This window comes from Neofelis nebulosa, chromosome 18 (assembly GCF_028018385.1).
Source record: "Neofelis nebulosa isolate mNeoNeb1 chromosome 18, mNeoNeb1.pri, whole genome shotgun sequence".
In the NCBI taxonomy this organism is placed as follows: Eukaryota; Metazoa; Chordata; class Mammalia; order Carnivora; family Felidae; genus Neofelis; species Neofelis nebulosa.
In genome coordinates this window covers 37,375,510-37,663,867 of record NC_080799.1, presented here as the reverse complement: position 1 = coordinate 37,663,867, position 288,358 = coordinate 37,375,510, and the positions used below count along the sequence as shown (strand labels likewise).

At 48.2% G+C, this 288,358-nt stretch overlaps 1 long non-coding RNA gene across 1 annotated transcript; it reads left to right on the top strand.

Annotated features, from left to right (window-relative positions):
• Window positions 1-87,763: 87,763 nt before the first annotated feature.
• LOC131500779 (uncharacterized) lies at window positions 87,764-275,229 on the top strand. The gene is made up of 4 exons (XR_009256455.1): window positions 87,764-87,853; window positions 108,393-108,494; window positions 271,611-271,691; window positions 274,034-275,229. It is a non-coding gene; the product is annotated as an uncharacterized LOC131500779 (long non-coding RNA).
• Window positions 275,230-288,358: the final 13,129 nt, after the last annotated feature.

Sequence of the window (288,358 nt, the reverse complement as noted above, 5' to 3'; positions counted from 1 at the left end):
CATTTCTGCTCTTTCCCTCTTATCTCTGTTCCGGGTCACTGGGCTCCCTCTCAACTCAGCAGCCTGATTGTGGGATCATTCGATCATGGAAATTCCCACCCCGCTCCCTGGCTTGAAACAGTTCAATGGACTCCCTTTTCTCTTGGGATAAAGACAAAATGTCTTCAAAGGACTTCATGGCCCTTTGTGATCTGGCCCCTGCCTACCTCTCAGCCTCAGGCTATGCCCAGCTTCCACTTTGCTCCCTCAACTCCAACTGTACTGGCCTTTTTCCAAATTCTTGCCCTCGCCAATACACACATCCTGCCTCAGGACCTTTGCACGTGTGTCTCCCTTTGTGCCAAATGCTCTCTGGCCCAGTTAACTCCACTGTACCCTAGAGGTCTCAGTTCAAGCGTCATTTCCTCAAGGAAACCCCAAACGGGGTCTGTTTGCCTTGGTACCTGCTCTGATGGTTCCCGTACTTCTCCGTTCTGAGCCTGGTAATGGTTGGTATTTTACATTCATTCGTGTCCTCCTTTGATTAACTGGTGTCGCCCACTGAGCCATGAGCTCCACAAAGGCAGGGAGGGTGTTTATTTCTGCTTATTCCTGTCTCTCCAGTGCATGTCCTGTGCCTGGCATACAGTAAGCAGTCAATATCTGTTGATATATGCACTGTGCTTATTATTCCTCCAGCTTTTGGATCTTGCCTGTTTGCCTGCAGGGCTCAGATTTGGCTGTGCTGGTCTTCCTTAGAAGCAGCCTTTTTTTTTTTTAATTAAATGTTTTTTTTATGGAGAGAGCATGTGTGTGCATGGTGGGTGGGGAGGGGCACAGGTTGGGGAGAGAGAGAATCCCAAGCAGGCTCCATGCTCTGTGCAGAGCCTGATGTAGGGCTCGATCCCAGAACCCTGGGATCAAGAGTCAGACACTCAAGTGACTGAGCCACCCAGGCGCCCCGACAACATGTGCTATTCTTTTTTTTTATTTTTTATTTTTTATTTTTTTTATTTTATTATTTAAAAAAAAATTTTTTTTTCAACGTTTTTAATTTATTTTTGGGACAGAGAGAGACAGAGCATGAACGGGGGAGGGGCAGAGAGAGAGGGAGACACAGAATCGGAAACAGGCTCCAGCCTCCGAGCCATCAGCCCAGAGCCTGACGCGGGGCTCGAACTCACGGACCGCGAGATCGTGACCTGGCTGAAGTCGGACGCTTAACCGACTGCGCCACCCAGGCGCCCCATATTCTTAAGCTCTCCTAAGAGTCTGCGTGCTGGGGCTTGCCATCACTCGGTGGCTGTGTGACATTGGGCAGGGGACCAGCCCCTTCCCACGTGGGTTCCCTCATCTGTAAGACAGGTGGGACTCCACTCTAAGGCTGTTTATATTGGAGCAGCTGGAACATCGTCTGCACCGCCTCTCTGCTGCCACACTTCCTGCCCCTTGCTTCATCTGGTTCCGAGGACCTCACCCGGAGAGAGGAGCGCAGGGGGCTGGGAGAGCTGGGGGAGCATGCTGGAGGATCTCGGGGGGCTGCCTTTTCACCCCCTCTCCTTGGCTACCGATTGCTGTAACAGCTGCACTTTTGGCTTCTTAAAAAAATAAAAGTCAGTACTCCATGAGGTAATACCTTTCATAGGCTGCCTGACACAGGCCACAGGGGATGGGGGTGGGGGGCGGATCCCTGGGGCTGCAGGACCAGGACCTAGCCCCCCGCTCCTTCAGCAGCAGCCGTCTCTGGGGCATGAGTTGCTGATGGCTGCCTGGGACACCTCATTCCAGCTGCCCTCGGCCAGGAACTCTTGCCAGGAATAAAGTAGCTGTGGAATGAACACTTGGAAGGAATTCATCCATTCAACAAACAGTGATTGAGTTCCTGCTCTGAAGGGAGCGGATTGGGTGTGAGACAGGTGCAGGGTTGGCTCCCGGATCGTCTCTGCTGTCCTGAGCGCCTGTGGTGCTCCTGGTGTGTGCCTGGCATACATCCGGCACCCGATGAGTGGGTGTTGAATGATAGACTGCGTTTGGCTTTGATCGGTGAAGCCTGTTACTTCTCTGAACCTCAGTCCTTCATCTCTGAAATGGGCATAGGAATAGCCTGTCCCCAGGACTATTGTGCAGAGCTGGGACCCCACGGGTCCTCTACAGGTGGTGGCTTTGACCGTAATGCAGATTTGAAATCCCTAGCAGAAAAGTACTTTTGTCTGGAATCGCACTATACCTTCACCTCCTCACTTCTGTGGCCAGGAATCCAAATGGTTTCTTCTCTTCCCTAACTAAATCTATTTGCTGTTCTCTTTCTTTTGTTATGTAATCTGAGATATTAGACTCTGGCTGTGACGGTTGAATTCTCTTCCAGTTATAAAAAAAGGGCTCGCTCTTTTTTCCATTAGCTCTGATGGAAATTAGCTGCCTACCTCTCCTAGCTCCGGGGGTAAAGCCTAGGCATTTAGTGCCAATGCTGAATACAGGCATTGGAAGGGAGTGGGCAAATGTCCCTCAGCTGGTGGAGACCAAGAATTGGGTCGTCCTGAGACTGAATCTGGTAATGAGCTGTGTGATCCGGAGCAGGCCACCTCACCATTCTGGTGTCAGTGTCCTCATCTGTAAAATGGGCCTCAGGATCCCCACTATGTGGCGTTAGGGTGTGGTTCTGGGCTGTGCTAAGATTATGGACGTTGAGGATGGATGCTGTCGATAGGACACCTTCTTCCCTCCTGCCTGTCACCGGCTGCGTCCCGTAATGTCACACACCTGGGGGAAACACGGCCCCCTCTCTGGGCCTTTCCGATGTGCCCCATGGGGTCTGCGGTCAGAATTACCAGAAGACCAAAGGAGCACATGACACTGTTTTCCTAGATTCCCTTCCCCTATGATGTTTGGAGGGATAGATCTGGGTGGTGGTTTCTGGATCTGACTTAGACCCGCAGACTTTATTCCTTTCCCTTTGCCCCAGTGTCTCCCCAGCGGGATGGGAGTGATGGTCCAGCCTTAGTGATGGTCCCAGAAGAGGAGCCAGACACATCTGGCTTCAAGGGCACATCTGAGAGATGGCTACACAACAGGGCTCCCAACAGGGCAGAAGGGAGACAGGGTGTGGCTGTGAAGCTGAGTGGTAGGAGAGAGAGATCTGACAATCCCGCCCCCCACATGTTAACTGCGAGGCCACAGGGATGTGGTTCACTTTCTCCCCTCATCACGTCTTCATCCACACTGCTATGGGGGATTCCCTGGCCCCACGCTCCAGATCTTGAAAGAGAGGCAGGGCCGGAAGGGGATCTCAAGAGACACCAGGTGGAGCCCAGGGGAGTTTTGATGTCTTAGCTCCGCGGCCCTTCACCTCCAACGCCATGTCCTGTGGTCTGTGCAGAAGGAAGCTGATGGCTGCCTGTCGTGAGATCCCTGCATGGCCTCCTGAGTGAGTGCAGCCTACAAGTCTCCTCTGTCGGCCCAGTCCCCAGAGTAGCCGGAGGGCAGAGGTGGGCAGGAATGGGCAGTGGGGACTGGGCAGAGGAGGAAACCGATCTTTCCAAAGTCTTTCCTTTGCCACTTGACAGGGTTGCGCGTTGGGGAGAGGCCGATGTCTTTAGAGAGGCTGTTGGTAGCCTCCCCTGGGCTCGAGCCCAAAGGAGCCTGCTTGCTCGAGGTCTCTGCTCTCTCTGTGGCTTACCTGGTGGGGGCTGGTGCCTTCTTTCGGGTGCAGAAGATGGGGTATGCCCTTGTGCATGCATGTGAGTGTGCACCCATGTGTGAGTGTGCATGTGTGTGTGTGTGTGTGTGTGCACATGTAAAGGAGGGAGAGAATGGTCCACAGAGAGGGAGTACACAGCATTAAGAGGGAAGGAAAGGAGGAGGAGAAAGACAGCAGAGAAGGGAGTTGAAGGAAAGGGAGAGCGCAAACGGAGAAAGAACATCCCTTTCTTGGCTCCGTTCTTCCCCTGCATCTTGCAGGGGGAGGGGGTCCGCACAGCGGGGTGGGGGCGGCTGGCTCTGGACCGTCCGTGGGCCACACGTCTGCTCTTTCACCTTCTAGTGGAGGGGGTGCTGATGGGGGACCTGGTCACTGCTATTCTGTTCAGGAAGCAGGACGCTGCTGGCTCACATGGAAAGAATCTTCCAGCCCCCTGGGCCCAAAGCGCCCGGCCGGGCAGCCCACCAGCCCTGGTGATGACGCTGGCCAAGGAAGGGGAGCAGCCTCCTGCGTTGGTTCTCAGGGTGCAGAGCCAGGGGGACGGGAGGCAGGGCTGAGTGGTAGGTTCGATTCTCATTAGCTGCTCTGTCCCTGCCCAGCCATCCTTTCCTGCGTCCACTCGGGAGAGGAAATGAGAACTAATGATGTCGGAGTCTTGGTGGGGGAGGTGAACTTCCCGCAGGCTGTGCGCGGGCTTGCAGGAGGCAGGCTTGGCCGTTAACCAGCCTGGCAGCACCCAGGCCAGCTGCCGCAGAAGTAATGCAGCTACATTTGTTTCTAGCAGGGGTCGAGGGGCAGGAGGCAGCCGGGGGCTGCGGGAAGAGCTGCGGTCAGGCCGAGCTGGAGTCGCATCCCAGCCGTACCGCTTTGCAGCTTTGCACGCCCCACGACTGCCCTGAGTCCCGGCTGCCTCATTTGTAACGTGGAGCTGATCATACTCAAAGTGCATTTGCTGACGTTTATGGGATAGTTACTATTTCAGATGTGTTAGGGCATTAATTCCAATTTATCTTCCTAACAAGACTGTCTGGGTTGCTATTTCTGCAGAGCTTAGGGCAGGATCATTGTCTCTCCCACTTCTGGGGGCCGGCTGGGCTCAGCTGGGCGCTTCTGCCCTGGGGTCTGCCATGCAGGTGTGGGTCAGGTGCAGCTGCCGGAATCAGTTCTGTCCCCTGTGGGGTGGGCTCAGCTGGGCTGGATGTCCCCAGTGGTTCTTCATACACAGGCACCCTAGTGCTCCTGGTCTCTCTCTACATGGGCTCCCAGCCTCCAGGACCTTTCCCTGTGACCCTGTCACAGCTCGGGAATGTGTAGTTGCTCCTATGACAAATTACCACGCATTTGGCAGCTTGGATAAGACCCATTTATAAGGCTGCAGGGGTGCCTGAGTGGCTCAGTCAGTTAGGTGTCCGACTTTGGTTCAAGTTGGAGCCCTGCATGGGGCTCTGTGCTGACAGTTCAGAGCCTGGAGCCTGCTTTGGATTCTGTCTCCCTCTCTTTCTCTCTGCCCTTCCCCGGCTCATGCTCTGTCTCTCTCTCTCTCCTTAAAAATAAATAGACATTAAAAAAAAATCATAAGGGGGCAGCTTTGGAGGCCAGCAGTCCAGATAAGGGTGGCTGCATGGGTCCTTTTGTTTGGAGTCTCACAAGGCCAAAATCAAGGTGTAGACGGGTCGTTCCTTTTAGAGCCTTTGAGAGTGAATCCACTTTAAGCGCATTCAGGTTTTTGGCTGAGTTCAGTAATGTGTCGTTGTAGGATGGGGTCCTCGTTTCCGGCCGGGGGCTGGTCTTGGCTCCCATAGGCTGCCCGTGTTCCTCTCCATGCGGTCCCTCCAGCAATGGCGGGCCAAGTGCCTTATGAGCTCCAAATCTCCCTGACTTCTGTGTGTCTCTGCTTCTAGCCAGAGGAAGTTTCCTGCTTTCAGGGCTCATGCGATAGACTGGGCCAGCCCGGATGATCAGGACAGTCTCCTGAACTTGAGGTCCATAACCTTAACATACCTGTGTTCACAGGTTCTGGGGATTCTTCTCTGGACAACTTTGGGGACCGTTCTGTCCCCCAGAAAGAGGGGGATAGGCGTGTGACCCAAAGCGAGGTGGATATAGCTGTTCCTTCAGAGAGGGACAGTCTGAGGGATAAGACAGCCCACTGAGGGGCACCTGGGTGGCTTGGTCGGTTGAGCGTCCGACTTTGTCTCAAGTCATGATCTCACGGTTTATGGGTTTGAGCCCTGCGTCGGGCTGTGTGCTGACAGCTCAGAGCTGTCTGGACTGTAAGCTTTTCTGGACTGTAAGCTTTTCTGGACTGTAAGCTTCAGGAGCCTGGCCTGTGTCCTCTTTGGTCCCCTCTGTATCCTCAGGATTTGCTGAGCCTGGATCCAGAGCCGTCTCCCTCCTCTGGCCCTTGTGAGCCCCCTTCAGGGAAGCAGTCTCCCCAAGACTGAGGGGGTGCCCACAGTACTGGCATTGCTTTGGGTTCAAGTCCACCATCTGGGCGTTCACGGCAGCCCCACTGGAGGAGGCATCCTGATTGGGTCCAAGCTGGTGACCTGTCCCTCCCTCTAGTCCTGGGAGACTGGCATAGTTGTTGGAGGCTCAGGAGATTCCTTGATGCTCCTGAGACTGACGTACCAGGGACTGTGTCTGCTTAGTGACTGACCACAATGACTCCAGCTGGAACCAAATGCATATTACCCCATTGGTAGATTGCATTTGCAAGATCCGCTTCTCCTGCGGTCTGTTTGGTAGCGTGGCACTTCGGGGACTTAAGGTACTGTTAGCTAAGTTTTGCAGACTGGCCTTGGCCAAATCACAACAAAACAGAGTTACTTTGGAAGTGGAGAATCGGGTTCAAATGTTGGCTCTTTCATTTCCCAGCTGTGTGGCCTTGGACGGATGACTTCACATCTCTGAGCCTCACCTTGCTAATCTGTAAAATGGGACCAATAACAGGAGGAGGAACGGGGAGTGGGGTCAAGATATTTATTCTCTGTGTTTCCCCCTTGCAGGGTCAATCGGGGTCCATCGCATCTCGGCACTGAGGGTCACAGCCCCCGTCCAGACAGCCCTCTGCTTTCTTCTCTTTCCCTATCCCTCTCTCTAGATTCTGGTAAAGGCTTCCTCCTCCTTGCCCCAGGATTATCTTCCAACAGACCAATTTCATCTTTCTCATCTTTCTCATCCTTGTGCCCTCCGTGCTGCTTAAGCTCCGGTTCCCTCCTACGTCCCTGACCCTCCTGGGGCTTCTCAGCATCTTTCTCTGCAGGGCCTGCGTTCTTGCCACTATGAGATAACTCTTCTTCTCAACCTACTTACTGAGGAATCAACTGATAACAGATTCAAGCAGGGGTTCTCTCTCTGGGGTCCAAGCATCATGTAGGATTTGCATCTGTCCACATTTTTCTAAGAAGAGGGTCCCTAGCCTCCTCTGCCTCACCCCCCCCATCCTCAAATCATAAAAAGGTGAGGAAGCACTGGATATTAGGTATCTGTCACTTCTCCCAGGATCCTTTGATTGTACAGATGGCTTTTGAATGGCCAAAAGAATGAATCTCTAATGGTGGAATTATGCATTCTTTAGTGGTTGGGAGCACACAGATAGCAAGGCGTGGGGCGGCCAGTAGCCTCCTCAGGTGGTCCTACCCAGACCAGGCTTGCCCGACAGTCGCACTAATGCAGTTTAATGTACAGCTGCCAACTTTATTGTCCCAAAGTGGGAAAGCAAAGTCTGAGAGATTCCTGTGGGATTCTAAAGAGACCAGGTTTGCTGTTCTCTAAAACTTTTCCAGGGGCGCCTGGGTGACTCAGTTGGTTAGGTGTCCAACTTTGGTTCAAGTTGGAGCCCTGCATGGCGCTCTGTGCTGACAGCTCAGAGCCTGGAGCCTGCTTTGGATTCCGTCTCTCCCTCGCTCTCTGCCCCTCCCCTGCTCATGCTCTGTCTCTCTCTTTCTTAAAAATAAATAAACATTAAAAAAAATTTTTGTAATAAAAAAATAAAAAAACTTTAAAAATAAAACTTCTCCGGAGCGAAGGAGAGAAACAATACTCATAAAAACCAACACGCTAAATAAATTAAATGGACCAGACAACAGAGAACAAAATAAATCTTGCAACCAGGGAGTTTGGCTGGCTGATATGAGCTGGTGAATATTTAAGTGGGGGAGAAAGGGAGAGAAGAAAGGAAAAGGGAAGTTGCTCCCTCTTTTGCTGGGGCGATTGGATGGCTATCCTTAAGGATTGGGAAGCAGAGCTCACACGCCCTGGTTTCTTAGCGACATCAGGCAGCATCAGGTGGTCTGGAATGAGTAAGAGGGTAGGTCTTTTGGGAATGGAATCCTTTCTTCTTTTCCTTTCTTCCCCCCCCCCCCCCCCGCGCCTTTTTTTTGTTCCCCTTCTCCCGCACTCTCTGCCTGTTTCTGTTTTTGTCTGTGGCAGCAAGCCCTGACAAAATGCTAGGTGTGGAAGGAGGCAGTTTTACCAACATTGTCTCAGATTTGCACCTTGCCAGCTACCCGACCTTGGGCAGGTGACATAACCTCCTTGAGATTTAGTTTCTTTTGTTGGTGGAGGGGCTGTGGGGCTTGCATAAAATGATACATCTTTTTAAAAAAAAAATTTTTTTTAACATTTATTATTGAGAGACAGAGAGAGACAGACCATTAGCAGGGGAGGGGCAGAGAAAGAGGGAGACACAGAATCTGAGGCAGGCTCCAGGCTCCCGACACAGGGCTCGAACCCACAAACCGAGAGATCATGACCTGAGCCAAAGTCAGATGGACTTGGCTTAATAGACTGAGCCACCCAGGCGCCCCATAAAATGATACATCTAAAGCCATGAGATACTGTCTTGTCACCACAGCCCATTAATAAATGTTAGCTCTCCTCCTTTCTCCTCCTAACAAAATTAGCCAGCCCCTAATGCATCTAATTAATAAATGTGCATTTGAAAGATAGTGACACAATGAGCAATGAACTGTATGTGTCTCTTGTTAAAAGGAGGGTACCTGGACACAAAGGGGTTGAAGTTGCCTGGTTATAAACGTTGTGGGGGGGCAGTTTTTGAAATGCAAATGCGCCTTGTGTTGCCATGACAAAGATGCTGGGAGGAAACAGAAAATCACAGAACTCCAGAGGCAGAACAGGTTTTCAAACAAAATACCTCTATTTTCTCAGCCCAGATTGGGACAGAGGTTCAGAAGGGTGCAGGCGTTCTCATGGGGACAGCAGGACAGAACCATATTGTCTAGAGTTTGAGATGCTTTCCTCTAAGCCTTTTAAGAGGTCTGAACCCAAAATGCCTTTTTTGTGTCTTTAATGTTGATTTTAAGTCCAGAAAAGCTGTTATATACCTACCGTGCATCTTACAGGCAATGGTATCTTAAAAATCAAGCAAATATGAGTTTGAAATCAAAGCTGCCTGAATCAAAGATTGGTGCAGAGTTCTCTTTTATGCTAGAAAGAGGTAGACCAGCTGCCTGCTAAGAGTCCTCCTGGCACTGGATGGCCGCTTTTGTGCTAGAAAGAGGTAGACCAGTTGCCCGCTAAGAGTCCTCCTGGCACTGGATGGCCGCTTTTGTGCTAGAAAGAGGTAGACCAGTTGCCCGCTAAGAGTCCTCCTGGCACTGGATGGCCGCTTTTGTGCTAGAAAGAGGTAGACCAGTTGCCCGCTAAGAGTCCTCCTGGCACTGGATGGCCGCTTTTGTGCTAGAAAGAGGTAGACCAGTTGCCCGCTAAGAGTCCTCCTGGCACTGGATGGCCGCTTTTGTGCTAGAAAGAGGTAGACCAGTTGCCCGCTAAGAGTCCTCCTGGCACTGGATGGCCGCTTTTGTGCTAGAAAGAGGTAGACCAGTTGCCCGCTAAGAGTCCTCCTGGCACTGGATGGCCGCTTTTGTGCTAGAAAGAGGTAGACCAGTTGCCCGCTAAGAGTCCTCCTGGCACTGGATGGCCGAAGGTGTTGGCACTCTCCTAGCCCTTAGCATCTATTTCTACCTGCTCCCCTCTTCCTGCGTTGGTATCCTGAGGGCCCTCTGGGCTAACAGCATGATCTGCCTGTGCATGGGGAAGGCTGCCAGTGTTCACACTCCTGGCTGCTTCCTTCCGCCCATGAGGGCTGGGGGGAGGGGGAGAAATACTGCAGGTGCCTTGCCCTTTTGATGGGAAACTGAGGTATGTTCTGCACTCTCTTGCTAGGGTTGCCCAGTGGTACTGAGCTCTATTTTGCATACAGGGCATCTTTCTGGGTAATGCGTGCTCAGTTGTCTGCCTCTCTTTCCCTGTCTCGCGTTCCTGTGGATGCGCCTGCAATCCCTCCCAAAGAAACTGCTTTCACTAGTGTGAGAAATAAGGCCACCGACCCAATCAAAGGAGGGACGCGGAGACTCAGAGCGCAGTGAAGTGAGGCTTTAATCAAGTTCTTGCAAGAGCAGGTGTCTGGTGGACGCTCACACTTGGGGCAGTTACAGCAGACAATTTATCTCCTAGCATTCAGGTCCCTCCCCTGGTTCCTCATTGGCTGAGCACTACAGAAGTCACAGCCTTACCCAGAAGTCTCCTGTGCCCATGTAAGGCAAAACGTAGTCTGATTGGCATAAATGTGCATTCCTTGAAGTGATAGAGACTACAGTTCTTTGCCTCATGCTCATTGCAAAGCCTGTGAAAATAAGCTCTCGACAAGGAAAGGGGAAGAACCAGGAAGTGGAGTGTCTAAGGGTTTGGGATTCCATTTTGGGGATGGAGAGGTTTGTACATTTTCCAATAGGTTGTAAATCTATTGTTAACTAGGCAGCACAGCTTGTATTTGATATTTCTGAAAATGAATCATCTCCCTTCTCACAACTAGATCACGTATTAGTCAGTTGGTTAGTTGTATGTGAAAGGACCTTGTACATTGAAGAAGTGCCTGTAGCATGAGTCTCGTAATTGAGAGGCACCGTGACTTGGGGGAAGGACATAGACTTTAGGGTCAAACACAGCTTTATTCTGTCTCTCATTGGCTGTATCTCATCTGCATTCACTTGGTCAAGTAACTTAACCACTTTGAGATCCATTTCCTCATCTGCTGCATAGACATGCTCATCAGGGTACTAAGGATGTATTAGTTAGCATACGAAGCTGTAACAAAGAAGCCCCCAAATGCAGCAATTTTAAGTAGATAGAAGTCTGTTTTTTCTCTCACACAAGGGTCAAGGTGCATGCTTCAAGGTTGACATCTCCATGAAGTCTTTCAGGGATCCAGGTTTCTTTTACTTTATTGTTCTGCTAATAGAGGCATGGCCAAGTGGAAGGGGGACTAGTAACTCCTTTTAAGGAGGTGACGTGGAAACTCATCACCTCTGTTTATCTCCCACTGGCGAGAGTTAGTCACATGGTCTCACCCAGTTGCCAGGGAGGTTGGGAGATCTCATTTCTATCTGAGCTCCAAAGCTATGTGTCTTGCCAAAATTTGAAGAAGGAGGGATCACAGGAAGCAGGTAGCAGTTTCTGCAGTAGGGGTGATTTCTACCTCATTGGGTTGTTGTGAGCTTCAGCGAGATCTTGTCTCCAAGAGCTGTCACGTGATAGAGCCTTAATGATTTAGTTATTATTTATCTTTATTGTTACGGTGGCAGACAGGAGGTTCTGGATCCTGAGGATGAGCCGAGAAGGGGGCATCTGTGCTAAAGCTGGGATCCTTTCAGGGACCCCTTGGTGAAGCCAGATGTTTTCACTTCCCTGTGCTGCTCCTGTGAGTTCTGTGAGCATCCCAGCCCTGGTCCCCGGGAGCCCACCTTCGTGAGTGAATCTATCCACGATTGGGCAGGGTGGTGGAGTAGGCTGGCGGAATTCAGCATTGGCTGGGATGACCATGCCAAAGACATTAAATCCTGGCTCACCTGTCTAGCCCACCACGTCAGTGAGATCCCACCCCACGAGGGGTGTTCGTCCATGGGCTGGCTAAGTGAGGGAGAGAGGATGGGGATATGGTGAATAAACAAGGAGCCCGGGTATGAACTCTGACTCCTACTGTCTTTGATTTGAACCTGCTGGGTGACGTTAAGCAAAACTTTGTGTCTCTCTCACCCTCATTTTCCATGTCTGACTCTGATCTTTAGGAGTCTAAGGCAGACCAACCATTGAGTGGTTATTCACTTCCCCTGGCCTGGCTTTCTCCAGGTTTATTTGGGAGGAAAAAATTCATATTTGGGGTCGGTTTAGCTTGGGACTTAGGAACGAGGTCTGCGTAGTCATTCATTCTAGTGGTGTTCATTGAGCACCTACTGTGTACCAGACTGTGCCCTTGGAGGCTCACAGTTCGAGGGATGTGGAGAAACAGGCAGGCTTCCCATAGAGGCCCACTGATGTGGTTTTGGGGTGATGGGGCCCGGAGCGAGGGCCAAGAGATGTCTTTGGTGCCAAAAGGTGATTTTATTAAAGCACGGGGATCCCCGGGCAGAAGAGCTTCCATATCCTATGGAGTTGGGGGAGGTAAAGGCAAATGAGAGGCCTTCAGAAGGACTTGGTTTTGCTAAAGAGAACTCCTAAGACACCCGAGGCCTTGCTGTTGTCAAGCTTAGGTTGTTTTCCCTCTAGTAAGGCCTGAACATGGGACGGTAGGGGTTTCTGGAGAAATGTTATACTCTGTATTTGCCTCAAGTATTTGTCAATGGGCTGCAGGTTATAAAGAAATTTAATTTTACCTGCCATTTCCTTCTTGCCTTTGTTCCCCACATCACTATGGAGGGGAACGTGATATTGGGGGCTCCAGGAAACTGAGTCTATAGGTTTCTGGAGATTAGGCTATTAATAAGATTGCTTTTGTCTTGTAATTTACTAAGACATTTGTAAACTGATGGTGACTCCTGTCCTGTATGGCTGTGATTGTTATCAGTTACCTGTTTGTTTTCTTATCTTTCCTTTGTTCCTGGGCAGCCTGGAGTGCCTGAAGAATGTCACACAGATCCCACCTAGTCCGGAGAGAGGGAGGGGTGGGTGTTGCCTTCAGCTCCCTTATCACCCTGAGTGTGGGAGGGTGGACTGCGGGTGTTAGGGCTGACCATGCCCAAAGACTTCAGGAGAAGCAGCAGTGGTTTGCATTAGTGGCAGGAGTGGCTGATGTTTGCTGAGCCTTTACCAGGTGCGGGGCTCTGTGTGTAGGGAATTATAGGCAGTATCTCACAGGTCTTTCTGTGAGCCCTGAGAGGAAGGTTGTATTATTCACACCAGTGTATAGACGAGAAGGCCACGGATCAGAGAAGTTAAGTAACTTGCATCAAATCACACAGCTAGTAAGAGGCACAATTGTAGGCAGCAGGGTGGCACCTGGGTGACAGTTCAGAGCCTGGAGCCTGTTTCGGGTTCTGTGTCCCCCTCTCTCTCTGCCGCTCCCTGCTTGTACTCTCTCACTCTCAAAAATAAACATTAAAAAGAAATTTTAATAATAAGAAAAGGAGTCACAAATTGGGATTTGAAGCCAGGCCTCTTGTCAGCAAACTGCAGTCCCATCAGGCAAATCCTGGCCCATGGTTTGTTTTTGTAAATAAAGTTTTATTGAAACATAAATCTACATTCATTCATTTACATATTTTCACTTGTTCATTTACATGTTTTACATTCATTTACATATTTTCTGTGGCAGAGTTGGTCCTGCACATAGAGGTTTGCTGAGCCCTGCTTTGTTACATTGTCATTGAATTTCTGGTTATTCAGAAACAGTCTGGTTATTGCCCCTTCTCTTATTTAAAAAAAAAAAAAATTTTAATGTTTATTTATTTTTGAGACAGAGAGAGACAGAGCATGAATGGGGGAGGGTCAGAGAGAGAGAGGGAGACACAGAATCTGAAACAGGCTCCAGGCTCTGAGCTGTCAGCACAGAGCCCGATACGGGGCTCGAACCCACGGACCGCGAGATCATGACCTGAGCCAAAGTCGGCCGCTTAACCGACTGAGCCACCCAGGCGCCCCATGGTTATTGCCCCTTCTTACACCAGGTAGGGAAACCAAGGCACAGAGAGGCAACATTGCTTATCCACGGTCACACAGCAGAGCTCTGGCCACAGTCTGGTCTGGAAGTTTTGCTGTAACAGTCCTGCCAGCAAGGGCTGCTCCTTCTGTTTAATTTTCACGTTTCACATAGCATGGGGAAGAGAAAAGGTACTTGTTACATCTGGCTATGAGCAGATGTCAAAATATTTTCGGTAGCACCAGAAATGTGCATCGGGAAGGAAAACCTCAAGGACCGGAACTTTCAATATTTTTCCTTGTGGTGGCCACATATCGGGAGCTTTGGCAGCCTGCCCAAAGTGGTTTGTCCGCGGGAGGCTGTGGGGACGGGCTGGAAAAAGCTGGGAATGATAGCACCGGGCTCATGGGTGGCTGTAAGGGTTAACCAAGGAGATACATGCAAAGGGCCCAGACTGTGTCTGACAGCTAGTGGGGGTCCTCAAGGAATATTCTTAGTTCACAGCAGTATCCGATTCCTGTGGGCTGCTCTCCCTGGCTGAGCTCTGTCACCTGCAAGCTGGCTGTCCCTGCTTGTGTAGCCTCAGATCAGTAGTTGGGGTCTTCACCAGGTAAGGCTGCAGGTGGCCCCCTCTGTCACAGCTCGAGGTCCCCATTCATTATAATTGTTCCTCAACTTGCCTGCCTTGTGCCCTCAGGGCTGTAAGCTGCCCACCCCCCCCTCAACCAGTGCTCAGGCTGTGAGTCACTTAGCCCCAGGCAGCACAAGGTGATGTTAAGAGCCATTCAGAGCCTGAAGAAGATATGGGATGGAGGGGCCCACATGCCTTTCTTGTTGCTGTTAGTATTTTGTTACAATTACTTCTTTTTTTTTAAATTAATTTCATTTTATTTTATTTTTTTATTTATTTATTTATTTTTTAACATTTATTTATTTTTGAGACAGAGAGAGACAGAGCATGAACGGGGGAGGGGCAAAGAGAGAGGGAGACACAGAATCGGAAACAGGCTCCAGGCTCTGAGCTGTCAGCCCAGAGCCTGACGCGGGGCTCGAACTCACGGACCGCGAGATTGTGACCTGAGCTGAAGTCGGCCGCTTAACCGACTGAGCCACCCAGGCGCCCCCATTTTATTTTTATTAAAATTTTTTTTCAAGTTTATTTATTTATTTTGAGAGAGAGAAAGAGAGGAAGCAGGGGAGGGGCAGAGAGAATCCCAAACAGGCTCCGCATTGTCAGCGCAGAGGCTCGAATCTACGTGAGACCGTGACCTGAGCCGAAGTCAAGAGTTGGACGCTTAATCAGCTGAGCTACCCAGGAGCCCTTACTGTTACTTGTACTTGCTGCAAAGTGTGGTTGAAAATGCGGCAAGCTTGGGAAAGATTTTTTTACGCCCCGCACCCCCCCCCCCCAAGGTCAAGCACCCCACCTGACATCATTATAGGAACTTTAAAGAAACAAACCGAGGTTCAATTCTGAAACTGGGTCCCCGGCAGAATGAAAGCCTTAGAGGAGATAAAAGGGTCGGCTCTTTTGAAGCAGGGTTATTGCCTTACATCCTTGAAAGCGATCAAATTGTGGATCCTCACAGGAGAACGGGTGGTGGGGGAGGGAGGGCGCTCACTCCCAGCCCCTTCCAGATGGTGCCACTTATCAATTCACGTATCTTTGTTCTGCAGGCACTGAGGACCCCCAGGGGGATGGTGGTCACACTTTCAAGTGCTGAGGGGGAGCAAATTGTGAAAGCCCTATAACTGAGCTAGTGAGTGGACATCACTTCACACAATGCCTGGCACGCGGCAAACCCTTCTGGACCGTTCCCCGTTATCCTTCCCGTGGAATGAAAGCAGTTCCTGCCTGGGGTAAGTGCGTTAGGGGTCTGCAGTGCATTGAACATCAGCCCTCCCCCTCCCCCTGCCCCCCCCCCCCAAAAAAAAAAGGTTTGTCCACCCAGAACAAGTGAATGTGACCTTATTTGGAGAAAGGATCTTTGCGGGTGTAATGAAACCAAGATTTTGAGGTGAGATCACTCTGGATTACCCAGTTGTCCCCAAATCCAACGACCAGTGGATTTGAGAGGGGAGAAGATCCAGATGGAGGGGAAGGGATACCGAAGAGAACACCATGCAGTGATGGGCAGAGATTGGAGTGGAGACATCTACTCTCAGGCCAAGGCAGGTCAAAGACCGTGGCCGCCACCAGGCGCTAAGAGAGGAACATGAGTCAGGTTCTCCCTCCTAGCCTCAGAAGGAACCAGTCCTGGCCACGCCTAGATTCAGACATGTCGCCTCCAGAACCATGAGACGATAAATTGCTGTTGTTCACAGCTCCCTGTTACCTGTAACTTGTCGCAGCAGCCGCAGGAAGCCAATATGGTACCCGACTTGGACGGTGCACTTTTCTTTTCAAATCAACCTGCTTCACAGTGTCACTCATGATCACACAGGGGGTCACTTTATAAAAAAACAAAAACAAAACAACCAAGAACCATGCCCATTAATTACCCTGCCTTTATGGATGAGGCGCCTGAAGCACAGAGAGTTTGAGTAAGATGTTTGAGGTTACACAGCAGGCAAGGGGCAGAGCCAGGTTTTAACCCAGTCGTCTGGCTTCAACTTCAGGCTGTTAACCACTTGAGACTGCTACCTCTCACCCCTTGGAGCTCTCAGCAGGTGGGAGGGTTCACAAGGACATCTTGAATTCCTCCTTGCTCATGCTTTTCTTTTTCTTTTTTTTTTTTAATATGAAATTTATCGTCAAATTGGTTTCCATACAACACCCAGTGCTCATCCCAACAGGTGCCTTCCTCAATACCCATCACCCACCCTCCCCTCCCTCCCACCCCCCATCAATCCTCAGTTTGTTCTCAGTTTTTAAGAGTCTCTTAGGCTTTGGCTCTCTCCCTCTCTAACCCCCCCCCCCCTTTTTTTCTCTTCCCCTCCCCTATAGACTTTTGTTAAGTTTCTCAGGATCCACATAAGAGTGAAAACATATCTGTCTTTCTCTGTATGGCTTATTTCACTTAACATAACACTCTCCAGTTCCATCCACGTTGCTACAAAAGGCCAGATTTCATTCTTTCTCATTGCCACATAGTATTCCATTGTGTATATAAACCACAATTTCTTTATCCATGCGTCAGTTGATGGACATTTAGGCTTTTCCCACAATTTGGCTATTGTTGAGAGTGCTGCTATAAACATTGGGGTACAAGTGCCCCTATGCATCAGTACTACTGTATCCCTTGGGTAAATTCCTAGCAGTGTTACTGCTGGGTCATAGGGTAGGTCTATTTTTAATTTTCTGAGGAACCTCCACACTGCTTTCCAGAGTGGCTGCACCAATTTGCATTGCCACCAACAGTGCAAGAGGGTTCCGGTTTCTCCACATCCTCTCCAGCATCTATAGTCTCCTGATTTGTTCATTTTAGCCACTCTGGTGTGAGGTGATATCTCAGTGTGGTTTTGATTTGTATTTCCCTGATGAGGAGCAACATTGAACATCTTTTCATGTGCCTGTTGGCCATGTGGATGTCTTCTTTAGAGAAGTGTCTATTCATGTTTTCTGCCCATTTCTTCACTGGATTACTTGTTTTTCGGGTGTGGAGTTTGGTGAGCTCTTTATAGATTTTGGATACTAGCCCTTTTGTCCGATATGTCATTTGCAAATATCTTTTCCCATTCCGTTGGTTGCCTTTTAGTTTTGTTGATTGTTTCCTTTGCGGTGCAGAAGCTTTTTATCTTCATGAGGTCCCAATAGTTCATTTTTGCTTTTAATTCCCTTGCCCTTGGAGATGTGTCAAGTAAGAAATTGCTGTGGCTGAGGTCAGAGAGGTTTTTTCCTGCTTTCTCCTCTAGGGTTTTGATGGTTTCCTGTCTCACATTCAGGTTCTTTATCCATTTTGAGTTTATTTTTGTGAATGGTGTGAGAAAGTGGTCTAGTTTCAACCTTCTGCATGTTGCTGTCCAGTTCTCCCAGCACCATTTGTTAAAGAGACTGTCTTTTTTCCATTGGATATTCTTTCCTGCTTTGTCAAAGATGAGTTGGCCATACTTTTGTGGGTCCAATTCTGGAAGCTCTATTGTATTCCATTGGTCTATGTGTCTGTTTTTGTGCCAATACCATGCTGTCTTGATGATTACAGCTTTGTAGTAGAGGGTAAAGTCTGGGATTGTGATGCCTCCCGCTTTGGTCTTCTTCTTCAAAATTACTTTGGCTATTCGGGGCCTTTTGTGGTTCCATATGAATTTTAGGATTGCTTGTTCTAGCTTCGAGAAGAATGCTGGTGCAGTTTTGATTGGGATTGCATCGAATGTGTAGATAGCTTTCTTGTGGAGGATCAAGGGCTCCACCCAAGCCCAGCTCTCTTTGCTCACTCCCACCCCTCCCTGGTCTCTGTCCCATTTTCTGATGCTCTCCTTCCCTGGGTGGGGGCGTTTGTCTCACACAGGAAGGTGGAGAGAAGCCTGATCACACCTCACATGTAAACCACTTCATCAGCACCTTGACCTTCACTTGCTACACCCTCTCCTCTCTTTCTCCAAATGTAGAGAAAGATTGTAGTGCATGAACTTGGGTGCTGGCCATTGGGGTGGAGGGCAAGGGCTGAGGGCAGGGCAAATCTAGGATGTGCAAGGCAGACCCTGGTTCGACTGGATTGGAACATCAAGAATGACTTCTCAATGCTCGGTGTGGGTGACAGGGAAGATGATGGGAGAATCTCTTAGTCTGTGGGAGCTGTCGTAACAAAATACCACAGACTGGGGCAGGGGTGGTGGATGCTCAAACAACAGACATTTATCTCTCTCAGTTCTGGAGGCTGGGAGTCCAAGATCAAGGGGCAGGCAGACCTGGGGTCCGGTGAGAGTCTTTTCCTATAGCTTGCAGATGGCCACCCTATTGCCATGTGTTCGTATGACTTTTCCTCTGCCCCTGTTCGACTGTCCCCAAACGGGGACATGAGTCCCATCGTGAGGGCACACCCTCATGACTCAGTCCAACTCTGAGCGTCTCCCACATACCTCACCTCTGAATACCAAATACCATTGTGGTGGTTAGGGCTTTAACACAGGAGCTCTGGGGACAGGGTTGGGGGTATGCAGACATTCAGTCTGTAATAGACAGGAACACAGTTTGGGAAGGGAAAGGTGGGTGGGATGTAGATTCAGTTCCTTCAGCTAAAAATAGGTGTTCGGGGGTTGGATGAACTAGACCCGAGGTTGGCAAACTTTTTCTGTAAATAGATAGTAAGTTTTTCAGGCTTTGTGGCCCATGTGGTCTCTGGAACAGCCACTCAATCAGCTGCTGTGTGCGGGGGTGGGGGGACGATCCGTCCACAAATAGATGAGGCTGTGTTCTTTTTCTTTTTTAATTTTTAAATTTTTAAATCTTTAGTTTTGAGAGTCAGAGCACAAGTTGGGGAGGGGCAGAGAGAGAGGGAGACACAGAATCCGAAGCAGGCTCCGGGCTCTGAGCTGTCAGCACAGAGCCTGACATGGGACTTGAACTCACGAGTGGTGAGATCATGACCCGAGCTAAAGTCAGACGCTTAACCTACTGAGCCACCCAGGGGCCCCTGCTGTGCTCTGTTTTTTTTTTTTTTTTTTTTCAACGTTTTTTATTTATTTTTGGGACAGAGAGAGACAGAGCATGAACGGGGGAGGGGCAGAGAGAGAGGGAGACACAGAATCGGAAACAGGCTCCAGGCTCCGAGCCATCAGCCCAGAGCCTGACGCGGGGCTTGAACTCACGGACCGCGAGATCGTGACCTGGCTGAAGTCGGACGCTTAACCGACTGCGCCACCCAGGCGCCTGCTGTGCTCTGTTTTAATGCCATTTACAAAAACAGGCAGCAGGGAAAACATCTCAAATGTCCAGCAGACAGACAGACACACAGATGAACAAAATGTGGTTTACCCACATGATGGGACAGTATTGAGCCATGAAAAAGAATAGGGTCCTGATGCCCACTCTGATGTGGATGGACCCTGCGGTCTTCGTGCTAAGGGGAAACAGCCAGACGCAAATGGGCACACAGTACAGGGTTTCATATCAGTGGAACAGGCAATTCCATAGATAAGAAAGCAGGTCACTGGTTGCCATGGGTGGGAAGGCAGAGTGGGGAGTGATAGCTTCACGGGCACACGTCTCCTTTTGGGCTGATGAAGTTGTTTTGTAACTAGATAGAGGTGGCTGCACAAGCCACATGGGCATGTGGGGCGCCTGGGTGGCTCAGTTGCTTGAGTGTCCGACTTTGGCTCAGGTCACAATCTCACGGTTCGTGGGTTTGAGCCCCGCGTTGGGCTCTGTGCTGACAGCTTTGGATTCTGTGTCTCCCTCTCACTCTGCCCCTTCCCTGGCTTATCCTCTGTCTCTCTCTCTCTGAAAAATAAACATTAAAAAATTATTTAAAAAAAAAGAAAAGATGAACACTACTAAATTGTAACTGTACGATGAGTAACTTTGTATTATATGAACATCACCTCAATAAACAAAACCAAAAACAACACACAGGCAGTGGATTGGCTGGGGCTCTGGGCTGCAGTCTGCTGGCTCCTAAACTAGGTTAATCTTTAAAGCGTCCTGCTGCTCATCTAAGATTCTTTTTTTTATACAATTTTTTAAATGTTTCTTTCTTTATTATTTAAAAAAAATTTTTTTTTGAGAGAGACAGAGACAGCATGAGTGGGGGAGGGGCAGAGAGAGAGAGAGAGAGAGAGAGAGAGAGAGAGAGAGAATCCCAAGCAGGCTCCATGCTGTCAGTGCAGAGCCTGATGTAGACTTGAACTCATGAAATTGTGAGATCATGATCTAAGCTGAAACAGAGAGTCAGACACTCAACTGACTAAGCCACCCAGGTGCTCCTGAGGTTCTTTGATTGAAGGATGGAGTGGGGACCAGGAAGGGGACATTTGAAGGCATCTCCTCATTCTTTCCTCCTTTTTCCATCCCTGTGGACTCCACCTTGGGGACTGTGCTACCACGAGATTACAACACCAACCACAGACCCAACTGGCAATTTAAAATATTCTAGTGGCTACATTAAAAAGGTAAAAAAAAAAAAAACCCGGGTGAGATCAATTTTTTTCTGTTACCGGTATTTATTCATTTTGTTTTTTTAGCCCCCAAGTAAGGCATATGAACATATTTTGTTAACTTTACATTTTTTATTCCAGCCAAAATCTGATGGCCTTGATTTTTCTTTTCTTTAAGAAAAATTTTTTTTAATGTGTATTTGTTTTTGAGAGAGACAGAGACAGATTGTGAGCAGGGGAGGGGCCAAGAGAGACAGAGACACAGAATCCGAGGCAGGCTCCAGGCTCTGAGCTGTCAGCACAGAGCCCGATGTGTGGGTCAAACCCATGAACCACGAGATCATAACCTGAGCCAAAGTCGTACACTCAACCGACTGAGCCACCCGGATGCCCCTCTTTTTTTCCAATTATTATTTATTATTTGATTTTTATTTAATTTATTTTTTAAATTTACATCCAAGTTAGTTAGAATATAGTGCAACAATGATTTCAGGAGTAGATTCCTTAATGCCCCTTACCCATCTAGCCCATCCCCCCCACAACCCCTCCAGTAACCCTCTGTTTCTCCTCCATATTTAAGAGTCTCTTCTGTTTTGTCCCCCTCCCTGTTTTTATATTATTTTTGCTTCGCTTCTCTTGTGTTCATCTGTTTCGTATCTTAAAGTCCTCATATGAGTGAAGTCTTATGATATTTGTCTTTCTCTGACAAATTTCACTTAGCATAATACCCTCTAGTTCCAGCCACGTTGTTGCGAATGGCAAAATTTCAATCTTTTTGATTGCCGAGTAATACTCCATTGTATATATATACCACATCTTCTTTATCCATTCATCCATCAGTGGACATTCGGGCTCTTCCCATATTTTGGGTATTGTTGAAAGTGCTGCTATAAACATTGGGGTGCATGTGCCCCTTCGAAACAGCACACCTGTATCCCTTGAATAAATGCCTAGTAGTGCCATTGCTGGGTTGTAGGGTAGTTCCATTTTTAATTTTTTTAGGAACCTCCATACTGTTTTCCAGAGTGGCTACACCAGTTTGCATCTCACCAGCAGTGCGAAAGAGAGCCTCTTTCTCTGCATCCTTGCCAACAACTGTTGTGGCCTGAGTTGTTAATGTGAGCCATTCTGACAGGTGTAAGGTGATCTCATTGTGGTTTTTGATTTGTATTTCCCTGATTATGAGTGACATTGAGCATTTTTTCATGGGTTGGCTGGCCATCTGGATGTCTTCTTTGGAGAAGTGTCTATTCATGTCTTTTGCCCGTTTCTTCACTGGATTATTTGTTTTTTGGGTGTTGGATTTGAGAAGTTCTTTATAGATTTTGGATGCTAACCCTTTATGTGATATGTCATTTGCAAATATCTTCTCCCATTCCATTCGTTGCCTTTTAGTTTTCAGGCGCCCCTCTTTTTATTTGAATAACTCCCCAAAATTTTCACTGAGGTCGTCCTTATATAGAAAATAAAACACATAGAAAAACAAAAATTGGGGAGTGTGTCAGTGTTTCAGTACTTTGAGTACATTGTTTGTAACCCCACGCTCACTCTTACCTTGAGGAAACAGTTAAATCTTACTCTTCTTTGTATACGTGAGGCTTTGCTAAGGCGAGATAAATTAAAAAAATTTTTTTTAATGTTTTATTTATTTTTGAGACAGAGAGAGACAGAGCATAAGCAGGGGAGGGGCAGAGAGAGAGCGAGACACAGAATCCAAAGCAGGCTCCAGCCTCCGAGCTGTCAGCACAGAGCCCGACATGGGGCTCGAGCTCACAAACCGCGAGATCCTGACCTGAGCCGAAGTCGGACACTTAATCGACTGAGCCACCCAGGCTCCCCGGTGAGATAAATTTTTAAATATATTTTGCTTAATACAGTATATGAAAATTGTCGTTTTTTACAGGAAACCAGTGTAAAAGTTATTAATTTTGCATCCTTTTTGGGTATGAAATCTTTGATGTCTGTTGCATATTTTGCCTCTACAATTCAAACAAGCCCCGTTTCAATTGCGTGAAAGCCTCACGGGGCTTGGGGCTACCGTAATGGACCACAGACAGGCTTAATGTTCTAGAGCCTTCTCTAATCTGATCACTCATCCAGATCACACCCACTGCATGATCGGGGAGTCTTTGCTTGAATGTATCCAGTGACACTTTCTGCCATAAAAGGCAGTGGACCCGATGGTTGGAAAAAGTTGATGAAGGACATGCTCCCTTATGTAGAGTGGACCTTGTTTCTCTCTGTGGTCCTCGTCCTATCTCCCGGGCTGAACAAGCGTGCATCGTTTTCTTCTTGGAAGTCTCTCGGGCGCTTCAGTGTGGGGATTTGCAGTCATTCCTCCCTGCCAGCATCAGTGACTCAGCTCAGCAAACATTTATGCAGCTCCTGCCGTGTTGGGCTCACTGCCTGGAAGGTTACAACAGACAGAGATGTGCGGCGGCAACTTTCTCCTCTAAGACCCCAAGGAGCATCCCTGTGTCTTAAGAGTTTCGGAGAATCATCATGCAGAGCTGAGCCCGTGACACGCCTGAGGAGGTGGCCTCTCGGCAGTTCCAGGGGATCGTCTTCGTGGCTCTTGTTGGTTTCCTCCTCCTTGGGAGACAAATCTGGGGTCAAAGCTCCCTTGAATTGGGCAGATTGCTCAGAGGATAAAGATACTGATGTAACTAGTTTCAGGGACAAAAAGGAGGTAGGTCTTTTCAACTATGACCACACTAACGTCAGTGACAACAAGACGTTCATCATGCTCTCATGTTCTCTTCAGAGTCTCCCACGTCCTTTGGGATAGGTGTTCGTTTCTACTTTGTAAGGACCACAGAATTGCAGCTGAGAGAGGGGAGGTGGCTTGCCCAAGGTCACACCTGCACAGGGCGGGGGCTGAGAGCTGAATACTCACCTGTCTGAATCCTAAACCCATATTTGCCTCCCATAGGTCTCCAAGTCACCCACAATAGAGATTAAATTCTGCATTTCTGCCTGGCCTGGGGCCCCCCCGCCACCTCCTACCACTGAGGAATTTTATCATCTGTAAAAGGGACGTGAAAAGAAAGGAAGGAAGAAAGAAAGAGACTTGCATGGAAGTTCACTTCCGGGACAAAGCGAGGTGGTGGTGTGAAGGATGCTGGGTAAGCAGCGAACCCCACTGGGGATGATGTGCGTGTCACTGATGATTGTTGCTGGGCTACGTTCCATGAGACCACTAACGTTAGATCATATGCCATCTCCAAACATGGTAATTTTGATATGCTTCAGCCTTAGTTCTTGCTGAGGTTTTTCCCAGCTCGCCATCCATCTGGCACAATATGTTAATCAAGTTTTCCAAACAGACGCTAGAATACGTTGTCGAACGTAAGGATTGATCTTTGCGTAGTGTGTTAAGAAAAACAAAACAAAAGAAACCACCCCAAACAGGAAGACTGGTGTTTGTCAAAGTGTAGAGTGTGTGGGCACACATTCTGTGGGCGCCAAAGATCATTCCAGGGGCTCATCGGACCCGACGTTAAATAACTGCACATCTTGTGGTGGAAAACTAATCTGTCTCCAGTTCTCTCCCATTCCCCTGCGGGCTCCCAGGCGAGAGTCTCAGCGTGGTGTCCTCGGTCTTTAACTCTTGCCGATCTCCCGTTTAAACCAGAAGGAGCAGGCCTCAGGCTTATCTCATTTTTATGGCTGATTATGGAAAGTCATGCCAGCTTTCTGTTAGTGGGGATAGAAGATCTTATTGGAAAAGTTACTTATTTCATAAGCAAAGCAGTGTGGTTTAAATGAAAGTGTTAAGTCAGTAATTATAGATATCGCCCCGAATGGTGAGGGTGATATGAACCTTGTGATGTTGGGAGACACGGTCCCAACTGAAGGTGTGCGTGTGAGTTGTGTGTTGGAATCACGCAGCCCGTAAGTTTGCTTTTCTAACCATAGAGGGAGTCCCTGTGATGCAGCTGTTTATGAACCAAGGTAAATCATTTTGAACAGCAAACAGCAGTGCAAAATTAAAATCCCTCAGCAATTAAAGGGCAACTCTGTCACCTGTTATGAAACACCCACAGGAATTAATAAAGCAGCAAGGAGGTTATTTTAGAAAGGCGTCAAAACTATACCAACAGCCCCAAACCTAAGCGAATTTTCTCTCCTCTTTGGGGAGGCAGTGGCCAGCCAGATGACCTTCACTCGATTTTATCAAGTTTTGTTTATTTTTGAGAGAGAGAGCGTGAGTTGGGGAGAGGCAGAGAGAGAGGGAGACACAGAATCCGAAGCAGGCTCTAGGCTCTGAGCTGTCAGCACAGAGCCCGATGTGGGGCTCAAACTCACTTGCTGTGAGATCATGACCTGAGCAGAAGTTGTACACTTCACCGACTGAGCCTCCCAGACGCCCCAACCTTCACTTGATTTTATACTAAGCTAGTGAGGCCAGCCTTGTCTTTGGCAGCCACATCTAATGAAGACAGTGTGCAGAGAAGAGATAGGTGTCTCGAATCCATTCTTAACTGGAGAATCGGAATTAAATTGGCTGTGCATAGGATGCTTGCTGAAATCTCATAATTGCAGGCAGAAGGGTGGGAAAGGCACTGAGAAATCGATACCATAAAGCCTTCTTCAAGAGCTGTGCCCCTTTCAAAAAGAGGGGGTCCTTCCATAAGGCACAAGGCAGCTAGCCTAGACTTTGACGTAGCACCGATGAATGGAGGTGAAGACAAGGCAGCCTGATCGTTCTTGGGTGCAGAGACTAATAAGACATGACAACTAAGTAAAGTATTTGAGCCTTGCTTGGATTCTGGGTTAGTTAAGTAATTAATAGAGAAGAACATTACTGGGTGTATTGGGGAGATTTTCATATGGGCTGCATCTCAGGTACTAATATCGTATGACTTAAATCTCACGGGCGTGCCAACGATGTTACCGCACGGTGGTTGCATTGGAGAATGTATCTGTTCAAATGTCACGATGCCACCAATTATTTTCAAATAGTTCAGCCAAAAAAAAAAAAAAAAGATAAGCAATGTGGCAAAGTGTTAATGACTGGTAAATCTAGGTGAATCTATGTGTTTATGAGCCTCTTATTAAAACTTTTCTGTAGGATGGCAGGTTAAAGAGGTGGGGAAGGTTTTCTGACCGCACTAATGGGCTGTGGGGAGATGGGGTCAGACGCGTCACTCCGTGGTTTTCCTCGCCTCTGTGGGAATGAGAATTTGGCAGGTTAAGTGTATCAGTGGAACTCCTTAAAGGTTCTGGTTGCAGTGAATGGTTTCTGGTTAGCACACCTTCTGTGTGAAAAAGGCTCATAGCAAAAGAGATTCTCTTCTGGGCTTCAGAGGCATTAAGAGAGCACGGAAGCTCCCTTGGCGTCGGGATTTTCTTCTCTAGAAAGAAGATCATCTTGACCTTCTGGAACAAGATGATTCTGCTCTCCCTGCCTCAGGTGTCTCAGGCTTATGGCATCTTCTTCTTGTACAAGGGCAGTGATTCTGAGTGTGTAAGCAGGGCTGGTGAATAAACAGCACACCTTGCTTTTGTTCCTACTCCTGAATCCATGCAAGACATCACTAGTCAATTTCAACACAGTGCTCCAGCCAGTCCCTACTAATCAATCATGGAGAACAAGTCCCTTGACATTCTGGACAATTTTGTTCCCCCTGAAAGTTTTCAAAGCAAAGTAAGTATAAATTCAAGTTGCTCTAAACCTGTTACCAATGGTGTCCTGGTCCTTGTGGCCACTCACCCCTCTTCACAGCCTTCTCTTGCCAACATAATAAAACAGGACATTATCTTGCCTAAAATCACGTTTTAACATTTTGTGGGATGCCAAGAAGCCGGCTTCCACGCCTGGGGACTCCACTGAGCTAATGCGTGACTCTTTTTCCGACACTGGAACTTCTCCTGGTTGATCCACTGGGACCCTTGGTGCCAACACTTAAAAAAAAAAGTTCATTGAAGCATATTTTACATATTGTATAATTCGTGCATTTCAAGGGTATAATTCAGTGATTTTTTAAAAAAAATTTTTAACGTTTATTCATCTTTGAGAGACAGAGAGAGACAGAGCGTGAGCGGGGAAGGGGCAGAGAGAGGGAGACACAGAATCGGAAGCAGGCTCCAGGCTCTGAGCTGTCAGCACAGAGCCTGATGTGGGGCTCGAACCCATGAACTGCAAGATCATGACCTGAGCCGAAGTTGGACGCTCAACTGACTGAGCCACCCAGGCGCCCCTATAATTCAGTGATTTTTTAAAGTGAATTTACCAAGTTGTGGAGCGATTATGCCCATCAACCGAGGTCTTCAGACTCAGACCAGGACTCACATCATTGGCTCCTCTGGTTCGCGGTCTTTGGGTTTGGCCTGGAACCATACCACTGGCTTTCTGGGCCTCCAGCTGGCAGGTGGCAGATCCTGGGACCTGTGGGCTCCAAAATCCCTCATAATAAACATCTCTCTCTATGTACATATATCCATTGGTTCTGTTCCTCGGGGCACCCTAATACAGAGGTCACACGGGGGGACTAGTCATTTCCCTTCCATCCCGGTGGGTGCACAGATGTGCTCTGGGGCTCCTTTGTGACCATCACATGGCTGGAGTCTGCAGAAGGGCCTGGGGCTGGCCTGTGCGGCTGCTGGTGTCCGTAAAAGGCTTCTTTTGGCTTGTTTTTCTGTGGCTAATCCTGGCTGCAGAATGTGCTGGAGACGCCCCAGCAGATGGAGCGGAAGGAGATGGCACTGGAGACAAATACCTGGAGAAATGCTCCGTGGGAGGGAATTGGGGTCCTTTTATCCACAGCACACACCACGGAATTACAGTATCTTGGAGCTGGAGGAAATGAGGGGTACACGGGGGAAGTTCCACAGATCCATCTGGAATGTTCATTCAGCCCCTCTTGTTTGCTGCGCCATATTGTTTTCTTGCTCTGGAGAGCGGTAACTCCTAGGGCCCAATTTTGATATCCGAGGCTGAATCACCCCTATAGCATCCCTGAAGGATGACCTTCCTTCCTTAACTTGATCACCTCCAAGGACAGGGTGCTCACTGCCTCACGTGGGTCAGGGGAGCCGAGACAAATGTGCTCCTCTGTAACTATCGCCACATGTGGAGATGATGCCTGCATTTTGATAGAACCACGAGGAAAAAAGTATGTGTCTTTTTTGCTCGCCTTTTCTAAATGCCAGGTTCCTGTTACAGGTGAGCATACAGATGGCGGGATTTGGATCTATTTCCTCTGGCTGTGTTATTTTTTATTTCATTGGTAGTTTCCGGAAGAATTTTTTAATTTTGCTGCTGGTCTTGATAGTTTTCACTCCCCTCCTTCCTAGAACACTTTCTTCTCTTGGCTTCGGTGTCCATTCTCTCTCTTGGTTTTCTTCCTGGTCACTGACAGCTAATCTATAATTTCCTTTTCTTCCTCTCCTCTGCCCCAGATGTGGAATCAGACATTTCTCCACCGATCCCTGGTTTCTCCTGGTGGGGAGCAGTCCTCAGAGTCCACAGCTAGGACGCTGGGTTTTTTTCTTAAATTTTTAAAAATTATTTATTTTTGATAAATAATAATAAATTTTAATAATTTATTTTTGAGAGAGAAAGACAGAACATGAGCAGGGAAGGGGCAGAGAAAGAGGGAGTCACAGAATCTGAAGCAGGCTCCAGGCTGTGAGCTGTCAGCACAGAGCCCTACGCGAGGCTCGAACTCAAAAACCATGAGATCATAACCTTAGGTGAAATCAGTCACTTACCTGACCCAGCCACCCAGGCGCTGCTAGGGGGCTGTTTTTGAAGATAAAATACATTTTGAGATTATATGGAAACTTTGAATGTCATTTTGGGACTAGCGGGTTTTCACTTAACCCCTGCAATCGTACATCAGTGCCTTATTTCTTTCATACCCAAATTCCTGATTCCTGAGGAAACCAGCTTAATACTCATTCGCTTTATATTATCACACACACGGAATGGTCTCAGGAAAACAATAACAACACTACCGTGGATGATGTGATGCATGCAAACAGAATTTTCTCTCTCTCTCTTTTTTTTTTTTTTTGTCCTTCAGGTATATCTTACTAGGGATGTTTGAAAATCACTATGCTTTAAAGTCACTCGAGGGGCGCCTGGGTGGCTCTGTTGGTTGAACATCCAGCTCCCGATTTCGGGTCACGTCATATTCCCAGGGTTGTGGGATATGGAGCCCCACTTCACGTTCTACACTGAGTGCTGAGTGTGGAGTCTGCTTAAGATTCTCTCTCTCTCTCTGTCTCTCTCTGCCCCTCTCCCCTGCTCACGCTCTCTCTCTCAAATAAAATAGCAATGAAAAAATAGAGTCATTCGAATAGCTTTTTTCCCATGTGGCTACATCGCCAAGTCGACACATGGTTCGGCCCCTTTGTTTCCTTTGCCTTTTTATTTTGAGGAATTAAAACAATTAATTGTAACATTGAAATTAATTCTCTGCATTTAAAAATGTGTTATTTAAAATAGTACAGTATTTGAAAGTCAAATTGAATCGATTTGTTCAGCGAAATCTAGTTTCTGTCTCTTCTCTCTTCAACTCTTTCCTCCCCCCTTGGTAGGTAGAGTCAATCTTGCTTTTGTTTTATCTTCCCATTAAAAAACATGTGTTCACTTTCCAGCTCTTTCTTAGGTAAATGGCAGCGTAATAGATGCATTTTTCTCCACCTTGCTTTTTCCTTTAATGACACATCATGGCAATCAGTCCGTAGCGGAATATTGAGACTCTCCGCCTTGCTTTTCTTTTTTTTTTTTTATAAAGTTTATTTATTTTGAGAGAGAGAGGGAATCCCAATCAGGATCTACACTGTCAGCGCAGAGCCCGATGTGGGGCTCGAACTCACAAACCGTGAGATCATGACCTGAGCTGAAATCAAGAGTCGGACACTTAACCAACAAGCCACCCAGGCGCCTCTCTCTGCCTTGCTTTGACGGCCATGTAGTGGATGGGGTTGGGTGAATGTGCAATATTAATGTAACCAGGCTCCTTCTGATGCCCCCAAATAGGTGATTCCCAGTCTTGTGCTCTCATCAGTGATGCTGCAGTGAACAGCCTTGGGCACATTTCTTTTTGTCTTTCTACCAGTGTAATTTTGGGGGTAGATTTTTAGGAGTGGGATTTTGAGTCAACGGATAAATGCATATGGACTTCTGCTAGATATCGCCAAATTCCCCTCCACAGGAGATGTGTCCTTTTGCACGTAACACCCGAGAGGGCTGTTCCCCCACAACCTACAACAGTGGATTGTAAAACTTTGGGGATGTCCGCCAGCTGGTTAGGAGCCGAACCCCTGAGCTGGTCTTTGCTCCCACCCGACAATATGCTCTGTCTGCGGCAGCCAGGGAGCTCTCTTTGACAAAACATTTTTTTAACGTTTATTTATTTTGAGAGACAGAGACAGAGCATGCACGGGGGAGGGGGAGGGGCAGAGAGAGAGGGAGACACAGAATCCGAAGGAGGCTCCAGGCTCTGAGCTGTGGGGCTTGAACCCAAGAACTGTGAGATCATGACCTGAGCCGAAGTCGGACACTTAACTGACTGAGTCACCCAGGTGCCCCCAGGGAGCTCTCTTTATAAGGTTCATGATACCATGTTACTCCCTTGCCTTGACCCCCGATGGCTTCCAGTTTCAGTATCCTGTCCTCTCATCCAGGCAGTAGAGTCCTACGTGGTCTAGTGTCTTTCTCCTCCTCTGACCTCGTCTTGTTACCCTCTCCCACTGGCACGCTTCCTCCTGGCCATACTGGCCTTCTCTCTCTTCCAGTGAGCACCAAGGTCATTCCTTTCTTAGCGCCTTGGCATGCAGTTTGCTCCCCTTGGGGACGACCTCCCGCTTTTACACACTGTAGCTGCTCCCTGTTCATATACAAGTTCCCATCCTCAAAGAAGCCTTGCCTGACCCACTGTCCTAGGTATCCGTGCAGTCATTCTAAACCACCTCGTCCTGTTTTTCTGTTTTGTTTTGTTTTTGTATCGATCGGTTGACTGATTGACTGATTATAAGCTCCTTGAGAGAAGACTCCCACCCTGACTTTTCATCTCGGGATCCCTGGTGCTTCGCACGTAGTAGGTGTTCTATACACGTTAGCTCGATGGATGAATGAATGAGGAGCAAGTTACCTTTGCCTGGGAAATGATCCTCATGCATATTCCCAATGTCCCCCAGTAGAGGGCGCTGCTTGAAGTCAGGCGGACCCGTTCTGCATCTCCGCTGCGTAGTACCTCATGGCCTGGGCAAATCCAGGTTTTGTGCAGCCTCAGGCTTCTGCGGTCCAAGGGACGATGTCTTTGAGTGAAAGGACAGAATCCCAAATATCAAATTAGGTAGAAGGCTTTGGAAGAGACCCATCTGACAGCCCCTGAAGCCTAAGTCTGGTAACTTCCCGGGAAACCCGTCGGCAGGGCTCATTAAATGTCTGTTGAGTGAGTAAATGAGTTGAGGGTAGATTTTCAATGCCTGATTTTTGCCAGTTTCATTTTTCAGCGGGTAGACGTGCAGAGAGAGCCGTAGCAGGAGGACAGGGTGGCCTGCTTTACTTGATTCTTGCACATAATTAGGATATTTTTTATCTTTCCAATTTAAGGCTGCTTCAGCCTCAGGTTTGTACCCAACGGGGAAGGAAATAATCAGGTATTGTGGCCTTTCGCTGAGGCCACCGTGTGAGGCAGCTGTTATTTCGGCCTTTCTGCTTGCCGTTCTCCTCTCTTTTGTTAACGGTACCTCCATATCCTTTTGGAGAACCTTCCTCGGCCTCTTCAGCAGTGTGGTGTAGGTGGAGAAGAGCCAGGTTCCAGATAAGGGGATGCACTCCAGGCATGTCAAGGTAGCGTATTTCAACCCGTAGCTCCAGGATCTTAATTAACACTCACTTCCGTATCCTGTGGGCTGTGTATGTGGCACTACTCTAAGCATTTTATAAATGCACGGCATCTCATTACTTGTTAATCACTACAAGCCTTTGAGGGAAGTACAGTTATTACCCCGATTTTACAGATGGAAAAATAGAGGCACAGAGGGGCTAAGGCTGTTGTCCAGGGTACCCAAGCAGGTCAGGGATGGAGCCAGGATTTGAATGTAGGCAGTTTGGCTCTTGACCACTATGCGGCCTACATGTCGGTTCGTTTAGGCAAGAGGGAAGAGGGCCGAGCCAGTCCCAAGAGTCTCAATGCCAAACCTTCAAAGTATACAGGAGGATTTCTCTTTCCATGGGAGCTTCTGGTTTCATGTGCAAGCTGGAAGCTTCTGGGGCCATCATGTAGAGCCTGAGAAAGCTGTGTCACCCAGAGGAGGGACAGGCACCCTCTGGCGGAGACCCTGATGCTGCCACAGGTGCCCGTTCTCCGTGCGCGTGAAGCTCTACCACTGGGCCTCCCACGCACTTGGACCAAGACGCTCTCTTTACTGCTGAAGAGACTTTGAGATGGGTTTTCCATCTTGTGCCACTTAAAAAAAGTGCATCTTAGTTTCTGACCTCAACGACGTCCCATAGAAGGACTTAGGAGGCTTTCCCCTTGGGATTCTGGAAAGGAATGATGTCCCCCGACTTTCAGGTACCGTCTTCCTGTAGGCAGTGTGGTATTTGGAGAGTAGGGATGGTCGCGGCAGATGGCACAGGGTTGGATTCCCAGCTGTGCAACCCTGGGCAAGTCACTTAAGCTCTCTGAATCCCGGAACAATGGCGCAGTCTGCCTCTATGGGTGGCCGGTGAGGCTTTCCCAAGATAACAGTGCAAGAGCTCGGGGAACAGGATGGGGCTCCATTCCTGGGAGTCCTCTTGTCCTCTCCAGCCTCTTGGGCTCTGTCTGTCCTTACCTGCTCCGTTGATCTTCCAGAGAAACAGAACCAGTGTATTTGACATCATTTTCTTTTTTTTAATTTTAAGGAATTGGCTCACACAATGGTGGAGGTTGACAAATCCCAAATCGGAAGGGCAGGCCAGCAGGCTGGAGTCTCAGGTGGAGTTTCTATGTTGCAGGCTCGAGGCAGAATTTCTTCTCTAGGATATCTCAGCTTTGGCTCTGAGGGCCTTCAACTGATTACATGAGGCCCACCAATACCATGGAGGGTAATCTTTACCTAACATCAACGTTAATCACACCTACACCGTATCTTCACAGCGGCACCTAGACTAGTGTTTGACCAAAACATCCAGGCACCGGAGTGCCTGGGTGGCTCTGGCACTTAAGTGTGTGACTTGATTTTGGCCCAGGTCGTGATCCCAGGGTCATGGGATCGAGCCCCGAGTCGGGCTCTGTGCAGATGGTGCGGAGCCTGCTTGGGATTCTCTCTCCTCTCTCTCTGCCCCTCCCCTGCTCAGGGCTGCTCATGTGCACGCTCTCTCCCTGTTTATCTCTCTCTCAAAGTAAATAAATAGACATTAAAAAAACATCCAGGTACCATAACTTAGTCAAGCTGATGCACAAAATTAACCATCATATTTGCTAGTACAGTTTCCACGGACCTCAGTTTCCCCATGTGTTAACTGGAGAACAGACCCTCCTTGATCTTCATGCTTGTCCTCTGTAAAATGGGAATAATGGACCAGGGGAGCCCTGAGGGGTGGGTGAGGGAGAGAGCCCAGGAGCAGGATGAACATGATTTCTGGACAGTGTCCTCGATGCTATGGGATGGGAGATCCTGAAAGTTGAAGGCTTTTGTTCCCTGAATTCCTGAGTTATTTCAGGGGAGCACGTAACATCAGAGCGTGAAGGTGGCTGTTGGCATGTACCAGAGCTATTTATATGACTTTCCAAATCTTCTACGAAGACAGTTTCAGCTCCAGAAGGTAGAAGCCCCGCCCTCCCGTATAGCAGCAGCTCTGAGCGCATAGACATGCATAGTTGATCTGTCATAATCCTATGGAGAGACCTCCTTCCTTGCTTGGATGCCCACGCTGGAGGGAGAGGGGAGGGAGCAGAGCAAGAGGAGGAGGAGGAGGAGGAGGAGGAGGAGGAGGAGGAGGAGGAGGAGGAAGAGGAGGAGGAGGAGGAGGAGGAGGAGGAGGAAGAGGAGGAGGAGGAGGAGGAGGAAGAGGAGGGTAACAGATGATAACCTCTTTTGTGGGAAAGGACACACACACACACACACACACACACACACAGTCACATCCATTTGTGAAATGGAGAACAGGGTTTCCATCCTGGTTCTGACATCGCCTCGCGGTTCATGCTTGGGCAGGCAAGTCAAGGGGAGCTCCCTGACCCTCAGTCTCTTTATCTGTGAATGGGGAGTCATGGTGAAAAATATCTAGCTTGCAGAGATGTGGTGAGGATGACTCCAGATAAAACATCTGCGGGGCTGTCTCATTTCCCGCTGCCTCTACATGGCCTGGTGGATAATCAACAGATTGGCCTCCAGCTGGATTTGGTCATGTCTACCCTACTGTTGGCTCCCAGGTCCCACCCAGTGCTGCTGCTGGTCAAGTTCAGCTCTCAGCCACCCGGGCTCCTGGTGTTTGTGTTTATTTTTAGCAGGGAATGTTATGGTGAAGGAGGGGAAGAGCTATTAATGAACATATTATTCAATAATAGGAGATAATAAGTAGGTACCCTAATTGTATTATGAACCTGTCACTTGAAGTTCGTACCATGATTCAAGCTCAATGTCTGAAGTATTTTTAAGTGGGAGACCAGGTTTTCAAGTACAGGAAAAAAAAAAAAAAAAGAACAATTACCTAAGATTAGAGTCCCTTCATTCCTGGCCTTCGGAGGAGCTTTCTGATTATATACCTTCATGGTTCATCCGGGCCATCGAGGCCAGGGGAATGAGAGTTTGGTAATGGCCTGGTGATGGGAAGCTTCCACAGGATAATTCTTGATGCCTGGAAAAGGCCAGGTGGTGAGCACGAAGGTGTATTTACCTGTATCCCATCCGGTCCTTTCAGGGTCACCCAAACCCTGAGAGGCAGGTGTTCTTGTGCCCACTTTTCCGAGCGTGTTCACTGAGGCTCGGAGAGGTGACGTGACTTCTCTGAGGGGCGAGGGCCTGTGCAGGGAGTGGTCCCAAGCATACCTCCAGCCTGCCTGCGGGAGGACCAAATTAGGTGAGAACAGAGGCATCTGATCTACCTGTTGGGTGAAGGGCCACGCCGTGGAAACTTACTGCCTCCTGCTGGTTCTACCTTAATGGCCCGAGGGCACGGCGTGATGTGTTTGTATCTGGGCTGGAGTCCAGTCGCACATCAGTTCCGAGCCCCGATTCTACCTCATCTTGTCCTTCCTGGTCTCCCAGCCTGTTTCCACTGGTCCGGAATGACTGGATTTCCAAAGGGTGTCAGCATCGCCGAAGTCGGGCCTCAGCCTTGGTTCGTAGCTATGCATTCGTGCTTACAGTTACCTGCTATTTATGGCTGAAAGTCTGGCTCTCCAGTTAGGGTAGCGATGTACAATTTCATTTTACAGTAAATGCATTTAAACCTTTTAAGAGTGTGTAGATATAAGAGATATTTAAATAGATAGCAGACCTGGCGGCAGATACGCTAACAGCAATATGCAAAGGTTTATCGAGTGCTTACCGTGGGCCAGGCGTGATTCTAGGTGCTATGTATTAGCTCACTTAATCCTCAGGACCTTTGAGCTTGGTTTTATAATTAGCTGTACTCGCAGTTGAGTGTCGGGTGGCCCCAAGACTTCACTCTGTTGTCAAGGCTGTGTGATGAGTATGTGGTGGAGGCAGGATTTGCACCCGGAGCCCGACTCCAGAGAGTCCATGCTCCTAAGTGGTTATGCGTGTGGGGTATGACTGAGCGATGTTTGGGGCACACTGACGGGGGTTGTGCCTGGGGTGGCCGACTTGACCGGTGTGCCTGAGACTTCCTCCGTTTTAAACCCGAAGGTCTCTGTGTCTCTCTCATCCGTTTCACTTACGCCTTTAAGTCTGCTCCAGACTCTTCCGGGATTGCATCACGGGATCCGCCGGTGCTGTGAGCCAAGCATATGTAACCAACCCAAACATGCCAGGTCTGTATGGATGGCGAGGAGTAAACATGCATATCTCCGAACCACATACATAACATCCAGAAACCCTTGCCTAAAAATAACAGAGTAAAGCGCCTGATTGCTGTGTATGTTACCAACAGTGACACTTGCCTTATTGGTATAAATAACAGAGTGAAAACATCCTATATCTCTATCTATAGCAGAGTAAAAAGTGCCATATCTGGATCTACAGAAATACTAAACCCTGGCACCCTGGCATATATCATGCAGAATAAATAGACCTCACTGGCACTTGGGAAACGACAGCGATGTTAATAATTATAATTCTAGTGATAGCTGTCCAGTTATCAGCATCCACTCTGTTCAGCAAAGAGCTCAGAGTTTTGTGTGCATTATTATTTCTTTTAATGTTTATTTAATTTTGAGAGAGAGAGAGAGCAAGAGAGAGGGCAGGGGAGGGACAGAGAGAGGGAGACAGAGGATCCGAAGCAGGCTCTGTGCTGACACCAGAGAGCCCGATGTGGGACTCGAACCCGCGAACTGTGAGATCATGACCTGACCTCAAGTCAGACGCTTAACTGACTGAACCACCCAGGCACCCCTCTTAAAAAAAATTTTTTTTAAGGTTTATTTATTTATTTTGAAAGCGAGAGACAGCATGAGCAGGGGAGGGGCAGAGACAGGGGGAGAGAGAGAAAGAGAGATTGAGCATCCCAAGCAGGCTCCACGCCATCAGCGCGGAGCCCGATTCGGGGCTGGAACCCATAACTGTGAGATCATGACCTGAGCTGAAACCACGAGACGGACACTTACCCGACTGAGCCACCCAGGCGCCCCTGTGTGCATTATCTTAATTAACCCACATAATTATTGTTATTATTATTACCTCCCTTGTACAGATGAGGAAACAGAGGCACGGAAAGGTTTTGAAAATCTCCACGCTGCCACAGGTAGGAAGCAATGAAGCAGACTCACTCAGGCAGCCTTTCTCCAGGGCTGGTGCTCAAACCTCGGGAGAAGACATGGCCCACTGTGTAGACTCTGCAGGTGAAAATGTGCTCCGTGGCCCTGCCTCCTTCTGTTTCACGACTGTGGAATGTACCCGAGTGTGGCTATGCTGTCGCTCATACGTCTAGTCTCCCACCGACGGACCCGCGGGTTGTTCCCATGTTTTCCTGTTACAAACAGTCCCGCAGGGTGCACACACGTCCCTGTGCCCATTGCACACCGAGTGTTTGTCTAGGATGGTGTGGCCGACGGAATCAAAAGATGCTCCCAGATTCCTGCCGTCTTGGCTCTTTGGACACGCATCCAGGTGTTGCTGGGAAGGGGCAGCACAGATATCATTTGAGTCCCAAGTCAGTTAGGTTCAGACACGAAGATTATGCGGGTGCCTAACCTGATCGCATGCGCCCTTTAAAAGCAGCGCGTGTTCCCCAGTGGGGAGCAAAAGAGGAAGCCAGCAAATGGGAAGGAAGGGTCCGCCGTGCTGGTATGAAGATGTAGGGTCTACGTGGGGAGGAAAATGAGGCTTCTAGAAGCTGAGAGGCCCCACAGAGGACGGCCAGCGAGGATTTGGGGACCTCATTCTGCCAATACCAGGAGTAGGTATAGAAGAGGACACTGAGTTCGGGAGGAGAACGCAGTGGTGGGCAGTTGCCTTGACTTCAGTCTGAGCGGGGACTCCAGCCGCAGCAGGCTGGAGTTCTCACCTGTGTAAGCACGAGCTGACACCTGGGTGTCGTCTTAAGTTGGTAATCTGTTAGGCAGCGATGGAAAATGAGTACAGGTCGTTTCTTAAAAGCGAAGTCAAAGGTTGCCTCCATCTGAACTCTTGACTCCTGGGACACCTGGGTGGCTCACTCAGTTTAGCCTCTGACTCTGGTTTCGGCTCACAAACTGAAGGTTTGTGAGTTCAGGCCTCACGTCGGGCTCTGTGTGGACGGTGCAGAGCCTGCTTAGGATTCTCTCTCTCCTCTCTCTGCCTCTCCCTCTCGCGAAAACAAATAAATAAGCTTAAAAAAAATCATCCTGATTCTTTCAACAAATACGTATTGCCCATTTGGGGTGGGCCCCCTGCAGGCTTTGGGGACACAGCAGGGAACAGGTAAGTCAGGAAGTCCCTGCCTTCTTGGTGCTGACATTCTGTGCAGGTGTGTGTTGGGGGAAGCAGACAAAAACAAAGGAATACATAAAACACATGTATATCTGGTGATCTGTGGATGCTGTGGAAAAAGGAGCAGGGAGGAGGGACTGGGTGGGGGGAGTGTGTGTATAAGTGTGTGGGAATTGAAATATGGCTCAGGATATGTGTGACCTGTGACTAAAGACTTAAAGGACATGAGCCATGTAGGAAACTGGGAAAGACCATTCTAGGCAGAGGCAATAGCAAGTGCAAAGGCCCTGAGGCAGGGGCATTCCCGGTGATGTTGAGGAGATTTTAGGGCAGAGTGGGAGAGCAGTCGGAATTGAGGTCAGGAAGGTAATGACATCCAGATCTGCCCTGTTCCCCAAGTGGCCGTATCAGTCACACTCCCCTCTGCCACGTTTGAGGGAACTTCACTTTCCACCCTTCCACTCTTGCCAGTTCCTGGTAAGATCAAATGCAACATGTTTTATCAACTGGATGGATAATAATGGTGCCTCCTCCTCCTACGTTGCATCTGTGGGTCTGTAGTGAGGTTGGGAATCTTTCCTGACCTCTATTAGTCATGTGAACCCTTTTTCCTCCATGGGGTCTACCCCCAGTATGTGCATCTGTGCCTGTTACAAAGAAGGAAGCATGTTGTTTCTGTGCGTATCTCATCGGGCATGGGGCACAGAGAGGCTGTCCCCGGGCTGTCCAGTCCAGCACTTGTGGACCGCCCCCCTCCCGGCATCCATGCTCTGGCTGTAAATTCCCTTCTTCCGTCTCGCACTGAGGAAACGTGATCAGAATGCAGTGAGTGAGGCTGACGTTTCACAGGAATAACCTTGAATCTCTGCTTGCACATATATTTGCAAGATTCGGCGCTTTATTATTAGCAACAGATTACTTGGTAATACACCTCCCGGCTGGTTGCAGCATACCATCCGTTGGTTGAAAATTGCTGGCAGAGCATGGGCAGTGTGTGTGTGTGGTGTGTGTGTGTGTATGTATGTGTGTGTGCGCGTGTGAATGAGTTAGAGCAGACTGGCATTGACTTCTCCCCCAGAGCCACGAGGTCACTCTTCCAATTTCCAGCTATTTCCTCCTGCCTCATTAGCCTGTATCAGGACGCTGGGTGGTGTTGGAAGTCAAGTCTCTAAGAAGCTAGTGTAGGTGTCCTCGGGGCCTTCCCTTCGCAATCAGCGGGGACCCTTCCCGGGAAGTCTTCCCCGAGAACTCTCCAAGAAGACCTTTGCCGGCTGCTGAGTACCTTGGGACCCCGGTTGTGGCCATGTGAAGACAGAGACAGAGGTCAGGGTTAACTCCTTACAAGCCAAGGGGCTCCAGGATGGCCAGCACGACACCGGGAGCTGGGAGAGAAGCCTGGAACAGATTCCTCCTCCCAGCCCTCAGAAGGACCAGACCCTGCCAATGCCTCGGTCTTAGACTTCTGGACTCCAGATTGTGAGACAATACATTTCTGCTGTTCAAATCATCCAGCTGGTGGTGCTCTGTTACGATGGCCCCAGGAGACTGATACACAGAGGAATGCAAGTAGTTTGGAAGGGTGAAGTGCAGAGTTTGGGAGGGGGCATCTCATGGACGTAAAGAAAGAGGCAAGGGTCCTGCATGAGATTTAAAACATCAACTACGGATCACAGGAAGGGGAATTACGGAGTCAGGGCAAGTTGCAGTAGAAAGTCAAAGGCTTTAGGGTCAAACTTCCATTCAAATCCCGATTCTCCTGTGTGATCTTAGGCTGGTTACTTAACTTCTCTGAGCCTCTGAGCACCCATATTTCCTAAAAGCACTATGCAATAAATCGGTAATTTATTCCCAAGGCCCATTTTATAACATAAAATGCTATAACTGATTGGGAACATAAAATACAGTGGAACTCCATTATATGTTTTTAGAGATGTTTGTTGAGAATGTAAAGAAAGGCACTTGCTATAAAGCTACAAGGTGATTGTTTCCTTTGGGGCATCTTTTCTTCCCCGGCCAGGACTGCCTGAGGCATTAAAAACAGGAATCTGAAGCCAAATGGACTGACAACAGTGCCTTCTTTTCCTGGTGACTCACCCTGCAGGCCAGCAAAGTCCTTCTGCGTTCTGTCTACCTTGTCCTTGGAACCACGCTCAAAGTTAGGGTCACCTATGTGGAACGGATCAATGTCATTTTGACATATGTGGATGTTTTTGAACGCCAGAAAAGTTTTTGAATGGTGAGTGCCGGGTGGCACGGTTTCCATGGTGATGTGAGAAGCCCATGCCAGTGCTGCAGGTGCTGGGAGGCGGGTTTTAAATACGCTGTTTGGCCTTTTCTTTTCTTTTCTTTTCTTTTTTCTCTTTTCTCTCCTCTCCTCTCCTCTCCTCTCCTCTCCTCTCCTCTCCTCTCCTCTCCTCTCCTCTCCTCTCCTCTCCTCTTCGTTTCCCCTTTCTTTTCTCTTTTTAACTCAGGAGACTTCTTTGTAGGGAGAATGGTCCCCAAAGTGTCATCATTCCAAGTGATGTGAGTTGAGAGTTCTCTTGTCCTCAGCAGCTTACGTAGAGAGCCCTATATGTGTGCCTCTGGGTCCCCTGTGTACACATATTATAAATGCAAGAGAGTGTATGTGTGTCCATGGGCCTCTGAGTATATGGGGTTGTGTGTTTGCACAGGTGTGCCCAGATGCCTGTCTCTGTGCAGGTGTTTATGTGTGTATGTGTCTGTGTGTGCAGAGGTCTATGTGGGTCTGTATGCATGGGTTTATTGCACGCAGTTATCTGTATGCATGTATTTGTGTGTGCATGTGTGTGTCAGGTATGTGTCTCTGTGTGTATGTATATGTGTATGTGTATATACGTGTTTGTATGTGTCTCTGTGTGTCTGTGTGTGTGCACCTGTGTGCACACTGTTATTCCTCACTCCCACACCCAAGGCGGACGTCCCTGGTCAATTTTATCCAGCCCCATGCCCCACGCTTTCTCCCGACGTTAGCATGAATCCGGGTCGACCACGAGAGGAAGCCGATGTGCCTTTGCAGGTCTCTAGTGACAAGATCAAGCTGCTCAGACTGACATCTCATCCTCTCAGAGCCCATCTCTTCATTTCCTGCGAGAAAACTTTCTGTCTCAGGCAGTTCCCTGAGCTCTAAAAATGCTCATTCCTCGCTGGGCTTTTGAAGTTTTCTTCTCCGCTGACAGGGGAGTTGTTTAGCATGTGGTTTCTGCAATCAGCCTCTATGGGTTTAATTCCTGCTCTGCTACCTCTGAGTTGGGCAGCTCTGAGTAAATCGTTCAGCTCGGGACCTGCACCTTCCTTATCTCCAATTTGCAGATGCTTATAATGACATCTGCTTCACAGGGGGTGATATGAGGGCAAAACGGGACCAGCCGAGTCAGGTCCCCAGCACAGATTAAGCCCTACGTGGGGGGTGTGTGCTAAAGTGGCACTGACCCTTTGCTGTGTGCTGGCATTTCACAGGGCTGCCGTGTGGTCATTCCCCGGGGGAGGTCACCTTCACCTGTGTTCTGGAGCTATGTTATAGGGGGCTCAGGGTGGGAGGGGGCTCAGGGTGGGAGGGGGCTCCCCCTGGAGTTGTGCCCCTGGTAAGTCTGTTTGCACGGACCTCCAGCCACGTGAGAGGACCAAACCTTGCCTTATCCGGGAGACTGCGTGCTCCTGAGGGCAGGGGTTGGACCCGAGTCACCACTGTTTGCCCGGCCCCTGGCCCAGCGCCTAGGACACACTCCGGGTGCTCAGCCACTGTGCGCAGAATGGACGGGGAGCAGGGAAGGGCTGAGACACCCCCGATCTTTCTCTTGCAGGGATGGGGCCCGCCTTGAGGGTCAGTGACCAGGTAAAAAATTAAAGGTCAGGGGCGCCTGGGTGGCTCGGTTGGTCAGGCGTCCGACTTCGGCTCAGGTCACGATCTCGCGGTCCGTGAGTTCGAGCCCCGCGTCAGGCTCTGTGCTGACAGCTCGGAGCCTGGAGCCTGTTTCGGATTCTGTGTCTCCCTCTCTCTGACCTTCCCCCGTTCATGCTCTGTCTCTCTCTCAAAAATGAATAAACGTTAAAAAAAAAAAAAAAATTAAAGGTCATATGCAAGACTGATGTGCTAAAGTGGAAATAAAAGCCGAGCAGGGGGTGCCCGTTCGGTTGGTTGATTTCGGCTCAGGTCATGATCTTGCAGTTGGTGCGATCGAGCCCCACGTCGGGCTCTGTGCTGACAGCATGGAGCCTGCTTGGGATTCTCTGTCTCTCACTGTCTCTCTGCCCCTCCCCCTCCTCTCAAAAATAAATAAACATAAAAAAAGTTGAACAGAAAACTTCCCTGCCCCCTCTGTCTGTCCAGGGGGGCTCTGAACAGCCAAGCCCCTGACCAGGGGCCTCCTCCAGTGCCGGCCGTGGCCAGCCACACGAAGGCAGCTTCAGCACCGCTGCTGTTTTGGGCTGAATGGTTCTCTGCTGCGGGGCTCAGCAGCACCCCGGTCTCTGCCCACCGGATGCCCGGAGCACCCCCCACGCCAGCTGTGAATGACCAGAAAAGGTCTCCAGACATTTCAGATTTTCCCTGGAAGACGGTATGACCCCAGTTAAGAACCACTGGGTCACAACTCCAGTGATGAGCTGTGTTCACGGGTCCCTCTGGGCCATAGCCACCTGTCAATAAGCCTGCCATTCTGCCTACCTACTAAACCACTGTAGGATTTTTGAGGCTTGGCATGGGGGTTGCAGAGGTTCCTCTAATGCCCTGTCCAGAATCTTAGGCACGAACTTGGACCTTTGAGGACAAGGACAAAGGCTATGAGCTGTCGGCTAATGTAACGTGCCCTCTGTGTTATCAGGTGAATAGAGACTGGGTTGCATAGGGAAGGGGAGGGGGGGGGCCGGGAAGTCTCTGGGATTTGGGAGACTGGAATCTGGTGAAGCCTCCCTCTTTTGGGGGTTAGGCTGACACTCAGGGCATTGGCTTGTCGTATGGACAACAACCTGTGTCTTCCCTTCTCCCCTCCCTTACCTGATTAATTCGGCTCTGTGGGCCCGCCTCGGATCAGATGCTCCCAAAGGCTTCTCAAGCTGGGCTAGGGTCCGTCGGTGGGTTCCCCCCCTTCCCCCGCCCCCATGCTTACTCCGTCACAGCCCTTTAACGCAGCACATTCTACTTGGCAACGTGGCACAGCCTCTGATGTCTTGTCTGCTTTTGTACCCCCAGGGTCTAGCAAGAGGCCCTGACACAGAGGTGGCCATCTCTTCACTCCCTGTGGTTTGCTCATCGCCTTCCAGGGGCTAAGTCCCCAGCCAGACACAATGACGATCAGACAGGACTGTATCTACCTGGGGAGGCAGACGCACAGTTATATCACGCCCGGCCATGGAAAGGGCCACACAGGGTGTCAGTGTGTGACAGGATGGGGACGTCTAGTCCGGTGGCCAGGGTTCGGCTGTGTGGCCTGTAGGGTGACCAATCATGTCGGTTCACCCAGAACTGAGGGATTTCTTGGGACACACAGCATCAAGGTTAAAACGGGCAAAGTCCTGGGCAAATTGGGATGATGGTGACTCTAGTGCTGGCCCCTGCCTGGGAGGTTTACCGTCTCGTATGCAGTTTAATCCTTGGAGGAAACCTCCAGGTCAGTACCAGAATCAAATCCCATTTGACAGGTGAGAACCAGGCCACAAAGGTGAGTAAGGGGCAGGGCTGGGATCGGAACCCCAGAAACTAGGGGCTGGACTGACTTGCTGTATGGATTCCTGGGAAGTAAACAGAGACAATGCCCATTGTAGGGGCTCCTTCTCATGCTGAGTTTATTTCCATCTGTCTCCTGGAATCCGTAGAAGAACCTGAGGGTCTGGGTGGCCCCCAGGTCAGGGAATGGAACCACTGGCTCAAAGGATGTCAGGTTTTATTTTTGGATGCTCACTCAGCCTTCAGAAGCACGAATATCATGCCTGTTTTACCATAGAGGAAACTGAGACCCAGAGAGGTTAATTGACTTGCTCAGGTTCACACAATGACTTGGCAGCCAAGTGTGGATAAATTCAGGACTTTCAGCTCTTTGATCCATTGTTTTGTTTGGGTTCTGGGTTAACACAGAGACTCTGGAATTCAAATCATGGTTCTGCTAGTTACCTGCTCTATGACCCTGGCTAAGCCGTTGCACTTTTCCAAGCCTTGATCTTTCCAGCTATAAAATGGGTGCAGTTCTCTGCTTCCTCTTAGGGTCTGAGATGCTCCATGTAAAGAAAGCTCTTGATAGCACATGGCAAAGCTCCCAGGACGCAGTAGCTGCTGCCTCGAAAACCCCCAAATACATTTTCCTTTGTAGGGCCGGGTGCAGAGGCTGGAACCCAAGGGATCCATAATCTCACACCCTCATGGGCCAGGACCACCCTCCAGGTTCTAGGTTCCCAGAAGCTGCCCAACTTCCTGGGAACCACGCATCCCTCCTCCCTCCCGGGAGCCCAAATTCCAAGACATGCAGCTAAAATTGGCCCTCGAACAGCTTTTGCAGAGCACGTCGCAGCTTTTTTTGGGTCTAGAGAGCCGGTTTCCATGATGAAAGTGGCACAGAAGGAGAGACCCAGCTAAAAACAGCCTCCGCCCAGACTGGTGTTCGCAGGATGCTGCCTCCCCTGCCGCTCCGGGGTTTGGACGCTTCGCTTCCGCAGCAGCCGCCCCCCGCCGCCACTAGGTGGCAGCATCGCCGCGCGCGGCGGGGTCCGCGCTTCGGGGTCGCTGTTGCCGAGAGCCGCTTCTGAAGATGATGCCCATAAAATCCGCAGCGGTCACAAAATTCCCCACTAAGTTATTCCCCTTTTATTTGGGGGGACATTTATGAGCATTGCAGGAGCGCTACGCAGGTGTCTCTTCTCAGGGCTGTCGTGATGCCACTGAGCACCGTTCGAGATGTGCGTGAGCGCCCCGGTGTCCCTGCGGCCCACTCCGGCTCGGCAGGTTCGTTTCATGCCTTGGGTCCAACGTCACGCAGAAGTTTGGAATTTTCCAGGAGAGGTGGCCTAGTCTGGGGCGGGCTGGGCTCCTGCTATAGGGGGTCAGTTGCTTCCCTCTGTGGGCGGGGAGGGAGTTTTGGCTCAGGAGCCGGCCTGCCTTGTTCTTGGGTAACCAAATCGTGTGGGGAGTGGGGCACTTGTGGGACCCACCTCCTGGGCCACAGCGAGGAGTAAACGAGTCACCAGGTGGACAGAACAGTGCCTGTCACATCTCAGGGGACTCCAATGTGAGCTACTTTTCAGATTCGCTCAGTGTCCCCAGGCTCTGGTATAGTGCTCCCCCCACCCCCAAATAGTAACCCAATAGGCCTCACTGCCCGTTTGGGAGACAAGAGCGGGAGGTGGGGTTCTCCAAGGCCTCGCTTCTCAAAGCCTCGGCCTGGACCAGCGGCAGGCGCCCCGGGTGCGCCTGTTGGAATCGCAGGGGCTTGGCCCCCCGTTCGCCCCACCAAGCCAGTCTCTTCCTTAGCAGCATCGCCAGGGGTCCACGGGCACTCAAGTTGGAGGAGCGCTGCTCTGGGGCTCCTTCCGCCCCCAGTCCTGGGTCAGTTCTGTCTCCCAGATTCGCATCCTTCAGAACAGCAACCCTAGGGCTAACCCTGCACGTGAGCCTTTTCTCCTGCTTTTCCAGACCGTCTTCTCCAGGTGCCCCGGGCACTCAGGTACGACAGGGGTTCCAGCTGTGACGTGCACTCTTCCCTGAGCTCCCAGACCCGGCTCCCCACCCGCCCGCAGGTGCCGCTGGCTTCCCTGCACCTGGCCTGGCCATGGCATCCATCACTCCAGTGACCCTGGGTCCAGGAACGGACTTTGTCTGTGAGTCCCCCCCCCCCCACCCCCCCACCTCGGGGCCCCATGGATCCCACAGCCAGAGAGTCTCCCAGGAAGCAGGCCTCCTGTGCAACCTCTTACTCTGTCGTCCAGCTCTCTCGGGAACCACCCCCACATCCACCTGGCCCCTGCCCGGCTCCCGATGTCCCCAGACGAGCTCCTGCCACGTCAGTCTCCCCAGGCTGACCTCTGAGCCTTCCGCTGCGCTGGCCATGCCTGGCACCAGCTTGCCACTCCTGTTTCAAGGTCTGCTCCCCTGTGCTCGGGGGGGAAGGCCTCCTATGGCCTGCGAATGATGACCTCTGATTCGCCCTTGTGCCTCCTCCTGGCTCCGGGTCAGGGGCCGTGTGCCACGGCCACACACAGCCCACAGCCTGTTTGTTTACGGATCGTCGGTGGAGGCCTCCACATTACGGGGGGCAGAGCGAGAGACCACAGGGTCCCCCAAAGCCTAAACTATTTACTGTCTGGCCCTTTCGTGCTCCAGCCTTTGATACCCCCGGAGCCCTTGCCCATTTTTGCCCGCAGTGACACTGTCCACCTCGGAAGGTCCGGCCCCAAAGCCACTGCACTTGGCACTCCTCAGCATTTATGGAGAGCCTACCGTGTGCCTGGCGTGTCATGTGCTGGACGGTGTCCTCGCCCTGTGGAAGCTCTCGGGACACCGAGCCAGGAAACAGCTCAAAGCCTCTTGTTTTATTATCGTGTTTTTTTTTTTTTTTAATTTTTTTTTTCAACGTTTTTTATTTATTTTTGGGACAGAGAGAGACAGAGCATGAACGGGGGAGGGGCAGAGAGAGAGGGAGACACAGAATCGGAAACAGGCTCCAGGCTCCGAGCCATCAGCCCAGAGCCTGACGCGGGGCTCGAACTCACGGACCGCGAGATTGTGACCTGGCTGAAGTCGGACGCTTAACCGACTGCGCCACCCAGGCGCCCCTTATTATCGTGTTTTGATGGCCTGAGGCCGGGTGCCTGCCTGATACTGTAGCACTTGACCCAGTGAGGACCACACAGTGAGGGTCACTCAGGGTCACAGAGGTGGGGCCACACAGTGAGGGTCACACAGGGCTGGGCACACACTCTGGGTCCTTGTAGTCCATCTGAATAAACAAACGCATCTCTCTACTCCCCTGGGTCTGTTCCTGTGTCGTCACCCTGGGGTCTGGACTCCCATCTCCCCCATGATTCCAGCTGCTTCTGGAATCCTCTTTCAGGCCAGGTACTACTTGTCAGTATGTCTCAAACTCTGACGCATAGCACAATCACCCAGGGATCCTGTCGGAATGTGGACGCGGATCGCTGGGGCTGGGATGCGCCCCGTGCCTCTGCATTGCCAGCGTGCTCCCTGCTGGTGCTCCTCCGACCGCCCATGCCTTGAGCAGCAAGGATTTCACCCTGGAATCGCTTGGGGGCTCATGTCCAGGCCCTAGCCCAGGCCAGCTGAATCATGCAGGGGGGTGGGGTGGTGAGGCGGCTGCAGCGTCTTGGGCTACTTCAGGGTGTAGCCACCGCTGAGAACCGTGAAGCTGCTTTGCAATCTCCTCCCCTCAGCAGCTGTCCTCAGTGTTCTCAGAGTAGCTGCATCGGCACCACCTGGGAACACGTGGAAATTCAGGGGCTTGTTTTCTACTCCAGAGCTCCCGAATCAGACACGCTGGGAGCTGGGCACTTTCCGGCACAGAACCACCAGGGTCCCGGAAATGCCTGACCTTGGCTCCACGCATCAGTTGCCAACTGCTCTTCCTGCTTCTGGCCACGCCCATCGAACTCATTCTTTATTCCCCAGGGACAGTATGGTTGCAGAAATGTCAGTTTGTCTAGATGACTCCTCTGCTTAAAACATTCCAAGACTTTGGGGCGTCTGGGGGCTCAGTTGGTTAAGCGTCTGACTCTTGGTTTCAGCTCATGTCACAATCTCAGGGTTTCAGGAGTTCGAGCCCCACATTGGACTCTTTGCTGACGATGCAGAGCCTGCTTGGGATTCTCTCTCCCTCTCTTTCTGCCCTTCCCTTGCTTGTACTCTCTCTCTCTCTCTCTCTCTCAAAATAAATAAGTAAACATTAAAAAAAACCACACAAACACCAAACATTCCAAGGCTCCCCGTTGCCCTCAAGCCTGCCACAGAACTTAAAGGCTCTTTGAGGTCTGAACTTTCCCGGCCCCCCTCCCACAACATTCTGTGCCCCCTGCCTCTAGCCCAGGAACGTGGAACCACAGGTGGTCCCCAAAGTCAGAATGCTTTTTCTCTCTCACATCTGGCTGTTAAATGTGCCTGATCTCAAAGGATAAAAGAAAAAAGGGAGTCCTTATTGCACAGGTGTTCTGTTCTGCTGACCAAGGCAGAGACTGATCCGAAAAGTTTTCTGAACTGCCCTGCGTTCACTAGAAAGTCCACTTCTGGAGAGCTTCCTATGACGTTGTTACTGGAAAGTGTTTTTGGGGAAAAACTCTGGCTCACATGGCCCTTCAAGCTGTTAGCAGATGTTGTGAGAGAACGTGTGTAGGGAAAAGCCATCCACACAATTTTATACCCTCTACCACCCATTAACTTCAGATGTTTGAAACCCTGTCTGTTCACTGGAATCACCCCAGAGCTTAGGAAGATGCCGACATCTGAGTCCTGTGCCCAAAGATTCTGTTTTGGTTGGTTTTGATGGAAAGCCTGGGCACTGTTTTTTTTTCAAAAATTTTTTTAATTTAAGAGAGAGAGAGAAAGAGCAAGCAGGAGGGGGGCGGAGAGAGAGAGAGAGAGAGAGAGAGAGAGAGAGAGAGAACCTTAAGCACACTCCACACTCAGTGCAGAGCCCGAAATGGGGCTCAATCCACAACCCTGGGATCATGCCCTGAGCCTAAATCAAGAGTTGGATGCTCAATTGACTGAGCCACCCAGGCATCCATGGCATTGGGGTTTTTATTTTATTTTATTTTAATTTTATTTTTTAATTTACATCCAAGTTAGTTAGCATATAGCGCAACAATGATTTCAGGGGTAGATTCCTTAATGCCCTTACCTATTTAGCCCATCCCTCTGCCACAACCCCTTCAGTAACCCTCTGTTTGTTCTCCATATTTAAGAGTCTCTTCTCTTTTGTCCCCCTCCCTGTTTTTATATTATTTTTGCTTCCTTCCCTTGTGTTCATCTGTTCTGTGTCTTAAAGTCTTCATATGAGTGAAGTCATATATTTGTCTTTCTCTGACTAATTTCGCTTAGCATAATACCCTCTGGTTCCATCCACGTAGTGGCAAATGGCAAGATTTTGTTCTTTTTGATTGCCAAGTAATACTCCATTGTATAGATATACCACATCTTCTTTATCCATTCATCCATCGATGGACATTTGGGCTCTTCCATACTTTGGCTATTGTTGATAGTGCTGCTGTAAACATTGGGGTGCATGTGTCCCTCTGAAACAGCACACCTGTATCCCATGGATAAATGCCTAGTAGTGCCATTGCTGGGTCATAGGGTAGTTCTATTTTTAGCATTTTGAGGAACCTCCATACTGTTTTCCAGAGTGACTACACCAGTTTGCATTCCCACCAGCAGTGCAAAAGACATCCTCTGTCTCTGCATCCTTGCCAACATCTGTTGTGGCCTGAGTTGTTAATGTGAGCCATTCTGACAGGTGTGAGGTGGTATCTCATTGTGGTTTTGATTTGCATTTCCCAGATGATGAGTGAAGTTGAGCATTTTTTCATGTGTCGGTTGGCCATGTGGATGTCTAATTTGGAGAAATGTCTATTCATGTCTTTTGCCCATTTCTTCACTGGATTATTTGTTTTTTGGGTGTTGAGTTTGATAAATTCTTTGTATATTTTGGATACTAACCCTTTATCTGATATGTCGTTTGCAAATATCTTCTCCCATTCTGTTGGTTGACTTTTAGTTTTGCTGATTGTTTCCTTTGCTGTGCAGAACTTTTTATTTTGATGAGGTTCATTTTTGCTTTTGTTTCCCTTGCCTCTGGAGACGTGTTGAGTAAGAAGTTGCTGCGGCCAAGGTCAAAGAGGTTTTTGCCTGCTTCTCCTCAAGGATTTTGATGGCTTCCTGTCTTACATTTAGGCCTTTCATCCATTTTGAGTTTATTTTTGTGTAAATCTCACTTGGTCATGGTGGATAATTTTTCTAATGTATTGTTGGATCTGGTTGGCTAATATCTTGTTGAGGATTTTTGTGTCCATGTTCATCAGGGAAATTGGTCTCTAGTTCTCCTTTTTAGTGGGATCTTTGTCTGGTTTTGGAATCAAGGTAATGCTTGCTTCATAGAAAGAGTCTTTCTATTTTTTTGGAACAGCTTCAAGAAAATAGGTGTTAACTCTTCCGTAAATGTTTAGTAGAATTCCCCTGGAAAGCCATCTGGCCCCGGACTCTTGTTTTTTGGGAGATTTGTGATTACTAATTTGATTTCTTTACTGGTTATGGATCTGTTCAAATTTTCTATTTCTTCCTGTTTCAGTTTTGGTAGTGTATATGTTTCTAAGAATTTGTCCATTTCTTCCAGATTGCCCATTTTATTGGCATATAGTGGCTCATAATATTCTCTTATTATCATTTTTATTTTTTCTTTGTTGGTTGTGATCTCTCCTCCTTTCTTGATTTTATTCATTTGGGTTATTTCCTTTTTCTTTTTGGTCAAACTGGCTAGTGGTTTGTCCATTTTGTTAATTCTTTCAAAGAACCAACTTCTGGTTTCATTGATCTATTCTACTGATTTTTTGGTTTTGATGGCATTAATTTATGCTCTATTCTTTATTATTTCCTGTCTTCTGTTGGTTTGGGGTTTTATTTGCTGTTCTTTATCCAGCTCTTTAAGGTGTAAGGTTAGGTTGTGTATCTGAGTCCTTTCTTCCTTTTTTAGGAAGGCCTGGATTGCTATATAGTTTCCTCTTATGACCGCCTTTGCTGTGTCCCAGAGGTTTCGGACTGTGGTGTTACCATTTTCATTGGCTTCCATGTACTTTTTAATTTCCTCTTTAACTTCTTGGTTAGCCCATTCATTCTTTGGTAATATGTTCTTTAGTCTCCAAGTATTTGTTACCTTTCCAAATTTTTTCTTGTGGTTGATTTTGTGTTTCTAGTGTTGTGGTCTGAAAATATGCCCGGTATGATCTTGATCTTTTTGTACTTGTTGAGGGATGATTTGTGTCCGAATATGTGATCTATTCTGGAGAATGTTCCATGTGCACTGGAGAACAATGTATATTCTGCTGCTTTAGGATGAAATATTCTGAATATATCTGTTAAGTCCATCTGGTCCAGTGTGTCATTCAAAGCCATTGTTTCCTTGTTGATTTTCTGATTAGATGATCTTTCCATTGCTGTAAGTGGGGTGTTGGAAGTCCCCTACTGTTATGGTATTATTATCAATGAATTTCTTTATATTTGTGATTAATTGATTTATATATTTGGGTGCTCTCACATTTGGAGCATAAATGTTTACAATTGTTAGGTCTTCTTAGTGGGTAGACCCCTTAATTATGATATAATGCCCTTCTTCATCTCTTGTTACAGTCTTTAAAGTTTAGATTGCCTATATAAGTATGGATAGTCTGACTTTCTTTTGTTGACCACTAGCACGATAGATGGTTCTCCGTCCCCTTACTTTCTTTTAAAAAAATTTTTTTTAAATCTTTATTTATTTTTTTGAGACAGAGAGAGACAGAGCATGAACGGGGGACGGTCAAAGAGAGAGGGAGACGCAGAATCCAAAACAGGCTCCAGGCTCTGAGCTGTCGGCACAGAGCCTGACGCAGGGCTTGAACTCACAGACTGTGAGATCATGACCTGAACCAAAGTCAGATGCTCAACCAACTGAGCCACCCAGGTGCCCCTACATCTCCTTACTTTCAATCTGAAAGTCTTTAGGTCTAAAGTGCGTCTGTTGTAAACAGCATATAGATGGGTCTTTTCTTGTCCATTCTGTTACCCTATGTCTTTTGATTGGAGCATTTAGTCCATTGATGTTTAGAGTGAGTACTGAAAGACGTGAATTTATTGCCATTATGTTGCTTGTAGAGTTGGAGTTTCTGGTGGTGTTCTCTTGTTCTTGCTAGTCTTTGTTGCTTTTGGTATTTATATATTTATTTATTTATGTATTTATTTATTTAATCTTTTGTCCCCTCTCAGAGAGTCCCTCTTAAATTTTCTTGCAGGGCTGGTTTAGTGGTCACGAACTCCTTTAATTTTTGTTTGTCTGGGAAACTTTTAATCTCTCCTTCTATTTTGAATGATAGCCTTGCTGGATAAAGAATTCTTGGCTGCATATTTTTCCAATTCAGCACATTGAATATATCTTGCCACTCCTTTCTGGCCTGCCAAGTTTCTGTGGATAGGTCTGTTGCAAACCTGATCTGTCTTCCCTTGTAGGTTTGGGACTTTTTTTCCCCTTTCTGCTTTCATGATTCTCTCCTTGCCTGAGTATTTTGTGAATTTGACTATGATATGCCTTGTTGATGGTTGGCTTTTGTTGAATCTAATAGGTGTCCTCTGTGCTTCCTGGATTTTGAGGTCTGTGTCTTTCGCCAGGTTAGAAAAGTTTTCTGCTATGATTTGCTCACATAACCCTTCTACCCCTATTTCTCTCTCTTCCTCTTCTGGGACCCCTATGATTCTGATGTTGTTCCTTTTTACTGAGTCACAGATTTCCCTAATTCTTAAATTGTGCTCTTTTGCCTTAGTCTCCCTCTTTTTTTCTGCTTCAATATTCTCCATAATTTTGTTCTCTATATTGCTGTTCTACCTCATCCATCCTTGCCACCGTGGCATCTATTTGAGATTGCATCTCAGTTATAGCATTTTTTATTTCATTCTGACTAGCTTGTACTTCTTTTATCTCCACAAAAAGGGATTCTACTCTATTTTCAACTCCAGCTAGTATTCTTATTATTGTGACTCTAAATTCTGGTTCAGACATCTTGCTTGTATCTGTGTTAGTTAATTCCCCGGCTGTCGTTTCTTCCTGCTGTTTCTTTTGGTGTGAATTCTTTCATTTCATCATTTTGAAGGGAGAAAAGAAATTAATGAGGTAAAAAAAATTGAAATTAAAAAAATTAAAAAATTAAAATTAAAAAATTAAAAACAACACACACACACACACACACACACACACACAAATCAAATAAATGATGGTAGATCCTAGGGGTGTTTTGGTCTGGGTGTTGAAAGGGGCCTGATAGATTAGAGAAAAAAGGGGAAATAAAAAAACAAAGGAACTTGTTTGAAAATTTGAAAAATGAATACGGTGAAATAGAATAAAATGAAACGATGGAAGTAAGATAGAATTTGAAAAAATTACACAAAAGTAAAAAAATTTAGAAAAAAATTAAAAATATTTTTAATAAAAATTGAAAATAAAAATTTTTTTCTGTATTGAAGAAAAAGAAAAGAAACGAAAAAGAGGAAAAAAAGAAAATTAAATAGCTGGACCAGCAAACAGACTGAAATATGGTTGAAATTACATCATTTCCCCCTAGAAGTCAAACTAGGAAGCGCTTTACAGTCTGTAAACTAGGCAGGCGGAGAGACTTGTGTTCCTGAAGAGCGGGGTTGGCCCAGTTAGGCGGGGTTTAGTGTAATGGCTCCGTTCTCCACTAGATGGCGCTGCTTAGCTTACGGGGGTGGATTGTTGTGGTGCTTGTAGGTGTGTATGCGCATGCGCGGCAGTGGTGACCATGGCGTCACCCAGGTACTCGGTGTTGAGTGTCGGGGCTCTGTGCTCACCCTGACTAGCAGTCGAGCACTGGTCCTTTGTCTCCGGCTTCCTCTGCTCCCGCTTTTACGCTGAATGTTACCAAGCCTGCAGGTTGTCAGGCGGCACCTCCCTCCTGAGTTTTATCTCCGTCGCGGCTGTGCTTCCCGACCCCTCATGGAGGGACCGCAGCTGGGACCGCTCAGATCCTCTGCAGGAGGGTCTCCCCGAGCAATGGCCGGTGCCGGCCTCACCTGGGAACATTCGTGGGACTCTGCTGCTGCCGTCGCCAGAGACTGCGGCTGGGCGCCAGCCCTCCCCAGAGAAGGTTCACGCGATCGTGTAGCAGCAGAGTTTCAGGGATTGTGGAAAATCACAGCATGCATCTGGCCCCAGGCTTCACCTTTAACGACCTTGTTCCAGCGCCAGCGAATGTGGTTGTTCTCTGGGGTCTGCTGGGACCGGGCAGCCACACAGCCTCGACCAGATGTCCTCCCAGCAGGGAAACCACCTCTCCCCATGTGGCCCAAGGATAACCGGCCTTCACTCTGCTCCTGGGGATCCGACCTTCCCACCAGAGCCCCACTAGGTAACGAGCTGCAGAGTTTCAGGCTCTACGATCCCCATTTATAGAGTCTTAATGGAATTTAAACCCTCTCCTTTCTCCCTTTTTGGTTCAGTCCCTGCAGCTGTTTCCACTTTTCCACTTTCTTTCCAGCTGTTTTTTTTGGGGGGGGGTGTGCTTTTCCCGTATCTGCCCCCCCCATCTCCATCCTCTAGCTGGCAAAAACAGCTCCCTACCGTCCGCGGCTTCTCTCTCCCCCAGTTCACCTCTCTGTGCAGTGTACCTGCTGAGTTCTGTGGTTCAGGTTGTGCAGACTGTTGTGTGAATCCTCAGATCAGTGTTCTAGGTGTGCCGGATGGTTTAGTGTTGATCTGGCTATTTCATGGACGCCAGATGCAAAAAAAAATTCCATGCTGTTCCTCCATCTTGACTCCTCTGGCGCTGGGGTTTTTCAAAGAACCCTACCCCCACTCTGGATGATCCCAGGGAACAGCTGAGGTTGAGAACTTCTCAACTTGTCCAGAGACCTGTTCTTTGAGTCCAGAAAGCCTCTTTAATAAAAGATGGAAGAATTGTTTCCTGTACCAAGAACTGGGTGTCTGGGTCCAGCTGAGCCCCAGTCCAAATGCCAATCCCACACAAGGTTGTGGTTCCAGATCTTGGAGGCGTTCACTCAAGCCCACCCATAGGGGCTGGTGGTTGGATCCAGCAGGACCTGCATTCCACACACATTCATTCTTGGTCTTTAAGGACCCTCGCCAGGTAGATATTATCTTGATATCTCAGACTAGTGAACCAGCGTTTGGAGAGCATTCTCTTTATTTATTTTTTAAATGTTTTTTTTATTTTGAGAGAGAGAGAGAGAGAGCGAGCTTGCACATGAGCAGGGGAGGGGCAGAGAGAGAGGGAGACAGCGAATCCCAAGCAGTCTCTGTGCTGTCAGCACAGAGCCTGATGTGGGGTTTGAACTCACGAACTATGAGATCATGTATGACCTGAGCCGAAATCAAGAGCTGGATGCTTAACTGACTGAGCCACCCAGGTGCCCCTGGAGAGCCTTTTATTTGTTTATTTATTTATTAATATTTTTTAATGTTTATTTATTTTTGAGAGAGAGAGTGCGAGGTGGGGAGGAGCAGAGAGAGAGAGAGAGACAGAATCCAAAGCAGGCTCCAGGCTCCGAGCTGTCGGCACAGAGCCCGATGCGGGGCTTGAACCCATGAGCCGTGAGATCATGACCTGAGCTGCAGTCGGACGCTCAACTGACTGAGCCACCCAGGCGCCCCTGGAGAGCCTTTTAAAAGCTACCTTTCATCAAGAACTTTAACTTGTGCTAAGTACTTTACATTCAATTCTTTATTAAATTATCACAAGATAGAAATATTCTCATGGATGAAGAAATAGAGGCTCAGAGAAGTAAAGTTACATGACTAAGGTCACACAGCTCTTAGAGACAAATGAACCTGGATTTGAGATCCCTTTTAAAAATAACCCCAAACTCTCCTTTGCCAGACCTCTCTAACCTTCATCTCCAAAGCCAAGGAAACATAAAAAAAAACCCCAACCCTTGTTAAGTTGGATGCAAGGGATCTGTACCGTAGCATTGCGTTATCTGTATGCAAATTTCCCCTAACCAGTTTCAGCTATCGGGAGAGATACTAATCCTCATTTGAGCGTGCTCAAGTTGTGCGGGTAAAAATTACTTTATGTAATGAACTCTTAGATCAATTCTTATTGAAATGAGCTGGAATTAGATTTTTGCTGTTCCCTTATGCAATGCCTTCAATTTGGTGATGAATTACCGGAGTCAGCAGCTCTGTGACATTTCAATGCCGTGCACGGCGTGTTACAGCTTTCTTGTTTGCTGGCCCTTTGCGGAGCCAAGGCAGACCTATGGAAGTGCATTTTTTTAATTTAGTGGGGCTGTTCGATAGAGGTTTTTCTTTCTTTTTTTTTTCTTTATTCAGGGGAAATGTGCCATTTTAACGTTTCGATTCATTTGTTTTCAAAATCTCTCTTGGGTCACTGTGTGAATATTAATGATTATTTGCACACAGATACATTATGTGTGTGACTTAGGGCAAGCTCCTCCCCTCCCCAGGCTTCCTGTTCCTCCCTCTCTGAGACGGAAGGATTACATCAGGTCGCTGTTTGCCAGAATTCTCTTCCTCTTAAGGTGCTAAGAAAAAAAAATTGGAGAAATGTCTGGTGTGGCAAGGTCAGGACCTCTGCCTTCAGAATGTGAACTTGCTCCTTTATTTTTTTCTGTGTTCCTGCCCCAGCCCGCAGAGTAAGAACTCCTCCTAACACGCCTGGCCCTCTCACGAGGTGTGGGGAGCAGCTCTGACCCCAGGTCCTTCGGGTTAATGTGCCTGGAGAGCTGAGCAGGGCTCGCCAGGCTGTGGATCGTTTTCACGGGCTGTGGACCCTGCAGCCAAAGGCTGACTGGGCCGCCTGAAGGCGTGTCCCTCTGTGCGGAAGGTGGACAAACGCCTGTGGTTCGTCCTGCAGAGTTATGATTAGGTGCCTGTTCTCTCGAACTTGCATCTTCCCGGTAAAGTGAAGGGTTATCATTCTGTGCTGACCCTCTCTATCCTGAATCACTTCTTTTATGACTTAGAGACCATTTTGTCTGGTACTAATGTGGCTGCTGTACCTTTATTTGCTAGTATTTGCCTGATGCATTTTTCTCCATCCCTTCACCGTTCATCTTTCTGTGTGTGCGTGTGTGTGTGTGTGTGTGTGTTTTGTAAAAAGCATATAGCTGGATTTTCCCACACTCCAGTCTGATAATCTCTTTAATTGGGATGGTTATTCTGTTTACGTTTGTTGTAAACATTTTAATATGTTTGAGCTAGTTTCTCTCATGTTAACTTTTTTGAATTTCATTTGTCTTGTTCTATTTATCATCTATCCATCTATCCATCCATCTTCCCTCCCTCCTTCCCTCCCTCTTTCTCTTCCTTCCTTCCTTCCTTCCTTCCATCTATCCATCCTGTTTGTTTCTTTCTTTCTTTCTTTCTTTCTTTCTTTCTTTCTTTCTTTCTTTCTTTCTTTCTTTCTTTCTTTCTTTCTTTCTTTCTTTCTTTCTTTCTTTCTTTCTTTCTTTCTTTCTTTCTTCCTATCGATCTATAAATCGATTTATCTATCTATCTGTGAGTCTATATATAATTTTTTCTTTTCTGGTTGGTAAAAATGAAAAAGTTTTTTCTTACTAACTTTTCTGTCTCTCCTGGGAATGAAAATTATAGCCTGTGTGTTTACTCTTTAAATGATGATTTTTGAAATTTTACTCTGCACCTGAAACTTGATAATCTTGGCTGAGTATCTTGGCCGTCACCACCTCCCTGCCCTGCCTGAACATGTGAACACCATGGACGATTTTAACCCGAATCCCCTTCCCGCTAATCTACATGCCTGTGTTGCCAAGATTTTAGTTCTCTCTTCAGTAAGCCTGCTTATTAGGCAGGAATTTTTACTTTATGTACACAATGTCCATCTGCATTCACCTGCACTCGTCTTTCTGCCCCACCTCGCATTCCTTCTTGTATCTCAGACCTCTCTGTGTGAGGTCATTTTCATTCCTTTAGAAGGTCTTCCCTTTGGGCGACTGGTAGTTAAAGCTTTCAGCTTTCGTTGTTCTAAAAATGCCCTCATTTGACTTTTATTCTTGAGACATAGTTTTGTTAAATTTATGCTCCCACAGGCGGAATGTTTGTGTCCCTTGAAAAGTTCTTACTCTGAAACCTAGTCGCTAATGCCCTGGTGTTAGGAGGTGGGCCCTTGGGAGGCGGTTAGGGTGTGAGGGTGGAGCCGCCAGAAATGGGATTAGTGCCCCTATAAATGGGGCCCCTTCCCTTTCTGCCACGTGGGGACGCAGGGGGAAGGTGGCCATCTGGGAACAAAGAAGCTGTATTTGTATTTCTGGGGTATTCTTCTGTTTCCACTGGAGATTAGCTGAAGAATTCCCTGCTAGTTCTTGTGAGACAGTCCTTGAGAATTACATACTGACTATACCAAGGTGCAGGGGCGGGGTGGGAAGATGCGCTCTCGCTGAGGCTCTGGGCGACCCCACAGCTGGACCCGTGGAAGAGGGGGAGGCCGTGGGGCCAGGAGCACCCTCTGCTCCTTTCATGGGACATTCACGAGTGTGTTGTGCTGAAATGGCTTGGGGAATCCTGTTTCCAGGAGGCCTCAGCACTTCATAAGGAGTCTGGATATACAGAGAGAGGGTTGTATTTTTTCCGAGCTCACCGTGCGCCTGGCACTGTTCTAGGTGCCGTGGGGAGGAAGGATGAACAGAGTCCCCTCCCTCCTGGAGCTGACGTCCTGGCGGAGGAGACAGACACTCTCAAGGAGGTACGTGAGTAACGGGATAATTTTAGATGGTTGTGGGCTCCACGAAGCTGAGGGAGGCATAGGGAGTGATGAAGGCAGTTATGTGGGGCAGGAGAGAAGGGCATCTCTGGTGGGGCTTGAGTTGGAGCCCGAAGTGGGGGGGCATCGCTCTGTGGGAAGCGGATGAAGTGCTCCCGGAAGACAGCGGTGAAGCAGGAGAAGGGGATACAAGCGGAGGCCCTGAGGTGGTCCCCTCTTATCCGAGATTTCTCCCTCTGTGATTTCCGCTGCCTGCAGTCAACCTTGGTCTGGAAGCAGATGGTCCTTGTCCTAACCATCGGCAGAAGGTCAGTGGTCACCTAACGCTATGTCAGAGTGCCTACGTCACCCGCTCTACCCCACCGCATCTCCTCATGGAAGCATTGTGTCCTCTCACATCGTCACAAGAAGCAGGGCGAGTACGGGACGATCAGATGCTTAAAAACTTTTTTTTAATGTTTATTTTTGAGAGAGAGACAGAGCATGAGCAGGGGGAGGGGCAGAGAGAGAGGGAGACACAGAATCTGAAGCAGGCTCCAGGCTCTGAGCTGTCAGCACAGAGCCCAGTGAGGGGCTGGAACCCACAAACCATGAGATCATGACCTGAGCTGAAGTCGGTCGCTCAACCGACTGAGACCCCCAGGTGCCCCTGGGACAATCAGATGTTTTGAAAGAGAGAGAGAGCACGTTCACATAACTTTTATTACGTTATAGAGTTACAGTCATCTCACTTTATTATTAGTTGTTGTTAATCTCTTACTGTGCCTGTTTACAAATTAAACTTTATTGTGGGAATGTATGTATAGGAAAAAAACATAATATGTACAGGGTTTGGTGCTATGTGTGGCTTCAGGCATCCGCGGGGAGTACCTCCTTGCTGATGAGGGGGGACCACTGTGCTTACAACCAAGCGACAGAAAGACCTACATGTTTGGCACTCTGTTCTTTATCTGCTGCTTCCTAACACATGACCACAATCTTGGCAGCTCAAAACCACAGGCACTTGGTATCTCGCTGAGGGCCAGCGGGTCAGAAATTTGATCAGGGCTCAGCTGGGTCCGCTGCTCAGGGTCGCACAAGGCTGCCGTTGGGGTGTCGGGCAGATGGCATTTTCATCTCAAGGCTCAACTGGGGAAGGCTCCTCTTCCAACCTCATTTAGGTTGTTGGCAGAATCTATTTCCTTATGGACGCACGACCTAGGGCCCTGGTCTTCTGCTGGCTGGTGGCTGGACACAGCTCTCAGGTTTTGGAGTCGGAAGTACCCAGATCCCCCTGCAGCCGTTCGCCACATGGGCTTCCTCAGCACGACCGTCCACCTCATCCAGCCAACCAGGAGGGTCTCTGCTCATGGAGGCCCCAGTCCTTTTTGAGGGCTTTCACCTCATTAAGTCAGGCCCACCCAGGATGATCTAGCTTTTGAGGAGCTCACATTCAACTGGTTTGGGACCTTAGTTACACCTGCAAAGTCTCTTTACTGTTGCCATGTTCTATTGGCCAAGGCAAGTCCTTCCCATCCTCAAAGAGAGGAGACCGTACAGGATGTGAGCCTCAGGGTGCAGAGGTCATGGGGCCTGTCTTCAACTTCTGCCGACCACCGGCACACTGAGTGGGAATGGCAGCCGTATGGCAGATGCTGCTGGTCCCCTGCCCAATATCTAACTCCCCTTTCTTCCTTATCAACAAAACCTGGCTTTGTTCTAGAAGCAAAGTGCCCATCTTCCCGGGCTCCCTCGAAGCTGCTCCTGGTGATGTGATAGGGCTCTGGCCAATGACTTGTAGCAAACTAAGGAAAAGTTATGTTTCCTGATAACAAGGGACAGACCCAACTGGCACGCGCCTTTTCTCCTTTGCTTCTTTCCTTTCTTCCTGCCTGGAACTTAGACACAAAGCCTAGAAGTGGGGCAGCCGTCTTGTGACCATGAGGCTTCTTATTTAAAAAAAAATGTAATGTTTAACTTTTGAGAGAGAGTGAGTGAGCAAGTGAGCATGAGTGGGGGAGGGGCAGAGACAGCAGGAGACACAGGATCTGAAGCAGGTTCCAGGCTCTGAGCTGTCAGCACAGAGCCCGACACAGGGCTCAAACCCTGTCACTGTGAGATCATGACCTGAGCCCAAGTTGGATGCTTAACCAACTGAACAACCCAGGTGCCCTGAGGCTTCTTATTTTCTGAGGCTGGCAGAGTAGGAGGATAGAAGGAGCCTGGGCCTCCAAGGGCATTTTGGAACTTCTCTGGACCACTCTTGAACTTCTTGATGTGTGAGAAAAGTCTCTCCCCATTTGGTAATGCAAATGTACCTAAGTTTTTGTTACATGGACCCAAATACAATCCTAGCGTGCTGCCATTATCAGGCAAAAGTCAGATCATAGAGGTCCTTGTTGGACACATCATGGCGTGTGGGTTTTATTCTAAGTTAAATGGCAAGATGTTGAATCAGACAGGTGCCTGGATTTTGATTCATATTTTCGAAGACTCTTCTGGCTACTTAGCAAAGAATGAATCTTGGGATGGGGCACATGTACAAGATTGGAAGTGGAGGCTTGGGGAGGGTGAGTAAGTGGCCCAAGGTAACACAGCTGGAGAGGGACACGGATGCGAACCAGACCGCATGTTTGTTTGACTTGACAACATCGGCTTTGGCTGTTGTCTTGGAGTTTGATCAAGGTCTCTTGTCTGCCTGCTGTTGCTGGAGGAGCCCCAAAGCTACCACTTTGCTTATCTCTGGAGTTTCATTCTCTGAAAAACCTCATGATTTTCAGTCTTAAAAGGGAAATTCATTCTGGGCCTGGAAATTTTTCCAGATCAATCTGGGTCAACCTAATTACAGCTAATAAAAGAAAGATGTGTGTGTGTGTGTGTGTGTGTGTGTGTGTGTGTGTGTGTGTATGTGCGCGCGTGTGTGGGAGAGAGAGCTTTCCATTATGATTTGCTTACAGTTCCTTTTAAGTCCCTGTTGACTGATACTGATACCACCTGAAACTATTAGAGCTTGGAAATAAAAATAGTTTTGCCTTAGAATCAGAACTCCTATCAGCTCCAACTGATGCTAAATGTTAAAGGAGCTTGCAGTGGGACACATTCCTTGGACATGATGCTGAATTTCATCCAGGGGGCTCCAAGGGAATCGTGCAGGACTTGACATGGTAAGGTGGCGTAGTGGCCACGTATGTTGGACTTCAGCCCCTAGTCCCCACCGATTTATGGGGTGACCCTGGTAAGTCACTTCCCCTCTTGGGTCCTCAGTCTTCCCATCCTCTAAGTGGTGCTCTCAAGCCAGAGAGGAGGTTCCCAGTCCATGTTGCCCAGAGTCCAGGGGTTTTAGGGGTTGCTCCTGAGAAAAGGGTTGCTCCTCTTTGGATCAGCTGAGTCTGGAGCTGAAGGTCATTAGAGGACAAGGAAGAAGCTTCAGAAGTAGACACCTGCAGCCTTGTCCCCGAGAGAGAGCTCACTTTGGCTCCAGTGTTTTGCTCCAGGGGAAGAGGTGGGAAAGGAGAACAAAGCTCTGTAAGTCACAGAAAAAAGCATCTGCCCTAATTAGACCCATCATGGGTGAGCAGGTGGCCTCCCTCCAGTCCTCCTGGGGGGCTGGAAGCTAGCCATCTGCTTGCTTCCCGGGAGCAAAGTCTCCTTTGCTCTCTTGAATCCATGGGCAAAGCTGACTTGGCGAGTCAGGAGGAGCTGGGGCAGCCCCAAGAGAAGAGGAACGAGGAAATGATGGAGAGATTCAGTAAGAGGGCTAGGAAGAAATGCTCTAGAGCTTGGAAACATTAAACCTGGAGGAGAGAAGCCCGGGGGTCTGGGGGTGGGGTAGATGTGTGGGACAATCCTCTGTAGGATACCAGTTGTGGAGGATTCTGAGGGTATCATTCACTTCCTTCATAACTTCAGTCTGATCACATCAACCTAACCTAACCAACCCAACACAACCCATCCCACCTCAACCCAACCCAGCCAACCCAATCCTGTTTGTCCGTCCGTCCGTCCATCCATCCATCCATCCATCCATCCACCTAGCCTACATTTCTCCACTCATGCATTCACTTACCCACTGGTCTGTCCATCCACGCAACTGACTCATTTGGTTGAACCCCTTCCTATTTCCCTCTCTGCCTTATTCATGTGTTATTTCAACTACTCCATCAATGTTTGCTGAGCACCTACTATATATACCTGGGAGTGCAGCGGAGAATGAACAGCTTGGGTGGCTCACAGGCCAGTGTTGTAAACAGATATGCAAACAAGTCGGAGAAGTGATTGTAATACAGGGAGGAGCAAAGGGCTATTACAACTTGGAAGGGGGAGGAACTGTTTAGGGAAATGAATCAAGGAACGCTCCAAGGAGGCAACAATATCCAAATTGGCTCCTGAAGGAGGAGCTTCAGTTTTATCAGCTGGACAACCAAGGAAAAGGTTTATTTTTGGGGTGCACAGCCAGTTTGAGGAGTTCAGGCCACGCTTGCCTTTTGCAGATAATATTAGCTTTACTTCCATTTCCTCCTCCTTCTGAGCTTCAGAAAAAGTCTGGATCATTCAACTCAAATTTCTGGGCTGTTCGAATTCAGGTTTGATTCGACAACTGATTATTTTTCAAAACACTGGAGGGAAAAAAAAAACACATTCAAGGAAAAATCCTAGAAGCTCACAACAGGAAGTTATCTTAACCAACCTGTATGTGGCATCTCTGGAAAGTGAGCATCCAACACGCCAGCAAATAGCCATTCTTTGTGCTGAGAGGCCGGGTGTGTGTGTGCACGTGCGGGCGTGTGTGTGTGAATTTGAGACGATTCTGCTTCCATCGGACTGTTTCTTAGTGTTTGGTACTATCTCACCAAAGGTGTCCCTTTTGTGTTAGCAGGTCACATTGTCCCAGAGCTTGACTCTTTTTTTAAAAAACATTTGTTTTTGAGACAGGAGAGAGAGAGAGGAGGGAGGGAGGGAATGTGAGTGGGGGGAGAGGCAGAGAGAGGGAGAGAGAATCCCAAGGAGGCTCTGTCGTGTCAGCACAGAGCCTGACGCAGGGCTCAGACTCATAAACTGTGAGATCATGACCTGAGCCGACATCAAGAGTTGGATGCTTAACTGACTGAGCCACCCAGAGGCCCCGAGGTATTAGTTGAAACAGGAATAGGTGACAGACACTTACTTGGGCCTAAGCTCATCTCACAGGGACTGCAGGGCGGGTCAAATGCCCTAACGTGTGTGAACTGAAGCCTTGCTAATGCTGGAGCATAATAGAAGCGAAGACGTTTCAAAGCTCCTCTCCTCCAGTCTGCCTTTCCCCTCTCGTCTGCACCCCTTCCTGCCCTCCCCCTGCCCCTCCTCACACCAGCCTTGTAAACCTGGATTAAGCAGTGTTCTTTGCTTTCTAGAACCTTGGGAAGAAAACTGGTATAGATTACTCTTACAGAAATGGGCCTCGAGGAGGAACAAACCTTGGTTTGAATCCTGGCTGTCGTCATTTACTAACCAGCTACTTAACTTCTGTAAGAAGCAGCTTCCTTTAAAAAGGAGATAATATTGGCGCCTGGGTGGCTCAGTCAGTTAAGCGGCCGACTTCGGCTCAGGTCATGATCTCACGGTCCGTGAGTTCGAGCCCTGCGTTGGGCTCTGTGCTGACAGCTCAGAGCCTGGAGCCTGTTTCGGATTCTGTGTCTCCCTCTCTCTGACCCTCCCCCATTCATGCCCTGTCTCTCTCTGTCTCAAAAATAAATAAACGTTACAAAAAATTTTAAAAAAGGAGATAATATTTCTGATAATATTTCCCCCTGGCTTATTGAGACAACCTACATCATATACTTACATATACTGTGCCTGGCACGAGTGTCTTTATCAGTTTTAAATTTCAGGACCTGGCATGTCGTAGGCACTTACTTAATGTTTGTTGATGACTGTATGATTGCTTACACAATATGCAGAACATCGTATTTTTAGATTAACGTAACTACCAACTTTAGCTTGCTAGCTTGCATATTGCTTATAGGACGCTTTCCTTGGCTATGCAGTCAAATCCTCAGCTTGCTTTCCTCCAGTTCTGTGGATTCTAGGCTTTAAACCCTGGTATGAAATGCCTTGCCTGCACCGTGGAGCAGCAGGTCCCACTTCCTGGCCATTGGTGTTCACGCTCCATCCGCCCACCCGGCTGTGGACAGCTTGGCCATCCTCAAAACGAAAAGTGGTCTCTATATCCTGCTTAGTAAACAATGTTGAGGACACTCTCAAGTCTAAACTTCCTGCCCTGATCGGCTCTGTGAAAGCTTCTAGTTCCGTGGGTCTCAACCGAAGGTGATCTGAACACCCTGCCCCTCCAGCAGGGGCCATGTGTCAGTGTCTGGAGACACTGTTGACCGTCACAACTGGGGTGTGTCTGTGCTGAATAAGTGAGTAAAATATGAAAACTAATAAGCTTTCAAAGCAGTCACTCTTAGGTCCTGCACTCTTTTGAGATAAATACTCTGGATGGACACGTAAACACCTACTTCTCCCCCTCCTCGGCATCTTGCCCATCTTCCAGGTGAGTTTTCTGCAGACCACCTTCAGAAACTTTTCTGAACTCTGAGATGACCGCGTTTCACGCCTGAGATGATTTCATGCCTCCGGAACCGGCGCAGTCAGGAACATTTTCCGTCTTGCTGCAGAGCCGTGCATGTTACTTGGAAACGACTTCCTTCTCCTCCACCCTGGGACACATTTACAGCCACCAACCCAGGGTCTTCCTTTCTGAGAACGGGGGGGGTGCTTTCCATGTGCATCTGCCGGCGTCCCACTCACCCTCAAACCACGACCATGCCCACCTGGGATTGTGCCGAGGTACCGTGAACACAAGGATCTGACTGGCCTTCTCCGCTGCTGTCTCTCTCATGGGTCACACGGGCCCTGGCCCGTTGTAGGTGCTCAACGGAGACCAGGTGAAAAAATGCTAAATGCATGAGGTGTTCTAAAGCTTTGGCCTGGCAGACGAAGATCGCTTGAGAATCACACAGAGTTGTGGAGAGAGTGTAGACTCTGGGTCATCATTCGTGGGGGCGAGTCCCAGTGGTGTCTTATTATCCCTGGGCTCTTGGCGTGGTGACCTTTTAAGGGGCTTTGCTCATTTTTCTGATGGGCCTAATTTATACCCATCTCCCAGGGCTTCTGTGGCAAGTAAAATAATTCGCATGTGGTAGGCTGTTCGATAAATGGCATCTGTTCATAGTAACAGGAGCCACCAGGCCTGGCTTGTTCCATGGGACCAGTCAGGTAACTGCACAGTCACTCCTATAGCTAGAGGGTTCTCTCCTGCTTTCCTGCAGGGTCCTGTTTTCCTTTCTTTCTTCTCCCTGCATCCCCCTCCTGCCCCCCGGATTTTATCCCCATCTGGGCCCCAGTCATGTAGGTCTGAACCTCAACGCACAGAGGGAAGCTCAAGCCAGTTCATCATCCTCTTTGCTTCAGCACGTGGCACAGGAGCCCCGGGTGCTGGCGGCTCAGAGAGGTCAAGTAACCTGTGCCGGCTTCACACAGTGAGGCCATGCCAAAGCTCCAATTTGATCCAAGATCTCCTGACTTCCATGCCCTTGCTCCTCTTCCCGTACTGAGGCCAGGGGTTTACATTTGGTGCTTTAGTGGCCAAAGCACAAATGCTCTTAAAGTTGGACCTATTGAGACTCACACGGCCGCTTTCTGCAGCATTCAATGAAGTGGCTGCTCCGAGTGTTCGGGGCCTCGTGAGGACAGGACGTGCATGAGAAACGCTTACAGAACGGGCTTCTCAGAGCAGTGCTCCTTTGAAGAGCGGCACCGGCCCTGGCTCAGATGTCCTTGTGCTTTAAGGTCGGCCTCTCGAACACAGGCTTTGATGGTGGAGCTGCTTTCCGCAGGAAAACAGCAGCTCCCGGGATGAGCCCCGCCCCAGGGCCCTTGGCTCCTCTTGGCCCCAACCTCAGTCCTTACTCTGCGACGGGGGAGTGCTTTGTGCTCAGGGTCTGTCCTGAGACTGTGGCTTCCCCACGCCTCTGGAGAGGAAGAGGCTTGGGGGCCAGGCTCTCCAGGTCCGCGGTCCGGCTCCACTGCTGGTAGCTGGGTGACCCCTGGCAAGTCGTCCAACCTCTGCACCTGTCAGATGGGGGCGCTCCTCCTGGGGCTGGGGCGAGGACCAAGTGAGTCAAAGACCAGCAGTGTTGGGGCGCCTGGGTGGCGCAGTCGGTTAAGCGTCCGATTTCAGCCAGGTCACGATCTCGCGGTCCGTGAGTTCGAGCCCCGCGTCAGGCTCTGGGCTGATGGCTCGGAGCCTGGAGCCTGTTTCCGATTCTGTGTCTCCCTCTCTCTCTGCCCCTCCCCCGTTCATGCTCTGTCTCTGTCTGTCCCAAAAATAAATAAAAAACATTAAAAAAAAAAAAAAAAAAAAAAAAAAAAAAAAAAAAAAAAAAAAAAAAAAAAAAAAAAACAACAACAAAGACCAGCAGTGCTTACTGTAGTGTGCCGCATGTGATAAGTGCTCAGTAAGCATCATCTATTGTTAGTAAACACAGACGCTGAATCTCACCTTGGATTCACAGCTCAGTTCTGCTTCTCACGGCCTGGGTGACTTTGGGGGAGCTCCTTGACTGCTCAGAGTGGCAACATCCCAGCAGACAAGCGAACAGAATAATGCTTCCGGTAGCTTCCGGTTTGCGCATATCCATCTGTGGGACAAACCGTACTCTGGGGGCATTTACCCCGAAGCCCACGTAATCCTTCAGTGTGAGTTTTTGTACACTAGCTGGTGCAAGGACATCTTAACATCCGTGTGATGATGCCTTTTGGCAAACATTTCCTCTCCGGGAGGGTCTCCACCTTTGTGGGCCGCAACAGCCTTTGTGCTAAGGACGTTAATATTTTATTGCATTTTTGCAATTACTGTACAAAACCAAGCAGAAAGAAGTGCTGATCCTACTGGCGAAGGAGCACGGATCTCATAAACTAGATACAACTGAGCCAAAGAACGAAAAAAAGAGAGAGAGAGATTGAAGATGAAATCACAGAAGCCACCAGCACAGCAGATCTTTAACGTTAGCTGGATGATCTTCGGGCTCAGCTTGCTGCCTGTCACGCACTTGTGAAAGAAAAGTATAAAATGCACGAACAAGTATGAAAATGCCAGAACGGTGTGGTCGAAGCCAGCCCCGGAAAAATGAGCTTTCATCAAAGGCTACATACAGAGATTTTCTTTCTCTTCCCCCAACAGGACCCCGCTGCTCAATTTCTGCAAACATCTGCACTTGTACATCGCATATGTGAGCAGGGCCGGCGACGGCTCTTCAGGTAAAGGGCCCCCCACGTTGCGTGGCACCAATGGGTGCTCCCTAACAGATGGCGATCGTCACCACCGTCACCTTCATCATCCTGTGCTGGCCTCAGAAGATTCAGAGTCAGCTGAGTGTAGATGGAAAGCTTTAGAACGTCAGCCATCACTTAGGTGATTCAGAAACTAATGATGATTTCCCTGACAAGTGTCCACTCAGCTTCTGCTGGGAGACCCCTAGTCTTGGGGAGCTCCTTGCCTGCCGTGCAACCCACCCTCTTTGTTAGGTGTGGCTGAGTGTAGCTACTCGGTGTCAGTGTATGTCTCGGGGACCATTACCTACTAGTGGGCTTTATGTACTTTATGGAGACACGCAGTGAGATCTCTTTTCACATAGAAGGGCACCCACACAGACTATCCACCCTTCAAAAACTCATCCATTCATTCATTCGTTTGTTCCTTCATCCACAAATGTTTCCCGAGTGCCTACTTTGAGTGATCTCTTGCTTCAGTGTCGGAGGTGTTCCAGGGCCCATGGACGAGACAGACAACTGCAGTTTGGCATTGTAAGTGTGGGGCCATTTCAATCTGGAAAGGGAGGGGAGCAGCATGGGAGCCCCAAAGAGGCTTCAAGCCCAGCTGGGGGTGGTGATGGCTACAGAAGGCTTCCTGGAGGAAGTGACATCTGAGATGAGTCTCAGAGGATGGGTGGGAGGTGGGGACGGAGAAGAGGAAGGCATTTCAGATGGAATGGAGAGAGTGTTCAATAGATATGGAGCTCTGGATACAGATGCAGGTTCATTGTGTGTGTGTGTGTGTGTGTGTGTGTGTGTGTGTGTGTGTGTGTGTTTGTGTGTGTGTGGTCTGTCTGGAGGGTGCCTGAGGATGGAACCAGTGAAGGTGAATTGAAAGGTCTAGGAAAACCTTCATTCCAAACTAGTTTGGACTTTCTTTGGGGGCTGTGGAGCTCCCCTGGCAGTCCTTCTGGTGGCCCTGGCCCTGGGCTGAGGGGTCCCTGCTCTGGTCTGGCGCCCTCCCGGTGGGTGCGGCTGCTGTTGGCTTTCGGAGTGACATAGTCTGTTGGCATTGCCTATTGTACGGCTCCTTTGCCTCTGTGTCCCTTCCGGCCCCTTCCATGGTCTGGTGGCATGAACTTAGCTCTGGAGCCGGACACACCAGGGGTAAGTCCCAGCTCCGCTGCTGCCGACTCTTGAGCCTCAGCCCAGCTCCTTGACCCCCAGAAACCTCAGTCTTGCTTGCAAAGTGCAGAAAATGCAAAAGTAGTGAACATTTCTATGCGGTTGTGCGCGGCAAGCACCGTTCTAAGCGTTTTTCAAAAACCACTCACTCAATCTTTACGACGACTCTGTGAGCTTGTCACTGTTATTATTATTCCCATTTTATAGATGAGAAGACAGATGCACGGAGAGGCCCAAAGTCTTCCAGCTGGTAAGTGGCGGGGCCGGAAGTCCCCGGAACCTCTCTGCTAGAGTCGACGTGAAGATCAGAGGAGCTGACACAGGCAGAGTCCTTGACACGCTGCCCGGCACAGCGGGTACTCAGTAAGCAACAACTGTCATAGGCACTAGGGCTCTGAGAAACATACGGAATGGCACCATCAAGGACAGAGGCAGTCCCCAGCGTTGAGCAAATTCCCTCCATCCAAGGGAGCCCACGGAAGGCCCACTTCAAGCTCATTCGCTCCAGACGACAGGAATGACAGGTCAGGTCTCTGGTGAAAGAGACCAGAACGGCCACTGATGAGAAGCCAGACTTGTTTCCTTCTTCCCCGATGGACCGACCAACTTCTGAGGCCTCTTGTTTCCTTGGGACTGGAGAGATGAGCTCTCAGGCACGTTTCCCTCATTGGCTCTGGTCATGGAGGCGGGGTGGGGGTGGGGGCACCTGATAAGCCATAGAGTTCCCCCTGCCCGGTCCCTCAGCTCCAACTCCAGCAAAGCACTGGGGTTTCCAACCTGTCGTTGTTGAATCCCTGAAGCCACATGTCACCCTGTCTTTTACAACACACATAAAGCACTGGCAAGTGGAACCAGCAACTGCACGAGCAAACAGGATGTGGATGTGAGATTTGGTGTCACTGGCAGAGAAGGAAAGGGGGTGGTGGAGGCCAGGAGACTGCCCTAAGCTGGGGACAGCTGAGCAAAGTGTAACTGGTCTGTGCTTTGCAGCCTGCAGACCTGGGTTTGGAGGCAGGCCTGGCCACTTCCTGGCCATGTGACCTCGAGCACGGCCATTGGGGTGCATCCTTCATAATTCCTGCCCAAATTCAAGCCCAGGATTGGGCACAGGGGGTGATGATCCCTTTTCAAAATAGATGCTGCATGGCGTGTGGGACGAGGGCTCAGCTTGGGGTCAGACCTGAATTCACATCCACGGGGCCCCACAGGAGCTGCGTGCGGGTGGGGACTGGCTCCTCTCCGGGAGCCTCTGCGTCAGGCTGAAGACAGGGGATAACGAGTATTTGTCATGTAGGGACTAGAGGAGCTGCTCTGGGATCGGGCTGCCTGGATTCAAATCACCGCTCTCTTGGACTGGTTCTCAAAACCCTGGTGATTTCATGCCCCCTTCCCCAGGGATGCATGTTTGTCGTCCGCAGCCTGGGGGAGGTGCTACTGGCCTCTGGCCGGTGGAGACCAGGGACACTGCTACCCGCCCTACCATGCACAGGACAGTCCCCACAGTGAAGAACAATCCCGCCCTAAAAGTCAAAGGGGCTGAGGCCGAGGAAGGTGCTCTGGTGTCTACCAGCTTGTGAAACTGCTTCACCAGGTCAAGACCGTTCCCTCAATGGGAAAAGGCAGGTGATAACAGAGCTCAATGATAACAGTGGGGGTTGCTTTAAAAACAGAGGCCGTGTGGCACCTGGTGCAGAATCGGGCTCCTGGAAAACCCTTAATACGCGTATGCTCAGATTTTTGTGGCAATGAGGGGCCATAGCATATGTCAACTGCTTGGACACAGGAGGCCCACACGGAGTGGGGGGATGTGATGACGATGATGGTGATTATGTTCGATTTGCTCAGGATGCCGGCAGTGCCCCTGAGATCCTTCTTCAAGCCTGTACTTCATGGTGGATCCCCATTTCCCCATACCTCTGCCTCAAGGTGATTTTCAAAGCCATTGTCAAAAGGAAAAAAGCAACGGGCTTGTCCCTGGGGAAGCTGATGATGGCTCTCGGGTCTGCTGGTGCCGAAAATCACAAAAGGCACCTGACTCCCCTGGGTTTTCTTCTGCACTAGTTTTCTGAAAGTCAACTCGAGCAGTTCTTGTACTTGGAAGTTATTTTCCTGGAAAGGCGGCCTGGGGGGGTCTTCCTCCTCCCAGCTCATATTCTGCCTGGGTCTGTTATGAGCTGTTATGAGCTGATGGTGATCCTCCCGCCCCCCGCTCTGTCAGTGCTCAACTCCCAATGTGATGGTGTTTGGAGGTAGGGCCTCTGGGGTCAGACTAAGCTGGGGGTGGGGCTCTCACGATGGGATTGGCGCCCTTGTAAGAAGAGGAGAGACCAGAGCTCTCCACCTGGGAGGAAGCAGAGAGAAGGCAGGGCTTGTGAGGAAGGAAGAACGCTTTCACCAAGAACCGAGTTTGTCCGCACCTGGACCTTGCACTTTCCAGCCTTCAGAACCGTGAGGAATAAATGTCTTTTATTTAAGCCTTGCGCTCCATGGTGTTTCGCTAGAGCAGCCCAGCTGAGACAGGGCACTCACAGTGAGGAGCTTGCCCTATCTCCCTCTTTCAGGGGGCCCCCGGAGCGGGGTTCTCCCCACTCCCTCCACCCCGAACTCCCTCTTCCCTGTGAGAAAAAGAGTGGCTTTCCCAGCTGGAGCTTGATGTCCATAGGCCACGCCAGCAACGGGAGCACTGTCCCCTACAGTTGGGGACGAGAAGCAAAGCAAGAAGCCGGCTCTCCGTCTCCTCCCTCTCTAGTGCTGACACCCTGTGGCCTGGGCCATTATCCGGGATCACGTGGGCGGCCTCATCCGATCCGCTGAATGCCTCAGGAGCAGAAAGAGATTTTTTGGAGAAGAGAAAATTCTGCCTTAAGACTGTAACATGGAACTCCTGCCTGAGGGTCCAGTCTGCTGGCCTGTCCTGCAGAGTTTGGACTTGCTGGCTCCCACAGCTGCCAGGACAATTCCTTGAGATCTGTGTGTGTATCTTGTTTTCTCTGTCACTCTCTCTTTGTGTGTGTGTGTGTGTGTGTGTGTGTGTGTCTGCCTGCCTGTCTATCAATCAATCAATCAATCAGTCAATCATCTACCTACCATCTCCTACTCGTTCTTGTCTGTTCCGGGTGCTATAACAAAACAGCAAACCCCGGGTGACTTGCAAACAACACAAATATCTTCCTCACAGTTCTGGAGGCTGGAGGTCCAAGACTGGGATGCTGGCAGACGTGCTGTTTGGTGAGAGCCTGCTTCCTGGCCATGCACCGATCCATGGGCAAACCCATCCACCCGTGAACCCGTGGCTTCATCTGCCATCCCTGTTGGTGTTTTGGAACACTTCTGGGGCACAGGTCCACTTGAGAAAACGATGCAGGACTCGGACCTTCTCTCCAGAAAACTGCACTTGCGTACAGAACGTCTCAGGCAGGCTTAGGGATCCAGAGACCCCTGACCTGGATGCTGATGGATCCCTGGACTCTACCCACCCGGCCGCTCTCTGTGCTCCTAACCTACTCAGCATCTCGCCTTGGCTGCTCCTTGGAAGCCCCAAGCCCAAGTCTGAACCCAATGCTTCATTTTTCCGCCCTACGTGTTCTTGCCTTCGTGCTCTGTTTGCCAGGCAACGGCACCACCCAGGAGAGAAGCTTGGGGCCATCCTTACATTTTTCCCCTCCCCCTCTCCGCCCACATTCAAACCATCACCGGGAGCCGCCAGATCCACGCCCACCGCCACGGCCAATTTCAGGCCACGTGGCCGTCCCCGCCCAGATGAGCGCGCCGGTCTCCTACTCGGGCCCCTGCTTCCAGCCCCGGTCAGGGCCACTCCGTTCCTCACTTGGAAGCCAGAGTTGAGCTTAAAAATGAAGATTTTTATTATTGATATTCCCCCCGGCTTGAGAATCAAAGAACACACCTCTCTGTACAACTTTAAGGTGTAGAGTGCGCTGATCTGATACACGTCCACACTGTACAGCGATTACCAACCACCCTTGTCAGCTGACACCTGTCATGTTACATGATTACAGGTGACTGTGTAAACACCTGCTTTCTGAAACATGTGTCTCCCCTGATGAAAACACTCTTCTGTGGACACTGTGAAGTCCGTCCTGGGTTAGGAGGCTCTGTAGCCGGCCCTGCTTCTGTCCCCCACCGCTCATTCGTTCCACTAACATTTGTTGAGCGCCCCTGTGTGCCAGGCTCCGTGCTGGGTGCGGGGGGACAGGGGAGAGGGGTTTTGTCCTCCGGGACCTTATGGCTCTCGTCCTGCCTTTTCCAGCTGTGACGATGACGTCGCTACCCAAGTGCACCGCGCAGTGTTTCCATGGTGCTGATGACGTCACCACCCACCTGCGTGACGCGGTCTTGCACCTCTGCCTTTACATCTCACCACCTGCAGCTCTCCACCTTCACACGCCAAGTGGGACATCTCCCCGGGGAGGTTTCTGTACCTTTGATCACCATCATTCAACTCTGCGCAGTGTGAGGGCGAGAACAGGAGTTTGTGGCAAGACTACAGGGTGGAAAAGCTTCAAGGACAGACAGCTGGGGCCGCTCTGGGGCATCTCAGCAAAGGGGTTTAAAGATGAGTCTCTCCCAACTGCCAACTGTTTGCTGCCTTTGTATCACTCTTCTCCATCACTTTGCTTGATATTCCCGGCCTGAGAGATTGATAGGTGAGATGAGTCAGGTGCTCACCCCCATGAGTGATGCTGGATGGACAGCTTCCAAAAGGCTGTGCAGACTTGAGGAGTGAGGATTCCCCAAAGGAAATGGGATTCTCTAGTAGCGGGGGGCGGGGGGCGGGGTGGCGCTGGCTGAGCTAGGACGGCACGTCTCCCAGACCTTCCTGACCTCTCCTTTTGGTCTTTCCCTTGCACATGAAAAAAAAACAAAACCAAAAACCAAAAACAACAACAAACTAATCTCTTACACATAGTTTCACTGACCACATTGAAATTATAGTTCTTTATGTACTTTGCTTTTGCACTTGACTCTACGTATCCTTGTGAACGGGATCCCGACTGGTGCCAGGCACGCAGTAGGTGCTCAGAAATGCTTGTGGCCTCTGGTGAACGAGCACTCAAATGAAAATTCAAAACCTGGCTGTTTCAAGGTCCACCTTTAAATATGGACTTCTCTTAAAGAGAGCAGACTCTGGTTTTGACTTCGAGATGTCAGCTTTAAAACATCTTTTTTTTCAGGTCTTGAAACACCTCTAAGGAGAATCGGGGTTTAACAAAATCGATTTGCTGAATGGTTATAATGATCATAACTGGATATATAGTCCCTCTGGAAAAGATGAGGCCTGAAGACAGAAGAAGAAATTAGCCCTTGTTCATATCAGAGATTTAAGGGAAAATTTAAAGGAGATTTAGAGGAAAAAGGATCATTTTGTATAAAATATATAATAATGATGCATAAAAAGTGATAGAATATAAATGCAAAGAAGCCTGGGTTTATATTATGCTTGGAGGAAAGAGGGAAAAAAAGAAAAAAAGGAAAACCCAAGATTAAGTCTGTAAATGGATGGAGCGCCTGGCCTTGAAAATATCCCCTCCCCCACTAGCTCCCGACACCTACTATGTGCCAGCCTTGAAAACATCCTCTGTCTCTCCCAATAGCTCCTGACACCTACTGTGTGCCAGATGCTAAGTCAAGCACTTACACACACAATCACCTTTAATCCTGACAAATCCTGTTTTGCAAGTGAGGACACTTCAGCTCAGTGTATTTATGCCACTGGACCCAAGTTCATGGACTAGGAAGCAGGAGAGGTAGGATTTGAACCCTGGTCTTCCTGGTGTCAAAGCTGCTGTGTTCGCTCCCCTTTCAGCCTAAGGATTGGGCAGAGGTATCACTTCCCCAAAGGGAGCACAGGATGTTGACTCCATCAATAGTCCCAGCTGTTGGTCCGGGGCTCTAAATCCAGGGTCAGGACTGGCCCCAGGGTCCCAGGAGGGCTGAGCTGTTTTGCTGAGTTTGGGGGATCCACTGGAAGATTCTTGGTGGGATTTGCAGGTGAAATGCTTTAGCTCTGAGGACAAATCCTGGAGGAGAAAATCCCCTCCCAGTATGGAGACGATTTCTCTTGCCCACCTGGGGTTGATGAGGGTGAGTCTGTGTATGCACGCAAGAGTGTATTTGCATGTGTAAACATGCAAACATCTCGTGCTTGCACAAGAGGGTGTGCATGTCTCTCTGTGAATATCTATGTGTCTCCATGTGTATACTTTCCTTTGTGTCTTGGTGTTGTACATTTCAGGATCATTAATGCCTGTGTGTGTGTGTGTGTGTGTGTGCACATGCTTCTCTGTTGCTGCACATGTCAGTAAGTGCATGCATGTGCTGCTGTGTGGCAAGCAGGTAGATCTGTTTTTACCTGTGTGATGCCTGTGTGTGCACTTGCCCATAACCCTGTGTGTATATTGTGTGTGTGTGTGTGTGTGTGTGTGTGTGTGTAGAAAGACTTACGATAGGAGGAAATGTGTATATAGATACCTCTGACTTCCTGCCAACCTATTTAACAGGTTTTGGAGAGTGTCTGTTTACCTCTTATTGGAACTGCTCTGCTCTGCAATTTCATTTTCCATTTGACCAAATGGGTTTTGTTTATCTTCCATAAATCTCGCTTTGGCAACTCCAGTGCTGCTCATTCCCACACATCTCTTATGCTTCTCAACACTGGAGCATCTTTTGTGAGGCTTAATATTCTGCCCCAGTCTTCGTGAGGTGCTAATTTCCTTCTGGGCCACAGTCCTGGTTCGCCTGGACATTGAGGAGTCTGGCTTCTGTGGCTGATGTCCAGGCCTGTCCCATTACCTCTCCTGAAATAGAGCTGACCTTGGGCAGTGGCAGATTTGGCATCACCTTGGGCAGTACGATAGGAGGCACATAGATGGGTTTTGAATTAAATGAAGCTATTTTCAGTTCTGGCTCTGGAACTTATCAGATGAGTGATTTTGGGCAAGTTCCTTTGGTTTCCTTTCTGCAGGGAAACCTCTTATAAGAAAGAGAATTATAAATTATTAGTTGTGAGGATCAAAATAATATATCCAAAACACTGTTTACTTAGTAAATGTATCAGATAGGTATCGCTATTTGATAAACCATCTCAAAACTTAGCGGCTTAAAAACTACGGACGTTTGTTTTGTAGGATTCTGTATTCTGGCATCAGAGGGGGTGTCTGCTGGGCAGATCTCCTCCTCCCAGAGAGGGTCCCTCATGTGTCTGTGACCAGCTGAGCACCTGCTTGCGGGCTTTTTCTGGGGGTTGGCTTGCTGTTGGCTGAGGTGGTCTCCGGGTTCCCTTCCACAAGGTCTCAGCCTCCAGAGGGCTAGTCTGTGTGTATCCTCATGGTGAAGGCAAGGGCTCGAGAAAGACAGCTGACACCTGCAAAGCCTCTTAGCCTCAGCTCGGATCCGGAACAGTCAGATCCACTGCAATCTATTGGCAGATCAGATATAAGGCCAGGGAACGAGACTACCCTTTGATGGGAGGGCTGCAATGTCACACTGGAAAGATGTGGAAGCAGGGAGGCCATGAACTGGGCACTCAATGCAATCCACCTGCTGCAACGGACACTCAGTGTTGAGCTGCTTGGAACCTAGGAGGCTTTTAATGAATGTTAATTACTGGCACTTAGGGTAGCCTGTAGGAGTCCCAATGTGTATGTGGTCTAGTCTCAGCACAGGTTTGCATTAAAAGAAATTGCATGGGGGTACCTGGGTGCCTCAGTCGGTTGAGTGACCGACTTCGGCTCAGGTCATGATCTCACGGTTTGTGGGTTCGAGCCCCGTGTAGGGCTCTGTGCCAAAAGGGCCTGGATCCCGGATTCTGTTTGGGATTCTGTCTCTGTCTCTTTGCCCCTCCCCCACACTTGCACGTGCTCTCTCCCTCTCTCTCTCTCCCTCTCTCAAAAATAAATAAACATTTTAGAAATAAAAAAAACTGCATGAAGAGAATTTATGGAAGAAAATTTGATTGGGAGAAATAAAACTCTTCACTTGGTCTTTAAAAATCTTCATGGGCACCCCTCGCAAGTCTCTGTCTCAAACTCTGCACTGCCGTGTGGGAGCAGACCAAATCCTCGCTCCTTCTCTGCTCTTCATTTCCGGAACCCTGACACACGGTCCAGACAGCTTTCTCCTCTCTGCCCTTGTCTGTCTCCGTTCTTTCCCGTGTAGATCAACTCGGCCTTTCTGACTTTTGAAGGTTTCTCTTCCACTCTGCCCTTTGAACACATGAATAAACTTTATCCATCCAAGAACTGACCCTGGAGGAAAGAACTCTCTCTATAAAAGGTCAGAAGCGGGGGAAGAGGAGAAGAGAAAGGAGACTGCAAATACTTCTCATGTAATAGTATTTTTTATTTCTGCCACCGAGGTATGTTCTGTTTAAAACATCCTTGGGGCGCCTGGGTGGCTCAGTCAGTTAAGTGTCCGACTTCGGCTCAGGTCATGATCTCACGGTTTGTGGGTCCGGGCCCTGAGTCCAGCTCTGTTGCTGACAGCTCGGAGCCTGCAGCCCGCTTCAGATTCTGTGTCTCCCTGTCTCTCTGCCCCTCCCCCACTCGCACTCTGTCTCCGTCTTTCAAAAATGAGTAAATGTTAAAAAAAATTTTTTTGTTTAACATCCTTATACCTCCCGCTCCAAGCTATTCCTTCAGCTCCTTCTCTCTTTCCAGCGTGACTATCTTTGTCCATAGAAGACTCTGCTGGCCAGTCAGTTTCTAGGCAGCGATCATCAGGCGCTGGGGTAAGTGCTCTCCAGGAAGGTCAAAGAGGAGGGGGGCGATGCCTCCAGGTTGCGGGCGGCTTATGGGGGTCCATTTCCTCCTTCCAGACTCAAGAGTCTTCCTTCTCCATCGAGTGGGAGCCCGGAGCTGTTGAACACAGGGCACATTACGGCCATAGCACGGAGTGTGAGAGATTAACCCTGAGTCTCGCCCCAACGCTGTCCCACCTCCTCCTATGGCAGCCTCGTCCCCCCCCCCCCCCGCCTCCACCCCCTCCCACCCCACAGGGGCTTCTCTGACCTTTGTCATCTGCTCCAGACTTTCACAGCCTTTTGATTTCCCTGTTTCCCACTGTCCTGCTGCACCCCCACATTTGGCTTGGTTCTTCCCTTCTAGCTTGGTAGGTGTCGACATGCGCCCTGGTATCTCGCTTTTTCAGAACAACGAGAATAAAAGCCCACCTGGTGCTCACTTGCTCTGGGCCCTGGGCTGCACACTTTGCTTGCATTGTTAATCTTTATCTTCCTGCAGCCCAGTAAGGAGGAATCTTAGCCGGTCCCGTGCTACAGGCAGGGGGAGGTGAAGTCGCCTGCCCAAGGTCACTGAACTAGTGCAGCTGGGATTCAAATCCCTGTGCCTGACTTTATTTATTTATTTATTTTTTCAATATGTGAAGTTTATTGTCAAATTGGTTTCCATACAACACCCAGTGCTTATCCCAAACCTGTGCCTGACTTTAAAGTCCATGCTTGGGGAACTGTTAAACCGTGTCTGTGACTGAGAGTGACCAACTCATCCCAGTTTTCTGGAGGAGTTTCCTGGTTTTTAAATGGAAGGCCCTGCAGCCTAAGAAATCACTCTATCTTGGGCAACATCGGATGGTCTGTTATTCTACCCCAGCTGGAGACTTTTTGTCTCGGGCAGGCCTGGCCTGGCATCTAAGACTCGTCCTACTTCCCCGGTCCCGATCAGAAGAGGGGGTTCCCATGTGCTGCTGTGTCTCCTGCTTCCTCTCCAATTGCCGACGCCCGTCTGACTTTGCTGCCTGTTTCCTGCCTGTGCCGTCAGCATCTGGTTTGCTCTGCTTTTAGAAATGCGCACAGCACTGTAGGCTGCCTCCACTCGGATTCCCTGTCTGTCCCCGTCGCCCTCCCCCCCCCCCCCCCCCCACCGAGTACAGGCTCCCTGGGGTCCCTAGTGATGAAACAAGGTGGGAGTCCTGTCTGGCTTGTGGAATCTTAGAACACTTGCTGTTTTCTGGATGCCCTCCCAGTAGCACCGGGGGGGTGGGCAGTGCCTTCTCATGTGACACCTTTTGTAAAACCCTTGCACCACCCTCCAACTCAACCATCATGAGAGCCTTGGCTATTAACAGGAAAGAGGGGGAAAAACAAATATCCAAGGGACACCTCCCCCCCCCCGTCCCCATCAAACTTGTTTGCCTTTAAGGATCTTGTCTTCTTTTTATATATTCCCGGATTCTTCTTTTATTTTAGAGAGAGGGAGAGAGTGAGCGCCATGAGTGTGAACAATTGGGGGCAGAAGGGCAGAAAGAGAGAGAGAGAATATTATGCAGGCTCCACTCAGAGTCTGATACGGGCTCAGTTCCTCAACCCTGGGATCGATCATGACCTGAGCTGAAATCAAGAGTCGGATGCTCAAGTGATTGAGCCACCCAGGCACCCTTATACGTTCCTAGATTCTTAAAATAGAACGGTCCTGTCAATTATATTCACAAACGTCCAGGTGAATCAAAGGACTAGGAGGCTCTTGGCACCACAGATCCTGCTCAGAACATGGTTCTCTCCCATGTACAGCGTGGACAGCTGCCTAGTGAATATGGAGAATGCCAAGAAGGAGAAAGAGGGACGTCAGATATCCCTGAGCACCAGTCCAAAAGCACAAAAGGGCAAATCCATCAGAAGCACAAACCCAGACAGGTCTGCCGTGGACAGGCACCGGAATGTGCCCTGTTCCCAGTGAGCAAGCACCCCCTTTTCTGCCTCTGCAAGCTTGCCCTCCATGGGACTTCACAGATACCCAGCAGAGCACGGGCGACATAGTCCAGCCTCCTGCACCAGCCACGGCAATGACTCTTCTGTAACAAAACGTTCTTAACAAAGACATCTGGGGGAACAACAGGTGGAACAAGCAAAACAGAAAATTACGCGGGCAGACTGCTCACAGCTGAATATTAACCAAAACCCTCGGTGCCCCACGTAGCTGGGCGCTGATGTGCATGTGTCCCACACAACAGGAGTCAAATCAATATTCACCGGGAGAAGCAAATTAGGAATGAGTAGTTCCATACTTGGCCAAGCGTGCCAAGCTCTCCAAGGAGGCAGAAATGAAAGATTTCCCCGGTCCTCTGTGCACGCATGGCCCAGAGAACACCTAACAGCTCCCCAAGGTTAACTCTCGAATAAAAAAGACCTTCGGCAATTGAGATACTGTGGGGATTTCCATTAGATAAAGTTAATGGGATCTTTAAAGTACTTTTTGGTCACGATTAGGTCCATGCTGGGAAAATAATGGAAAAAAAATCCAGCAAAAATGCTTTCCAAAATTAATGGGAAATAATATTGGGGATAAAAAAAAATCCTCTACTGAGGAGCACAATTTGATTTCTGGTAACGGCCATCGTGTTGGGTGGAGTTTCCATCATGCCAATTACCAGTATGGTTAATGTCAAGAGTGACTGGGAATGGCAGCTGAACGGACTCGAGAGAGCTGTCTAGTCACAGAGCCCGGGGAGTGGTCTGGGGATCATGCTGGGTCTTCTCCAGCAGCTCAGCTCACTTCCTGGTCTCACTCGCTTGGCAGGTTCTGTGCGCTGAGGGCAAAGCGGGGATGGTGTGCACCTCCTGTCCCACAACGAGAACCAGAATGACGGTTTCCGGTTTCTGGGTGGGTGGCCAACCGGAGGCTGGCCACCCTCTTGTTCCCCAACATGGCTGCCCACCAGACGTCCCTGGAAAATGTAAGAAACGGATTCTCTGAAGTCCCTTCAGACACACTGAATCAATGTCTGTGGGGCCGAGGGCCCAGCCATCAGTATATATATATATATATATAAAAAAATTACTATGACAAAATAGTTGTTACCTGGGGTATGAGTGTGTGTGTGTGTGTAAGTGTATACACACATTATATTTCAATTTAACTGAACAACCCAGGTGATTCTGTAGCAGGAGCAGGTCTTTGGAAAAACACGGCTAGTCTCTTTTACAAATAAGGAAACAAAGTCTCCAAGAGAAAGGGACTTGCTTAAAGCCACCCTACACAAAGCCGTAATTACAGGCTTGTATCTCAACTCAAAGTGAAGGCCTTCTCTAGGCCAGGCTACAGCTCATGAGGTGGTTCTGGGAACTTCTGTCATTCCCCACAAAGCCCCCAAGACAGATCTATGGAGGGGGTGGCTAATTTGGCAGACCACAATGGTGTTATCAACTCTGCTAGCCATTCCTCCGGATCATTCCCCACAAGTCCCCAGATGCAGAGGTATGACCTCCTCCTCCCACTGAGTGGTCTCCATGGGCAACTGGACAAAGCATAGTTCTGCATTAGTGGATGGTTTAACACAGGGCATTGATCAAGCATTTACCATGTGGCAGACACCTTTCCGACCCCTTGACCCTCACATCAACATCCAAAGGATCAGGTATTGTGAATACCATTTCACAAACAAAGAGGCTCAATTTACAAAACTTACAAAATGGAAGATGAGAGAGGCAGAGGGCCCCGACCAAGGTCACACAGCTCAAAGTTTTATCGAATCATTACGTTGTTAACATTATTATTACATACCTGAAGTTAACAGAATATTACATACCAATTATATATCATGAAAACAAAAGGACCTATGAAAAAAACCCACCCGACACTATCAAAGATTCACACCCAGGTCCTTATGGCTTCTTTGCTTATATGGTGCCCTTTGTAACTGCCATCACGCTCAAAGAATTCCAGTGATTCTCATCTAGTTTAGAAGCCAACCCACTCTCTGGGTTATTTATTTATTTTTTTCAGGTGAAAGTAAGCTCCAGAGATATTATTTAATACTTGATAAAACTTGCAAATGTATCGAGCTGAGAAGAGAATACCGCCATGCAGTGAATTCTTTCCAGTGGATCTCAAAGAACTTTGAAATCAGAGAATTCTCAATTGCGAGTGAGGCCTTGGTGAGGTCGGCGTTAGTGTTAATGAAGTCTTTCATGCCCGCGACATTTTCCCGAGTATGGGGGTCAAGTTCAGGCATTTGTAATCAGTTGATAAAAGACATGTGTGTGCAGCCACGTGGGAAATCTGGGAATACTATCAAATAATGATGTAGAGTATAATTAAGGTTGAGCTATTAAGCACTCATTAATTAAGCTGTCAGATTTTAATCAAGGAATTGATTGTTTCTGCATAGAGCACTGACGGTTCTGCACCCTTGCAGAGGTCTGGAACTCTGATTTGCAAAGATTAACAAATTAAAGGGCCACACGTCAGCTCCGAGAGGCAATGAGCTTTCCTGCTTCCCAGAGTGCAGACCCAACAACTTTGCGATTCCTATGGAAAGCCAAGGAGGCAAGTGGGCTCTCTCTCGGGAAGGGCCAGATCTGAAGGCTGCACTTCAGATTTAGTCCTTGGTGGTCGTTATTCATATTCAAAAGCTGCTTCTTGGGTACCTACTACTCTGTGCTCGGAATGTGTGTCTCCCTTTACCCTCAAAGCACGCTGCTGTACAGAAGAGGGCACGGAGGCTTAGAGAAGGGGCGGGTCCTACAACTGAGGCCACACTCTCAGGGGTGGGCGAGTGGGGCGGACTTTCTGTTCCCCGGGGCTCAGTGCACTGTGCTCTCTTTGCTTCTGAGGCTCTCTCTTCCCATCGCACAGAGACCCCTTGCACCATGGAAAACACACCTGTTCTTGAAGTCACTCCAGTGAGGGTTTAAATCTGGCTTTCCTGCTTACTGGCTGTGACAGCTTGAGCAGGTTATGGTCATTCCAAGGTGCCTCAGCTTTCTCATCTGCTAAATGGGAGCAATGCCACCACGTTGCAGGGAATGCAATGCTAGAATAGCCTTGTGCCGAGCACTTCCTGTCTGCTGGGCATGGTGCTAAGCACAGTACGTTCACCGAGGCATCTAATCCTCACATAACCCTCTAAGTCGGTGCCGCCCAACAGAACTTTCCGCAATGAGGAAAATATGCTATATGTCTGCTCTGTCCAATATGGTAGCCACTAGCCACACGTGGTCACTGGGCACTTAAGATGTGGCTCATGGATCTGAGGGACAGAACTTCAAACTTTCTTTAATTTTAGCGGATTAACATTTAATAACATCCATGTTTGGCTGGTGGCTGCCGTATTAGCACAGCTCTAACGACGGACTCTCCTGTCCTCATCTGCCCGACGAAGGCTCGGAGAAGCCATGTGACTTGCTCTGGTCCCACAGCCTGTAAGTCGTGGCGCTGGGATTTGAACACAGGCGAGGTGGCTCCTCACCGCCACATGGTACCAAATGAGAACTCTGCGGGAGGCCAGGGCTTCTAGAAGCAGGGGTCAAAGCACATGTTCGTGGCCCGGTGTCCACGTGCTGGCCCTTCACAAAGCCTGAGGGATGCAGCAGAGGCCAGGCCGTCTAACTGTGCTCTGCACCTCCAATCTCGTCCTCCCCGCGTGAGTCATCTGTTTCCAGTCAGGAGAGAGAATGGATGTGGGCAGTGGGCCGGCTGCCAGGGTGGAGACGACTGCACGGGCCGAGTTTGCCTCTTGGCTGGCACGATCCCACGCTTTGGCTTTCGGTCAGCGGGGGAAGGGAGCTGGCATCGAGTGCCAGGTGGATGATCTCACTGAAGGTCGTAAGGCAGGTGCCCCAGAGATGAGAAAACAGAAGTTCCAAGAGGCTCATGGCCATGGGGAGGGGCCAACCGAGGGGTCTGAAGGCAGGCACCTGGCTCTGTTACATTTCAAGCCTTCCCTTGCTTTCTTCTTTTTCGCTGAGCTTTTGATCTTGGCTGCCTTTCCCCATCAGTCTAGGTGTAGTGCAGGGCGGGACAGGCCTTTGGGACCCATCTCTGCAGGCAGGAAAGCAATGGAGTAAATGGGGTTTTGTTGAGTTTGGCCGTGGTGGCAGCGAGAGGGGCAGGAGAGGGGAGGCCGGAGCTGAGGAGGAATATGAGAGATAGGGAAGGACACCGAAGGAGGTCATTATTATAACAGTAACAATAATTATGCTGATTCTCCGAGCCCTCTCCCTGGAATCCTGGGACTCCCCCCTCCCCCATGTCCGACGCCATGGCCTCCTCTGGAGCCGTCTGCAGGGGCGGTATCTGTCATCCTCAGAGAAAGGATTATAAAACCTTGGCTGTCATATCTGGACCCAAAGGAAACAAACCCGCTAAGATTTAAGGAAATGTGCCTGCATTTTATACTTTGTTTCTTTTATGAAGCAGTAAGAATGCCAAGATTTACACATTTCGGGATTCCTAATTGAATCATAGAAGTGTGGAAAATGGGAGCTCTGGGAATCTTCAGAAAAGCGGGCGGGCAGTTTGTCAACGTCAGTTTGCTACGACTGCTTCCTTCCTGGACAGCTTGGGGGCCACGCTGGTGACTGAGGAGTCTTCTGCACTGAGGCGTGTCTTTTCTGGCTTGTTGCCTTCTGGGCGCTGCTGTTCTCCTGCAGGGAAACTCTGAAGAAACAAAGGGAAGCAAAACAGGCTTTTCGCTCTTGGAAGGTAGTGCCTCCCTGCCTTCTGTCCCCGCCACATTTGACTTCCAGGGCTATGATTTTCTGAGATTTTGAGGGGGCGGGTAAGGAGTCAAAGTCTTGGGGCTTGAATCCTGGGTCTGCTATGTCCTAGCTGTGTGACCTTGTCCAAGTTCCCAAACCTCTCTGAGACTCACAATCTGATTCTGTAAAATGAAGAGCATTCTTTAAGGGTTGTTACAAGTTAACTTGTGTCCCTCCAAAAGATCTGTTGAGGTCCTAACCCCCGGTACTGGAGAATGTGGCCTTATTCAGAAATAAGGTCTTCGCAGATGGAACTTTAGTTCAGATGAGGTCATGCTGGGGTAGGGTGGTCCCTTAGTCTAGTGACTGGTGTCCTTTTTTTTTTTTTTTTTTTTCAACGTTTTTTATTTATTTTTGGGACAGAGAGAGACAGAGCATGAATGGGGGAGGGGCAGAGAGAGAGGGAGACACAGAATCGGAAACAGGCTCCAGGCTCCGAGCCATCAGCCCAGAGCCTGACGCGGGGCTCGAACTCACGGACCGCGAGATCGTGACCTGGCTGAAGTCGGACGCTTAACCGACTGCGCCACCCAGGCGCCCCATGACTGGTGTCCTTATAAGAGGAGATGACACATAGAGAACACAAGGTGACATGGCCATGTGAAGACAGAAGCAGAGATTCGAGTGTTTTGAGCTTCTAGGGCTGCCAGAAGCTGGAAGAGGCAAGGAAGCATCCTGTCCTACAGGTTTCAGAGGATGCCCGCCCCTGATAACACTGTAATTTCTGACTTCTGGCCTCTAGGATTATGGGGGACTAAATTTCTATTGTTTTAAGCTACCCAGTTTGGGATGCTTTGTTATAGCGGCCCTGAGAAACTAATACAAGGGTGGGTGATTTTAAGGAGTTTAAAGGATCTATGTCAGTGCCTGGCAAGAGTAGATGTTCCGAAAATGAATGTTTCTCTCCTTCTTTCATAGTTGTTGGAGCCCTGCCATGTCAAGAAAGTGAGGCAAGACAATGTGTAGTTTCATTTTTTTTTTAAGTTTATTTATTTGAGGGGGGGAGGGAGGGAGGGAGAGAGAGAGAAAGGCAGAGAGAGAGATTGAGAGAGCATGCAGGGCAGGGGCAGAGAGAGAGAGAGAGAGAAGCAGGTTCCGGTGCTCTCAGCACAGAGCCCAACACGGGGTTTGAACTCATGAATGTGAATTCATGACCTGAGCTGAAACCAAGAGTCGGATGCTTAACTGAGCCACCCATGTGCCTCAAGGCAATGTGTACTTTATTTATAAATTTTTAAAAAAAATTTTTTTTTTTTTTTTGAGAGAGAGAGACAGAGTGCAAGTGGGGAAGGGGCAGAGAGAGAGGGAGACACAGAATCCAAAGCAGGCTCCAGGCTCCGAGCTGTCAGCACAGAGCCTGCCACGGGGCTCAAACCCATGAACCATGAGATCATGACCTGAGCTGAAGTCAGACATTTAACTGAATGAGCCACCCAGGCGCCCCAGGCAATGTGTACTTTAAATCACATACTCTAGAGGCACACTGTCTTGACCTGTATCACAGCTCCACTATGTACCCAGCTTTGTGATTTTGGGCAAGCGGCTTGACCCTTCTTGTGTCAGTTCTGAAAAGAAGAGCAGTCCCTGACATCCTGGCCTGGAAGGATGTGTCCTGTGCCGGTACTATGAGAAAAAGCATGGTGTTGCTAAGAGCTGGCTTGGCACTCACAGCTGGACCCTGGTGTGCTCTCGTGAGCATGACCTTCACAGAACATCAACACTAGAAAAGGCCCTCTGTGACTTGTAAAAACAGCACAGAATGGTGGTCACTGAGAGCTGGAGGGTGGGGGCCCTGGGGAGATGCAGTTTAAAGGTGCAAACTTTTTTTTAAAATTGTTTTTAATTTTAATTTTAATTTATATTTATGTATTTATTTAAAATATGAAATTTATTGTCAAATTGGTTTTCATACATCACCCAGTGCTCATCCCAACAGGTGCCCTCCCCAACACCCATCACCCACCCTCCCCTCCTTCCCACCCCCCATTAATCCTCAGTTTGTTCTCAGTTTTTAAGAGTCTCTTATGTTTTGGCTCCCTCCCTCTCTAACCTTTTTTTTTTTTTTTTTCCTTTCCTTCCCCTCTCCCATGATCTTTTGTTAAGTTTCTCAGGATCCACATAAGAGTGAAAACATACGGTATCTTTCTCTGTATGACTTATTTCACTTAACATAACACTCTCCAGTTCCATCCATGTTGCTACAAAGGGCCAGATTTCATTCTTTCTCATTGCCACATAGTATTCCATTGTGTATAGAAACCACAATTTCTTTATCCATTCGTCAGTTGATGGACATTTAGGCTCTTTCCATCATTTGGCTATTGTTGAAAGTGCTGCTATAAACATTGGGGTACAAGTGCCCCTATGCATCAGCACTCCTGTATCCCTTGGGTCAATTCCTAGCAGTGCTATTGCTGGGTCATAGGGTAGATCTATTTTTAATTTTTTGAGGAACCTCCACACTGTTTTCCAGAGCGGCGGCACCAGTTTGCATTCCCACCAACAGTGCAAGAGGGCTCCCGATTCTCCACATCCTCTCCATCATCTATAGTCTCCTGGTTTGTTCATTTTAGCCACTCTGATTGGTGTGAGCACTTTCAACTAGTATGTAAATAAGTTCTGGAGAGTAACACCCAGGATAGGATTACAGTTAACAATACTGCATTGTAAACTTCAAAGTTCCTAGGAGACTAGATCTTCATTGTTCTCACCACAAAAAAGAAAGGGTAATTATGGAATCCTGATGGAGGTGTTAGCTAAGCTGAGGTGGTCTTTGCCCTGCAGTAAATAAATGTATCAAACCAACAGGCACACCTTAAACTTACACAATGCTGTATGTCAATCACAGGTGGATAAGATAAATACATTAAAACAGAAAAGGGTCCTCTGTCCTTTTTGTCCTTGATGGGTCAAGACAAAAACAAGCTCGTTTTGCAATCTTGTCTAAACAGAGCCGGAACGTAAGCGTTGTCCAAGCCACAAACAGGACCAAACGATTCCTTTTCCTGGCTACCACGAGTGACTGCTTTTCTATACCAATCCCAGCTTCAGGCTTGGTTTGCTCTTGCCACCTTCTAGAGGAGATGAATTACAATAATCAAAAAATACTCCCACTTCCTGACGGTATCCAATCCAGAGCAAAGCCCGGCTTCGCTGAACTCTTCCCCAAATCGCTTAACACGAGCCCAAGTCCCACTGTGCCCCGCTCCCAACACCCCTTTACCGAGCTACTTCATGACTGCCCACGGGGTGTGCGCTCCCTTGTCGCACGGAGTCAGTAAGTCTACCCTTCTCCACGGCAGGTGGTTTCGGGGCGTCTTTGGTTCTTGCCAGGATCAACGAGTTTTGATCCACTGGATCGAGTGTCCGCTGGAATCGTGACTGCTGCGGTCTAGACGCTTGGGTCCATTCCCTTCTCTTTCGGTAAAAGCACTCAATACTTTCACGTGGGCGCCACATCTCCTGCACTCCCGAGTCACGTGCTTTGGTTTCCAGCCCCAGGAGTAGACATGTGACTGAGGCCTGTCCAATCAGCGAGTCCCATCCCCTGGCTGCAGTGATTGGTTCAGGGAGAGCATGTGACACCAGTTGGTCCAATCAGAGCACATCCTAGGAGTCGAGCATGGGGGCGGCCCGGAGGAGAGCCCCTCCATCTTCCAGAAGACGCTGGCGGGCTGTGGTCGGCGCCTGCTGGGGGAGACACCGAACGCGGCCTGGGGAGTGGAAGGTACCCCACGTTTTGGGCTTGGTCCCTTCCCCTGTAAAATGGGGAGCATGACGACGTTCTTTAAGAGCTAGTGCCATGTAGCGGTGGTTTCTTGGGTGTGCAAATGGGTGATTATCCTGCTTTGGAAAAGCAGCAGAACCAACCGGGAATGTTGTGTTTTGTTTTAAAACACCGTCAGGGGTACCTGGGAGTTGGTCAAGCGAGGGACCCTGTAAGAATGTCTTGAATGTGTGAATTCACTGACCTTTGTCTCCCTAAGGAGGGAGACATAATAACAGCTTGTCACCAGCATCCTTACTGCCCGGTGGGGGACTGCCCTGTGACCAGGAGCGGCAGGGTAGGGGGCACATAGGAGCACTGAGCCCCGGGGCGGGTGAACCTGTCACCGTTGCTCTGTCCTTGCTGCCTGGCGATCCTCGAAGCCCAGCCCCACATTTCAGGCTTTCTCTTGGGTCTAAGAAGTCACCATGGTCCAGGAGAGGTCACCGACGTGGCCTCCGCCCCCAGGCATGGTCATCCAGAGGGGACAAATGCCTAACCTGTGAGAGTGGCCTGCCCTGGGGACCAGGGAGGAGCCTGGATGGGTGGGAGACAGGTGTCAGCTGGGGCGGGAAAGCAGAGTGGGCTGTGGGGCCACTTGCTAACTCTTCAGGCTGGTGTGACAGACCTAACGTCGGTTTCTCCCTCTGCACAATGGGGGCGAAGGAAGGGTCGCTGTGAGGCTTGTCTGTGACACACCTTTGGAGCACCCAGCTTTGTGCTGGTGCATCAGGTGCTCCACCAGGGACAGTTCTGGTTCCGGCTGCAAATGGGTCCCTGTCCTTGTCATAAATGCCTGGTGATTAATGCTCATGTGGGTTAATACTGTGGGTGACCTATGGAGGGTTCCAGACATGCTCTTGCGTCTAGCTCAATTCCTCTGGCTAATTTGGAGAAGGTGTGGTGGATATTGCTCCTCTGCATGTCTTACCCCTGTCCTCTTGCCCTCCAACCTGTCTTGGGACTCTTGGACTCAACTGTTGAAAGGGCCTCGTAGGAGCTGGGGCAGGCTGGACTCTTGAGACTTCAGATGAGCCAGAGCACAACAGCAGGGCCAGGGCGGCTCATGGTCCTCAGGCATCCCACCTGATCCGGCCTCTGCCTTCCTCTCCAGTTGCACAGGTGCCCCCTCCCCCCGCCCGTTATTCATGACACTCAAGCCACCCAGGCCTCTATGGCACCTGTGGAACTTTCCAAACATGCTCTCAGCCCTCTTTCTTTGTAGTGCCTGTTATCCCTGCCTGGAACATCCTGCCTTCAGCTCTTCCCAGGACTTCTTCCTTTTCATTCAGCTCTTGGCTCAAACGTCACCTCTTATGCAAGATTTCCACAACCTCTGTCTAGTTCCATTCTGCCTCCTGCCCTTCAGGGCTCTTAGAGCAAGTGTTTAGAGCTGTGTTTGTTGAGTGTCTTCCTCTCCCAGCAGGCAGGGGCCTGCTTTCCACTGTGTCCCCAGCACTGAGCACACAGCCTGGCATGCAGGGAACTTCCGTCTGTGTGTCTATCCATGTATGTGTGTGTGTGTCTGACTACCTATGTGTCTGTCTTTCTTAAGGTGTGCAACCTGATGATTTGAAATACGTATCCGTTGTGAAATGATCACTAAAATCAAGTTAATTCCCGTATTCAGCACCAAACATAGTTACGAGCGTGTGGGGGGTGGGGTGAGGACACTTAAAATCTACTGTCAGCAAATTTCAGGGGTTCAGTAGAGTATTATTACCTATAGTCATCATGCCATACGCCAGATCTCTAGAACTTGTTCATTTTATAACTGGAGGATTGTACCTTTTGACCTACATCTTCCCATTTCCCCAGCCCCAGAGCTTGCTCTCTGGTTCTGTGAGTTCAACTTTTTTAGGTTGTACGTATAAGTAAGATCATACCGCGTTTGGCTTACCTCACTTAGCAGAATGTCCTCCAGGTTGACCCGTGTTATTGCAAATGGCAGGATTTTCTTCTTTTTTATGGCTAAATAATATTCCACCAAAGTATACACATTTTCTTTATTGAACAGCTCAGGGCTGGCAACGTGTGGCCCGTGGGCTGGCTGGTTGTTTTTGTAAATAAAGATTTATTGGTACATAGCCACGCCAGTTTGTTTACAAATGGCTCATGGCTGCTTTTGTGCTTGACTGGCAGAGCTGGGTAGTTGGGTAGTTGGTAGTTGGGCAGCTAGGTAGTTGCACCAGAAACCATACGGTTGGCAGAGCCTACAGTGTTTGGCCCTTTGCAGAAAATGTTTGGTGAGCCTGGGTAGGAATGCGGTTCTGTTTCCGGGCGGGCTGTGCAGAGGATTTTGTGCACGCGGCACAAAGGAGGAGGCTGTAACTGTTAATACGGCCCAATGTGCGTCTCAAATTGGGGTCCGTATAGCAGGACACAGCAGTGCTGAGTCCGGATTAGAGGTTCCTTATCTAGAGTGATTTTGCCACCCAGGACATCTGGTAATGTTTGGAGACATTTCTGGTTGTCATGACTCAGGGAGGAGAGGCGCTGCTGGCGTCTGTTGGACAGAGCCCAGGGGTACTGCTAAGCCTCCTACAATGTACAGGACGGCCCCTACGACAAAGAATTATCTGGCCTCCAGTGTCACTAGTGCTGAGGCAGATACCCTGGACAGCGGGACAAGAGACACCTCTTGTGTTGTCACTTTTGCTCCATGGTAAAAGGTTTAAGACATCCTATTTCTGTTATAACAAATGCAAATGTATTATGGAGGAGAAAGCAACGTTTGCATGACTTTTTAAACAAAAACCTGATATTTCCAAAAATGCCACTCTGGGAGTGGGCTGCTTTGGGCTCTGCTCCTGTGTCCCCACCTCCTGTTTCTGGGAGTGCTGGGAACACCGCTTTCTTAGAGATGAATTCCAAATCCGCAACACTGCATAGGTGTCTTCCACATTCACTGCTTTGTTCCTCTCCCCCGTCCCTGTCCTCGGGAATATTCTGTGGTCCCTCTATATCACGCAATAGGAAGTCACATGTTTTCTGTGGGACAGGCAGCCAGCCAAGCATTTTATGGACGGTTTGTCTTTTATCCAAAGTACCAGGAGTGTCCCAAAACAGACATTCATTTTTCTGCCTTCGAACTCAAAAAGTCCTCCATGCTCCCTTTCTTGATCAAATAAACTCCTACTCATCCCTCAAAACCCAGTTCTCGCAAACCTTCCTCCGTCAAGTGGTTTAGAGCATGGGCCCTGAAACCCCTGCCTAGATTTACATCCTCCTTGGCCTCTTACTTGCTGTGTGTTCTTGGGCAGATGGCTTTATTTCTCTGTGCAGTCAATTTCCCTTACTGTGGTGTTTTGAGAATTAAAGATACTATGTGTACGAACATACATGCTTGGAACAGTAGGTGGCACATAAGAGCTGCCTAATCAGTGTTAGGCTTTCTTTAACCTCCTTCCCTATCAGCACTCCATCGTGCCTCATAGACCCTGGGTCTCAGGGGCATTTTTGGATTTGTTCATAGGTGTTCATACGTGGTTGTGGAAAGAAAGAATGTGATGTGGAGGAGATATCCAGTAGCCATGTTTTGTAGGCGTGACTGCTAAGCCCTGAGCAAAAATCCCAGCCTTCAGCAAACTTCTGAGCCCCAAATAGGCTGAGTGGAGGCCACGGAGGACATCAATTACAGAGTTGGCAAGAGATACGCATGGTCTGTTCTTGTGAGCCAGCACCAACACATCCGGTTAAACCTCTTACGCTAACTCTGCTTGGTTGTTCGGTGGTGTCCTGTGGGGTGGTGTTGAGAAGGCTTCTGAGACTGTCTGGGTGCAGAGAAGAAGGGTGACTTCATCGTTTATGGCTGTCTGCCACGGGTGACGCAGGAGAGACAGCGTATGTGTGCAAGTACTTCTCATCTCTGGACTGATGAGACTATGGGCAGAGGTCCTTTCAGGGCCGGGCAGCCAGGAGGTGGTGCATACTAGAGCTGGGCGAAGCTGTCTCATGTTTGCAAAGTACCCGTGGAGTGATCAGCTGCACCAGAAGTTGATGAACACCACGGGGGCACGAGGCAGTGTGGCACCAAGTGTGGGTTTCGGAGTCAAGCTGAGCTGGGCTGGTACTTCCAGGCCGTTGGTGGTGCCGCCTTGGGCAGAATTGCTTCTCCTCTGTGACCCCCAGTGTCCTCATCTGACAGGAAGGGGGCGCTATTGAGAGGACCGGTTCTGTGCAGGAGGAGGAAGCCGGAGGCTCGTTGCTGGTGTTTTCTCAGGAGCGGTTGCCTTTCTCGGCTTCAGTTGGAAGCTGCAAGCGCATTGCTTGAACAGCAGCCAAGTCAGCATCATAAACCCCGAAAATCCCGTGACTGATTTCCAAGCAGCGGTAAAACTCAAGATCGCTCACAAGACTTCTCTCTCCACTTAAACATTTTCCCTGAGTTATTCTTTTCCTTTTGCAAATAGAGACAGAATAAAACGGATAGAGAGGGAAAAAAAGACGCCGCTTACCCGCACTCTGCAGATAAGCATCCATGAGTAGTTGGGCCGCAGGCACGGTCTTAAGTGAAGGACAGGGTGGGCTTGCGTTCACTGTCATCCCCAGACGGACCAGGTTCCGACGAGATGCTGATACAGGCTTGTCTCTGTGTGGCCGTGTGTGCTACAGACAAATGCATTACCCAGGTCAGATCCTCGACTATGGAAGCTGAGCTTTTAATGACCAAACTGCTGCCTGTTTTGCTCGGGAGCCTTGGTCACCGTGTCCTTCCAAGCACTGCCGTTTACTTTTGTCCTCTGATAGCTAACGAGACTCATTGACTGTGCCCACAACCTAGCCTCCCTCCACTTGGAAAGTGTGAGCAGGGGCTCGGACTCAGGCGGAGGAGGCAGTTCCGCAGTGAAATGGATGCTCAGGAGGGCAGTCCTGGGCAGCAAGGGGCCAGGTGTGCAGGCCCCGTTCTGCTGTGTGTCTTTAGACGAGTCACTTGGCGGTTCTGGTCACAGCGAACCAGAGCCTTTCACCTCGGTTGATTGGATCAGGCGTTCTAAGGTGGTGCCTCTTGAACTCTGATGTGCACATAAATTACACGGGGGTCTTGTTACAATGCAGACTCTGGGTGAGCGGGTCTGGGCTGGGGCCTGGGGCTCTGCATTTTCCTCCGAAAATGGCAGTGCTCTGGTAAAGACGCACGGAAGTGCTTTGCAAACGGAGTGTCTGTGCCGTTGTCAGGAGTTTTCATCAGCTGCTCTGTCAGGTGGTGCTTACCCAGTGCCTTGCAGGTACTTGATAGTGCACTAGATTCGGGAGCAGTGACCTGGGTTGGAGCCCCCTAACTCCTCCCGCGTGGTGATGGGGCAGAGAGAGCAAAGGTGTCGGTCCCAGACAGGCTTCAGTCTGAATCCCTGCTCTGCTGTTTCATGGTTGTGTGATCATAAGTAAGTCAGCTCACCTGTCGTGGCCTCAGTTTCCTCATCTGCTCGATGGGAATGGCATCACCATCACAGGGGTTGCAGAGAGGCGTGAAAAAGGCGATGGACGCGCTGCGCCTGGCTCAGCACCTGCCAGGTGGTAGACACTCCTTCTGCACTTGTCACGGGCACACACCTGCTTCCTCAGGTCAGGGCTAAAAGGGGAGGGGGTGATAATATCCCCAAGGCACCCTTCAGCTCTCGCAACCTTGGTCTGGGGTCAGGGGATTTCTCTCGGGGGACTTGGAGGCCATTCCTGCCAGGTCAGCACAAAGGGCTTCAGGGAGTCAGAGTCCATGTCCGTCGGTCCCGAGGCACATAGTGTGTCCTCACGTCCCTGCCAGCAGTCAGCAGGCTGCGCTCCCACGAGGACCAGCAACGCTCACACTGAGGGCAACGGCGTTTGAGAGGGGATGACACAGATTTCTGTGTCGGACAGGCCTGGGCTCAAGCCTCACCCAGGGAGCCTTGGTCTTCTCATCCGTAAAATGGGGTTCCTCCTGCCTGCCTTGCAGAATTAGGTGAGGATCAGCGAGAACAGTGATGATAAGCAGACAGCCCCCTCCTTATGTGCCAGACTGGGCTTAGTGCCTCGCGTGAAGCAGAGTCCTCAAAACCCCCACGGCCCTGACCTCGTGAGGCTGCCCAACTCCATACAAGTAAGGAAACTGAGGCTCAGAGAGATTACGTGACATGCCTGCAGGTGTCGTGCTGGCAGGGGGCAGAGCCACGACTGTACTGTCTCCGTTTTCTCCAGAACTGATTGTGGGGGCGGGGCTAAGCTGCGGTGGGGCCCGTGCCGCTGCTTGACAGGGGAGCAAACACACACGAAGGCAGGTGCGTGTGTATCTGATGACTTTCCGTCGGAGACCCCGGGGCTCCTTTTGGCCCGGTTTCTCTAATACCTTTTTACTAGACATCATGGTTGTGTGATCGTAAGTGAGGGCCATATCCCCTGGCCCCACTTGGCTTTGGCTTCCCGTCTGTCCGTGGGAGTGACGTCAGCATCAGAGGACAGCCCGAGAGGGTGAAGCCACATGGTGGGCGCAAAGTGCCTGAGCCGTCACATCAGGGTATTACCTCGGCAGCTGAAGGATACGCTCAGCACCTGCCAGTGCCTCCTTATTCTTGCCTGGACCCCAGCCCTCCAGACTACACTTCTCTTCCTTACGTGTGTCTTAGAGATTGTCTGGGGCGTGGTTAGGAGCTCCGCAGTTGTAAGTTATATTACGGGAGCCGTAAGACCGACGCCCTGGGTGTCTCTAGCCCTGACTGTATCCTGTGTTGGCAGGCGGAACAGCTTCCGGGGCCCTGTCGGTCTTTCTAGACAGGAAGAGAGAAAGGCCTGAGAAAGGTCCTGAGGGTTGTGGACATGGCAGTCAGGTCGATAGCCTGCTGCAGAAACCAGCCTGCTCTGCAGCCACGAGGTAGTGGCTGCTGCTTCCCAGTGCTGAGGAGGGCCTGCTTCCCAGAGCCCCGCTGCGCACTGAAGCAAGTCAGGACGGATCAGGCTGTCAGGGACCGGCTTCTTCCCGCTAGCAGCGTGCGAGCCTCAGCCGCCCCAGGCTGGCCACCGTGTGTGCGCCTTCGCTCCAGCACCTGGCCTCTGACTCGCCCTCGGGAACTCCCCACAGAGAACAAACATCACTCGCCTCCAGGAGTTGGGGGGTGCAGAGGCCAGTGTGTGGAGCAGCCAGGGTGCAGGGCAGAGAACAGCAGACCCGGAGACTGACTCCAAGTGGCTTAACCTTCTCTAGACTCAGCTTTCTCATTGTGAAATGGGATCATAGACCTGGATTCTGAGAGGCAGGGCATGTCGAAGGCTAGAGCTCGGCACGTCTGGACGTGGACCTTGGCTGGGCCAGTGCCTTCCTGGAAAAGTTACTCCATCTCTCTGGTTTTCACATTGCCCTTCTGTGACAAGGGAGGTGATGATGGCATCAGATCTCCTAGAGTTACCGTACAGATTAAGACAAAATAATGTGTGCAAAGTGCTTGGCCTGGTACTTGGCAAACTGCCAAGTAACGAGACTGTGTTTCGTGTTGCTACTCTTGGACTCATTCTTTATTCCTTCCAGGTGGTTTGTGGGAGCTGGAGAAGCAAAAAGGCCACTAAGAACTGAATGGATGTTTCTAGAGTTGTTGGGAAAATTAGCTGATGTGATGCATGTGAAAGACCCATCCCCGGTGCTCAGGAAGCCCTCAGGATCAGTAGAGGCGTGTCCCCCTTACCCACTGTCACCTGCTGACAGTCTAACCGTGACAGAGAGCTAACCCTTCTGTGGCTTTTGCTATGTACCAGGCATTGTTCTAAACACTTCATAAATGTTTATTTATTTAATTCCGTGGCATATGAGGTGTGTATCATTATTATCCCCATTTTATAGATGAGGAGTCTGAGTCAGGAAGTGAAGGACCTGGAGAGGGTTATACAGATATTGAAGGGTGGAGCCAGGCGTACAACCCTGCTCCACCAGAGACAGATTCCCAGGATGTAGGCTGTGCTCCTGACGTGGATTTCCACATCTCCTCTCCCGTGTACTGCCCACGAGACCATGCTGTCCATAAGACTGCAGCCCTAGGAGCCACCTGCTCTTAGGTGTCTCCAATTCAGCTCAATCCCTGACTGAGTTCAGTGCAACTCAGCTCGACTCAAGCAGAACATGTGCCCCAGAGGATCTTAGGCCTGATGTGAGTGACTCCAGTGAATGATCCAAAACCTGGAGGTCATCTTCACGCTCGTTCTGTTCCCATGGCTCTGATGGGAATCTTATGTCCCCCATTCACAGAGAATAACACCAAGACGTTACGTGCGCAAAGCAGTGTAGAGTTTTGAAATCCTTTTATGTTTGAGCTTGTTTGTAACACATGTTTGCTAAGCCAGGCCAGCTTGGAAGCAGAGAAAAAGAGATGATACAGAGAACACTTAATAATTCGTACTATTGACGGGGCAGCTCCTGTGTTCTACACACCATGCTAGGTGTTTAGCAAACATGATCTCATTTAACCTGGCAACTCGGGGAATGAGATATTCTGGGTATTTTTAAAGATGAGGTACTTGAGGTGTGGACAGGCTGAGTAACTTTTCCAAGTCACAAAGCTGGTCGGAGGCTGAGTGGTTTCCGAAGGCTGTGTCCTCCCCGAGCTCTGCCCTGCCTCCATTGGCAGGTCATTCAGGGAAACCAGAAAGAAATCGGGGCGCAGGGGAATAAGCGATGACAAGAGGTGTGTCCTTCCATTACCTGTGAACTGTAAGTTCTGGGCTGGATGGAAGCAGGTTTGCCGCCCCAGGACAGAGTCAGGGCTGCTTTTTGGACATGGCATGATTTCACGCCTTCCCCAAACGCACGATTCTTGCTGAGCTGACACGATGCTCGTAACGCTGTATTCACACTGCAGGTGTCTTAGGGTTTGGGTTGGAAGGAGACCACAGACCAGCACCCTCAAGCTCCTCGCCTTGGGCTGTGCGGACTGTGGCTACCAGAGGGGACCCCTCAGAGCCAGGTAGCCGAGAGACCAGAGCTGGGGCCTCCATGCAGCATTCGCTGGGGTTGATGAAATCAAAAGCTTTAGAAGGAAGGAGAATTGAGATTTGCTTTTTAAAAATGAACATTAACCACATTATCGATCCTTTCTTCGTTTTTTGCTTCCTCTTTGTCTTTGGGGTCCCTGGGGTGTGCTTGCTGTGGGCTTCGCGTACAGTAAAAATCGTGGTAATTAAAATGCTAACTTAGACCAAAAAGGAGAGCTCACCGTGGAAAGGGGTAGAGAGTCTGTCTAGTGAGCCCAGAAATGGCACGCTGCTGGTTTGAGCTCCTCCTGCTTCAAAGGGAGGTGGCTTCTGCTGAGAACGAACGGCCGGCCGCTCCAAGGTCTATCCGTTTTTCTTTTCTTTTGTCTGGATCCCCGTTCGCATTTTTCCTTTGCTTGGAGACGTTAGCTCTGGGAGGTGGCATATGGCTCATTGGAACAGCCGCTTCAAACAGCCACTTAGAATCCCTGGCTCGCCATTGTCCGAGCATGTGATCTTGACCGTGGTTCTTAACCTCGCTCAGCTTCAATTCCCTCATTCATTAAATCAGGACGGGGACACCCTACCTGCTGGATGTCGGGGCCTGCATCGCTCAGCAGTTGGTAACTTATTTTTAAGATGATTTTTGGGGTGGGCATCTTAATAGCCAGAGAACAACTTGATGGGGACAGAACAGACTTTTCCCCCTGGGGGACGTTAGCACGTCACCTCTCAGCTCGTAAATTATGAAATATCTTCTCCCCCTGCCGGGCCGTCAGACAGCCTGGCGGAGCCGCAGACCTCACAGGGCCCGAACAGGAGTCAGATTTGTCAATGAGCAGGACTGACGTGTGCACAATGTAGCTGCCGCAGTCTTTCCTCTGCTGTGCTCCACGCTTTTCTCTGGAGCTGCGCTGTGGCTCCAGGACGGCCTCCTGCTGTCCTGAGACGGTAGGGTTCCTTCAGCTCTTGGCTCATGGGCGATGCCTGGTTCTGTCTCTGGCCAAGCCAGCAATCTTCCCCTCGTTTCTGTTGCTGCGCACAGCTATTCTGATCATGCACAGAAGGGAGGGAGAGGAGGCATGCGCTGCAGTGAGGCAGAGTGGGGTTTGCCCCCAGCTTCCAGACCCGCCTGTGAACTCTCAGCACCCACTTCCTCGGTGGCACGATAAGGCAGAGTAGTCCTGCCTTCCCCATAGCTTTGTCATAGGGAGTAAATGAAGTGCCTGTCAGACAAGCACTTAGCTGAAGGCATACATGTTAGGTGTTATTATGTCTGCCTTTTTTTTTTTTTTTTAACGAGAAACTCTTTGCACTGTTTCTTCACCCATCTTGCTAAAATCTTCTGAGATAGAACACAAAGAGATCCCTAAAAGAATGCTCAGAGTCAGATGTTTCACTCTCCATGGCCTTCCCACGCAGAGGGGACATCTGTTACATTGCCCTTGCTGAGTCTTCTTTTGCAAACATCCTCACCCCAGAGAGTCAACTGGGCCTTGATCCCCATCTCCAGCTTACCGGAGTGGGCCCAATCAGATCATTCCATTCATGTGGCAGCAGGAAAGGGGAAGGAAGGAAAGAGCAAAGGGGTCTCTTCTCCCTCAACACCTTCTAAAGAACCTTCTGGGAATCCTCCCTTCCCCTCATCCCTGCCCCATAACTGTTTGCATCTCATTGGCCAGAATGTGGTCATGTGGTCGCACCTGACAAGGGAGACTGAGAAATGTAGTCTTTTAGTGGAATGTTGAATCTAGGTGTTGATACTGGCCAATAAGGGGAAATCAAAGAGGCACCTGCAGCTTTACCACTCTCCCTACGAGTTTACCTGCCACACAGACAGCCAGAGTGGTGGCCAAGGTTGGGGAGGATGGCAGGTGTCATTAGTCTGAGAAGTCAGCAGAGGGTGGATGTCAAAACCTCCTTGGCTTGGTTTTTGAGACCTTCCATGATCTGGCCCTCACCTGCCTTTTGGCCTCCTTGCCCTCTGCTCCCCCTCAGGGGCACACAGGGTGACTGCGGTGTATGGGATCACACTTTCCCGTGTGGCCAAGGTTGGGAGTTTAAGATGATTAGAGAATCAAGCGCTGGACTTCAAGGTTGGTATTCCTGGAATCAAGGTTGATTTCGTCTTCCAGCCCTCCTTGGAGACTGGAAATCAGCATGGCCTGGGGGGAAAGCTCTCTGGAGCAGGTCACTTGGCCTGGATTCTTCCTTCTGCTTGGTATGACCTCAGGCACCCTCACAGCAGAGGGATGAATGGTGGCCTCTTCAGTTCTTTCCATCCTTCTGGGATTCTAATGGAATTGCCTCTCCCTGTCCTGGTTCCAAGTTTCTGTTGTCCCTAAACTTCTTACCATTGTCTTCACCTCCCGCTTATAAATGTTTAAAAATATTCACTTGATGCACAGTGGGATTATAGACTCTCTCATTTCCGAAATGAAAAGCAGCTCATGCATTATTCAAGAAAAATATTGTATTATTGAACAAAGGATGCATGCGTTCATCCCTTATTATGCATTCTAGTCTTTGCTATCTTATTAGTAGATGTGTTCTGTGAGCATTTCACTGATGGGGTTTGTAAACAAAGGCAGAGATCAAATGCTAGTGTGTTTCGATAGCAAGATTAAGAGATGATTGTGAAGCCGTCAGTTGGCATGCCTCGGAGGTCATCTGGTCTACCCAGTGCCCGGGCTCCTCCCTATTCTTACCCACTGGAAGTTCACCCTTGGCTTAAAATCTTCCAGTGATGGGAAGCTTACCGCTCTGATTTCCTCTTTGTGGAGTTTGGCAGGATGTTTCTCTCACATGGGCTGAAATCTCTCTTCCTGTGGCCCCTACTTAGTTTCCACACCAGACAGTTCTGTTCCCATTTCTCCATGACAGGTCTTATGTGAAGACGGCGATTGCCATCACCCACCCAGGTTCTTTGAAAGACTAAATACTCCCTGAGTCTTCAGCAACTGCCCATTGCACAAAACGAGAGCCACCTGGACCTACCAGATATTCAAAGAGCGTCTTCTTTATGTTCCAGACACTTTGATAAACGTGTTTATAGCTTCTAGCAGGGATCAAAATTCACTCCACAACTCTCCAGCCCTGTCTCCCAGTGCTCTCCCCTCACCCTCATTCTTCAGCCTCCCTGGCTTTCTAGTCTTCCAGCACACTGAGCTCCTCCTTGCTCAGGGCCTTTGCACATGCCCTCTTCACTGCCTGGGAGGCATTCCCAAGGTCTTCATATCCGCTGCCCACTTCTCACCATGCAGCTGTCAACTGAAAGGACACCTACTCCGAGAAGCTTCCTTGGACTTCTGTCTAAACCAGAATCTCTGTCCTATTTCTACCCCAGCACTCTCCACCCCATTATCCTGTTTTATTTTTCTGCAGCACCTTGCATTAAATCCGTCTATTCAGCAATCTTTACTGAACACCTATGTGCCTCCGATTGCTAGGAAGCTGAGCTACATTGAAAAATGTAACAATGATTCTTGCCTTCACAGAGCTTACGTTATCTCAGGAGAGACAGAAAATACACAGCAAACACGGATGAATGATCATTTCGTCGTTTCAGAGATGTGATTTCCGCAAGGACAATTTTAATACATGAAATAATCTTTTTTTATTTGTTTATATATTTATTGTTTGTCTCTCCTCCCTAGAACGTAAGATCTGTGAGGGTAGACTTTGTCTTATTTCTGTCTGAACCCAGTATCTGGCACATTGTAGGCACTCAGTGGATTTTTGTGGCATGACTGTCGAATGCCTATCTGAGAAGATAAGAGGGCACGGCAGAGATTTTTGTCCAAGGTATAACATAAAATCCATGCCGTTGTTATCTGTACCCTCCATTTCTCCATGTGAATTTTGTGGTTTTTTAGGTCTTGCCTCTCTCCTTCCTTTCCCATCTTTCCCATAGAACCGCAAGAAGAAAGGATTTATACCCACGTGCAGCTAGCACATCCCATGATATGGCTTGACAGAGCAAAGGCTAGCATTCCCATTTTGCAGATGAAGAAACTGAGGCTCAGGCCATGCAGGTTTAGGGGCAGAGTGTGGACTTGAACCAGGGTCCTTTCCGCCAACAGGAAGACCAGCGGGAAGCCCACCCCCTTTGGCGTTCCCGTGCCATCCCCAGGCCAGAGCTTCTGTGAGTGGCACAGGCGATGGATGGGTTGTCCGTGAGGACTCTCAGGAGAGTGGACTCCTCACCCCCTCCTCCAAGTCGAGCACGGAGGTGGAATTTTCCTGAGAGCGAATGTGCTGCTCCACAGCTCCCTCTGAACCAGTGCGGTCAGGGGCAAACCCAGCTCTGTCTGATGGAGCCTCTTAAACAGATCCAAATAAGTAAAGCAGGAAGCTTTGAATAATTGGCTTTTGCTTCTCAAAGCCAATTGTTATCAAAATGAATCCTTCCTTCTGCCTCTTTCATTACATTTAACTAAATTGTCTCTGGGTCTCGGCAAAAAGGTTAACTCTTTTACTTCCAGATGTTTTCAAGACGACACTCCCTTCCCTTTCTACAGAATTTTAGGATTCACACGGTCCTTTCCTACAAACGACAAATGTGATTTCAGTCCAGGCAGTACACACCGTCCTGTGACGTGGGAAGGCACTTTAAAGGCCGGGAATCCATGGATGGATGCATACGTTTTTGAGCAACAGAAAGCTTCTTTCCAATGGACATAAAAATAAAGGGAATTTACTGATATAGAACAGAAATGTCCAAAGGAAGTACCAATTTTGGGTGCAGTGTGATTATTACTATGCCTTCATTTCTCTGTGATTTGTTTTTTTTTTTTAGTTATTTTGCAAGTCAGATTCACTCTCAAGCTGGTTTCTTTCATGGCTGCGATATGGATACAACAAGCAACGCTTCACGCTTTCTCATGCACATCCTCAGGGCAGAAAGAGGAATGTGTTTCCACATTCCACGCAAGAGACTGGAGATTCGGCTCCCTTGCACCTGCGTGGGTCACATGCCCGCCCCGAACTGGGGACCGTGGCTGGGGACTGACCGATACTGGTCGGCTTCAGCCAGTCAGAGTGCCCGCCCCCCCCCCCCCCCCCCCCCCCCCCCCCGCTTCAGGGCGCGAAGTCGGTTTCGCCCAAAGCGTATTGATGCTGTCAGGGGGAGGGGAGAGGCTACAGGTGACGGACAGGGAGCTGACACGTTTGTACTGCAGGTCCACATTAGGGTAGGAAGAACTGAGGAGTGAGTGGTTTCTTTAAGGGCATTTTGGTTACTCGGTAGTGGAGCGGAGACTGGAAGCTAGAGTCTCATCTTTGAATTCAGAGGTCAGTCCAAACACCAAATCCTCCTTCGTCCTTCGGCAGTGCTGACTTTGTGGTCTTCCTCTTGTTCAGAGGCTGGACAGTAGCAGCGGAGTAGGACATTAGGCATGCGGGACGGCTTCCTTCATGGCTTGCGGATACCAGAAACCCCGCGTAATTACCTTCTTTTGGGCTGTAACATTGCTCATTTAGGCATCAGCCGATACTCACTGGGCTGGGAACACTGGCTGGCCTGGACCATCTGGAAACCTGTCTTTTAATCAAGCATCTTTTAGTTGCAAATAAGAGGAACTGATTCAAGCCAGGCTGAGAAAAAAAAAGGAGGGGCTTTACTCTAAGTATGGGATTCTCCATCTCATCCCCTGTCTTCCCATAACATACGATTACAACATAATCGTGGACGCCGAAAAGTTTAGTAACAGTACACACATAGCTGTGGACAATCGATTGACCGTCAAGGCTCTTGCATCCTGTCTGGTAGCTCACGTTGGTCTTTCAGGGTGATACTCTGTTCCTGTTGTTACATCTGGGTTTAGGCGACTTCAGCTAAAACCTAACTCCATTTGCATATACTCCAGCTAGCTCGTTTAGGCTTAATTAGATGCATGTGCTCAAGAACGGGGGGAGCCTGAAGAGTTTCTCAGGAAATGAAGGTGAGGACGAATCGGAAATCTGGATGGCCAAGTCCATTCACCTCCTTATCTGGCTCAGATGCTCTGTCGCTGAGGCCTCAACGGTGTGCCACTTTGTCCCAAGCTTGTGTTCTGCTTCTGGTCCCATGGGTCCACGCCAGAGACTGCTCCGGGCTGCCAGGAGACTTGCTGGTTTTGTAAAGTTCCTTCCACTCACTCTCCTGCAATAGCTGGGAGAATGGAGAATTTCTTGGCTGTTCAAATATTCAAACAGTACAAATCAGGGTGAGCTGTCTTCTCCATGTCCTTATGAAGACGCCGGATGGCCCTTTTTGGAGATGGTAAGAGAGTGGCCTTCTTGTATATGCGGATTAAATAATTGTGAATGATCCCTTCCCATTCATGGACTTCATAATTTCCTCCTCCTCCCCGAAAGATCCAAATGCTGAGATGACCCTATGAGGAAGCAGGTGCCTTCTCCCAAGGATGAATTAATTCCTCCTTTTCTTCCCCCATGAATTCTCTAGAGTTTCTTTGCTCCACTTGCACAGCCTCAGCATTAGTTAAGAGCTTGCTGGAAATGTAAACTCTCAAACCTCATCCCAGAACTTGAAGCAGAATCTGTATTTTAGTAATATTTTGTAGGTCACTCACATGTGCATTGAACTTCGAGATGCACTGCTGTAGAAAATGTCTCTATTACGTGCAGTCTTTCATTGCACTTGTTGTATTGCTTACCTGTGTCCAGGAGGTCATGTCTTACCTGCAACAGTGATGTCTATTCACAAGGGTATCCCCATCTCCTATGGAGGAGCTGGTATCTAGGGGATATTCAGTAGCTATTGGATGGATGGATGGATGGATGGATGGATGGATGGGTAAAGCACGTTTCACTGCCTGTCTGGGAGGTCACCTGCCCTAGTGGAAGAAGGAAACAGACAGATGGGATAGCTCTGGGGGTGTGTTCTACCCTGCCTCCCAGAGTCCCTTTTGGGATGGAGCCCCAGTTGCCCACAGTGGTGACCTACTCACAACACACCCTGTATTGGTTCCTTTCCCTTCCCTGACTTATTTCCCTCTGGTGCTTCTTGGGATCTCCTTACAAATGCATGGCATTCAAACCCTTACCTTAGGATCTTCTCAGAAACCAAATCAAAGACAGCATCCACTGCAGCCAACCTCTTCTCATCATCTGACATTATGGTAAGCACCTGTGTGCATGATCTCATTTAATCTTTGCAGCAGCCCTGGGAGGTAGGGACCACTAGTTCTCCATATGAAGAAAATGTAGCTCGGGCAGGCAGAGTGATGTGCTACAGCTCCCCAGCTGGTGATGGGTCGAGCCAAGGTTTGGACCTGTTGATGTTTGGTTTCACACCTCATGGTCTTTACAGACTCACCTCCCAAGACTTGGTGTTTTATCACCTGAGATCACGAATGTGAAGATGCTTGGTGAAGGTTACCAGCTCAATTGTCATTATCGTGTTTCTAGGATAAGCAGACTTTGTCAAAATCTTTCTTTGCAAGCGATTAGGACAAGTCAGCCAGGGCTTGAGTTACAAGGCGGTGTGATAAGGATACTTTGGAGGGTCCTCATATTAGGATTCCGAGGGACCACAGGAAAATGGGGAAGTGCTAAGTCTAGGGACAGGGGAGATCTTGTTGGTAGAATAGGGTGAGGCTGGATAATTCAAGGAGAAGATGTGGGAAAGCCGGAATTATCTGGATCCCTCTGTGGACACAGTCTGTGTATGGTGCTTGGGTGTTGAGGCACAGCTAAGGACCATGGTAGACAAGAATGGAAGTAGGAAGCAGGATTTTGTGTCGTTCAGGGCAGTCAGAGTTGGGTGCCTGGTGTAAGTAAATTCTCCATGGCAGAGTGGCAAACAGCTTTTCTCTCACATGTCGCCCCCAGGCACTGAGAGTGGCTTCCTGGAGCCCTGTGCAGAGGGCAGTTCTGAGGCTGCTTCTCACCTCAGAGTGAAAGAAAGGCACTATTGATTACTGATGTCTGCCAGGGCCACAGGCGTGGAGTGTCGGTGCACGTGCCACATGGAGGGACAGACTGGATTCCAGCGTGAGTCAGAAGTATTCCTCCGGTTAGGACTGAAGCAACATTTACATTTCAAGTAGGCTTCCACTTTTGAAAGGGACGGTTTCCCCTTGAAGAGAGTTTATCTTTAATTTGAACATATGTGGCTCAACTCAGGCAATATGCGGAATCAGAGCTTGATTGTAATTCCCGAGGACAAGGAAGAGGAAAATCAGTGCATAATTTACTGAGTAGGACTCATACAGAAGAGGAACCTGTACGCATTGATGCACTGAGTGCCTGCCTTCCTTCCCTCCCCTCCCCTCCCCTCCCCTCCCCTTCCCATACCTTCTTTCCTCCTCATGGTGCCTTCTGTTGGGTGGGCTTTGGTGATGCTGAGTCTTATCATAACCTTTTCTGAGTCTGTGATCTGCCCCTCCAGACACTCTGGCTTCTTTGTCTTGCCTAAGCAGCAGGGACAAGTCCTGACTGTTGGAATTTTATTTTCTTAACTTGCTGCCTTTAGGGGAGGGAGGCAAAGTTCCCCTGCACAGGTCATGGTGTATGGTGCATCTGCCTGTGAGGAATGCTGCACAGGAACTATAAATAATGCAGGCACTTGTGCCCTTGAGTTTGGAGTGCATGTAGAATCTGCTGCATCATGTAACTTACTAAAGCTCCGTGCAGACCTGCATGGTGGTGGAGGTGGGGGTTGGCCAGGCTCACACATAGTTTAACCCGGGACTGGTGTCCTTGACTTCACAGCGCCCTTGGGAACCAAGGTGAAGTCCCACGCAATGGTCTTGTCATGAATTCACGTTGGGACAATTTCATATTTAGTTAATAATTGTCAGGGTAGATGGTTTCACAGTGTACTCCACACTGAGGCTCTGGAATAGGAAGTGGCTTTTCTAAAATGAGCCTTGCACTCAGCACATTCCTGGGGGAGAGGGGAGATACTGCTCTTCCGGTGCAAAAGGATCGTTCGGAAGTGCAGTTAGACGGAGTATTTTGCCACAGAAGAAGGATGGGAAGCGGATTTCTTTGGTTGGCAGTAGATGCGTGGTACTTTACTAAGCAGAGAAGATTGAGGCTGAGGCTGGGATCGGTGGGCTGAAATGCCAAGACTGATACAAAATGTCTGCCATGAGCAGAGCTGGGGAAGAACCAGGAGATGCCCGTATGTGCCAGCCCTTCTCCAAGAGGAAGTTGTCTCGAAAAACAGGGCACGTGGAACAGACACCAACTCTTCTGGAAGTGAAAAAGAATTGGACGAGGTCCATCCGGACCACCCGTCACTGGAGGGACAGTTTGGATTTAGACATTGGCAGTCTCCAGGAAGAGCTAGCCTCTCCATCCTCCACTGTTTCCTAAGAGCATGAGCCAAAAGTATTGTTTAAGACCTAATGCAAATGAGGTTTTCAGGCAGAGGAGAGACAGGAGAGAGGAAAGCAAATACCTCCTTTTGGCACTGGGCACTGACTAGCAGAACCGTGAAGGAGATGGCTTTGTGGAACCACCTCAAAAATAGCGTGTCATTTTCCTGGAATTTCCATGTCTTCTAAAGCAGCGCAGTGAAGAGAGTTCGCTCAGCTTTCACGCGGATTCAAATCCTGACTCCATCATCTGTTGCCTGAATAACCTTGGTCAGGTCCCGTGAACTTTTGGAGTCTGATTTTCTTTGTGTGTAAATTAAGACTAAGACCACAAGACCCGTTTAACTGATAAGATTTGGCCAAAAGTAGAATGTGACTACCTTCCACATAGAATCGACAGGTGTGGACGCAACTAGGACAGTGTCCGGGCAGATTCACAAAGGGACGGACCACCCTGATTTTGCCTCCTCTTTTGCTCCTACCCTTGAGGTCCTGGATCCCCTCTTAGAGGTCACGCCTTCCAGAATGTCTCCAGAAGAGACGAAAAGAGCTTCCGATCTTGGGGGATTTGGTCATTTTATCAAGAGACTCTGCAGGAAACAGCAGTGTGGAGGTTTAAGCTTGTCTCGCGGGCGATGATTCAGCCTGGCTGTCTGGGTCAGTGCCTCCCCTTCTTTGTGAATGCCCTGCGTGTGGAGTTTTGCCCCTTGCTTTTCTGTAGCGGGGAGAGGGAGACCAGGACCGCTTCCCACCCAGGTCTCTATGAAGCCCCAGAGTGAGGATCGCTGCCAGATGCTTTCCTGCCGTCTGGTTCTTTCTGGAGCCAAGTTCTGCCTCTCCTTTTTGAGGTTCTGGAATCACGCAACCCTTACAGCCCCAGGGAGAACGAGGTTTCTGTTAGAGCCAAAAAAGGCCCCAGACAGGAAGGACCTGGGGAGATGGCAGGGCGGTCCTTACCCAAGTAGCTCTACTGGCAGAAGGAAAGTCTGTGCAGAGGTCTGGGCCCATGACCTTCCCTGCCTCAAGGTGAGCCAGAAATCTCTAGCAGCCAGTGCATGGGTAAGTCAAGGTTTCCTAGCTTGTGTTCTTACAACCCTCCATGCCGGTTAAATATAGTTGTGCTCCTGTGACAGGAATCCATGCCAATCGTAGATTTTCCTTCTCCTACTTCACCTAAGACCAACCACCATCCCTCCATCCTTGGCCCTAGCTGTGTAGACACTAGGTCTGTCAGGGTCCTAGGTCTACCAGGGTCTTTCCTCACTCTGAAATTTAAGCCGCAGTAATTCTGTTTTTGTTTTTGTTTCTTCCCTCCTAGCCTGGTTATTGAGACAGGATCAAGGCTGGCATCCTGCTCTTGCCTCCTGCTTCTCCTCTTGCAAGCCGAGAGGCCCGGCTGTCTGTGTCCAGAGTCAGGCACCTGCTGGGCTTTGGGGTTGGGTTTATTCCCATGTCTCGCCCACGGAAGAGAAAGGCCCTGGTCGCCGGGCCTCTTTGAGAGCACTGAGACGTGGAGCCCAGGAGGCATCTCCCCACGGGCAATCAAGGCAGAAGCTAAAGCCGATTTTTCTGTTTTCTGGCAGCAGCCGTTGCTTGCCTTCTCCCTCTGGGGAAATTAGCTTGCTGGCTCAGAGCGAGGGAAAATAAACAAGTCCAACCTGAAATATGCATTAGGGTTTGGCTATTTTTGGAGGTTTCCAAGATTGAAAATGGCTGACGGCTGACCAGTTCCCATCTGTCCCGAATTAAGTTTCAGCAGCTTTGCAGCGAGTGTGCGGGCGCCCATCAGAACCGTGAGCTGAGATTGGCAGTGACCTGTGGATCTGGTCGAAAGAACTGCGGCCCTAACTGGCTCATTTCTCTTAGTGACCAGCTCCGAGAGGAGGTGGACAAGGGATCTGGGTCAGGATGGGTCCATGGTTTTGAAATCAAGGGAGAGCAGGGGCTGGTTGCGTTTCCCCCGACTGATGGACTTGGAGCTTCGGACACATTTTGGTCCTTCTGCATCAGGAGGAGGGGGAGGTCCCATTCATCTACCACCAGATTGTGAGTGTACCAGACACAGGGATTACCTCTGCTATGGACTGAATGTCTGTTCCCCCCGGCCCCCCCAAACTCATATGAGCCCTAATGTGACAGTTTGGGGAGGTGTGCCTTTGAGGGGTGATTAGGTCATGAGGGTGGAGCCCCCTGGTGGGGAGGAGAACTAACGCTTTCTTCCCCCCCCCCCCCCGCCGTGTGAGGACATGGTGAGAAGATGGCCATCTGCAGACCAGGAAGAGCCAGCCCCTCACCAGACACCAGATGTGCCAGCACCTTGACCTTGGACTTCAGCCTCCAGAACTGTGAGAAATCAGTATTTGTTGTTTCAGCCCCCAGTCTGCGTTGTTTTGTTACCACAGCCCAAGCTGACCAAGGCAGCATCTCTCTTATCCACAGCCCTCAGTAAAATGCCTGGTGCGTAGTAGGTGCTCAGTAAGTGTGTGTTCAGTAAGTGGGGGTGAGGTCGGGGAGAGCAAATACTGAACATTGCTGTGGCCTTGCCTCTGCGCTTTATACGCTGTCTCACTCACAGACCCATTTTACAGATTCGGAAATAGAGATGAGAACACATTTTGTCCGTGTCCACCCTTTGCCCTCGTCACTGACTATGCCTGTCCCCACCTTGGTACCTGTCGCTCTCTGCATGAGGGCTCTCTCTCAGCCCAGTGTAGGGCAGCCCGCAGCATCATGGAGTTGAAGCCCCAGGAGCAATGATTCCTGGGAGACTGGAGGATGAACAGCCCTTCAGATGGGGCAGTTCAGGGGCACCGTCTATACCGTTTTGCAGAGCCACCTGCTGGCTACCAGAGAGGTGCCCACAGTGATGGGCACCATGGGCATCCGTGGGCCCTGTCTTGGCTCCTTTCCTTCCCACACCCTTCCTCGGGCTCCTGGGCTCACCTCCTGAGTGCACTAGTTGCTTTCAGTGTCTGGTCTTTCTTGCTCCTGGGGGTGCCAGCCCGAGATTCTGGGGGTCCCGTGGGCCGGCCTGGGGCAGGGAACTGAGAGACCGGGAGGCCTGTCTCACTCCCCACCCTCTGTCTGGGTGGGGACCGGGTGTGCTTCTCACTCCCCACCCTCTGTCCTTTCTCCCATCCCTCCCCATGGGGGAGCTGAGCAGCAGACGGAGTGCTGCTCACACACACAGACGGCCCTCGGGTGCCCCTTTCAACTCACCAGGGGCTGGCACGCTCACCGGGGGACCAGTGCACTTGTCGGGGGGCTGGCACACTTACCAGGTTGTTGACACACTCGCTAGGGAGCTTACACACTCACGGGGGGGGCAGTGCACTCCTGGAGGGGCTGACACACTTGCTGGGAAGCTGACACGCTCAGGAGGCTGACAGGCTCACTGAGGAGGAGAGCAGCGGAGCCAGAAGTGACGTTGAGTGTGAATCGAGAGACGAGGGTCCAAGCCGCGGTCTGCCTCCCAGAGCCGTGTGGGTCCCGCAAGCTCCCTGTGCTCCCCGGGCCTCCCTTAGAAGGAGGTGACGCAACACCGTCACTGGGTGACGCCCAGGTGTCCTCTGACGGACAACTGGATAAACACAGTGTGGTAGATCTGTACTTGGAATACTCAGCCATGAAGGAACCTGGTACTGACACGTGCTATGATGTGCGTGGACCTTGAGAACACGATGCTGTGGGAGGACCCCAGACATGAAAGGTCGCAGATTGTGTGATGCCGATTCAGTGAAATTTCCAGAGCAGCTAAATCCATGCAGACAGAAAGTAGGTTAGTGATTTCCAGGAACTTGGGCAAAAGGGATTTGGGGGTGCCTGCCTAATGGGTCTGGGCTTTCCTTCTGAGGTGCCAAAAGTCTCTCAGAATCAGATAGAGGTGTTGCCTGCACGATATTGTGGACATACTAAATGCCACTGAATCGCTCACGTTGAAATGGTTCACGGTTAATTTGACATAGGTGGATCCCATAGGTGGAGGGAAGGGTGTGTGACTGGGTAACCTAGTGGCTAGGGAACCTAGTTTCCTGGCTGCACATCTGGGCCACCTGGGAGCTTTCGGGATACTGATGTTGAGCCCCATGCCAGAGACTTTGATTCCATGGGTCATTTTTAAAAGCTCTCCCCAAGATCCTAACCTGCGGCAAGGTTCAGAATCACTGATCAGCGTCTGAGGTTCCTGCCATCTCTGTGTTTAGTGTGAATTTGAGTCAGTATACCCCCTCTCTCATACTATTTTATTTTATTTTTTTTTTCTCGTACTGTTTTAAATCTTTGCAAAGTTGTGGAGTAAAAGCCTTAGGAGTTGTTGTCATTGTAAAGGTGTTAGAGGCACATGCTTGTAGGAGAGGCGACTTTTGGGGTGGGGGTTGTGCAGGGGGAGAGGAGTTGCTGGAGCCTGGAACCACCCCTCCCCCAGCCCCGTGCATCCAGCCTCTTTCAGTCACAGGGAAGTGTCCCTCCCAGCAGCAACTCACCCTTGGCAGACTTAATATGTCAGCTCACACATACAGTGTCAACCCTTTAAAGATATTCAGGCTGAAGTGGATGCAGTTTCATTCACACATTTACACGGAGGACCTACTGTGTGCCAGGCATTGTGCTCGGTGATGGAGAGGAGGAGGGGAGAGCGATTGAGAGGAATCAGAGCTCCATTCAGGAGCTCCCTGTTGAGTTGTGCAAGATGGAAGCGTCGTACAATAAAACAGTAACGTTCCTGACACTGTGATCCATTGGTTAACCTGGACTGATGATCTACTGCATGCCAGGCCCTTTACTCAGACCACCCCATTACCCGATGGCTAAGTCCCCGGCTCCAGGCGGTGGTTAATTTTGTGCATTGACCTGACGAGCTAAGGGATGCCTAAATAGCTGGTAAAACAGGACTTCTGGGTGTGTCTGTGAGGGTGTTTCTGGAAGAGATGAGCGTTGGAGTCAGTAGACTAAAGAAGATGGCCTTCACCCTTGTGGGCAGGTGTCGCCCGATCTGTTGAGGGCCCACGTAGAACACAAAGGCTGAGGAAGGGTAGGCTTGCTGTCTCTGCTGGAGCTCAGAGGGCCATCTTCTCCTGCCCTCACATGTCAGCAAGCCTGGTTCTCAGGACTTTGGACGTGGACTGGGGTTTGTACCATCAGCTGCCTGGTTTCTCAGGCTTCAGGTTTGGGCTGGGCTATACTTGTCGCTACCCTGGGCCTCCAGCTTGGAGATTGCAGATCGTGGGACTTCTTAGCCTCCTTAATTGCATGAGCCAATTCCTTATAATAACCCCTCCCTGCCTCTATCTGTCTTATTGGTTCTGTTTCTCCAGAGAAATCTAGCAAACCAGGATCCATGGCTGGGAAGTAGTAGAATCTTAGCTCCTGACCACCATGTTTTCCCGCTTGGGTTTCACGGCTGACTCGGACCTTGCTGCTTAGAGACATAAGTGGCGCTAGGAGCACAGGGGTGTGGGCAGTTTGTTTCACATGAGGGACACCTTCCTCCGTGTCCTGCCCACTGTGTAATCACTTGACGCTTGGCTGCCTGACATAGTGGCCTCGGGCAGGTGGGAGGCAAGGCTTTGTGATTTTAAAAGCCTTGTAGGGTGGACAGAGGGGAGGCTTGCTGGAGTCACACTGCCTGAGTTTGAGTCTTGCATTGTGACCTTGGACAGACACCACTGAGCCTGCCAGTTTCTTCACCTGTAAATGGAAATAAGGAGAGGACCCCCTCTCACATCATCACGGTGAAAATTAGAAGAGAGAATTCATGTAGGAGCTTGGCAGATTATAAACCTTCAAATGTCAGTTACCATTTGGAAGCTAAAAATGCCTTCACATTACGGTCTGAATGAGTTCTAGCTTTGAAAATAGCTCCAAATTCCATTTATGTTGAGAACCACATTCTGTTCCCCATGCCTGTGTGTGTGATGGCCCCTGGGAGTTGGGTGGTCATTAAGTGCTATGTGGAACGAAGTCCTGTCCGTTCTGAAGGCCATTGCAGGAGGCTGGGTGACCCAAAGAAACTCCCTTCTGCTCTATGCCAGGAGACTTGGGGACTTGGAGGTCAAAAGCATGCAATGCTTCTACAAATCTAATAGAAATTCTTTTCCGCCTCTTGAACGCAATGAAATTAGCCGGTGCTGATGTATTTCAGGAAATTCCTAGAATTCTCGGGTTATAGGAGAATATATTTGGACCGTTCTAACAATGCTTGAGTATTTTTTATGATAGTCCACTAAAATAGTCATCCCTGTTTAAATGGCCCAGAGATGGCAATTGTACTATGTTTTAAGTTAAAAAAAAAAAAAAAAAAAAAGATTAGGTAATACGTGTGCGTGGCATAAAATTTAAAAGGGTACGTGGCCTGGCAATGCAGCCTCCCTGTTCAGAGTGAGCTGTCGATACTGGTTCCTTGTTTGTCCTTCCAGAGACAGCCCATATATTTATGCTCTATTCCTCTCCCCCCGTCCCCTGCATCAATGGTGGCTTACTGTAGTCACCATTCTGTTCCCGATCTCCCCTTCCCTCCCCTCTCCTGGTCAATTTTAACAATAGGCGTCTTGGGGACTGTTCTATACTGTTAGAAAAGCAGCATTCCATTTTAAGGATGTCTCATAATCTATCTTCCCAAGAATTTATTTATAGTTTTTAGGTTATCCTCACTATTTCCCTATTGTAAGCAATATTGCAAATAGCCTTTGTATTTCACACAAGTTCAAGTGTGATTGTAGGATAACTTTTCCCCAGCAGAATTTCCGGGTCACATAGTACATGTGTTTTTTGTGCCACTGTTAGTGGGGATGTAAATCGGTGCAGCCACCATGGAAAACAGTGTGGACGTTCCTCAAAAAATTAAAAATAAAACTACCATATGATCCAGCAATTTAAAGGAATGAAATCACTATCTTGGAGGGATACCTGCACCCCTATGTTCATGGCAGCATTATTCGCAATAGTTAAGACATGGAGACAACCTGAGTGTCCATCAGCGGATGAGTGGATAAAGAAAAGGACACACACACACAGAGTGTAGTATCATTCAGCCATAAAGAGAAGGGATTCCTGCCATTTGTGAGAACAGGGATGGATCTTGGGGGTATTATGTCAAGTGAAATAAGTCAGACGAAGGTAAATACTATATGATCCCACTTATATGGGGAATCTCAAAAAAAAGCCAAATTACAGAAACAGTAAAATGGTGGTTGCCAGGGGGTGGGGGAAATGGGGGGATGATGGTCCAAACTGCAGGTTACAAGATGAACAAGTTTTGGGGATCCAGTGCACAGCATGGTGACTGTGGAGAACAGTATCGTATTACGTACTTGAAAGTTGCTAAGATCTGAATGTTCACACACACACACACACACACACACACACACACACACACACGTGTGTAGTTAGATGATGGATGTGTTAGCTAACCTTTCTGTGGTGATCACTTCACAATATATATGTATATCAAATAAGAAAAGTTTAAGCCAAATTTCTCTTCATAGCGGCTTATCAATTACCATGTGTTTTGAGCTTCTAATGGGCCAAAGTCAAAATGGCTGAAAACACAATGTCATTCATGTTGGGGGGAAATAGCAGCGATGGGGATGTCTCTCCCCACAACCTCAGTGACATTGTGTTTTCAGCCATTATGATTTTGGCCCATTAGAAGTTCAAAACTTGTGATTACAGTTTTAATTTACATAGATCTTGTAATTCTTATGGATGAGCATATTTTCAGATGTTTGAGAGCTATTCGTATTTTATTTTTTCTAACAATTTTTTTAAACGTTTATTTCTGAGAGACAGAGAGAGACAGAGCACAACGCGAGGAGGGGCAGAGAGAGAGGGAGACACAGAATCTGAAGCAGGCTGCAGGCTCTGAGCTGTCAGCACAGAGCCCAACACAGGGCTCGAACCCACAAACTGCGAGATCATGACCTGAGCCGAAGTCTGTCACTTAACCGACTGAGCCAGCCAGGCTCCCCTATTTGTATTTTGTTTTTAAATGAAGGACATTTGGTCCATTTTCCTATTGAGCTGTTGGCATTTTTTGAATTGATTTACAGGATTTCTTTCTATTTAGGAAATGACCTTTTCTTCTGGTTTGCATGAATATTTTCCCCAGTTTTGTCGTGTCTTTTTAAGCTTGGTAGTTTTTAAAGGTAGAAATTGCTTATTTATTTGTTCAGATGTACCTTTCTTTTATATATGGATTCTGAATTTTAGTAGTCCTTAATGTGTTCTCTTCAAGATTTTACATATAAAAAAACTTTCGTGTTTTCTTCTAGTATTTTAATGGTTCCATTACCTAATGTTTAAATCTTGGCTCCCTCTGGAATTTGTTTTTGGTGCAAGGTGTAAAGTGAGGATCTGCCTTTCTGTCTTTCCAGATGCTTTCCCAGTTGTTAACCACTTACGGAATAATCTTTCTTTCTCCCACTGATGTGAGTGCGACCACTATTATGTATCAACATCATGCATCTATTTTGGGCCTGTTTCTGGATTTTTTCATCTGAAATTCTCCACCCTCTGTCTTTGGAGTTCTCCAGTCTTTTTGTCTCCACCCTCTGTCTTTGGAGTTCTCCAGTCTTTTTGTCCCAAGTCCTCCACAATGTGAGAAAGGAAGTTTCTGTGTATTTTCGCCTGGATTCTGCTTTTGCAGTGGCTTCTATCTGGGACTAAACTCATGCTTGAGATGGTGGCTGGCTAGAAAGGAGGCGTATGGATCAGGAAATCCCTCCCCTCCATTAGCACAACCATATTCTCTCAGAATTCAGAGGTTCCAAATTGCTGCGTTGGAAAGACAGAATGAAAAATGGGTTGACCTCCTGTCTTGTGGAGAACCAGCTAATGATAATAATGACATCGATGATTATAAACTACCATCCGGTGGTGCCAGGCAAGCTAAATATGTTATTCCATTGATTTCCTCCCGCGTCCGGTAGGTTTGCATTTTTATCTGCACGTTACAGAAGAGGGAAGGCCAGGGGTGGGGGTGTCGAAAAGAATACAAAATAGAGGTGGGATTTGGACCCGGGTATAACTGATCCCAAATATAGGATCTTCTCCTGTGTGTAATGCAGGATCTTGGGCACGATATGGCCAATGAAACCACACTTTGTTTACCTTTCCTTCCTTCATTAATTCATTCCAGGATCACTTTGGAGCACTTGGTCACTATTAACAGAAGTCAGAAAATCAGGGCAGGCAGATGGCATAAATGAATGAGGTTACCCAGATGGGACAATAGGGGGCAGTGAGGACTGTGGCAAACAAGAGAGCATATACATGTCACGCCTCATCTTGGCTCCTGTCCCTCGGCCCAGACCATTGCTACTATGGAGGAACGTAAGCCTAGTGTCACCTAATCTTCTGATTCTTACAAGGAACCAGAAATCTAGTTTTTATGTGAAAGGTGTTAATTTTTAGATGTCAGCGAACTGTAAAAACAATCAATGTATGCTCTTTAAAACTTAATACTTAATTCTAAAAGTTTCCCTGTAGATAGTGCATTAAACAAACATTTATTCAATCAAACATGACTCAGCGATGGAAGTGAACAAATTATGGAGACACGCAGAAAACATGAATGATTCTTGGAAACAAAGTGCTGAGCAGAAGGCAGGCACATGGAAGGGCATGTGGAATATATCCACTTTCTTGAAATTCTAGAACTAGCAAAATTCAGCAGTGATGAGGGTTAGGATTGACTGGGAAGGGAGAGAGGACCCTTGCGGGGTGGCCGTGATATTCCATATCTTCATACGGATTTGGGTTATGCTGATCCATGATTTTGCCAAAACCTAGTGAATGTATGCCTGGAATGTGTCCATTACACTGTATGTCACTTGTACACCAAAACTCTAGAAACAAGTATTGAACTCTCCTTAATGATAATCGTGCCCAGTATTTAGGAGGAAGTGTACTGATGTCTGCAACTTACTTTGAAATGAACTAAGAATGGGACAGATTAATGGATGGAAGGGTAGATAAGGAGTCCATCAAATTTAGCAAAATGTTAATGAATCAGTGTTGCAGTTGAAAATTTCCATCACGGGGCACCTGGATGGCTTAGTCGGTTGAGCATCCAACTTCAGCTCAGGTCATGACCTCCCAGTTCCTGGGTTCAAGCCCCACGTCGGGCTCTGTGCTGACAGCTCAGAGCTTGGAGGCTGCTTCAGATTCCGTGTCTCCCTTCCCCACTCACACTGTGTCTCTCTCTCTCTCTCAAAAATAAATAAACATTAAAAAACACCCAGTTACACAGTGCAAATTTCCATCATAAATTGGTGGGGAAAATGAGCAAAACAGACAGCATCATGTGTAGGATAATGCACATACACACCTACTTTGATCACCTCTGGCCTTTGCACTGTACCCTTATGCTTCCCCACCAACCCGTGGCATCATGTCATCTGAGCAAGTTGATTACCAGGGGGTTGTTCCTGCAGCCACGCTCTTTGTTCTTCCATCCACCTTGCAGCAGGCTTGATGGATCGGGCACGGCTCACTGAGTGAAGGCATGAGAAAATCCATCACCTGATGACATCATTCACATTTCTCCACCATGCCCTGTCCGAGACAGAAGCGAGCCTGGCCACCTTCTCATTAATCAACAGGAAAGAAGAAAACCATTTTGGCAACACAGCTTCTTAGCTCCCTTCTGCTAATCCATCTTGCCTCATTGGCATTCTTTCTCCACATGGCATTTGAATTAAGAGGGGACAGAGATTATCCCAGAGCAGTCCCTTCACAGGGTTTAGGAGAGTGTTTGCAGGCCATGTTGTGGTTCCGTGCACTGGTTGAGCAGGTGATGTTGAAGTCCCACTGTGTGTCCTTGGCCACGGTCGGCATCGTAGAAACTATGACCAAGGAGTCTCAGAGTCTTGGAGACACCATCAGAATTGTGGGGAGAAGGGAACAGGGGAGGGTGGTTTCTCTATATACTTTCTCTTAGAAGTGGCACCGTTTCAGGAATTTTATTTCATTTATTTATAATTTTTTTAAATGTTTATTTATTTTTGAGAGAGGGAGAGAGGCAAAGAGGGAGGGAAAGGCAGAATCCTAAGCAGGCTCTCAGTTGTTCAGCACAGAGCCCAACGCGGGGCTCGAGCCCACAAACCGTGATCATGAGCTGAGCCAAAGTCGGACGCTTAACCTACTGAGCCACTCAGGCGCCCCGATTTCAAGCATTTTAAAAGGCAATTTGTCATCCTGACAATTGTTTGGACTATGGTGCCTGCAGATTAGAAGAAGCCAGGGTCAGTCTTGTAAACATGTGATGCATCAAAGGTCAAACCTGTGGGCGTTTAGATTGTAGTCAAAAGAGAGCGCCTTTTTATGGGCTTTCCCCCTAAACTAGTTGAATTTTTCACTGGAATATTTGCTCCTTCTCCCTGAAGGAGATTAATGCTTCCCTCTCTCAATGGTGTCATGCTTTTGACTTGCTTTGGCCAATGAAACATGAGCTGAAGTGACCTGAGTCACGTCCTAAAAGAAGATTTGGGAGCCGTGTTCCTTTTTCCCCCATTGCCAAAGTCAAGCCCCAGATTATGGCTGCTCCAGCAGCCTAGGTCCTAGGAAGAAGACCTGGACCACAGCTCTGGCTGGCCCTGATGGACCTGCGACTTGAGTGAGAGACAAATATTTGTTACTGTCAAGTCACTGAGCTTTTGGGGTCATTTGTTCCTGCAGCATACCTAGCCTGTCCTAACTGATTGACTCTGAACCAGCAAAGGGGCTTCTGCCCAAGTCCCATGGATGTGGTCCTCATGACATTAAGAGTTCTCTATAAAACTTCTGTGTAGTTTTTTGCTTTTTTAAAAAGAAAGTTAAGTTCTTTTTTTTTTAATGTGCATTTTTGAGAGAGAGAGAGAGAGAGAGAGAGAGAAGAGAAGAGAAGAGATTGGGAGACACAGAATCCAAAGCAGGCTCCAGGCTCTGAGCTGTCAGCATAGAGCCTGACTTGGGGCTTGAACTCATGACCTGTGAGATCATGACCTGAGCTGAAATCAGGCACTTAGTGGACTGAGCCACCCAGGTGCCCCAGTCTAGTTTTGAAATAATGAAAACTGCGCAGTATAAAGCACCTTGGATAAAGATAAAGATAAGACAGTTTGGGTGTAATGACGTGTTGGGAGGGTGGTTGCTAAGCAAAGAGCCCAAGTGGGTTGGTGAGGGTGCAGTGGTTGTCAGAGACGAGGGAGCAGGTGGAGCCCCAGACCTGCTCTTCTCCAGCTGTGTGGCTTTGGCCCAAACCCTTGGCCTCTCCAGTCCTCTGTACCTACTAGGTGGGGTTGATGTGGACGAGGTCATACGGAAGAACTAGGTCAATTGCGAGGCTTACCGTTGGGGTTCTTGTTGCTTTTTTCTCCTCTTCTTCCTCCCTCCCCCCTCCTCCTCCTCCTCCTCCTCCTTTTACTGGCCTGAATAGCGTGGAGGAAGGGTGGGAGATGGTAAGTGGAGCATGAACAAGACAGGGTATGCCTGCAGACTGAGAGGGCTCCAGCCGCCCCACCAAGGGCCTCGTGTTCTGAGTTCCTGGCAGACGCCTCTGAACGGCGACTTGGCCATTCACTAGCTGTTGTAACCTTTTAGGCAGCACGGGCTGAAGGAAAGCTGGGTGAAGACAGGTCTCTTCTCAGTTTTATTTTAAATGCATAAAATAAAAGAATTAGAATTACATGGGGAACCAGTGTTATCGCTGTCAAGACATTTGAAAATGCCAATTTGTGGGGCACCTGGGTGGCTCAGTTGGTTAAGCTTCCGACTTCAGTTCAGGTCATAATCTCCCGCTTTGTGAGTTCGAGCCCCACACTGGGTGAGCTCGAGCCCCGCTCCGGCCTCTGCACTCTCTCTCCCTCTCTCTCTGCCCTTGGCTCACTTGTGTTCTCTCTCTCTCTCTCTCTCAAAAACAAACAAACAAACTCCAGTTTGTGATAGAATGAATACACACAGTTCCTTGACTGCTGCATTAAATGACTAGATGTATTGGCAGATCTGGTAACTGCCAATATTTCCGAGTTGTGCTGAGCACAAATAAGATTTTACGGTGTCTGCAACTATTGTGATGTGACGGGTAAATATCTGTGGTTTTCCTTGGTGGCAAAGTCATGATAAAGTAAGTTCTGCTATGCCTGGTTGTTTACATTCATTTGAAGGAAATGAAAACTTCCAGGTAGAGGTCATTGAAAATCTTTTTCTAATTCAAGTTCCCATTTAAGTTCGTGAAGTCCCAGACTTATCCCCAGGACACCTTGAGGGTCTGTGGACCCCACGTTAAGGACCCCTGCACCAGCTGCATTTTCTCAAGGCATTCACAGCCTTTCTCTGAGCTTCACAGGCCTTCTGTGCGAGATAGTGTTCTCTGTTCTTGGTGTTTGTTTTTTTTTTTAACTTTTTCAACGTTTATTTATTTTTGAGAGAGAGCGAGAGAGCACAAGTTGGGGAGGGGCAGAGAGAGAAACACACATATGGAATCTGAAGCAGGCTCCAGGCTCTGAGCTGTCAGCACAGAGCCCGACGCAGGGCTTGAACCCATGAACCTCGAGATCATGACCTGAGTCAAAGTTGGACGCTTAAGTGACTGAGCCATCCAGGCACCCCTTGGTGTTCTTTTTAAGTGTGGAATTTGTTTATCCTAAGGTGAGCAGCCCTTGTGGGGTCTTGATTCCCTGGATAATGGGTTTCAGGGGATAGTACCAAGGTAAGAAATGAGGACAACCAGCTGCTTCTCCTCTCTCCCCAAGTCCTTTGAAAGGACACAAGCAAGGGAGAGAGAGGAAAAAGTGAGAACTTAATATAAAGCAACAGACCGAAAAACAAGAAAGGGTGACGTCTACAAACCAGAATTATTTTTTTTTAAGTTTATTCATTTTGAGAGAGAGAGCGAGCGAGCACGTGTGCAGTGGAGGGTCAAAGAGTAAGGGAGAGAGAGAATCCCAAGCAGGCTTTATGCTGGCAGCGCAGAGCCCCGTGCAAATTCTCAATAGTTGTAGACACTGTAAAATATTAGTTGTGCTTAGCACCACCCTGAAATGTTGGTAGATATTAGATCTCCCAACGGATCTAGTCATTTAATGCTAAGGTAGTGTGTCTGTTCATTCTATCACAAGGAGTTGGGTGCTCAACCAAGCGACTGAACCTCCTCAAACCAGAGTTCTTCAAGAATTCCTGATAGATCAAAACCAGACCACATATTTGTGAAATACCAACCATTGGAAATCACAGCCTAGAACATATTTAAAAGAATATCTGTCATTAGGGAGCACTTACTTTGTGCCAAGCTTTGTACTTACATTGTCTATTTTAATCCTCATAATCATCCTGTGATACAGCTTCTGGTACCGTCCCCAATTTATGGATGAATAAACTGAACCTCAGTGGGTTCAAGTCCTTTGCCCCAAATCACACAACCAGGCAGCTTCAAAGTCTATAATGTTGTCTCCTGCACTCTCCTGGTAGTTAATTGCTTCATTTAATTCTTATGCAGGAAGAAGCTTTCTTTTTTTTTTTTTTTTTCTTTTGTCTTTTTTTTTTTTTTTTTTTTTTTTTTAAGTCCTGCTGGAATCTGGAGGCTCAAGAACTGGGATGAAGACTGTTCTGGCACCACTCCTGGGTTGGGAAAAGCTTAAGCTGCTCCATTCCATTTTAAGGGCAACGCGGTCCTCATTAACCCTCTCCAGGTCAGCAATGCAGGCAGGAGCCGTCTGCCTCTTAGGGGGCCGCCAGGGGAACCCACGCTAATCCATTTGGGCATATCTGCACTTGAACACAATTACCTCACTGTTTCTTTTCATCTCTCCTCTGAATACCATTTGCCCTAAAAATACTCTTTGACATTATGCACAAACATTGGAGAGACACTTACTTGGCCCTGACCTTTGTACGGTTCCTGCTAAAACAGATTCAGTGACACACAAATGGGGCTGCATTATTTATAGGCCTGAGGGGAAATCAAAGTTGCTTTTATTCCTATTGAAAATGTGGTAGAAGGCCAAAGAGTGCCAAATTAACTTTGGCTCCTCCCAGAGGGTGTCCAGCTAAACTCAAGGATGCTTATTAAGGTTAGGGGCGTGCTCCACAAATGGGTCTTTGGAAAGCCCCATCCACCTGGGCTGTTTTTCCTTTTAAATGCCCCGTTGGGGGACAGAGGTCTGCACCCTTCTTGACAGGAAGCTACCAGGATGAGAGTGGAGGTTTAAGGAGTGTCTGGGAGCTCAAAACACCCATGAGGTTGGCCATTTATGAGCGTATTGAGTAAGTCAGGTGACACTGATTGAGCACCTACTGGAGGCGAGGCACTGGAGAGGGAGAGAGAAATTCATTAGCTCATTTGTGTAATGACTCAACAAATACTTATAGGTGTCTTCCCTTGAGAGGTACTGTTTCCAGCACTTGGGAAGTGCTTAACAAGACTGACAAGGTCTGCACTTGTGAGCAAAACACTGTTCGTGTCCTCAGGGAACTCAGCATAATGAATGCCTCCTCCTTTTCCTCACCATCTTCATCATCACCATCATCACCTCTGTCATCATCCCCACCATCATCACATTCATCTTCGTCATCGTCATCATCATCATCATCATCATTTATTGGATACTTACTACTTGTCTGACACTATCCTAAGTTCTTTACATCTATCAATTCAACTAATCTCCATAAGCACTCAGTGACATAGGAATTATTAATGTCATCCCCTTTTCATAGTTAGGTGCGTGAGGGCAGGGCCTGAGGAGCACCCTTTTTCCCTCTCTCTGTTCCTCCTTGATGCATTCAGTCCCAAGCGTGATGCCCCAAAGCATCTCAACCTCAGCCTTAGATGTCAGTCCCCTCAGCCTTCAGGAATGCCAGGTGTCACATGAAGATTATGATTTTCTACATGAGCTGTACATGAAAAGCTTTAATGAGAACACAGAAGGCACTCAGTTCATTGTTTTCAATTGTTTGTGTCTCTTATATGTGTAGGGTGGGGCAGAAATTTGCTCTGATGTCAAACTCTTGGGGGCTGTGTCCATTTGGGACCTGTAAACACAGCTGGACCCTGGCATCACCTGGGTCCATTGTGTGCATTTGAGCTGAGCAGCCTAGATTATCATTCTGGGCTCATTCCCTCTGACACCAAGTTTGGGCTTTATTCCTTTCGGCTGTTTGGTGAATACAGATCAGAATGGTGGGAGTTTCCTTCTGGGGAAGTGCACTGCCTTTCCAACCATTTGAATGTCCCAACCAGAGCTTCATGGGGAGAGAAGAGGGCCAACCTTGAGCTTTAGAGAAGTTTGTACGCACTATTTTAAGCATCAGTTTATAACAGATATGGCGTGGGGACTGAAGTGGCCCTCCATTTCATGGGAAAGGAGCAGCATGAAGGTCTTGTGTCTTTTCTCCCTAGAGAGGAAGAGCACCCATGTTGTTTGTGTGGGTGTGGGGTACCTGTTGGGAGGAAATGCCATCAAGGCATCTTTCTGGGGACCCAGAGGTAAGGGTGGTAGGCAGAAGGGATTCATCCAGGCCGGAGCTCCTTTGAGGCTGGGGTGGGGACAGTCATGCCCACTTTGCACCACTGTTTTGAGCATAAGTACCAGGAAGTGGGATCTTCCTGGGAGAAGGTGTTTTGTGTGTGTTGGGGGTGGGGTGGTGGTGGACAGGAAGGTTACATTGGTGCTCTGGCTCCAGTGGATCCCGGGTGTGAAAAATCTCCACCCAGAACAATGGATAAAGACACACAAGAAATAGGATTCTAGAAGCATTGCCGCTGTGTCTCTTATGGTTACTTCTCATCTGCTTTTCCCAGAAGATTGGCAACAAAACCCTTAATGCTTTTTGGAATGGGGGCATCCTAGCAACATTACAGCCAGGTTCCAGTGGGAAGCAGAAGGAATAGTGTGTGTGTGTGCGTGCGTGTGTGTGTGTGTGTGTGTGTTGGGTGGTGGTGGTGGCAGTGCTCAAATAACATCAAGATAACAGACACCAAGCTGTGGGCAAGAAGCGCTTTCCTGTTCTTTCCTGTGACTTCAGTGCCCAGCACAGTTTCTGGTATATTATAGGTGTTCTGGTATATATATAATATATATGTATGTGTGTGTATATATGTGTGTGTGTGTGTGTGTGTATATATATATATATTTGTATGTATACATATATACATGTATATATTTTTTTTTTGAGAGAGAGAGAGGGGCAGAGAGAGGCAGAGAGAGAGAGAGAGAGAGAGAGCGCGGGGGGAATCCCAAGCATGCTCCACATTGTTGGTGCAGAGCCCAGTTCAGGACTCGATCTCATGAACCTTGAGATGATGACCTGAGCTGAAATCAAGAGTTGGATGCTAAACCAACTGAACCACTCGGGCGCCACCCCATATATCTATATATTTATATTTGAATGATTAGAACAGAGTGATGGTGAATCAGTATTTACTGAACTCTTAGTACGTACTAGGAATTGTGCAAAATGCTTATTACTCCTTGGTAACTCTTTGAAGCATTGTTATGAGCCCTATTTGCCAGATGTTGAAACAGAAATTCAGAGATTTCACAGGATGCACCCAAGGTCCACAGAGCTACTGACCGGGCTGGGCTTCCAAACTCAGCTCGGCCGACTCCAGAGCTCTGCTTTTTTACTGGCAGCCTACGATGCAGAATAGATAAACCTGCAAATAGGAAGGGGGTATAGGAATGCGGCTGACAATCAAGGCAGCACTATAGATACTTTGGGGAAAGGCAAAGGTACGAAAGAAATGGTATCCCATTCAAATATTTCTGAGCATTTGGTAGAAAAAAAACCTAGAGTTCCATCCCAGCGTATATAAAATATAATTGCAGAGAGACTGAGGAGGTACATGCAAAATAAAAACCCATCTAAAAGCCCTTCTACGTGACTAGGAAGGTAAGAGGTAACTACAGAAAAGCGTAAGATGGATTATGTGTGACTTACGTTATCATGTTAAAAAAATTTTTTTTTTATAAGCACACGCTATCTTGAAGCCAGGAGAGACACAGGAATCTATCTCCTCGCTTCCTTTTCTTCCTGCTTTGTTCTTTTCCTTTTGTGCACTCACTCCGCCTTCTGCTCCATTCCTTAGTCCTTCTCCTTCCCTCTTTTCCTTCCTGTCCTGTCTGAAAGGAAAAGATGAGCTCCTGGTGGGTGTCTGGGAGCTGGGTCTGCGCATCTGTCAAGAGACAGGGGAGCAGGAGGAAGGTGGGAGAGGAGGTTGGTTTACACTTTCTGCTGCAGCTTCATGACTACTCTTTGCCACCCTGCCTGTTTATTCCCACAGCGGAGGGCTTGGCGGCTACGGGTGGGGCACCTTCATGATGAAGAGCCCAGGTGCATCTGGTCCGAGTCTTTGGCACAACAGGACTCTAGCTCCCTCACCTGCCCTGTGCTCCCCTACAGCCGGAGTGGACATGACTTCTGATACCTCGCCCCTCGAGTGCTTGCAGCCTTGGGAACCTCTCAGCTTGGCTCCTGAGAATCACAGCAAACTCCTTCTTTTTACGACACACATAGGTTGTCTCAAACTTGTTTGTAGCCTTCGCCTGTGGGAAGCCCCACTCTTCTCCTTGAGCTTGGGCCTCTTGGGTTTTTTAAATGTGTGTTTATTTTGAGAGAGAGAGAGACAGGGGAGGGGCATAGAGAGAGGGGGACACAGAATCCGAAGCAGGCTCCAGGCTCCGAGCCGTCAGCACAGAGCCCGACGCGGGGCTCGAATCCACGAACCGTGAGATCATGACCTGAGTCGAAGCTGGATACTCAACTGAGGTGTCCCTCTTGGATTTTTTTTAAAAGTTTATTTACTTGTGTATATGTATAGAGAGAGTGCAAGCTAGGGAGGGACCAAGAAAGAGGGAGAGAGAGAATCCCGAGCAGTCTCCGCAGTGTTTGTGCAGAGGGTGCAGTCAGTGCAGATTAAGAGTCAGATGCTCAACTCACTGAGCCATCCAGGTGCCCTGGGCCTCTTGGATTTGATCAGGAAGTTCGACCAGGATGCTTTCCTCTCCTCTAAGAAAATAAAAACAAAACTGTAATTCTACCAGAATGTATAACAGGCCCAGATTCCCCCAAGCAGGGAGAATTCCGAGTCGAAGTGCCATCACAGAGTGAGCCCCAAGTGGGAACAACTGAGGAACTGGGTGGGGGGGCAGGTGTGTGGCTGGCCAGGTGTGAGGGAGGCGGGGGGGGGGCATTCCTCAGCAACACTGGGCTCATGGATTTCCTGTGTGCACGCCCTTGAGTGTGCATTCGACGAGCAACGCCTGAATGTGTTTGGTGGGCCAGGCTGTGGGGATCTGAATGGGCGGCGGGGCCCAGGGCCTGCTCCCGTGGGGCCCAGGGTCTAGTGCAGAGCCTGCCTTGTCGACAGGCTGTCTGGGCCCGGGATGCGCGGAGCAATGCCGGGCAGGACACGGGGCTGGGACGCGTGGGGAGGCGCTTAGCCCAGGTGGGCTGGTACAGACCCCTCCTCTGGGTGAACTCAGCCCTCCATTCACCAGCTGCGGTCTTGGACTTGAACAAGCACTAACATGGTTTCTGACGGCTCAAGGCCGCATCCCTGGGATGACTCCAGTCCCCTTAAAGTGCTGCCTGGGAAAACCTCCCAAAGAATTTACTGTTTGTTCCAGCCAGCATCTGACGATAGCCCCCCACTGCCGCCCGTCTCCCGGCCTCTGTGGGAGGGTGGCAGGCTAACTTCCATGAGCACCAGGGAGCACACCCAGATGGGTCTCACACAGGACGACCCACCTTCCCTCTTCCTGTAAACGTTCACATCTCTGTCCAAGGTCCCGCCTTCCCCAGTCACCTCTGCACTAACGGGAGAGGACTCACTCTTTGTGCTCCTGGCTGTGGTTACCGAATAAAATCTGTTCTCACCGCTTCAGCCAGTGTCCACTGTGTTCATCTCTGACAGGGGGGAGCATGGTCAGGGAGGATGTGTGGAGGAAGGGAGGCCGAACTGGGGCCTGGGATAGAATATTCTAGGCAGACACTAGCTCGTGCACATGACACACAATGGAGCCCAAGGAACGGAAGACTTTGATGAGGGCGGAGGAGTGAGTCGTTGGGAGGGAAGAAGCCCGCTGAAGAAGCACACTTAGGGGCACCTCCTTTGTGGCACCCCGAGTGTGCTTGGAGCAGTGTGTTTCCCTAAGGGCCCATCAACGGGAGAAGTGGAATCTGTTTCTAGCGGGAGGGGAACCAGGATCGAGTCAGGAGGCATAGACTGATATACGTTCGTTTCTCCTCTGCTGCTGTGTTTTCCCTTGCTCTCTGAGACTGCATCGCTTGATGTCTGGTCTCCTGTCTGCCTCTTGACTGGTGACATTGTACTCTTGTAGCTCCAGGGTGGTGGGCATCCTCGGGGTTGCGAAGTCTTCCTTTATTATGTCATACCCCATCGTTTTGTCTCTTCCTGTGATTCAGCTCCATTGGAAGCTGGCGTCTTCAACCCACGATGTCTCCAGCTTTCCTGAAACATGATTCCCCATGAGTTCATCCTCCTCTCTGTTCACCATGCCACCTGCCACAGAGGGGCTCTGTGGATTCCTCTTGGCTTGTTTGCTGAATGAAGAGGACTTGTAAGCCATGAACTCCTTTCTTTCTCTTCTTGGAGAATCTCTTGTTGTCAGGCTTCTCTGGGCACGCCCCATCCTTGGATGCCCCTTTTTTCTCTATTTTTTTAAATGTTTAATTTTGAGAGAAAGAGCGAGAGAGCACAAGCAGAGGAGGGGCAGAGAGTGAGGGGTGGGGGACAGAGGATCCAACCAGGCTCTGTGCTGACAGCAGAGAGCCCAGTGTGGGGCTTGAACTCATGAACTGCGAGATCACGACCTGGGCCGAAGTCGGATGCTCGACTGACTGAACCACCCAGGCGCCCCAATCCTTGGATGCCCTTTACTACTAAACTTGACTAAGCTTCTGTTGAGTTTCTTACTGATATTTTCAGACACATATATTCCTAATTAAAAAAACCCGTTTATGAAGTATGAGCACGTGGAATTGGTAACTAGGCCTTGGAACTCTTTTTACACACACTGAAGCAATTTGGGGACTGGAACACATTTTTACAAGGTGGTCCCTCCCAGCGAAGTGTAATATTGGTGCCCACTTCTGGCAGGCGCTAGCAATTATATAAACAAGAGAAAGAGAGCTGTACTCCAAAATTTGAAAACGGAGTGTCAGGAGATTATGTGGCCTGGGAGATAATTTTGTTGCATGAATAAGATAATTCTTTTCCTGGAAAGAGAGAAAAGGGATCTTGGAATTCATGCAAAATATCGCAAAGCTCTGGAAAACTCCTCAAAAATCACCTGTTCTATTAACACCACCAACAGAGAGCCTGGAACCTGGATACCTGTAATATGTATATACGTACATATATATATATGTGTATATATATATATTTTTTTTTTTTTTTCCCCCATCAAAGTTGAATTGCTTTTTTGCTTTGTTTCTGCAGGGAAAATCTAAGTCTAGTTTTATAAGAAAGTCGATGAAGAAGTTGGATTTACTTTACAGATCCCTTTCCCGAAATATATCTCTTTGCTAAGGCAACAACATGCCTACATGGAGATGCATAAAAATCCGTTGCTCCAAAGTCAACATGATCAAATTTGTCTAAAGTAGTATCTTTTGATTGTCACGTCTTGTTCAAGCTGTTCTGGAGACCCAGTGTGTGTCCCGGGACGCTCTTCAAGGAGACATCCCATTGTGAACATGGAACAAACATCTGGCTATGTTTGGAGAGCAGCTGCTAAAAATACCTCCATATGCCAAGGCCAGTCACCCATGATGGGAGCATGTCAGATGTCTCTTCAATAACACCCCAGGTTGACGCGTGCACGTGACAACTCCCGAAATTCTACTAATGGTCCAAGAACTAAGAGCCCAGAGGAACCCGGGTGTCACCAAGTGGATGGGATGCAGCATTACAGATGTGCTTGGTATCTGGTGACTTTTTTTTTTTCCCCCACTGTGCTGCCCATATGTCCTGCCTTAACGTTCAAATATAATTTAATTGTGTCTCATAATGTGGACTCTGAGCTTCATGGAGTTTGCGGAATCATTTTCAGCTAGGATTCCACTGGCCAGTGAACTCTTTACTTCTAGGGTACTGAGCTTGGTACCTTGTACACGCCATCCCATTTAACTCCACCTCACCCCACACGGTTAGGTGTTTGGGTTACTTCCATTTTACAGATGCGAAAATTGAGGCACCAAGGCTCTGTTCACGCTGTGAGTCAGTGCTGCAGCTGCATTTGGGACACACCTCGTCTGATCTTCAGAGAGAATGTATTGGGTATGGCTACCCAGTGTTCCCATAAATATCAATTAAGTCAAGTTGGCTGATGGCATTGTTCAGAGCCTCTGTATCCTTGTAATTTCCTGTCTACTTATATTAATTATTGAGAGGACCTGTGACTGTAATTAGAGATTTGTCTGTTTTTTCCTGTAATTCTATCAGCGTCGCTTTGTATCTTTTGAGCTCCATTTTCAGTGGTGAAAGCTTAGTATTGTTACATCTTTTTGATGAATGGATCCTTGCATCTTTAGGGAATGAACTTCTTCATCCCTGGTAATGTACTTTGCTCTGAAATCCACATCGTGTGGTATCCCAACTCTTTTTTGACCAGTGTTAGCATGATCTCTCTTTTCCCTTTTATAATTTGTAGGTTACGTTAAGTGAAGTTTGCTTTATTTTATTTTATTTTGTTTAGATGCAGTAATCTGTGCCATTTAACTGGGGTGTTTAGACCGTTTACATTAATGGGATTATTGGCATTCCACGTTTTGTCTGTCGTCTTGCCGTTTATTTTCTACCGACCTCATCTAGGGTCTGTTGCCTTTTCTCGTTTTTCTGCCTAATTTGGGGTACACTTTGGTGCCCTTTATGATTTCCTTTTATTCCTTTTGTTGGCTTATTAGCTGTAACTCTGTCATTTCATGGTTATACTTGAGACTGGAGAACTGTCAGCCTGCAAGATCGAACACTCTGCTTTCCAGCCCAGCCTCCAGCATATCCTGTGCCACACTCAGCCATTAAAGTTTTGGTGTGTTTCCTTTCAATCCCATCAAAGCCCTTCTTTACAACGCTGACGTTGTTTTCAGTCACGTTGTCCTAATTTTTTTTTTTTTTTTTTTTTGCCTAAAGTGACTTTTACTGCTGTGATACTTTGTCCCCCATTCTCCCCTAGATCCTTCCCCATCCTTCGTTTGTTCCTCTTTTGTGGTTACACAAACTTGTTGAACTTTACTTTTAAGTTTAAGACCTCTCTTATCTCCCATCATTTTGTGGTGATCACGGGGGACTCATCTTCTGTTTCCTTGGTTGATTTCTCTCGCAGTTGATATTTTTTTAAAAAGTACCTTTCATCCTGCTCCCCTCCCTCTCCCCCTGCCTTTTTTGGCGGGGATAGGTTTCATGATCTTCATTTGCTTGCTGTTTCTAAATTTGAATACACCCAGAGCTGGGTCAGTCTGCAGCTCTGATTTCTTTAGTCATTTCAAGCTCTTATACAGAAATCTGATTTATTGTTTTACTTTTTGGCTCTGTGGGCACATTCCCTACCATATTTTGTGCTCACCACCGAGCTGCTTTGTTCCCGGCCTCTCTGTGGTCACCCAGAGATGTTTGTCACTCCTGTTCACCTCTTTCACCTCCAGCCCAGCAGTGTCTCTGGCTAGGTCACAGGCAATTAAAATGGCCTGTCTGCTAAGTTCCACCTTGAAGTTCACCTTCCTGACCATCCGGTGGGGTCCACTGGGTCAACACAGGGCCAGTCCTGTGGCCCTGACCATACCCCTGGGTTTTGTCCCAATTAGAGATTATGTATTTATTTTTGGATAAACCTTTCATATCTGTGACATTTAATTTCAAGGAAATTGGTTTCCTGCTTGATGTCTGAGGAGGTATTTGTTGAGATTCAGCCTTACCAAAAATAATAATAATAATAATGGCCATGGCATCTGCTGGGTGTGCTGCCTACATTACCTCTAATTCCCCAGCAGCCTGCATGGTAAATATTATCTCTGTTTTGCAGATCCATTTTATTCATACCCTGCCATGTTCCAGGAAGGTTTCTAGAAGGCTTTATAAGGATTCATAAAGTACAGCATCACAATGAAAGGTAAAGGTAGAGAAAATAGTTTTTAAAAACCAGTTGTGGAAATGGATTCTCATTGCATTGAAGAATCTTGCCTGCAGCCATAGACGTATTAGGTAGCAGAATTGTGGTTTGAACCTGGCTCTTGCGGGCTGCCGATAGCTCTGACGTTTGTGCTGAGCTGGCCGAGTCGGACTGAGTAACAAGAAGACACAGGCAAATGCCAGAGGTCAGACCTCCTGCGGGACGGTCTGAAGGTGGGTTTTGAGCCATGTGTATGCGGGGGGCTGGCCCTATGCCAGCACCGCTCACCACAGCTGGGATCAGGGTGGCGGCTTCTGAAAGTTACCGCACACTGGGCTGTGTCGCAGATGTGAGGGCCGCTCCGGCAACACGGGTCACTGGAACGGATAATCCCCGAGTTCCTTTACAAAAGCCAGGCAAAAATTGAGCATCTGCTGTGGCCGAGGCCTGCACTGCCAGACCCCAGACATGAATAAGACAGGCATTGCCTCTGTCTTCAGGGAGCTCGTCCAGTGGGTGAGGCACATGTTAAAGAAATAAATATATCCATAATCAACTAGTCACTAGTGCTACGAGGGGAAAGAGGTGGATTCGTGAAACTAACATAGGGCTGATTTGGGGTGAGAACGGAGGTCAGAGGAGGGCTCTCTGAAGAAATACCTTGGGATTGGGCTTTTTAGTTGGCACCTGTTGTTTTTGCTTGGGCCTTCGCCCTTTCTTGGGTAACAGCTTTGTTCGGGGAAAATTGGGAACGTTTGTCCCTTACTCTCAGATGTGGGAGCGTGACCCGGATGTGGTCCACGAGAATGCTGTCATCCCCTGGCCATGGTGATGGTCCAGGCAGAGGCACATGGTCTGAGAGAAACCAGAAACCATTCTGGGTTCTTCCTCTAGAGCCAATGGTGAGAATGCTGCCTTTCCAGTGTGGTTCTGCCGTAACTGTCTGCGTCCACGGCTTCGGATAGTCCTCCGGGACCCGCACATCCAAGAGACCAGGCAACACTGAGCACCGAGGGCATGCTTCGAAACCCGAAATCCAGCCTTATCTGGAGACTGACTTTTTAGTTGCAAGAACCAATGAGTTTCCCATTTTGGTGGGGTGTGGGGGGGGGGGCATCCTGTTTGTGGTACTTTGTTGGTGGCTCTAGAAAACAAATACACTGGGTAAATATCCTAGATTCCTCATTTCCCGGTGGGGTGACTCAGAGGCTAACTTGAGTTGGGCTTCTGTTCTTTGTATCTGAAAGGAGCCCACCACAGATGTGAAACAGTAGAGATTAGCCACGTGGATATTGGTGGGAAGTGCGTTGCAGGCAGAGGGAACAGCTGTGTGTGTGGGATGAGATGAGAGAGACCTGGATGTCACCAAACTGAGGAGGCCAGCGTGACTAGAGTGAGTGGATGTGCGGGCAGTACTACTGTTGGGCTTGTGCACTATACAATTCTGCCTGGGTGTGGGGCAGAGGGCGTCCGTGGAGGTGTGTGGGGTTGAACGGTGTCCCCTAGAACCTCAGAGTGTGACCTTGTTTGGCAGCAGGTCTTGCAGATGCAGTTAGTTCAGGTGAAGTCCCAGTGGATTCGGGTGGGCCTTAAGGGTGATCACTGGTGTTCTGAGGACCAGAGGGCCACGCCACATGTCCCAGGGTGGACTGGAGTGGTGTGGCCGCATGCCCAAGGATGCACAGAATTTCCAGCCACCGCCAGACCCTGGGGGAGGTCAGGAGCCACTTCCTCCCGGAGCCTCCAGAGGGAGCAGGGCCCTGCAGACACCTTAATTTCTAGCCTCCAGAGCTGGGAGAGAATATCTGATGTTTTAAAACCATCCCGTTTGTGGGACTTAGTCGGGGGCCCTAGAAAACGAATACATCTCAGGCTCCTCGTTCCCCAGTGGGGCTGCTTGGGGGCGTGTCCTCTAGTCACCCTCAGGGCCTCCAACAGGACCGAGCTCCCGCTACCCAGAGGGTGGCCCGCTCATCGCTGCATCCTGTGCTGTCTCTTCTCCTTTCTCCTTCACTTTGCTTCCTGGGATCACCTCCCAGACAAACTGCTCATGCCCAAATCCTTGTCTTAGGACAGATGCCGTCTAAGCCAGCAGTGGCCTGGTGGAGAGGGGCTTAGAGGGAGGCTGGTGAGGTTGGCAGGAGACCCATCACGAAGGGCCTCGCAGACAGATTAGTTTGGACGGAATCCTGAGTGTCACAGGAAGAACTGGTGCCGGGAGCGGTGTCTGGCGTTCATTTTTTGAGGATCCTGTTGGCAGTTATTCGGGGAATGGCTCGTGTCGGGAGGTGAAACGTTTGCCGGAGGCCAATCACAGCGGCCCTTATCCTTTTCATAATTCACGATCTGAGGTCAAGGCGCCCACTGGGGATGGTGTGACCTGCACGGGAGGGGTGTGGCAGGATGCAGTTTTCTCCCCGTGAATCTTGGGGACCTCCTGTTGACGTGGTCGACTCTCTTAGTTAACGCTCAGTTGCCGAGTAATTCTCTGGAAGTTTCCTCGCTGACAATGAACAGCTGTCAAGCTTGTCTTCCTAAATGAGACAATCCCCCCTCCTCCCCCCGAGTTAATGTAGCTCAGAGAGGAGTAAGCAGTAGTTTCCCTGCTGTCGAGGGGGGCACAGGGAGTGGGGCGTGAGGCAGAGGTGACCTTTTGGACCTGCTTCCCGTTGTCCTTTGCAAAAGAATCCTAACTACAGCCCCTTTGGAATTCATGTATAATTTCCATCTGCGGTGAGATGGGTTATGCAGCACACTTTCTCCGGGGACTGTAACTTAATTGCAATCAGATGGGAAATGGTCTGGTCCAGAGTCTAAATCTGGAAGGGGACGGAAAGGTAACGAGGCTGTGGATGGCGTGCCCGGCACACGGTGGGCACTCTCTAAATCCATCCATCTGTCCTTCTCTTCCTTCCCTTCTGTCCTTTCTTCTTCCTTTCCTTTCTGCCCCCACCAACTGTATTTCTGATGCCTGAATCACCTCTACAATATACCCATTAAATGGCATCCAGCCTCAGTTTGAATACTGACGGCGACAGGGAAGTCACTCCTTCTCATTCCATTCCTGTGCAGCTCTGACGATGAGAAAATGCAGTTTTTAGACGCTGAGGGGAAATTTATCTCTCTGTATTCCCCGCCTGCTGGATCTAATTGTGCTTCCCAGTAAAGCTGCAGAATAAATCTTGTTTCTCTCCCACAAGTGCTGCTCAGACATATGGAGATAGTGCTTATATCCCTGACAAGTCTTTTTGAAGGGGGGAGGAGAGGTCAAAGAATAAAGACCATTCCTCAACCTTTCTGTCTGGTCTCCTACAAACAAGTTCCAGTAGGCTTTATCTTTTTTTCAAATGGCAGCCTTGACTCAAGATGTAAAACCTCACAGGGAGACCAGATACGGAATATAACCTCCTTTTTCCTGGGCAGTATACCTGTATTGATGCAACCCAAGATAACACAAGTCTTTAAATTTTTTTATTTTTAGTTTTTTGGTAGCAGCCACATTATGCTGCTAGCTCATTTTTAGCTTAGCATTGATTAAGATTCTTAAATCAGGAGCTGAAAAGCCAAATACTGTCAGAGGCCAAGCAGGTAAAACAAATGAGCAAAAACATTCTGGGTGAGGCTTGTGGTAACCTGAAGAATTCAGGCCCTTTCATAATGGGCATCTGGTTGTTGCCATGCTGGACGTAGACTTAGTGTTAAAGATTAGGGACTTTCAGCTAAGAATCCAGACTTACAACTTCTTTAAAAAGAAAAAAAAATCCGAAGATCTGACAACTTTGTGCTCATATTCCAACACGACTGGGGCTGAGTTGTGGCTGCCGGAGGCCCTTGGGCAATCCTGTAGAAGCCACCACGGGGGCGCCGGACCCTTGGCATGTAACCATGCTGACTTCATCTGTCAACTAGGTTGGGTCATACAGTGACCGGTCTTCTGGTGCAGCCTGGCTCTGATGCTCTGGTTCCTGACATCATTTGTGGAGGTAATAACAACGGGAGGGGCCCCGTCTGAGGTGTTCTGGAATCTTTGCATCTTGCACTTCAGCGTGAGAAATTCTGCAAGCTCATTACTTTAGTATCTCTGGTGGCGAATGGAAGGGAAGACATGATAAACATTCTAAATACATGTTTTAGGGGAGAGATAAGGATTAGGGTGGAACATAAAGCAGGAAAGGAGAAGGGAGTACGGGTGGGGTGGGGGCAGTATTTAGATATGGAGGTTAGGGAAGGCTGGTGTGACCAGGTGACTTTGACTACAAGCTTGAATGAAGGGAGCAGATAAGCCATAAGGATGGTGGGGAAAGAGAATGTTCAGGCAGCAGGTGCAAAGGCCCTGAGGTCAGAGTGCTGTTGGTGTGTTTGAGGTGCAATGAGAGGCCTGTGACTGTGGAGCACAGTGAGGGCCCAGCAGTGCTGGAGGATGAGGTGCAAGGAGAGGGTGGGGGTGGGGAGGCCGCATCACGTAGGGCTGGATGGGCCATGGTGATGACTCTGGACTGTCAGTGTGATGCCAATATTCAAGGAATATTCGTGAACTCCTTCTCTGTGCCAGGCATTGTGCGAGGTGTTAGAGACACATCAGTGAACAAAATGGATAAAATTCTTGCCCTCATAGGGCTTAAATTCTATTATAGGGAGCATGTTTGTGTGTGTGTGTGTGTGTCACATAAAATAAGGAGCATATGTAACGTGTGCACAGAGAAAAAGCAGGGAAGGGAGGCCAGCATGATTTTGGGCCAATGTTTCAGCCTCTCTGAACCTCAGTTTACTTATTTTTCTTTTAAAGTTTATTTATTTATTTTGAGGGGCGCCTGGGTGGCGCAGTCGGTTAAGCGTCCGACTTCAGCCAGGTCACGATCTCGCGGTCCGTGAGTTCGAGCCCCGCGTCGGGCTCTGGGCTGATGGCTCGGAGCCTGGAGCCTGTTTCCGATTCTGTGTCTCCCTCTCTCTCTGCCCCTCCCCCGTTCATGCTCTGTCTCTGTCTGTCCCAAAAATAAATAAAAAACATTAAAAAAAAAAAAAATTTAAAGTTTATTTATTTATTTTGAGAGAGAGAGAAAGAGAGAGGGTGCACGCACCCATGCGTGCACATGTTGGGGGGAGGGACAGAGAGGGAAGGAGAGAGAGAGAATCCCAAGCAGGTTCTGCTGTCAGCGCAGAGCCCGACGTGGGGCTGGATGTCACGAACGCTGAGATCACAACCTGAGCCGAAATCAAGAGTTGCCCGCTTAACCAGCTGAGCTGCCTGGGCGCCTCTGGCCAGTCTTGCTTCATTCCCACCCCCAACCCCCAAAGGCTTCCCCTCCCTTGTTACTTTGGAGTTAATCCCAGAATTATACCCTCTAATTTATAAAGCTTTCAGTATGGATCTCTAAAAGGTAAGGACAATTAAGAACAACCACAATACCACGATCACATCTAAGGAATTAATCATTCTTTTTTTTTTTTTTTTTTAAATTTTTTTTTTTTTTCAACGTTTATTTATTTTTGGGACAGAGAGAGACAGAGCATGAACGGGGGAGGGGCAGAGAGAGAGGGAGACACAGAATCGGAAACAGGCTCCAGGCTCCGAGCCATCAGCCCAGAGCCTGACGCGGGGCTCGAACTCACGGACCATGAGATCGTGACCTGGCTGAAGTCGGACGCTTAACCGACTGCGCCACCCAGGCGCCCCAGGAATTAATCATTCTTTAATATCGGCCAATATCCTGCTAGCGTCTAAGAACTAGAATGGCTTCCTGTTCCTTCACCCTCCTCCCACATTCAGTCCGGGAGCCCTGTCATCTCGTTGACTCCTGACCCATCCTGAGTCCATCCGTTCTGCCGACTCCACGCGGTCCCCCAGCCAGCCCAGTCCAGGACCATCTCGGACCTCCGTCCGCTTCTCGACCCCACCTTCCTCCTCCTCTTACTGCCCGCCGGCCACACTGGCCTCCCTGCTGGCCCCCAGACACGCCCAGTGCTCTGTGTCCTCGAGGCCTCACATTGGCCCTCACGTTCTCCCTGCTGCTGAAATTCTCTTCAGCCAGCTGTCTCCAGGGCCCAGTCCTCAAGTTTTTAAAAAAGATTTTATTTTGAAGGGGTGGACATGTGACCCAGTGTGAGGCTTGAACTCACAACCTCGAGATCAAGAGTCACACACTCCACTGACAGAGCCAGCCGGGCGTCCCCAGCCTCCACTTACCCAGGTCTCTGGCGTATGTCGCTGTCTCAGGGAGACCCTCCTGAGTGGCTCATCAGAACCGTCCCTCCCGGGCTCCACCCCCGTCCCTGGCCCTGATCGCTCTCTGAGCTCTCTGAGCTCAGGCCGTGTTTTTGTCTTGCTGTTGCCTTGTTTGGGGTCTTTCTTCCCCACCAGAGGAACGGCTGGGTGAGTCAGGGGCTTAGCCCCTTGCTGACTCTGTGTCCACAGTGTCCGACACAGCCCCTTGCACGTACTCAGTCCACCGTGAATGTTTGGTAAGTGAGTGGATCCACTGGGTGGATTCTTGTGCCCCAGGTGGGGAGCGGCTGTACAGACGTGGTACCAAGCAGTCAGGCACCCCCCGGGCACTGGGGAATCTAACCGAAGAATCCGCCGGTTCTGGAAAGCAGCCTTACTGTGTGTTGTAAGGACAGGCAGATGTGTTCTCTTGGGTTTGGAGGCCTCACCTCCCAGAGAGAGGCTGAGAGCCTTGGAGCTTCTGGCCTCTGTCTGCTCCTCTCACTACCTCGGTCACCTCTTGTCTCGTCTCGAGCATGTCTCCAGCCCCCCAGTGGACACTGGGCTGATGAATTCTGGTCGCATCCCAGAAACAGCCCACCCCAGCGCCCACGCCAGGACCACAGAGAGGAAGAGAAGGCCGCAGAGAGAGCTCCCTTTTCCAAAGGCACATTAGCTGTGGCCACGACCCAGACAGCCCCCTCCCCACCCCGACCCGGCCCCATAGCCCAGGAGACTGTGCGGAAGGGGTTCATGGTGTGGTGTGTTAGCACGTCTCCCCTTAGACGCAGGTTCAAGGGGAACACACAGGGGCCTCTGCCTTGAGCGGGCACCCAGAGGCTGCTGATGTAAGTGGTCCCCCGACCCCATGGTGGGGAACACCAGACTGGAGCCAGTGCGGAGCTAGAGTCCCGTCTCTGTTAAACGCTGCCTTCCAGTAGACATGGGAGTCTAATGATGCAGTTCTGTCGAGACCTTCCAGAAGTACTCAGCTACCTTGTTAACCGAAGCTCAACAAGACCGGGACTGCAGGTCAGGATACAAATAGCTCTGTGCAGGTTAAAGGTAAAACGAGCTTTGGCGGCAGGAATTTAATCCTCGAGGTTGGGGGGGATGTGATCAGAGACGTGATTATTTGTGTCCTGGTATCTGTGTGGGTCACTTGGAGCAGAACGCTGTGACGCACACCCAACATTGTGAGACAATATTGATGTCATGCTGTATGAGTTTCCAGGCTGCCGTAGCAAGTGACCGGCAGTGGGGGGCTCAGTTTGCTCTCAGTGTGCTCTCAGTTTGGGGATAGATTCCTGTGATTCGTCGCTTACATACAACACCCAGTGCTCATCCCAACGAGTGCCCTCCTCGATGCCCATCGCCCATTTTCCCCTCCCCCCCGCCCTCCCATGTTCCTTAAAAAAATTTTTTTTAAATATTTATTTAGTTTTGAGAGAGACATAGCGTGAGCAGAGGAGGAATAGAGAGAGGGAGGCTCCGAAGCAGGCTCTAGGCTCTGAGCTGTCAGCACGGAGCCCGATGCGGGGCTTGAACTCCTGAGCCACGAGACTGAGACCTGAGCCAAAGTCTGATGGTGCCCCGAGCCCCCCAGGTGCACCCAAATTCCCCTCTTCTTAAAAGAGCACCAGTGCTGGGTCAGGGCTCACCCTAATGATCTCATCTTAACCCAGTTCCATCTACAACAACCTTAGTTCCAGGCAAGGTCCCATCACAGGTTCTTGGGGGCTTTAACGTATCTTCTTGGGGACACGATTCAACCTGTAACACACGTGTACCACAAGCACCGCCTGAGCACCGATGGTATGCAGAAGAGTGTGAGCAGGGCCACCTCACGGATTTTACAGGCTGTACCTGAGACACGTGCACACGCTCATTCCGTTTAGAGGTGGGCGGAGCCCCCCCGTCATGCCCACCCAGGGTGGCAGCCGCTGGAATCCATTCCGCCTTCTGGCTCTGGTCCCAAGATCTTGGAGTCTCAAATACAAAGACAGAGAATTCAACGTCAGTGTCTTAGGAAGTTGTGGTGGTTGCGTGACGGGCCCTCCCATCCGGGGAATCAAGTTCATGTTCAGGACGAAACCACAGAGACAGACAGGCTTTTCCAGAGACTCTGTGTTTCCAAATTCACTCCTTCCCGGGCTCTCTCCCACCGTTCTGTGCCCTTCCCCACAAAAGATCCTGTGACAAGACTGGCAGGAGGTGTGTGTGTGGTGAGGAAGATGAGGGAGCATCTGAACCCTCCACGTATGTGGCCTTGTGTGACCTAACCCTCGTTCTATTCTGTTACTCTCTATTTACCGCTGAACGATTCATACAACGTTGGTTCTGGAAGCATTTGAGCTTGTGCTCTAGGCCAGCTTGTAGATAGCTAAATGGGGGCTGAGGCTGCCTCAGTGAACACGACAGACCCTGTCCTTACCGAGCCTTCACTCTATGAAGGAGCAGACGGCGACCCACGGAATGAATGAGGCCCCACTATTGGCTTCCACAGGGTCTTTTTATCCTAGGAAGTCTCTTACTGCAGCAGGCCATGAGCACGGGCCCCATGCCGTCCGGACCTGAGAGGGGAAGAGAGACGTGTGAGTCCTACACATGCACCGGGTGTGGGGACGGCTGTGCCGCCCTGTCCCTGCCCCCCGCAGGTCTGTGCAAAGGACAGCCAGGAGGCAGGGGCTCTGCCTTCAAAACTACCTTTTCTTAAAGCGCCTAGTGGCAAATTGGGAGCAGGGACCCGAGGACGAATGTTGTCTCTGGTTGTTCTCTGGTCTCACTGTCAGTATTCTGTCTTCATATCAGAAGTCGGCGTGATTAATAAAATCCCCACTGCAGGCAGGGAGGAGACAGCAGGCAGGGAGAGGGATGCAGTGCTTCCAGAGCACCGACTTACATTCATCGTCCCCTAACGGGGCCGAGACCAGGGTGAGGTGAGTGAGGCACTTACCTTGGGTGCAGAATTTAAGGGGGGTGCCCCAGAACACAGCAATCAAAATAAATACCGTTTTAATGTAGTATTTTAACAAATCCAAAGTAATGCAGAAAAATCTCCGATGAACAAAATATGAAACTTAAAAAAAAGTTTTTTTTAATATTTATTTATTTTGGGGGGGGGGCACAGCGTGAGTGGGGGACGGGCAGAGAGAGAGGAAAGAGAGAATCTCAGGCAGGCTCCTGGTTGTCAGCACAGAGCCCAGTGAGGGGCTCGAACTCATGAAACTGTGGGATCATGACCCGAGCCGAGATCAAGAGTTGGACACTTAACCAAATGAGCCACCTAAGTGCCCCCCAAATATTAAACTTTTAAGTGAGATCATATAGGCAAAGCTCCTAGCTCTGGACCTTGCACGTAGTAGGTGCTCAAGAAATGAACACAAGAATGGGGAAGTAGTAATAATGCGAAGTATTCCCAGTGTTCTTTAAAGGACTCTACACGTATTTGCTCAGTGACTCTTGCCAACAACCCTGATGAGATGGCTTTTATTGCCCCCATTTTATAGATGAGGAAGACACAGGCACACGGACACGAAAGGATTGTTCATATTCTTGCAGTGAGGAAGGGCTGGAATGTATTTTTGGGAGGAGACCCAGTTCACCCCATGGAAGATGGATTTCACATGTGTTTATTTCCCCCTGAAGTGGGATCGGAATGGAAACCCAGATAATTTGGTGCTAGCATGCATATGAGTCACCATTTATGCTATTGACTCTCACAGTGGAATAAAAGGGACCCCGAAGTTTCCACTGTTTCTGTGCGACTTCATTTTCTACTAATCTGAACAGAATAAGGCCAATGGGGACACTTCCCAATGCTGGTAAGTAAGTAAAATTAAATAATAGAAGGCGCTTCTCTGGGGCCCAATAGCTTCAGAATCCCCGTTACAAGTAGAAGAGAAGAAAAACCTGCTCCTCTTGGACGTGGTATCATCCTAATCGATGACACTATTGATTTGATTCACTGTAAGTCCTATGGCAGCAGCCACCAGGGAGGACGATGTTACCGGTAGGAAGGAGTAGGGGACAAAGCAGGAGGGCGCGATCAATTCAACCCCCCTCGGCTGTGCGTCCTGGGGAGGAGTGACTGTCTATCTTCCAGGACAGAGCCCGGGAGGTGGCAGGTCCCGAGTGGCAGCCCTCTGGGGAGGTGGCCTAGAGCAGTGAGGCTGGAAGAAAGATTTGTCAGAGCCAAAGAGTCTCTGTGATAAATACCGGAGCATAATTTGGATTGAAAAATTCCATTATGGCCTCTTTGAAAGTAGAGTGATATGCATGGTTTGCAGCGTAAATGTGATGCTCCTGTCTCCCTCTCTGAGCTCCTTGCGCGTTTCCTTCACAAGGACCAGCTGGTTATTATTTCACTTAATGCAGCTTCCTCTCCTGCTTGCTCGTCCCCTGTCCCTTTTACCTCCACGCCTGTAAAGCAGTGGAGTTCTGGAAGTCGCGTGTCTTCCCAGTGCCATCCCTGGTGATGGGTGGCTCCAGTCGGCTGCCTGGGAGCATTTATACCAGGGCAGTCGGCAGAGGCTATGGCTCAGGCTCCCATCCCCTGAACCATCCCAACCCCTGCTGTCTGTGAGAAGGTCTGGAATCCTTTTCTGGCTACGGGACTAGGCTCCTCCGGGATGGACTCCTCATCTGTCTCCTGGGTGCCACATGATCTCTGACTTGGGCCAGGTACACAGTCAGAGCTTGGTGAATACCGAGGTCAAGTGGCTTGAAAAGGCCATTGGGGAGGGTTTGCACCGTGGAGATGGGCATAGTGATGGGTAGATGTCTTGTTTGGCTCTTACTCTGAAGAAATCATTTCAACTCCGTTCTGTGATGTTGATTCTGTCCCTACCTGTATCAGACCCCAGGGATCCCCGGTAGAAAAATCGCAGTGTCTTGCCTTCCAGAGGTCTGGACGTGGGGTTCAGGAGAGGGGCTTGTAGACAAGTGACCAGTACAGTGCAGAGAGCAGCCAGGGCGTTGTTCAGGGACACCCGTGACAAAGTGCTGACTTACAGTCTGTTCCCGCCCATTTGCCGATTGTAGCCATTGAGGGGTCAGGTCTGTGTTTTAAGCAGAATTGGACACCAATCAGGCTCTGGAGGGCACAGCCACCTAGCCCAATCTTGCTGAGCATCTTGTGGGCATCTTGTCTGCACCTACTGGTCATGTAAGAACACTTACCCACAGGCATTGTTTAGAAGGAGAATTTATTAATTTTTTTTTTTACATATGAAATTTATTGTCAAATTGGTTTCCATACAACACCCAGTGCTCATCCCAACAGGTGGCCTCCTCAATACCCATCACCCACCCCCCCCTCCACCCCCCCATCAACCCTCAGTTTGTTCTCAGTTTTTAAGAGTCTTAGAAGGAGAATTTAAAGAATAGATGTAGGGGCGCCTGGGTGGCTCAGTCAGTTAAGTGACCGACTTTGGCTCAGGTCATGATCTAGCGGTTCGTGGGTTCGAGCCCCGCATCGGGCTCTGTGCTGGCAGCTCAGAGCCTCTGGAGCCAGCTTCACATTCTGTGTCTCCCTCGCTCTCTGCCCTTCCCCGGCTCATGCTCTGTCTCTCTGTCTCTCTCTCAAAAATAAACATTAAAAACATTTTAAAAAGTACAGAATAGATGTACACATGGCAGGCCTCAGTAAAGTAGTCAGTGAATTGAAATGCGATCTTCTGATGTGTTGGAGGAAGAAATGTCTTCTGTCCTCACACGCAGTACTTTCCAGTCTCAGGTTCTCTCTGCCCGCCTGCCCCCTTCCCTGTCTTCCCTAGTTTCCCTCTGTCGGCAGGGGCTAACACGTAGGGGTGTCTACCCAGCGCCGGGCCAGTTCTGAGTGACTTACGTGTACAGCTTACCTGTGGCAGTGATCCTGCAGGCCAGTGCGATTAGTAGCCCCACTGTACGGCCAAGAACAGGGAAGCGTGCAGAAGGAAACGACTGACCATCGTCACGCAGCGGCAGGTGGCAGGGCTGGGGCGGGAAGACAGGCCCTCCGTCTCATGCCGCTGTCAGGTCACCTGCTATTTCCCGCCCCGGTTTCCTCCCACTGTCTGCATGTTACGCATGCCGTTCAAGCGTAGGGAGAGAAGTGAGCCGCCGAGGCCTGCGCCCAGGGCTGCAGTGTGAACGGAGCATTGGAGGGGCCGGCAGGCCCGGCAGGCTGTGAGGGCCCTTCCCTCAGAATTGGGAGAGGCAGAGAGACCTCTCATGTTTCCTTGGGGACAGCAGCAGCTGAGGAGAGATGTTGACCATTCCTGTCCCTAATGAGGGAGCCTCGGGGGCAGCAGCTAACAGCATCAGCTTTTATTATCTCTTAGGAGGGGCAGGGCCTGTCCTGTTCCCTCTCTGGGTGACGCAGCCTCTTTTTCTGGTAAGAACAGAAGGTTGTCAAGAGTTCCAACAGCAGGAGCAGCAAACCTTTAAGTGAAGTCACTGCACGCAGGATCCCCGGTCGCTGCCACCCTGAAACACTCTTCGAGGGTTTCTAGTCTGGGTCCTGGGTGCTGGCAGGTCACAGGTCCCACCGGCCTTGGGTCCCGCCAGCCTTGCCCCACCAGCCTTGCCCCCTCTCATCGACCTGCTGAATGGTAGGCAAGGAAGCCTTCTAGAATGCAAATGTCAGGAGCCTGGGTGGCTCAGTCTGTTAAGTGTCTGGGTTCAGGTCAGGTCATGATCTCGTGGTTTGTGGGTTTGAGCCCCGAGTCAGGCTGTGCTGACCGCTTGGAGCCTGGAGCCTGCTTCGGGTTCTGTGTCTCCCTCTCTCTCTGCTCCTCCCCCACTCACGCTCTGTCTCTCTCTCCAAAATAAGTAAACAAACATTAAACAATAAAAATAAATAAAAAATAAGAAGTAAAATGCAAGCCTGAATGTGCTGCCCTTCAGTATGCAGGCCTCTCCAGGCCCCAGGACCAAGTCCAAACTCCCCGGCCGCAGCCACAGCCCTTCCCAAGCTGGCCTCTGCACCACTTTCCCTTCCTCCCCTGACCCTAGCCTCACGGAACTGTGCGCAGGTTAAACCGCGCAGTCGACTCTCCCGGCCTTTGCGTGGTCCATCCTCCATGTGAACAGTCTACCTCCCCACCTCACTCAATATTCCAGTCTTGGTGGGGACTCATGTCCCTTTCCTCTAGAAGTTTCCCTCACCTCTTAGCCTGGGCTCCCTGTTGTGTGCTGTCAGAACTCCCTGCATTATTTCCTCCCCACACTTGGCATGGTTAGTCACTCCATCTGTGTGTGTCACCACTTTCACACTTTTTAAAAAAAAAAAATTTTTTTAACGTTTATTTATTTTTTTGAGACAGAGAGAGACAGAGCATGAATGGGGGAGGGTCAGAGAGAGGGAGACACAGAATCCGAAACCGGCTCCAGGCTCTGAGCCGTCAGCACAGAGCCCGACGCGGGGCTCGAACTCATGGACCGCGAGATCATGACCTGAGCCGAAGTCGGCCGCCCAACTGACTGAGCCACCCAGGCGCCCCACCACCTTCACACTTTTGCACTAGCAGCTGGTCACAGGGTAGTTTGGGTGATACAGAGACAAAACCATACACATCCACATATCCACACAGACCTACACAAAGACATACACACAAACAACACAGACACACCTACACGTATGAGGTTGCAGCAGGTCTTGTGCTTTCTTGAATGGGCAGGGGAGTATCCCAGGCATGACAGACAGAGAACAGAGAGTTTCTGAAGTCAAGGAAGACTTCCTGGGGTAGCAGAACCAAAAGCAGAGCACTGAGCGAAATTTGCCATCAAGTGACGTCTTACTTGAACAGTGCTCAAAGACTTGCTGTCCCTTGGCATCCATGAATGAATGCTGTATCCTTTTAAAAAATTTTTTTTAATGAATATTTAATTTTGAGGTGGGGAGGGGTAGAGAGAGAGGGAGACACAGAATTCTAAATAGCCTCCAGGCTCTGAGCCATCAGCACAGAGCCTGATGCAGGGCTAGAAACCCATGAACCTGAGCTGAAGTTGGACGCTTAACCGACTAAGGCACTCAGGCACCTCAGCGCTGTATCCTCTTAATAAATGCTCCAGGTGTCTGTATTTGTGTTCACTCTTGCTTGGCTTGGTTTCTGTTTTGTGCAACCAAAGAGCCTTGGAAATCCCTCTACCACCTGCCCCACCCAACCACTCGTTTGGGGCAGGAGAGTGTCCATAGATCTATTAGAGGGAATTACGCCCTGCTCCCCAAGAAAGAAGAAGTGTGTTGTCTATTCTATCACTTAACATATTCTGGGAGGCCAACAACAGAAATAGCTTCTGGCTGAATTAAGCAAAGAGGGTAACTGCTTATAGGATACAGGGGCTTGTAGGATCAAACAAATGTTGGCATGGGTGGGGACCAATGGTGCTTCAGAGGTCAGAGGGAAATGACCACGGCCATAGTCATGTGTAGGAACACAAGATGCCCCTGGTGCCTCATGAAACCTGGCCCCCAAATTGCCTTTTTTCTTTGATGTTTATTTTTGAGAGACAGAGAGTGCGAGTGGCAGAGGCACAGAGTGAGAGAGGGAGACACAGAATCTGAAGTCAGCTCCAGGTTCCGAGCCGTCAGCAGAGAGCCCGACGCGGGGCTCGAGCTCACAGATTGTGAGATCATGACCTTAGCCAAAGTTGAATGCTTAACCGACTGGTCGCCCAGGCGCCCCTGAATTGCCCTTTGCTTTCAGGGGTAAAAATGGGATTGTGAGGCGGTGGTTCAAGAGCCTGCCCTGGCTGCGCCAGCTGGATCTTCACCCCGCCTCGGCGTTGCGTTCGGGGAATGGACTGGAGTTCACACACAGTGGGGAGTTCTTCCCGACAGCCTCTTGGTAAATCGCAGGAACATGGGTGGGCTTAGAGAAAAAAGTCAGAGACAAGTGCCTGCTAAGATGCTGACTTTCCAGTGCCTTTCCCAGGAGCAGCAGTCACATCCTGTGTCTCCTCGGCGTCTTCCGTGGTCTATTTCTGTCTCCTGCTTAGAAAAGGGAACTCGACTGAAGGTCAAGTCTCAGAGCACCCTCTACCAGGCAAAAAAAAAATCCTCTTTACAGCTAAATTTCTTTTCCTACCTTATACAAATCAACTCCTAAGATTTGGTCTCGGCCATTTCTCACCGGGGCTCAGTCCAGGACCTTGACCTCCTGCTGGGTCCTTAGTAAACAGGTCTCCACCACAAAGAAAGATCTCACTGTGAGGCAGCTTGCCATTCACCCCTCTCGTCCCTCTCTGGCTGCCACATCCCGCATGAGCCCTGGTCCACGTGCATCCGTCGGGAACCCGGGTCTAGTCCTGGCAGCATCCCCGCCAAGCTGGGAGAATTTGGGTGATTCATTTACCTGTCTGGGCCTCTGTGCACCCACTGGTAAAATAGTGTCTACCACACAGGGTAGTGGTTAGGATGAAATAAAAACAATGAGCTAATAAACTGTTTACTGAAACAGTAAACTGCAGAGACTCAATAAATGGTGATTATTATAATTATTGATAAATGCTTGTTTTGATCCCAAACTGACTGCTTGGGGTAGTAGAAAGAACACAGATTTTTCAGTCAGACAGACCTGAGTTAGATTCTGGGTTGTGCCATTTGTTAGTTGGGTGAGCCCCTTAACATCTTTGGAGCTCAGCTTCTTCACCTATAAAGTGGGTAGGATGCTCTCTGGCTGCAGGACAGATGACTCTCCTCACTTGGTCTGGGGAAAGGCAGCTGCCGTAATGTGAGGACACACAGGCATCCTATCCAGAGCCCTGTTACAGAGGTGAGGAGGTGAGTTCTCTGGTCAGAAGTCAGTGAGGTCTTCAGCGAACAACCCCATGATTCATCTCGGAAGCACACGGTTCCCTGGTGGAGCCTCCAGATGGTTACAGCTCTGGCTCATGTCTTGAGCTGAAATCTTAGGAGACATTCTGAGCCTGAACCACCCTCCTAAGCTGCTCCCAGATCCCTGACCCACAGAAACAGTGAGAGATAATTGTTATTTCAAGCTGCTAGGTTTTTGTTATGCAGCAATAGATAAGTAACACACCCCCTGGTTAACTTTTGCTTACTTCTCATTGGTTAGACCATGTCACATGATCATTCTGTCCTCAAGGAATTCTGGGAAATGTAGTTTTAAACCAGGCAGGTGGTCAGTTTGAACGAAGTGAGGGCTCTGTTGAACAAGGAAGAAGGGGAGAATGGATAACGCATCAAGCAGTTTCTTTCCTGTGGCTTTATTATATTTCTTCTAGCACAGAGTGGCAAGGAGTTAAAAATGGGTTGTGGATGACATCTCCCTGTCTGCCCCCCTCCCTTTATATTCTTTACTAATTTGGGCTAGAGGCAACAATTCAGCCTCCATGAAATGGGTGTGTTACTGCTTCAGGTGAATTGTTTCAAATTTTGTGGACAAGAAAAGTATGTAGAAGTCCTATCTTCCCCTGTAAATAAGTCCATCACAAAGACATTTGCATCATCCATCAACCGTTTAATTTCTTAAGAGGATGTTAATTTAAGAACCTTTCTACCGGCCGATTGTGTGGCTATGCACAGATTTGGAAGGATTTATAGTCTCTTAATTTTTCTAACTGGCACATTCTCCTCCATTCCTTTTCAAGAGGAAAAGACCAGGATGCTGTCATAATATTTCATGTCACATACTTGAAAATGCCACAAGAGCATTTTACTTTTTTTCCCCTAATTAAGCAGGGGAGTGCCATCCGGTTTTTATGTTCTCATAAAACGCATTAATCACACCAAACGCCTTTTTGTACCATTTTCCAGCTGGAAGGAAACTGTCACGGAAGACCTACTGTGTGCCAGGTGCTTTGCGTACATTAACTGCTTTATACACACACAGTAGGCCCTTGATGGGGTTTGCTATTGTTACGTCTACTTTGCGAATGAAATTTGTAGACTTTCTGGCCGAGGGAAGAGCTGAGGTTTGGATCCCGGAAAGCCAGGACCCTAGTTTCAGTCTTTCCATGCTGCTGAATTGTTACTTACCCCTGCCCCCCACCATTTAAGAAGGACAAATTGACCCTGCATGACCAGCAGTTCACTTCCTCATATTTGTTGGTTCCTTGACCCAGTTAAAAGAAAAGGTGATGCCGAAACTTTCAGGCACTTACACAGTGCCTAGTTGCTTTTTAGTGTTTGATGTGCTCAGAAACGTATGAAGAATTAGTGCCAATTCTGAGCTGATTATCACATTCTGTCATGTTTTGTGGCATGTGAACTGTGGCCTTTGGGACATTCTTGAACTTTTACCTCTAATTATCCCTGTGTGGTTGTGAATGACGTTGCTGTTCAAGGATCCTGTCAGGACTTCATTTTTTTGTCATTAAAAAAAAAAAAAAGATTTAGGAGAAGACAGATCTGGCTTTTCTGAAGACATTGGCTGAATGACTAATGGTGGGGTTCTGTTGCCTTATGATGGGTTTCATTTGCACCCATCACGAAGCCAAGCTGTGCCCAGATTGAACTTGGGTGGCAGGGTTGTCTTTCACCAAGATTTTGTGTTTTCTGGTTTTTGTTTTTCTTTTGTTTTTATTAAAATTTTTTTTTTCAATGTTTACTTATTCTTCAGAGATAGAGACATAGTGCAAATGGGGGAGGGGCAGAGAGAGAGGGAGACACAGAATCCGAAGCAGGCTCCAGACTCTGAGCTGTCAGCACAGAGCCGGAGGCAGGGCTCGAACCCGTGAACTGCGAGATCATGACCTGAGCTGAAGTTGGAGGCTTAATGACTGAGCCACCCAGGTGCCCCTGTTTTGTTTTGTTTTTTTCAATTAAAAATTGTTGGTGAGATTATTTTAGATACACATTCAGTTGTAAGAGAAAATACAGAGAGATTCCTGTATCTTCTACTCAGTTTCCTTCAATAGCAACATCCTGCAAAACCAGGACAATATCACGACCAGGATATTGGCACTGATTGAGTCAAGATACAGAATAGCTGTATCATCTCAAAGTTTTCTTCTGTTCTCCTTTTATGGCCATACCTAATTAAGGCATTTTGATCGCAAGAATGAAGTCAATGGGAGAGCTTAAGCAAAAATTTAAAAAAAAAGGAGAGAAAAATTTCTTGGAGGAAGTAGTTAATGTTGGCTGTTGTCTGCCATCGTCTCCTGCTGCATCGCTTCCTCTTCAATCAGGTGATTCTGGTGTGGCTGTCAATCAATCACAGACCTTGCCCACCTTGCCACAGAGGCTGGTCAGGTGACCCAAGCCCGGCCAATCACAAGAAGCCATTTCCTTGCTAACAGGGATTGCTGATGGGTGACTGTGTCTTCAATTCTGGCCTGAGGACGGTTCCCTGGGACTTTCTGATGTGGAGCTGGAGAAGGGGTTTGCCTCTGGGGTCCTGGACCTAAAATGATGGGAGGTTGCTGCTTGCAGCCTGTTTCTTACCACAGGAAAAGCCGGTCTCTGGGAAAAGAGCATGAAGCCTACACACACATACAGATACTGGAAAGGTGACAGATATGCAAGTGATGGCGATCATGACGTTGTTGTTTGTCTGCACCCAGTCACGCCTGCGGCCACTCCTCCTCTGTACTTACTGACATCTAAGTCAGTAATGTTCATATTTTAAGTTGGTTTGAATTCTACCGCTTTCCACACAAAGAATGCCATGAGCTTTCTCTTCTGTCCTAGCGCAGCAAGGCTTCTGGAGGGTCTGGAAATAGGAACTGAAGGCACGACGACCCAGCAGGACTCTCTTTCCTTTCTCAGCAGCCCGGCTTTAAGAAAAAAATTCATGCTCATAGCCGGCAGAAGGTGACCACTACCTCACTGCCATGTGGGCCTCTCCTAGTCTAGATTCCATGTTCCAGGGGGAGAGAATCCGCCTGACCCACCTAGAGCTTGACATCCAGTGCTGGTATGACAGTTATAGGCAAGGGATCAGGGCCAAGTGCTGCCAGTAGCCCTACCTTAGAGTGCTGTTGGGGATCATTATGAAATTTGCCTTTTAGGGATGCTTGCCCTCAGGGTGCAGACTTCTCCATGTTGGCCACCCACATTAAAATCCCCAGGGGAATCTGAAAATATTTATTTTGAGCACCATCCCCAGAGATTCTAATTTTATTGATCTGGAGTGGGGTCCAGGAATTGGTGTTTTAAAAATAATTTGCGAGGCGATGCCAATAGGAGACTGGGGTAGGGAGTCACAGGGTTAGTAGAGTAGGTTTAAAGGGGATCCAGCAATAAACCTGGAGCTCACCTGGACCACCTGATGAAGCAGTTAGGAGCCAGGATGCACTCTTCTGGTTCAATTTGTCTTCTTTTCTCGGTTCACAAGAGGAACACAGACAACCACAAATACAGATGGCCAACTGGTACTCCCGTATCTTAGCAAACTCCTTTTCCACAGCTTATTTTAGCCGACTTGTGGGATTTACATAATTTTGGTGTTTCATGGATTACTGATGCTGGAATCAACGTTTTGGGTAACGTTTGTGTCCACCAGAATCTTTCCAGGGCTCATGGAGTGACTGCAGGGACAAATACCCCTGAAATGAAAACAGAGGTGATATTTTCAAGGTTGAGTCTCTCTTGTTGGTTCTGATAATGCCCCTGCTTGTTGTCATAGGACGTTGGTTGTTATGGTAATGGAGCACGGACTGAACAGGAAGGGATTGTGAGAAGAGATTTTCAGGAATTGACATGTACCTTGTCTAAATTCAGCTCCCTGGGTTGGGCATGACCCATCCATAGTGTGGGCCTATGGTGTTTGCTTATTTGATGTTTTCTCTGGCAGAGGAAGGACTGGAATGATCTTGTTTTTGTTCTTCCACTCATTTATTGCTGCATAACAAACTACCCCAAATGTGGTGGTGTCACAGAACAATCACGTCACTGTGCTCACTTAGTGGGATGGCTCGTCTCTGCACCGTGATGTCTCAGCCCTCAGCTCTGTGACTCACGTGACTGGAATGGCTTGTTTGAGGCTCTGTGTCAGGAGTGACATGTGTCTGAGGCTACAGATGCAGCTGGAATGTCCATGGGGTGTCTTCACACATGCATCTGGAACTTGGGCTGGGCTGAACCGGTTGAACCGCCGCGGTCTGGCCACCACTGCCCTCTCTCCACAGCCTCACCACGTGGCTAGCTTGAGCGTCGTTACAACATGGTAGGGTGAGTGCGGTTGGACTGGTTAGATGGCAGCTCCCTCCAGATCAGTCATTCCAAAAAAGAGGATGTGGAAACTGCCAGTATCTTAAAGCTGAGGGTCAGAAACTGGGACAGTATCACTTCCATCATCTGTTGGTCAAGCAGTCACAGAGCCCCCCCAAAGGCTGGGGCAGAGCCCCGCCCCCGTCTCTGGAAGAGAATAGTGTGAACGATTTTATAACCCTTTTTAACCTATCTTTAGCGCTTAGGAAAGGACTTTTATAAAATACTCATGTGGGGGCTGCTGGGTGGCCCAGTTGGTTGAGCGTCGTGATCTCACGGTTCGTGGGTTCAAGCCCCGCATTGGGCTCTGTGCTAACAGCTCAGAGCCTGGAGCCTGCTTTGGATTCTATGCCTCCCTCTCTCTCTCTCTCTTTCTCTCTCTCTCTCTGTCCCTCCTCTGCTTGTGCTCTGTGTCTCTCAAAAAATAAATAAATAAACATGAAAACAAAAAACGGTTCATGTGTTTTTGTTGAATGAATGATTCATGAGGTCCTCAGCTGCCCCATATACTGTGAGTTAGATTGGTCTTTATCTTTGTTGTGTTACCTCAGTCCTCCAGGGGACCACCATCCCTGAGGGAGCAGGGAAGATACTGTGCCGGAGTAGAAGGACATGCTTTGGGGTTATGTCCACCATGGGTCTGATTCTCATTTGTTGTATAACTTGGTGCAGATTACTTCACGACTTAGAGCTCCGCTTCCTTCAAAATGAAGTGTAGGTGATAATGCCTCCTTGTCAGTGTTGTGTGGACTAAATAAGATAATGTGTAGAGGGCACAAGTGTTTCGGACGGTCCAATGGGTTGAATACACAATAGCCACTACTATTTCTACCCGCTGTTTAACATCAAGGCAAATTAGTTGGCTTCTCTGAGCCTTGGTTTCCTCATCTGCTAAATGGGTGTAGCAGTAGGGTTGGTATGAGGATGAGGTGGGGTGGAATTTGTCATGCTCTTAGCCACATCTGTGTGTACCCTCGATTCCTCTTCACTTACTTACCTTGTTTTAAATGGTTACCCACCTAAAGTGACATTGGCTATCAAGAATATAAGATGGAAACTTCTCTTACAAGGGAGACAGTGTCCGCCACGCTGGGTTGACTAGTGTATTAGGTATCGGTGGATGTATAACAAATGACCTCAAAATCTAGAAGCCTAAAATAATAAGCATTTACTTTTCCCATAGACTCTGTGGGGAGGAAATTTAGGAGCAGCTTAGCTGAGTGGCTCACAGTCCCTCATGAGGTCAAGATGCCAGGACTGCAGTCATCCAAGGGCTTGACGGGGCCTAGGGGAGCCACTTCCAACATGGCCCACATAGCTCATGTTAGTCCTGGATGTTGGCACAAGACCTCACCTGCCACAAGCGCCTGTCCGTAGGGTTGTTTGAGTGCCCTCACAACATGGCAGCCGGATTCTTCAGAGTGAGTGATTCAGGAGGAAGCAAGGGGGAGCCAATACCCTTTTTATGACTCAGCCTCAGAAGTCATAGGCCATCATTTCTGTAAATCCCATGCGTCACACCGGTCAGCCTGTTCCATTCAGGAGTAGACTAGACAAGGGCATACATACCAGGAAGCAAGAATCATTGGAGGCCATCTTGGAGGCTGGAAAACATAATTAGATAAAATAATGTTCATTGCTTGTAGCTTGGCCTGGCACATAGTAGACACTCAGTTCGTTCCTTCACCCCTTAACCTTATTTAACTACAATTTCTACATTCAGATCTCTCAGACACAGTCAGAAAGAACTTCAGACATCACCATTTTCTCTGACGCTCGTAAATGTAGGAGCTCATAAATCTAGAAATGTACTCTATTGTGGATTCTGTTTTCTTTCTCCCCATGAATATCTTCTTATTCACAGGACCACTTACTGATTAACCTTTATTCTCTCACTGAATGGAAGGTAATGTCTCCCCTAGGAGGGCCTGGATTCGAAGAGCAGCTTAATTCTGAAAACCCATGAAAAGTAGCAACACAAAGACAAGGGTCATTTATGAGTATCCATAGGTCCCACGTTGATTAGAAAAACGTTGTAAAATAATTGCGGGGCTGGAGGACAAGCCCTGAGACACAGTAGGCCGGTGATGAGGACGTTGCTGAAATCAACCTGAGCACAGAGTACTTGATGGATTGAACCAAGCCTGGGAAAAAACAAGACATCCAGTTTCCATTGACTGGAGCCTGAAGCTACTGAAGGATGACCTCAAATTTAAATTTCACAGCAAAGGGTACTTTTAGGTTGATTTTGATGTGAGGGAAGGAGAGAGAGAAAAGAGGGAGGGAAATGAAAATAAGGGGGAGAAGAGAACACCCAAAAAGCACATTACTTAGTCATGCAGTGAACATCTATCTGGCATCTGCATCTGGCATCTGGCATCTTGAGCTGGTGAGAAGTGACGCACAAGGTGATAAGACCTCATCTTATCATCTTGCTTTCAGGGAGCATATCTTGTAGGCAGGGAGATAGAGCTGTAGGCAGGTCAAGCAGGACCACCTTCCAGCTTGAGGATCAGGACAGATTTCCCGAAGGAAGCGATGTCGCCTAAGCTGAATTTTCAAGCTTAGCAGCAAAGAAGGGAACCAGGAAGGCAGCTCAGAGAGGGGGGTCAGCAAGTGCTAGACACAGAGTTGTGGACGGTAGGAGACATAGGGCAGATACAAAGAGGAAGCCAGTCTTCTCTCTCTCTCTCTCTCTCTCTCTCTCTCTCTCTCTCCCTCCCTCTCCAGGACCTCCAGTCTTGTGAGAAAGATGGATGTGGAAGCCACCAGGGTGTTAACCTTGTGCCCTGTGTTCGGTGCACCCACTTTTATTAGAGCCATGTGCGTGCTATGCTGCCCCCATGCACCTGTTAAACAGTAGTGTCCTTGTTGCTGTTGACGTATTTGACACCAACTGGTAATCGACAGGCCATTTGGAGATTGGCCAAGAGGCACGTGTCTACTGTGGATCACAATATGCAGTGTTGGGTTCCAATAAGTCCTTAAAGATGGTAAGGTTTCGGGGCTCCTGGGTAGCTCAGTCGGTTAAGTGTCCGACTTCAGCTCAGGTTATGATCTCAAGGTTTGTGGGTTGGAGCCCTGCTTCAGGCTCTGTGCTGACAATCAGAGCCTGGAGCCTGCCTCAGATTCTGTGTCTCCCTCTCTCTCTGCCCCTCCCTCACGCACACTCTGTCTCTCTCTCTCTGCCTCAAGAATACATAACATTAAAAAAAAACTAAAAAAAAGTATGGTAAGGTTTCCCTCCTTCTTCTCTGTTTTCCTCCCTGTACCCCTTTATCCCTCCATCGCTCCCTGTATTCCTCATTCTCTCCTTCCTTCTCCCTCTCTTTGCCTCCTCTTGTTCTTTCCTTCCTTCTCATCCATCCAACAAAAGCATCTCTTCGCCTGTACTGGGCATTCTGAGTAAGAGACATGATCCAGAAATGAGACGAAAGTAGAGGTGTAAGGAGTGGGACAGGTGGAGGAGTGGGAGGGAGACACTTTCTCATTTTTTAAGGTGTGAGGATGGGAGTTTCCTTTTCCTTCATAAATAAGAAGTAACTCTCTCCTTGCTGTAGACATCCATTATTGCTATAATTTTTTTAATGTTTACTTATTTTTGAGAGACAGAGTGCGAGTGAGGGAAGGACAGAGAGAGAGGGAGACACGGAATCTGAAGCAGGCTCCAGGCTCTGAGCTGTCAGCACAGAGACCGATGCAGGCCTTGAACTCACGGACCGCGAGATCATGACCTGAGCTGAAGTCGGACGCTTAACCGACTGAGCCACCCAGGTGCCCCCATTATTGCTATAAACGGATAACTTCTTTGACAGAGATTAGTCCTCACCTGGGTGCTCAGGTAGCCTCATGTTCTCTGGGTCCCTTTGGCTCTGGAGGGGAACCATTTTTTTCTTTAAAGAATCAGGTGGGGTGTTTGCCTTTTCTCTGCTGTCCAGAGGAACGTGAAGCAGGCTTTCTCATCTACTCCTGGCACCAAGAATATAACTGGGTTTTATTCCTGATAAGGATATTTTAAGACATTCTAAAAACCAGTAATGAAAACTGTTTCCCTTTCTCCTAAGTTCTGCAGCTAAAACACTTTTTTTTTTTTTTTTCTGGCCAGCCAGACTGAATGCGATCGAGTTTAGAATTTTTTTTTTCTGTCTGTGTCATAATCACAGTACTGTTTAAACAACACATTCTGTGTTTAATTGCAGCAAACACAGATTCAGAGGCTTCACACTCGGGCAGAGGTGAGACTAAATGAATCACCTTGCCTCCGGAGGAAATGCATTTAGTGTTCTGTGCTGAGTTTCAGAAACGGAGCCCCTGGGAACCAGGAGATGGCAAGAGGCGGGGACCTCCGAGCCCTGAGAAGTGTCCACATCAGCAACTTGTGTCCTTCTCCTTACCCAGGCCCCACTTGCCCAGAACACCTGTGGGAGCAGCTTGCAGAATAGGGGAGCCCTGGGCCAGGAGATTTCAGCCTCCTCTATCCTGGTTACAGTACGAGGGTCACAACCTCCTGCTAGACAGGAGACACAGGGAGATGTATTCGCTCATGAATGTACATGCAGCTGTGATATGCCAGGCACTGTGCTAGACCCAGGGATGCAGGGGAGGAAATATCAAAACCAGGCAGCAGCTGAGTCTGAAAATTGCCTTTGCTCATGCCGTTCCCATGCCTGGAATGTCTGTTCCACCCCAACCTAGTGAGTTTCTACCTGCCTTCAAAACTTCACTTGTATCACTTCCCCCCTGACAAACTCCCCCCCCCACCCCCACCCCCGACGTTTATCCCTCGTGGATGGTTGTTCTTCTTCCTTCCTTTTTCTTTGTTGGGTCATGGAACCTTGAACCTTTTTCCCCCTCTCTGTCTCTCTGTCTCTGTCTCTCCCTCAGACAGTGCTGTTCACACCCTATGCATTTGTTTATTTGTTTGCTAACATGTCAGTCTCCCCCACTAGGCTTCCATGGGCTTTTTGAGGACAAGGCTGGTCTCTTATTTATTTCTGTAACCCTATTTTTAAAACTTGGTTCCTGGGATGTAGCAGGCACTCAAAAATGTTTGTTAAAGGAATGAATAAAAGTGTAATTTTGGATATGTCCCATCCATTTCTGGATTTTTATGTCCTCAACTGCCCCAAATAAAACTTGTCGTGATAATCCTGAGGCTCCTTTAAGGCCCAACATTCTTTGACTTTACAAAGTGGCAGTTTACTAAGCACTGTTGCATCCTGGAGAATGTGTGCCATGGATCCATGAGGATAGGAGACGTTTTGTTTGGTGATGGAGAAAAAAAGAAAGAGAAAGACAGCCCTACAGTGTGACCTCCAGCTTATCGATGCCTCCTGGTGCATGTCCAGTGTTGATCTTGTTTTAAAAAAAATGTTTATTTATTTATTTTGAGGGACAGCATGAGTGGGGAAGGGGCAGAGAGGGAGAGAGAATCCCAAGCCGCATGGAGCCCGACCCTGGGGCTCGATCCCATGAACCGTGAGATCATGACTTAGGCTGAAACCAAGAACCAGATGCCTAACTGACTGAGCCTCCCAGGTGCTCTGTCCGGTGTCCATCCTGAGACGCAGGGTTACATCTCTGGTGCTGACGCCAGTGGCACTGTGGGAGGCACTGTGATGCTTACCCATGCTGGGTTTTCCTCTCCTTCCCAGGCACATGGAAGGCCACCTTCCCAGACCCTTTGGAGTTGGGTGGGTCCGTGCTACTTGTTGAGGATGGAAATGATGCACGGAACTTCTGGGCTGGAGTTCTTTGGAGGCGGAGGCTGCGCCTCGCTCCTTTTCCCAGCTGTAGCAAATGAAGGGGCCTCATGTTCCAGGTGGTGCCTTTCCAGCTGGTGGGGCCTCCAGCGGCCTGGGTGCCTGAGTGACTTTGTGGAGCAGAGTGCCGTGATGATCCAGGGGAACATGTAGCGTGACTGAGAAGTAAAATTCTGTTGTGTCAAACCACTGCGGTCTGGGGCTTTTGTTACCACGGCAAAAGCTGGCCTGTGCTTACAGACAGAGGCATGAATTGCTTGTCGGCTCTGGGCTGGTGAGCAGGAAAGCTATCGACAGCTTGATGGCCTGCTGCCTCTCTCTGCCATCCGACCACGAAACTGAGGGGAGGGAGCTTCTGACCTCTGGAGGGAGGGACCAAGCTGTTGTATGGGACATTGCTGTTCGACCTGCCCCCTGTTAATAAGCTCACAGGCCATGGCCATTCTAATTAGGCAATGGCTTTCTCTCTAAGTGTGTGTGGAGTTGCCTACTTTTCCTTTCTGAACAAGGAGGGGCTGGCCATTTTGTTAACAAGTGAGTAAATCAGCTAGGTAGTAAATAAGGGTCCCAGAAAATAACACCCAGAATTGGAGTCTTCGGCCTGGATCTAAGCTGGCACCCCACAGTGGGAGTCCAAGCAGAGCCCTCGCAGACCCCTGAGAATCACAAGTGGCGTGGGAGATTGGAGCCTCATGCCTCAGGGGTCACGGGAGCAAGGAAGGCAGCATGGTGGAGGGGGTCTGAGCTGGCGTTCACAGCCAAACAGCCCGTGTTCCAATCCCAGCTGCCCACCTTCTAGCTGTGTGACTTTAGGGAAGTTGTTTTAGCTCTCTGAGCAGAGTTGCCACAGGTGTGAGTGTGTTATAATTCATGTGCTTGGCCTGTTCAAGGGGTCATGTCTTTGCGGTGAGTGGGAGCCTACGGCCATGCATCGACCTTGCAGAGACATCACCCTTTCTCTTTATATCTCAATCTCATCTCTGTCACATATGCCTCGTAAAGGCTTCTCTGCGTTCCCAGCCCTGATGGACATGTTCGTACTGATCTCCTCCCAAAGGAAATCAGCTGTCTGCTTCCAGAGCCAATGGTGTGGTAGGCGGGGGCTCGGAGGTTGCCCCAGGCCTCTGTATTAGTTACCTATTGCTGCAGAAACGATTGCCCCAAACTTACCAACGTCAAAACTGCCCTGAACGGTTATTTTCTCATCGTTTCTGAGAGTCAGAAATCTGCACGCAGCTGAGCCAGGTGCTTCTGGCTCAGGGTCTCCAAGAAGCTACAGTCCGGGGGGCCTGCAGAAATCTCAGCTTCACCCACCTGGCTGTTGACCAGGGGCCGTTCTTTGCCACGCGGGTCTCTGCAGAGGGCAGCTCTGACATGGCAGCTGGCTTCCAGGAGAGTGAGTAGGAGAGGACCCAAGACAGAAGTAGCAGTCTTTTGGTAAGCTGACCTCAGAAGTGGCATCTCCTCACTTCCGCTGTGTTCTCTTCATCAGAAGCAGGTCAGCAGTTCAGCCCAGCCTCGAGGGGAGGGGTTTACACAAGGGTGTGAACCCCAGGAGGCAGGAATGGTTGGGGGTCGTTTTGGACTCACTTTCCCCAACCTGCACCTGGGGCGAGATACAGGTGCCCTCTCTCAGTTCCCCAGATCCACCTTCTTCCTTCGAGTTCTTCCCCTGGGTCTGGGGCCTGGGAAGGGGAAGGGGGTGGATTCAAGGCTCTGTCAGAGCATTCGTGTAGTCCCCCCTTCTCCCCACCATCCTGGCGGTCTCTGGCTCCTTGAAGGCAGGAAATCTCGCTCTGCTCGATTATGAATTCTCCCAAATCTATTATTAATGCCATCATTTCTATGCCCAGAGTCTGTCAGGGTCCTGCTTGGGATGCTCACAACCTAGGACCTCAAAACTCAGAAAACGATTCTCTCACATTCTCATTTCTGACATGAGATTCAAAAGCCGGTCTCGAAACTCAAAAGCCAAGAACTGATTCTTCTCGCTGTGCTGCGTTTCAGCTGTAACCTCCTTTCCCCAAAGCAGCGAGCACAGAAAACCCTGGCCTCCTGGGCTGGCAGAAGGGTGGGCAGGAGTTTGGGGAGGTGTTAGCAACATGTCTGTCAATGCATGCGTGTGTTATTTTTCTAAACACAGGAAGCATTTCCTTGGCACATTGTCAAGTGCTAAATACATTCACTTTTTCCTTTTTTGTCATCTTCATTGGAAGTCAGGCAGATTCCGAAGGTGAGCAGACCGTGAAGTTAAGGGCTTGACTGAAACTCCAGCGTCTCATGCAGTTAACTAACTGGTCACTGGACCCATGTGTCCCTGGATGGGGGACTTAGCTGACTGTAGGCAGCACAGTGGGCTGGCCTAGTGACATTGAACCCCATCTCCTCAAGGTGGTGACCAGCCCTAGGATGCACCTGTTATGGGCTCCTCTCTTTCCGGTCTCCTTATTCTCTGTATCCCATTCCTGTCCGCCATGCTCACTTCCTCCAATAAACCACTTGTCCGAAAGCTCTTGTGTTGGGATGGATTTTCCGGGGTAGAGTGGAAACCCTGGATAATGCAGCTTCTTCCCACGCACCATGGTCCTATAGGAAGCACTTTATGCCTAGTAAGTGTCTCGGTCCCTTCAGTTTGCACTAACAAAAAATCCCATTGACTGGGCTATTTATTAACAACAGAAATGGATCCCTCACAGTTCCGGAGGCTCAGAACCCACTTCCCAGTTCACAGACGACATCTTCTTGCCATGTCCTCACGTGGTGGAAGGGGCAAGGGACCTCTCTCTGGGTCATTTCCATAAGAGCGCTGATCCTGTTCATTCATGAGGTCCCCTCACCACCTAATTGCCTCCCAAAGGCTGCACCTCCAGATAGCATCACATTGGAGACGAGGTTTCAATTCATGAATTTGGGAGGAAGGACACAGGTGTTTACTATATGGCAGTAATTCATTTAATACTCATGACACCTGATGCGGTAGGTTCTCTTCTGTCCATTTTAAAGACGTGGAAGCAGAGACTCAGAGTTGAAGTGACTTAGCCAAGGTCACACTGGCTGCAAGTGTCAGCATTGGCTTTCAGCCTGGGTCAGTCTCGCTCCATAAAGCATTGTTCTGAGCCTGCTCTCTGCCTGGAATCACATGTCCAGTGGGTTCTGTTTTGTTCTGTGGAGTGTCTTTCTCTGGGCTCTGGAGGACCCTCTTGCCAAGGGCGCTCTGGGTGATTGCTGCCTTTGTCCCACGCCTGTGGCCTGCGTCTGCTCTTGGGAACCGATGTTCTAAAATTGCAGATTCAGAACCATGGCCAAGGGCTGTGAGGCTCCCACCCTTCTGAATTCTAAGTACTTTGAAACTCATTTGAGATTCATTGGCTGCTGAAAAGGGGGGAAATGTGCTTGATTTGCTCTTTTATTTTTCTTTTCTTAAAGAGACTCCAAAGTTATTCTGGTAGCAGGCCCGAGGGCCCTGGACCAGCCCGTTCCTGTATGGACACAGGGCTGCTGACGTCTGTCCACCGAGGCTGGCTTTGTTTTGCCCTTGCAGAGACCAAGCGAGTCCCGTTTTTTTTTTTTGTTTTTTTTTTTTTTATTTATTTTTGGGACAGAGAGAGACAGAGCATGAACGGGGGAGGGGCAGAGAGAGAGGGAGACACAGAATCGGAAACAGGCTCCAGGCTCCGAGCCATCAGCCCAGAGCCCGACGCGGGGCTCGAACTCACGGACCGCGAGATCGTGACCTGGCTGAAGTCGGACGCTTAACCGACTGCGCCACCCAGGCGCCCCACGAGTCCCGTTTTTAAAAGCCTTTTTTGTCCTTATTCTGCAGCGTTGACATCTGGGATTCTAATATCATCCCAGCTAGACTTGGGATTCAGTCATTGGCATCTGCCTTGAGTGTGATGTAAAAGGTGCCAGGAAACCTCCCGCTTCCCAAATATCTCACCCCTGTGTGCTACAGGGACTAGAATTGCATCTTTGCTGAAGACAGAAACTGTAATGTATGCAACATCAAACAAGCTAGGCACTGTGGGTCTTGTATGAAATTTCTCGTTACACCCTCACGTTCCCATTATACAGACAGGAACACAGAGGCCCAGAGGGTATACCTGGCTTGCCTGAGACCCATGAGTGCAGGGGGCAGCCTTTGGACTAGAACCCTCAGCTTTCAGAGTCTCGCCACCTCCCTGTGCTGCCTCTGTGTTTAGTGGTTCCTTCCTTTGGATTAAGCCTTGCTCTCTCCCTGGGAACTTATGAAGAAGATTTGATTAGTGAATCCTTAAGAGTTCTCTGATTAGGGAATGAGGGTCCTCAAACCAAGGCCAATGGCTAGATCAACAGTCATACTTGGGGCAGGCTCAGTCAGCCCTTGCCAGCGCCTGGGTCCTGTTGCCCTGCAGATCTTTCAAAGCGTGCGAGACCACAGCAGCCACTTTCCAGGAAACGGTGATGCAATGCAGATAGTTGATTTGAGCCTTGGGAGGGGTGAGGAGCATTCTGGAAAGGACTGTGCAATGCAGGCAGCCAATCCAAGCCCTGGGAGAGGGGAAGAGTGCTCTGGTCCCAGTGTCTACAGAGATGGAGACGCTCAGAGTGTGGTCTGCAGGCCAGCAGTCTGCGAGCTTGCTGGAAACAGAATCTCCCGAGGGCCCCAGACCTGCTACATCAGAATCTGCATTGTAACAAGGTGACTTGAATGCACAATGACGCATGAGAAGCTCTGAGCAGAGAGGCTAAACCAGCAAGCCTTCAACCAAGCTCTAGTCTGATGCCATGCATGTTCCCAGGAGCTTGCTCACGCCGCCCAACGACCCTGGGCTGAGTCTGCCAATGAATTATGTGCCACAGATGAAGAATACTGTGCCCCACCATTTTTACTCTGCTGTTTTGACCTTATGTACATTGTTAATGCACACGTCCACGGAAAGAGTCTTGAGACTTGTGAAATTTTCTGCAAGAGTGTTTCACGGAGCAAATTCCATTAAGTCATTTTAATCTAGGATTTAATTTTCTCTACAGCTCAACTAAACGGTTTCCATTTTTTCCCATTAAAACCTTTATTTGTAGTACAATTATTTTCATGGGATCAATTATTTTCTGTTTAAAATTTACAACAAACATCTGATTCATCCATCTTTTCCCTTATACCGACTTTCTGCTGACTCTTCTGCTCTTTTAAGGTTTTCTGTTGGCTTGCTTGTTTCTTTTGTGGTCATTCTTTCTATCAAGTTCACATGTCCTGGATCAAGTTTTATGGATTTAAATTTTGTCAGCAGTACTTGTTTTATTATTTTTTTTCCCCCTCTGTTTGCGGCTTCAGCTTCTTACGAATTCTTGCGTGTGTCCTTTTAGCCCTGTTAGTTTTACTTGTCGCTGAGTATTTCTGCCAGTGATCTATGGTAGAAATCATCACCAGAACGTAAGTGAGGGCAGGATTTCTGTACTTCTCTGCTTTTCCTCCTCCTTGGCGTCTTTCTCCTCCTCCTTCCTCCCTTATCTTCAGGTCCTAGCCCAGTGCCTGGTACATAGTAGTTGGTGTTCCATAAATATTTGTGGGCAGAACGAATAGTATTCACTCACAATTGAATCAAAGACTGATGATTTGCCTGTGCTTGTTGATAAGAAGCCTGTGAGCAACACGAAGGGACAGAGATAGGCGGAGACCGTTGGGAAAGCAGAGGAGAAGGTGGAGAGAGGAGGTTCGCACATGTGCACACACGCACGTGGTCACACACAAGTATGCAGGTACACACACATGCACGGAAGCGTGCATATGCACTCAGAGACACGTGCTTATGCAAGCACAAGTCACACATACTCAGGTGTGCACAAACACATATGTGTGCACACAGACATGCATATGCACACAGACACATGTATCAGCTCATATTTGCACACACATAAGCACAAATGCACGTATTTGTAGGCAGACACATGTATGCACAGCATACGCATATACACAAATGCACGCCAACATATACATGCCTAGACACGTGCACATAGACACAGACACTCATGGGCACGCACGGTCTGCCAGCGTAGGGACTGCTAAACTCTTCAACGCAGGGTAGAGCAAAATGTCTCTGGTGCGAGAACAGTGGACTAAAACTTGTAGGATCAAAACCTGCTTAACACCCTTCTCTTTGGGGTGCCCAGCGTGCCCATTTTACTACTGGCGCTTCGTGAAACGCATATTGAGGTGACCTGAGTGTGGAAAACCGGTGGGTACCTTTGTGCGAAGTTATTCAAAAATTGTACATGCGTCCTTTCTGCGGGTCAGAGCCTGTGAACATCCCGGGTTCCGGGAGATGAAGAGGGCTTGGCCCTTCTTTTCACAAGCTCGCAGTCTGCTGGGGGGAGGGGGATGCGGAAGTTGAGCAATTAAAATGCAGCCCGGTTAGTGCTGTGCGGAGAAACCCTGGGGAGGGGGGGCGGGGGGAACCAGAGCAGGGACCTCACGCAGGTGAGGGTGTGGAGGCGGAGCTGAGCCACCACGCATTTGTCCCGGCTTCCTTTTGGCGTGTCGGGTACCTGATTATAAAATAATTCTTAACCAACGCCACAGGGGAGGGGGAGGCGGCTGAAAGGCAGGAGGGGGAGGATGTGCCGTTAGAAGCCCTGGCCGCCCGTCCCACCGGCATGAATGGAGGCAAGAGCCGCCCTGTGTTTCTGAACCTCAGTACCTCGGTTTACAAAACAGGAGGAAAAGCGTCTACTTCAGAGGAGGTTTGCTGTGAAGGCGAAATGAGAAAATGCTTCCGAAGGACCTCTGGGAACCAAAACACCGCTCGCAAGCCGGTGTTGTTATTCAGACGGGGCTGCAAGGGTGTGGGGTCTGTACTCGGACCAGCCCGGTGTCTGCTGCAGTGTGACACGCCCCAGGCCTCTGTGGCTCTCGCCACCCCAAGCATTACCTTCCTCCCTCCTGGGTGTGTGGCTCGATGGGGCTTTGGCGAATCGTGGCTGGATTTGGCTGAGCTGCCTCCAGACTGGGGATTAGATCCGAGCCTTCTCTGCATGTGTGCTGTTCTCCTTGACCTGGAATTTTAACCTCCTGGTGCTGGCAGAAGTGTCAGAGGGCGAGCCAAGCGCCCAGACACTTTTAAAGCCTAACGGCCCCTCGGCCATAGTGGCCAAACCCAATTCAGTGCCTGGGAGAATAGATCCCACCTCCCTTAGCTGGGACAACTGCAAAGTCACACGACCGAGGGAGGGGGGGAGGGACACCGTGTCACCTCCTGCATCCCCCAGGCAGGACTAGTGACGGTTAGTTGCCCGAGGTTGACAGACTGGGTTTCCATTCCTGGCAGTTCTGTTCCCCTTCCTAGCCATGAGTCTTTGGGTGAGTCAGCCTCTCTGACCCTCAGTTTCCTCATCTGTAAGATGGACACAATAAGAGTTCCCATCTCAGAGAATTTTGGTGAGGACTGTGGTTTATTATTACAGCCTTGTAATGGGTCCCTAGCTTTTTTTTTTTTTTTTTTTTTTTTTTTTTTTTAGTTTATTTATTTTGAGAGAGACAGAGACAGTGTGAGTAGGGGAAGGACAGAGAGAGAGGGAGAAAGAGCATCCCAGGCAGTCTCCATGCCATCAGCACAGAACCCAACTCAGAGCTCGAACCCACGAACTGTGGGATCATGACCTGAGCTGAAACCAAGAGTTGGACGCTCAACCGACTGAGCCACCCGGGCACCCCACGGGTCCCCTAGCTTTTACCTTGCACCTCCCATAACCTCCCCTCTTCCTCTCTCCTCATGAGCTGGAGACATCCTTTCATACAGAAACCATCCAGAAGGAGACCTCATACACATTTAAGCAGGTTAGTGGTTGCCAGGGACCAGATGGGAGGGAAGAAATGGGGCGCGGTGGCTAATAAGTATAGGATTCTTTTTAGGATGACGAAAATGTCCTGAAGTTGATGGTGATGGTGGTTTCACACCTCAGCGAATATGCACTCTCTCTGCCGGGACTTCTTCCTCCACACGCTCACCCTCATTTTTGGTCCTTGCCTAAGTACCATGGGCTCTCCTATTCGAACGTGACTCCTGACTGCCACTCGCTGTCTCCTGCTGTACCTTCTCTAGTATTTGTGACAATCTGACATGTTCTGTAATCCAGTTATACGCTGTCTTTATCATCTGCCCCCTCCTCCTCCTCCCCCTCCTCCTCCTCCTCCTCCTCCCCCTCCTCCTCCTCCCCCTCCTCCTCCTCCCCCTCCTCCTCCTCCCCCTCCTCCTCCTCCTCCTCCCTCCCCCCCCCCCCCCCCACAATGCACCAGGAGAATGTAAACTTCATGAAGGCATGGCTATTTTTCTATTTGCTTCCTGGCTGATCTCCAAATGGTGCCTGGTACATAGCACATCCCTTTTACCCCTTTGTCAAATGGGTGATGTCAACAGCATGATGCTTATTAAGTGCTCAGGAGCTGGCATGTATGAGGGGCAAATCAATGTTCGTTTCTATCATCACCATTTATTTCAAATAAGCTACTTAATTGCCAGATTTTCTGTCTGAAGTGACTCTGAGTTTGAGTCAAATATCTTCCCCCCTGGGAGTCCTTGCTTGCACACACGTGTGGGATGGGCTCCCGCAGTGTCTGTAGATGTGACTTTTCAGCCCCACATTCCTTCCTGCCGGGCATAGCGAGCCGTGACATTTATAAATCTCTGGGCTCTTGATCCCCCGCTGATCCTCAGACAGGAGTAGCGATTTGTTGCTAAACTCATTGCCCCACTTTGACTAAAGGAATGAAGAGATACCCAGGCATCGATCCGGGGCTGTGACATTGCCTCCATTCTAAAGAGGAGGACAACGAGAGTCAGTGGTGTGAACTGACTTGCCCACAGCACCCGGCTGGGGAGGGGCCAGACTGGGCTAGGAAGCATGCCTTTGGGATCCTGGTCCTCCCACTGCAAAGCCTGAGGTTGGGGCAGATCTGTTTCCAAGGCCTTTTCCTTACATTGAGCTGAGGTTAGTAAATCCTTTGTGGAATTCGTCCACATTCTTTGCTACCAGCTGTCCCTTCTCCATATCAGTCTTTTAAGGACAGTGTTTCGACAGAGCAATTCCCACAGAATTAGGCCCAGAAGCCCCTGTTAGCATGCAAATGTGCTGCTTTGGAGCGAGGGCTGGTTGTAATCCATGGTGCACAGCATGGAGAGCTAAGCCGGGGCCCCTGCAATCCGTCATCGTTAAATGGAACAGCGTGGCTGTGGACGGGTCGGTTGGGACGGGTCGCAGGGCAGTGGTGCCCGGCTCGATGAGGAAGAGTGTGGGTGTCCTCGACAGGCAAACCCGGCGTTTTAAAGACTCCCCAAAGCCTCCCACAGTTACAAGAACCATTGAGAATAAGTATGTGGATGCCAAAGGGCAACTGAATGGAGCCTGTGTGTGCAACCCACCATTCATGGAGAGACCTGAAGGCAGGTGTCTTTGTCCATTAGGTGATTACATCTCGCAGGACATGAACCAGTCAAGAAAGCTCTCGAGGCCAGATCAGATGCCGAACTGTTGAAGGTTCGTGTGCCTGCGAGTGGCTGGCCTGTATCAAAGTGCAAGCCACCCGGAGTGGGCCAAGGGGCCACGTTTGAGCGGCCCACGGGCCTCGGACCCCCAGGACTGCTCGCCCGTAGACCCTGTCAGCCGTCGTTGGCAGGAAGGGAGTTCATTTATCTTCAGATCAGTGTGGCAAAACACGCTGTGTGCCAGCAGTGGGCTGGGGCTACAGACAGAGCCAGCTTGTTGACCCGCAGAAATTCACAGCCCCGCGGCCGCCCTACATGACGCTTGCAGCCACTAACGTGCAGAGATCAGACTTACGTGTTGTGAGCCTCTGTGTGTGGAGAGAGCACTTCCCAAAGAGTTAGAAGCACGACACCATTGTCGGTTACTTCTTTTTTTGTTGTTCCTGTTTTTTATCCCCTTTACCTTTTTTCTTTACGCTCTATTGAGGTACTGTTCATGAGCCGCAGATTGTACCCAATTCTAAGTGTATTTTTCAGGGGCTCTCAGTATATTTACCAAGCGGGGCGACCATCACCCCACAAACAGGCTTTATGCCCCTTTGCTGTCTCTCCATTTCTTCCTCAGCCTGAGGCAACCACTCACCTATTTTCTGTCTCCATAAATTTTGCTTTTCTGGAAATTTCCTATAATGAAATTATACAACACAGGTCCTTTGTGTCCGGTTTCTTTCACTTAGCCTAGTATTTTCATGGTTTCTCCATTAGACACACTCGGAAACAAGGTTTCTAGCATCAGTGTAGACTTCAATTTTGTCCTTTCCCTTCACAACGGAAGCGTGGGTAACTGGCCCAGATCCTGTGAAGTTGAAGACTCGTCACTTCGATGCCTGCTCGTTTCAATCTCGATTGAGGTTTGATCCCTTGTCTGTAATATTGGTGCTTTCACTTTTTTTGTTTTCAGTCACGTCTTACAATGAGTAAAATCTGGGGCACCTGGGTGGCCCAGTCGGTTAAGTGCCCGACTTCGACTCAGGTCATGATCTCACGGTTTGTGGGTTTGAGCCCTGCATTAGGCTTGGTGCTGACAGCTCAGAGCCCGGAGCCTGCTTCGGATTCTCTGTCTCCCTCTCTCTCTGCTCCTCCCTTGCTTGTGCTCTCTCTTTATCAATAATAAATAAACATTAAAAAAAAAGAATGAGCAGAATGTGGTGGAACAGCTAAGTAATCATCTCAACAAGGACAGTGATGGTCCCGGAGCTCTGGTCGGCAAGCCGAGATCACTTACCAGGTAACTTGTCGCCTGGCAGGTGGAAGTCAGATCTGACTCAGAGCTTGGAAGTGTGAGTGTGGAGACTGCCTGCACTTGTCATTGTCTCTCCATCTTCCCCCTCCTTCTTTTCTTAAAATAATTTTTAAATGTTTATTTAATTTACAGAAAGAGACACAGACAGGGCACGAGCCGGGGAGGGACAGAGAGAGAGGGAGACAAAGAATCTGAAGCAGGCTCCAGGCTCTGAGCTGTGAGCACAGAGCCCAAGGTGGGGCTCGAACTCATGAGTTGTGAGATCATGACCTGAGCTGAAGTTGGACGCTTAACAGACTGGGCCACCCAGGTGCCCCTTCCCCCTCCTTCTTCTGCCTTGTTCTGTTCAGACCTTCAACAGATCGGATGAGGCCCACCCATGCAGGAGAGGGCATTCTGCTTTACTGAGTTCACTGATTCAGACGGTAATCTCACCCTGAAACACCTTCATGGACTTGCCCATCAACTCCGTTTAGTCTGAACACCCCATGGCCGGTCACATTCACTCACCAAATTCAGAGGAATCAGTGAGTGAGCAGACAAGGGAGGGAAAAGCACTTTGGGCAGAGGAAACAGCCTGAATAAAGGTCTGGAGGCAAGACATGGCGAAGGGTGAGTGTGGGATTACAGGCACGTCAGGGTGTCTGGAGGGTAAAGGGTGGGAGTCTGAGGAGGAGGTTGGAGCACATTATGAATGCGATCCGACCCCACTGAGGAATGTACTTTTACTGTGAGGGCAACGGGGAGCTATTGAAGGATGTTCTGTGCAGGTGTGATGTGAACAGGTCTGAGGTTCGCAAAGATGAGTTCCAAGTGGGGATCCTGGTGCCTGGGGTCGAGGGTGGCTACTCCAAGTAGCACATGTGGGTCTTACAATCCTTCAGAGCTGTGGCCAAGGTCTCCTGAGCAGACAGTCACAGTTTGGAGAGGGGGAGGGCTAAGGCTCGCCATGGATGTCTTCGGGTTTCTAGAATCCTAGGCCGATGGCCTGACAGGGGTCTGAGATTGGTCTAGTCACACTGCCTGACCGAGCAGTCACCGACAATGAATTCTCATTTCCTTAGCCGGCAAAGCCTTCTTGGTGCCAAGAGGTGTTTGTGGTTGCTTTTATTAGAAGGGCATTCAGAAGCCCTCAGCTGGGAAGGCAGGTGTATGGAGACATGACATTCCTTTCCTTGTAAAAATTAGGACCTTTCTCCCCCTCACTTTATAGTTGACTCTGTTGATGGCGGAAGGGAAAGGGATCAGTATCTTTGCCTTCTGGGATCTGTGGCCTTTGTGGGCCAGGACGCACTGTGTGGTCTCAGGCAGATTACTTAGCATCTCCAAGCCTCACTTGCTTAGTCTGCGAGATGGGAACACAGACACCACCGCCAGCTCCCTCATAGAGGTGCTGTGGGGATTACATGAGTGGATATTCATAGAACATTTAGAATAGTGTCTTGAATGTAGGAAGCCTAGAAGTGTTTGTTCAATAAAAACAGATTTTGAACCACAGCTGGCTTATGTATGGAGGGGGAGTTAAATACCCGGCTGAGGGACCTCGGACCATTTCTTCCATCTTCATCCCCTGGGAGAGGTGGGCTCTAGGTGGGCTCTAAGGCCTCTCTGGGTCTTGTGGCTCAGGCTCTTTCCTCCCGCTGTCCAGTGAAAGAGAGAAGGCTTGTTTATATGCCATGGAAACTGATGATGAAACGGACACCGGTAATACAGTTTGCCAGGAGGCTGGGATTTGAGCCAGTCTGAGAGGAGTGTTTCTCAGCTCTTCTTTGTCCCTGAGAAACATTTGCAGAGCTTCAAAAACGCCTGCGCCCAAACCTTACCCCAGCACAATTGACACAGAGTCTCTGGGTGTGGGGTCAGGCACCAGTACTTGAAAAAGCCTCTCTAGAGGATTCTAATCGCAGCTGGAGTTGGATACCATTGGCTTGGATTAAAACCCAAGCACGTTGTCTTCTAGCCGCAGATTTGTGAGGACGGATGATGTGGGTCTGCAGTGCGATGGCTTAGGCGCCCCAGAGCTGAGTGTTCCTCTGAGTGGCAGCCACACACTGGGCCACGTTGCACACCGCAGTCCATCGTACCTTCTAAGGAAAAGCTGGATGTTACATTTCACAAATGAGGCTGTGACAGGGGAGAGGCACGTCTCAAGGGCCAGGGGTCAGTAAGTGGTGGGATCGGGTCCATCTCACCCAAAGCTTCTCATCACCTCTCACCACCTGGGTAGATGCAGCAGAGGGAGCCCCTTGGGGGTAATCATGCCCTTGACTCTTAGGCAGTTCAGGCCGCAATAAACGTTTGCTTCTGTACCTGTACCTCACCGGGGGTTGGGGACTAGGTTGCTTCTAGTGTGGGTTCATTTATTCCCTAGGTCAGCACAGAGTAAACCAGAGGGGCTCTGAGTTTGGTCTCTGGACGGCTAACATCAGTATCACCTGGGAATTTGTTAGAAATGCAAATTTTGAGGCCCCATCCAGGATTTGGTGACTCAGAAACTCTGGGGGTGGGGCCCTGCAATCTGGGTTTAATGACCCCCTCTGGGGGATACTAATACTTGTTAAAGTTTGAGGACGATTCTGCCGGACCAGTGTTTCACACCCTGGCTGCAAATGATAGTCATCCAGGTAGCTTCCGGACAGACTCATGCTAATAAACCAGTTGGAGTGGGGCCTGGGCACTGGTATTAAGGGAAACATCCTGAGTTAGTTTTAATGTGCAACAGTGTTGCTCAGTTTAGCCAAACAGCAATGGCAACAACAACAATGCATCCAGTTAAATTTGAATTTCAGATATACAACAGATACTTTTTTAGTACAGACATGTGCTGTGGTATTTGGAACAATGCTACCTGCAACCATTGGTAAGAACCAGTGGACTTGGAATCTGGAGAGACCCAATCTTTAGAAAGAGAGAGAATATAACAATAGCAAACGGATGACTCTTATGTGTACAGCTCAGTGAATTTGTACATATAAACAACAGTGTAACCACCATCCAGATCCTGAGCTGCTCAAAGTGTGGTCCGCAGACAAGCAGCATCATAATCACTTGGGAACTTGTTAGAAATTCTGAATTTCAGGCTCTTCGCCAGACCTACTGAATTGGAATCTGCATTTTAACAAGGTCTCCAGGTGATTTGTGTGGATATTAAGTTTGAGAAGTTCTGATCTGGTCTCTTTAAAAAAATTTCTTTTTAATGCTTTTAAAAATTTATTTTTGAGAGATAGAGTCCAAGTTGGGGAGGGGCGGAGAGAGAGGGGAACAGAGGATCCGGAATGGGCTCTGTGCTGACCGCAGAGAGCCTGATGCGGGGCTGGAACTCACAAACCGCGAGATCATGACCTGAGCCAAAGTCGGACGTTTAACCAACTGAGCCACCCAGGCGCCCCTGGTATCTTTTTAGAACTGCACTGCCTGGGAAGGTAGCTACTAGCCGCGTGGAGCTATTTGAGTGAAAATTAATTAAAATGAAATAAATTTTAAAAGTTTAAAAGAACTCTTCAGTCATGGAAGCCATATTTTAAGCGTGCAGTAAATACGTGGCTAGTGGCTACTGTCTTGCACAGTGCAGATACAGAACGTTTCCATCACTGCAGAAAGTTCTAGATGATGCTGATGTAGAAGAAGGCACCAAAAGTACATTCTTTGGGGGCCGACAGGTGGGCATCAGGGCCTTGTTCAAAGACAAATGGGTCAGAGAAGTGAAGGTAGCAGACGCTCAGCAGAAATGCCTGACTCATCTGAACAAGGTGGAAGAAAAGCCCCCAGTCTCCTCTCAAGTTGGCACGTTTCCCAGGCGAGCATGTCACGGCTCTGCTGGCAGAAGTGCTGTGGCGACGCGGAGCGTAAGTGCATGTGACACGCACGTTATTACCCGACAAATTCATTAGCAACGGATGCGATCACAGTGAATCCCTAATGCAGTGGCAGAGGCAGGACAATAAATTAGAGTGTTACGTAAACAGTGTGCACCCAGGGGGACGCCTCCCTCTGGCTCTCTCTCCTGTCTGCAGCTGGCAGGGGGGGCAGGGAACGCCTCCGAGGCGTGGCCACTGAAATGTCACGGCGCCTTGTTATGAGGGGTCACTGCGGCAGAGAGCCTGACTGGGCCATGAAGACGGTTGGAAAAACCAAAAGGCCCTGGAGAATTTGGATCCCCAGCGTCTGTGTCGTAGCAAGAGGGGTTGTCAAGGGCAATTATCACCCCTTGCGTTTACTTGGGATTTACTGTTGCAAATGGTTTCTGCAGCTGTTTCTCTCATTTGTTTCAGTGGGAGATACATCAGAGGAAAACCCTGAGAGCTGAAAGTGCTTAGAAAAATTCATTCCAGGGGCCCCTGGGTGGCTCAGTCCGTTAAGCGTCCGACTCTTGATTTTGGCTCAGGTCATGATCTCGCGGTTCATGAGTTCGAGCCCCTGCACTGTCAATTCAGAGCCTGCTTGGGATTCTCTCTCTCTCCTCTCTCCGTCTCTCTCTGTCACTCAAAATAAATAAGTTAAAAAAAAAAAAAAGATCATGTATGCTGAAATGATGGAATACCTATTTAAAAAAAATAAAAATTCGTTTTGTTCTCTGGGTTCCAGTTCTGGATGATCTCTGGGCAGCTGTGATTTTTGGATGAAAGGCTAGCCTCTCTGAGCCTTAGCTTCCTTATCTGTAAAATCCTTTCTTCAGAGGGGTGGTGGGTTGGCGATACTCTGTGCTGGCACACAGCAGGTGCTGCGCGAGTGGTAGGTGAGTAATTTTAGCCTCCATGTATTTTCTGAGAACCTACTATGTACCAGGCATGGGGGTAGTGCCATGCCGAGACGGACAAGACGTGGGTCTTGTCATGTGCAGAAGGCTGCAGTGTTCAGAGATGAGGACAGGGATAAAGGTGTTTACTGGGTGCTCTGGAAACGCAGAAAGAAATATGCATTTCTCCCGGGGAAAGCTTTGGCGGAACTGGCCATTTGAGCTGGGTTGTGGAGCAGGGTGTGTCAGGAGGGGTAGGGGAAGGACATCGCAGAGGGAGGATAGTGTTTGAGATGGGGCGGAGGGGAGAAGGAGCATGCTGTCTGCTTTCCGAAAACTTCAGGAGGTCTGGTGGGTCAGGACGGGGGCGGGGCCCCAGGGGGAGGGAGGAGACCAGAGAAGGAGGCAGGGGCTGTGAGTCCCGGGGAGCCTCCTGTGTTAGGCCGAGACGTGTGCCATCACCGCTTACTGATGGACTGTGTCAGTTCTACCAAAGCATAACCAATGACCCCACAGCTTAGCAGCTTAAAGTATCAGTGAAGCTTTATTATCTCACAGTTTCTGAGAGTTAGGAATTCGGTAAAAGTCGGTCGGGGGGTTCTGGCTCAGGGTGTCTCATGAGGCTGGAGTCTGAAGGCTTGGCTGGGGCTGGAAGAGCCACGCTGGTGCCCTCACGCGACGGGCAAGTTTGGTGCCAGCTAGGGGCTGGAGAGCACAGTCTTCCCCACACGGGCCTCCTGTTAGGGCTGCTGGTGTGTTCTTGTCACATGCCATCTGACTCACCCCAGAGCAGGTGATCCAAGGCAGAGCAGGGTGGGAGCTGCACTGTCTCTTGTGCCCTAGCACCGTAAGTCACACCTGTCATTTCTGCCAGATCCTTTTGGTTACAGAGGCCAGCCTGTCCAGTACGGGAGGGGGCTACACAAGCACGTGAGTGTCAGGAGATGAGAATCGCTGGGGCCATCTCGGAGTCTGGTGACCTCCAGGGAATGATGGATTATTACATCCTTGCTCCCTTTATACCAGCGAGGAGTCTGGGGCATGATGTTGAGCGACTTACCCCAGGGTCTCGCAATTAGATGTGGGCAGCATTTGGTACCTTGCTGCCTTTGGATGAACTCCTTCTTTTCCTTTCATTCAAATCCATTTCATCAGGGTTTCTGGAGATGTGGTTGGAACAGCAGAGAACTCTGAATTCTCTGTGGGATGGGGCAGGGCTAGGGAAATTAACACTCATGGAAGAAACCATCCAATTCTTCCACCCAGAACCTACCACGCAGGCAAATACAAAGTGTTAGGTTCGGAGGTAGGCTGGTCTGTTCGTTAATGTTAGTTTTTTTAAAATGTGGGGCGCCTGGGTGGCTCAGTCGGTTGAGCACCCGACTTCAGCTCAGGTCACGATCTCGCGGTCCGTGAGTTCGAGCCCTGCGTCGGGCTCTGGGCTGATGGCTCGGAGCCTGGAGCCCGCTTCTGATTCTGTGTCTCCCTGTCTCTCTTCCCCTCCCCCGTTCATGCTCTGTCTCTCTCTGTCTCAAAAATAAATAAACGTTAAAAAAAAAGAAAAAATTTTAAAATGTTAGTTTATTAATGTTGGTCTTCACGAAGTTCATGATTAAGCTAGAAGAATAATGGATCTAATTGTCTAGCTATAGATATATCATTGGATCCCAACTCAGAGTAAACCCCAAATTGGGATTACTTATAAAGGCCCAGCTGGCCTCACGGAGCCCCACTGTGCACTCTGTGCTGGTCTCCTGCCTCATCTGCTCTGATCGAGACACTCTGCCTCTGTGCATCTCACATTCCCCTGGTCTGTTGCCTCTTCAGCATCTCTGCTGATCCCTCTGCCTGATGTGTTCTTGCCCAGATACCCCCACCTCCTCAGTGAAGCCTCCCCTGCCGATCTAGCTAGGCATAAACTGTGCGTGTGTGTGTGTGTGTGTGTGTGTGTGTGTGTGTGTGTGTGTGTATGTATTGTACTGTACTGTAGTTGACACACAATGTTACATTAGTATCAGGTGTACAACTTAGTGATTTGACAAGTTTATACATTATGCTGTGCTCAGCACAAGTGTGGCTACCTGCTGTCCCATTACATCACTTTTACAGTGTCACTGACTGTATTCCCCATGTTGTGCCTTTTCGTCCTATGATTTTTTCATTCTAGAACTGGAAGCCTGTGTCTCCCTCTCCCCTTCATCCATTTTGCCCACCTCCCTACCTGTTTGCCATCTTGCAAACATCAGTTTGTTCTCAGTATTTATAGGTCTTGTTCTGCTTTTTGTTGATTCATTTTTTTAGAATCCATTTAGGGGTGGAGTCATGGGGTATTTGTCTTTCTCGGTTTGACTTACTTTACTTAGCATAATACCCTGTAGGTCCCTCCATGTTGTCTTAACTGGCATGATCTCATCCTTTTTTGTGGTTGTGTAATATTCCACTGTATCTATCTCCCTATCTGTCCATCCATCCGTCCATCCACCCATCCATCTATCCTGTCTGTCATCTATGTATCCATCATTTATCTATCTCACATTTTCTCATCTGTTCATCTATTGATGGACATAGGGACTTCTTCCATATCTTGGTTGTCGTAAATGATGCTGTAATAATCGTATAGGGGTGCATGCACCTTTTCGAATTAGTGTTTTTATTTTCTTTGGGTAAAATACCCCTAGTGGAATTACTGGATCATAGGGTCGTTCTCTTTTCAATTTTTTTAAGGTCCTCCACTGCAATGCTTTCACAGTGGCTGCACCCATTTACCTTCCCACCAGTGGTCCTGAGGGTTCCTTTCCCCTCACCTGTGTTTTGGTCATGGCTCCAAGCTCCAGCTTCTGGAAGAAGCTGAACGTGGAGCCAGCCTTCAGTAATTACTTGTTGAATGAACGAACAAGTGAGCGATGAATACGAGTCAAGGCCTTTACATTCATCCTCTCATCTGATCAGGAAAGTAGGTATGATTTATTACTCTCCTCGTTTTATAGAAGGGAGTCTGAGTCTGGAGAGATGCGGTGGTTGGCGTGGTCCACGGATGAGCTGAGATTGAAACCCAAGCCTCTTGTCTGTCTCCCAGGCCCTTGTGCTGTTTGCCCCTCGCCACCCCTGGCATCCCCTGGGACATTGGCCTTCTGCCTCTAGGCTTCAGGGATTCTGGAATGCCAACTTTAAATTCTGATTTCCCCCCAAACTGACCAAGTTGTCAGAGAGGACACATCAGGAGGCCATGGGAAGTGCAGAAAGCTGTGAATTTTGCTTTTCCTCTTTTCATTCCACAATGCTCAGTTTCTTTTTGAATGCCCCCCTCCCCAGGCCATTAGCGATGACTTTCTCCTCCAATGTGTCACTGCACGCGTGCTTGTGGAACCCTTGTTGGCTAACTGTCAGCTCCAGCCGCCGTGGGATGCTCTGGGAGAGGACTGGCTCCCTCGTTTCTGCTCAGAGTTGACAAAGCCATTCCGTCTTCCAGGCAGTAGTTGTGACTAAAAATAGCTGGGCTGCTGTTTTCTTCACTTTTCACTTTTAAGGGCGACAGGATCGTATTCTAGAAAGAGTTTCGGATGGAGGGGCAAACGTACTCCTAATTCTGCCAAATATCTTAGGAGCCGTGTTCAATCACGAGCGTCCTTCAGGTTCTCAGGCCTCTCCCTGTGACAGGACTGGATGAAACTTTTGTTGAGCACTGTCAGGGAGGGAGGCAGGAATAAAAGACCACTGACACACTCACACACGTGCTCACGCCTACAACCTGGGACTCACAGCTAAGCCGTGTGGGAGTCAGGACTGCTCTTACCTGATAGATGACTCCCCATGGAGAGACTAAGAAGACAAGCAATCAATGAAGAATTAATAATCACCTTTACCACTGGTCAAGACATTCACTCTCACCGTCTCATTTCATCTGGCAAGGCAGCTATTATTTAGTACTATCCCCATTTTACAGATGGTGAAACTGAGTCCAGTGAGGTTAAATGATTAGTCCGTGGCTGAGCTGAAACCCACTTGGTGAGGGGAAGCCCCAGACTGTAAACCTCTCTGCTTCCTGTGTGAGCTTCAGCTTCATTACAGGCTCGTTCTCTTGCCTCTGCAACCTGGCTCTCAATCTGGGGAGCTTTTATACAATGCTGATGCCCAGCCCCCACACTCTGGGGTTTTCATTTAATTGGCGTGTGTGGGGACAAGGGTTATGGTTTGCACTGCGCAGTCAGTGTTGAAGTCCATTGGGTTCAGTCATTGTTGACTTGGAGAGGCCACCCCCGCCCCGGTAGGTGCCAAACCTCTATCAGCTGCGCCCTATTGAACCCTGAACGGGTGCCAGCTTTCATACTCGGTGCTGGGCTGTAGCAGTGCTGGTGTGGAACTCACCTCACTCACTGTCTCCCCCCCCCCACCCCCCCCCCCCCCCGCTAGGAGCCCTGCTCGGGGGTGGGGCGCTTTGGGAATAGACTGACCCTTGCGGCTCGGCATCACCCAGGAGTGAGTCCTGTTGGTGACGGAAAGAATGTTCTCTTCCTGCCTAAACGTTCACTTCATGCTTCCCCAAGTTAGGAGCACAGAGGGGGAAGGAATTCGCCAGCAGACCACACCGAGGAAGTGATGATGATGGGCTAGCAAGGAGAGAGCCAGGACTGTAGGTTCCAGGGTGGTCCCCGTCTGTCTGTCTGCATTTCACTGTGTCTCCAGCGCTTGGGACAGTGCTCAGTACACAGTAGGCTCTGCGTCAGTGTTTGTTCAGTGGATGATGAACACACTCAAAAAAAAAAACCACTTTATTGTTTTCTAAGAGCTTGTCATGATTGGCCTCTGTGATTTGCCTCTTTTTTTTTTTCAGTTTCTTATATTTTATTTATTGTGTGATATTTTCATTTTTAAAAAAATACTTCATTTTATTTTTTAAATTTACATCTAAGTTAGTTCGCACATGGTGCAACAGTGATTTCAGGAGTAGATTCCTTAGTGGCCCTTACACACTTAGCCCATCCCCCCTCCCACAACCCCTCCAGCAACCCTCTGTTTGTTCTCCATGTTTAAGAGTCTCCTATGTCCTGTCCCCCTCCCTGTTTTGATATTATTTTTGCTTCCCTTCCCTTGTGTTCATCTGTTCTGTGTCTTAAAGTCCTCATATGAGTGAAGTCTTATGATATTTGTCTTTCTCTGAAAAATTTCGCTTAGCATAATACCCTCCGGTTCCATCCACGTAGTGGCAAATGGCAAGATTTTGTTCTTTTTGATTGCCAAGTAATACTCCGTTGTATAGATATACCACATCTTCTTTATCCATTCATCCATCGATGGACATTTGGGCTCTTTCCATACTTTGGCTATTGTTGATAGTGCTGCTATAAACATTGGGGTGCATGTGCCCCTTCAAAACAGCATCCCTGTATCTCTTGGATAAATACTAGTAGTGCCATTGCTGGGTCGTAGGGTAGTTCTGTTTTTAATTTTTTGAGGAACCTCTATACTGTTTTCCAGAGTGGCTGCCCCAGTTTGCATTCCCACCAGCAGTGCAAAAGAGAGTCTCTTTCTCCGCATCCTCGCCAACATCTATTGTTGCTTAAGTTGTTAATGTTAGCCATTCTGACAGGTGTAAGGTGACCTCATTGTGGTTTTTGATTTGTGTTTCCCTGATGATGAGCAATGTTGAGCATTTTTTCATGTGTCGGTTGGCCATCTGGATGTCTTCTTTGGAGAAGTGTCTATGCATGTCTTTTGCCCATTTCTTCACTGGATTATTTGTTTTTTGGGTGTTGAGTTTGATAACTTCTTTATAGATTTTGGATACTAACCCTTTATCTGATATGTTGTTTGCACATATCTTCTACCATTCTGTCAGTTGCCTTTTAGTTTTGCTGATTGTTTCCTTTGCTGTGCAGAAGCTTTTTATTTTGATGAAGTCCCAACAGTTCATTTTTGCTTTTGTTTCCCTTGCCTCTGGAGACGTGTTGAGTAAGAAGTTGCTGTGGCCAAGGTCAAAGAGGTTTTTGCCTGCTTTCTCCTCGAGGATTTTGATGGCCTCCTGTCTTACATTTAGGTCTTTCATCCATGTTGAGTTTATTTTTGTGTATGGTGTAAGAAAGTGGTCCAGGTTAATTTTTCTGCATGTTGTTGTCCAATTTCCCTAGCATCATTTGCTGAAAAGACTGTGTTTATTCCATTGGATATCCTTTCCTGCTTTGTCAAAGATTAGTTGGCCATATGCTTGTGGGTCCATTTCTGGGTTCTCTATTCTGTTCCACTGATCTGAGTGTCTGTTCTTGTGCCAGTACCATACTATCTTGATGATGACAGCTTTGTAATACAGCTTGAAGTCCAGGATTGTGATGCCTCCTGCTTTGGTTTTCTTTTTCAAGATTGCTTTGGCTATTCGGGGTCTTTTCTGCTTACAAACAAATTTTAGGATTGTTTGTTCTAGTTCTGTGAAGAATGCTTGTGTTATTTTGATAGGTATTGCCTTGAATATGTAGATTGCTTTGGGTAGTATTGACATGTTAACAATATTTGTTCTTCCTATCCAGAAGCATGGAATATTTTTCCATTTTTTTTTGTGTGTGTCTTCTTCAATTTCTTTCATAAGCTTTCTATAGTTGTCAGTGTATAGACTTTTCACCTCTTTGGTTAGATTTATTCCTAGTTGTTTTATGGTTTTTGGTGCATTTGTAAATAGGATCGATTCCTTGACTTCTCTTTCTGTTGCTTTGTTGTTGGTGTATAGGATTGCAACCAATTTCTGTGCTTTGATTTTCTATCCTGCCACTTGGCTGAATTCATGAATCAGTTCTAGTAGTTTTTTGGTGGAATCTTTTGGGTTTTCCATATAGGGTATCATGTCATCTGTGAACAGTGAAAGTTTGACCTCCTCCTGGCTGATTTGGGTGCCTTTTACTTCTTTGTGTTGTCTGATTGCTGAGGCTAAGACTTCCAATACTGTGTTGAATAACAGTGGCGAGAGTGGACATCCCTGTCTTGTTCCTGACCTTAGGTGGAAAGCTCTCATTTTTTACCCATTGAGGATGATATTAGCGTCAGGGCTTTCATATATAGCTTTTATGATCTTGAGATATGATCCTTCTATCCCTACTTTCTTGAGGATTTTTATCAAGAAAAGATGCTGTATTTTGTCAAACGCTTTGTCTGCATCTATTGAGAGGATCATGTGGTTCTTGTCCTTTCTTGTATTGATGTGATGAATCACGTTAATTGTTTTGCGGATATTGAACCAGCCCTGCATCCCAGGTATAAATCCAACTTGGTCGTGGTGAATATTTTTTTTAATGTATTGTTGGATCTGGTTGGCTAATATCTTGTTGAGGATTTTTGCATCCATGTTCATCAAGGAAATTGGACTCTAGTTCTCCTTTTTAGTGGGGTCTTTGATTTTGGAATCAAGGTAATGCTGGCTTCATAGAAAGAGTTTTTCTATTTTTTGGAAGAGCTTCAAGAGAATAGGTGTTAACTCTTCCTTAAATGTTTGGTAGAATACCCCTGGAAAGCCATCTGGCCCTGGACTCTTGTTTTTTGGGAGATTTTTTATTACTAATTTGACTTCTTTACTGGTTATGGATCTGTTCAAATTTTCTATTTCTTCCTGTTTCAGTTTTGGTAGTGTATATGTTTCTAGGAATTTTTCCATTTCTTCCAGATTACCCATTTTATTGGCATATAATTGCTCATAATATTCTCTTATTATTGTTTGTATTTCTGCTGTGTTGGTTGTGATCTCTTCTCTTTCATTCTTGATTTTATTTCTTTGGGTCATTTCCTTTTTCTTTTTGGTCAAACTGGCTAGTGGTTTGTCCATTTTGTTAATTCTTTCAAAGAACCAGCCTCTGGTTTCATTGATCTGTTCTACAGTGTTTTTGGTTTTGATAGCCTTGATTTCTGCTTTGATCTTTATTATTTCCTGTCTTCTGCTTGTTTTGGGTTTTATTTGCTGTTCTTTTCCCACTTCTTTAAGGTGTAAGATTAGGTTGTGTATCTGAGTCCTTTCTTCCTTTTTTAGGAAGGCCTGGATTGCTATATAGTTTCCTCTTATGACCGCCTTTGCTGTGTCCCAGAGGTTTTGGGCTGTGGTGTTATCATTTTCATTCACTTGCATGTACTTTTTAATTTCCTCTGTAACTTCTTGTTATCCCATTCATTCTTTAGTAGGATGTTCTTTAGCCTCCCAAGTATTTGTTACCTTTCCAAGTTTTTTCTTGTGGTTGATTTTCAGTTTCATAGCGTTGTGGTCTGAAAATATGCACAGTATGATCTCAATCGTATTGTACTTGTTCAGGGCTGATTTGTGTCCCAGTATGTGATGTATTCTGGAGAACGTTCCATGTGCAGTGGAGAAGAATGTATATTCTGCTGCTTTAGGATGAAATGTTCTGAATATATCTGTTAAGTCCACCTGGTCCAGTGTGTCATTCAAAGCAATTGTTTCCTTGTTGATTTTCTGTTTAGATCTTTCCATTGTTGTAAGTTGGGTGTTGGAAGTCCCCTACTATTATGGAATTATTATCAATGAATTTCTTTATATTTGTGACTAATTGATTTATATATTTGGGTGCTCTCACATTTGGAGCATAAATGTTTACAATTGTTAGTTCTTCTTGGTGGATATATCCCTTAATTATGATATAATGCCCTTCTTCATCTTTTGTTAGAGTCTTTATTTTAAAGTCTAGATTGTCTGATATAAATATGGCTACTGTGGCTTTCTTTGTCGACCATTAGCATGATAGATGGTTCTCCATCCCCTTATTTTGAATCTGAAGGTGTCTTTAGGTTTAAAGTGGGTCTCTTATAAACAGCATATAGATGGATCTTGTTTTCTTATCCATTCTGTTACCATATGTCTTTTGATTGGAGCATTGAGTCCACTGAGGTTTAGAGTGACTACTGAAAGATAGGAATTTATTGACATTATGTTGCTTGTAGAGTCGGAGTTTCTGGTGGTGTTCTCTGATCCTTTCTAGTCTTTGTTGCTTTTGGTATTTATGTATGTATGTATGTATGTATGTATGTATGTATGTGTCTATCTTTTCTCCCCTCAGAGAGTCCCCCTTAAAATTTCTTGCAGGGCTGGTTTAGTGGTCACAAACTCCTTTAAGGTTTGTTTGGGAAACTTTTAATCTCTCCTTCTATTTTGAATGACAGCCTTGCTGGATAAAGAATTCTTGGCTGCATATTTTTCCAATTCAGCATATTGAATATATCTTGCCACTGCTTTCTGGCCTGCCAATTTCTGTGGATAGATCTGCTGCAAAGTGCTCTGTCTTCCCTTGTAGATTAAGGACTTTTTTTTCCCCTTGCTGCTTTTTGATTCTTTCCTTGACTGAGTATTTTGTGAATTTGACTATCTGTGCCTTGTTGATGGCCGGTTTTTGTTGAATTGAATGGGAGTCCTCTGTGCTTCCTGGATTGTGATGTCCGTGTCTTTCCCCAGGTTAGGAAAGTTTTCCACTATGATTTGCTCACATAACCCTTCTACTGCTTTTTCTCTCTTTTCATCTTCTGGGACCCCTGTGATTCTGATGTTGTTCCTTTCTATCGAGTCACTGATTTCTCTCCTTCTTAAATCGTGCTCTTTTTCTTTAGTCTCCCTCTTTTTTCTGCTTCAGCATTCTCCATAAGTTTGTCCTCTATATTGCTGTTCTACCTCATCCATCCTTGCCGCCGTGGCATCCATTCGAGATTGCAGCTCAGTTATAGCATTTTTTATTTCATCCTGACTAGCTTTTACTTCTTTTATCTCCACAAAAAGGGATTCTAATCTATTTTCGACTCCAGCTAGTATTCTTATTATTGTGATTCTAAAGTCTGGTTCAGACATCCTGCTTGTATCTGTGTTGGTTCATTCCCTGGCTGTCGTTTCTTCCTGCTCTTTCTTTTGTGGTGAATTCCTCGTTTCATCATTTTGAAGGAAGAAAAGGAATTAATGAGATAAAAAAATTAAATTAAAAAAATTAAAATAAAAAATGTAAAAGATGAAAAATAACACACACACACACACACACACACACACACACAAATCAAATAAATGATGGTAGATCCTAGGGGTGTTTTGGTCTGGGTGTTGAAAGGGGCCTGAAAGATTGGAGAAAAAAGGGGGAGGGGAAGAAATCATTTGAAAATTTGAAAAAATGAATACAGTGAAATAGAATAAAATGAAATGATGGAAGTAAAATAGAATTTTAAAAATTTACAAAAGTGTAAAATATATAGTTGAAAAAATTAAAGAAATATTTTTAATAAAAATTGAAAATAAAGTAGATTTTTTCTCCTTCTGTATTCAAGAAAAAGAAAAGAAATGAAAAAGAGAAAAAAGAAAATTGAATAGCTGGACCAGCGAATAGACTGAAATACGATTGAAATTACTTTGGTTTCCCTAGAAGTCAAACTATGAAGCACTGTATAGTCCGTAAATTAAGCAGGCGGAGAGACTTGTGTTCCTGAAGAACGAGGTTGGCCTGGTTGGGCGGGGCTTAGTGCAACGGCTCTGTTCTCCACTAGATGGCGCTGCCCAGCTTACCGGGGTGGAGTGTTGTGACGCTTGTAGGTGTGTATGCGCATGCGCAGGAATAGTGAGCATGGCGTCGCGCAGCTAGGCAGTGTAGCAGTGTAGCTGCTCTCCCCGGCCAGCAGTCACGCTCGCGTCCTTTGTCTCGGGCTTCCTCCGCTCCCACTTTTACGCTGTCCGTGACCAAGCCGTCAGGTTGCCGGCGGCACCTCCCTCCTGAGTTTTATCTCCGTCGCGGCTGTGCTTCCCAACTCCTCACTTCGGAGGGACCGCGGCTGGGACCCGCTCAGATCCTCTGCGGGAGGGTCTCCCCGAGCAGAGGCCGGGTGCCGGTCTCACCCGGGAACGTTGGCGGGACTCTGCTGCTGCCGTCGCCAGAGACTGCGGCTGGGCGCCAGCCCGCCCCAGGGAAAGTTCACGCGATCGTGTAGAGGCAGCGTTGGAGGGATCACGGAAAATCACAACACGCATCCGGCACCAGGCTTCGCCTTTCCCACCAGAGCAGCACCAGGTAATGAGCTGCGGAGTTTCAGACTCTGCGATTCCCTGTTTATAGAGTCTTAATGGAATTTAAACCCTCTCCTTGCTCCTTTCTCCCTTTTTAGTTCAGTCCCCGCGGCTGTTTCCACTTTTCTTGTCTCTCCAGCTGCTTTGGAGGGGGTGATTTTCCGAACTCGCCCCCTGTCTCCGTCCTCTCTCTGCACAAGCAGAAACAACTCCTGCCCTCTGCGGCTTGTCTCTCCCCCAGTTTATCTCTCCGCGCCACGTACGTGCTGAGTTCTGTGGTTCAGGTTGTGCAAACTGTTGTGTTAATCCTCAAATCAGTGTTCTAGTGTGCAGGATGGTGTAGTGTTGATCTGGCTGTAGTTCATGGACGTGTGATGCAAAAAAAAACTTCCATGCTGTTCTGCTGTCTTGGCTTCTCAAAGCGATTGCTTTGTCCGGGATTTGGCTCTTGATCCTCCTGGATATCAGAATGAGGATGATCCAGGACTGGAGTATGGCTATGGGGTTAGGGGGCTATGGCTGGGAGGTGTCAGAAAGAGTAGAAGTGTGTGACTGTGGGCCGGGAATATGATGTGCATGTAAGATGCAAGGAGGAGGGGGTTGCCTGGGTGGCTCGGTCGGTTAAGCATCTGACTCTTGACTTCATTTTAGGTCATGATCTCATGGTTTGTGCGGGGCCTGTTTGGGATTCTTGCTCACACACACTTTCTCTTTCAAAAATAAATAAACATTTAAAAAAGATGCAAGGAGGAGGGAATCAATGCACATATGCCCAGCTTTGCAGTGAGAGAGCCTTCCGGAGAAGATAAGATTGTCCCAGACACTGCAAACTAGAGGTCCACACAGAAAATCTTGCCTGCAGCCATCTTGTTTGGACCACTGTTTTATTAATAGTATTTTCGTTTTGTTACCGATAACTTAAAATGGGGGAGGTTTCCTTTAGAATTCTGGATTTCGGACTTCTCTTCAAAATTTAGTTGCTCTGATAGCCTTTGGCCAGAATTCCCACCAGCAATAACCACCTGTTACTGAGTAGCCTCTGACTCCTTTAGACAGATGGGGTATGCCCCCCTCACCCCCTATTTTGCCTTGATGTCCACTTGGAGGGCTTTAGCATTTTTTGTTACTAACCTGGTGTTGGGAGGTATTTGAGTTCAAGTCTCCATGTGTTATTTCTTCTGTGTGGTTACCTTCACTCCTTTGCCAGGTATGTAGTCTGGGATCCTTTCCTCACTGGGCCCTTGGACCTCAGCTGGCCTGTTTTTCAGCATCACACCCACCCCAGGCTGCATCTGACTCCTCTCACCTGCCCGTTGTGGCAGGTACTGCTGGGCATTTTGCCCAGCAAATATTCCCCCATCTTCGTCGTCGTTGTTGGAAGAAGAGGCGATGTGTTCAGCCTCTGGAGAGGAGCCTCAACTGGTTCAAATTATTTGTGGAAATCTTTCATTTGCCTGGGATTGGTGTAGGAGTGGGCATGTGACTCAGTTTTGGCCAGTGAGATCTAAGGAGAAGTCGACTAGGAGATTCCAGCAAAGATTTTTCTCCTTCATAAAACAAAGATTCCTTTCTTTTGGAAAGCTGTCATGTGGAGTGGTGATACTTGGAACTTAGGCAGCCATCTTGTGACCATGAGGCAAGGGCTCATTCTCATACTGAGAATAACAGAAGTCAGGGAGATTCAGGGGCCCTCCTGATTCACTGAAGTGCTTAACTAATCTGTAGGCCTCCTTATTACGGGCTTTTTGTTTGGAAGCCCCAAATGCACGTATCGTTTAAGACACTGTGGGACTTTGAGGAGTATCAGTTAAAGCCAGAAATATTTCTCACCAGGTAGATTGTAAGCTGTATGAAAACAGGGCCATGTCTGTTTGTCCACTGGTGTATAAGCTCAACGTGGTGTCTAGCACATTGCTGGTACCCTAGAAATATTGGCTGAAGGGATGAATTAATCCATTTCAGACATTTCAAACTAATGAGACATGAAGAAGGCAGAAACATCCCCTTTATGTGCTCCGTATGTGTTCAGGTATGTAATCTATTTGAATAAAATTCAGGTAGTCATTTCAGAGTAGTCATGTGAAGTGAGTAACATAGTTGACTTCATTTCACAGGTGAGAGTTTTGGGACTCAGTACTTGGAGAAATACCTTGCCTGTATTCCACGCTAGGGCCACAGCTGGGGAATAGTGGAGTCGGGGTGATTTGAGTCCGGAAGCTGTACTCTGTGGACTCTGGCCCATGTGCTAAGCTCCGCTGCCTGCCATCCTCAAGGGAAGGCATAATGTCTGCAGCAAATGAGGTAGCTTCTACAGGTTTTGTCTTGCAAAATACAACAGATGACAGAACTATCCGGCAGGACTTGGTTCCCCTGAGCCCTGATTCACCAGATGCTATTTTTGGGCCATTTATGAGTAGAGCCACAAAATTTGGCCTCACAGAACCTGACAGTTAGGAGGGAATTTTGGCTTCCATCCTTCTCAGCTGCCAGCCTAGGAACCCACGCTGTGGTAGCTAGAACGTGGACCGTGGAGACCAACCGGCTTGATTTCAGATTCCGGCTTTGCCACTCACAAGCCGTGTGACCTTGGGCATTCAAAGTCAGCCCTTGGAGCCTTGGTTTCATCTCCTATAAAAGCAGGGTGGTCGGGGTGCCTGGGTGGCTCAGTCAGTTAAGCATCTGCCTCTTGGATTCAGCTCAGGTCATGATCTCACAGTTTGTGAGTTCAGGTCCCATGTTGGGCTCTGGGCTAACAGCACGGAGCCTGCTTGAGATTTCTCTCTCTCTCTGCTCCTCCATGGCTTGTTCTCTCTGTCAGTCTCTCTGTCTCTCAAAATAAATAAATAAACATAAAAAAAGGCAGAGTGGTCATAATGAGATAAAATGTGTGTCGTGCTTTGCACCATACCTAGCACATAGTAGGCACTTAACAGACATAAATTTCTGTGTGCCCCACCGTTCCATCACAGTTCTGAGGTCAAGTGTAAGCATATTTTCACATTTATAAAAGTGATCGCATTTTACATATAAGGCAGATGCAAAGGATGTGGAAAATTCTGTTGAAGATTTCATAACCCTTCTTTCTAGGTTCTCTGCCAGAGAAATAAGCCTCAGTTCACCCCACTGTAAAAGAGAATGAACTAAAACCACCTTGCACCCAATGCACAGTAAAGCCGAGAAATTCTACGACTTAATTAAAAGCTGTAGAATGTCTTCCTATCTGCAGATGAATGACATTTAAATAGAGACTAGCATTCAGTGACTTCATTGCCTGCTTAGGTAACATGCCCCCAAACAGCATGCCTTAGTAATCACTGTACACTTTTCTTAAATACCCTGTTTACAGATTGTCTTATACCCGGATAACATACGTAGGTAATTTTATATTTATAGGTAAGTGCTCTTTGCTGACAACTTGAACGTCTAAATCAGGCAACACAAAATCAGGTAATTGCAGAGAAACATTTGTCGTCTGGCATGTGCCATCTCCAGGTAAATAGCATAATTATGCGGTATCTGTTTGGAATCAATCAAAGGTGGGTGTCCTGATGTTTATCAGTTATGTTTCCGTCATCCTCTCTTTTTTAAAAATCGAAATTCAAATTTACCTTAAGGAATGGCTTCTAGCTTTGACAGCTGTCATCAAATGTCCATGCCTTTGCTTTCAAAGCTTGATGTTCTTGGAGCCTGTGGGTACACATGAGCACGTTTCACCGAAGTAGCTAAAGACTACTTTAAAAAAGTGGTTTACTGCTTCCGATTCTGTGTCTCCCTCTCTCTCAGCCCCTCCCCCGTTCATGCTCTGCCTCTCTCTGTCTCAAAAATAAATAAACGTTAAAAAAAAAAAATTAAAAAAAAAAAGTGGTTTAAAAAAGACTATCCAGCACGATTTTGTGTCTCTCTCCTTCTGATAACAGATCTGGCCAATGAGATGGACATACGCCTCAGGTCTAACCAGTCACCGAGCTCTGGTCCTCAGGCATCATCAGTGATTGGTTCAGTGGGTGAGCATGTGACCTTAGCACAGCCAATGAGCATTCTTCCCTGGATTTGATGTATAGATACTGCAGGAGAGACACTCTTGTTTTGGCTGGACATATAAAAGGGGATGTAAGTTGTAGACCCTGGCAGTTAGCTTTTCCCCCACCGTGTAGAGAAGACCTGTCTGTAGTGGAAGGTAACGAAGCTAAGGAGAGAAGAGGGAAATGATAAATTGATGGGGGAAGGAGAGAGAGAGAGAGGGAGAGGGAGGGAAGAGAGAGATAATGGAGAGGGAGAGGTTTTGGCGGTGTTAAATCCAGGTCAGTCCTACTGCCTGGGGCCTCATCCCTGTAACTCTGCTTTTCATTCTTTCCAAAGTATCTTCTCCAAGCCACAGGAACCAATAAATTCTCTTTCCCTGAGAATGGTGTGAATTTAGTTTTGGCCCCATTTCCTGCAACAAAAGGAAGTCGTATCTTCTCCCACAAATTTCCCTGGCCAGTTTGACGGTGAGAGGACCCTCCCCCCACAGTGCTCCCTGGGGGTGATCTGCTCTGAGCCCAGGGATTCAGGGTTATTTTCTCAGGGTCCCTGGCCATCCCTAGGGATAGAGACTGGAGAACAGAAATGTGGCCACTGGACCAATTTGGAGTAAGGCCATTTCTTTCCTTACAAGTTTTGCTGCGCTGTATCAAGGGCCTCACACGTTTTCCTGCCCTTTGATTCAGTAACTCCAATTCTTGGTTTTTATTCTGGAAACAATACAAAATGGAGTGAAGGTTTGTTTATAACAGTGCAGGGCAAGGCCCTATCGTGTGGCATACAGCATTTAGCTTGTCCTGTGAAGAATTTGAAATGATATTGTATATCGTATCAAATATGCTATATTTGTATATTTGTATATGATATATGTATATCATATTATATATGCCATAGTGCTGAATGAAAAAAGTAGGATAGAGGAATTGCAAAAAATACTATGTACATTATGTAAAGAGCCCTAAGTCCAGACCTGGAAGGAAACCTGCTATTATCTGTTGGTGGCTGAGTGGCAGGATTGAAAGGCATAATGTTGTCTGGTTTCCTTAAACTTTTCGTCGCCACTCAAACTTCCTATAATGATTAGGTGTTACTTTTGTAATCAGAAAAAGGAAATAAAGCAAAGTACAACAAAGCAGAATGAACCCTGGCTTGGCCATGCTCTACCTTTTCCTCTTTGGTTCAGCAGACACGTGTGACTGCTTGCACTTTGGGTTGGAAATGGGATCTAGGAGAGCAAATATGCTCTGTGACCTTTCTGCAAGCTCCTTGACATTTCTCTTCCTGGGCCTTTCGCCTGTAAGTTGGGATATGAATTCCTGCGTGATTGCCATTCAGAAACCTAAGGAGTGTGAGATGGGCCGTCGATGAAATACTGAGCACGAAGAGACTGATTTCGGGAGCTACTTTAGTGGAAGTAACGTGTAAGCAGAAAGCTCCTTGGGCCGAGCAAGTGGGGACACATTTCCAGGATGCGTCTTGAGGATGATGTCAGAACATCCCCCTGGTATGCAGCATGCTGGTTGCACATACAGGGCGTGAGCGGAGACAGAGGCTTCAGATTCAAAGACAGGGCGTGAGCGGAGGACAGAGGGTTCAGACGGGAGAGGATGGTGGGATTGTGGAGCCATTCCCAGCCTGGTCAGGTGCTCAGCAATTTGGTCTCCCGTTCATGCAGCAAACACTCACTAGACTGTCTGCTCCCTACCAGGGATGTGGCCTGGCACCAGGTGGCACAGGAGTGAACCAGTCATCCCTCCTTGGGGCTGACAGAGGGACACAGCTCTGTAGAAAGCATTCGATCAGACCAGCGCTGCCTAACAGAAATATAAAATGGGCTACAAATGTGATTTTACATAATTATAGAATTACATAATTCTGTGTAACTTAAAATCTCCTTAGACACATGAAAAAAGAAAAAAGAAACAGACGAAATAAATACCGGAATGTGTTTTATTCAGCTTGATAGATCCAAAATATTATCCCTTCCACGTGGAATTGACATAAAAACATTATCTTTCATTTTTTTGTGTGTTTTTAAAATAGGCATTTTTTTTTTAAGAGTAGTTTTGGGTTCATGGTATTGTTCAGGGGAAGATGGAGAGATTCCCCACATACGCTGCCCCCACACGGGCATGGCCTCCTCCACTGTCAACATCCCCATCTGTGTGGGACGTCTGTCATAATTGATGAATCTACTCGGACACATCATAGTCCTCCAAAGTCCGTAATTTAGGTTCGTTCTTGGTATTGTACATTCTGTGCTGTCTGTTCTGTTGGACAAATGTATAAAAAATGACCTGTTTTCATCATTACGGTACCATACGGAGTAGTTTCACTGCCCTAAAAATCCTCTGTGCTCCTGTCTGTCCCTCTCTTAACCCCTGGCAACCGGTGATGTTTTTATTCTTTCCACAGTTTTGCCTTTTCTAGAAAGTCACATGGTTGGAATCATCAAATACGTTACCTTTTCAGACTGGCTTCTTTCACTTAGTGATGTGCATCTAGGTTTCTTCCATGTCCTTTTGTGGCCTTTCATTCTTATTTGTACTAAACCATCCAAAGCCCGTGTGCATTTTATAGGTGAAGCCCATCTCAGTTTGGAAAAGCCACATTTCCAGGGCTTGTGAGCCTCATGTGGCCAATGGCACTGCAGGACTGGAGGGTCCTCAGTGTCTCCTCCGAGCGTTGGCTGCTGTGATGGCCATGCACTCAGAACTAAGAGCACAAGCCAGGTGCCACCGTGGAGTTGCCGAGGGTCGTGCAAGAGGGTGTTGGCCCCTGGGGGCCTAGGTGGGAAGGTTGGCCATGGCTCCTGCAGAACGGGAAGTGCTGAGTGTGTGGATAAGGAATTGTGGGCAGTGGCCAAACTGACCTAAGAGGACTTGCTGCCTCACCAGACACGTTGATGAATTTCTGACCAAGGGAGGTTGCACAGGGAATCTCAGCTTCCACCTGACAGGCAGAATACTCTGAACTAATGATTTGGGACTGATCCCTTCGCCGTATGAAATTGGAAAGGAGGGATTGTACTTGCTGATCTTTGGTAGACAGACTAAACTCTCCCCAAAGAGGTTCATGTTGTAATCCCTGAAGCCTGTGAATACGTCACCTTACATGGCAAAAAGGACCTCGTAGGTGTGATTAAGACAAGGGTCTTGAAATAGGAAGATGCTTCTGGGTGATCTGAGTGGCCCCGTGTGATCACAGGGGTCCTTAGAAGAGGAAGGCAGGAGGGTCAGTCAGAGAACGAGACGTGATGAGGGTGGCAGATGTGAGGGGGCGGGGAGGGAGGAAGGGAGGAAAAGAGAGAGGGGGACATTTGAAGACGCTACACTACAGCCCTGAAGACAGAGGAAGGGTCTGTGAGCCCAGGAGTTCAGGCACCTCGACATGCAGGACAAAGCAGGGAAGCAGACCCCCCAGAGCCTCCAGAAGGATCGTGGTTCTGTCAGTACCTTGGCTTCAGTGCAGTGGGACTCACTTCCCATTTCTGACCACCAGAGCTGTAATACATTTGTGTTGCTCTAAGCCACCAAGCCTGTGGTCATCTGTTACAGCGTCTCCAGGATACTAATATGCTGAGCAAGCCTTTGAAAGATGGAGCGTGGGGGGGGGTGGTGGTGTCCTCGGGAAGCCTGGGAATTCATGGGAAGAAATGGCAAGGCTTTATTTGCTAATTCTATCTCCTTCTGAGGTGACTGAGGTGGGTTTTCTGAAAAAGAGAGCCTCCAGAATTGGAACAGATGAAAGAAAGTATGTCCAGTGGCTGGGGAGGGGTCTGGGTTTCCGGGTGGAGCGAGGGGGTGAGTCTGGGGGGAATGCCGTAGGTGGTGAAGACCAGTGACCCTATCATGATGTCCCCGCTGAGGTGAAAACTGAAAGCCGTAATAGCCTGTGTGGCCGGGCTTGTGGTCCCTGCAGAGGACACTCCTGGCCGTGCTCCTGGAAGCTTGTCTGGGCGTCAGCATCCAGGGATTCATTGAACTGGGTTCAATGGAGTCTTTTTTTAAACGTATTTTTGAAACATTTTAAAAAATGTTTACTTTTGAGAGAGAAGGAACACGATCAGGGGAAGGGGAGAGAGAGAGAGAGAGAGAGAGAGAGAGAGAGAAAGAGAAAGAATATGAATCTGAATCTGAATCAGGCTCTGTGCTGTCATCGCAAAGCTCTGTGTGGGGCTCGAACCCACGAACTGCGAGATCATGACCCAAGCTGAAGTCAGACACTCAACCCACTGAGCACCCCGGAGCCCCTCAACAGGAGTCTTAAAGCAGGAAGAGCAGTGCAGACTCCGAAACCCACATCTGTGGCGGGTCCCCGCCCCTCTTCCGCTTTCCAGGCACGAGGTAACGGGAGAATTTCCCACGGAAGAGAGAGGATAGAACCCCTATCAACTTCACCTCTCGCTCCCTTGGCAAACGGGAGCTCAGAGCCTGATTCAGTTTGATTTGGAAGAAATAAATTTTTGTGACCGTTTTGCCCCCGAGGGTTGTGGAGCATTTTGAAACGGATTTTGACATTATTTTCTGCCTGCCAAGCTTCTGTCTTGATAACCTGACGCCAGGAGAGTTAGAAAGGGCATCCCTGTACTCTGCTCACAGCTCTTGCCAGCAGCACTCGGAAAAGCGCTGGGTTCATTGGAGGGACTCGGGGCGTCTGAACCAGCATGTAAAGAGGAAAAGGGATGTATTGTGGTAAGAAGATGGACTCCTCTGAAGGAGCTTTGAAGTAGAAGTCTAGCACCTCCCCCCAGTCTCCTGCACTTCCTGGTGTGTGGCCTTGGGCAAATCATACCACCTCTCTGAGCTTCTGTTTTGTTTTCTTGCACAGAATAGATGTAGTAAGCTCTACTGTGCTGCATCAGGTGCCCTGGGAAAGAGTCTGAGGTAGGGATTTGCATGCAGGTTTACTGGAGAACGTTCTAGAAGTCTGCACTTGCTGAGGAGTACGGGTGGTTGATGGGGCAGAGGGAGGAGCTCAACCGTTAGGCAGTTGCAGAAGCCACAACACCACCAGCTACCTGGAGCAGGGTTGCCCCGCAGGCTTGTCCCTCCAGGAGGCAGGACGGTGGGGTGCCGTGGGGCCAGGCACCTGGGTGACGTCACCCCCCAGGGAGTTATTAACGTGTGACCTTGGGGAGGCCGGTCCCTTCCACCTGGGAAAGAACTTGGCCGAGAGCTGCCAGCCTGCACTACTCGTGGGAGAGGGAAGAATGAGCGGCCTGGCCCCGAAGGAAAGAGATGTGGGGCACAGGACAGCATTTGCTACAAGTACCAACCTCCAGCGGGAGGGTCAGATGCACGGTATGTGATTGGCATAGAGCGTGGCACATGCTAGGGTCTCAATAAATGGTGGTTGATGATACTGCTCTGATTATGATGATTATTCCCGCATCAAGAGTGTTCATGAAGACGCTAATTGATAAAGGTGCGTTCCAAGCAGCCCTGAGGTCTGGGAGATTGAGAGGAAATGATAATCCTCAGAGAGTTCACTGGCCTTTGCAAAGCCTCTCATCACCGTGGAGCTGACTGACAGTAGATTTGCTTCTGGAAAAAGCCTGGAGTCTGCAAACAAAGGAAGCCTTGCTCTCTGGAAGGAGAAAGCCAGAAAGGAGCAGAGGATTCAACAAAGCCGTTTTGCATTTGAACAGCCCTGGTTTGTGCTTCTCTGGAGGCGAGAACCCTCTGCAACCCACCGGAAGGTGCTGTTTGGCTTTCCTTGTGGCACTTCACCTCTGCGGCCTGGTCCTCGCTAGGTCTGTGCTGCCTGGGGCTTGACAGGTTGGTCCCAGCCTGAACTCCGTGAAGCCTGGAGCAGGAGCCTGTGCTCAACACTCTGAATTTACACAGGATGCCTTGAGGCCCCCACAGCAGCCTTCCTCTCTCAATCTTGACCCCTCGGGGGCAGCCTTGATCCTCCCTGGAAAAAGTGCTGGGTCAGCAGGAGACGCAAAGAAGTCTGCCAGAGCCATTAGGAGTTTGTCCTCAAAGCCACTGCCTTGTCGCCTCCCCCAGGGATGTGAGGGCTGGCTCTGAGCTCCTGGAGGGTTCACATTATGGGTTTACTTTGTCATTTTATCCCCAGGATTATCATGGGGATTGGCACATCAGAGCAGCTCAGTGAATGTTTATTACATGAACAAATGAACCAGTGAATGAGTGAGTGAATGAATGAATGAATGAATGAATTCCTCCCCAGAAGGTACTAGAAGGCCCAGAGTCACCCTCCTGATTTTGGGTCCTGGGAAGGTGAGCGTATAGCCAAGCATGGAGCTAGGACTGTCCATGTATATTATCTTCCAGTGCTTTACTTGCCTGAATGCCCGGCCCCGTGGGGTTGTGTGTCTTCTGGGGTCTCCCTTATGTGAGCGTCCTGTAGTGATGGACGGGCAGTCTGCAACAAGCCAGAGGCTTTATGCATCCCTCTGCCCCGAGGCCCTCCCTCCCTCCGGACTTACATAGTCCGGAATCATCCTGGGCCCAGCACAGATTTGCCTCCCCAGGGAGTCCTCCCCTCAGGCCCCCATAGCCCCTGGGCCTCTCTTGACTTTCCAGCCCACACCCATCTGTGGGTTCTTTGAGGAGGGACTGACTTGATTGATCGTGAAGGTTCAGCACCCCCAGGGGACCCTAATGGAGCAGGTACCCTGTAAAAGGTTTTAATTTTTGTTTTTAGAAATGTATGAATGAGGTCAGAATGGTGTTAGAAAATCCTTAACCTGGGAAGTGTTCTGGAAAGGCAGGGGTCATGGACATTCCCAGAGGTACAAGTTGTTCAGAACACCACCCTGGAGGGACTGGGGTCTGGGGAAGGCAGGGGGTCTGTGAATCACACTTTGAGGAATTCAGCACCAGTACTGCAAAAGCAATTTAAAAAAAGGTCCTTTCTGGCTCCTACTTTTTGAACTTAGAGAGTGAGTGGAAACTGTTTCTTAGGCAGGATCAAATAGACCATCTTCCCAAACGTATTGCATTTGATACTAGATAGCAAGAAGCAGAGCGGATTCCTTCCCAGGAGAGTTGAGGCTGCTTATGATAAACAGTCTGTTGCTGGGGTGAGTGGGAGGGGGAGGTCACGGCAGAGAAAGGAGGGAAGACAGGAGGGAAGACGCAGCCAGCAGTTAGCAAGGGGAGACGAGAAGGGGAGAGAGGTCCGGGAGGTCCCAGAGTTGTATAGTTTCTTCCAAACCTGGAGTGGGGTGGCATTTATGTGTGATAGCATAACTTTTTTTTTTAAGTTTTATTTTTATTTGAGAGAGAGAGAGAAAGTAGGGGAGGGACAGAGAGAGAGAGGGAGACAGAACCCAAGCAGGCCCTGCACTGCCAGCACAGAGCCCGATGTAGGGCTTGAACTCACAAACCACCAGATCATGATTGGAGCTGAAGTCGAGTGGGGCGCTTAACTGACTGAGCCTCCCAGGTGCCCCAAGTGATTGCGTAATGGAGCAGTATCAATACTGTACTCACGGGCACGGCTGCAGAGACATAGCACGCACAGTTCACCCTGCCTCGTCTTGACCCATGACTGCTTCCCGTTTCTGTTATTTGGACTGGCATCTGCGGGGATGGGAGTTTCTGGGCAGTTCGTATGGTGGATAGCTCAAGGTTTGTGCAGCCCAGCTTCCAGCGTGCTTTAACCCTATGCGTGTGCTTGGTGGAGCCTCTCGGTAAACCGTGAAGTCATGACCACGGTCCTCTCTCTCAGCCCCGCCCTTTGCCCAAAGAAGGAGAAACGAACTTTGTTCAGAACAGACGGCGGATGGCACAGCTCCCGTGGCGGGCATCGCCGATGGACCCTGGCGTGAGCCTGGTAGCCTTGACCCCTGGTCCGGGCGGTCACACGGAGATGAAAGCTGTCTGCCTTCTTCTGGACCGAGAACAAGGCCCTGTTGCCCGGCAGGGGAGTTCGCATCCTGCCCCTGTGCGGTCACCTGTCTGGCATTGAGTCTCTCTCTCCCGTCGTGGCCAGAGGCTGCTGTTGTGGACTCTACCCACTAGATGCCAGTAGTGGTCCCCGTCACTCTTGTGTCCATCAGAAATCTCTCCAGAGGTTGCCCGATGTCCCGGAAGGGTTAGTTAGGCAAATTGGCCCCTGCTTGGAGCTCTGCTCTGGAACGAGTTCTCCCTGGCCGTAAACCCCCTGCCGTCTGTGCTATGAACATGCTTCAGGGCTGGTGCCTTTCACGGCGCAGCGGCCAGGCTGACTGAAAGTGCTAACCAGCTGATGCCCATTCCTGATTTAGAACCCGTCATGAGCTTCCTGCTGCCCTCAGGACAAGCTCTGGAGCTACACCTCGTCCTTGGGGGCCCCTTCTCTCTACAGCATCATCTTGGACCACTCTCTTCCCGCATCACATGGGATGGCACAGGTCACAGGTGCTTCTTGGGGGACTGCAACAGCGAGGGCCACAGATGCTAGCCTGGGACCTGCTGCTGCCGAGGCGGGGGTCCCAGTCCCTGTGCATGCTGATGGCTTCCTCTGACACCTTGGGGTGCTCTGGGGCCCCCTGCTGGGCATCCTGGGCCTGCGCCCTGGGCAGGCAAATGTGCCAGAGAGTGAATATGCCCGAGTGATCCTCAGTGGGCGAGGGATGGGGGTTGGCGGGTAAGTGGCCCGCGTCCTTGCCCGTCAGTGGGATCATTCCGATGCATTTTTCAGTCTCCGGCGGGTGGATCCCCAGGTGCCCGTTGCAGGTCCTGCACGATTGCTCTCCCTGTTGGTTTCTCCTTGTCCCACCTCACTCTTCACTGCCTGGCCGAAGCTCCCTACCACCCCCAATAAAGAGTTTGCACCCAGGTCCTGTCTCGGGCTTGAGTTGTACCTTCATGATTGAAGGGTGTCGAACGCGGAGCATAATGTGGACACGACCCAGCCCACCCCCGTGGCTTGTGAGCAATGGCTTTTTAGGATCCCCAGCTGTCCTGAGAATGGCCTCACCCATCTCCCATGGGACTCTCAGGGCATGGAGCCCTGCCTGAGCCGCTTCCAAAAACACTGAGGGGAGTTGTAGAAGGGAAGGCAGGCAGGTGTGGTGGGAAGGGAGAGGATGGAGTTGGGTGTTGGCTGTGAGCCCTGCCCTGGCTGTCTTCTGTGATTTGGGGCAAGTGACTTCTCTTGCCCCAATTTTCTACTCTCGAGGACCATCACAGGATTTGTCATCTGGACAGGGGCACAGGGGGTATGAGGGGGACGCTCTCGGTAACTATGCCAGAACCATGGGCATGCGCCAGGATGTGGGATCCTCTGCCTCGTCTGCTAAGCAGGGGTAATAACGCTTCCATTGGGGGACCCAGATTAAGACCTATGTGACTATGTTAATCTTTGCACACAGTACAAGACACGACACATTATCAGCTCATTCGACAGATGAATAAACTGACACCAAGGGGAGTTCACTGACTGGCTTAGGGTCCAGAACTTGCTCATGTGCAGGTACACGTTTGGTGCCCTTGACCATGATGTCACAATGGAGGGGTGGTGCTGCTGGCGTTGCTGGCCTGGTAGCCCCCGTTCTCCGAGTTCCGCACCATGCTTGACATCATCTCGTGTGTCCTCACCACCACCCGGGGAGGCGAGACGTGACTGTTCTCTCCACCCGCAGACCCAACCTCCACACTTGCCCGCTTCAGTTTCTGAGATGCGCTCCCCCCCCCCCCCCCCCGCGCTCCCACAGGACCTGCCTGGGTGGGCCTGGAGCCTCCTGGCTGTTCTCAGGTCTCCTGGGAATCGTGGAGGAGCCGTCCCTCACTGAGCTCATGGACGGGCTGAGTCTACATCATGGTCAGCCGTCAGCGTCCTTTAAATATGGACGTATAAATTGAGCCTCTTAGTTTCAAGGTGGTAGAACTACTTGTTTAAAACAGCTTCTGCTCACGGATAAACATGAATAAATCATACCACTTTTCCGTGAATTATGCATTAAATACATATCTGTAAAGCTTCCCCGTCAGTGGTAGGGCTTTGAACATATGGGCTTTTAATTGGGCACTAAATCAATTTTCCTATCTCCGTTGATGGAATTTAAAAAACACTCCTAGCTTTATTTCAAACGTCTGTGCTTGTTACATGATAAAGAAAATAAAACCCTCCCCCCAAACCCCTGTCGTCTGGATCCTGCTGCTTGTGCTTATTTGCCATAATTCAGATTTCAGCCCGGGTACCTGTGATAGAGAGATTAAAACGGTTCTCGGTGAGCAGAGCAGTCAGATAGCATCGTCTGAGAGGCGGAAAAGCTATCGGATTAGTGAGCGGTGTGCACGCGGAGTGTGAGCAGAGGAGCCGTGCTGGAGGGTTTCCGGATGGGGAGAGAAGGAAGAAGCGCTGCTCAGAGGTGGGGAGGGAGGGAGAGGGGCCCGCATGCTGGGGGAGGTGAAATTGTCCCGTCTCTGCCACCTTCTTCAACTCTGTCAGGTCATTTTATTGGTTCCTTCGTTCCGTGAGGCACTGGCTCCGTTCCACAGGTGAGAAGACTCAGACTCCAGGAAGGTCGTGGGGTTTTGTCCAAGGTCGTACCAAGTGACAAAGCCAGGGTTGCGCCCGCAGTGGTTCTGACTCCCGAGCGCTTGCTCTGTCTCGAATGAGGAGGCCTTGACGGTCCATTTTGTGAGATCCTGTTGGAGCCACATTCCCTGATAGATGCCAGTGTATCACTGCTGAATGAGTTGTAGGGGGTTGATGAGTAGCAATCTGCCATGTGCTATAGTTTCTCAGGGGTCTCTGGGATAAGATAGAAGACTTTATATCTTGTGAGGAAGTGAGCTCCATGTCAGTGGAGGAAATCAAGGACAGCCCTCTGGGATATTCTCAAGTGAACACGGAAGTCCCTATAAGTGCATGATCAGTAGTAGTTTAGGCTCTGTGTGCAACCATGAGGGAGAAGGAACTCTCTTTGGGTCCCTTCAATTCAGAGACCATCCCCCATCATTTAGGACATGTGTCCCATGCACCTTCATCCCCGGGCAGTGACAGGAACGTGAAGAACGAGCTTGAGAGTTGACATGGTAAATAAAGGCTTGGCTGTGACTTCCAGCCATGTGACTGCAGGCAAGTTCCTGTGCATCTCCAAGACTCAGTGTTTAACCTGTAAAATGGGGAGATAAAAGTTCTTGCCATCTCTTATGACACATACATTATGTGTATCCCCAAATTCCTATGTTGAAGTCAGAACCTCCCAGGACCTCACATTGTGACTGTGTAGAGATGGGGACTTTGAAGAGCTAATTAAGGTTGGGACGCCTGGGTGGCTCAGTCAGTTAAGCAGCTGACTTCGGCTCAGGTCATGATCTTGTGGTTTGTGGGTTCAAGCCCCGCATCGGGCTCTGTGCTGACAGCTCAGAGCCTGGAACCTGCTCCAAGTTCTGTGTCTCCTTCTCTTTCGGCCCCGCTCATGTGCTCGCTTTCTCCATCTCTCAAAAATAAACACTAACAAAATTTTAAAGAGCTAATTAAGGTTAAACAAGGTCAGATGGGCGGGCCCTCATCCAGTCTGGCTGGTGTCCTGTAAGAGGAGGAAATTTGGACACAGCAGGAACAAGGGAGGCACACATACAGAGAACAACTCTGTGAGCTCACAGCGAGAAGATGGCCATCTGCAAGCCAAGGAGACAGGCCTCAGGAGCACCTTGACCTTGGACTTCCTGTCTCTAGAGCTTGAGAACAGAAATTTCTGTTGTTTAGGCCACCACAGTATGAGATTTGTGAAGGCAGTCTCAGAAGACTAATAGGCCACCTCCAGGGGTTGTTATGGGAATTCAGTAGGTCTGGGTACATACGACCCTGTCCCGGGGAGGCCCAGAGAGGTAGAGAGAGTATTTGGAGGTCACACAGCTGGTGAGTGGCTGAGTTCTGACTCTGAGCCCCTCAGGCCCTGAGTCCTTCTGCTGTCCCCCTGTATGCATGCCTATTGCTTCACTGCTGCTTGCTCTGGCCTCCTAGTTGCTCCCAGGTAGCCTTGAGGACTCCTCTGCCCTAAAGGTGGCGGCTCCTGGAAGTGGCTGGCAGGCAGGTGCTCCCGGAGGGACCGGCCTAGAAGGGCCCCGATGCTTATTTCCTCGTTATTTTGATTCTGAGTTCCTGCAAATTGAGGATTCACCAGCGTGAGGATTAGGCAGTTTTCTTGCCTCCTGTAACTTACGTTCCCTGAGCCGCTCCTTTCGAGACAGTTATGTGAGGTCTTCAGATTCCTCCCGCGGGTGGGCTGAGGAAGTCTGACAGCACAGCTTCCCATTCAGATGCATCTTTCATCCCTGGCGTTGACTCCCCGAAACAGAAGGGGAACACAAGCAAAAAGAGGAGTTGCATCTTAGACCAGAGCTGGGGTCCTGCGGTGCAGATCGTCCGTGCAAAAAGCATGCATCCAGGCCGCCTTGATGTGCTCTTCCAAATCCTGTTCTCCTAAATCCTCACCCTGACCCTCGGACATGGACACTGAGGAATCTCAGGCTCACAGTGGAGACATGAAATGTCCCAGGTGAACAGGCCAAGAGGTAAATGGCTGCTTTCCTGGTTTGGCACTTACTAAGATGTAGCCTTATCTTGTATTTAACTGTTTTGGAGAGGCAGCAGAGTGTAGAGGTTAAAAGGACAAGCCTTTTGGGGCGCCTGGGTGGCTCAGTCGGTTAAACGTCCAGCTTCGGCTCAGGTCACCATCTCATGGTTCGTGGGTTAAGCCCGGCGTCGGGCTCTGTGCTGACAGCTCGGAGCCTGGGGCCTGCATCCGATTCTCTGTCTCCCTCTCTCTCTGCCCCTCCCCGCTCATGCTGTCTCTCTCTTTCTCTCTCTCAAAAATAAATAAACATTAAAAAAAAGTAAAAAAAAAAGGACAAGCCTTTTGAATTGGAGAGAAGTGGGTTTGAGTTCTGGCTCCTCCTCTTAACTATGTAACCTATGAGCTACATGAACTCTCTGAGCTGGTTTCCTTTTCTGTAAAATGGGGATAAAAAGAGAACTTAACTCACAGCGTTCTTTGGGGGAGCATGCTGTATTTAAAGTAGGCAGAACAGTTCTGCACAGCGCGAGCGCTTAGGGGAGCTTAGCCCTCCTCGTTTACGTGGGTACTGCCGATCTGTGTTGGCGCGGGCATGGAAAACGCTGAGTCGGACGCCCAGTCTCAGTTCTGTGGTCACAGATTCTAGCTGTGTGGCCTGGTCCCCTTTTTATTTAAATTGTACTGATTTCGGCTCCGAGTGCCTGGGGCAGCTCCCAGCAGCCAGGAGAGGGTTCATACAAGTGTGTGGGATGACTGATGAATCACGTAACTTGACGTGAACATTTCTGAAACATGTAGGGGAAGGAAGAGTAGAGGAATTGTAAGGAACAAGAGGTCATCTCTTTGTGCGTCTGAGGGTGGGGGCTTAGACTCAGACCTGGAGGCGGATGGTTTGGCTGGAATCCCCAGGGAGCCGTTTTCCAAGCTGAGTCCTTGGATACATTGCATAACCTCACTGGGACTTGATTTCCCCAGTTCTAAGAGTAAGGCTGCTGTAATAAGACAGTAACTGTGAGGTGCGTAGCACGGAGCCCGGAGCACCTGCTGGGCGCTGTGCTGTTACTTTCACCACCGTCATGGGTGCCGCGCGCTGTGCTGGGGGTGTACTTTGGAAACTAGCGTTTATGAGGGAGTGATTTTTTATTCATATTTTTTGGAATCCTGTAGCGACCCAAGAGGGAGAAGCTGTGAGTATGCTCTGTGTGTTTACCGATGAGGATGTTAAGGCTCAGAGGGATGAAGTGACAGACCCGAAGATGGGCAGGTAGGAAGTGGGGGAGACTCACTCTGATCCTGGCTCTGACTCCAAAGACCTTGGGCCCTGTTCCTCAGTGCAAGGACCGGAGGTGAGGAAAAGGAGGGGCAGAGAGGGGGGACCAGAACGGCCCACGCAAAGGCAGCTGCCGGGGCCAGTCTTGTGTCACAGTGGCAGAGACTTCAGTTGCTCTGAACAACTGCCAGATCTGTGATATTTTAAATGCTTTCCTTTTTTAAAAGAGTTTATCAAGACTCGAACAACTTCCTGACCTTGGGAAGCCTCCTACAAACTCTTGGGAGCACAGCCTGGGAGGGACATCTCTGGTCTTCAAGCCTCAGTTGGAATTCCGGAGATAAGGCGGTCCTCGGTGTTGGCCCATCAAGCGATGTCTTCCTTTATTGACCACCTGCCCAGTTACTCACCTGGACCCCACCGTCCTCCTGGTCCGGCTGTCAGCTCTCTGCATGTCATTCCAGCTTGTGCGGTGTCCTTTTTGGTTACTGTGGTCTTTTCGACATCCCAATATAAAGAGTAGGTACAGGCCAAGGGCCAGGTTGTGGTTTTATGGGCTTTTTCCTTGACAGCCTGTCCATGACTGGATCCGCTCAGGGCATTCTGACAACACCATGAGCTGAGTTCGGAGTCCCTTGAATCAAGCCAGTGGTTTTGATTTTTCCTTTCATAACTTGTGTATCGAGATTTAAATGGCTGAGGGCTGTGCCCATAAGGCACTATAACATTACGGTACAGTTTGCCGTGACAGTCTCTTTTAGATGCATGTTTGAAAGGCATGAAAAAACCCCCACATTTCCCCGTTTTCCTTCAGAAATGTATACAGAAAATGTTCCTGCATCAAAAAGTCTGAAAAAAAAGGATTTAAAATCTCTGCATTCATTTCCAAGAGACTGCCCTGAGCCACGCTCAGAGTTCAAGTGCTGTGTGCACTGGGCTCTCTGGGGGAGAGGGACTTCAGCAGCATCCATGCTGCAGCTTCTTTGTGCGGGGACCTGGGCGAGCGCTGTGAGGGTATTTATAATCCCCAATTCGCCGTACGGAGATTGGATTTTGGAGAGGGAAAGTGACTTGCCCTAGGTCACGCAGCTGGAGATAAAGGACGCATACTTGAACCCAGATGCAGAAGTAATGTTTCTCTGAGCTGAAAAGAACTGGCCGGGTGGCCAGCTTAGTGGGCACTGGGGTAAGGGCTCTGGTGTCCTGGTCGGCGGTGGCCTCTGGAGAGTAATATACAGAGATGCAGCTGGTTAGCTCTGAGTGGGGAGCTGAATTGAGCTCCCAGAGACAGTTCTGAACTGCACGGGCAGTCCCTGGCACCGGGTGCTGTCTAGGAGAGCTGCCCTGGTGTGGACGGATAGGGTACCACAAATCCTGTTCCTGGCCAGTGGTGATGGCTGTGGGGGAAGCCTCATCTGGTCTACTCTTGCACAGGGGCAAAGGTAACGTGCTCCCAGCGGCTCACCTCGCATCCTCTGTGCGCAGTCCCTTACAGTTCCAGGAGCCAGGGTCTCCCCTGCTGGAGCAGTCCTCGCGTCCCTCTGGCTGACCTTCATTCGGCCAGGACAAGGGCTGGAGATGTGCGGTGTCCTCTTTCAATTGGGAACTGGTTCTAAAAGCTGTGAGTGGGTAGTAGGGGAAAGGGAGAGATTCGTTGCTTTCCTGCATGGTATACAAATCCTGAGTAGCTTGGGGTGCTGCCACAGGATGCTGGAGGAGAACACAAGTGTCCTCAGCACGTATGTTTGGGAGACACAAGTATGGGAGCAACTAAGGCTCTTCTGGGCCTAGACGACTCCGTTGGAGGGTGATATATACTGTCAGATGGTTGTTTTGTGTGTGTGTTTTGAGATACAAGTGGGGAGGGCAGCGGGAGAGAGAGAGAATCTTAAGCAGGCTTTTTGAGGAGCCCAAAGCAGGGCTCGATCCCATGACCCTGGGATCATGACCTGAGCCAAAATCAAGAGTCGGATGCTCTTGAATCGGTATATGTATGTATGTGTGTGTGTGTGCATATGTGTGTATATATATACATATATATATGTATATGTGTAATGGAATATTACTCAGCCATCAAAATGAATGAAATCTTGCCATTTGCAACTATGTGGATGGAACTAGAGGGTATTATGCGAAGTGAAATGAGTCAAAGAAAGACAAATACCATATGTCTTCACTCATGTGGAATTAGAGATACAAAACAGATGAACATAAGGGAAGGGAAGCAAAAATAAGATAAAAGCAGAGAGGGAGACAAACCATAGGAGACTCTTAAATACAGAGAACAAACTGAGGGTTGCTGGTGGGGTGTTGAGTGGAAGGATGGGCTAAGTGGGGGACGGGCATTAAGGAGGGCACTTGTTGGAATGAGCACTGGGTGTTGTATATAAGTGATGAATCACTAAATTCTGTTCCTGAAATCATTATTTCACTATATATTAACTAACTTGGATTTAAAAAATAAATAAATAACAACAATAACAAAAATAATTGGATGCTCAACCAGCTGAGCCACCCAGGTGCCCCTTGTCCGATGTTTTAAAAACAAGACAATGATTTGAGCTGTAGCCTTAAGGAGACAAGTATCAAATTGTTCCCACCTCTCTTGTTATTGACTTGATTTTTTTTATTGGATGTAAGTTTTTTGGTAACAGGATTTGGGGGCATGGGGAGACATTTTGAGACGATAAGTCAAAGTGGATCAGAGGTCTTTTCTGAAATCTTTGTAGAAATTTGCATAGTGTGTGGTTAAGAGTTTAGCTTCTGGCATCAGAAGACCTGGTCTGGAATCCCTGCTTTTCCACTCACCAGCCATGAATCCTTGGGCCAAATACTTAATTGCTTTTGGCCTCAGGGATCTCATCTCTAAAATGGGTATAATGGCACATAGCTTCTGTGATAAATACTAGAAAGAAGAAAGACGTGTTAAATGCTTGGTTTAGCACCTAGTGTATGGTAAAGTGGGCATTAGATGTCAGCTATTTTTTTTTTTTTTTAAGTTTATTTATTTTGATGGTGGAGGGGAAGGGCAGATAGAGAGAGAGAGGGAGAGGAAGAGGAGGGGGAGAGTGAATCCCAAGCAGGCTCCACCATGATAGCACAGACATGGGGCTTGATCCCACAGTGAGATGATAACCTGAGCCGAAACCAAGGATCAGACACTGAACTGACTGAGCCTCTTGGGGCGCCCCCTAGCTATTGTTATTTTTGGTACTTTCAAGAACTCAGGTTTGGAGTCCAGACGGATCTGTGCTCCAGTAAAGCCTTGTCATTTGCTTGTCAGTGGAAAGGCAAGTTAATAGCCCACTCTGAACCTCAACCCCCCTGCTTATAAAATAATAATGATAAATACGTAACTTGCAGGCCTCTTGTGAATTTAAATGAAAGGCAGAGCTCATCACATGCTCAGAAATCCGCTTGAAGCTTGGAAGCACTAAATACCTAGTTGGTACTGTTTCCCTTGGACCCTTGGTCTTGCTGGAGAAGGGGCACTGTCTGTGCCCCTGGTTTAGGAAGTTCTGAAGGCCAGTACACGGGCAGAAGATAGGAAGGTGACTCGGTGCTCTGGGCACTGTCTGAAGAGCCCCAGAGGCCTGGGCGGTCCGGGGTCCTTGTGGTAGCAGGGATGACAGCGTCTGTGAAGCACAGAGCCTGGTCCCTTCGCGCACACACCTCAGTGGGGCCCTGGGAACTGGGGGGGAGGGTCATGGTCTGAGGCACAGAGCTGGTGTGTGTGTGGGGGGGCAGCTGCCCACCTTCCTGGCATTTTCCAGACACTGCAGCCCAAGAGTCACCTTTCAGAGAGAGGAGGATCCCACCAGGGGAGTGGACAGTCAGTCCTGTTGAGGAGAGCAGAGCATCATGTAAATATAGACTGGGCTTTTAGGAGCTTCCCGCCAGCTGTGTGTGGATAAAGACACATGACGGAGCGAGGTTTATGGTGTCTTTAAGGGGCGTGGACCCAACAGGCATGCTCCAGTGCAGTTATTTATGAAATACCCTTGAGGATTTGGTCTTTACAGCTGAACATCTGAGCGGCGCTCAGGGTGCTGGTAAGGTGCGTGTGTGGGCGTGAGTGTGCGTGCACAAACACAGTGATTTTCAATTCCTGCTCTCTGGAGCCTCTCTTCTCTTGGCAGGAGTCCTCAGGGGCCACTTGGCAGATGGCTGCTGGTCCTTCTCTGCAAAGAGCTGTCAGTCTCGAGGCAGCTCAGGTCTGACAGTGTCTCTCACAAGGGTCCTCCTGCCATCTCAGGGCAGTCGGATCTAGGAGGCTCCAGAGAAGAATTTAAAAAACGAGAAACAGACCCGGACTCACTGAAGGTTCTTCATCTGACATGCTTCCAGAAACCACCAAAGTGGCTTCTGCCACGACGGTAATCACAGCACTAATAATATTTGCTGCACAGTGGAGCGCCCCCTGAATCACAGGGCCACCCTGATACAGGAGGTTCGATTACCTCGGGGCTGAGCATGTTGGAGTCGAGTGCCTTCATCGAGGAAGGTGTCTGCCCCGCACGAGTTCGGGGACACTGGAAGGGAAGACAGATTTAAACGAGTTGGTGGAAGAGGGCAGGGCGGCAACTTTAATAAACAAAACAAAATCTCATAGAATGGGGTGCTGAGGCCAGGGGTCTGAGATCCCTGGAGGGTGAACGGCTTTACAGCAGTGGTGATGGTGATTATTCACTCGTCTGTTCACTCAGAAAAGCACGTGTTGGAAACCTGCTTTGTGCCAGGTTCTGTCCTCAGCCCTGGGGTTGCAGGCGTGTCCTGACCTTCAGGGTCTAGCAGGGGAGGCAGTCAGTCACCGAATGATCTCACCGACGGATGTAATTATGGAGAAGTTCATGGTGCTCTGACTGCACACAAGGGAGCCGAGTCTCGGTTGGGAGTTTAAGGGAAGCGATATTTAAGGTGAGCGTTTACTAGAACCCTATCACCACCGTGTCTTTGTCCCCCTCCCGCTCCCCCTCCTTCCTGCTTTACAGATGAGGACACCCAGCATTGGAAATGTTAGTCTTACCACGAGGGTGCAGATAGTTAGCCACGAGGTAGGCAATGATGAATCCTTATTAAATCACATTTGCATTATTTATTTACGTTTATGGCATAACATTTCAGAAAGTCCGTGGTGTTTCCCACTGGGATGTACCTTCTGGGGGGCAGGACTTCTGTCTGTTTTTGCCCACTGATTGATTCAAAGACTCTGAGTGACGCCCAGGTACATAGGAAGACTCACAAATGAATGAATGTTGAACGAATGGATGAGGAACCTCCCTCCCTGACTTGGTGTGTGCCGGTGGAGGCCAGGGGTGCTACTAAATGTCCTGCGTGTACAGGGGGCTCCCAATGACAAAGAATCATCTGGCTCAGGATGACAGCGTTGCTGGGCTTGGGCAGCTCTCTGGAGAGATTCCTTGTTTTTCTTGACCCATGAGGAGGCTCTCTCCCATCAGGATTTCCTCTGTGTCTGCAGGAGACTTGGAGAGTGCCCGGGGAACAGTCCCTGCATCCTAGCTCGGGTGTTTCTGCCTCTCTGCTCCCAGAGAAGTCAATGGTGCGGAGACAAGGGTGGATGATAACACGGACAGAGAAGGTTTCTGGAGGAAATCAAGGGCTCACTGGGGGCTTTTCCAGACTGACCCATTACTGATCCATTTCTTCCTCTTGTCTCTGCATAGAGGGGCAGATATAAGCCACATTTATTGGGATGGAGCTGGGTGAGATTTGACATGCAAAGAATCGTATTTTGTGGGCAGCTCTTGGGGACAAGACTAGCTCAGAATTTATGCCAACTTGGAGACTTGGGTGAACTACTACGAGATAAAACTAGACAGTCTACAGCTGGTCATCGTGTGAGGTCTAGGGAGGTTATCTTTGTTTGGTGTTCTAGAATTCCGTCCCCACGTTTTGACGTGCTAATGATTTCTTAAACCAGTGTTAATTCATCTCTATGTGCCAGGTATTATGTTGGGGCTTTGTCACAGCAATCCTAATTAATCTGGATATCAGCTGATGAGGCAGACACCGTCACTGCCTTCACTTTACCGATGAGGAGTCTGAGCCATAGGGTAGGAAAGCAGTTTCTCCAAGGTCAATGGATAATAACTTGCAGAGCTGAGATTTAAACCCGGTCCTGATTCACTCCAGTGACTAAACTTTACTGGCTGGCTAAGGGCCGGCCGCATGTGGGCCTTGAATATTTTTGTTTGACTATTAATTTTTTTTTAAAGAAATTATTTTCGGGGCACCTGGGTGGCTCAGTCGGTTGGGTGACCAACTTCAGCTCAGGTCATGATCTCGCGGTTTGTGAGTTCGAGCCCCGCGTCAGGCTCTGTGCTGATGGCTCAGAGCCTGGAGCCTGCTTCGGATGCTGTGTCTCCTCTTCTCTCTACCCCTCTCCTGCTCACGCTCTGTCTCTCTCTCTCTCTCTCTCTCTCTCTCTCTCTCTCAGTAGTAAATAAACGTTAAAAAAATTAAAAAAAATTATTTTCTAAAAGTTACAAAATTGAAGATTTTACAAAAATCTGGCCTCTTAACTCATCCTAAAAAAATACAAATATCTGCTAACGCTGCATTTTCCCACCTGGCAATGCTTGGCCGACACTAAGCCGCCCTCTGCAGCGTGGTGCTGTCACTCATTTATGTAACCAGCTTGGCACCTGCAGGTCCTGGGATTTCAACCTTTGGTCAAAACCACAGTGGCACGTAGATGGAGTTAGAGAAGAGGGAACAATGCCCGCATGTGTTATGAACTAATTCCCTCTGGATCCTCTGTCTGTGGGCAGCATGACCCAATCTGACCTTGAACTTGACCAACTCCTTGGGCTAAAAGGATGGGAGACTTCATTGCCCATCACGGTGACTTAGGATGTGTAGAGAAGGCAGGGGTCAGGACCTTCTTAGAAGCCAGTGAAAAGGCTCAGGCATTCTCTTCAAGTCTTCCTTCAGCTTTTAAAAAGTCCTGAGTTTCAGAATTCTTCCCAGTATTTTTAAGCTGGATGTCAGGTCTGGGGCAACCCTTTGAGTATCACAGCCACAATTCTGGTGCAAAGCCAGGTAAAGAGCCCCCTGTCCCCAGCCCGTTGGCAGGGTTCTGACTTAAGCCTTATTTATGTCTCTGTGTCCTACAGGTTACAATAGTATTGTCTTTCCTGTACATAGTGTGTAATTTGTGTTAAGTCACTGGGTGTGCCTTTTAGTCCTTGGGGAGCAGAAGGACAAAGGAACAAACCTTACACAAATATTACAGGACATACATCTCTACCCTTCCTGCACTTAACACGGTGTTTGGCTCACTCTCAGGGGAACGTTTTTACATACTGTCATCAGGGATTCAATGTGGCTGCCAGTTAAAGGCCATAAACTCACAGCTGGATGACGATGATGGCGGTGACGATGACAATGAGATCGCACTCCCACCGAGAGCACCTGTTATGTGTTGTGTTGGATGCTTTCTGCGCATCATCTTCAAACCTCATAACAAACCTCAGCAGTTGGTCTTACTGTTTACACTTTGCAAGTGAGGAAACTGAGGCTCCGAGAGTTTACAGGCCTGGGGTCAGAAGCGCGCGCGTGCGAGAGAGTCATAGTTGTTATTCACATGTGGTTTTATTTGCTTTCAAAAGCTTCCAGCCTACCACATATGTAAATTCTCCGGCAATTTAAATTAAACTATCTGGGCTGCCCAAGAGTACAATTTGGAAGAGTTCTGTCTACCTCATTTCCTAATTATCCAGTGAAAATCTGAGTCCAGGAGGCTTCACGCATTCATCATTGTATAAGGTTTGGGCAGCTTCATGAAGCGTAGGCTTAAGAACTCATTTGGAATGAACATGGTGAATTAGGGAGCTCATGAGTGGCGGTAGGCCACTTCCCCCGTGCCCCCCCCCCCCCCACCGGGGTCACCCCTGACAACATGTGAGCCCCTCCCCTCCGACAGCACCTTAATGAGGTAAAGCCCAGAGAATGCATTGCGAAAACTGCTAGATGGCTTAGTGGCAGCTCTGTATTAAGAAATGTTAACCTTTTATCCAGAGGAGCTCAATTAACACGAGTCAACCAGTGGTTAATAATAATAATAAAATGGGATGATCGCTGAATGAAAGGCTTTTATTTTCATTTCACAGGAATCCTTTGTTAAATGTGAAGAGGTTTTGCTTTATCTTTAGTTGAAGAGTGAGGAAATGCCCTGAGTGTATCTCTTAAGATGATAGGGAAGGGGAGTGGGGGAGGGCACTTTCTGAAATCTTTGCTCTGAGGCTCAAGATGGAAACAGGTGCTAACTGGATCCTTCTTCCTCTCTGTTTCCTTCTCCTTGTCTGTTTCTGCATCACCACACGTTGCCCTCTCTCTCCAGAGCTTGGGGCATGACCACACACAAGGAGTCTTGGCTCCCGGATGCTCAACGGAACGTCAGAGGCTTGGAGTAGCAAGATCTAAAGAGACAGAACAAAAGAATAAGGGGCTTTGCTCAGTCCCACATGAGTCAGGAGCAGAACTGAGATGGAGAGAGCTAGAGACCATGGGCAGGCAAGGTGCCCTCTGACCCAGGCCTGGGGGAAGCCAGGAGCTCCCATTGCCTGACCACCTACACTACGCTGGGTATTCGGTGTCTTAGACTTGCTTGACTGGACACACCCAACAACCATGGTGCAAGGTGTTATTATCCATAATTTACAGATAAGAAAACCAAGACTCGTTAATCGCCAGTGTCCCGGCTAAGGAAAAAGTAGAGCTGGGTTCAAATTGAGGTCTTTTTCTCTGACTTGGTTCCCTTATGCCTTTCACGGGTTGCCTTCTGCTACTGGGTGTGCCCAGAATGATTCTGCTCTTCTACGGGGGGCCTGAGGGAGGAGGAAGAGAGTGCAAGAAGGAATTTAAGGGGCAAGCAGGATGGGAGAAGGAACAAGAGGCCCTGAGACGGAGCAGAAGGAGGCTGAGTGATTGATCGGTGGCCTCAAGTGTCAGCTCCTGAACTGCACCATGGGCAGGGTCCACGCTAAACTCTGTTAGGTATGGCTCCTCATTTAACTCAGCAAACCTGTGATGCTGGTATTGTTTTCTTGCCAGACACGAGCAGAATGAAGTTTGCCCAGATAGAACAGCCGTTAAGAAGTACGGCTGGAATCTGGACCCAGAAGACCATTCCCCCCACACCCATAATCTCATTATTGCATGTCTCTGCTCTCTGCGAAAAGAAACCTGGTTCTTGCAGTGGAAGTCTCCCCAGAACAGTTCTGGGCACAGTCGCCTCAAGACTCAGCAACAATGCACATCTTTAGTCATTATCAAACACCTACAAAGACAGCACACATTGCAGGTGAGGGTGTGGAGCAACCAGAACTCTGGCACATTTTTGGCGAGGACGTAATGTGGTGGAAGCACTTGGGAAGTTATTCTGGCAACTGAAAAAAATATGTATGTATGTTATGTGTATATATATATATATATGCAATATACATATATAACATATATAATATATAGTATACACACATATATGATATATAATATACATATAAAACATAATATGCATATATAACATATATAATATACATATATAATATATATAGTATATACACATATATGATACACACATATAGTATACATATACAATATATATAATATACATATATAATATATAATACACATATATAATATATGTAGTATACATATATAACATACATATATAATACATATAATATACATATATATGTATTATGTATGTATGTATATGTAGAGAGAGAGAGAGCTCACGTGCGTAGGCATGAGCCAGGGGGAGGGGCAGAGGGATAGAGAGAGAGAGAGAGAGAGAATCTTTTTTTTTTTTTTGAGAGAGAATCTTAAGCATACTCCACACTCAGCATGTTGTCTGACGTGGGGCTCGATCCCTGGGATTATGACCTGAGCCGAAATCAAGAGTCAGACGTTTAACCGATGGAGCTACCCAATTCTGGTAATTTTTAAAATCACCACTAAACATACGTTTACCATATGAGTCAACCATTCCATTCCTAGATGTCTGCCCCAAAAGAAAGAAAAACATGTTGTTCACAGAGAGACTTGTACAAGAATATTCACAACAGTTTTAGTCATAATATCCAAAATTTAAAACATCTGAAATATCCTTCAGTAGGAGGAGGTATAAATAAACTGTGGTACATCCATACCTTGGGATGCTACTTGGCAATAAAAGGCATAAAGTACTGATATATGGAAAAACATGAGTGAGTCTCAAAAACATCATGCTGAGCAACAGAAGCTTACAAAAAGAGTGCACATACATAGTTACGGTTTTGTGAGGTTCTAGAATGCAGAAGACCAACCAACAGGAAAAAGATTCCGAGTCGTGGTTGGGGTAGGGGTGGACTGGAAAGGGGCACCAGAGAGCGTCCTGGGGGATAGTAATGGTTCATTTTCTGGTGGATGAATGTGGTTGTGAAACCCAATGTGTGACTTTGCTAAGGACGCCATAGCAAAGCACCACAGACTGGGTGGAACTGAATGGTAATAGTGGAGGCTGGCAGTCTGAGCTCAAGGGGTCAGCAGCCTTCCTTTCCTCTGAGGCCTCTCTCCTGGGCTAGTAGGTGACCGTCTCTTCCCTGTGCCTTCACAAGGTCTCCCCTTGGCAGGTGTCTGTGTCTTAATTTTCCCTTTTTTTGAGGACACCGGTCACACTAAATCAGGGCTCATCCATATGACCTCATTTTAACTAAATCACCTCTTTAAATTAGGTCGTGTCTCCATGTACCGGCACGTCTGTGGTACCGGGGGCTAGGACGTTCAACATACGAATTTGGGGGAGACACAGTTGAGCCCATAGCCACCAGCAGGCGTACTCTGAAGATGTGTACACTGTGCTGGATGTAAATTTTCATCAGGAGAAAAAAACCTGAGAACAAGTATTGAAGTTAACGATGCGAATGCTGAAGTATTTAGAGGAAGTGTACTGATGTTTGCAATGTACTCTGAAATGCTTCGGAACAGAAGATGGATTAATGGATGGATAGGTAACAGGATGGTCGTGTGATAAAGCAAACAGAAGAACATTTTTTTCTTAACTCGGGGTTTATTTTTTTTTAAGTTCATCTATTTTGAGAGAGACAGAGAGAGGGCACAAGTGGTGGAGGGGCAGAGAGAGGGGACAGAGGACCCGAAGTGGGCTCCACGCTGATAGCACAGGTCCCGACGTGGGGCTCGATCTCACGAGCCCTGAGATCGTGACCTCAGCCGAAGTTGGATGTTCAACGGACTGAGCACCCCAAGCGCCCCAAGTATACTAGCATTTTAATGGTAGACTCTAGGTAGTGAGTGTAAAGGTTTTCACTTCAAAATTCTTTCAACTATGCTGTGTTTGAAAACTTTTGTAATGCAAAATATTTGTGAATCATCTAACGTGCCTCAGGCACTGAGCAAGGTGATAAGAATTGAACAATGAGGGGCGCCTGGGTGGCGCAGTCGGTTGGGCGTCCGACTTCAGCCAGGTCACGATCTCGCAGTCCGTGAGTTCGAGCCCCGCGTCAGGCTCTGGGCTGATGGCTCGGAGCCTGGAGCCTGTTTCCGAGCCTGTCTCCCTCTCTCTCTGCCCCTCCCCTGTTCATGCTCTGTCTCTCTCTGTCCCAAAAATAAATAAATGTTGAAAAAAAAAATTTTTAAAAAGAATTGAACAATGAACAGTACAGACAGGATTTCTGTCTTGATCCATTTCAGGTGCTATAACCATAGACTGGGGGGGTTGTACACCACACACGTCTCTCTCACAGAGTTGGCAGCTGGAAGTCCAAGATCAAGGTGCCAGAAGATCCGGTGTCTGGTCAGAACCTGCTTCCTTTTTGCTGTGTCCTCACATCGCAGGAGGGGTGAGGGAGCTCTGTGGGATCTCTCTTATAAGGGCACTAATTCCATTCATGGGGGCTCCAGCCTCATGATGTCATCACTCCCCAAAGGCCCCACCTCCTAACACTACCACCTTGGGGGTTAGGATCTCAACATGTGAATTTGGGGAAGACACAAACATTCAGTCCGTCATGTTCTCAGTCCTCACGAGGCTTGCGTCTTGGAGTAATTCATTAACAGCAGTGGTTTCCAGGGGTGCGTCCAGTGGTGCGTTCGTTTATGAGTCACTCGTACTTGGACCGTCTGCTTCATGTTTAGCTGCTCAGTGAACACGGGCCCGTTGGTTCTCTGCCTCCCCTTGGATGATGAATGTCACCGCAGCCTCTACTTGTGCAAAGATAAATCACTCCGGGTCCAAGTGGTTAAACCACAGAAATAACAGCAATTTATATACACCCGAGAAGTCCCTTGTGAGAACGCCTTCACTATTCATGATGTGTAGTGATGAAAGTTCAAAGCAAAAATGGGAGTGGCAGCTTTATCTGATTACCATCTGCACATCCTAAAAGAAACCCGAATGGAAGTGTTCATCGGAAAGCCCGTTTGGTAGGAAACCACCACGACACAAAATCTATCACGGAGAAAAATGGGCATCCGTACAAAGCTGCAGGAATATTTCCAACACTGGCAGAGCATTTCTGAAGTGAAACAAAGGGATTTTTCAGTATTCTCAGATGACTTTTAGGCTTCTGGTCCAAATCCCAGGGAGCAAAATGTTGCACTGATTCAAGTCACAAGAACAGAAAATAAATAATCCTCCTGCCAGTGTTTATATTCAGGGTACTCCGGAAACTTGGACTGGGCTGGGAAAAAAGTCTTTGCATTATGAAGTGTGAGTTTATTGTGACATCGTGACCTCTGGTTTTGAATTCTCATTTTTACCAGGCGAACTTAGGGAAGTTACTTTGTCTCTTAGAGTCTCAGTTTCTTTACCTGTAAAATGGGGATAAAAGTACCCATTCAGAATGTTTTAAGAATTTGAAACAGGGCACGGAGGGTACTTAACCCGTCCTTATTCTTAGTCTGGCTTATCATTAGTGCTCAGAAAGTGGTAGTGATGATGACAGTGATGGTGGTGATGACGATGATGGTGACAATGACGACAGTGACAAGATGACGATGGTGATGATGGTGATGATGGTGACAATGACAACGATGATGGTGATAATCATGGTGACGATGATGGTGATGGTGATGATGACGGTGACAGTGATGGTGATGGTGACGGTGACAATGATGATGGTGACGATGATGATGATAATCATGGTGACGATGATGGTGATGATGATGGGGACCATGGCAATGGTGATAATTACAGCCACAACAGTGGTGAAGAAGAGCAGGAGGACATGCAGGTGGAAATTGCCTAAAGCAAACAAGGAGGCAGCTGTGCTGTCTCTCGAGGAGTTAAGTGGCATGGGGTCAACCAAGCCACATTGGACAGGGGAACTATTTTAAAGGCTCGAGTTTAGGCTGAAGAATACCGACACAAGGAGACCATTTGATAGCTAAGGTGCATGTGATTTCTCCTCAGTCATCGTCAGCCTGATTTACCCACAGACCGCTTCCATCAGCTGAGGCTGCATGCCATTGGTTGGGTCCAGAGGCTCAGCAACTTGTTTGAGTTTCTGGACTCTGGCGAAGGAATCCCAAGCGGAGTTCTAATATTTTGCACTTACAGATGCTCCCAAAGTTTAATATTATTTGGGTGTGTCTACCTCTTTAGTTTTGAGAGCAACGGCCATCTATGTATTATCTATTAATGCAAATGTTAATGATGAGTTATTTTAATGTAAATATTAATAATGATTAAAATCTTTATTCCCTTTTAACCTCCAGCACATAGACAACTCTTTGGTGCCCGGTGGATGTTGGATCAAATTACAAATGTCTTTCTGATACTGAGTAGTATTTATAATATTATGTTCTCTTTGGAGCTGCAGATGTTAAAAACATTGGAAACTTTCATCCCTATATGAGGTGCTGGAGGGAAAATAAATAGGCCACTCTGTTAAAAAAATTACGTGGAGCCCATCCTGTCATTTGCTCTATAGCAATGAATGTTTGTAAAGTCCTGGTGAAGTTGTTCCAGATGTGACCTAGTGACTGTGTTTGCCTTTTACCTTCCAAAGCTGTTCATTTGCTCCTCAAAAAGCCACCTTTGTTCTAGGGGAAATATGGCCCAAAAGGGGAATTTTCACTAAGATTATAGATGCGATAACTTTACAGGTTTTCTCTCTTTCTTTCCAATTATAATAATTTCCATGGCAAGAAGAGGGGAATTGTTTATGATGCTCCTGTGTCTAAGGGCCTTATCTTTGTCTCTTACCATTCAAGATTTATAGCATCACCAATACCGAGGCAAGACCCTTGTGAGGGATTCCACCCAGTGCCCCATGAGTCATGAGGTCTTCCTGTCTGACTGGTGGGAACAGGCACTGTGTCTGGCCCTGTGTGAGTTCCAGGCACTGTTTTCTTTAATTTTGGGGGGCCATCTCTTCCCCAGTCTGAGGTAGCTCCCTCACACCCAGGTGCTCAGGGCCTGAGGGGACCCTCTGCGTATCCCCCGGGCAGGTCTCTGCTCTCTGGTCAATCCTGCAAACTCTGGCTATCTTGGATTTGTGAACTCACAGCTCCGTCTTTCAACAGAGAGAGTCCCTGAGGCTCCCCCTCTCTCAGCCGCGTCCTGGAAAGTCTCTCAGAGCAGGAAGAACCATAGGGCTGACCTTGTTTGTTTCTGGCCCCATAGGGATCCTCAGTCTGGATTGTCTGCTGTCACAGTCTTTAAAACCATTGTTTCTTATACCTTGTGTGGATTTAATGGTTCTTTCTGCCACAAGGGTATATCTGATCTGTGTGATTCCATCTTGGCCAAAAGCAAACTCAGGAGTAATAGTAGATGAATCTTTCCCAAGTTGTAAATCCTGGCACATTAAGGGATCAGTAAATATTTGTTGATTAGGTTTTCAGTTTTATTTAGGTAAATTGCTTTGTAGATGTCTTCAGAAACCATCCCAGAAACAGTCTCTGAAGGAGGCTGGAAGGAAGCTTCAGGGTCAATTTGTTCTGTCCTCTGAGGAGCTCATCGACATAGTGTGATGCTAGGTTCTGCCTTCTCTGACAAGCTTCTTAAAGGGACGCCGAGGCATCTGGTATAAAATAGTTGCTTCCGTTCTTGCCTTCCCTGTCCTCATCTGTGGGATGGGGGAGAAGAGATGTGGAGGCAGCATGGTGTAAGCTATGATGTTAAAAACACCAGGCTCGAATGCTGTTTGCACGACTTAGTAGCTGTGTGACCTTAGGCAACATACTTAGCCTCTCTGAATCTCTGTGAATTGGAAAGAAAACATGCCTCCTTGGAAGGGTGGTTGAGGGTTTCAAAGAGGCAATGTAACTGCCTTATGTTATTCCTGGAGCATGCAAGGTGCTCCACAGATAGCTTCTTTCTGGTATTATAATTAGATGAGGGGACCCTTGAGGATTCTGGGACTCAGGAAGCGGGCAGACTGCTTCTTGGTGCCCTCCTTGTAGCTACTGAACAGGGCTGAACAGAGCTTGTCTCTGTGAAAAAACCACCCAGTGAGCAGACCCTTCTTGGGAGGGCAGGAGTCTGGGCACAGCCCAGCAGCAGGTCGTGTTCAAAGCCAGGTGAAGGATGCTCCCTCGTCACTAACCTTCGTAACCTCATCAGCAGAGGCAGGGAGCTTTAATAAGCTCATCTGGATATGATTGCTCTGCTCCTGAGTCAGCAGTCTCAGGCCTTCCTGGGACGGGAGAGACGTGGTGGGGCTGTGCCAATGGCCTTCCTGGAACTTTCCTCCGGCTTCAGGGAAGTGAGCCCTTCCAGCAATAACCTGTGCCCTGGAGGACACCAGATTGATGCAGCCGTGAGACCATCACGGCAGCCGCCATTTACCGAGCTCTTCCTACGTGCATTTCCACATGCAGCTGCTGTGTGATTCCTTCAACAGCATTATTGAGCCGGTGCCCTTGTGGCTACCCTGGGGTAAGTCAAATTATGTCCTCCCCTCACTTTAAAACCCTTCGTAACATTCTGAAAACTACCTGTTACACTTGGAATCAAATCGAAGTTCCTAACCATGCCCTAAAAAAGTCCTGCGTGATCTGACCCTGCCCTGAACTAATTTTCTCCTCCCTCACTCCTGCTCTCAGTGCTTCAGCAACACCGTCCTCCCTGATTCGTGAACGCCCAGCGCTTTCCTGCCCAAGGGTCTCTGCCCCTGCTCTTACCCTCCTGCCTGGGGTATCCTATGTGATTTTTGTGAGTCCGACCTGGTCTCATCCTTTGTGTCTTACTCAGGAATTTAATTGCTTAAAGAGGTCTTCTCCAAGCATCAAAAGTTGCTGGGGCATTTGACAGATGCCATGCTGGTAGGAACTGTTACGATTTCCATTTTATAGGTGATAAAACTGAGGTTCACTTTTTTTTTTTTTAAAGTTTATTTATTTTTGAGTGAGTGAGAGAGAGAGAGAGAGAGAGAGAGAGAGAGAAAGGGAAAGGCAGAGAGAGAGGGGGAAAGAGCATCCCGAGCAGGCTGTCGATGCAGAGCCCAATGCAGGCCTCGATCTCACTCACTGAGAGATGGTGACCTGAGCCGAAATTAGGAGTCGGACACTTTCCTGCCTGCCGGTGCACCTGCCATTTCTATTATAGACAGGAATGGAGCAGCTCAGGCCGTGGAGAGACCACAGTTGCCAGCACTAACTGTGTCCACTTTCTAAAGCAGTTTGTGAAATAAAATAGGCAGCATTTTCTCCCTCAGGGCCACTCCCGTTACGGTACTAAAAATAGATCTTGGCTCCGAGTACGGGCTCCCTGACTCCAAGACTTCCCTGTCTGTGGGGCCACCACTCTAGAAGCCCCATCCATTTCCACCCACTCAAGCCACACGCCTCTTCCTCCCCTTCTCCTTACTGCTGCCACCATAGGTCAGGATAGGTTGGCGGTTGACGCCATTGCTGGCAGACGTTGGGAGGACAGTGCAGCACGTCTCCCCCTGCCGAATCCCCTGGGGCTGCTGGGCTCTCGGCGAAGGTCAGCGGAAAGCGCCCTGGGTTGGGATCAGAAAAACCCACATTTAGAGCTCATGGACTATACTCATCAGGGGTAGGAACTGGGAACGTTACCTTTCTCTTTTTGGGCCTCACTGAGATCCCTCGTTTGCAAACTAACTTGCATTACAGGTAGTCACAAGAAATAGAAGAGCAATAAGTTTGAAATTTTCCAGTATACACTGTACTGGGCGTGCAGGCAGAGAATGGCTGTCAGAGGCTCACAGATTCTGTTTTTGCTGTTGACGTGGATTGACTTTGGGCCTTACTGACTTTCCTAGCACCTGGGTTAAGTTCATCTGCAAAGCTGGGAGAGCAACAGAACTTTTGTTCTTAGGTTATTGTATGAATTACGTGAGCTAATGCATAGAAAGTCCTTTTAACTATGTCTGGGATAGAGCAGGCACTAAACAAATTTCTATTTATTTATTCATTTATTTATTTGAGAGAGGGGGGGAGAGAGAGAGACAGGGTGAGCAGGGGAGAGGGGCAGAAGGAGAAAAGGGAGAGAGAGAAAATCTTAAACAGACTCCACACTCATCTCAGAGCCTGAGGTGGGGCTCAGTCCCATGTCCCTGGGATCATGACCTGAACTGAGATCAAGAGTCGGATGCTTAACCAACTGAGCCACCCAGGCGCCCCAACCAATATTATGGCCAATGCCAACATTTTGCAAAATGGCAGAAAATGGTGTTTTTGGTTGTTCACTCTGATTGTATTCCATCTTGCCATGATGCCAAGGTCTGCCCACACTGCTGGGATGGAAGGAGATCTGAATGATGGAGACTCATTCCCCCTCACCAACCCTGGATCTTGGCCCTTAGTTACTGTCTTCATTTAGAGTGAGTTGTTTCTCACTGGGCACTTTGTCTCCCCAGCAGATAGACCCCAAGCTGACAATCAGATAGGTCCCAGGAAATGCACAGCAGGGGGTTCCAATCCACAACATTAGTGGTCAAATTAACTTGGTGGGGCCTGCCTGGGTGGCTCAGTCGGTTGAGCATCTGACTTTGGCTCAGGTCACCACCTCATGGTTTGTGGGTTCGGGCCCCACGTCGGGCTCTGTGTTGACAGCTCAGAGCCTGGAGCCTGCTCTAGATTCTCTGTCTCCCTCTCTGCCCCTCCCCTGATCGTGCTCTCTCAAAACAAATATTAAAAAAGAAAAGTAACTTGGAAAGACAGGGAGTGGTTTCTTTGACAAGACTGCCTTCACCCAAATTGAAATGTCACCAGTCATTCCATGTGCAGCCTTAAGAGAGGAACTGACTCTGGATTAGCTCTTCCTTCTGCAAAACAAAGTTAATGAAGCAACTGCTTTTGGAGAGTTAGCATCCTAAAACCATGCTGCCTGAGTGCAGGGATGAACTCAGGAAACAATGGTCCCATTTGATGTGGTGCTAAGCTGCAGTGCAGAGCAGGCTCCCGGAGAGCCTAGAGGTGCTGCTGAGCTGACGAAGAGACAACAGAGTTGGGAGCTGCGGGAGCAGCTGCTCACGGACAGATCATAGGAGAGGAAGCTGACGCACAGAAGACGCTCCAGAAATCTGTGCAGGGATTCTTAGGACCATCCTTGTGGGGGGCTGAGCTGCGTATGTGCAGGGCAAAGCTGTGCAAGATTTACCAGGAGTCACGCCCTGGGCAGAGAGGAGAATAGAGTACTGAGGGTCACGGGGTCCTTGGAGATGTTGAGGTTCTGGCCTTTCTGGAGGGAAGAGACCTTGTGACATCTTGGCCACCCAGCTAAAGAACCAGAAAGTTTATTCTTCAGGAATAAGGAATATTCCCCAGAGTAATATTTATTTAGACTTGAGCCCACCAAACTAAAGCCTCGTCTGCCCAAGATCTGCAGAGAGCTCCACATTTGGAAGTTGGGTCCTTCTAAGTTAGAGGCTGGAGAAACAGCTTAGGCTGTTATAGATCCATGCCAATGGAGCATAAAACCAAGACCGTAGATGCTTAAGGTGATTAGTCAACAATTCTTCTTCCTTGTAGAACAAAAATCAACAGACTCAGAGGAAGAGAAAGAATCTAGAGTCTCTAGACTTTTTCCTTTGATGTCCAGTATACACTGTCAAATTTCTAGACATGCAAAGAAACAGGAGAATGTGAACTGTAATCGAGACAAAATGTAGTCAGTACAAACCAGCACTGAGACTGCCTACATGATGGATATTGTGATAGAGAATATAAAGCATCAATTTAAGGATGCTTCAGGTCTTCAGGGAAACACGGTTTTCATGAGTGAACAAATATGGTCTATCAAAAGACAAGTGGAAATCATATAAAAGAATAAAATAGAAATTTTGAATTTAAAATACAGCCATTAAAATTAAAAATGTACTAGATGGATTTGGTAACAGATTGGAAACCCATTTATGATGAAAGTCTGTCAGGAAACTGGAAACAATAGGGTAGGTATGTCATCTGTTTTCTAAAGGACATCTGTGAACAATATACGATTAATGTAATATTTAATGATGAGATAGTAAATTCTAATTTAGGAAGAAGAGAAGACTGACCACTTCTATTAACTATTTTACTGGATGGGGCAATTAGTGCAATAAGACATCAAAAATAAAAATGAAACGTATAGAAATTTGAAAGGGATAAGTAAAACTTTTCGTTTTTTCCTTTTTTTTTCCCCCTTTCAGATGACATGATTGTTAAGGTAGAAAATCCTACAAAAAAGTTTTGGAATTAATAAGTGAGTTTAGTGGGGTCACAGAATTCACGGCCAACATACAAAACCATTTGTATTTCTATTTGCTAATAATAAGGAATCAGAAAATGAAATTTAAAATACTAGTTTATTATTTTTTTAAATTTTATTTATTTTGAGAGAAAGAAAGCAAGCATGAGCAGGGGAGGGGCAGAGAGAGAGAGAGAGAGAGAGAGAGAGAGAGAGAGAGTCCTAAGGAGGCTCCATGCTGATAGCGCAGGGCTCAAGCTCACAAGCTATGCAATCACCACCTGAGCCGAAATAGAGTCGGATGCTCAAGTGACTGAGCCACCCAGGCGCCCTTAAAATACAAGTTTCAGTCTAGCATAACATTGTATGTTAACTAACTGAAATTAAAATAAAAACTTAAAAGTCTTAATATTAAAAAAAAACAAACCCTAAATTTTGCTCACAGCTATATGACCTTATGGATTTGTTTTTGATGTCTTTTATCATCACTTTGGCTAAATGGATAATTATTATTTCATAATAAAAAATACTAGTGGGGCGCCTGGGTGGCTCAGTGGGTTGAGCGTCTGACTTCGGCTTAGGTCATGATCTCGTGGTTTGTGAGTTCAAGTCTCGTGTCGGGCTCTTTGCTGACAGCATAGAGCCTGGAGCCTGTTTCGAATTCTGTGTCTCCCTCTCTCTCTGCTCCTCCCCCCTCATGCTCTGTCTCTCTCCTTCAAAAATAAATAAAAAACATTTTAAAAATTAAAAAAAAATAGTAGTTTAGGTAACATCAACAATAACATATTTAGGAATAAATTCAATGAAAGATATACAAAATTTCACTGGTAAAACTAATAAGCATTGTTTACAGAAATAGAAGGAGGAGGAAGAGGAGGAGAGAGAGATCATGTCCACAGATTGGCATATTTAATATTATTATAACGGTTGACTTTCATGATGACTTTCAGGGATCCCCACCTCCCATTAAGCATGTCCTGTGTAAACCTCTTTCTTTAGCATGAACTGGACTTAGTGAGTTATTTCTAATGAGTAGAATATATCAAAGGTGAGAGGATGATATTTCTGAGATGAGGTTATGAAAGACCTTGCTTTCTATTTCCTTCTAACTCACTCCCTCTCTCTTGCTTACTCTTTTTAAAGTTTATTTATTTATTTTGAGAGGGAGGGTGGGGAGAGGGGCAGAGAGAGAGGGAGAGAGAATCCCAAGCAGGCTCTGCGCTGTCAACACACAGCCCGATGTGGAGCTCGAACCCACAAACCTCAAGATCAGGACCTGAGCCGAAATGAAGAGTTGGATGCTCAACCAACTGAGCAAGTCATGTGCCCCTCTCTTGCTTATTTTGATGATGTCACCCACCATGTTGTGGGAAAGACCTACATGGCAAAGAGCTGAGGGTGGCCTCCAGCCAAAAGCCAGCAAGGATCTGGTTCTCAGCCCAACCACCAACAAGGACTAGAATCAGGCCAATAGCTACTAAGTGAGCTTGGGAATGGATCTAGGCAACCACAGAGGTCACTGCATCCTTGTAGGAGATCCTGAGCTGGAGGACCCTGTTAGATCATGGCCAGATTACTGACCCACACAAACTGTCGGATTATGAATATCGTTGTTTTAAATTTGGGATAATTTGTTGCAGAGCAGTATATACCTAATAAAATCATCATGTTTGTTCCCCCCAAACTTATCTATAGATTCAACATAATCTTAATGAAAACCCAAGCAGGCTTTTTTGAGTGCAAAAGACCGAGAATAGCCAAAACAATTTTGAAAAAAAAAGGGCAAAATTGGAGGAAATATACGACTTGATTTCAAGACTTATTATAAAATGACAGTAATCAAGTCAGCGCAGTATTGGTGTAAAGATAGAGTCCAAAAATAACCCTCATGTATATAAGCAATTTTAGACAAAGGCACCCACATAATTCACTTGGAGAGGGGGGATGTTTTTTTAAGAAATGGAAAAGCAGGATATTTTGAACCTCAATCTATGCCTCACACTATACACAAAATTTCATGTAAAATGTACCAGTGGACCTGAATGTAAAAGCTAAAAATATAAAAATGTAAGAAGAAAACAGGAAAAAAATGCCATGACCTTGTGGTAGGCAAAGATTTCTTAAGACTGAACACAAAGAACACTATTAAAAAGAGAAAATATTGGCAGAGCATATATTTGAGAAAGGATTTGTGTCCAGAATATAAAAAGAATCCTTACAAACCAATAAGAGGTCAAAAACCCAATTAAAAAATGGGCAAATGATTCGAAGAGACACTTCACTAAAGAAGCTATACAAGTGGTCAATAAACACACGAAGAGGTGCCTGTCTTGTTGGATATAAGCAAATTAGAACCACAAGATGCTGACCTATTAGAATGTCAAACATTAAAAATACCACACTGGGGCGCCTGGGTGGCTCAGTCGGTTAAGCATCCGACTTCGGCTCAGGTCATGATCTCATGGTTCACGGGTTCGAGCCCCGCGTCAGGCTCTGTGCTGACAGCGCAGAGCCTGGAGCCTGCTTCAGATTCTGTGTCTCCCTCTCTCTCTGTTTCTTCCCTGCTTGCACTCTGTCTCTGACTCTCTCAAAAATAAATAAAGATTAAAAAAATAAAAAAAATAGTGACCACACTAAGTGTTGGTGAGGGTGTGGAACAGCAGGAACCAATCATACGCTTCTGATGGGAATGTAAAATGGGTACTAGCAGTTTGGAAAAGGCTTGTCACTTAGTTTCACAGTTAAACATACACGGTCCTAAGACTCAGCAGTTTCATCCTTAGCTGTTTATACAGGGGAGATGAAAGTCCACAGACAAACTTGTGCATGAACATGCATAGAAGCTTTATTTACAACAGGCAAAACTCCAGATACCTGTCAACAGGTGGTGGATGCAGAAACAAATTCTGGGGCAGCCCTCTACAGTGAAAAGAAACAAAGTATATGAAGTGATCTCAAACTACATCCAGTGCAAACTACATGTACTGGATCTCAAAAGTATGCTGGGCAGAAGAAGCGTCACACTGAGAAGTAAATACCGTGTGATTCCATTTATTACCAGTTCTAGAGTGGGTCACACTAGTCTTTAGTGATGGAAATAACATCACTGGCTGCCTGGGGTGGAGGGTTGGGGAGTCACTTCGAAGGGGCACATGGCGACTTTCCGAGGTGGCGAAAATGTTCCCTGTCTTGATTAGGGCCATGGTGACTGATGCAGAAATATAATTTAAATCAAAATCTCATGCCAACCCAGAAAACTTCTCCACAAAGGTAGAAGAGAAAGAACACAGTTTCATGGCTGAATAGCTACTAAACCGGAGTGCGATACCCATCCCAGGCAATCCGCTAAGAGATTGCAAACAAACAAACAAACAAACAAAATCTCTTCCCGTCCAAAGGCAACCAGGTACAACCCATGACTTAGATGTTCTCAAGATAAATGATAACTTTGCTCACGTAAGAGGACCTGATATCACCATTTGTCACACACCGTCCATCCTAGATTCATCTGCTAATTGAGGTGGCCATCTGTGTGTGCTAATTGGCTTTATCCAAAGGAAGAATGAGCTTCTTATTTTGAGCACTTGGGACAGAAGGGAGTTGTGCAACTTGGAGGCAGGCTGCTACCCTCCCACAAGAAATGGGGAGCTAAAAAAGAAGGAAATGGGGAGCTAGAGGCACCGTCTCCCTTGATGATGTCTATTTCAAAGAGGTGGTTCCCATGTTCGTGAGAGAGAAATCAGTGGTTCCTAAAGCTGGCAAGAGACATATGTAGTCAAAAGATTTATGCATGTTTCAGAGTCAGAGAAAGAACTCGAACCTACAAGCTTTCCAAAATAAATTCACACTCTAAGAAAAGGGACTGGGGAGAAGTCACTTCCCTTATTTCTAACACAGAGAATTAAGCCTCTCATTTTTAATTTGTATTTGCCCTTCCATGGCATAAGTGTATGTGTTTGTCCAAACTGTCAGACTGTACAGTTATTGCACATTTATCACGATGAGCACAGTAATGTAGAGAATTGCTAAATTGCTACATTATACATCTGAAACTAACATAACACTGTGTTTTAATTATGCTGGAATGAAAAATTAAAAAAATTAAAAAACCAAACTACACTTAAAATGTGTGCATGTTTGTATATGAAAGTTATACTTTTAACAAGGTGATTTAAATTATGCCACTAATTTGGGGCTCCTGGATGGCTTTGTCACTTAATCGTCCAACTTTTTTTTTTAATGTGTTTTTATTCTTGAGAGAGACAGAGCATGAGCAGGGGAGGGGCAGAGGAAGAGGGAGACACAGAATCCAAAACAGGACCCGAGCTGTCAGCACAGAGCCCGATGTGGGGCTCGAACTCCCAAACCATGAGATCATGACCTGAGTTGAAGTCGGATGCTTAACCGACTGAGCCTCCCAGGTACCCCTGCATCCAACTCTTGATTTTGTCTCAGGTCACCATCTCACGGTTTGTGAGTTCAAGCCCCCATGTCAGGCTCTGCACTGACAGCTGGAGCCTGCTTGGGATTCTCTCTCCTCCCTCTCTGCCCATCCCCCTCAAAAATAAATAAATAAACATTGGAAAAAATATGCCACACATCATCTGGGGTACTTGTCTGCTTTTACCTAGAGCACTTTGAAAAGCCTTCTATGCTTTCCTTGAAATTATCATAGATTTCTTAGAGTTATTTTCACTGTCATAACAACGTAAGAAAAATTGTAGCTGCGTTTAACTCCTGTTAAAGAAATCCAATTTTTGTGGCAGTGGAGCCCAGTTCCTTTAAATAACAACAAAAAAAGAATAATTCAAAATGAATCTCAAGGAATCTTAAAAATTATTTAATACCGACCATTTGATGAAGCATAAACGGGGAGCCTCCTTTTTCTCCCCCTCCTCCAAATGTTATAGAGCATCTAGCCTAGTTTGTACTTTTGCTGGGAGCTACGCATATACTGGTGAATAGCCCAGATAGAGGCTGTATCCTAGGGGAGCTTACAGGCTAGCCAGGTAGCCAAGGTAACCAGATATTAAACAGACAGTTGTTTGAATACTTATCTGGCTGTACTGCACTGAGTGCCAAGAAGAATGACAAGGTGCAATGGAAGTGTGTAAAGTAAGTGTGTGTGTGTGTGTGTGTGTGTGTGTGTGCGTGAGAGAGAGAGAGACAGACACAGAGAGAGACAGAGACCACTCTGGTAAGTTTGGAAATCTCCCCTGAGGACTGGGAGAAAGTTGCTCACCTTTCCAAGTTGTCATGCTCACCCTCTAACCTTGCTGTCTCTCCCTGTGAATCCAGACACCATGTGGTTTTTTTTCTTTTTTTCTTTTTCCTGTTCCTTGAACATTTGAATCTGTTCTTGACATGGGCCTTTGCACGTTCTGTTCTGTCTGCAACACCCTCTACCTCTTTAAAAGGTGAGCTTTTCCCTGCCACTGGATCTCCTCACAAATGCCCCAGAAGGGATTTCTCTTCCCATCCTGTGCGGAGACCTCCCTCTGTCACTCTCTCCCCACATGCTGCTTCCTTGAGTCAGGTGATGTCCATGTTACCACACACAGACCACAGTTTGGGTAGCAGGGTCCTGAGGACTTTCTTCCCTTGGATAGAGAGGAGAGAAAGGCACAAGGCTGGCATTTTTGCCAGTGGTCATTGCGGTTGCAGGGAATGACTTCGTGCTCTCATTCTGTGGGTTCTGTGGGGAAACGGCTCTGACAGCCTCCCATCAAGAGAAAAGTCATCTCTACACTTGCGTCCAGTGCTGAGCCAGGTGCTTTTCTTAGACTATTCCATTTAATTCTTAGTCCATCTGTCCCTTGCCCTGGAGAAATCCAAAGGTCGGAGAGTTTCAGGGATTTGCTTGGGATCTCACAGCAAGGAAGTGACTGAGCATGGATGTAATTCCTGGCTTGTCTGATGCTAGAACTTTCCTCTTTCTACCACAGGCCACAGTTTCTTTGGAAGGTGTATTTTAAAACTGCTTTTTCTCGTAAGAGTCAAACTGATGGACAGTCTTCTAGGATACATGGAAAATACGTGGAAAACATCTCCCTGAGATTTATCAAACACTGTCACATCTCTGTCTCCATTGTCAGGACAGTCTGTGAGGTGCGCTTGGATGATGGGATCCAAATTCCCATTTAAAGCCCACCTGGTGAGTAGGTCACATAACCCTTCCAGTCTTGAATTCCTCACCTGCAAAATGGGACTGCTAATAGCCATTTCAAGATTTGCAAATACTAAATAACAATGCAGGTCTACTGTTAGGCACAGAGTGGGGCTCGGGTGGGTATTAGTTATCATTAACCTCACAGTTAATGGCTGTCATTACCGTTAATGGTTGGCATCAATTCTACGCTCATCAGCAGAATCTCATAGCCAACATGCGGGGCTAGGAGGACCCTGGGGCACAGGTCTGTGGAAGGTGGCATAGCATAGCCACGGACACCTGGATGTCAGTAGCCAAGTTGTAGGATGGCTCAGGTTTTATTTCCTTCTGGTTACCAGATGCCAACCCTTGGAAAGAGGCAGTCACACGAATGAACTGTGATGCTCTTATGTTACATGTGTCAGACTCCGATCATTTCTGGCCCAGCAGACACTACCACAGTCTGTCTGCCTGAACTCTTTGGCAAAAGGGTGATTTGTTCTCATCTTTCCCATCTGAATCAGAGGCACCCACGGATTCACCTGGCATTGTCTCAGAAGATGCAGGAGTGATTGATAAAGACGGTCACAACATAACCGTCTCTATGACCCGACACTTCTCTTGTCTCTTTTCATTTGTCAAACAAATTAATCTGGCTGTGTCTTAGAAACACAGCGGTGATGCTCACTCATAGAGCTCAGGCTGGAGAGGTTAGAGGAGAGGTCCATTCTCCTGGGGGAGGGGGGGCCTTGCCAAGTTTCATGCCATGACTGGCTACTCTATTCTTATATTCTTTCCTGACTTAAAGGATGTTCACGGTCTTAGATCCCTTAAAATTTGGAAAGATGAGATAGTGGTGTCCGTCCCGGGGAAAACCATACAGGATAGTGAAAATAAGTAAAAGCCTCTGTGTTTCCCTTTTTCACTGCATGTCACTAAGGCTACATTGCAAGGTAAAAAAAGAATTCTTACACTGTAGTATTGTTAAAAACTGGATATGCTTGTCCATATCTTAGTCTGCATAGAGGGCTTTAAAATTTTGTCCTTGTTTCTCTTTTCTTACTTAAAAGTAGGGAAAAGTGATAATGCCACTGTGTCCGTCAACCAAAAACACCCCACTTGTAATATTTTTATAAACAAGATTTAAATGTTTAATAATTTGCTAATGTTTAAAAATGTGAAATTTTTATACAAAAATATGGATTTCTGAATTGAAAAATGGGAAAAACCTGGCAAAACCTGGGTGTGCATTATTATGTGGTAATATTTGTCTGGAACTGAGCCAACTGCTCCCATTCACTAGGGTATGAAGTAGGATTTGCCATAGTCCCCACCAGTCCCTATTATCCTTCTACACAGCCTGCTTCTCTGTTTGACTCTTGTAGGTAATGTGTTTCTAACTCATTTTCTCCTTTGGTCTTCTTTCCCCTCTTCCCCTCCTTGATGGTGCCCCTGGTTTCTTAATTTTTCTGATCTTTCTGCCACTTCTTCCTCTCAACCTTTTGGCCAAGATGTCTGTGCTTAAGTTGCTCCCAATTTCCCCCTGGCTGGACTTGGGGATGGATGGAAGTCTGAGAGCCTTCAAGTGCTGTGTTAGAAGAGAAGGAGAGGGTCTCTCCAGTTCAGCTTTGGGAAACACTCTAAGACAAAGCTTTCCTTTCGAGTTGGTCCCAGCCCTACACAAGTCTCTGTCTTCTCTGCCGTCCCCAACGCATGCCTTCTCATCTTAGTTTGAAGAAGTTCCCAGAATCTAACCCAGTGGAAAGAATTTTATTTACTGGGAATGGAATGACCTTGCTGGGGGGGAGTCTTCATCATGTTATAGTATAAACTTTGGAAGATATGGAAAATATTGCACAGTGGAAAAAATCATTCTTTTTTAAAAATTGTACTTATTTATTTTGAGAGAGAGCAAGCAGAGGAGGGTGGAGAGAGAGAGAATCCCAAGCAGGCCTCATGCTGTCAGAATGGCCCTGATGCAGGGAGCTCGATCTCATGACCTGTGAGATCATGACCTGAGCCGAAATCAAGAGTCAGGTGCCCCAACCGACTGAGCCACCCAGGTGCCCCGTGGGAAGAATCATTCTTAAACGCAACACAACGTGTTGGCCACTCCAGTAATTTCCTCCAGTATATTTTCATTTTTTTCCTCTGAGAGTTGAGGACACAATTTTGCATCTTCATTATTTTGCTTGTCATTGCTGAATAAGTATTTCTCCATAAAATTAAAAATGCTCATAAACATAATTTTAATGACTGCATGACCATTCATCATATTAATGTGCCCTCATTTGTTTAACCAGTGCCACGTCGCTGGACAGTTGGGTCGTTTCCTATTCTCTGTATTGTAAGTAACATTGTACGCATAGCTGTGTTTCAGGAAATTTCCTTCTGTTTTCTAGAAGGTTGATTTCTGGATTGAAGAGTTGGACATTGTAAACTTTCTTGTTACCTTTGCCAAACTGAAGCTCACATTTCGGTATCTGTGGGCAATATCTTAGTTGTACAGATGTTGTGATATTTGGTATAATCCCCAAAGGGTCTAGATGGGCAAGAATGGTAAAGAGAGAGATGCAGGCATTGGGATAATTGATGAGGGATGTTGGACCTTTCTTGAATGGAAAGTAGAGCCATATTCTGAGGTCCACCACGGAAGTGCCTTCCATTCCTAAATGACTTGCTGAAATTGGCTTCTGGTCTAGTCTACTGCACAGTGTTAGCCAAAGAAGGCATGTCAGATTAGTTTTGAAGTCATTCCATGTTTCTGCCTGGATCTCGACATAGAAATCCATCCTTCCTTCCTTCCTTCCTTCCTTCCTTCCTTCCTTCCTCCCTCCCTCCCTCCCTCCCTTCCTTCCTTCCTTCCTTCCTTCCTTCCTTCCTTCCCTCCCTCCCTCCCTCCCTCCCTACATCCCTCCCTTCCTCCCTTCCTTCCTTCCTTCCTTCCTCCCTTCCTCCCTCCCTCCCTACATCCCTCCCTTCCTCCCTTCCTTCCTTCCTTCCTTCCTCCCTTCCTCCCTCCCTCCCTACATCCCTCCCTTCCTTGCCTCCCTCCCTCCCTCCCTCCCTACATCCCTCCCTCCCTCCCTTCCTTCCTTCCTTCCTTCCCTCCCTCCCTCCCTACATCCCTCCCTTCCTTCCTTCCTTCCTTCCTTCCTTCCTTCCTTCCTTCCTTCCTTCCTTCCTTCCTCCCTCCCTCCCTCCCTCCCTCCCTCCCTACATCCCTCCCTACATCCCTCCCTTCCTCCCTTCCTCCCTCCCTTCTTCCCTTTCTTCCTTCCTCCCTCCCTCCCTACATCCCTCCCTCCCTTCCTCCCTTCCTCCCTTCCTTCCTCCCTCCCTCCCTCCCTCCCTCCCTCCCTCCCTCCCTTTCCTCCTTTCTTCCCTTCCTCCCTTCTATATCTGCTTTAGGTAATCTCCGTGTGTTGAGTGCCCACAAAGGGCCAGGCACTGAGCATGGCTCTCTGCGCCATTATTCATTCAGTCCTTTCCACAACAGCACTGCTGGGTGGCCATCTCCATCCCAATTCTATGTGCAGGGAAGTTGAGGCTTAGAGAGGTTTTCCATTGTGTGGAACGTGATACCCCCGTGGATGAGCCAGAGGACTGAACTCTGCTTTCAGCTCAAGCCTACGCTGGCCCACCAATAAAGCAGCTCATAGATCCAGCCTGAGCTGGGTTAACTGATGGAAGGCTGCCCCTCATCCTTTCTTTGAGTGACGTGTTACAAATGGGTCTGCTAGAGGGGATCCTGTCTGATCCTGAGAACACAGGCTTGTTGTCATCATTTCTACATCAGTACGCAGCATGTAGTAGGCACTTTTAAATATATATGAAATAAATTCTGCTGGAGTACCTCAAAACCCCACTGCTCACACCCTTAGAAGCCTCTTGATTCATTGATTGACTGATTTGCATAAAGTCTAAAGCTTCTTGCTCAACAAGGTGCATGGCAGCTTCTGGAAGTTTTTCACCTTTTTTGCATCCACTGCCAGGAAGACCCAAAATGCTAAACACCCATAATTAGCGTGATCTTAGGAGCATGACATGACACACAAATCTCCGTTCTCATGTATGCCTTCCCCTTTCCTGAAAATAAGAGATTCTGGAGGGGATTGGCATTTGCAAACACAGACAAAATCCTATTTAGGGAGCGTGCACCAGTCAGTGATGGCTGAAACGATTTTACAAAGTGCTCTTAATTTTCCTCCCAGATTTCTCTGCTTAGGAAGGACAGACTCTCAACAGGAGAGATGGCGAAGCTAATGGAGTCAGTAGATCACACCTGTGCCTGCTGAACAGTCCTTGCAGTGAAGCCAGGTTTAGATGAGGCTTTGTCACGTCCCTGGGAGTCACCTTGGAAAGTTTCCTAATCTTTCTGAGCCTCAGTTTCCTCATATTTAAAATGGGGACAAAATTCATATCTTGAATTACTGTAATAAAGATTTGAGATAATGAATGCGATTTATTTAGCAGGGAGTCTCTTGTTAAATATTGATAACACTATCATTTCTGTCTGTCTGTCTGTCTACCATCTGTCTGTGTATCAGTCTACCATCATTCATCTAGATCTGTCTGTCTGTCTGTCTATCATTTATCATCTATCTGTGCATCTTTTTCACAACATTCTTTTGGGTGGCTTGTCTTCCATCATTTTCTCTCCACTTAGTGGAGTTTTCTGCAGAGGGACAGCCGCTATCTGTCTGTAGGTGTTAAAGCCAGGTCTTCCTTCCCTAGCTTCTTTCCTCCTGCTGGCACATTCTTATGTGTAATGTAGGGAAATGACAAATAAGTAGATAGTATAATGTCGTGAGCTGACCGTGTTATGGAACAAAGATCAAGCCAAAGGGATAAAGGAGGCTGAGGGTGATATTTTATTATTTTATTTTATATTGTATTTTATTTAAATCCAAGTTAGTTAACATATATTGTAATACTGATTTCAGGAATAGAACTTAGTGATTCACCACTTACTTGTAACACCCAGTGCTCATCCCAGCAAGTGCCCTCCTTAATGCCCATCGCCCATGTAGCCCATCCCCCCTACCCAACACCCCACCAGCAACCCTCAGCTTGTTCTCTGTATTAAGAGTCTCTTGGGGTTTGTCTCTGAGGGTGATGTTTTCGATCGAATGATCAGGGAAGGCTTCTTAGATGAAGTGGCATTTGAGCAAATGCTTGCATGAAGGGAGGGAGCAAACTATGTGGGCATTCACTGCGAGTGTGTCCTGGGTTGCACGGAGGCAGAAGTAGAATAAGAGACGATGTCAGCAAGGAAGGCCGGGCCAGATCCCCTGGGGTGTTGTAGGGCGTGGGAAAGACTTGGTCCACCCGTGAAGAGGGGCCACTGAGGGCTTTGGGAGGGAGGAGGAGGAGGAGGGATGGGATTTGACTGGCTGCTCGAGTGGGTGGAGGGAGCAGAGTGGCTCCTCCAGAGATCCTGGCAAAAGATGAGGGGTGGCTTGTGCCAGTGTTGTGATGGTGATGGTAAGGAGTGATCAGGTTGGGCGTGCGTTTTTGGGTGAGTGAGTGAGTGAGTGTGTGTGTGTGTGTGTGAGAGAGAGAGAGAGAGAGGGAGAGAGAATGCGTGAGGAATGTGGCTGGGTTTGAGATCATGTCACAGGAGAAGGTAGGAACAGTTCAGCCAGAGCCAAAGCCACTCTAGGGAGACTTGATATTCACAAACCCAGAAAAATACAGAAACCCATCAGACTACATCTGCCCCAAAATGTAATATAAATTCAGCAAATGGATAAGGTCATGCTACTTTTGTTTCCGTTCTATGGGAGAACAATTATAGCCAGACACCTTGGAGAAAGTGACCCAGTCTCCGAGTTCTAAAATGGCTCTAAAGGCTTTGCTCAGTCGTGGTGAGGGATAATTAAGACTAATGAAATGAATCTAGGGGTGTGCATCTGAGACTGAGCAGAGAGAATCTGACAGGGATTACAGATGCTGTGGCTTCTTTGAAGGTAGTTGTTGAGTGACCCTCCTTCATTTGTATTCATGGAGATAAGGAGCCATTTCTGTGAGGCTGGCAAACATTTCAGAGAAGCCATCCACATGTTACATTTTAGAATTCTCCGTTATATTTTAAGAGTTCCAGGATTTTACATACCGGTTACAAATGACTAAGCATGAGATGTTACATGTCTTAGATCCTTATTCTGAGGAGTGAATTTAAGACTGGAGAAGCTAGATGGGAGGGACAGGAGGGAGAGAAGAAACCTATTTATGTATCCGAGGTATAAATATTTACCAAGCACTTATGCACCAGACCCCGTTGTGTGCCAGATTGTGTTCAAGGTACTGAGGAAACGTGAACAAAGCAGACAGGGTCTCTCCTCTCACACACGTGCATTCTCGTTGGGAGAAGCACAGGAAAAATAAGGGTTGGTGACAGGTGCGTGCAAGAATAAAAATAGGGAATGAATCACTCTTGGGAGGGAGCTGGGTGGTCAGGGAGATCCTTCCAGAGGTTGTGACTTTCAACCTGCGATTCAGTGACAAGAAGAAAGGCGGAAGCTACAGAGCACAGGGGAGCCTTTGATGGGACAGTAACAGGGAGCGTGGGTCCTGTTCGGGCAAAGGGACCCGAGTGCACGAGCCAGGAAGCCATGGCTGATGGAGAGTGTGGACAGGATGATGGTGGGTTTGGAAGGGGAAAGGGTTGGGATTTTATCACAAATGTAAAGAGAGGCCAGAGGCCCTCTCATTGAAAAGAACAAGATATGTTTTGTTTTCCAAAGCTCTCTCTGGTATTTTGCAGAGGGTAGACTATAGGGGGGCGGAAGAATAGGCTGTAGAGGGGTGGGAAGGCCAGTGAGGAGGCTCCTGCAGCCGTCTGGCCAAGAGGTGATGGGTAGGAGGGATGGAGAAAAGTGAGCAGTCAGTCACCGGTTTGAAGGTGGGGTTGCCATGGGAACAACCTAAGTGTCCGTCCACAGATGAATGGGTAAGAAGATGTGATCTAGACACACGCACACACACGTGCGCACACACACACACACACACACACACACTTATGTGAATGTTATTCAGCCATTAGAAAGAAGGAAATCCTGCCATTTGCAGCAACACAGATGGACCTTGAGGGCATTATATCAACTTATCTCAGCGAGGTAAGTCAGACAGCGAAAGACAAATGCTGCATGATCTCACTTATATGTGGAATTTAAAAAGCCGAATCTAAAAGCTGAGCTGGTAAAAGCAGAAAGTAGAAAGCTGGTTCCCAGGGTTGGGGGGAGGGTGCAGGGGGTGGGTGTGGGAAGAGGAGAGGTGTTGCATAAGGGGACCAACTTGCAGCTAGTAAATAAGTAAATGGTGGAAATCTAATGAGCATAGTGATGACAGTCAACAATCCTGTACTCTAACAACCAAACTTGCTAAGAGATTAGATCTTAATTATTCCCACCACAAAAAGAAATGATAGTTAGGTGCCGTGATAGAGGTTTAGCTAAGGCTACAGTAGCGACCCTCGTAATGACCATTGCAATGTATCAAATGAACACGTGGTATGTCTTGAACTGACACAATGTATGTCAAATACATTGTAGTAAAAAAAAGGTGGAGTTGCCATGTTTTGCTGATGAAAAGGGAACGAGGATGGTTTGTAAGTTCCTGGCTTGAGCGGCTCAGAGATGGGGGTGCGTGTACAGTGGCAGCGGGGAGCACCTCTGGGCCCAGAGCACAGCGAGAGGGGTGGTTCCAGCCCCCCGGTCTGACTTTGGCTGTCTCAAAACCGAGGTGCCAAGAAGACATTCAGGTGGGGAAATTGAAAGCAAACGATGATTCAGAGTAACAGAGACAAAGGGAGCAGAGAAGAAGGAGGAAACAAGGCAGAAATGCTAAATTCCTTCAGATTTTTCCCTTGTGACACCTGGGTCCCTTTGACCCTTGTCTTCACACTGCAGGACACACAGCATAGGGATTTAAGCTGTCCCTTCAAATGCGCTATCCTTATCCTCAAAAAAAAAAAAAAAATCTTTAGTTCTTTCCTGGTTAACTCAAAAAACGTGGCTTCGGCACCCTACAACCCTGGGTTCACATTCAAGGATTGCCACTTAGTAGATGTGGGATATGGGGCAAATAACATAACCTGTCTAAGCCTCAGTTTCCTTGTCTGTAGAATGGGAGCAATAAGAAGACATATAGGGTAATCGAGATGGCAATACCAGCCTTTATGAAGCATCTCTTGTATTCTATGTGTCATTGCATTCAATCCTAGGAGGGAGGGGCCGTTTTTGTTCCCATTCTACAAGAGGAAACTGAGGCTCAGAGAGGATACGTGACTGATCCAAGACTCCACATCCAGAAACGAGGAGAGATAAAGGGACTTTTCCAAGTTTACGTCAGAAGTCAGTGCCTGAGCTGATCTTCAAAACGGGGCAGTCCCTCCCTGTTAGCACAGCACTTGACACAGAATAAGGGCTCAAAACACAAGAGTTGCTTGTTTTTCATCATTTGTGATTTTATTCCCAAGCCAGATGGAAAACCCATTTACTGGTTTGCTTCCCCATGAGGCTCAGTAATTGCTTGAGGTCAGGCGCTGTGACTCATTCACGGCTGTGTCACCCGTGCCCCCCGCAGGGGTTGGCGCTCAGCAGCTGTGTGATGGGAGCTCTTGCTCAAACGAAGAACCCGCACGGCAGGACAGCCGGGCGCAGTCCCCTCATCCGGTGACGCGGACGCCCTCCGTGTTTGAGAGAACGCTCCCTCCTTTCCCAGGTGGGGCGAGCCGTACTGGTCTACCGCAGGTGAGGTAGACAGTGGAATAAATATTCCAGCAGGTTCCTCCACCCCTGAGCTTCACCCTTGGTGAAGAGTGTCTCCTCAAAACGGGAATGAAAGCAATAAGCTGCCTGTGGCCTGAGCCAAGTGCCCACACAAGTGCTAAACATAGCACAAGGGAGGGAAAGACTCTGTGAGGTAGAACAGGAAACTTCTAACTCATTCTGCTTCCAGCATGCGAGACAGTGAGTGTGTCGTGGGCAGGACAGTTGAATTGAAATACGGCCCCGTAAGAGCTGTTCCAGTGGCAAAGTCAAGAAACCCAATGGCAGACTTTTTGGGGAGGTAGGCGGGATGAGATCCTTGAGCCGAGGTCTGATGGTCTTGGCTGTGTCCTTTTCAGAGCTGGGTGCTGGCCTAAAAAAAATCCAGGTCCCCAAGCTCTAGAGAGGTGGTTATTTAATAATCAGAGGAATAGAGGTGGTTTATGATAGCTTTGCAATCAGCACCTGCATCCTATAGACTACATATCACTTCGTCTGAAGAGGTGCAGCGTGCACCTCTCCTGGAATGTGCGTCTGTGTGGATCACGCCACTTGTGGGGGGTCTAAGGGCAGGGAGGGCGGAGCTGTGGCCTTTCCACTTTCCCACATCTGCTGAGACCCTTCAAGCACTTCAGAGAGGAAGCAAACTGTCCCAAAGCGGAGAGGAGAGCTTATAAATGCCAGGAGGCCGGCAACGATCTAACAAGAACTCCCAGCACTTGGGGATGTGGGAGCACAGAGCCATCAGGGAGGGGTGCACAGCTCAGAGATGCACCTGCTCCTTGGAATGGAAGGGCTAAATGTCCCTGAGGCCACTTGGGGGCACACGCAGCCACCTGGCACTTGCTACGCTCATCCGTTGCTATGAATCTCAGACTCCTACGTCAGCCTCTTGTCTCTCCTCCTACACCCTACAGAGCCCCTACCAGGCTCGATGTGGGAGAGCGAGAAGAGGAACAACTCTGTGGTGCCTTGCGGGACCCCAGATCCATTTGGTCTGGATTCTAAACTGCCTCTGTTCCTGCCTCTCTTCTCTTTCCTGACTCATACCACCACACCGCTGACTTAAAATCGTTGTTCTGATATTGTAGAACTTTATTGTACCCGGGGACTTTAGAATTCGGTTTAGGTTCCCATCCAGCACTTGAACTTGGGGGCTTGAGGTGAGTGTTCATCTTTTGCTGGACTACCTCTAAGAAAGGATTCTTAGCCAGCATGATTTTGATAACCCCTGGGACATTTGATGACAGAATCTGGAGACGTATTTTGGTTGACATGACTCAGGAGGACAGTTACTGGTGCCCAGTGGGCGGAGCCCAGGGATGCCGCTCACCATCCTACAGTGCACAGGGCAGCCCATACAAAGCATTATCTGGCCCCAAAGTCAATAGTGCTGAGGCTGGGAGGCACTCCTTGTGGATAGAGCTCACCGCTGATCACCGCCACCAGGAGCTGCCTCCTTCACTTTCAGATATTTCTAGTTACTAAGAGAAGGGTAGGTGTATATGAGGCAGGTGGCTCTGATACAAATTTATAAGGAGAAAGTCAAGATCACACAATTCTGGGTATTGGCAATAGGATCTAAGAAATTTCTACCAGTGATGCAAGAAGGTTGGAACAAGATTGCCCGAAGCTATTTGCAAGGCAAGTATCCAAATTACACAGAATCTCCGGGAACACAGTTGGTCCTAAGAATTGGAAGTCAATGTCTAAAATCAGAAATGCAGTGGACATTAGAATAAAAAAAGCAGACACAGAAAAGATATAGCTTTTCCTCGAGGGTGCACAATAAAAGGAATACACAATGAAATAACGCATGTATCTTTGAAAACCAGGGCTTGGAGGTGGGGGTAATGAGCAGGAGATGGCCAGTGGAACAGTACAGTACAGTACAGTAGCCATAATTACTGATTTATTACATGTTAAACGTCCCTGATGTTTTCCCCTTCTCTCTCTCAGGCACTGCCTTTATTGTTGTGTTTTGGTGAGTGTAAAATTTATTAGGAGCAAATGATATTTCCTCCATTCTTGGAGGGGAGGCAGTTTTCAGCAGGACAGAATAAACATACTGAGGGGTCATTAGCATGACACCAATAACTACATTATGCTCACAGAGAATGTCAGTGTTAGCAAGAGAAGGTGTGTTTTGAAAAATAGTAGCCTACAAATTGTCTGTGTGTGTGTGTGTGTGTGTGTGTATGTGTGTATGTGTGTGTATATATATATATTTAAATATATTTTATTGTCAAATTGGTTTCCATACAGCACCCAGCACTCATCCCAACAAATGCCCTCCTCCATGCCCATCACCCACCTTCCCCTCTCCCCCACCTCCCATCAGTCCTTAGTTTGTTCTCAGTATCCAAGAGTCTCTTATGCTTTGCCTCCATCTTTCTCTGTAACTTTTTTCCCCCTTCCTCTCCCCCATGGTCTTCTGTTAGGCTTCTCAAGATCCACATATGAGTGAAAACATATGGTATCTTTCTCTGACTTATTTCACTTAGCATGATACCCTCTAGTTCTATCCACGTTGCCGCAAATGGCCAGATTTCATTCTTTCTCATTGCCAAGTAGTATTCCATTGTATACATAAACCACATCTTCTTTATCCATTTGTCAGTTGATGGACATTTAGGCTCTTTCCATAGTTTGGCTATTGTTGAAGGTGCTGCTATAAATATTGGGGTACATGTGCCCCTATGCATTAGCACTTCTGTATCCCTTGGGTAAATACCTAGCAGTGCTATTGCTGGGTCATAGGGTAGGTCTGTTTTAAATTTTGGGGGGAACCTCCACAATATTCTTTGGCTACTACTTCTTCAATATTACTTTGGCTCTTCGGGGTCTTTTGTGGTTCCATACAAATTTTAGGATTGTTTGTTCTAGCTTTGAGAAGAACGATGGTGCAATTTTGATTGGGATTGCATTGAATGTGTAGATTGCTTTGGGTAGTATTGACGTATTACCAATGTTTATTCTTCCAGTCCATGAACATGGAATGTTTTTCCATTTGTATCTTCTTCAGTTTCCTTCATAAGGTTTCTATAGTTTTCAGCACACAGATCTTTTATATCTTTGGTTAGGTTTATTCCTAGGTATTTTATGGTTCTTGGTTGCAATTGTGAATGGGGTCAGTTTCTTTATTTCTCTTTTTGTTGCTTCATTATTGGTGTATAAAAATGCAACTGATTTCTATACATTGATTTTGTACCCTGTGACTTTGCTGAATTCACGTATCAGTTCTAGCAGACTTTTGGTGGAGTCTGTCGGGTTTTCCATGTAGAGTATCATGTCGTCTGCAAAAAGTGAAAGTTTAACTTCATCTTTGCCAATTTTGATGCCTTTTGCATTTCCTTTTGTTGTCTGATTGCCGAAGCTAGGACTTCCAACACTATGTTAAACAACAGCGGTGAGAGTGGACATCCCTGTCATGTTCCTGATCTCAGGGGGGGGAAAGCTCTCAGTGTTTCCTCATTGAGGATGATATTAGCTGTGGGCTTTTCATATATGGCTTTCATGATGTTTGCGTGTGTTCCTTCTATCCCGACTTTCTTGAGGGTTTTTATTAAGAGAGGATGCCATATTTTGTCAAATGCTTTTTCTGCATCTATCAACAGAATCCTGAGGTTCTTTTCTTTTCTTAATGTGATTTATCACATTGATTGATTTGCAAATATTGAACCAGCCCTGCAGCCCAGGGATGAATCCCACTTGATTATGGTGAATAATTCTTTTTATATGCTGTTGAATTTGATTTGCTAGTATCTTGTTGATAATTTTTACATCCATGTTCATCAGGGATATTGGCTGGTAATTACCCTTTTTTTTGTGGGGTCTCTGTCTGGTTTGGGAATCAAGGGAATGCTGGCTTCATAGAATGAGTCCTGAAGTTTTCCTTCTGTTCTTGTTTTTTTTTTGGAACAGCTTGAGAAGGATAGGTATTAACTCTGCTTTAAATGTCTGGTAGAGTTACCCTGGGAAGCCATCTGGTCCAGGACTCTTATTTGTTGGGAGATTTTTGATAAAAGATTCAATTTCCTCACTAGTTATGGGTCTGTTCAAATTTTCTATTTCTTTCTGTTTGAGTTTTGGTAGTGTGTGGGTGTCTAGGGATTTGTCCATTTCTTCCATGTTGTCCAGTTAGTTGGCATATAATTTTTTTTTATAGTATTCTCTGATAATTGCTTGTATTTCTGAGGGATTGGTTGTAGTAAATCCATTTTCATTCGTGATTTTATCTATTTGGGTCTTCTCTCTTTTTGAGAAGCCTGACTAGAGGTTTATCAGTTTTGCTTATGTATTTAAAAAACAACTCTTGGTTTCATTGATCTATTCTACTGTTGCTTTTTTTTATTCTATATTTTTTATTTCTGCTCTGATCTTTATTATTTCTCTTCTTCTGCTGAGTTTGGGGTGTCTTTGCTGTTCTGCTTCTAGTTCCTTTAGATATGCTGTTTGATTTTGTATTTAGGATTTTTCTTGTTTCTTGAGATAGGCCTGGATTGCAATGTATTTTCCTCCCAGGACTGCCTTTGCTGCATCCCAAAGGGTTTGCATTGTTGTATTCTCATTTTCATTTCTTTCCATATATTTTTAAATTACTTGTCTAACTGCCTGGTTGACCCATTCATTCTTTAATAAGATGTTCTTTAACCTCCAGGCTTTTGGAGGTTTTCTAGACTTTTTCCTGTGGTTGATTTCAAGTTTCATAGCACTGTGAGCTGAGAGTGTGCATGGTATGATCTCAGTTCTTTTATATTTATTGCGGGCTGTTTTGTGACCCAGTATGTGATCTATCTTGGGGAATGTTCCATGCGCACTCAAGAAGAAAGTATATTCTGCTGCTTTGGGATGTAGAATTCTAAATATATCTGTCAAGCCCCTCTGGTCCATTGTATCATTCAGGGCCATTGTTTCTTTATTGATTCTCTGTCTAGATGATCTGTCCTTTGCTATAAGTGGAGTATTAAAGTCCCCTGCAATTATCACACTCTTATCAATAAGACTGCTTATGTTTGTGATTAATTGTTTTATATATTTGGGTGCTTTGAATTTGGTGCATAGACATTTATAACTGTTAGCTCTTCCTGATGTATAGACCCTTCATAATCTCTTGTTGCAGCCTTCAATTTAAAGTCTAGTTTGTCTGATATAAGTATGGCTACTCCAGCTTTCTTTTGACTTCCAGTAGCGTGATAGATAGTTCTCCATCCCCTCACTTTCAATCTGAAGGTGTCCTCAGGTCTAAAATGAGCCTCTTGTAGACAGCAAATAGATGGTTCTTGTTTTTTCATCCACTCTGATACCCTGTCTCTTTTTTTTTTTTTTTTAATTTTTTTTTTAACGTTTATTTATTTTTGAGACAGAGAGAGACAGAGCATGAACGGGGGAGGGTCAGAGAGAGAGGGAGACACAGAATCTGAAACAGGCTCCAGGCTCTGAGCACTCAGCACAGAGCCTGACGCGGGGGTCGAACTCACGGACCGCGAGATCGTGACCTGAGCCGAAGTCGGACGCTCAACCGACTGAGCCACCCAGGCGCCCCCCCTGTCTCTTTTGATTGGAGCATTTAGTCCATTTACATCTAGTGTTATTACTGAAAGGTATGGGTTTAGAGTCATTGTGTTATCTATAGGTTTCATGCTTGTAGTGATGTCTCTGGTCCTTTGTGATCCTTGCAACATTTCACTCACAGAATCCCCTATAGGATCTCTTGTAGGGCTGGTTTAGTGGTGATGATTTCCTTCAGTTTTTGTTTGTTTGGGGAAACCTTTATCTCTCCTTCTATCCTGAATGACAGGCTTACTGGATAAAGGATTCTTGGCTGCATATTTTTCCTGTTCATCACATTGAAGATTTTCTGCCATTGCTTTGTGGCCTGCCAGGTTTCAGTAGATAGGTCTGCTACTACCTTATGTGTCTACCTTTGTGTGTTAAGGCCAGTTTATCCCTAGCTGCTTTCAGGATTCTCTCTTTATCCTTGTATTTTGCCAGTTTCACTATGATATGTCATGCAGAAGATTGATTCAAGTTACGTCTGAAGGAAGTTCTCTGTGCCTCTTGGATTTCAGTGCCTGTTTCCTTCCCCAAATTGTGGAAGTTCTCAGCTATGATTTGTTCAAGTACACCTTCAGCCCCTTTCTGTCTCTCTTTTTCTTCTGGAACTCCTATGATATGGATACTGTTCCATTTCATTAAATCACTTAGTTCTCTGATTCTCCCCTCGTGGTCCAGAATTATTTTATCTCTTTTTCTCAACTTCCTCTTTTTCCATAATTTTATCTTCTAACTTGCTTATTCTCCTCTCTGCCTCTTCAGTCCTCACTGTGACCACCTCTATTTTATTTTGCACCTCATTTATAGCATTTTTAAATTAATCAGGACTATTTTTTAGTCCCTTGATCTCGGCAGCAATAGATTCTCTGCTGTCTTCTATGCTTTTTCTAAGCTCAGTGATTAATTGTATGGCTCTTATTCTAAATTCTTGTTCAGTTATGTTGCTTAAATCTGTTTTGATCAATTCTTTACCTCTCATTTCTTCCTGGAATTTCTTTTGAGGAGAAATCTTCTGTTTCATCACTTTGGCTAGTTTTCTGTCCCTTATGAGTTTTAAAAACTTGTTATGTGCTCTGCACCTGTGAGCACTACTATATTAAAGGGGGTTTATACACTGTCCAGGGTCTGGCCCTTCAGGAGGTGTTTTTTGGAGAGTGTTACTTGCTGTCTGTTGTTGTGACTTTGGTTATTTTATTTCCCTACTGTAGTGAGGTTTTGGACCCTCCACCAGGTGTGCTTTGATTTGTTCCTTGAAGCAGCCCTATGGTCTCTCGGGTTGTCCCGGTTTCTCCCTGGTAGGCTCAGTCTCTTTTCCTCCAAGACTCTTGGGGTTCAGAGTCCTTTGGCTTCAGCCCTTCTTTGTTTCAGAGATGCAGGAAGTATGGATCCCCCTACTTCTCCACTAGGTTGGCTCTTCCCAAATGATATTTTTTTAAAGAGGTGGTTGTTTATAGACCAGTGACTTCCAAACTTTTGTGATTGGACACCCCATTAGAATTTTTTTGAACCTTCTTCCACAATAGTAAAGGTTATTTATTAATTGCAAACATGTAATGCTGTATTCATATAGTATATATCGTACAAAACTGATACATAAAAAGAAGTTTAAAAGCAAATAACGTATTTTCTTTATGAACCCCAGTAAATTGTCCCACCCAACCACTAGTATGGATGCCCACGTCTGAGTTAAAACAGATAACCCGGGCTGTATTTGCCACATGACAGCCACTTTGCTCAGACTTTATATATAGAATAGCTCATTGAACCCTCATAACAACCCTAAGAGGTAGGAACCATTTTTATTTCTACTTCACAGATAAAGAAATGGAGGCACAGAGAGGTTAAGTAAGTTTCCCAGCATCACACAGCCAGTACGTGGGAGATCAAAGATTGAAACCTCATCAGACTGGCTCCACAATGTCAGTTCTAACCATGGTGCAGACTGCTCTCACCTGAGGTCAATGAAAGGCTTGAAGCCTCTTCCTACCACAAAGGAAGGAATCAGGCATGATATTCAGAAGCTGAAGGCTTTAAGGGCTTTCTTCATGACAGAGCAAGACCCTGGCAGAGGAATGGTCAGAACCAGGAGATTGAGGGTGAGGAGAGCAGAGAAGGGCAGAGGCAGAGAGGACGTAGACCCTCCAAAGGTGACTTTGGTTACATTGAAAGGTTTTTTTTTTTTTTTTTTTTTTTTTTTTTAATTTTTAGAGAGAGAGAGACTGTGTGAGCAGGGGTGAGGGGCAGAGGTAGAGAGAGAGAGATTGCACATGAGAAGGCATGAGCAGGAGAGAGGGGCAGAAGGAGACAGAGAGAGAGAGAGAGCGAGAGAGAGAGTGAATCCCAAGCAGGCTCTATGCTTAGCCTGGAGCCTGATGTGGAGTTCAATCCCATGACCCTGGGATCATGACCTGAGCCAAAATTGAGTCGGATGCTTAACAGACTGAGCCACCCAAGCACCCCTGAGAGGCGTTTCAAAGGGAAAGGCAAGGGACATCTTTGAACTATCTGCTGTGCTTCCCAGGGCAACAAGACTGTGGATTTGACTTTTTTTCTCCCCGGTAACAACCTGAACTTGCAGCCTGTTCTTGATGCCAGGCAAGAAGGAAGCATGGCAGCAGTAGAGACTTTCTTGTTTTCTCACCACATTGATATCCCGACTTGTTGTTGTTCTCACATGGTTTTGGGGTCCTCCACCACCTGCCTGCTGCCACTGAGAACTCCATAGACCAGTGGCTCACACTAGTGTGTGGGCCAGGGGTGGGGAGAGAGGGACCAGACTTGTATTTTGTGTACGCGTCTTTATGGATCCTTTGGGGGGGTCTTGCATGACTGTGCAGCTAGAGTCCTAGCAGATGGGATCCTGGGTCCCAAGTGGTACAATCCACCCCTGAATGAGGAATATGGTGAAGAGAACAAACTTGGCTGAGACCTCGTTATGCAGCCAGCTGGGGGCAGAGCCAAGACTAGGCCCAGGTCCTTGGCCTGCCTGCCTCTCTGTGTGCAAACAGACCAGGTTTGAAAAGCATCTTCTAGGTACAACATTTTACAAGGGTGAGCTTGGCTCAGGGCCAGTGGGAAGGTAAATATTTGGTTTTTCTTAAGCTATTAAACTACAATATGAATGGACTGAAGGTCTCCGTTATAGGCCGAATTGAGTCCCATAAAAATGCACATGCTGAGGTTTTAATGCCCACGACTTCAGCCGATATTTAGAGATAGGGCCTCTAAAGAGGTAAGTAAGTTAAAATGAGGTCCTCATCCAAGGTGACCTCTGTCCTTACAAGAAGAGGAGATCTGGACACAGAGGGGGCACCAGGGATGCACACAGAGGGAAATGATTTGAGGATACAGTGAGAAGGAGGCCAAGTGCAAGCCAAGGAGAGAGACCTCCCCAGAAACCATCCCTCCTGGCGCCGGGGTCTCAGACTTCCAACATCCAGGACGGTGAGGAATAAATGTCTGCTCTTGAGGTTGCCCCGTCTGTGGTGTTTTGTTTTGGCAGCCCTAGCCAACTGATCCAGTCCCTCTAACTTCTCATGGTAAGAATGGCAGTAGCTAATGTCTGTCTTCAAATGGATTTCCCCTTTAATCTCCATAAAAACCCTATGATATAGATGTGACTACTAGCTTCTACACATGAGGAAGAAGCTGAAGACAACAGGAGTTAGGACAGAGCGAGGCCTGTTGGCCTTGTCATTACCAGGTTGCTGCAGTAATACCCAGGTAGGAGTGGTCAGGGATGTTCAGAGCAGGGAGACCATGCTGGGTGTCACTTCCTGTTTACAGGAAGTGGTGGACAGCAGTGGAGGCAAGCCAGAAGTCTGGGCCATCAGTCCCATCCCTGCCAGCTGGCTCCTTTTGGATCTTTAGTCAACTCAGGAAATACTTTTGGTTCCTACTATGTGCCACCCCTTGAGTTCCTACTGTGTGCGCTGAGCACATTCAACATGGCTGGCATTGCTATCATGGAGCTTGGTCTAGGAGCATTGCCGGCTTCTCTCTCTGCACTCTCCGAGTTCTTCACGCTTTTCTTTCTCCAAGTTAGAGAAGAGAAAATGAGACAGCAGTCCTGCTTCTTTGAGTGTTTTCCTTTCTTTCCCTCTTTTGACAGCCATACTTCGTGTCTGACAGGAGAAGTGATTCTTCTTGACAGTGATAAATTTATGAGTTTTGACTGTTTGTGAAGTTCCCTAATTAATTCTTTATAGACTTCTATTGGCAACCGAATTTGTGTTTTGAGTTAAAAATGGGAGTTCAGATGAATTATCGTTGAACATTCTGCTCCCTTTGGAGAGCTCACACCCCGTGCTGCGTGCTGTTTATCTCTCTACTTTCTGGCGGCACCATTTGTCTTGCAGGGACACCCGGCAGGTGGTTACCACGGCATGAGCTGAGAGCGCCGGCATTCACCCCGTCGTTCCTGAACTGCTGGGCTATCTCCCGAGCAACCTGGAGAGGGCCCCCAAACCACTGATACCCCTACTAGGGGCTGCTTTAACCATTTTTTATGGGCGACCTGAAATTTCTCTCTGATAAGGAGGCTAATATGGCAACACAAATTTAGGAAAAGAGTGGCAGTGAATCTCTGTCCAGAAAGAGAGGGAGAGAGGTAGAGAGAGACAGAGACAGAAAGACAGAGAGGGGGACAGATTGAGAGACAGAGAGGCAGAGGAGACAGCTACACACACACACACACACACACACACACACACCAGAGTGAGAAATATGGAGAAAGAGAAGAATGTGACTGAAATAGAAACAGAAAGATACAGAGATGAAAGGAGATAGGAGAAATAAATAACGATGATGATTATGATGATGGTGGTGATGATGATGGTGATGATGGTGATGATGGTGATAAGAACACCTAACATTTTCTGAGTGCTCTGTCTGTGCCAGGCACCATATTAGGTGTCTAGCCGAGTTACCTGATTTATTCTTCATGACGACCCCATGAGGTAAATTCTGTTATTTTCCTTACTTTTGAAGTGAGAAAATGAGGTCAGAGAGACTAAATAAATCATCCAGGTTTGCACAGCTCTTGAAGTGGGGAGCCAGTCTGCATGTCCAGGCAGATGGATCCAGAGGCTATCCTTTTAATGACTGTGGTCGATGGAGGATTTGAGAGATGTAGAGACACTGAGAGAATATACAACACACACACACACAGAGGGAGGGAGAAGGAGGGAGGAAGAGAGTGGTTAGAAGCAAGAGACAAAATGAGACACAGAGATCCCAAGGAAGAGACAGAGAGATACATATGCAGAAACGGACTGTGGTAATTGACCTGTATGGACAAGGAGAAACAGACGGGGGCGGAGAGAGAGACTGTTCATAAGGAGAACACCGTCCCTTCATGTCAGATGAAGATGTCTGGGAATAGCATGTGTTGTGTGATTATCAAATGCCAGACACCGATAGGCACTTTTTTCTTCTTTTTATTCCATTCGCATTATCCTTCACGTTCCGGACATGCTGAAATGCACCACACAGCTTTCAGGGTGCACAATTGGTCTTCGGAGGTTCAGGTGTCTGAATCCAGACCTCTGACCCCATAGCATGCAATTTCCCCAGTGGTTCTGAGTGTGCAGGGGGAGGCCTGGGAGAGGCAGCACGATGTTTTGCAGGAGTGTGATGGGTGATGGAGGCCAGGGAGGAATGGAGGAAAGGTGGAGGTCATCAGAGCTCTTCTCCGCCTTGCAGAGGCCACTGTGACTGTGCATTTGTTCTTGGGCCTCCCTGGTGGCTGGTAACCAGAGACCTCTGTGGGGACACTGACTGCCTGGGAATCAGGACCTGGCAGGTTTACATGATGCATCTCATCTCCGCCTCACAACAGACCTGTGCACTGGGATATCATCCTTATTGTAGAAATAAGGGAACTGAGGCTCGGGGGGGGGGGGGTGGTAAATAACCTAACTAAGTTCACATAGCTTTTAGGTGGCAGCAGTGGGACTGGAGCCCAGGCAGCCGAGATCAAGAGCTCTTGGCCGTGAGCCGCCATAGAAGCCAAAGAACGAGATCAGTGCTGAGGGTGTGCTTCTGGAGGGGAAGCCTCCCTGGCACTGTTTACAGGGACACTCCGAAGGGCCTGGGCATCCATCATGTGAACAGGTCAAACGCCTGGAAATTTTAGTATGGAAAATAAATCTGAATCAGAATGCAAACGCTAGGAAATTTCTAATTCCCTACCTACCAGGTGATGGTGGTGATGATGATGATGATACCTATCAGTGCTGAACCCGCCGTAAGTATTATACACCATCGCCACATACACTTGATATACACTTGACAGCAAATAGGCTAGGTATGGCCAGCCAGTTTCTAGTTGAATTCTGTGATGCCGAATCCACAGTGCTGGGGCTCAAAGAAGGACAAGAATCTGTCTTTCACGGGTACCTGACATTGATTGGAGGCATAATCAATCAAAAGGCCCCTGGTCAGCAGGGGATTTGGCAATGCAAGACTGTCATTGTCGTCACCAGGCAGAGTGGGGCCAACACTAAGCTTAATTATTAACAGATAACATACTAGGGGGGGAAGATAAACAGAAAGTGGGTGTTGGGGAGTAGGACAGACCTGCTTTTCAACTTGTTGGACTCTGCTACTTATTAGCTGTGTGATCTCTGGCAAATGACTAAACGTTTCTGAAATGCAATTTGGTTTCAAATCTTACGCTTTTAGCATCATGTGAGACACAGAAGCTACCCGAAACATGGTCCTTGCTCCTGTGCTAACAGGCAGTTACCTACCTGGCCATGGAGGGGAGGACCACACCAAGACCACACCCCAAATTTGGGAAAATTGGTGAGGGAATGGCATTCTGGATGAGACAGACCTTGAGCTGCGACTCCCATCACCATCGACACTGACAGCATTAACCACCACCTCTTGAATATTAGTTATGGGCTGACCTGACACCCGTGAACCACATCATTTACCTTTATCTCTTGGAGCCACCCTGAGTTATTTGTCTCACGTTACACGAGTCGGGAGCCTGAACTCCAGGACAGAAGGTACCTTGTTCAAGATCACGGAGCTGGAAAGCAGCCTAGAGAAAAGTTCAGATTCACCTGACTGTGAAGTTCACATAGACTTAGAATGGATGCTTATTTATTGCTTTACTCTCTGGCTGAATTTCCACGCTGTTTGTATGCCGTTTCGCATTGAAATTGAATTGCACTCTACTGTTGGCTTCTGCTATAATCTTGGGGATAATTCATCTTCATCAGAGGTAGCTCTTCAATCAGCACCGCTTTTTCCAACTTCAGTTTATGTTACTTGTGGTCACAGGGTCCCCTAAGCCTCTCTGCCAAGTCGTTAATGGTGGAGAAACACAGAAGCTGAAGTGCACCCACGATCTTGCTGCTACATTTTCCTTTGGTGGAGTGATGATTTCCATTGCGGTGGGAGTACAGGTCCCTGAGTTCTCACAAGAGCATGTCTGTCTGTCGAAGCCACGTTTAACTGACACCAACAGACCGCTGCTACTCCACGGAAGAATGTTGCTGATTCCGGTAACAAAGACCTCAGTAGACAGGTCCCTCTGCATTCGTTAAAAGGTCTTTAGTTTTCAAAAAATGTTTATTTATTTATTACTTTTAAAAAATGCTTATTTTTAAGAGGGAGAAAGAAAGAGAGTGCAAGTGGGGGAGGGGAGGGAGGGAGAGAGGGAGAGGGAGAGAGAGGGAGAGAGAGGGAGAGAGAGGGAGAGGGAGGGAGAGAGGGAGAGAGAGAGAGAGAGAGAGAGAGAGAGAGAGAGAGAGAGAGAGAGAGAGAATGAGCATGAGAATCTGAAACTGATGCAGGGCTCAAACCCACAAACCATGAGATCATGACCTGAGTGGAAGTTGGACGCTTAACTGACTGAGTCACCCAGATGTCCCCAATGTTTGTTTATTTTTGAGAGAGAGTGCAAGTGGGGGAAGGGCAGAGAGAGAGAGAGAGAGAGAGAGCGCGGCGGGGAGAGAGAGAGAGAGAGAGAGAGAGAGAGAGAGAGAGAGAGAGAGAGAGGGAGAGAGGGAGAGAGGGAGAGAGGGAGGAACTGAAGTGGGCTCTGTGCTGACAGCAGAGACCCAGTGCATGGCTCGAATTCGTGAACTGCAAGAGTATTTCAGTATTCCCTGTTTCTCCTCAGTCATGTGCTGGAGCCTAACTTCTACCAGTTCACAAGAGCCAATTATTACATTTTCAGGGATTTTATGAATCAGTTGCTACACCATTGTTAACTTCACATCAGCCGCGTGAGAGTATCCACACCAGGGGAGGTGGAAAATGCTACAAGGTAGAGCATTTCCTTTCTTGGAGAGGTGACCTTTCTGGAGCACCCCTTCCACCCCAACCTTGGACTACATGTGCATTAATTGTCCAAAGTCAGGGTTAAGAATATGAACTTTTTTTTATTAAAATTTTTTTAAAATGTTTTATTTATTTTTGAGAGAAGAGAGACAGAGAGACAGAGTGTGAGTCGGGTAGAGACAGAGAGAGAGGGAGACACAGAATCTGAAGCAGGCTCCAGGTTGTGAGCTGTCCGCACAGAGCCCAGCGTGGGGCCCAAACCCATGAACCGTGAGATCATGACCGGAGCTGAAGTCGGACGTCCAACCACCCAGGTGCCCCAAGAATATGAACTTTGAATCAGACTCTGGTTTTGATGTCTAGCTGTGCTCCTTCCCGAGCCAAGTTTCTTAGCCTGTCGGAACCTCAGCTTCCTCCCCTGTGAGATGAGGGTGGTCATTCTACACCAAGTGGAGTTTGTTATGAGGACTGAGTGAGCCAATCCATGGTGCTTGGCCCACAGAAAGCACTCCATGTATGTTAGCCATTTCCCACGTTTCTTTGTCATCCCCATCTATTTGTTTACTATTTACTGGGGCTTTGGTGCCCTGCACCTGTTACTTGGTAACCGTAAATACTGAAGCTGGAAATGAATGAATGGATAAAGAAGGAAAGAAAAAGAATGCAAGCATAGGAAACATGCCCATTTGGCTTACTGGTATGTCCCCAGCCTCTAGAACTGTGTCTGACACATAGGTGGTGCTTAGTGAATATTTTTTTAACGACTTAACTAGATGCATAAGCACTAAATCGTCTTTTGGATACTTTGTTATGTTCTTTTTAATGTCAGGAAGACATCCTTCCCTTGTGTAAATTCTATTCATTATTCAGTTTCCTGCCTTTTAAATAACACAAAGCAGGTCATTTCCTGTCTTTGCATAACGATACTGTACATATTTGAAATAAGATAATCGCTTCATTTTTTATATCTCTGGGATGAGATTTCCAAAGAGTCAGTGGAGTGGGGGAAGGAAATGTCTGTCTTTTAGGGTCAGACTTAGTAATGGCATCCTCATGGCCCCATAGATCTGGACTTCCAGTGGAACATCTCCAGATACACAGATCTGGTGTTTCCTCCCTCCATAATCTTCCCCAGGATCCGCTCACAGGGCCAGGTGGATGGACCTGCAGAGACTTCTGAGCTCAGCCACCCTCCATACCCAGATCTAGACATACAACCGTCCCATCCTCTGTGTCCCAGCATGAAGAGCTAAGGCACGTTTTGTGACAAAGGCCCAATGGAGAGATTTCCCAGAAGTTGATTATAAACCAGAAAACATGAGAATAAGATAGTAAGTTGACACTCTTGGGGCAGGGGGATGTCAGCTCTGAGCCTGTGATACACCAGGACCTTTCCCCTCACTGACTAGACCCTCACGGGTCCTTAGAAACTTGAAAAGGCCAAGACAAAGCTGGCTCATAATGATGGGGGAAACTTAATATCCTTATCAGGTCTCCGGAGACCCACGTGATGTCTTCAAAGAGAACATTTCCAGCCAGGCTCCAGGGGGTTCAGAAGACCATCTCCACACAAGCGCAACGTGGGGGGAACCGGGGGTCGTTCTCAACAGACTCGTATCTTCTTTCTGTCGGTCATGGGGCATGCCACCTTTCCTGATTATTTCTATCTTGCTGGGGCCAGAAGAGGCATCTGGCTTTTGAAGATCCCATTTAAGTAATAAAAAAAAGACAAAAAAAGCAAACTTTTACAGACCAGGAAACAGTGTAGGACCCCACCGGGCAAGGTTATAAAGTGTTACAAGTGAGAAGGGTATTGAAGATCCTGAGGGAAGTCCTGCAACCGTGAGGACGGAAGAAAAGAGCCGAGTGTGTACACAGACCCCTGGGTCTTCACCCTGAGATCCTTGATGTGCTGTTTCAGTCCCTAGGACAGAGGACAATAGTCACCGGGGGCCTCCGGCTGGGCTAGGAACCCCCAGTCTTGTCTTCTCGTCTAGTTACAGGACTTCTGTGAGGTCAGTGGTCCTGCCTCCATTCTACAGATTAAGAAATGGAGGCACCAAGAGTTTAAACAACTTTTCAAGGACACCCAGCTGGTTCATGGCAGACCCAGACACTGAACAGAAACGTGTCTGTCTGACTCTAAAGTCCTCTTCCTGGTGGCTTCTCTGTACTTCATCCATCAGCCACGTTCCAGAGAATTCTCTGACTCCTTCGAGACCTGGTCGCAGAATCTATAGGAAAAAAAGAAGTATGTACCTTTTGCATTCAGAGCTTTAAACTCCAGTGAAGCCTGGCGGGGACTGTGGCTGATTTTTCCTTCTGTGCAGTGGGGGGTGGGGTGGTCACTGGAGGGGAACGGAGAAACAAACGTTGGTGGCCGTTTTGCCGGAGGAAGCGTATCTGTCGCCTTTTGTGGGAAGTGGCCACGCCTGGCATGAAGCCTCATGCCCTCTAGGAGTGTTTTCCAGGGAAGCCCCCTCCGCTTCCGGAATGCCACCTGGAAGCCGCTTGGGGCGTGTTTCCATCCAATGTTTAGAGATGGCAGAAGAACAACTGAACACTCACTTGACCTGGCGGCACACCGGGGCTCCCCAGGCGGGAGAGAAACTTCTGGAAAAGGGCAGGGTGAAAGCCTCCATCCCCTGCTGGACGGGGAGCTGGGATGCTCCCCGAGGAGAGAGAGGGGGTGCCTCTGCTTGCTCTGGAGCAGAGCGAGCCCACGCTCAACGCTCGTGAAGTTAGGAAGGGTGGAAAGCCCAGCGGAATTCCACGAGGGCTGAATGCCTAACACGTCGCGCCGTGAGGGGGCTCCTGGCCGCAGTGGCTGATCAAAGCGAGTCTGCTGGCACCTGCCTGGAGGGGAGCCATGTGCAGACCATGCAGCCCCCACACCCCCTGTCCTGCGCTAAGATGTATTCTTGAGTTGTTTGCTGGGTACAGTCGGCCTGAGGAGGGAGGATTTTTTTTCCCTGTGAAAAATGAACTTGTAGGCAGTTAGGCTGCAGAGCTAATGTCAGCCTGGACTGATTTTCCACACACTGAATCTGGAGTTTGCTGTGGAAACCAAGCCTGAACGTGGGCTTGTGTGTGGACGTCCCACTTCACGGGCGGGGAGTGGTCTGTGCCTCGGTGAATTCTTCCAGTGCCTTTAATGCCTGCAGATCGAGTGGGACTCACGTATTTACGGGTGTTCTGCCTCGTTCCCAGATGGACTGGAGGCCACCGTGTGACGTGCTGGAAACTCCTTGCCCCAGCTTACAAAAACCAGTTGTCAGTTCCGTGAGTCAGTCCTTAAACCACGGGTGGCTTTGCATCGGCGTGGCGAGAGTCGTGACATCATCATAGGAATTGGCAAGTGACACCAATTCAGGCTTTTTAATACTCGTTGCACAGCTGGTTTACTAGCACACATCCCACTGCAGAGTATTAGTGCATGAATTATGGGGTCACGTTTAAGAATATGAGCTTTCGGGGCGCCTGGGTGACGCAGTCGGTTAAGCGTCCGACTTCGGCCAGGTCACGATCTCGCGGTCTGTGAGTTCGAGCCCCGCGTCAGGCTCTGGGCTGACGGCTCGGAGCCTGGAGCCTGTTTCCGATTCTGTGTCTCCCTCTCTCTCTGCCCCCCCCCCCCCGTTCATGCTCTGTCTCTCTCTGTCCCAAAAATAAATAAAAAACGTTGAAAAAAAAATTAAAAAAAAAAAAAAAAAAAAAAGAATATGAGCTTTCAGGGGAGCCTGGGTGGCTCGGTCAGTTAAGCGACCCACTCTTAATTTCAGCTCAGGTCATGATCTCATGGTTTGTGAGACTGAGCCCTGAGTCAGGCTCTGTGCTGACAGCGTGGAGCCTGCTTAGGATTCTCTCCTCTCCCTCTCTCTCTGCCCCTCCCTTGCTTGTGCGTGCTTGCTCTCTCTCTCTCTCTCTCTCTCTCTCTCTCAGAATAAACTTAAAAAAGGAGAATATGAGCTTTGAAATCAAACACCGTGGGTTTGATACTTAGCCTTGGGGACAGTAAGAAAATGGGTGTTGAGGATTTGAAGATTCGGGGCTCGCATGTGGTGCTGTCTTTTAATAACCATGTGACCTCAGGCAAGTTGTTTCACCCTTCCAAGCCTCAGTGTCTTCGTCGGCACTTGAGACCTCATGGGCTGTCACGAGGTCAGAGTGAATTAACTGCTCAGAGCTGCGTCTCAGTGCTGGGCATGGCTCCTAGGTCTTGAAGAATACACGAGGAATGCGTGGAACCCACAAGATGGCTGATGTGTTGAGGATTCAGAGGTCCTACGCAAAGGCATCGGGAACAGCGCTAGATTGATGAGCAGTGTCTGTCACTGTCAGTGTCTGTCATGTCTGTCATCAGGGTGTGGGGAGGATGAAAAAGCAGGGAACAGTGTCCCAGGCAGCAGGAACAGTATGTATGTACATCAGTGCAAATAACTAACATTGAGTGGACACTTGTGATATGCCAGGCACTTTTCCAAGTGACTTGTAGCATATAAGGTTACCCTGGCTTATCCTCATAAGAATCCAATAAAACAGTGGTTCTCGGGGCGCCTGGGTGGCTCGGTCGGTTGAGCGTCCGACTTTGGCTCAGGTCATGATCTCACGGCCCGTGAGTTTGAGCCCCGCATTGGGCTCTGTGCTGACCGCTCGGAGCCTGGAGCCTGTTTTGGATTCTGTGTCTCCCTCTCTCTCTGACCCTCCCCCATTCATGCTCTGTCTCTCTCTGTCTCAAAAATAAATAAACGTTGAAAAAAAAATTAAAAAAAAAAACCAGTGGTTCTCAAACAGGGGTAATTTCACCATCCCACCCACTAATCCCCAGGGGATATTTAGCAATGTCTGGAGACTTTTTTTCTTTTTTTTTTAAAAAAATGTTTATTTATTTTTGAGAGAGAGAGAGAGAGAGAGTCTGTGTCTGTGTGAGCGGGGCAGGGGCAGAGAGAGAGAGAGAGAGAGAGGGAAAGAGAGTGTCTGAAGTGGGCTTTGTGCTGTCAGCACAGAGCCCAGTGTGAGGCTCGGACCTACAAACCGTGACATCCTGACTTGACCCAAAGTCCGACGCTCAACCAGCTGAGCCACCCAGGTGCCCCTGGAGACGTTTTTGGCTATCACGACCAGGGTTGATGGATGGGTGCTTGCTATGGCGTCTCGTGGGCGGGGGCCAGGGATGCCGCTGAGCACCCTACAACACGCAAGGGGCAGCCCCATGCAGTGAAGAATTATCTGGCTTGAAGTGCCTGTCGTGCCAAGGCTGAGAATCACTTAAGTGAAGTATGAAATACTCTCATCCCCATTATACTGATGGGAAAAGTGAGGCAGAGAGAAGCTAAGGCACGGTCTCTAGGCTCTTGAGGTAGGAAGCTGCTGATGCTGGGTTCAGACCTGAAGCTCAGGCTCCTCCCCTCCATGGCCACACAGCCTCTTGAGTTTAGTAAGAAAGGAGGTGGTGAGGAGGGAGAGGAAGAGAGGAGGTTCAGGGCAGTTTCTGGGAAGTAAAAGGCAGGTTGCAGCTATGGTGAGTTGTTATTATCAGCTTGTGCTTTGCCTGTGCCTACAGCAGCCCTCCCTTCCCCTCCCCTCCAGGCGCTTCTTTGAGCCCCTGCGGAGAGAGTTCGGTTCTCTGTCACATTTCCTCTGGCATCGGGGTTCCCCTTCCAGATGCTGGCTGCCAACCTCCGTCACCAGCCGAGGGCCGTGAGTGTGATTTGTTGTGACATCTGCTGTTGCCTACTTTTCTGCTGCCACTTCATGGGAACAAAACACCACCGCTTCAGTCCCCCTGGCGCTCCTGGGCCACGTGGCTGGCGAGTGGCGGAGCCACTGAGCCACCTGGAGTCTCTAGGGGCGGGAGGTGGGAGGCAGCCTCGCCTGGGGTCGCCATTGAGCTCTGAGGCTTTGCTTTACCCTGTCCTCCCAAGTGAGTAGCAGGCAGTTTTTAAAATGAATGGAGGGGGAAGTGTGGTATGGGAGCTGTGTGATAGTGAGCGAGCTGCTGTGCCTCTCTGAGCCCCACTCCTCACCGTTCAGTGGGGTCGATAATGCCTGATGTGGGTCGGCGGGTGTCGTTGTGAGCATCGCAACCGTATTAGATGTGGACATAAACACAGATGTTGCCAAAACGTGAGCGGGCACATAGTCTCCTTGGTCATGAATGAAACCAATGCCATTGTCTTCACGACAGCTGCTGAATCGAGAAGGGCCCAGAGATCAGGCCCAGCTTCAGGGAAGAGCACCCGATTGATTAGTGATGTCTGTCATGGGTGTAAGCGTGGGGAGGGGAGGCAGGTGTCCCTGCTAGGCCCACCACAAGTAAACAGGCAGTAGAAACGAAATGACCACCACTGTTGGTTATCTGTGTCCCCGTGAAGTTGAGGTGAGGGATACTTTGTTTAAGGCGGGCTAGGAATCAGGGCGGAGAAGAGGTTGATTTCCCACATGGTGGCCATTCCTAGTGGTGAAGTGGCTAAGCTTCCACGAAGGCTTCCATGTGCTCTGACCCTGGCGCTCGGAAGCTGTGTGATGCTATACTTCTCTCCCTCGCGGATAATCCTTTCCCTGCAGGTTGGCACGGACGTGGTGGCTTCCTAGTGACAGATGCCTGGGGTCTCCCCCAGTGGAGGCGAAGGCTGCTGAGTGGCTGGCTGGGGTGCTGATCAAAGCAAACCTCTTCTTTTAAAAAAAAATTTGTAATGTTTATTTTTGAGAGAGAGAGTGTGGGCAGGGGAGGGGCAGAGAGAGAGAGAGAGAGAGGGAGACACAGAATCCAAAGAAGGCTCCAGGCTCTGCATTGTCAGCACAGAGCCCGACACGGGGCCCCAACTCAAGAGCCGTGAGATCATGACCTGAGCCGAAGTCGGATGCTTAACCGACTGAACCACCCGGGCACCCCAGAACCTCTTCATTTGAATGTGAGTAGGGGAGGAGGAGAATGTGAGTAGGAAAGAGAGCAGGGGAGGGGCAGAGAGAAAGGGAGAGAGAGAATCTCAAGCAGGTTCCATACTGTTGGTGCAAAGCCCAGTGTGGGCCTTGAACCCGTAAACTGTGAGATTATGACCTGAGCCGAGATCAAGTCAGACACTTAACAGACTGAGCCACCCAGGCACCCCAAAGCGAACCTCTTCTATTAACAGGTAGTTTATGGGGAAGGGTGTTGATATTGAGGGGAAAAAGTGAAAAATACCATAGTGGGTGAACACAGAACCACTGTTGGGGTAAGGGTATCGTGTTTCGGTTGGGGACTGACCCCTCTCCTACTCCAGGCGTGGACTCCTGACTCAGGTCTGGCCCATGAAAACATTACCTCCCTGGGCCCTGGGATACATTTAGGGATGGCCACAGGATCAAAGTCAAATTGAGAATTAGGTCCAGGAATTTTTCTGGAACTACTGGAAAGAACAGTTTCCTTCTCTCTGTCAGCCCCACTAAACAAACTGGCACTATCTTAACTTGGAGTGGCTGAAGCCCATTTTTCATCTGTCCAAGGGGGGACCTGCCTGAAAATAAGCTGAAGGAGAACAGAGTGGAAATGAGGGATGGCTGGAAGCGGATTCTTGACAACATTTGAGCGTCTGGATCCAGCCATGCCTGCAGCTAATGATAGCTGGACTTTTGTGCTCCGTCTTCTGTAACCAATTTATATGATGAGTATTTTCATCCCTGAAAACAGAGAGTTCTGAAGCATTCTAAGTAATACAATATCCATGGTCAAAGTAGCATTTCCTCAAAAGCCAAGTGGACTTTCCTCCGTTTGCTGGGAGAGAGAAGGTAGACACTCTAGAGAGAAATGAGACAAAATACTTCTAGTATGTTAACAATGCAGATAACTTCCATAAACCTAATACCTATGACTAAAGCCTGGGCCAAGAGATCTTCACAGTTTTTGCTGATCTGAACAATGAACGTCTCAAGCAAGAAGGGTTGGCTTTCCTTCAAGCCCAGGACGGACCGCTCACTACTGAGTGACACATCCCACTCTGTTTCCCGGCTAAGGAAAGCAAGCCCCGGGGAATCAATGAATCATGTCCGACAGACAACAGCTGGGGACGTTACAGCGCTCACGTTTGAGTCCAGCTCTGACTGGCTCCAAGACCCGTGCTTTTAACTTTGCTCCGTACGGCCTCTTGGCAAAGCTGCTAATATGAGAGACTTCCTGTGGGCTCTCCCATGAGCCGGGCACAGGGCCGGGCCCCCCCACGCGCTTTGTTGTTCTGAGCGAAGTAGCACTCGAGGCCGCGGAGACGGACAACAGGCGAGATTAAGAAAAGAAAAACCTGGAGGCAGGAAGCACAAAGTCTGCTTGGCCAGAGGAATGGAGATCCCTATGCAGCTTGTATTAAAATCGTTGATCAAATGCATATTAGCAGCCGCGGGGATATGCGGCCATAACGGCCGTCTGTGGGTGCACGGCTTCGTCTCCGGCCCCTGGTGGGAAGCGCGAGGAAATCCGTGAAGGGTATTACTGCATGTCGAGGCGCAGGCTGGCTGGGAGCCTTCACTACTCTTTACTCTAGAAAGAGCCTGTCTCAACGTCCGGCCAGGACAGCTTCTTGACAGTTAATGTGTCACTCAGTAGTGGGCAGTTTGTTCTGGGCTTGAATGAAAGCCAACCTTTCTTGCTTGAGACCTTCATTAAGCTCAAAGCACTAGTCGTAAGCTGCACGGGGTGGGTGGGTGGGGAGGGCGTTTTAAATCTACAACGTCGTAAGGATTTTAAAGTGTTTTAAAAATTAGAAAACGTCTGATCCAATTCCTCCCTTCTTCTATTTTTTGTTCTCACCTGTGTGCAGTCTAGCTTCAGAAAAGACAGCGGTTGCTAGTAACTGATGAGGAGTCCTTGCACGCACTGGAAATCATTGGATCATCTTTCCTCCTTATTGCCCAGCCTCTCAGGGTCTTTGCTAGTGACGTCCCTCTCCTCTCCTTTCTTTGCATTTTTACCCAGTTCGCTTCTAGTCCTTCAGATTCCAGGCTCATTTCCCAGATGAGCTCTCCCATTACACATTTTCTTAGTTCCTGCTGTTTCTCCCAAGTAGATGTATCCCTTTGTAATTATATAATCACAATTCTGTAAGTTTTCTTTATAGTGCAGGCTGTGTATGTATGTGGGTGTGCTTAATTATGTAATTTTTTACGATCGCGTGTGTGGCGATGGACCAGTGTCCAGCCCCTTCTTTGGAAGCTAAGCTCCATGCGAATGAGTGTTGTTTCATCTTCGCTCACTACGATATTCCCAGGGCTTATCAAAGAGCCTGGCATGCAGTAAGTCCTCAGTAAATATTTTACAGCGGGCCTATGCATTAGGCAGATGTTACTGGCCAGATAGTACAGAGGAGGAAATGCAGGCAGGCACAGAAGTTTGAATAAGCTGCCACAACTTGAAGCACCAGCTGTGTTTCACGCCAGCTGTGCCCTCAAACCACCTTGCCATTCTGACGCCTCCCAGAATTGACCTCCTGTTTGGTAGGGTTCAAAGAGCAAGGTGACCAGTGGTGGGTCTGGAGACCTCTTCCAACTGATCTGAAAGTATAATGATCTTTCTTGGATGTAATGATCTTCCTGGTGGCAGAAATCTTTTTTGAAAGAATAGCGCTCCTAGGAATTTATCCAAAGGATACAGGAATGCTGATTCATTGGGCACCTGTACCCCAATGTTTATAGCAGCGCTTTCACCAACACCCAAATTCTGGAAGGAGCCTAAATGTCTACCAACTGACGAATGGATAAAGAAGATGTGGCTTATATATACAATGGAATACTGCTTAGCAATGAGGAAGACTGAAATCTGGCCACTTGCAGCAATCTGGATGGAACTGGAAGGTATTATGCTGAGTGAAATAAGTCAGTCAGAGAAAGACAGATACCGTCTGTTTTCAATCATATGTGGATCTTGAGAAACTTAACAGAAGACCATGAGGGAGGGGAAGGGGAAAAAATAGTTACAAACAGAGAGGGAGGAGGCAAACCATGAGACTCTTAAATACAAAGAACAAACCGAGGGTTGATGAGGGGTGGGGGGGAGAGGGGAAATTGGTGATGGGCACTTGTTGGGATGAGCCCTGGCTGTTGTGTGGAAGTGACGAACCACAGGAATCTACCCCCAAAACCAAGCACACTTTACACACTGTATGTTAGCCAACTTGACATGAGTTATGTTACAAAAAAAAAAAAAAAAGGATTCTAAGTCCAAATTCTTTAGATTGGTAACAAGACCCTTGATAATCCTGTCCAGTGTTTCTCAAACTGGCAACTCAGTAGAATCACCTGGAAAGATTTAAAAAAACAGACAAACCTGTACTGAGGTCTGTGTTCCATCATCAAAAGATTGTGATTTAATTGGTTTAAGGTGGGGACTGGACATCAGCACTTTCTTTTTATGTTTCCCAAATGATTCTACTGTGCACCTGGTTGAGAGTCACTGATGAAGCTGTGACCAACTTCAAGGGCCGCCGTCCTGGGGCATCCATGCTTCTGTCTTCACTCCAGTCTCCTCCTCCTCCAGTCCTAGGGAGAAGCTGTGTTTGCTTTTTCTCCTTCCATGGCTGCGGGTCCGCCCTTCTGGTTCTTCACTGACACCCTGTACATATTAGCTTCATGGTTCTTCTCACGCTGTACTCAAAGCCCTCATGTTACTGCCCTGATTTAACTTTCTTGGGGCCACCTAAGTGGCAAGTGATCCAGCTGAGGTCATGGACTGGGTCGTATCCAACATAATACCCAAAGTATCTAGTCTATTAACAGATGTTTGACACGTGAGAAAAAAGAAGAGTGAATTAATAAATAAATGTGGGTTGATTTCATACATTTTATATTTCTTGTGCTTTCCCATTTGAAACACATTTCCCAGAAGTCAAGGAAGCCAATATCTGAGGCTGTCGAGATAAAAGATTTTAGCAGAACAGCTCTAACTCGTTCATTCAAATAAACCGCAGCGCTAAAATCAGCATCTGTTTTTGGAAAGACTGTTAGGGGCTATCTGATCACTCAGAAGGTATCTTGCCTGGAGACGGAGTCTAGCCCTGTGGTTCTCAAACTGGCTGCCTGCTGGAATCAGCTGCACTGGGAGTGGATACCGCCTCCCAGCAGTGTCCACATGCCCTGCACGCCCCCTGCGTGCCCCCTGCGCACCACGAGCCCGGGCAGCCCGTGGATTTCATGAGTTAGCAGAGGAGTTCCTCACGGCACACACCGTGAGCTCTGACCATACTTTCCTCTCCTTTTCTTACTTAGCACACATCACCCTACAGACATATTCTGGTAACTGAAATTGACTTTCTTTTCAAAAAGGGAAAAGAAAACCCCCACTATGGAGGACCATATTTTCTGAGTTTTTCTAACCGATTCTTTCTCGTCTCCATATGGTAAACACATTCATCACACCCTTTATTAAAGAGCAAGAAAGGGAAGAATAAGTTTTTTTTTTTTTTTAAATGGATTTTTTCAATTGCAGCCTGGCATGAATGTTTTGTTGCTATTGTTTTGAGGATAAAACAAAAAAAGTTGAGTGTGGAAATATATTATTGATTCCTGCCTGTTTTTCAGGAGCATGCACTATTGATTAAAGCCCTCCACAGCCCTAACCTTTGCTCCTTCATCCCGAGGGAGCAAATTTGTAGAGCGGCCAAGAACTGAAACTCTGGCATGGAGATTTTGGTACTCAGTGAGCCGGCTAGACTGGAGACGCTCAGAAAATTCCTGTCAATAGTCTGAGAGGCCTCAGTGGGGGAGATGTATGTGAGGGGTGCAGACTGAGCTGACAGAAAGTTCTGGACGCTAACAAAGCACACTCCCGCCCACGGACGGCCATGTCTTGCTCTGCAGGCACTCGGCCTTATGGGTCTGCCAGTGTGGTGTGACGCATCACTCCACTTGCTCTGTGGGTGACAGACACCTGACTCCATGTGACACTGGCAAAGTCAGCTGGGGCTTTCTTGGCTTCTGTAACTAAGGATAGCTGGGGAGAGCTAGTTGCCTTAGGCACAGCTGGATCCAGGACTTTGAAGACCTCAGCACTCTTCATTTCCCCCTTTTCTCTGTGTGTTGATTTCACTTTCTCCTGCGGTATTCAGGCTTCTCCTGGCAGTGAGTTTTGCTTCACAGGGCTTCTGGATTCCGTAGCTCTGTCTCCTTTCTTGTGAACACACCTCTCACCTAAGTCGCCCTGTTTGTCGCGGCTCACTGATGATAGTGTCGTTCTAACTGGTGGCTCTGGAACCAATCTCTCTCCCTCGGGAGGTGATATAGAAAGGACAGGGTCAGGTTCAAGTTCCAGCAGGGCCACTAACAAGCTCTGAACCACTAGGAGACTGCCTACCCTCTCTGAGCTTCAGTTTTCCTCATTCTTTGCCCACTTCCCACAGAGGGTCAGGTGGGAACACATATTTGCAGGTAGCTTGGTGATGAACCCCAGATAGCTTCCTTTCCCCTCCTGATAACTAACCCGGATGTTAGAAAAGAGACTGTCCTTTGGTGACCCAACTATGAAATCAATGTACGGTGGGTCAGGGCAGAGATAGACAGCAAAGAAAGACTCCAGTGTCTAGGCTGGACAAAGACTCAGCTGAGGTTGTTAATAACTAAAGACAGTGTGTCAGTAAAATGCACTGGTCAGAAATAAAAATGTAAAATGGGGCACCTGGGTGGCTTAGTCGATTAAGCATCTGACTTCAGCTCAGGTCATGATCTCGTGGTTCGTGTGTTCGAACCCTGTGACAGGCTCTGGGCCTGGGCCTGGAACGTGCTTCGGATCCTCTGTCTCCCCCCTCTCTCTGCCCCTCCCCTGCTCGTGCTTTTTCTCTCGCAAAAGTTAAGTATTAAAAAAATTTTTAAAAAGAAAAAAATGTAAAAATAAAAAAGCGTCAGCAAGGCAATTGGTCATGGGTAGACCGTGTTCTCACCAGTGGGTATTGAGTATTTGGGTCCTGTGGGAAGGCTCTCATAGTGTGAAATGGATGCAGTCATTTTAAAGGAGCCTGGTGCCATTACGCTTGGGCAATAATCCAGTGGACCCCATGTTTGCTTTTGACCTTCTGTTAATACTCAGTCCTGGTCAGGCTGAAACAAAACAGGCATCATCATGCGTGGCTGGTATGCATGCATGTGCAATGCGTATCAAGAGACTTAACAATGTTCTTACCTTGTGATGCAAAATTTCACTGCTGCGGAACTGATCATCAATGGGGATGAAGTTTCCCATAGAATATTCATCACAGAGCCATTTATAATAGCAAAAAGTTGAGATGCTCTCATGGTCTGACCCTAGGAGAATGGGTAAATACAATTATGGGACAGTCTGAAGATCAGATAGTGTAATTTTGGAAAATACCAAATGACATGTGGACATACTGATGAACTATGCTATGTCAAGAAAATTTGCATAATTTTAGTTCCCCAAAACCCAAGTAACAATACTGTCAAGCAAATACAAGTAGGATATAATACAGCTTTGTAACGTGACCCAGAACTTAAGCGGTGATTTCCACTGTGGATATTTAAACTGTTTGGTTCCAAAAGCGACCCTCATCTATTGCCAGATGCCAGTGTGTTGGTGTAAGTGTGTTGTTGTAAAAATGGAAGGAAACAGTAACTTGCACTTTTCTCTATTTGCCATAATTTCCATGAGGAATATGTGTTACTTTTACAATGGAAAAGTATAATTTTCAATTGTGTGACTGTAAACCTTTCTGTAACAACCCTCTCAAGGTCATGATTATTTATGAGTCTCAGACTCATGTGCTCTGGCTACAATTCAGTGCCCTCCATCGATAGCACCTAGTAGCTCTCTTCCTCCCCGCCATCCTTCAAAAATTCCAAGAATCAGCTAGTCTTACCGCCATTTGATCTTTCAACATATACCCTTAGTACACACACTTTGTGCTTTTAGCCCAGCCCAGAAACCATTGTCCTTTTGCTGAGAACTTCCCTCAAACTCACCAGTTGGCGTCTCCAGCCATGGTGTTTGAGATCCCTTGGAGAAGCTCATCGTATGAAGGGTGGACAGTTGGCTCAGTCTGGGCCAGTCAGATTCAGTCTGCTGGGAAGATAGAGTTGAGTGGAGGGGCAGTCATCTTCCACCTTGTAGAAGAAGAACCAAAGGAAGCTTGCCTATTGTGAGATAACCAAGCAAGGAGGAGAGACAGAGGGTGCCAGAATGGCATTTGAGTCCATGATTCCAATGAATCCCTTATTTCCTGGTGCACGGCCATCCTGGGTACTGTATTCTTCTATTCAATTTGGAAGCCTGTCTGTTTGGCTTACGTTGGCTTGAGTTGGGTACTATTGCACAAAGTTAAAGAGACCTAGCCTTTATGAATTCCATGCTTATATTTTTCTAAGAAAGGTGTATTTCTTTTTTTTTTTTTTTTTTTTTTTTTTTTTTTTTTTTAAGATTTTACTTTATTTTGAAAGGGAGAGGGAGAGAATCTCAACCAGGCTCCATGCTCAACGTGGAGCCTGATGCAGGGCTCAATCTCACGACCCTGAGATCATGACCTGAGCTGAAATCAAGAGTCAGACGCTTAACCAACTGAACCACCCAGCTGGCCTGGAAGGTGTAATTCCGAGAAAGGTTATTCCTTTTCTTTGAGCCAGTCCAAATCCCACTCTTACTGTAGCCCCCTCCTCTGGGGAGTGTTCCCTGGTTAACCCTGTTCACACTCATCTTCCAGTTGCCTGTAATTACCTCCATCTGTCTACAGATCCACCTACTTCATTGTGTTTTGGCATCTGCTGTTTCATAACTGTGCATTTTGTAGGCATCCTGGGAGCTGAAAATTTGTCTTTTTCATTTCCTTTGAATACCACAATACCGACCACGCTGCCAGGCAGAAATTAATTTCCTGAATGGGAATACAACTTCGGGGCAATCGCTGGGAAAGTGGCTAGGGAAGACTTCAGCCTTTGTTGACAACCCCTCATAAGTCCCCTCTTCCTTTCCGAACACCTATTCTGAAAGTGGTCCCTGGTCGGTGCTTGCTCACACAGGTTGATTCAGCAAGCACAGGTGGGTACTGGTGTGGTGCAGGGGAGACGGATTTGAAGAGTGAGTCAGATATCTCCATTTCCTGTCTTTGTGATCATTTAGCCTCACTGAGGTTCAGGTGTTTTTTAAAATCTAAAAAAGAGCTGGCAATAACCCTCTCTTTACTTTTTTTTTTTTTTTTTTTTTTGGAGAATTAAATGAAATCATGTATGTATTGCCAAATAGCATGGTGCATAAGAATTCAGGTTCTGGAGTCAGAATATCTGGGTTGAAGTCTTTTCCCTACCACTTGCAAGCTGTGAGATATTAGCTAAGCAGCATAACCTCTGTGTGGCAGACCGAGGCAGTGATGGCCCTAGGCTTCTCTCTCTCTCCATACAGTTCGGGAATCCCTTCTGCTGGGTCTCTGGGATAAGCCGTGGAACTTGCTTTGGCTAATGGGTCCACAGCAAATGTGACGCAAGCAGAGACTTAGGAAGCGCTTGTCCCCCTTTGCTGCTCTGGGACACTGATACCGCGTGAGGGAGCTCAGAGCAGATGGCTGGATGGTGCGATAGGGTTGGGTGCCTTGTCTGCTGGCCAACAGCCTTCCAGCTCCACTCACATCAAAAATGAGTGACGGGTGCCTGTGTGGCTCAGGGGGTCAAGCGTGTGACTCCTGCTTTAGGCTCAGGTCTTGGTCTCATGGTTCATGAGTTTGAGCCCTGCACCGCAGAGTCTTCTTGGGACCCTCTCTCTCCCTCTCTCTGCCCTGCCTCCGAGCATGCTTACACATGCGCTCTCTCTCTCTCTCTCTCTCTCAAAATAAATAAATAAACATTAAAAACATGAGCCTGATCTAGATCATCCAGCCATCAGCCAAGCAAAGATGCAGGAGAAGAGTCCAGCTAAGATCAGCTGAGCTGGCTTAGATCAGAATCATGAGGTAAATAAATGCTTGAGTTTTAAGCCATCATGGTTTGCGGATGTTTCTGAGCAGCAAAAGATAACTGATGTGCTCTCCATGCCCCATTTTTCCTCATATCAATAAACAATAATAGTACTTGCCATATCAAGTTGCATGAGCATTGAATGAGTTAGTATGTGCACCACACTTAACATGTCCAGACCGCACGGTGCATAAAATGTGTTATTTATCATTGCGTGAAAGTACACACCGCTCGAGATGCCAAGCATCTACTCAGTGCGTGTTCCTTCCCTTTCCTCTTAAAATGTGTTCATGGCTGAACTAAAGTTCAAGTTAAACCTCAGGCTGATTTTCTTCAACTCTTTTTAGTCAGAGAGGAAACCATGGGTTTTCCCCCAGTGCTGTTTAAGCCAACTTGGTCTGAAAGTGTCCGTCATCTTCTACAAGACCCTCAGATTGAGCTCTTGCAGAGACTCTGGTATGATAAGTGCCCACCCAGCTCTTTCTTCGCCCTGCTTGAGTGATTTGTGTGCAACCACCTTGGGCATCTGGGCAGCAGGCCTCTGAGAGGAGTGGACGGGATGTGTCAATTCTCCATTCTGTTCCTCTGCTAAGTCATGCTGGGAGAGCACTCACAATGAGCAAGAAGGATTTTTTTTTTTTTTTTTTTTGTAACAAAAGGTAAGGCAAGATACCTATCTTAAAATCAAAGGGAGTTGACAGGCAGGAAGCAGAATTTTCTTTGTCTGGACATGTCCTGGTATAGGCAGAGGGAAAGAATGACCGCTGGAAGGTCCTGACGGAGGCACAGCTAACAGGCACGGACGGATTTACAGCACCTTCTGTTTATTTGGTGGCTGTAAAATCCTTCTGCTCCTGAGATTTAGAGTCGTTGTTTTCAATTTGCCAAGAGGTTCTTTTCTCCAATGAGGGATGAAGTCTGCCTGGAAAAAAGGACTATTCATAAACCAGAGCGGCGTCAATAAGGGAATGGAGTCTGTCTCACTGACCTATGAAAGACAGCCTCCGGTCATACTCAGCTGGACGACTGTTAAGTGTTGTCTTCCAAGTCTGCCAAACCTAGACTTGAGGGCTGGCTCTGCCCTTCACTAGTTTAATGACCTTGGGTTAGTTATTTGATGACTCTAAGCCGTGGTCTCCACATTTGCAGAGGTTGAAAAGGCAGTAGCTGTAATTGAGATGTTGCGCAGATTAAGTAAGATAATAAATTATGCGTGGTTAGCTCAGCTCCTGGGAAACAGTCAGTGCTCAATAATGACACCTAATAATACTGTTGTATCAAATAATTATTGCATTGGGTACCAGCACTGACACTGAGGGATATAAAAAAAATAAGTTATAACCTTTGTCCAAGAGCAGAGATTTAGCAAACTTTTTCAGTAATGGCTAGAGAGCAAATATTTTAGGCTTTGTGGGCCAGATGATTTCTGTTACAAATGCTCAACTCTGCCATAGACAGCAGACACACAGGCATGGCTGTGTCCCAGTAAAACGTTATTTACAAAGATAAATCGTGGGGGGCACCTGGGTGGCTCAGTCGGTTAAGCGTTTGACTTTGGCTCTGGTGATTATCTCATGGTTCGTGACTTCGTGCCCCGCATCGGGCTCTGCATGGCCAGCACAGAGCCTGCTTCAGATCCTATCTCCCTCTCTCTCGGCCCCTCCCCAACTCTTAAGTGCAAATGTGCGTGCTCTCGCTCAAAAAATAAACATTTAAAAAAATTCTTAAAAAAAAATACATGGTGGGCTGGATTTAGTCCACAGACTGTAGTTTGCCCACCCCTGTCCTAGAGAACAGCACAGTTAGGAGTGTCTTTGACTACATGTAACAGGAAACCCCACCAACGTGAAGGCTTGAGATGGACAGCTACCGATGTTGGCTCAATGATCCAGAGGTATCCACCAGAAGTTTTATGATTCTCTGTGTATTTCCTCCGTGCTTGTTAGCCACATCACATCCACATTCAAGACAGGACGGAGAGAAGGGCAAGAAGAGCCCCTTTTATTAGGAGAGCAAAGACTTTCCCAAGATTTCCTTGCTGATTTCTGTGATGTCAGACTGGCTGGCCCATGTTGCAGTGCAGGCTGAGGAGGTAAATTTTTGTCACCTCTGTCATTTATAGTAAAGGTGGGCAGTGGGGAGAGGGAGGTGACAGTGGTGTTAGGTAAGCCAATGAAAGTGTCTTGTTACACCACTGGGTAATGTCACTCATCCAGAAAGAGACACACACAGAATTACAATACAGCGTGCTTAATAATTTCTCTCTCTCTCTCTCTGTCTCTCTGTCTCTCTCACACACACACATACACACACACACACAAATGAAAGATATAATGGGAACTGAAAGGGGAGAACCTGATTCCTTGTTAGTTTAGAATATCATAATTAGGTATTCATTAAGAAGGCTGTTTGAACAAGGAAATGCTGCAGGTTTCTAAATGGAGACTAAAACATTTGATAAGCAAAATGAATTGTAGCAAGACTGAGCATTATCGTGTTAGATCAATGACGTATGGTTCAGAATACCCACTCCCTCCCACCTCCATGGGAAAAATATGCTGGACCCATCAACGTTGAGTCTGGCTGCGCAGCTTGCCTGGAATCATGAAGCGTAATGCACATTTGACCGTAAGCTTGGTCATCCGACTCAGCCAATGAGGTGGTAGCAGGTGGATGTCATGAAATAAGCAGAGGGGCTTGAAATGAGTTTTAGGGGTCAGGCTTGCCCTCTTGCACCTTTGCCATCACCATGAGACAAGCTTCCCCTTGGTAGCTCTTGGCCCTTTAACTGGGGCTCAGAATGAATGTGTCTGGAGTAGACGTAAGTCAAGCCCATCTGAACCTAGGCTTGAAGCAGAGATGCTCAGCTGAGCTTAATAAACTCTCACCCTACCTACAGATACTTGAGGGAGAGTGAGTAATTGTGGTCTTAAAGCACCGAGTTTTTGGGGTGTTTGTTACACAGCACCACCTGATACACCCGTGGAAAAGTACATGAATTCCAAACCCACTAATTCAGAAGCTGTGTTAGTGTGGACTGCTTATCCATTCACCATATGTTTTGGTTGGCACATGACATTCTAGACCCTCTGCTAAATTCTAGACAGATCTAGTAGTGTCTGCTAGATACGAAGACAGATGAGACGTGGTACGTTTTAACAGTGTGGTGTGTTTGAAGACACAAGACGAAATGGAGATCTCTGAGAAAGGGGGGGGATCATTACTTCTGTGGAGAAGAGGAAAAGGAACCAGCCAGTAGGGAAAGCTTCCTGGAGGAAAGGGGCATCTGAATTGCCGTTTAAATTTTTTAGAATACTTTTTATTGATTTTTGAGAGACAGCGCTAGAGCACAAGCAGGGGTGGGGCAGAGAGAAGAGAATGGGAGACATAGAATCTGAAGCAGGCTCCAGGCTCTGAGCTGTCAGCACAGAGCCTGACGCGGGGCTTGAACCCACAAACTGCAAGATCATGACCTGAGCTGAAGTCGGAGGCTTAACCGACTGAGCCACCCAGGCGCCCCTGAATTTCCATTTAAAAGCCAAGTAGAAGATCGCAAGGTGGATGAGATGTGGGGAGACAGGGGGAGGGGGACTTTCCAAGCAGAGGGATCAGCGTTATGCATAGTCCAGGGGCAACAAGGAGCACCCCAAATGTGGGGGAGCCATTAGCGATTTGGTATTTCCAGATGGTCAGGGGTGAGGGACCAGGATCAAGAATCTCTTGATTCTTCCAAGGAGTTTTTGCTCACCTGTAAGGATAATGGAGAGAATGTACATAATTTAACTTATTCAAATTCGTAATAATTACAGTAGCTACAGCAACATTTACGCAGTGCTTCCTAAGATGCTGTATACTGGGCTGTGCACATGTATTTCTCCCAACAACTCTAAGTGGGTAGGTGTCATTATTATTCCCATTTAAAAGGTGAGAAACTGAGGCTTTGGAGAGGTCACGTGGCTTGTCTGAAGTCACAGGGTGACTGCAGGAGTGGGTGTTTGACCAAAGCTGCTCAACCCAGATTCTTCCTCCGTAACCACTGCTGTTAGTGCTTTTCTGTGAACCAAAGCTGGGAGGTGGCCAGGTCCCTCAGGGAATTATTGCCAAGCACACCGGAACTCGTGTTCCTCACATCTACAGTTTCAGCACGCTGTATTGACTCTTGTTACATGAAAGTCACTGTGCTAGTCGATGGGTTCAAGTCTGAATAAGACTTGACCCCCACCCTCAAGAACTTTGAGTGACGGGAAAACAAGGCAGAGCACCAACAATTCTTGTCTGTGCACGAAGGTCACTTCCTTGAGGCTGTGGCTTCTGAACATGGCTCTGGGTCAAAGCTCCTCGAGCAGGGAAGGGTTTTGGGGGTTTTGTTTGGTTATTTATTTACTTATTTAAAGTTTATGTATTTACTTTTGAGAGAGAGAGAGAGAGACAGACAGAGAGAGAGAGAGAGAGAGAGAGAATAGGGGAGGGGCAGAGAGGAATCCCAAGCAGGCTCCACACTGTCAGCACAGAGCCCGGCATGGGACTTGATCTCATGACCCTGAGATCATGACCTGAGCTGAAATTAAGACTCAGATGCTGGACTGCCTGGGTGGCTCCATCGGTAAGTGTCCAACTTGGGCTCAGGTCATGATCTCGCAGTTTGTGAGTTCGAGTCGGGCTCAGTGCTGACAGCTCAGAGCCTGGAGCCTGCTTCAGATTCTGTGTCTCCCTCTCTCTCTGCCCCTCCCCCACTCACACTCTGTCTCTCTCTCAAAAATAAATAAAAACATTTCAAATTTTTTTTTTAAAAATAACAAGAGTCAGACGCTTCACCAAGCGAACCACTTAGGTTTTGTTTAACATAGTGCTTTCGGTGTCACCCCAGGTCAACTGGACCAGAATCTCTGGGATGCAGGTCTTGGAAACTCTCTCTCTCCTTCTCTCTCTCTCCCTCTTACTCTGTCTTTCCTCTTCTCAGATGATTCTGTAGTCTCTGTGGAGGTGAGGTTCCACGTGGCACAGGTAACCCTGTTGGTTTTCCTCTGCCTCCCCCAACGTGGCGTGCGTTGGGCCAGAGTCCCCTCCAGCCAATGGTCAGGGATAGCCAGGCGGCTGCTTCCTCCCAGGTGAGTGGTGGCTAGAAGCTGATTATAATTCCAAAGGCACATCTGTACCTCCTGAATTCTAACAACTGCCAACCTTCGCCCTCTCTCCCTGGACCAATTCTTTGAAAGTGCCCACTTGCCTCAAGCCATGTCAAACCCACAGCATAATATCCAGCATGGCATTCCTCCCGGACTCCCTTGTGGCTCCTCCTGCCGTATCTGGTCAACAGCGTTCACCAGAGAAGGGATGATGGCAGAAGCCTCATCTAGGGTGCAGTCAGCAAGCAGAGCTGTATCTAAATTGCGGTCTGCCAAATCTTGTTGGACAAGGGAGGGACCAGCTCCTTCTGGATACAGATGGGGTACACTCACTCTGCTGTGCTGGTGGACCGTCCTGGAGAGTGGGACACGAGATTACCCAGGCACACGCTTTTCTGTTCCCGACTGTTGTAGATTTGAAAGCATATTCTTTTTTAATACTAAAATATTTCTGGGACGAATAGCTTAGCAACCAATCGGTATTTTCTAACATGGTCCTAAATGACGCAAGCCAATGCATGAAAATACCGACTCCGCGTTTTCTTAAAAACAATCTTAGATCACTGTCATTTCAGAAAAACTCTTGTCCAAAAAGTTGAAATGGAGGAGATTTTCCTATCATTGTACCAGTTTAGCGAATGCAGGAACCGCAGTGGGCTGAATGGTGCCCCCCTCCCCCAAATCTGTCCAGGTCTAATGACTCGAACCTGTGGATTTGACCTTATTGGGGAAAAGAGGTTTTGTCAGTATAACTGAGTTAGGCTTATCTTGGAGTATCTGGTGGTCCCTAAATCCAATGACTAGTGTCCTCATAAGTGTGAGGCAGAGGGAGGAGGGACACTGACAGTCACCAGAAACTGGAAAGGCAAAGGACGGATCTTTCCCCCCAGTGCCTGGAAGCGTGACCCTGTCCAAGCGTGCTTTTGGATGTCTGACCTCTAGAACTGCCAGAGAATGAATTTTCTGTTGTTTCAAGTCCCCCAGTTTGTGGCAATTTATTACAGGAGCCATGGGAAACCGATACAGAAACTGAACGTATCCTAGGTACAGACCAGAAAGGGCTGAAACAGTATGTGGGAAACCTTGGGAGGGGCTTGGGGATCCGACGGAGGTCCCCAGTAATGGTAGATGAAAACCAGACTGAGAGGGCATTGGGAGTCCTCAGTGGAGGGACAGACGCCCATGTTGGGCACAGACCAAAGGCTGTGATAGACTTCTCCCGCACAGCCACCAGCCTCAGATCTCTTGCTGCCTACTCAGCTAGGATCAAGTGAGGCAGCCGGGTTGCCTAGATATTTACATCCACAGTTAGGCCTGATTTCTGCCGATTTGGTGAAAAAAAAATCTCTGAAAGAACACACACACCTGTATTCAAGTCGTGTGTTCACGGGAGGATGGTTTTAGCTCGGGTTCCAGTGTGTGAGCCTGTGTTCAGTAAAGTGTCACGAAATTCTGCTGAATGTCTCTTCTTTTCCAGTCCCTGCGCTGAGCCCTGGAGCTACGGAGATGATTAAGACGTGGTTGGGCAGCGATGGAGGGGACCACTCAGTGCAATACGGTACGTTTGAAGCGTATCTGTGCATATACGGTATGCAGTAACTGCGTCTGTGGTTCTGTGTGTGTGTGCCTGTGCACACGTGTACCTGTTGGTGCGTGGCACGCACTTGCCCGTGTGTGGACGTATGCACGCTTGGTGTGCAGCTCCACGTGCTTTTGCTTTTGTTCCCACGAGGGTGCCTGTATCCACGTGCCATCGCACGGGCATTTTCCAAGATGAATGTGTGATCTGACTTGGGGAAAGTTTTTGTGGTTTCTCACAAAGACTAATTGCTTTCCTCTTTGTTCCCATTGTCCAAGTTGGTCCCAACCAAGGGCTGAGCACACTGACACCAGCCCACCTTTAGTTAATAGTTCATGCATAGAATGTCACATGCCCTTCTTCCCCTCCCCCCTTCCCTCCCCATGCCCCCCCATCCTCTCCCTCCTCCCTTTGCCTCCCTCTCCCTCCCCCTCCTGTCCCCTCTCCACCCCCCTCCCCCCCACCCTTCCTCCCCTCCTCCCCCCTCCCTCTCCTTTCCCTTCCCTCTCCCTCCCCCTCTCCCTCTCCCCTCCCCCCTCCCTCTCCTTTCCCTTCCCTCTCCCTTCCCCTCTCCCTCTCCCCTCCCCTTTCCCTCCTTCTTCCCTCCTCCCTCCCTTTCTCTCGCCCTCCCCTCCCTCCCTTTCCTCCCCTCCCTCCCTCCCTAACTTCCTTCAGCTAATCCCCAATTACGAAAGGATGGATATCCTGCTGTTGAATCCAGGGAAGTTTGGTCCTTTGAGGACCCAACGCTGAGCCTATAAATTACATAGTGGGTTGGCTGTGTGTGGAGCAGGATTTTAAAGCACCAAGGCCAGCCAAGGGCATCCAACTGAGGACCCTAAGCTCACTTGTGGGTCTTTGTAAATGGCAAAGCCACTAAAAGAACTTGCTGTTTGACATTTGGAAGTCAAGAAAACATAGTGGATGAGAGAGAAAGCAATGAGGAGCAGATCCTTGCCGGGAAACATCACCAGAGAGAAGTGTGCTCTAGTCTTGGCTCAGCTTTGCGTTGCTGTGTGACCCTGAGCCGGCCGTGTCCCTCTCTGCGCTTTAGAGGGGCTGGGCTAACTGATCCAGCTAAGCATTAGAAATACCAGAAGGTACCGGTTAAAAAGAAGACTGCCTGGGCCCCACTCCACAGTGCTTGCTGAATCAGAATCTCTAGGGATGAGGTCCAAGAACCTGTATTTTTAATATGCTCTGCACATGATTCCTTTGCCCTCTGGAGTTCGGAAACAAATGGACAAGTCAGCCTCTCAAGTCCTTTTCAGATACTCAGACTATTATTCCGGGAGAGAAAACACTGGCAGTGCGCAGATGGGATTTTCGCAAGGAAAAGAAATGAAAACCTTCTATCTTACAAGAAATAGAGAAAAAAAAACAAACAAACCGTTGGTGGAAGGATCACATCAGGCCAGCGGGAGAGAGCCTAGGGTGGGTGTCCGACCCAGAATGTTAAAGCCACGCTGGCTGGGTTCCAGGACCAACGACACTGTGCCAGCCTCTCCTCAGCGATCTGTCTCCCCAGCCCCCAGATGAGGGGAGCATTGTGCTCCTTGAAGCGTTTTGCAGCTATAAATGAGAAGCTCTGTAGTTGAATAAACAGCGGTATTGTCCCGATTGGTGAACGCAGTCAAGTGTCATCTTCCAACTGTGGGTTGGCAGACTGGGTCACACAGGTGAGTCGGTCCACCTGCATCATTAAACAGTGGTAATAATAACAATGGCTTCAGATTTATTGAACGTTTATCATACCACATGCTCTGCCTAGCTTTATACAGGAATCAGCCCACTTACCCCTTCCAACAATCCTTTGAGATAGGTGCTATTGTTACCACATTTCAAAGGTATGAAAACTGAGGCCCACAGAGGCTAAGTAACTTGCCCAAGGAAACACAGCGTAGGGCCTCTGTCAGCCTCTAAAAGCCTATGTGCAAATCAAAAGCACCCCCTTTTGAACTGGAACAAAATCCCCTTTTGGGGCCTTATAACTAATATAAATAGCTCAGATTAGCACCTTTATGTGAAGAAGCAGCATCCCCTAAATCCATATGGAGCCAACCACAAGCCAGCCTGCGTAGTTTAGCAAATGCAGGGCAATCTGGAGTCAGCCCTCAGTCACCTCTTCATCTGTATGCACATGCACAGTGCACAACATGAACAACTGCACTGACTAGATCTAATACCACTACTACCTGGTGAAGCTGGGGCTTGACCCTAAGTTGTCTGACTCAGAGCCTGTGCCTTCTACCATAACAAATTTCAGTTCTTGGCAACATGTAAAAATAATATTCACTTTTCTTTTCTCTTTTTTACAACAGGGAGACAGATGAGAGCTTTTCAGTGCACATCAGGTGGTCATGCATCGAAGAGAGAAGAGATCAGATGGGGGTACTCACTGCTTAGTCACTACGTGGATAATCACTCAGCAGTATGCTGGCACTCAGAGAATTCTGGTCATTGTAGTTTAAACATTTTTTTTCTCAAATCAGATATTTTTAAGGCGTACCCACCTGGCCTGTTGATTTAAAGTAGGATATAAGAGAAATTCTGAGGCTGAACTATGCATCACTGAGAGGCATGACAATTCTGCAAAGGAGGCTCAAGATGGTCCTTCCCCACGTCCATCTGATCAGAATTCTGCTTTGGCACATCCCGCATTTCAAAATGAATGTTAGAAAGAGAAGCTTTTATTAAGAACTCTCAAACTCAGTGGTAAAGAAACAAACAGTCCCATTAAGAAATGGGCAGAAGACAGTAAGAGCCATTTCGCTAGAGAAGAGAGCCAGATGGCAGATATACCCATGAAAAGATGCTCACCGTCATTAACTAGGAGGGAAATGCAAATTAAAACCATAATGAGATTTCACTACAACGTCATCAGCATGGCCAAAATAAAAAACAGTGACAACACCAAATGCTGGCAGGGATGCAGAGAAAGTGGATGGTTCCCACATTGCTGGTGGGAATGTCACACGGTGCAGCCACTCTGGAAAACAGTTTGGCAGTTTCTTAGAAACTAAATATACACGTACCATATAATCCTGCAACTGCCCTGTGGGCAGTTATTTCAGAGAAATGAAAAACATACAACAACCTGCACGAGAATGTTCACAGAAGCTTTATTTACGGGCGCCTGGGCAGTTCAGTCGGTTAGGTGTCCAGCTTTGGTGCAGGTTATGATCTCACCATTTGTGAGTTTGAGCCCTGCATTGGGCTCCGTATCTGGGCTGACAGAGCTCTCTTTCTGTCTCTCAAAAAAGTTTTATTTCGATGAGTCCCAAACTGGAAAGAACCCAGTGTCCTTCAGTGAGTGAATTACTAAGCAGAGTTTGGTACCTCCGTACCACAGAATAGTATTCAGCAATAAAAAGGAGGAACCTGTTGATACAAATAACACACTGAATAGATTTCAAGGGAATTATCCTGAGTTTAAAAAGTCAGTCTCAAAAGACTATATATGGTATGGTTACATTTATATAAGATTCTTGAAATAACAAAATCATAGAGGACAGACCAGGGGGTGGGGATCGTGTGGGGAGGGGTGGGTGTGGCTAGGAAGAAGGGGCCAGGGAGCCTCGCGATGGAACAGCCCCGTGTTTCCGTTCCAGTGGCCGTCAGACGGATCCACACATGTGAGAAACGTATAGAAACACACGCGCATGCACACACACGAGTGCATATAAAACTCACGAAATCTGAATAAGCTCCAGGGGTTCTGTCAATGTGCAGTTCTTTGTTGTGCTAGATGTTCGTACTGGGAAAAAAAGGACAAAGGATGAACATCACTGAACTTCCCCCCCCTCCTCCCCATTTCCTATGAATCTATAATTCAAGATACGTAGTTAAAAAATATAATTGGGAAATATTTGCACAGTATTAGGCTACAGGAGCTGTACAGTTCAGTACGTAATTTTTTTTAACATTTACTTATTAGTGAGCGAGAGACAGAGCATGAGGGGGGGAGGGGCAGAGAGAGAGAGACACACACACAGAATCGGAAGCAGCTCCAGGCTCCAAGCTGTCAGCACAGAGACTGACGCGGGGCTTGAACTCACAGACTGAGAGATCGTGACCTGAGCCGAAGTCGGACGTTTAACCGACTGAGCCACCCAGGCGCCCCTCTATAGTACAATATATAAACCATGCTGGCGATAAGAATATATAGTACAGTGAGAATTAAAATCAAGAAAAGATACTTTGGCCACAACTGTATTCAATTCAGGTTTTCATACACTAAAAACAAATATGATCCATAATCAGATGTGGGAAGGGCAGTCTCAATTTGTCACGAATGTCTCATTCTTTAGCAATAAGACCTGTGGTAGAGAAATCCTCACACATATGCATGAAGAAGCGTGTGTGAGGAGGCTGATAGCTACATTATTTATAATAGAACACAGGACAACCTAAATGTCAATCACCTCTTGTGGAGATCCACTTCAAGGAATAGTACGCAGCACTTAATAAGAACAAAGAAGATTTTTATGTGCCAGCATGGACAGGTACCAAGGATGTCCTTGGGGGAAACAGAGGCATGACATTTTTATTTTATTATTCACTTTTTAAAAAATGTTTCTTAAATTTTATTTTTGAGAGAGAAAGAGACAGAGTATGAGCGGGGGAGGGGCAGAGAGAGAGGGAAACGATCCAAAGTAGGCTCCAGGCTCTGAGCTGTCAGCACAGAGCTTGACATGGGGCTTGAACCCACGAAACATGAGATCATGACCTGAGCTGAAGCTGGACACCTGACCGACGGAGCCTGAGGCATGATATTTTTGAGTAAACAAAAATAATTTGCAGAATGATAAATTCTGTATGTAATATATATACTAATTATATACAACTTCGTTATATATTATGTATGTTATATATGATTATAATTATATATGTATAAATATATAATACATACATGTGTAATTGTATTTTATGAGAAGAGGAGGAAACACGCACGACCGTGTACACGTTTGTGTAAAGGAAGAGAAAGATTGTCCAGAAAGATGTACCTCAAGCTGATAGTAAATGTTCAAAAGATTAGGGCAGACATGTGCCAAGTACAAGCCATGCACTTTATAAACATCACGTCTTTCGCTTGCAACAACCCCAGGAAGCAAGCACTGCTCCTGTGGAACCCCATTTTCCAATATGGCGGCATGGAGGTGGGAAGTAGCTTACTCAAAGCCACACATCTGAGCTGGGACTAGTCCCTGAGCCACTGCACATATCTGTCCACCATGCTGATCTTGGACTCTCTCGGTGGTCAGTCCAGGGTGTGCGGGAAATTGACTTCCTGCCGGAGACCACAGCCTCCGGCAAAGTGGAGCTAGCTGGGGCGACAGAGGTTGAGTGGGGGTCCAGGTCCCCACCCCTCTGAGGCCTTGTTTCCAGGATGCACCTAGGCCAAAGCTGCAGTGTGACAGGCTACTGTCTGCTCAGTGAAAGCAAATGACACAGCACAGAGTTGCCATTGTCAAACAGCCATGCTGTGGCTAGGACACTGCCGCTAATCCCTGTCTGTGGAAGTCTGGAAAGAGTTGGCCGCAGAAGGGAAGCCCCACGCATCTCGTCTCTAAAGCGTGGCCCTCCTGCCGGAAGTAACGTGGCTCAGGGTGGGGACAGGAGGTGCTGGCGGAGGGCTAAAAGGAGGGCTTTCCATTCAGTGCTGCAGTGGAGGTGGCCTCCGTGCAACCTGGGAATTTGATGAGAACGGGCGGGTGGGGGAGGGGACAGAACGAACGAACGCTGTCTGGGTGCCCTGTACAGCAGCCCTCACGGCGATTACCCCGCTCATCCCGTTCCGCAGCTGAGGGCCAGAACATCAGGCCAGAAGACTTGCTTTCTACATTTTTAAAAGAACTTTTACTCCTTCTTTAAAAAAAGATTCCCCATTCCTCCTTCCCCTCTGCCCCGGACAGTCACCATGCTACTTACTCTCTGCTTCTGGGAGTCTATGTTAGAAACAGAAATGGAATCACCCAGCATTTGTCTTTCTGTCCTTGGCTTGTGTCCCTCAGCATAATGCCTTCTGGTTTCATCTGGTTGTTACAAACAGCAGGATTTCCTGCTTTTTTCAAGGCTGGATATTCCTTAATTCTCATTCTCTCTCTCTCTCTTTCCTCCCCACTTCTCTCTCTCTCTCTCTCCCTCCCTCATTTCAGCTCCAAGATCACCTCACGTGGAAGCAGCCTTCCCCGACCTCCGCACACCAGGTTATCTTTCTATGGGAAAGGCCCTCTTCCCACCGTGAACTTCACCTTTGTAGCACTTCCTCTCCCCTAAATAGTCACCGGAGAGCTAGTTGTGCAGGGAGCGTTGTGATCTCTTCCTCTCCCTCTGGAGTGGGAGCTCCACAAAGGTAGAGGCCAGATTTGAGCACTGTTCATTACGGAATCTCCACTGGCCCACACAGAGCCCCACACAAAACAGTTGTCCAATTAACACGGATACACGGATCCCGCGTTAAAAATAAGGTCAAGGTTTCATGGTATGATGATGATAATGAACATGATGACATAACCGGTGATTCGGGATCTTGTTTCACTCAGTCACTCAACTTCTGTTTATCTTATTTATTCCCTACAACACTCTAGGCTTTTCCAAGCACTGGAGTACCTCGTTGGTGACAAAACAGACACCATCCTTGACTTTAAAGGCAGAGCTCACCATCTAGGATGGAGGGGCCCGACGGGGGCGGGGGGGAGGGGCGGTTCGGAAGCTGAAACCTTGTAGGAATGTTGCTCAGGGTGGGCACTGTGGGTCCCCGAGTTGGCGCTGGGCACAAGGTCCACTTGTAACCTTTCCACAGTCCCTCAGAGGCTCTCAGGAAAGCCCATGTATATTCCGCCTATCTGTCCTGGTCCTTGATTATTGGGGTATTTCACTGCATTCTCAAAGTCCCCTTCAAGGGAGCCTGTTTGACACCATGGAAGAATACTCAGGTTTTGATCCAACCTCCCTTCTTAGAGCTATATGAGCTGCTGAGAAGACACTCAGATGCTCTGAGCCTTTCTGTCTTCATCAGCAGGAACAGGTTGACATGCGTATCATAGGGTTATTGTGATGATTAATAAGGCAAAGCATATTACGTGCCAGCCTTGTGGCTGAGCCCATGGATACGACCCCACAGAAGAGAGGCTAACTTCTCCTTCCTTTTCTCACTATGTCTTTCCATTGGGAGCTCCTATGCATTTTCAAGCCTCAGGGAGGACCCTGGGCATGGTGTTATCCACAGGGCAGATACGGAAACTCAACTCTAATGAAGCTTCTGGGAGTTCTGATAGCATTCACTCCTTGATCAGCCCCTGCCCGGGTTTTGAGAAACAGACAAACCCATGCATTCATGCGACTATGATTTCAACACCCTCTCCCTCCCTCTGGAAGCTGACTTTTCCTTAAGACAAAGAATCACTTTGCCATTTGAATGTCTAAAACTGGTGTTTATCTCCCTCCTTCCAACCCTCTCTTCCTTGGTTCCTTCCTTTGTTCCTTCCTTCCTTTTCTCTTTCTTGTTACTTTCTTTGAGCTGATTGCCAATATTCTGTCACCATCACCACCACCACCTTCTGCCTTTTCATTAGATACATTTTTCAGGGAGTCCTAGGACATTATATAATAGTCTTTGCAAAAGGCTGGTGCGTTTTTATGTTCTCCCCTTTCATTCCCAAGTGTTTATAAGGAGAGAACAAACTGCAGCCAGGAACAAAAAGGAGAGAATTGGACAATATGCCTTTCCCAGATCCCTGTACAGAACTGGCCACTGGCCATCTCCCCTGGGGGGTCTGGCAGGTACTTCAAATACAAGGCAGCCCCCAGATGGGCCTCCACACACCTGCTCCACCGTATCCTTCCCGTCTGAGGGCAATCGCCCCTTCCCAAGTGTTTGGGTTCATCTTTGATTTCGCTTTCGTTCACACCCCACATAACGGTCCATGAGCTCATCCTGTTGGGCTCTGCTTCCAAAGCACAGTCAGAATCCACGCCTTTTCTCCATTTCCACTGCTCATACCATGTTCCCACCCACCAGCATCCCTCACCTGGATTCCTCAAAAGCCTCCCCAAAGGCTTCCTGGCAGCCTTCTTCCCTCCACAGTCTGTACTCAGCACAACAGCTCGAGCAAACCGTTCAAAACCTAAGTCAGATCACATTTTTCTTATGATATTTCCTTGGCTTAAAACCTTGCAATGTTGCCCTGATTCGCTCAGCGCGAAAACCTAACTTCTTACAACATCTGGCGTCCCATTATCTCTCTGACCCATTTCTGTAGTTGTAATAATAGTAAAACCTAAAGTTTATCATGTGCTTCTTACGTGCCAGGTCCTCAGGTTTTATAGGTATTACTCGATCCCATAATAATTCTGCGATGCAAGGACTGTGGTTAAAACAGTAAAACAGGTAAGGAAACAGAGTCACAGAGTGGATGGGTGGCTTGCTTGCAACCTACTTCTTGGGAATGATGGGCCAGGAGTCACCCTCAGACCCCCCACTATTTTGAGCACTCACTAGGGGGTCTTGCCCGTGGCAATGATCACTGTGGCATCGGGGGGAATATGTTTGAAACTCTAGCTTTGCCACTCACTCATCGTGTGACCTTAGGCACGTCACTTCACCTTTCTGCATCCTTGTCCCATAAAATAGGAGTTAAAAGAGGGTTGGTGTTATCACGATGATAAATGAGGACACTGGGAAAATGCTTGTCATGTGTTAAGGACTCCATCAATACAAGATCTCTTTGGCTCCTCTCTCTTCCTCCCAAGAAATGTGGAATGGTACACTCGTCCAAGAGACAAGATACTAAAAAGAACATCGTTCTGATACCAGCTGCCAGGGTGCACGGAGATTTCTAGACTTCCAGAAACACGCAGCACTCCAGAACTGCAAGTGGCAGCCTCTTTGACAGAAGGACACTTGGGGCTTCCTGTCTGTGCACCGTAATGCACATTTTCTAGGGGGCATATCAATTATGCATTCTTGCCTCCATTAATATTTCAGGTTTCATAAGCATAAATAAAACATACATTAATTAGAAGTTTGCAATCAGACCATCCTTTCCCGATCTTCTCCCGCCACCAGCCTTGTTTCCAAAGCCAAGAAGGTGTATGGTCCGCGGTCATAAATCATCTCGTACCATCCTTTCAGGGCAAGGGCGAGCTCCCCTGCTGGGTCAGAACAATTGGTTCGAAGAAGCTTGCTGTTCAGTCACCAAGCACCGACAGCGACTGAATTCTATTGTTTTTCCCTTTTAGAAGAAATTAAAATTATTCATGAGGTGCCGCTTCGCTGAACACTTGGAGCCTTCTCCCCCACAGCAGGGACAGGTTTCCTGGCCAGAACTTGCTGCCGAAGAATTTAACATTGGTTAAAAGCGAACATCTCCTCCAAGGGGGGACATTAATACACTTAATGTTCTGGGAGTCTTGGCATCTCTCGCTGAGAGATTGCCAAATAAATTACATTAGGTAGGTACTTTTGCTCTTGATGGGATTAACAGGTGGACCAAGGACATCACGCAGATGTATTCACTTGGAGCAGGTGCAAGCTGGTGTGCACTATTCATATCTCCAAAGCATGGAATGACCAGCACCTTCAGTAGGTCCTTGGACATGTGCAAGCCAGCAGGTGCTACCGAACTTGGGTATTGTTCTCACTTGTACCAACGAGGGTCTGGGCACCTATAATGGTTTTCTCCCAATGTGTGAACTGGCAGAGGACAGGAAGGAGGCTGATTCTTGGATTGCTCTCGGAGCTCCCCGAGGTAAGGGTGGCTAACTCCAATGCCCGCAGCCACACAATGGGAGGGAGCAAAACAGGCTGAATGAAGAGTCCAAGAACGAGAGACTAAGGCAGAGCAGCCAGGACACATGGATCGTACACAATGGAGCTCGACTTTGAACGCAGACCTGTCTGGCTCCCAAGTTCTCAAAATCTCTTCTGTGCACGACTTGGATCATGAAATAAAGCAGGACGGGCTTCAGAAATCCACAAATGCCAGGGAGTTCTGTCGTAAATCACTTCCTGTGCCCAGCTCTCAATGGACAGATGAAAGGTCATCCTCTCCATTCTAGAAGAAAAAGAACTTATGTGACTGTGACTGCAGAATTCATCGCATGTTCCTCTGTTTCTGTGTCTTGTTCCTCTGAAGCACTGTGCTCAGGGAATTCCAACAAAGCCCACTCGTCCACCTGCCATGTTCTCTCCCTGATGGCATTCTGTCTTTCTGATACTTGGCTTTCTTCCTTCTCTGTGCACAGACCTCAGCTTCAGTCCCTCTTGCACTGAGTGGATGTTGGATCGAGCCCACAAGTCCCTTGCAAATTTTAGAGCTCTGGATCTGACCACAGAAGCATGAGAGTCCTCTGGGCACCCATCACTGAAGGCAGAATGTTTTGACCATGACCCCTGCGCCCAGCACTGTAGTTGAATGTGACCCGTGTGAATCCTTCATCAGTTCATGAATCACTGCATTTTACCTGCCATACGACCCTCATTTCTGCCATCTGACATGCCACTGCTCAATGACCCATGCCAGTCGGTAAGGATCTGGTTAAAATTATTTACAAAATGGGTGCTTTTGTAAATTGCCAATAGCTGTGAAATTTGGTGCAAGCTTTTAGGGGGAAAATAAAGTTGGAAATTAAATCAAGAATTCCTAAGACTGTTGCATGCCGTTTTCCTTGGCAGTTCTGGGAATCCATCCTAAGGGAATCCTTCTTATATCCTTATGCCATTTATTGAGCACCTTCTCTGTGCCAAGCCACAGTTTACATAAACATCTCATTTATATCCTCAACACTGCCAGGGGGCAGATATAAATATCACAGTCACTGAAAGCCACGGAAACTACCACTCAGGTTGAGTTACTTGCCGGAGTCCTTTGGCTGCTGGGTAAGAAAGGATCCAGTTTTCAGCCCAAAGCACTTTTTCTTTAGACAAAGTGCCCATGCATTTGGCCACACTCCATAGCAATGCTATTTTGGAAGCTCCATTTAATAAGTTAAAATGAGTTTTATGGGCAGCTGAGTAATTATCTGACTTGAACTCAATTAAAAATTGAGTCCATTCTGCCTGAGTTTGAGGGATTCTTCTGATTGATGCTGGACAAATGGATTTCTCCTTTTAACCAGAACTCCGAGGTGCAGATGGCCAGGCTGGCTTCTGTACAGAGTGTCCACAAAGAGGTTCGCGTGACAGACCCACGCGCCCACTGGTCCACGTGAGTACGTGGTGTGCACGTGCACCAAGCAGGGAAAAGATTCCTGACTCCTGCAACCAGGCATCTGATCTGCATTCTCAGCAGCCAAGTGGTTTCAGTGAAACATATTTCTTTTCAAAAGGTCAGTGAGGCTCGAAGTGCATGGGCTCCGGAATCCCCAAAGCTTGTCAACATGCCTGGCCGCTTGGCAGCTGTGTGAACTTGGGCAGGTCACTTCCATCTCAGCAACATTTGTTTCCATAGGTGACTGACGGAACGGGTGGTCGGGGACTTCAGTCGCAGGCAGCAGGAGCCAAGCGCAGGAGTCACAGGGAAGGACCAGAGAAGACCAGAGGCAGGCGCAAAGCTGTGCAGGGGCATCAGCTGCCCCAGATGCCCAGAATTGGTGGTCATCACCCCTAGCAGCACTCGACAGCCTGCACGGGCCCCAGCGCCGGCCCTGGACATCTGGGCACGGCGTTAGCCCGGTGCCCTTTATATGCCTGAGAAACGGTTTTCAAAACGATTTCAAAACGTCCCCCGTGTTTTTGGTGCCCGTTGCTCCGATTCCACCGTAGAGAAGATACAGCCGATTTGCAGAGCCCGGCAGTCACTGAGACCTGAGAGAGCGGTCATTTGGCATTTTCACCGTCTAAAGTAGGGGCGGGCTCTGCTTCAAAAGGCGGGGAAGATGTGGGTGGCAGAAGGAGCTGGATAGCCGGCAAGAGAAGGGCAAACGCCTACTCCACGTGGGAATAATCACACCCGTCCGGTTGCTTCCATCATTCACTCACTCATTGCATGAGCGTTTATTGGTCGCCTATTATGCACTAAGCACGGGGAAGCCGCCAAAACGGGCTTACTGGGAAGGCTTACATCGCTGCTCAGAACAGCAGCGTCGCTGTTTTCAGGCACGAGTTTTGTGCCAGGCGCAGCACTGGGCACTTGGCTCATCTCCCTCTGCAAGTTCATGAGCCATTACTGCCCAAAGATCACGGCATGGCGCCACCGTGCAACGATTCGCAATAGCAGGTGGTCAGTAAAAGTGAATTCTCTTTCTCCCTGGCTGGACAGGTTCGACGTGTGATCCCGGGAGATGAAGTTTTCTTGCTTTTCTTTTAGACACCAGTGAGCTCACGGATCAAAACATGGAAACCTGGTGATTGTGTCTGAGTGCGTGATGTCAGCCGCTCCAGCTCAATCACTGGTGACAGCTGCCAAGCAGGTGACAAAGGGAATGAAGGGCACCAGCAGCGTTGACCCGCAGCTTGGAAAGGCTTGCCACTTGCAGACCCAGATCACCTGTCGCCAGACCCCCTCCCTGTGCTGAGTTAAGCTGATACAATGACAGGCATGTTTCCATTCGGGAAGTGATAGAGCAGGCTTTCGGGCTGTCACATCCAGCATCCCGGCTTGTTGCTGTCTCGGGACCTGGGCTCTGGACATGCTTCTTCCTAAATTTATAACCATCCTGAGACTTGGTCACTTACTTCTACGATCGTCACAAAAGTGATACCCAATCCTGTGGCTGATCAAAGTGAAATGCGGGAAGGCCAGCAAAGCGCCTGGCTTACGAGGGTGGTGCTAATCGGCAGCCGCTGCTGCTGCTGTTGTTACTATCATTGTTATGCCTGTCCCCAGCTCTGCCGCGTATGGCATGGGTTTAGCCAAGCCGCTTGCCCCATCGGTGCCTCGGTTTCCTCACATTACGCCTAGATGCGTCTCCGGGTCCACCTCATAGAAACACTCCAAGGACGAGTAGGGAAAGAAGACCAGTCAACACTGAGAAAATTACCTCCTGGGGACAAAGTGATTCCTGTGTGTGACAAGATACGAAGGGAAAGCCTGCCTGGTATTCGAGAGCCAGCCTCAGGCAACGTGGGTCACAAGTTTTCGGAACACCCCTTGCTCATCTGTAAAACAGGGCTGTCTGCCTGCCTCTCAGGTTACCATGAAGCCAAGTTAAGGGAAAGCATGAGAAAGCTCCAGAAATCCCAAGTCTGTGGACTTTCTAAGACTGCCGTTTCCTAGAGCAGAAATGAACCCCTCTGTCACTGTGCAGGCAGCCCAGCACTGGGCTCTCTGATCTTCTGAGTCCAGCCGCGGGCTGCTGAACCCCATCCCCGACGCCGCCTCTGCTCGGCCGTCTCCCTGAACCCCGGGACCATCTGTCCCGAACATACTGTGTGTGTCTTACCTTTGCACATGTTTTTCCTTCCCTAGAAAGCCTTTGCTGGGCGCACCCGGCTCGTGTCTTCCCCTCAGCCCAGCACCTAGCTTTCTGTGCCCACCCGTTCCGCTAATTTCTGGACTGCTGGTATCTGTCCACCACTTGAGGGCAAGGTCCTTGCCCATCCGCCCCGGTAAGGAGCCAGACAGACACGAGTCAGCATCTCAGATGGGCTGAGCTCCGACCCTGGGTTCAGACCTCACCTTGTTCCCTTATCACCTGGGTGACATCAGGCAGGTTAGTCAAGCAACCTGAACCTCACCTCAAGGGAGTCTGATTGGCCCAGGCTCAGGGCTCCTTCCATTTGTTGAGCATTTGAAAAGCCCGGGGATCTTTCGGAATACCCAGATTCTGGTTCAGGAGGTCAGGGGTGGGGCCCGAGAGTCTGCATTTCTCACAAGCTCTGTCTGGTCACGCTGATGCCATAGGTCTGTGGACCACACCGAGCAGCTTGGGCACAAAGAACGCTGACTGGAGCACTGGGCCATTAGGGGGAGTTCAGTTTGAGGGAGCAAGCTGACAAGTGGAGACAGGCTGATATAAGGACCAGTGGACACTATGCCCCGAAAGCCTCAAATCCACAAATCTTGGCTAATCAAAGCACTCCTCGTATTAGCTGTCATTGGCCAGTTTGGGACGAGGGTCCAGTGGTGCAAGCAGAAAAAAAGAGCCCATGCTCTGTGTCAGGCTGATTAATTACCACTTCCTGGCTAATGAAAAAAAAAAAAAACAACAACCCTAAAACCTGCCATTATTCTAAGCTTGTTTTACTGTTCTATTTAAAAAAATTTTAAAGCTTATTTTTGAGAGACAGAGCGCGAGGGGGGAGGGGCAGAGAGAGAGGGAGACACAGAATCTGAGGCAGGTTCCAGGCTCCAAGCTGTCAGCACAGAGCCCGACGTGGGGCTCGAACTGACAAACCGTGAGATCATGACCTGAGTCAAAGTTGGACGCTTAACCGACTGAGCCATCCAGGCACCCCCATTGTTCTTTTTTAAACACCGACATCATCGATACGATGGAAATGATGATATTTAGCACAGCAGGCTGTTTGGGGGGAAGCACTCTGTACATGGTAGGTACTCACTAGGGAACGCGACTCCCATCTCACAGGGTGCCTCGTGTCCCCCACAGTAGTGGCTGAACAATGGCCCCCAAAGATACCAGGTTCTAATCCCTGCAACCTGTAAATGTGACCTAATTTGGGAAAGAAGGGTCTTTGCGGCTGTGATTGAGCTCAGGACCTTGTGACAGGGAGACTGCCCAGTGAGTCCTAAAGGCAATCCTAAGTGTCCTTACATGACAGATGCAAAGGGAAAGAACACACACAGGACAGGAGGGGGCACTGTGACCGAGGAGGCAGACAGACTGGCAGGTGCTGACCTTGAAAACTGGAAGGACTCGGCCACACGCCGAGGAGTGACAGCAGACACCAGGACCTGGAAGAGGCAGGGAGGATCCTCCCTGGGAGCCTCCCGAGGGACCATGGCCCTGCCGACACCTTAATTCCAGCCCCGTGACAGTGACTTTGGACTGCTGGTCTCCAGACCTGTTACAGAATGCTTTTCTGTTGCTTTAAGCCACCAAGTCTGTGGTGTATTTGTTACAGCAGCCACAGAAGACAAATGCATCCACTTGATTGGAGATCTATCTTCCTGTGCACTGCATTGCAGCAAGGCAATGCATTCGCAGTGAGAATGCAAATTCGTGGTCTCCTAGGAACGCATGCATTGGAGGAGAGAATGATGCTCAGCCCAAACAGGGAACTTTCTAAGTGAGCATTTCAGACCTTCGACGGCTTGAGTTTTGGCCATAAAGCCCAGCTTGAGACATTCGTGGCATTATCTGGAGGAACTGGCATTCCCTGGGAAGGTTCCTGGGATCTTTTTCAGGTAAAACCATCATCTGTGTGTGTCTTAGTGCCTGAGCTGGGCTGGAGAGGCAGAGGCATCACCAAGAGGAGGCCACCTTGTTTATGGAATTCAGCTTCATGGAGCAAATACGCGGAGCGAGTTACGGATGAAACTGAAGGGTCACGGTGGATACATCATCGCTAACAAATGGTGCGAAATTCAGTTACTGGGTGTGGGGCAGTGTGCCAAGAAGCTATGCGGTTGCTTGGAACATCACAAGCTTAATGCTCTCTGGTAAGTTCATTTCTCAGTTAGGAATCTTAGGCTCGGTAAATGTGCCCAAGGTCACAGAGCTGGAGACTTACAGCCAGGTCTCTTGGATTTCAGTTGGCTTTCTCAAAGCTGGCCGAAGACAGGGGAAAACCTTCTAGATGTGCCTGCCTGGGGTGGGGGGACGCATTTCTGTGTCCTTCCCCCCATCTTGTTTCTGTTTGCTACATAGAAGCCTGGTTCTGGAGCTAAGAGTTTCCAGTGTTGTTTTTTTTTTCTTTTCTTTTCTTTTTCATGTGGACTCACACCAACAGCGAGGTCTAATTTTTTCTGGAAGTCCTTTCGGCTACTTTTATTATCCTTGAGCTGAAGGAAAGCGTGCGTGTGCCTGTGTGTGCACACACGTGCAGGTACATTTGGTCTCATCAGCTCCCTTGTCTAGGGCTGTGCTAAACGACCGTCTCTTGGAAAAGAACAACATTGCTGCTTGTTGTCAAGCTGATTAATTGCTGGTGCGGCTAGAATGGAAAACAGACCACGTTTCTGTCTCAACCTTGTTACGTCCCACATTTTCTGGGATTCTTTTTCCCCTTCTTAATCTAGCTTCAACATCTTAATGGCCTTGTGGAATCTTCATAGAATCCTGTTGGACTTTCCAATGTGACTCTCTCTGAGAGAATGGGGGAAAAGTTACATTTCTCTGGCTTCTCACAAATTCTCGGAGGTTGTGCACAGTTCCTCAAATTATGGGCCATTTCTAAGGTGGTTGGATGTCATCATAATGTCCTCAACCCTGCGTCCAATTCTGGCAGCTTCCAGCGTATTTCATGAAAAAGATCATGACAGCCAGCACAGTATGAGGTGTTGGTCACCGTTCACCGCATTTTCCATACGTTGACTCATTTTAAACTACACAACTCTGTGAAAGAGGCACGATTATTAACTCTTGAAGGTGGTACAGCTGGGGTTCAGAGAAGTTAAGAAGCTTTCCCAAGGCCACACAGCTATTAATTGTAGGATTTGGATTCAGGTGTCCTGGCTAAGAGTCCACGCTCTTGACCATGCTACAAAGGTCCTATATTTACCCTAAAGCTGTTCTCTTAT